We start from the raw sequence: 288,358 nt of genomic DNA, 5'->3' as shown, positions 1-288,358 counted from the left end.
CATTTTGGTGACATATGTCAAAACTTTTGTTTATTATTCAGTTATTCATGCCAAATTCTCATGGAACGTTACATGATTAAACAGCACTTTCAAATGATCAAACTTTATAATCAAAATGAGTGTTCGTTTACGCAAACGTTTCCCGCATTGGGCCCATTTTGCGGTAGACGTGGCAGCCCTTCACAGTCGACACCTCAATGTTTTGTTGCTGTTCAATTTACCACAACAAGTTTCACTCACCTATTCTATACCATGTTCCCTTTTAACCTTCCGTTTGTCCTTGTGGCTCCAATATATACTAAGAGTTCAGTTGAATCCTGTCTTCAATCAGTCAGTGTCCTGCGATTAGTATATAATGAAAAAGCAACCAAAATTAGATGTGGACAAAATGGTACATTTGTGCGACGGGCGGTCCACAAAGTGATTGTGCGAACGACAACCGGTCTGCGCGCATACCAACCAAGGTGACAGACAAGTGATCTGGTCACACCAAAACCAACGAAAAAAAAGGGCACGAGTGACACTTGGTTCTCGATTGCTGATGTTACTCATATGAGAATGGCGCATGCCCAACATAAATCAATTTCGTTATGTAAAAGATGGAACGTCCAAAAACCGAAAGTCCAAAAACCACTGCCAACTTCCACCCTCCGACAGTTAAAACAAACAAAAAAAAGAAGAAATCGATAAGCTTTCACCAATTTGTACATAATTGGAATTTCGTACAAGGGAAAAAATAACGCGTTAAACACTTGAGTTTCATGCAACTTATACAAGTTTCTCCAAAATTATGGGGGTGTGAATAAGGGGGCTGAATGCACCCATTAAATTCCCGCACACTGGAAGAAGTACCAGAGGTCAGCGTATCCAATGACGGTGGTAGTGTATAAAGCTGGGGTGAAACGTTCAAGTAGGAAAAGCGGTAGTGTCTCAACTGCGTTGAATTAAAACGCGAACGAGACCCACACTTTCTGATTGGCCGAAAGCATGTGGGAATGGAAGAAAAAGAAGAGGTCATCAAGGCAAGGTAAAAGCCTGGAAGATCACTTTTTTTTTGCCAGATAGAATCTGAACCGGAATTTCAAGAGATTGAAAGAAAAAGATAAAGAAAAAAATTTGAGAAGTGAAGGAAATTCAAGTGTTGTTTGAAGTAATGGAGAAAGTGAAAAATTTTTAGGAAAAAGAAAAGTGAAAATTATAGAAAGAAATAAAAATGGATTGGAAAAACAGATAGGAGAGGGAAGTTGGCAGGACATCCAGAAAAGCTAAGTATCTGATTTTTGTTTGAAAAGTAGAATTCTTTTATTTGTCGTTGTATTCACTATTGACGATTGTGTAATAATCTTTGGGCTTTCGTCTCGAAAAAGAAAAAAAAGGTAATTCCGAGAAAGTGGAATTCGCGACCCGTAATTAGAAATTTTATTTGTCCAGCAGGGACAAAAGGTTAACGGTCCATCTTCGGTGTCATACACCACCTTTAAAAATTCTTAAAAGATCTTGGGTTTTAATCCTACTTGTAAGGTTTCCCAAGCAAAATCGGAAACGATTAAAAATATTTCTATCTATTTAAAACATTTTTTTAATTTGTTGACAAATTGGTCTTGTCGGTTCTGCTTCAAAAGGTTTGTAATTTCCTTTTACAAAAAAAAATTACTGGCGCCCATCTTGTTCCTTTTAAATTTGATTATCTATATAAACGGTGATTTTTTAAGAGCTTGAGAACTTTTTAAAAAAAAAAAACGCATATTTTGCAAAATCTCATCAATTCTTTATTTGAAACGTTAGATTGGTCCATGACATTTACTTTTTGAAGATAATTTCATTTAAATGTTGACCGCGGCTGCGTCTTAGGTGGTCCATTCGGAAAGTCCAATTTTGGGTAACTTTTTCGAGCATTTCGGCCGGAATAGCCCGAATTTCTTCGGAAATGTTGTCTTCCAAAGCTGGAATAGTTGCTGGCTTATTTGTGTAGACTTTTGACTTGACTTAGCCCCACAAAAAATAGTCTAAAGGCGTCAACTCGCATGATCTTGGTGGCCAACTTACCGGTCCATTCCTTGAGATGAATTGTTCTCCGAAGTTTTCTCTCAAAATGGCCATAGAATCGCAAGCTGTGTGGCATGTAGCGCCATCTTGTTGAAATTACATGTCAACCAAGTTCAGTTCTTCCATTTTTGGCAACAAAAAGTTTGTTAGCATTGAACGATAGCGATCGCCATTCACCGTAACGTTGCGTCCAACAGCATCTTTGAAAAAATACGGTCCAATGATTCCACCAGCGTACAAACCACACCAAACAGTGCATTTTTCGGGATGCATGGGCAGTTCTTGAACGGCTTCTGGTTGCTCTTCACTCCAAATGCGGCAATTTTGCTTATTTACGTAGCCATTCAACCAGAAATGAGCCTCATCGCTGAACAAAATTTGTCGATAAAAAAGCGGATTTTCTGCCGACGTTGTGGCAGATCGTTCTGCGTCAGTTCTTGCACGAGCTGTATTTTATACGGTTTTACACCAAGATCTTTGCGTAAAATCTTCCATGTGGTCGAATAACACAAACCCAATTGCTGCCAACGACGACGAATCGACATTTCACGGTCTTCAGCAACACTCTCAGAAACAGACGCAATATTCTCTTCTGTACGCACTGTACGCATTCGTGTGGTTGGTTTAATGTCCAATAAAGTAAACTGAGTGCGAAACTTGGTCACAATCGCATTAATTGTTTGCTCGCTTGGTCGATTATGTAGACCATAAATCGGACGTAGACCGCGAAACACATTTCGAACCGAACACTGATTTTGGTAATAAAATTCAATGATTTGCAAGCGTTGCTCGTTAGTAAGTCTATTCATGATGAAATGTCAAAGCATACTGAGCATCTTTCTCTTTGACACCATGTCTGAAATCCCGCGTGATCTGTCAAATACTAATGCATGAAAATCCTAACCTCAAAAAAATCACCCTTTATTTCAAGAACATCCAATCCACTATCAAATTAATTTGATAATTTCGATTAATAAAACTTACCTTGTTCCCAATTAATTAAACCCACCCCAAAACTGAGCTATCAGGCGACAGCACTGCTTTTGCTGTCTGTGAGGAAATTGACGAACAAACCTATTCGCGTCTGACAGTTGTCTTTGATTTCAATAAATCGCAAATAGGTATTACTCGTCCGCGTCGGCTACCTATTTTATTAAAATTTCAATTCGATTTCGTTTTGATTACCTTCTTTTGAGTTTGCGGACAATCAATCCGCCATCGTATCATACTTCATAAATTTGGTTCGTTAATTTTCACAACAATTTGGTGGCCAAATTTGAAACGACCGGTTCATTGAACAATTAGCAAACACCCGTACGTTCAAGGAACGGAAGATCGGTCAAGAAAATCGCTGCGGTCCGTGAATTTGTACAGCAGAACCCGAGGCAGTCTATTCCTCGCTGTGAACGAGAACGCGGCCTTCCGCAGACTTCAACTTGGCGAATTTTGCGTCAAAAATTGGGCCTACACCCCTACAAAATCCAACTGATCCTGGAGCTCAAAATTCATGACCATACACAACGATTTTTGTTTGCTGTCTGGGCCTCGAATCGTTTGGAAGAGGACCCTAATTTTTACCGTTTGGTGTGGATCTTGGGTACTTTCCGTACTTTTTTGAAAACGATTTTATTGAGTCGATCACCGTCAACAGCGAGCGGTACATAACGATGAAACTAATTTCTTATGGCCCAAATCAAACCATATGGACCTAGACGACATGTGGTTACAACAGGACGGCGTTACGTGCCACACAACAAACGATGGAAATATCAAATCAAACTATCAATAAATCACTTGACAGCTGACAAAATGGCCACTATAGTTAAAATAGTGTTGCCAACTTCTAACTCTATACCTCTGAAAAAATACCAGTTACTACATTGCTAGGTATGGTGTAAATATTTTTATATCTAGATCTAGATAAAGCAATTAAAAAAATATAAAGAACCCTTGAGTTGTGATTGATATTAAAAGTTCAAAGCTGATACCTTAAATCTTATTCATTGTCTTGATAAACTAAACTAAAATTTAGTTCAAAACTAATAATCTGATTCATGTAAATGATTAAACTAATCTATAGCTATTATAGTAATATCTAAGTGTTCTTTTGAAGATATGAAATATCACTTAAGATACCAACAGTTTATATTCCCATTATAAATTGATAAGTTTTAGTATTATGTATTATTATCATCATCATCATCATCGTCTTAATCTCAAAATTCATTTAATGAATAATTCCATGTAGTCATTGGAGATGGGGTAATACCATAATCTTGCTCTATCTGTAACTCCCCCTCCCCTTTCTCTATCCTCAAAATTTCCAATGAAAGGTGTTAACAACCTATTATATAATGTATGTAAATGAAAATTCATTACATTTCAACACCCCAATTCTATACAAAAGTATATTCTCGAATACTCGTACATCAACATTTGAATGCAAAATGTAATTCACACGACACGACTAACGACTAACAACTAACAACGATGACGACGACGCTTTTAATTTAATGAAATTTTCGATGACAAACGAAAATAGGGTATGAAGTAGGAGGAGGTGGATGGATATATGTAAAATACATATGTATAGAAATTTGTAACAAAATCAAAAAGAAATCAGGTGAGTATAGAGGGAGGACATGAAAGGGGGCTACTTTCGCTATAAAGTTAAATGGAATGGCATCTATAAGTTTATAACACCCAACATGATTAAATTCCGCACATACCAATGATGGTGTGGTTATGTAAGTGGAACGTGTCCCGATGTCCTCCTTTACCCGAACCATTATGCACTTTATTTCAAACCCGGCGCGTTCAAACTAAAAAATGGCCAATATAAATTCCACGAAAAACTCAACGCAAATAGTTTCAAATTGAAGCGGAAGTGGCAAAACGTGTCCATGTTGGACCTCAGTTACATGGTCCATTTAAAGTAACATCGACACTCTTTATATGTATATATATAAACCCTCCCCCCTCTTCATGGTTGAATGTGCAATACAATTTAGTGTAGCTTAGAACTTCCTCCTCTCATCTGCCTCCCTAGCTCAAAGAATATAGTTTGGTCGCTGGAAAAACAACCAATTTTAACTACATATGTACATTATATTGGAAAAACGATTTTCGAAAACTTTCAAAAGTTCTCTAGCGTAACTATATACATACTTAATGCTTATACATATGTATATATGTGAATATTTTAGCCCAACATCAGAGAGCTACAAAACGCAGATGGTTTGTTTAATTTCATATTGAAAATTTTGTGGTACATACTTATGCACATAAGTACATGCATAAATCGCGGTGTTGGAGGACCCGCATATATAGGTACGTACTTGGTGGTAGCCAAAATCCTGCATTATAACAGCGGGGGATAGTTTAAGGACGAGTTTAGGAAGTACCAGGTATTGAGCGTCGTCGTACATAACAAGGTTAAACACATAGCTTAATTTCCCTAACTTAATTTTAACAGGACGCCTGCATTATACTTACACACGAAATATTCAATTGATTTCCGAGACTCTTGAGAGTTCGCACGTGATTGCGTTGAATATTTTCAAAAATGATGCATAATCCACATCCAGCTTTGTAGAATAAATTCAAACTTATTTAATTTCCTAATGGAAATTGCAAGTATGGAAAACTTAAATGAAAAAATGAAAACATTGATGAGTTCAGGTTCTTTGGTAATTATGCAAAGAATTTTCATTTGTACCTAGAAGAGATCTTATTTTAAATTTGCAGGTTATGTGGGTCACTTTTGGAGCTGTCATCTTTTGATATTTGACAAGTAAAAAGTACGCCATTATTAGAAATAAAACGATACACACTTCACAGACAAAAAGTCAAAAGTGTGTCCAATGTTAGTTAATTTCTCATCGATCTTTGAAACTTGACCTTTCACAAAAGACACTAGACTGTATTTTAAACAAAGACTTAGGTCTTAAGGCTTGTAAATTTTAGTTAGCATAAGAACTTCAGTTGGTCGATCACTAGTAACATCGTATCTTGGCTAAAGCTGATAATTTTAGAATGCATCAAAATGTTTCAGATTTTCATTGAAAAATCATCTATGGTCTGGCTTATATTATTTTTGGAGGCTACGTTATTAAACAGAATGTTTGAATTTTGGACATCGAAAAACACAACAATGATTACTCAAGAACCTCGCTATCCTCAGCGTTTTGGCTGGAAGCGTTTTTATTTAATGTACTCAGAAAGAAAAAATAGACAGCTGTCAAATTAATATATATCTACAATTTTTGACAAGCAAACCGATATCGTTACAGGCTGGTAATCGTACAATTTAAATTGATATTGCATTTAACAGTCTACTGAAAAAATTGCTTTATGAGATAAGTAATGTAATTTCAAGATTAAGTTGCTCTAGCTAAGTAGTTAATTCATTATTGGAAAACTCAAAGGAAATGTGTTCGATTAAACATGAATAATTATTTCACCGAAATTTTTTGAAGCATAGAATTTGTATTATCAAAATAGTTAAGAACTTATTTTCTACCAGGAAAAAACTCAAATGGTACGATTGTTTCTATTATTGAAGGCAACAATGATTTAGTTGTCATTCTAAGAATAATATAATCGATGAGTTAACTGTCAAAGCACAACCAGTTGTCATTTAATAAATAAGTACAAAATGGCTGACTTTTCAGTTACCTCTTTGTAGTATACATGTAAGTTGAGCTGAGTTAGGTTTGAAATAAGCGATAAATACTTCTAACCATATGTGAAGGACGTTATTTCTATCAGCATTGAAAAAAAAACTAACATGGGTGAAAATAGTAAGTAAAACAGTAATTTTAATACAAATATAGAGCACTGAGTTGATTTTGTTTAAAAGTTCCAGATATTTTGCATTTATTTTTGCTACATATATTAAAGAAATTCTTATCTTCCAAATTACCGAAAAATAATCAAAAAAACTTTTTATCATACAATTTCTAATTATTTTTTTAATGTTATGTTACACAGCTGATTTTGACAGTTACCTGACTCCTAAGAGACGGCAACGTATTTTTTCATAACAACTGAATTTAACTGTTTAAAATAATACGAATAATTTGTTTGGTTGACTAAGTCCAAGTTTTTCAGTGCTGATTTAAGCCCAGAGCTAGTTAATCCTGAAATTAGAGTTTAATAACGAACACATTTTTCAGTGGGAGTTTAATTTTAGATTCATGAGTGGTATTATAGTTTGGTACACTAAATTGATAACTTAATTCAGTTGTCAAAAAACTATCTAAATCGATAAATGTTGACATTTTGGTTCACATCCAGCCACTTCTTGTTTCTTATTTTTTTTAAGTACATTATACAAAAAAAAAAATTTAAACTTTTTCTATAAATAATTAATTAAATTATTTGGTTGCGGTCTGATAAGTCTTTTTCTTTCCAAAACAGTTAAAATTTAAATTTCGTTTACATTATGGAAAGAAAAGAAATAGACATAACAACCAAACTGAGTTGTAATCTATAATTTACACGTTATAATCATCACAGATATTAAAAAGTCTGACTTATGCCCAGTTTTTCAATGTTGAGTTAACTCCGAGTTAAACCTAGACTTTGTTAATCTTTAATACAAAGTTTACCCGCTAACAATTTTTTCAGGAGGCGTTTATTTTAACTGCATGAGTAGCATTATAGTTTGATATCACTAAAAATGTTTAAAATACAAATTTTGACATTATTCAAAATGAATAAACGAAATTCAGACTTTTTTTCCAAATAAATTAAAAGGAATTGGTCTGGATAAGTCTCTTTCTTCTCAAAACAGAATACTAATGCAAAAAATTATAAATTTTTCTGTATATATATTTCAAACCAGAGTAAATTACAAAATTATAATAGACTTAAAAACAAGTTTCATAGGTTAACTCGGGCATTATGTATATAAATCATAGACTTTAAAAAATCTGACTTAAAAGTTGGATTCAATTGAACCTTGGGAGCTAAGAGATGTCAGTAGTATTTCTTAGATGAAATTGAACTATCAGATATTTGACTCATTTTGCCGTATCATTATTTTCATCTCAATCTCTTTCGATTTTTTAGTATCAGTTAGTCCAAAGTTATGGTTTAAAAAAAAAGGGTGGAGTTCGAAATGCTTCGAACGAAAAATGGACGGACGTCTATTGACTGTGTCAGTGAATACAAATATGTACCTTGGAGTTATCTTTTCAAGAAATTTGAGAAAAGAAAACCAATATACAGAAAAACTGCCATTAATTGCTAGTGGAAAATATGCGCATAGCAGCAAATTCTAAGTGTTTGAAGCGGTTGCGTTTAGTTAGAAAGGTGGTTCTTAAAGCTTTTCAATATAATAATAGCTTTTACATAGGGTGGTAAAGCCTTAATTTACTTAAAACAGTGCCAAAGCCATCCTGCACGAATTGATATCGAAAATGGAAGAATAGGTGTAGAGCAGGAAGCCTATTACTTCCTGTACAGGTGAAAATACAGCAGACTTAACAACATAATTTTGAAAATACAAACTATTTCCGTGATGAAAACAATATAAGGGTAGTCACGACAAAGGTCAGATTAAGCAGAGAATTGCACATCTTAAACTTCCTACCAGTATCTGCAACGTAAAAGAAAGGGAAGACATTTTTCATTTCCTAGGGAAGTGTCCAACTCTAAGGAAATCGAAAAGAAGTGTCGTTGGAATTGATTTTTTGTTAAAAGAAAAAGTTTTGAAAAATGAAATGAGATGAACGTAGTCAAATTGTATAATCATTGCAAAATTGCGTTAAGTAACAGAGAAAGAATAGATTTTTGGTTTTTATTTTGATATCGTTGATTAACATTTTTTTAATAAAGTTTACAAAACAAAAACAAAAAGCATGGCTTTACTGCCGCCTGCCTAGTTGACAAATCATAAAAAAGATAACATGACTCAATAATATACTTAAAAACTTTCATTTATAATTCTTCTTCTATAGATAAGCAAGAGTATAACTTAATTTTGCGTCAGTATTTCGCTACCAAAAGCATTCCTTCTTATTTCTTTAAGAACTGTGTAAAATATCCTCACTTTCCTTTAAATTGCATAATGATCATATAATTGGTAAGTCATCTCTATGAGGTATAAAATACAGCCTCAACTTCACCTCTCAATTTAACCATCATTGAAATTTCGACAATGCTATTATCGTACCTAAAATAATTCCTCTCTTCCAAGTTGTGATTTAGTTGACAGTATAGCTGTCTGTATATAGATCAATACGACAATAGTCGAATTTGCCCCATGTTATTTCTGTAATTTTTTTTTAGAATGGTTCACTCATATAAGAAGAAGACTGATCGCTGCGATATCAATAAAACAAAGCTTAAAACTGCTCTGGAAGAAATTTTAAGCAAAACAGAAACACCCACGTCAGCAGCGGCTCGGAAATATGACTTGAAACGTACGACACTTATTTCCAGACTTAAGAAACTGAATCCAGTGATTTCCCCCACAGTTCAACATTCAACTCCAAATATACGACCCAACAAGTGTTTTCCAAATATCAGGAGCGTGAACTCGTGGATTACTTTAAAAGGTGTTCTGCTCAAACTTTTGGATTTTCGTATTCAATGGCTCGAAAGTTTGCTTTTGAATATGCAACAAAAAGTAATATTACAGTTCCTAGTTCATGGTTGGTCGAAAACGAAGCTGGTATCGATTGGGTTCGTGGACTTCTCAAAAGAAACCTTCCGCAGACCCGAAAATATAAGCTAAGCAAGAATAAGAGGCTTTAATAAAACTTCGGTGGAGGAATGCTTTACAAATTTAAAAAGTCTCAACGAAAAGCATCAGTTTGAACCTAAAAGTATTTTTAATTTGGATGAAATCCAAATCCGCCTCCAAAAGTAAGACAATCTTTTAAAAACAATATTTTGAAATTGTTGACCCAAAACTAAAAGTTAGGTAACATCAGAAAAAGGGAAACGCTCTGTAAGCCAGGTGTCATCCGCAGAGAGTGGGACTCTTGTTACAGTTGTAGGGATTGTTAATGCTGCTGGTTGGGCTCTACCTCCAGTGTATGTCTTTCCCAGGATCAGATTTAAGGATGAATTTATTAAAGACGGTCCCAGCAATTGTATTGGTCTTCTGAGCAAAAATGGATGGATAGTCGGAGAACTGTTTATTCACGTATTAAAGCACATCCAGAATTTTACCAACTGCTGCAAAGAGAAACCTATTCTTATTATTTTGGACAACCATTCATCACACTATGGACTGAAAGGTATAGGCTTTTGTCGAGAAAATGGAATTGAGCTCTTGTCTTTTCCACCTCATTGCTTTCATAAGCTGCAACCACTGGACGTTTCCATATTAAGCCCATTCAAAAGCTATTGCAAATAAAATTTTAATGAGTTTCAAGCGAATAACCCAGGTAAACTGATATCAATTTACGATATTGCTCGACTGACAAAAGTTCCTTTTCAAAGAGCTTTTTGTCCTGAAAATATTGAAAAGAGATTTAAGGCGACAGGGATATACCCTTTTAACAGCTTAATTTTTGGAGACTCTGAATATTGCACGGCTACAGTTCCTTGGGAACACCAAAATGAACCACCAATTTTACAAGAAGACATTCAAAGCACTCGCCAAGAGATAAGAATGTTTCAAATCACTCCCCATGACATAAGGCCAGTTCCAACAATTCCCCCACCAAAATCCATAAACAGAATAAATAAAGGAAAATCCAGAGCCTACACTAAGACCTCTGAAAAGAACAGAATCATTGAACTAAAGCGTAAACAAGAAGACAAAAAAATCATATAAGAAAAATAACATCACGAAAATCGAAAAAAAAAAAAAAAATTAAAGCTGAAAGCGTAGATACAAGCGATTCGGATGAGTTTAGTGTTGCAGATTCAGATAAGTCTGTTGGACCAGTTTCAGAAGATGAAGTTTCGGATTTAGAAGAATCAAATATAAGGGATTATAAAACAAAGCGTGACACTAAACTTTACATTGGCGACAAGTTTGACGCTCGAATTGCCAAATAATTATGTTGATCACATAACTCGATTTGAAATAAAACGAGTTTCAATTTAATGTAGATTTTTTCCGTAAAACACGAACAGTTGGCGATTTTTTAAAGCCCTCTTTGAAGATATACCTCTTGTCTTCAGAAGTGATATCGAGTTGAAGCTGCCGTTGCCAGAATACCCAGCTGGATCATCAAGATATTCTTACCTAATTTTTTTTTCAAAAACGTTGACATGAGCCTGTACAACGTTCAATAAATTACTCTTTACTATAAAAAAATGATTCAATACTCTCACCGAAAAGTTATTGATACTTTGTGATCATATTTGATACATACTGCGTATGTATATTGGTATAAAAGATGAATGTGATTTTAATTTTAATTTAAGCATTAATTTCTGAAGTACCTTATTTAACTTTTATGTTTTAAGATATGAGATTGATTTATTTAAATAAATACAAAAAAATGTGCGATAACCGAGCAAACAAATATTTGTTTTTTTCTACATTCTGTGTCATCTACATGTGCGTCGAATGTGCCCAACGAGTACGACCAAAGTGCCCCACCTACGGGGCACTACTATTGCTCATCTTCATAACGCTCAAAATGTAATCGACTTGCATTTTTAGGTAGGTGATAATCCTGATTCCACATAATAACATAGTTGGGTGTATTTGATGGTAGTCTAAAAATTCGCTTAATAAAGTATCGGTTTCTCAACTGTTTTGTATTGTTTCGTTACCCAAGTTTGTGCCGCGTAAAACATGACAGACTCAGATACCGCTTCAAATATCTTGAACTTGCTGCTATGTGCTATACTTTTATTAAAAAAACATTTATTCCAAGTTGCACTAATTGCACCTTTAGCCTTAACTAGTTTCTCTCTTAGATAAAATTCCATTCTCAAATTTTTCGTTAAGTGAACTCCAAGGTTTTGAATTCTGAGAAAACCTCATTGACCTCTCCATTGTAGAACTATTTTTTGTTCACTTAATTGCGGCCTCCTACTCGTTTAAAAACCAAAATTTTGGACTTATGAAGATTCATCATCAAACTCCAAAGCTGACAATATTGATACAGGCGGTTAACTGCAATGATTCAGGTGATCCTGCCAAAAAAACAATGTCGTCCGCAAACAGCAATGTTTTTATTATGTGTCCAGCGTAGTCTATGCCAACTGGAAAGAGGTCTGTAAGATCTTCAATAAACAAGGCGAACAGTACAGCCTTGCCTTACAATCCCCATTGTATTTTAAACCTCTCGACAACTCTTCTCCATTCCATACTTTATAGCAATTGTATCTGCATATAGATTCTGAATAACTCTTCCAAACTTCGATAAGCACATTTCTATCGATCATGCAGATTTAAAGTCAACGAAAAACGTATGTAGCCTCTTGTCCTTATTCAGGAATGTTTCTGTGATACTTTTAAGGGTAAAAATGTGATCAACCGTCGGATAACCTGTCCTGAAGGCTGCTTGAAACTCCTTTAAGAGCTTGTTGTCTTCTATCCATTTATTAAAACGTTTTTGCAAAACCAGCGTGAGTATTTTATATGAAGCATTTAGAAAGGATATTTCTCTATAATAAGACACCTTGGCGAAGCTCCCTTTCTTATGAATCGGGAAAATGATGAACTCTAAATTAAATAGTGATAGCCTAGTTTAACAATCCAAGATATAAAATTTCTCAATCTGGCAGATAGCAAATGCCATGTCATAATGATTTTGTATAAAATCGTTTATTGCACATTTATTGTACAAAATAAATCTGATTAGTAATCCAATAAAATTGAATACATTTGTCTACCTATCTGCTATTAGTGAGAACAAAAAAAATACTGAATGTGAAAATGAGTAACGCCAAAGGACTGCAATGTGTCATTACTCAATAATGGTGTTCTCTTGCATAAGGCCCAATTTTCACTTAGAAGATTATTGGATTTTCCAGAGTTGTTAATAATTTAAAACATAAAAATGTTGTGTACATTTCAAAATAATCCTTTTAACCTGCACTCAACAAATTCAAACTCCAATAAAACTGTTTTTGTTTGTGTTTGCATTTTTTAGAGATACGTGTCCACCCATTAACTACTCTAATATTCAAAATTTTCATATCATATCACCGTAACTTAGGTTTCCTGCAAGCCTGTTCTTCATATTGAAAAAGTTATTTATTGTTTTTTAAATGTTTGTTTGTATAAATTCATACCTGATTTTTTAAATATTTTTTTTTAAATAATGCATAATTAAATATTCATATATAAAACAAAAAACTTTGTTTAAAAAACCACACAAAACATACAACAAAACAATATCCCCGTAATGATTTTATAATAAATTTTAGATGGAAAATCGAGCATCCTATTGTTTTTTTTTTTTGTTTAAATAATTTTTTGTATTTGTTTGTCTTTTTTTGTTTGTTTCGAAAACTGATTGTTAAGCTTCACTTAAAAATTTCCCAATTCTACTCCCAATGCAATTGCAGCAAAAACTCATCACACACAGATTTTACTAATTGACATTCGTTTTTATTTTGTTTTTGTTCACATTTTTGAATATATATTTTTTTGTTGTATTTATTTACGAGACGCGATGGAAAATGGTTTTTATTTTTTTTTTTTTATTTTAAATATATAAATTCGAAAGCGAAAAAAACTTTAAACAAACAACAGGGCGTAGGGGGAACGATCTATACAATTAAAATCAATGCAGGAAGTTTTATGTATAAAATAAATTCTATTTTTTTGTTTTTGCTGGACAATAATCTAATCAGTATCGATACGTAGGGAAAATGCATAACACTTTAAATAAATTTTTACACATATTTGGAATGCTTAGGCTTAGATATTTATTGCCAATCAGGGTTATGTTGTTCAATTTCAAGGTTTTATGTTGGAAAAGTTTTTTTTTTAATTTCATGGAAAACCGCTTAAAATATTTCTGGTTTCGTCAGTATTTATAGTTTCAGCACATAAAATACTTTTGATGAATGTTGAATTTATTGTTAACACTTCCATTTTATTTATTTTTCGGAAACATTCGAAAAAAAAAAATTTAAATTTTGTTGATTATTTACATTTTTAACTTCCCGTTGGAAGTTATTGTAATGGGTCCTATTTTTCGAATTGAAAATTTTTACATTTCTCGAGGTCGCCTGTACGCCCATACGTTCGCGACGTTTTTTTCGTCCTCCATAGCTCAAGAACCAGTAGAGATATCGATTTCAAATAAATTTTGTTATACAGATAATAATGCAGAAAGATGCACAAACTGGAAAGAAAATTTATCAAAAGTTGGTAAAAATTCATTTTCGACCCAAATATCTTTTTAATACTTTGAGATATTGATTTAAACTACTTTTATCTTTTAAAAAATATTGTTTTCAACCCTCAGTAAAATTTTGAGAAAAATTAAATTAACAGTTTGTTTACAAAAAATACAAACTTAAAAGAAAATTTAACAAAAGTTGGAAAAAATTGATCTTGAACTTAAATATCTTTTCAAAAATTTGAGATTATGGCTTCAAACTACATTTATCTATTAAAAACTATTGTTGTTAACACTCAGTAAAATTTTGAGAGGTATTGAATTGCCATATTTGTTACAAAAAATTAAAAATTAACAAAAAAGCAATGGTAGGTAGGTAGAAATGGCGATCTCAAGGCAACCTAGCCTGAGATCCAATAAGCGCTGTAGTGCGTTGTTTTGATACCAAAAACTCGTTTGACCTTTGATTGAAAGGGATAGATTTATAGAGAAGCTTCATAGCGATTATGTTAGAGCCATTTTGTTGCATTGAGAAAAAAGATTAGGTCTCTAATCTTTGTCTCAGATAGCTCATCAAGTTCGTGAAAGAATGCTTTTCCAAAGTATTTCATTCTAGTGTTTGCCAAAGCAGGACATTTGCAGAGGAAATGGATTATGGTTTCACTTTCTCTTTGGCCACTACAACTACTGCAAAAGGTGTTGTAAGAGATAACCAACCTCTCTGCATGAACTTCTATAGGCCAATGTCCGGTACAAACCGCAACAATCCTGGCTATGTGTTGCCTTGGCCTGCATAGAAGATCGTTTGTACGGGTTTTATTATATGTGGGCCATATCTTCCTAGATATAATGCTGTTTGGTAAATTGCTCCACCTTCGGTTTGATTCAGTTTGGTAGATAGAAAAGATTTTACCCTTCATAGCACCAAGAGGAATGTTAACCATTTCCGCAAGTGAGCTACTAAGGGCCGATCCTTGCCGGCTAACTCGTCAATCCGTTCATTTCCCACGATACCACTATGGCCCGGAACCCAGATCAGGGTGACACCGAGGTTAATATTCAGGCTCGCAAGCTTATCGCGACATTGCTGGTCCAATTTAGATGAGGATATGGCCGAGTTAATGGCTTTGACAGCGGCCTGACTGTCTTGAAAGATAGCCACATTTCGGTTTTAGTTTGGGTTTTTTGTTAAGTATCTTACATGCCTCCCTTATTGCCAGCAGTTAAGCCTGAAAAACTCTACCAATGTCGTGAAGCCTAAAGTATTTGGCTACATTTAGGGACTCAGAAAAGATCCCAGAACAAACTCCGCACTTCATCTTTGAGCCGTCAGTAAAGATGGTTGTGTCGAAACCTATCGACACGATGTCATCCTCCCAATCTTCTCTCGATGGGAAAATAACCTTAAAACCCTTACTAAGGCTCAAAGTAGGAGTGCAGTAGTCGATGTCTACCGAGATAATATCTGAGGGAATCAATTTCGTGGTGTTGCGGTGACCATAAGGTTTTGACAGCCAGCTGCAAGAAACTATGTATTTAATAAAAAGGTCGATTGGTAGAAGATCCAAAATAACGTTTAAGGCGTCCGTTGGGCAAGTACGCATGGCCCTTGTGGTGCCCACGCAAGCTGTTCTCTCAACCTTCTTTAGCTTATCAATATTATAGGCTTTGCTAAGAGCAGGCCACCACACAATCGAACCATATGTTAAGATTGGACGTACATCATCTTCAATTGAAGTCCCCACTTTTTGCCAAAAGTTTTGCTGCAGGCGCAGAAGGCAACACAGGCCTTCTTAACCCGTCCTTCAATATTTAGTTTTCAGTTTAGTTTAGGGTCGAGTAAAACTCCCAAATATTTTGCACTGGAAGACAATGATAGGATTTGACCGTTGAGCCGAAGTAGCGTGAGGGCGGTACTTTAGTTTTGGTGGTAAAGAGCAACAGTTCAGTTTTACTTTGGTTAACTCTTAGTCCACAACTCGTGATCCAGTTGCTAACTTTCTTCAAAGCTGACTCCGTGATTTCACTAATCACAGATGTGTACTTTCCTGACACCAATAGCACCAAATCATCCGCATAGGCTACCGCCTTCACTCCACATCTCTCTAATTTAATGAGACTTGTATCCATGACCAGAAGCCATAGAAGATGAGAAAGGACACCACCCTGTGGTGTTCCCCTACTCACGTGTTTTGTTGCGATTGTACAAAAAAAAAATAATAGTAAAACTTTTCTTACGACTTAAAAAGCTTTTAAAATTTAAAAATATTGTCTTCAAACTCTTTTTATTTCACAGGAATTATTGTTTTCGATATTCATTAGTTTTTTTTTATAAAAATCCAACAGTCTGTTTTTTCATTAAAAAAAATAAAATCGAAACAAAATTTTACGCAAATTTGGTAAAAATTGATGTTCGGTTCTTGATATTTCTCAAATTAATTTAGTTTATCCAATTTGTAAAAATTTAAAAAAATGCTACTAAAATTGGTAACATTTTTCTCGACTAAAAATCAATTTAACAAAACTAAATTTTCAAACTAAACTATTTCTTTATATGTAAAATATTGTTGGTAATTTTAAATTTTTTAAGAATAATTCAACTGACAACTTTTTTAACCCAACACGAAAACATACAATCTTTTGAGACAGATTGGATGGGAAGTTATCAGTGAGAGCCGCATCCCAGCCTCTTTTTTAGATTTATTATTTTTATTATTTTCTAACACACTTAAGTTAGTTGCAAAAGTGCTTCGAGCAGAATATCTATAAGCACTGATTACAACTAAATTGTTCCAAAATTTTACATATCAGACAAAATAAGGAGAAATTCCAAATTACACCGCACAGGTACAAGCTAAGCACGCAAGTTTATTATTCAAAGCATGGTACCTATACGTAGCTACCTGATTCCAACTTGCTTTATATCTTCAGCTAAATTACTTTTCAAGTCTAATATGGCCTAAATAACTCGTTTAGAAACTGTTAAGCCATAAATATATCAAGCTCATACACCTACATCCTAGATATTTGTTTCTTTGATAAAAATTTATTGAATTTACGAGCAAGCTTTCTTCCAATTGCGGCTTGGCTCTGGTAGTGGCGTATTTAGCTTCTGTTTGCATTATAGTCTATTTATTTATTATCAGACTTTATTGCTTAAAACACACTCGAGTCGTTACTTATATACATACGCTTATAATCTATAAAGGACTTAGCTCTATACCGCACACATAACACATTATTATTAATATCTTCCCGAAAATTGATGTACGAGAATACCTTAAACTTAAAATACACTAATGGCCAAAATATTAGGAACAGTTCTTATTTTTGAGCTGAACTGTTTGTTTACTTAAGATACGCTTACAAATATAAACAACTTATTATATTATACAAAATCCGAAAAGACCAGAATAAATCTATTTAAAATGACTTTTGAAGTCAGAGATAGTTACTTACGCCATCAAGACAGTAATCCCCAAGTTAGCCCTAGAGAGGTTCTTTACATCCTACAGAAGGCAAACCTTAACGCATTGTATTGCATTCGTGTAGTTCGGTTAAAGAACAAGAGTACGATCAAAATTGAGAACTTCCATAGAAAAGCGATTGAAAAAAAGTACCCATTTCTGTTTCAAAAATATACTTTATAAAACATGAAGAAGTGGGAAAAAAAACTTTATTTAATTGCAATGCCCTTTCTTCGAAACCCAAAGTCATAAAACTACTGTTCAAAATTGGAGGTTCCTTCTCTTAGTTGTGTTCAATTATCGTCACGCATGTATACGTTTGGAAAGAGTCGTGACATACTTCAGAATGTTGCCTTAAAAAGAAGAACCACAAGACTTCTAACGAAACGAATATTTTTAGAATTGTATCTAGTTGGCTAAAACACTTTACATTAAAGTTAAATGGTCCAATAATATTTACCAAAATTTAAGATTTTTAAATATTATTTTGGCCATAGCTGTAAAAATGTACGTAATATTTGTATGTTCCACTTTCAACCTTGAGCTAAAGAACAAACTTGATGCTGCTCTACATATATGTATATAATAAAATGCTCTCCATTTATCAATACCACATATAGTCCACATAATATTATTGGGTGCCCAACGAAGTGTTGTATCTCATTGTGCATCATCTGGATGCAACTATTTACCACACAAACATACATTCATATTAGGCACAACAGTCGCGCAGAGATATGGTTTTGGAATGCTGCACATAACACACAACGCACATGCAATTAGCAGAACCACAAAAACCCCCTCACTCCTCCAGATCAACCTCATAAGCCCAAAACCCCAACCCTGAACCTCCAACTCAACTCAAACCAACTCAATTCTATAAACTATGAAGTCTGTTCTAAATACAAGTTTGAATATCCTCCACAAGCCGCCCGACACTCTGCCACTCCCCCACCGCCCCCCTCACTTTACACAGCACCAGGCATAGACGAGTGACTGGAGTATAGCTTGCATCCTAGAGATACTTAACTTATGCATCTATCTTCGTGTGTGCGCGCTAAACTAACTTTGAAATTATAATTAATCCTTGCTGTTGTGTGTTTCAAGGAATGTGGTTTGGCTTGAAAGCCTCGACTGTTTACACAGCTTGCAAGATGGAGTGGAGAGATTTTGAGCGTAAAAGCCGGTTCAAAGTTAATGAGCATTAATCAGAGTTTGCCAAAGTTATACCGGCTGGTTTATTGTTTCGTAATGTCACATGGCTAGAGCTGGATATAGTTTTGGCTTTTGTTATGACTATGATGTCCGCCGACAATGACGACGATACGACGACGACGACTTTATAGGACGACTATGTGACTAGGTACGATGACAACGCAACCTAATGATGGAAACATTGGCGGCGGTGTCGGTGTCGGTATTTATAATAATAGCTCATTATTATGCCAGCCTGATGAATATTATCACATTCATAACCATGTTCTATTAATTATGTTGTGGCAATAGTTTAGTGAGATTAAATAACTGTAATAATTACATAGCCTTTATCCCTTCATCCGCATATACACTATACACTGCATACGCTACGCATAGACTCTTACACATGTACCTCTATTAATCTAAAGGGACCTTATGACAAACTTTGTCCTCTTAACTTTGTTTGAAGTTTGACGTTTTGTATTGTTGTATGTGTATATAAAGAAACAAACTTGACTATCTAAACATTATCCTTATAAACCTTAAGATAAAAGTTATGAAATTATGTTTGATTCGTGTCGTCCTTTTTATGAGTGTTAAGTAGGGAATAATGATATATTCACAAAAAAAAGTAAGAAACTTTTAAACTTTTTTTATTACGTTCCATGAGGAAATCTTATTGGGCTTAAATTACGTACTTTTTACTTTTGGTCTTGATGTTAAAGCTTAAAAGGTACGCACAGGAACTATTGAAAGTTACGAACAGCTTTATGCAAGGATGAGTTGTTATACTTTTTATTTTGTCAATATAGTTTAATTTCTAGTACAAAAAGGAAAAAGTGTGATTATTTTTAGCCGTTTTCACCCTGTAAAAACTATAAACTATAAACTATAGACTTTAACATATATAAAAAACAAAGGTATTTCTTTTAGTCAAATATTTTTGTAGGCAACGTCCTTTCCCCAAGGTATTCTTCAAGGAGAAAACATCTTTTTTTTTTGTTCACCGATGCGTAAAAAAGTTTTTAAACGAAAGGCGGTAGACTAAGCGTTTTGCAAATGACTTGACTTCAATCATTTATTGTTCACATCTTTTGTTACCACTTTGGTTTAGTCCAAAACTTCTGTTCGTTCAACTTTGGCTAAAACCTAACCAACATTTTACAATTTACAAAATTTGTTCTCAAAATTTGTCAGAATGTTGAAAACAATATTTCTTATAAGTTAAAATTAGTTTGAAGCAATAATCTCAAATGTTTGAAATGATTTTTGAGTCGAAAAACAATTTTAACCAACTTTTATTAATTTGTTTTTTTTTTTTTTTTTAAGAAAACTGTCACTTCGATTTTTCTCAAACATTTTGCAAATGTTGAAAACAATATTTCTCAAGTTTTTGAGAATGAAATCATTTTTTGTTCGTAAAATTTTTGAGGTGACAGCTTTTTCCAGTTTTTTTTTGATTTATAAATAAAACCGTTGATTGGATTTTTTTCCAAAAATATACTGGTTTGGTATCACGTTACAATATATATTAAATTTAATTCAAGTCTCTAGCGTCATTGGTTCGTGAGATATTTAGGGTTGACTAAGGTGGCGCCTTCAGTCTCCATGTCGGAGTTACTGTCGACTGTAGTTTTAGCCTCCACGTCGGATGGCTCATTTGGAGCATCGACTTCCATTTTTGTTGCCAATGGAGCGTTTCCCTCCGCTGAAGGGCCTTCTGTGGGGGGCGTGTTTAGCGTATCTTCATCTTTTTTGTATATTCGGATCATGATTTCATCAAAACCATACCTAATCATGCCTTTGGTCACGGCCAGTGGAGCCAGTGATCAGCACGAGAGCCGATCTATAGTGACCCACTGTCTCCTTCTCAACCTTTGGTACTTTCCAGTCGTACGTAGGCAGGTCCTGATTACTTGTTCTGATCAGTTTCATGATCATGTCTGGACAGTTGTGAAGAGCCGGGACCATTATACGTGCTCTTGGCCGGCAAGAAATATTCTCCCTTGCAACAACCTCGAGCTTGGCACCCGGCCAGACTTCTGGCAAGCCATTGACAGCAGCCCTGTATAGATCGAAAGATCTCTGATCACCACAGGCGATGAGTTTGATACGATTTTGGTACCATCCTGCATCGGCTGTGTCTGGAAGAGCCCCCTGGATTTTCCTCGATGACAGATAAAAATCTGAAACCGAGGTGAGCCTTGACCTCTGCCCAATGATCATGAGAGATGTTATCATCCACAAGACTCCTGTCAATGACCGCGGCAATGATCTTACCTTTGAGCGCGTCGCTGAAGGAAAGATCTTTGTTGACGGCTGTTGTGCTGTTGGAAAGCACCTTCTGCCTTTTTGGTTCGGGCTTGTCGCCCTCGAAAGACCTATCTCGCTTTGACGTTGAGTCGCCGCAGGTCGGTTTAGCTTTTTTGCTAAGAAAGCCACTAGCCCACTCGAGTTGACGCGTTTGCTCTGGGGTTCTTTCCGCCGCCGGTATGACACCGACTGCGGCTAGATTCCTTTCAGCATTGCGTTGGTCTCGATTGGCCTGTGACTCCTTGGACTTATTTTTGGCCGGCCCAGAGATATGTCCGTGTGTCACAGATGTGGGTCCACCTCCAGATTTAGTCGCTACCGATACCAACCCGGGTGTGCCCTCACCCTTCGAGTCAATTCCACATGTCGCAGATTTTGTCTCTCCGGATGGGGTGTCCCTTCTTGGGGAAGAGGTGGGGTGTGGAATTGCCGCCCTTGGGACAGCCGAGCGTCACAGCTGTTCCACTGACGGGTAATTCCTTCAAGTAAAGGTTGCGGCTAGTAGAGGGAGAAGGATTTTCGCCACTAGTAGCAACCACAGGGTTGACAACACGTTCACACACCTGAACAGGAGATGTGACCGCATTGGCAGCCATCGTGCAATTTTTTTGTTTTATTATTGTTTTGTTTGTTTTTTTATGATTTGAATTTTTCATTTTGTTCCCACGAGTATTGCGGAAATACGGTCAGCCCCGGCAGAGCCGCTTGCCGGAGTAATGCAGAAATATGACGGACCTTGCCACAGCATCCGAAAGAGCTCGTTAATGGCTGGTTTATACCCCAGCCTTTCATTCTTTGGCACGCAGTTTTCTTGAGAGCTTTTTCTTCATCTTTCTGTATTATCATCTGTATAACAAAATTTATTTGAATTCGATACCTGTTTTGGTTCTTGAGCTATGGACGACGAAAAAACGTTGCAAACGTACGGACGTACAAACATCTGACTACAAAATTTTTATTTTGCCTCTAGGGACCTTAAAACGTCGAGATATGTCAAAAATTTTCTAATCTGACAAATCAGACCCATTACAGTTACTTCCTATGGGAAGTTAATAGGTCTATTTTCTATCTATTTTTCTTCCCTTATATTGATGGTGGTATGTTATGAAATGTATCATCTTTCAAAGAACCGTCAAGAACTTTAAGTATTCGTGACCGCCTAAATGAGAAATAGTACCTTATCCTCTTAATCCTGATGTTTCTATGAAAATATGGATCAATTTCGAACTGTTAATAAGGCCATTCAGCAAATTCACATGTTGTTGTCTTTTGGCGTTTACCTTCAAAATAAGGGTTAGTTTAATTTTATATGGGTTCAGGCCCAATTCACGATGACAACTCGCAATTTGCAAAAGTTTTTAAAGGTTCTATTTGTTATGTGCGACAACAGACAAAGCAACATTTTTGATCAACCAATTGAATTATTGTCATTGACCTCTTTATCCAACCATGTCTATTTGACAATACTGAATAAATGACAGGCAATTTGACAGAAGGTGTAAAATCAACAATATGGCCGCTATCGACTGTCAAATTTTGTAAATCTCCATTGGTAAAGCTTTTTATCAATGCAATCTGTTTGGAAACCGTAAAAACTTGCCTAATGGTAGGCAAAAGCGAGTTAAATTTCAGCCCATTATTCATGGGTACATTTTGTCTAAAAAGTAGCCCATGTAATTGGTTTTTGGAATTAATTAAATAAGTAAGCTTTGAAATATTCTTAAGAATTATAGGCTCCAATTCTTGTTGTCTGGTCTACAATGGTATAGATTAAGAAGGAACTTAAGTTCCCGAATTCAAACATTCATATTTGTTAGTCTATTCTGATACATAAGGTCTCTATTTTTCGTAAATAATTTTGTAAATGACCTTTCTCAAAATAAATGTCAAAATATCCTTATTTGTATAATATACAGCAGATTTAAAGTTGTCCAATTAGAGTTGTATTTTATTTTTAATGAAATATGAAGATTTAAAATAAATTTACCGACCAAAACCAGCCACAAAGGAATTTCATTTTATTTTCTATATTTTTGTTATAAATTGTATTTGCAAATGTGACATTTTACGACCTTCTGATGTATATGGTCTAGAAATTCCAGAAAAAAATATAAACAAATAATTCCAACAAAAACCAAAAACTCAAAAACCACCATTTTATACAATGTAAGACGATTTATGATGTTGATAAAATTATATTATAGGCTAGCAACATATTCTGTAAAATTTCGTTATATGTAAGGATATTATAGTAAAAGTGACGATGCAAGGATTTATAATGTTAAATAAAATTTACAAAAAGTCCAAAATGACACAATAAACAATTTTCTACATACCCTAGATACTATACATTCAGGGACGAAAATTTCGACACAGTCTAGCATACTGATGGGCATCAGAAGCAATGGCAATGGCAATGGTAATGGAAATGGCAAATTTGAATTAATTTTCAAATATAATTTATTTCTTTCTATTTTAAAATTAATGCAATACTCGTTGTGACTTTGGGTTTAAATTTATTTCACTGTTTTCCGAATGAAATTCAGATGAAATTTTGCGGCTGTAATTGAAATGGAGAATTGACGATGACATGATTTATGCACTTTCAACCCTCGTCCTTGTCGTTCTACGTCGTCGTCGTCGGCGTCCGTTGTCGTTTGCTGCTGCGTTGGGTTGCGTTTGTCCGGTGTATGTTGGTGGCGGCAGCGGCGCGGCGGTGCAGAGAGTTCGAGTTGGTAGGAAAAGCCTACATGCTATTGTCCTCGTGCACTCTGGAACTCGTACATGGTTGCTGGATTCGTTTTATGCAATTTCAAAATAAACTACGTACTATACGTAGCCTGAATTGATATCCTTTCTAGAAATGGAATAACTGTAGGGGTATTCTGTAGTCATTCGTGATGTGTCGTTTGTTCACTGGCATATTTCCGGGTCACAGTGTCACATAATGTAAAAATAAATCAAATGCATAATCAAATTATTTTATGACTTCCATTTTGAATGTAAATTAACTGCATTTTTCCGCCAAGTACATATTTTATTTGAATTTATAACTTTTCATTTCTTTTTTTTTGGAAATAACATCAATCCATCTATGAGGGATTATTTTGAAATAATTAAAAATAGCCCTTTGGTGAAATTTCATATACAGCTGTCGTAATTTTGCAAATTATAAAATATTTATTTTTAAATTGTAGAATTGTTTTAATAAAATGTTCCTTTGTTTTAAAACATGCAAAATTTTCAATAAGATATTATTGAACTAAAAATTGGAATTAATTATTTCTTAGTACAATTTTAATTCTGCTGTAAAAATTGATATGAGACTGGAAAAATATTTCAGAATTAAAAACAGTACTTTCGAACAGTTCAATGATGAAGAGACGTATAGGGCAGTTGATAAAATTTGTAAAAACAAAAATACCAACATTTTTACATTTTTAAGGACTCTTCCAACAAAGAGTTCCAAAGTTTGAAAGTTTAAAGTTGTCATATTGTTGAAGCAATATCTGTCAAATTGAAACTTTTTAACTTTAAATAGCAAGTTATTGTAAAAGGTCGGATTTGTGAACTTGAAAATGTTGACCTTTGTACGTTTGCAGCGATTTTCGCCATTCATAGCTCAAGAACCAGTAGAGATATCGACTCCAAATAAATTTTGTTGTACAGATAATAATGTAGAAAATTGTAAAAAGGGCTCTTAAGAAAATGAAGTGGGTGGTTTTTTGCCACAGCCATTTGAAAAAAATCAGTTTGGTTAACTCTTAATATTTCACAAACCAATAACGCTAAATACTATTACTATTTTATATTATACTACATGGTTTACCTGGCTTCACACGAGAGATATTCAACTTTTTTATATACAAAAAAATGAGGATGAAAAAACTACTATTTTCTTATATGGTTGCTTTTTTTATTAATATATATATTATCTCTGTACATATTTCTATTACTTCTTTGTATACAATATTTTTTGTTCTTTGGTGAGGCGCATACACATATACATAGATTTTTTGCAGAGATGACACGGGAGCAAGCAACATACCATTGTCCGTAGGTAAGACAGGGATTTGTGATTTCAAGGCCTGTAACCTTTATAGGAAATTGTATTCGTTTAAATTCGAACGGGAATTCGTAAGTAATCATAGGTATCCTGGTAATGAAAATGACTTGGGCTTAGCTGGAAAGAATTAAAGCTTCAATCACGTTCCTCTGCATAGGTACAATCCGTAATCTAGTACCATTGCATAATTTCGGTGCATTCAAATTCCTCATAAGTATTATTGGCACCCCAATAATCCTAATATATATTCAAAGAATTCAAAAATTCAATTGGAATATCAATGGCATTATTTTGATCAGTCAGATTATCAATAGACAGATAAGTTTGTTGATGGGCCTGAAACATTGAAAGAGTTTTATTCTTCTTTTTCATATTCAATTTTAACGTATATATCGACAATATACTGACTGAATAATTTCCCGCAACGAAGTAAAATATTATTTGAACTTTTTTCTGACTTGAAGCCAGTTTATTGTTTTTGCGGAACTCTTGTTATTGGATGAACTTGTAGTACGTTAATTGAATAACCGTCTTTACCATGACTAATACCGGTGTATTTCGCTTACACGTTTTAGAGTGTTAATTCGTGCTCGCAAAACGATATTCCTTTTTGTAAATTCTTGTCCAACAATTAATACGGCTAGATCATCAATTTGAGGTGCATTATAACGACCTCTGTGTTCTGACTTTGTAGCACGGTCATCACTGATAATGACTTGAAAACTGTCCATATTTGATGGCATTACTTCGCTTACCGAATTACTTATGAAATGTATTTGCAAAAATTTCGGTTCGTCGGGGTTTTTTGGTACAAGAGAATCCGCTAAATGATAACCTTGACCCTGAACTTTAAATGCAGGCATAAAATCTCCATGTCGGATTTCATTGGCACCGAATAATGTCATTTACAAATCAGAATTATAAAAACGAATCATGTCAAGAAAATGTTTAAAATCTCCATGAGAATGATTCGAAACACTTTTTAATAATTCCGGTGGATCAGGAATTTCTGCCAACAAAACTTTTTCTACCGAACAGCAGAGATCTGGTGGTTCTTTAGGCTATTTGAATGCACGACAGATATTGCACTTGGTATTCATATTTTCTATCGGAACGTGAGATCAGTGAGTCAGTGGTATTTGGATTTTATATGTATGACAACAAATTATTGACTTCGGACTTATCGGACTTAATTTATGCTTAAACCTGCTACGAGATATTCTCTTTCATCAAAAAAAAAACTGCAAGACAATTATATTTTTGGAAAAAAAATCACATTAACGTTTTTTTAGAAATCAAAAAATATTTGTCAACTCGAAAATTTTACGAATAAAAAATGGTTTTATCTCCAAAACAATTTTGTGCAACAAAGAATAACATTTTTTAAAATCTGGTAGAATTTTGAGAAAATAGAATCGGCAGTTTTTTTTTATAAAAAATAAAAACCTAAAAAATATACTACTCAAAGTTGGTAAATTTGATTTTCGACTCAAATACCTTTTCAAAAACTTTAAATTATAAATTTCAACTAATTTTGAATTATAAAAATGTTGTTTTCAACATTCGGAAAAAATTGAGAAAATCGAATTGACAGTTTTTTACAAAAAACTAAAAAATTAATAATAGTTGGGGAAAATTGATTTTCGACTCAAATATCTTTTCAAACATTTAAAAATATTGGCTTCAAACTTATTTCATTTTTAAAAAAATATTGTTGTTAACATTCGGTAAAATTTTGAGAAAAAAAAACAATACTAAAACTTGCTAGAAATAGATTTTCGACATAAATATCTTTTTAAAACTTTAAGACATTGACTTCAAACTATTTTTTCTTTTACAAAAATAGTTTTAAACATCTGGTAACATTTTGAGAAAAATCGAATTGACATTTTTTTTTTACAAAGAATTAAAACCTTTAAAAAAAAAACAATACTAAAACTTGGTAAAAATTGATTTTTGACTCAAATAAGAAAGAAAATATTGTTTTCGACATTCAGTAATTTTTTTATAAGAATCCTACAGTCCATTTTTTCATAAAAAAAATAAAATCTACGAAAAATAGTACGCAAATTTGGTAAAAATTGATGTTCGGTTCTTGAGATCTCTTACATTATTTTAATTCATTCAATTTGTATTTGTTTAAATAAGAAATAATTTTGTTTAAGAAATGCAAAGATAAATTGTTAAAAATTGGTTATCGACTAAAAATGTCGTTAGCAAAAAATAATTTTGAAATCAGACTATTCTATTATATGCAAAGTATTATTGGTAGTTTTTAAATTTCTAAGAACAACTCAACTGAGAACTTTTTCAACAAAGCAAGAACACTACAAACTTTTAAACAAGACAAATCGACAGACAGGATGGGAAGTTATCAGTGTGGGTCGCATTCCAGCCTCTTTTTTATTTTAATTTGAGCTATATGAATTATTTCTTGTTTCTGTAGAAGAAATTGACATTTATTTATTTATTTATTTATTTTTATCAGTAACATATTAAAATATATTACAAATAGTACATTTAAGAGCACTAGCAGCTAGACTATCGGCTCTTTGTATTGAAAGTATTATAATTTAAGTTTAAGTAGTGTTAAAATAAAGTTAATCATTTGGATATTATCATAGTTTGGTTTATTTAATATTTCTAAGATATTTGTCTTAAGGTTGATTTTGTTTTTTATAACATTAGAGGAGAGAAGGCAGGAGCTGAGAAGGTGATCAATTGTGATGATGTTTTGGCAGACACAAGTTGGGGGAGGGTCCTTTTTGAGCAGATACTCGTGAGTTATTGCGGTATGGCCCAGCCGAAGTCGAACAAAGTTGGAGATTTTTGACTTAGGTATATTTGTCGGGTATTTTGGATGTGATTTGCTTGGGTTGATCTTAGAGTAATGGTGTTTGTATGCGTTCCACTCTTTTTGGTTGTTTTCGCAAATTTTGGAACGGATAAGTTTTATTAGATCACTCTCTGAGTACATGTCGAACGTATGAACCGGAGCCATTCGTGCGTTGTTAGCTGCTTTGTCGGCTAATTCGTTGCCTAGTATACCAACGTGTCCAGGAGTCCATATTAACTTTAGTTTATTAGTTTTTGTAATTAGTATGTCTCGGATTTTAGAGATGATCATAGAGCTGTTTGAAGGATTCAAAATAGCTTGTAGGACAGAAAGACTATCAGAGCATATTGCCCATTTGCCTGATACATTAGAATATTTTTTTATCGCTTCTAATATTGCTATAGCTTCTGCTGTAAAAATAGAAGTTATATTAGGCAGGATGCCTTGAACAGATATGTTGCCATCTTTTGATATGACTGCAAATGTGGTGTTGTATTGGTTTTTTGATCCGTCTGTAAACAACATTTTCCATCCAGATTTGGAAAGATTTAAGGAAATTTGGGTAAACATTTTTTTATATAACACGTCGTTGGTACTTTGTTTTTTGAATTCCGAGAGGGTGAGGAGGATTGATTCTGTGTTAAGAAGACTCGGTGGGTGAGATGGTGTATATTTTTGGTTACACCGATAGGGTATTTCCATTTGTTTCCCCGTTTCCAGTATGGTGTGGATAGTAGAACGGATTCGTCTGGGTCTTTTATGTGATGCGGCCAGTTTGATATCTTTATCTATAACAGATCCCGTTAAAAAAGTTAATTTGGGTAAAAGCCTGGCGATAGCACTAGAATGGCGTTCTTCAATTGTTGGAAGCCCAGCTTCAGCAAGAATGTTTCTGATTGGGCTGGTTGGAAAGGCGTTGATACTTCTTCTTGCAGCTTCATGATAGGAAGGTTTGAAAATGTTACGTGTTGTTTTTGGGGCGGATCCGTAGATAGAGAGAGCGTAATCAATCTTACTCAATACTAACATTTTAGTTATTTGACATAGGGAGTTTATGTGTACATTGCTTTTGTTTGATGAAAGATATTTTATTATATTGAGTCTAGCTGCTAGTGATTTTTTTAAATAAGTACAGTGGTCTTTCCAATTATATTTACAATTAAAGACTAAACCTAAAATACATAGACTGTTTACATTTACAATTTGAATATTATTAATTTCAAGATTAAAATTAAAACAATTTTTTTTTCTACAAATATGAAGTATTTTACATTTGCTTAGAGATAATTTAGAGCCAGAGAGCGTTGACCATTCATTGATATCTTTTAATAAGTTTAAAAATATGTTTTTGTTGAGTTCTTGAGCATTGTGTTTACAAAGGATGTATGCATCATCTGCATAGACACAATGATCTAGATCTTTGTATTTAGAGATAATAGAATTTATTTCATCAAAAGCAATGGAAAATAAAATTACTGATAATGGTGATCCTTGAGGGATACCGTTGTCAAGTGGAAATGTTTTAGAAAAACAATTACTAACTTTTACCGAAAATTGTCTGTTAGTTAAAAATGATTTAATGTAATTGAAAATATTTGGGCCGATGCCCCATTGTCTTAATTTTTGCAAAACGAGGTGAATACCGATTCGGTCGAAGGCTTTTTCAAAATCAAGGGCCAAAACGGACACATGATTTCGAGCAGATAGAGCGTTTGAAATTACATAATCAAGATGAAGAAGGGCGTCAGTACAACCTCTTTTGGGCTTAAACGCAACTTGTTTATTGCTTAAGACTTTTTTAAATTCAGTAAACCACAAGATTCGATTGGCAACAATTTTTTCAAGTACCTTAGAAATACAAGGCAGTAAAGATATTGGCCGATAGCTATCAATAATGTCGATATCTTTCTTTGGTTTTAAAATAGGGATGGTTGTAGCTGTTTTCCAGCTTTGTGGTATGACACCACTATCAAATATTTTATTGTAAAGGTTAAGGAGTCTAATTTTAGTGAGTTTTGGAAGGTTTTTGAGCATAGGATATGGTACTCTATCCCGACCAGGGGTCTTACCTTTGACTACACTCAAGCAACTTTCCAATTCAAGAGAAGTGATTTTGACTTCAATTCGTTTTGCTGCAGCGTTTTGAGCGGGTAGAACAGGTGATGTGAGATACTCATTTTTGTTGGTATTAAATTCTGATGAGAAATTTGAGTTGTTAGCATTACGAGACCATGTCTCAGCAAATGCGTTTGATTGTTGTTCAGGGGTTGTGGCAAAGCTATTGTGCGTTTTTATTGAACTAGAGAAGGTGGTTTTGGAACTCCCTGTTAATGTACGAATGTTTTGCCATACTTGATTTATTGGGGAGTTGGGGTTAATCCTACTAGTGAACTCTTCAAAGGATTTTGTTTTACTCGTTCTCATAAGTAAGACCGCCAGGTTCTGACTTTTTCGGCTCTAAGCATAGCTAATTCTTTATTCCACCAAGGAACAGATCTTTTTTTAAGATCTGTAGGTGAAGTTTGAGGAATAGAATTGTTGGCAGCATTACGAATGGTTTTGAGAATTTTTGCAGCTTCTTTGTTGACACAAGTGAAGTTAGGTTCAGGTGGAATGTTTTGGAAGCTGTTTTTGAACTTGTTCCAGTTAGCACGTTGGATGATATATCTTGGACTATGTACCTGAAGATTATGCTGTGAGCTAAGTTCAATAAATGCTAGGATTGGAAAGTGGTCACTGCTATATAATTCTTTAAGTGCACACCAAGATGTTTTCGTTATTAAATCAGAGGTGCAGCAAGTAATATCAATATGAGTTAGTGTGTTGTGTGTTGAAAAATGTGTAGGAGATCCGTCATTTAATAAAGACAGATTTGATTTTATAATAAAATCTTCAAAAATTGCCCCACGTTTAGTGGTTTTTGGAGATCCCCAAAGTTGGCTCCACGAATTAACATCCCCCATTAATATGAAAGGAGTGTTAACTTGTTTTATAATGTTAACTTAATCTCTGTAAGCGAAATTTTGATCAGGGTGAATGTAAATACAGATAATTGTTAGTTTGATACTTGACAAAATTTCGACTGCTGTTAAAAGTATATTCGAGTTGATTTGTAGTAGTCTGTGGGGGATATTATTTTTAATAAGGATACCAACTCCCTGTTTGCAAGTGTTGATGTGAGGGAAATTATTAAAATAAGCAATATATGGTTTGGGTATAAAGGGAACTGTATTATAGGCGCAATGCGTCTCTTGTAAACAGATAACATCTGAATTGAATTCTTTTATCAGAAGGTTCAATTCGTCGTAGTTGTTAATAAATCCTTGGATGTTCCATTGCATGAATTTGAGTAGTAATGTGTTATTTGTGAGATTGGGTATTTTGTTGAAGGTGTTATGGTGAGCTGGCCGATGCTTTCGACTGCGGAGGAGAGAGTAATCCCAACCTAGAGCGGATGGGCTCGCTTCCCCCTCCCCAGGTGAGAGCACCGGCTGAATTTTGGAGGTTGAAGGTTTTTCATTATATTTGTTCATTGTGTTCTGTTTGGTGAGCAGTCATATCGACTGATTGATCTATAGATATTGGAGTTGATTTAGTTTGTTTTAATGTGTTTAATTGCGGGAGTTGGTTTGAGTTTGGAGAACTGGAGATTAGATTTTGATGATTGTGCTTTTGTAAATAATTGAGATTTGGAAGAGTTGGTTGATCATTATTAATAGAGGGGTTGGAAAGGGATATGGGAGAGTAATGAAGAGAATTCGATTTAAGAGCAATTTGTTCTGCGAAAGGTAGCTTATCAGAGAAGGATGTCGTAGTTTTCAGAGAATCAATATGAGAGGTGTGAGGAGGAGAAAGAGATGAGTTATTTGGTATTTGATTAGGAATAGACTTTTGTTTTAAAGTAAGAGAAGTACTTTCGAGTGGATTTTGTAGAGTAGGAGGAATAGATAGAAAGTTATTTGTTTTATCGGTAGAGTTTTGAGGTGAACTTGCGGGGGCAGATTGAGGAGCGTTGACTAATTGTTTAACTCTTTCTGCATAAGCAATGTTAATATACTTAACAAGTTCGGGGTTTTGTTGGTTGTAAGCACGCTTGGCTTCAGCCATACTACATTTTTTTTGTGTTTTGATGATTAAGATGTTTTTGTTTTGGAGGTATTTAGGGCAAGTTTTTGAAGAGGCGGAGTGCTTATCTAAGCAATTAGCGCACATAATCCGTGAGCATATGGATGGTTCGTGAAATGGAGAATTGTTCACAAATTTTTTGATCTTTTGAACAGCGTTTCGTCGTGTGGCCCAGTAATTGGCAATTGCGGCATCTCATGGGAGAGGGAATGTACTCTTTTACCTTTGCTTTATACCAACCGATCTCTACGGTTTGAGGGGCTTGGTATAAATTAAATGTGAAGAGCATTAAGCCTGTATGTTGGTATTTATTTGTATCAATTTTTTTTGAGAACTTATATACTTCACTTACTCCCTGATCTTTCATTTCTGCTACAATCTCAGCTTCACTGACAGTAATAAGCCAAGGGGCATACACAATGCCTTTGGAAGAGTTGAGTTGTTTGTGTAGAGAAACGATAACTGGGATTTGATTTGCGAGATTTTTTATTTTCAGAAATCTGTCTGCAATTTGCTGATTTTTGACCAAAATAAGAATACTACCATCTCTCAAGAAGGAAATATTTTCATAATAAGTACTGATAGAATCAATAGATTTTCTTAGTATAAAAATACTTACAGTTGAAAGCGGAGTTTTTTGTGGGTCTTTAGCAGAAATAACAATAAATCGAGGATTTTTTGTGTTTTGCTGTTGCGGCAATGCTGGGAATTCATCAACACAATTTTTGTTTTTTTTTTGCCCTAGGTTCTAGCGACGAGTTATCATACAAACCATCGTAGTAACCTGGGGGTTTCTTTTTAGAACCCGTCTCCGGGCCCATGCTTTAATTTAAACCAAAATAGGGTTATGTTTTCACGCAAGCAAAATTGAAAAAGAAGAGAAAAAATTAAGAAAATAATAACTTGAAAAAGGGAGACAACTGAATTGTCAATTGAAGCACGAAACAACGAATGAAGACGTCTCTTAATCGATGTTCTCGCTTTGAAAGCTAGTCTACGACTGATTGACATTTAAATTGACAAATGTCAAATAGTTCCAGCTAAGTGTTCGCAGAACACGCTTTGTTTAGAGCATTCTCGATGTTCTCGGTTCAAAACTCTTTTGTGAGCTATAACTAAAAAACAGAATGATGCCCAATTTGATTGTCAAGTCTTTATTTCACTTTGCTGAGGTAGTAATACGACTAACTGCTAAAAAACAACCCTATTTCACTTTTGTAAGGTAAAATAAGGCTAATTCTTTAAAGTTGGTTGATTAATTCGTGGGGCTTTATTTCACTTCACCGCCTTTAATAACTCAAAAAAAAGTCACGAAACTGGTTTCTTTTAGGAAAATATAAGTCAGTATAATTGCTCAACTTCTAAGTTCTTGTGCCTGTATTAGATGATGTGGAAGCACATTTGATTTTGTAGAAAAAATATGCTCGTGCTTTGTGTTTTGTGTTAAGGCCACTACACAAGTGTAAGTGATCTGCATTAGAAACTGAAACCATGCGATTTGACCCAGTTTTAGACTCTTTTTAAAATATTGTTTTATTTAAATTTAAAAGAAGCGTACAAACATAAATATGTATATCGAAAATTACTCGATTCGGAATTTTAAAATGGCACCACTGGATATAAAATGTCGCATTGCCAGATTTAAGTGGCTTGTTCAATCAAAATATATCACGTACAATTTCAACTAGAATCCTCAAATAAACCTCATAAGTTGAAGAATTATGAACGTGTTATTTAAATATCAAGATATCTTTTGATTTCTATCTGATCATATCAACATCAAGATGTAAAGTTAAGGATATAATGTAACATACAAAATTTAACCACAAACAAGAAACCAAACTTTATATCCCTTGTTTCAAATTTCTGGTTTTGCAATTAACCTCAGATGGTAGAGAAATTCCAAAGCACAAGAGTTTGTTAATAACATTCTAGGCATATAAATACATACGAGTATATAACATTCATATGAATGTAGACCAAGTTTGAGAGGCATACAATAAGATGCACATATCAACATTTAATTATCCTTTTACAGAAACGTAATTCGTGCATACACTTAACACTCCCACTATACTCTACTCTACTCACCCAAAGGAATAGCCAATTAATGAACTCAAGTGAGAACAAGCTAATTAAACAAGCAAAGCAGTTTAGCTTATACCTCAGTTTGAGAGTTAGAATATCCTTGTTACCTATACACCCATAGGTACCTAGAAATTGTTCTTAAGTCGAAATTCTGTCTGATTGTGGGGTTCATTTTCAATCGTTTTATATCAGAGATATGGTATAGGTGATACAATCAACACCTCGCCACCTTGACACGATTTTGTGGAAAAGGAATAACCATCATCATAGTACAATATTAAGCATTTGGAAATGTAACTTTAAACCTCTATCCTGTGTCAAACAATCAGCACTTTCACCGCACATAATCATACACTATATTTATACGTATAACTTTACCTATACACACTTTATCTATAATGTTATCGACTTTAGTAATCGACCCCAACTTAATTTCCCAGAATAGGAATCCGGAATCCACACTGGGCGGGCATGAGTCGCGCGCCCGCCACTGCTGGTCAGCTACCGGGATTGGGCATGGATGAACTCCAAAGTGCATCATCATTTCCAAAAACACAAAATTCAACCAACCAACAACGTACCAAACCAACCAACATCATCATCATCATCATTGCACCACATTAAAATGAGTTCAACACAATGGGATGTGATTATTTCAAGGATAATAATTCGTTTCCCATAATATCACAAACACACAACTTCACACATAACTTCAGAAGCGCAGTAATGATGTTTCAGCAGAAAATGGTAATGATGGTTGAGTAAGGGCCCTTAAGAAATTTAATTTTTTTTGTCGGGAAATTATATGAAATTTATAAATGTCGTCATTATAAAAGATTATAAGTTGAATGAAAAACTCTGAATCCATGAAAAATATCAAGGGAACCTGATTCACAAAATAAATAAAGCCTTAAGTCATTGTCTTAAATATTTGTTTTTGCGAAAATATTTCTGTCCTTATCAATTAAGTTTACAATCAGAAAATTAACTCTTTTGGAATATCTTTTAATAATATGCAGCACATTTGCAGCACATTTTAGAGCATTTTGTTAAATTAAAAAAACAGAATTACCTTATCCATTTTTGGTTCTTAAGATATGGAGGACTAAAGCGGTACCAACGTACGAATACACGCACTTACGGTTTAGTTTGACCTCTTTTTCGTAAGTATTGTCAAGAAGAAACTATAGAGATCGGTTTCGGTATCTTTTCGTAAATCTTAGTTTTGATGCACAGCACATTTTTAGCACATTATAAAGTGTTTTTAATTTAACGTTCAAAAAAGACAAATTAAATGGATATATGACAGTTTTTTTTGCAGTTAAACATAGTCAAATATTGAAGAAAAAAAAGTCTTGAGTGCCTGAAGTACGACATATTCTCTTACTTGAAAAGGACAAAGGGTCACATAAAAAGCACTTTTGTAACCATTCTTTTTAACAGTTATCAAAAAAATGTGTAATGGCTTGAAAAAATTAAGTATATGTCAGATACATGTATATATGCAGCTCATTGTAAGCTCGTTATAAAGTATTTTATTTATTTAAGGGTAAACAAAATTTATCTTAAAAGGCCTATGAGTATGACCGTTTTGTTTTGCGGTAAAAAGAAGTAACGACGAGTCATATAAATAGCACTTTCTACTAGTGTTTATAATCCAAATGCTTAAAGCTTTTCTTAACTGTTGTCAAAAAAATGTATAATGTCTGGCAAACGTTAACCATTAAGTGCATTTCAATTCATTATGTGATATATGTTTGAAGCACATTTTTAGCACATTTTGAAGTATTTATTTAAATTAAGGTTTAAATAAATTGATTTAAAAGACTAATGACTATAACCCTTAGAAGTGGTTGAATATTCAACATTAAAATTCTGGATGGTTTGAGTACGACGACGACGCTTGATATTAAATTTATATCAGCTTAGAGCAGAACTCCCATCACAGCTGTGCATTAAATAATTTTAAATCATCAACAAGATCATTTTTAGCTTTAATGATCCGCTTCACTGTTAATGCTTGTAATTGTATCTGCACAGAAACATCAGTGGCAGTGAATTCTTCTTCTTCAGGGTAACACTCTCTTTTTGCACTAAGTAGTTAAGTGGATAAAGATTAGAACTAAATTTTTTTAGTTGCTGTCGCATGGCTTTATATTAAAATGTGCTTATTTTTGTGTTCACAATAAGCACAAGGGCTTCCGCAGCTGTAATTATTTTGTTCCTATTTTCTCGACTTAATCTAGCCTTTTTTAAGTTCGTCGCCCTTTGAGGAGAACCACTTAAAAGTTCTCTTAATAAATTAGCCGCATCCCGTTTACCAACTGACCTTATACTGATTTCGGCCGCAAGTGCACTTTCACTTGGAGTTTTTGAGCTCACCAATTCTTTGACCTTACGTTTTCGTACTTATTGAGTGCATTCTTCGAATGATTTTTTAGATCTGCTTTTTTTTTCAATTGAACTTGTTAAAGAAATATTTTCAACGAATTTTTGTGGTAGCTTTCTTATTCAACCACACCTCATTTGCATTTTCAAATTTTGCAATATCTCGCCCACTTCGATCCCACCTTTGCAGTATTTTGTAGACATTGTCTGTGTCCGCCAGACCGAATTCTTGCATAATGTACACACACATTTTTTGATTGCGATCCTCTTTCGTAGAGGCTCTCCATATATCAAATAAAATCTAACACAGAATATACCAACGGACACTTTAAGCACAATTACTCGACGGATAGATGAGGATACAATTTTAAAACAATTCCCAAAGTTAAGGAACAAAAAAAATCATTTTAAGGCCTATCACTTACACGATTTTTAATTTTTTTTAATTTGGTATTGTACAAACAAATTTTTTACCAAGAAAATTTCTAACAATATTTACAAAAATAAACAAAATAATTTAAAAAAGCACAACTAATAATTTACTTCACGACGCTGTTATCAACACAAGAAAAAAATGAGCTTGAATTTTTTTTAGCTTGGAATAACCTGATGTTTGTGATGCTGTAAAACGGTAAATACAGTTGTTTCTATATTTTTTTGCCAAGTTAAAGCTGTAAATTTTACCTTTCAATTTTGTTGCATTCGCAAGACTTTTATATTTCATTAAAATTCCGCAAAATTTGCGCACTGTGCGACTTATGGTTCTACCAGCAAAGGACGCTAAGTCCCATAAATATCACTTTTTAGCCATTATTTTAATTAAAATGCAAAGTATAAAAAGCTATCCCCCTTTTACAGTAAAATCAAAGTTTTCAGAAATATTAATAATGAATGAAAAATATTAAAAACTTAGTACATTCCAGTTCATGACATATGCAGCACATTTTTAGCACATTCTAATTATTTTTGTGTCAATTTGCATTTTGTATGCATATTAAAATCTGTTGTAGAGTAAAAACAAGTCTTGAGGTTTGAAATATAAAAAACCGACAAAGGTTTTAGACTTGGGAAACTTAAAAATTGTAATAGCAAAAGTTGGAAATCACTTTTCTTAATTATTTTTTACTTTTTCCATTAAACTTTATTTTTGATACAATCTCTTGTCTCCTTGGAAAAAATGTTACAAAATACAGCCCTGTCATCGTTCTCAAACTCAGTTCCTTGTCCATTTTGTGTAAAGCAAAATTTTGATATTGAATATGCGGCGAAAACGCGAATCATACAATAGGAACAAGATTTTGGCCTTTTTGTTGTTTCACACAGAAAATCGTTATGAGTACACCAGAGAATTAATAGTGTTTTTTTTTTGTTGGTCGAAACTGCACACTTTTGACGAGACTTTTAGGCCGTTTCAATGCTGCAACTGAAACTGCAATCCAATTCACTTGCTATAGCTTCAAACTCTGGGATGAAGGTTCTACTCTCTTATATATAGACGATGCAATGAGAATATAGGCCATGGCAATCTTCGAAAAGTGAGATTTCGATAATTTCAATAAAATTGCTTGTATCGACCATGAATACGCTGATACCGAGTAGAGTTGAATTTGCCAGTGGTCCTGGTCGTTGGTTGGTCATTGGGTAATTATCAGGATGGCTGATTCTGGTTTGAAATGAATAACCACGCACTTTTATTGGTGGTTCAGATCATTTTGAAAATTCAACCGTCCACAGACAACGAAGACCATTTTTACCCAAATACAACAATGTGGTTTTTCATAAATGAGTATTTTTTCATAATATATTTATGTAACGTGCGTTTTTTAAATATAAAAAAATAAATAAAATATTAATTTGGGCACTCACTTGAATGTCCATCAATAGTAATGATGATGGAAATAGTGGTTTCTCAGAAACGATTTTCGAAATTCAAATTAGTGGCATAAATTGAATATATTACCGTGCTTTTCAAAAAAATTTAAAGTCCGTCACCCAAAACACCATCAGTCTCCTTTTAATCATTTTATTCTTTGACTTGAAAGAGACATAAGAACAATTAAACAAGGAAATTTAAATTATGAATTCTGATTGTCAATTCAATGTCCTGGATGTCTGAGTCTTTTGGGATATCACCATACCACTTTTTCAATTTCATTCGTTTGTCGTCAAGTCGTAAGAAACAAAATATTATTCAAACTCAGTTGTTTAAATATTTCTTAAAGCACCAACTCAAAATAGGTATGAATTCCAAATTCCATTGTTTTATCTTTAGGCATTCCTTTGTTTATCTTTGAACTTTACAAAAGAGTTTTGTAGGTAAGGTCGGGAAGCATAGAGGTATATAAAATAATCTGCAGTATAGTTGCAGGTGAAAAATAATAATACTCGTAATCAAAATTATTATTGTTTACGATGAACAACAGAATTAGAATTTACAAACTCATAATAAATCACTCAGTTGACAAGAGTCATATTGTTCCCTCTCTGAAGGAGGAACCTTTCCCATAGGAGCTGCTAGGAGCTATATGGATTGTTTTTGAAAATAAACTATAGGAAGAGTAGTCGTCCAGTCAGCATCATGATGGGTTTTTGTTTCGTTCATTTTGTAATACAAAGGAATTTGTCCTTAGGTCGGTTCTATTGTTTAACACAAAATTTGCCCTTTCTAATCTGATCATCATCCTTAGAAGTTAAATAAACTAATCTAGATATTTGTGTTATTCTTTATCATTATTATTATTATCGAACGATTATGATGTGATAGAGACGTGCTTTGCATTGATTTTTAGAACTTTTGTTTTTACTTTAAACATAAACTTATGGATACCTAAGTTTATTGGTTATGTGTAAAATATATTTTGTTTGGATTCTTACAAAAAATGAAACGAGACCTAAACCTGTCTTGTTTGTGAGGTTTCGGTCTTATTTCAGAAATCATATTGAAATTGTGATGCAAGTAGATTATCTTTCAAATAAAGTATGTATATTTTAAAAGCTCATCTTTATTTTCATTTCCAATGCAAAGTTCTAAACTTCTAAAAAGAAACACCAGTTCCTTTGTTTCCTTTCATTTTTTCCAAAACTTAACCATCCTTTTGCAATGCAATGAAGCTATTCTTTTTTTTGTGGAATATTCTTGAATGGATTCCATCAATGGCTAGCTATATATTTTTTCAATTCTACTTATATTTGGAGACAGCAAACTTCCACTCACTTTGACTCAGAAAGCAATAATTTTTAGAAATAAAAAATTCCTTCTTTTTTTTTTGTTCTATTTTAAGTTTTTGTTGTTGATGATGGATTATTATTATTATTATTAATATTATTCTATTGTGCTTAAAGTTTGTATTCCGGAAATAGAATGATATATTTCTTTTCTAGGACAAAAAATAAAAAGTTTATCCCCAGTGACTATGAACGGCGCGGCGACAAGCACCTGAGTTAAAGTATATAAATAGCTTGATGTGATGTTTTTCTACTTTAGGTTCTATATTTTTTACAATAAAGCTTTTTCTTAAGTGATTACATTGTAAAAATATTGTACTTATTTTATAATTCTTTCCTAAAATCTATTGTATTTCGGCTTCACTAAAAAGGTGACTACGCAAATTCTGTTAATTATAAAGGTAGGTATATCATTTTTGAACACATCGGCCAAAATTTTTAATCCGTTGTATAGGTTTTTTTTCGGTGCGGGTAGATTTTGGAGCCCCTTAGCAGACATCTGTCAAATCTTTTGATTATTATTTAGTTGTTTATACCAAATCAAAATAGCAAGTTACACGATTGAACAGCACGTTCAAATGATAAAACCATATTACCAAATTTGCGTTCGTTAATACAAACGTTGGGCGCATTGCGCCCATTTTATGGAAGACGTGGTTGTTTCTTCACAGTCGAGTCTTCAATTTTTGTTGGCCAAATTTAAAATGAAAGGCTCAGTAAACAGTCAGCCAACACCCGTATGTTCAATTAACGCAAGATCGGCCGAGAACATCGCAGCGTCCGTGATACTGTACAGCAAAAGCCGGTTCATTCTTTTCCGCGCTGTAAATAAGAATTCGGTTTTCCCCGGTCTTCAACTTGGCAAATTTCGCGTTGAGACCCGTACAAGATCCAGCTGACCGAGTAGCTCAAAGTTCATGATCATAGACAACGCGGGTTGCTCGCTGGATGAATAACAGCAATAGCAAAATTCCCGTATATGAGGCGACACCAACCCACGCGAGGCTCACCAGGTGATAATGCATCCTCAAAAAGATACCGTTTGTTGTGGATTTTTGGCCGGTGACTTAATTGGTCTGTACTTTTTCGAGTACCACGTTAGAGAGGCAGTCACCCTCAACAGCGAGCGCTATATAACGATGGTAACTAATTTCTTATGGGCCAAATTGAACCATATGGACTATTTACACTATACGAGAATAAACGATATCATAAATGCTGTTAGAGATGTAATTGAGCTCCGTCGGACAAAAATTTCAGGCTTACTGTATGCAGGTAGAATAGTTTTCTTCGCAGAGACAGTTGATGGCATGCAGCTGATGGTAAACAGATTAGAAACTTATTGTAAAAGTTGGAACCTATCCGTCAACCTGGATGATGATCCTAAGACGAAGTGGAGGCAGACACTCACGAAGCGGGAAGTGGACATTTCAAGGAGAGGAAAAAGCAACTGTAAAGGAGTACATTGCTAACAATGCCCTAGGTTCCTCAAGCACCCCAACATGTAAAACTTTCCCAGTTGTTTCAGATCACTACGGAATAGTCATAGAAATAATGCTTAAATACTACCTTCCGGTTTAAACACCTCCAAACACCTACAGGAGTTTAAAAAACACAAACTGGGATGCCTTCAAACTAAGGCTCCATTGTAATATATTGTCTTTGAACATACCTGCTAAAAGAAATATATCTTACATCGAAATAGATTCGTATATAAACCAATTAAATATGATCATAACATCAAATGTTGAATTACACTCAGTTGTAGTCTGTCCTCAAGATCAAAATTTGCATTCTATATCCGATAGAACAAAACAACTTGTTGATATGTGAAGTATCTGGCTAAAAGAACTTAAAAAAATATATAATCGGCATTTAAACAGAGTAAATCCCGAATATCTAAAACTTCATTCTAAGGTTCAGTGCTTAAGTAAAATTATTAGGGATAGTGTCACTATTGATGTAAACAATGCATTTCAGTCAAGGCTCGAGAAAATTAAACATTCTCCTTTCGCCTTTAAAGAAATTGATAAGATAATAGGCCGAAAATATTTTGGTACTGACATATCAAAAGATATACTAACATACCATGGACAAAATTTGAGTGACATTAAATGCAAAGTAGATGCATTAAAGATTTTTACTCTTCAGTTTTCACTGGCGTGAACACCTAATGAATCAAAATTTTGAAAATGAAGTTTCTGTTGCAATAAATGAATTCAAAACAGCTCAATTAGGTTGAAATTTAACAAATGTTTCTCTTTTAAATTATATGTATTTAAAACACCTGAAGTAAGAGCATTTAGAATAGCTTTGAACAATAAAAAATCAGCTGGTAATTATCAGATATCTAATTTCATTTTAAGAAAATGCCCTCTTTCTTTAGATACGGTTTTATCCAAAATATTTAATCATTGTTTTAACAATGGTTACTTTCCTCGTGCTTGGAAGGAAGCATTAATAGTACCGATAGCAAAAACCAAAGCTGCTAGAGATATTTAAAAATATCGGCCTATTACTTTTAAATATTGGAAAGCTGTTTGAAAAATTTTGGCAGATCATGTGAATAACTTCACCGAAGAAGCAAATATTATCCCAAATAACCAATTTGGTTTCAGAAAGGATGCTCTACTGAGCATGCACTACTAATAATTCAAAATAAGGTAATTGAAAACTTAAGGAAAAAAAATGTACAGTTAGCTTAGATATTGATCTTGAAAAAGCTTTCGACTCAATATGGCGTGATGGACTAATATTTAAGCTTTTAAATTTAACATTTCCAGACTGGCTTATAAAAATGATTTACAGTTTTCTCACATCTCGAACTACGTCGATTGCAATCAAAGCTGAAAAATCAGTACCTTTCCTTATACTATCGGGGGTTCCACAAGGATCCATCCTTGGCCCTTCCTTATTTAATATTTATCTTCAGGATTTCCCTCTATCAGACCCTATTACAGAGGAACCAGGTTCAATCCACTATGATACAACTATATTGGCAAGCGACTCACGGCCCAGTATTGCGTTGGAGAAAATAAAACAGAAACTTCCACATGTAGAAAACTATTTCAAAAAATGGAAACTTAAAATCAATAGAGATAAATGCGGGTTAACGTGCTTAGATAAATAAATAAATAAAATAGCTTTACGAGCTGAAACAAAGTATTTAGGTTTACATTTTCATAATAGGTTTTTATTCAATAAACATGCAAGAACAGTTTTAAATAGAGCCAAAAGGTTCTCAGTTATGTTAAAACCACTACTTAACTCATACATGCGTATGTAATATTGATTTACAATGTAAACGCTTTGAATTTAAAACACTTCGAATAAGCTCCTATCTAATGGTATTGTTTTTCACGCAATCAAATACGTTAAATGATGATATTGCTTAAGGCAGCAATCACATTGCAATAATTAGTACTTTGAACCTAACAGAAAAAATATACTAAATACAAAAAACATAAAACGATTGAATTTGATAGACTTTTTTAATACTGTTTTTATGTTCACTCGGGCGTATACGTATTTTTTGTATTAAAACATTTTTTTTTCTTTGCAAATGATATTTTTTCCAGGAATCTTCAATAAGCATCAATAAAATAAATGAAAGCTCTCACTGAGGTCATTTCAATAAAACAAATTGTTTTTCGATTAAATTTGTATTTATTTAATTTATAGAAACCTAATGAAGTTCAGTTAGAAAACACTCAATATCTTATTTTTCTTTCTAATTTCAAGATTTAAAATAAATATTTAAAATAATTCCAAAAATTTCATTTGTCAATGTTAGCAATTAGCAAATAAAATTCCAAAAATTTTGTCTCAACTGAGACAATACACATAGTAAACCTAACTGAGAAAAGACTCCAGGACCAGTTAGCAAATAATGAACTATCCTTTCAAACCTAAATAAACAAATAGTCTAAATGAAATTGCAAACTTTATCGCGAGTGTGTTTGCTTAGAAATTCGTTTTACTTTTCAAAAACAAAAAAAAATAAACGAAAATAAAAGAACAGGACTCCCCGATATAACCCAAAGGACGACAGACAACAGATGGTGCAATATGTGGTTACGACATTTTCATATGTATTTTTCATATAGATTTACATGTATGTGTATGTAAATATGTTTGTATATAGTGGTTAAAAATATAAGAGAAAATTTTCAACAGACAAGAATTCAATCCAGCATCGGCCGGGCTAGAACGGCTGGTACAATACGGTATACGTACGTACTATATAATGTGCGCTTTTCTAGCTTCTATTACCCAATTTACAAGGACACTCTTTTGCCTATATGCACAGTCACACACCATACACTAAAAAGGAGTAACAAAGCGTATTTAACTTTGTGTTATGTAAGCCGAGATAGTATTTTTCAATTTTATTCCAAATTAAGTGGTTTTCTGCCAGAGTGTACACTGTTCATAAAAAAATCAAAAAAATCTCAAAAAAAAAAAATTAAAAAAAATAATAATAAATCTACTATGCAGTGGGACAGTATTGAGAATAGCCCTGGCACCAGACACACATCTCTATACACATACATATACACACAATAATCAAATGCAATATGTATTTTTATTTGCATTTCAAACTCAAAAACAAAATAAAAAACATGCAAAAGTGGTCCCCTAATAAGAGGAGACAATAGAATATTCAAAATGTAAAGTAAAGCCACCTTTGTTCAGGCTTGCCAGATTGTTCTATTTTTTTTTAATTCCCTAAATAAAATTTAGAATTATAATTTTGGTATAAATATCCCAAATTTAGTTTTGGGCAACATTTTTCTTCGTTTTTCTATACGATTTTTTAAACTATGCATAATTTTCTTCTAAGAGCAATTATCCGTTGAATGTTGATGCGCTATTAAAAGTTGTCATTTTCATTAATTGTAATAAATTAATTTCATTACTATAAGCACCACAATTGTTGTTGACAGCTGTCAGTTTTCTTAGCTCAGATTTTGGGCTACAAATATTTTTTAAATTGGGTTATCGAACTAGTTCAGGACATGGCAACCCTGCTAATGTTATATTTGCCTTTGTTTGTAGTTTTTTTTTTATTAATTTCGCAAATTGGATTAAAGTTTTATTTTTATTCAATGAAATAAAATATATTGATTAAAAATGTATTAGGAAGCACGTGCTAGAACTTTAATTGAATTTTGACTAAGCCATATGAACAAGTTTTATTTTTTAAATATACTATAAAATAAATTAATAAATATAAAATCGTTTATGGAAAATGATAAATTCTGTTGCGTCCTTATTTTGTGACTGCGGAAGATATTATTCTTTTATTTTTTTTCATTTACACAGTTTTCTACAGTTTTCTTTTTTTGAATGCAACTGCAATTTATTTGAGACTTAATTAAATTTCAGCTTGGGACCTAAGAAAATAAACTTAAACAACACAATTCACATCATTTTTAGTACTATAAAATCACTTTTAATTCAGGTAAACTATATACTTATTTTAATACTGAATGCATCTCACGTTTTTCGACTGAAATTTATGACGCTCTTTTATACTCTTCTTTATTCACTTTTGAAATGTGTTTATTTTATTTATTTTTAAATTAAAATTTCATTTTTTTACTTGTAATAAAATGTACATGTTTGGAAATTTGAAATGCAAATAAAAAACTTTTGAAATATATTAATTTTAATGTTTAATGAAATGTTTACTAAAAATTAACATTTGAATATAATGAAGTAATTGGAGTAAATAAAGAATACAAGGTTACACCAACAGAATTAAATAACTTTTGAAATAACCTAATAGAAGTTGCAGCTATGGTTTTTCAAATCATTGTTTGGCATTTAATAACTTTTGTAGACGTCAAAAATCTCGAGTTAAAAAAAATAGTTTTTTCTATTTGCATGTTTTCAAGATTGTGACCCGTTTTAAGATCTTTAACAGATTTGAAAAGAATGCGCACACATATTAATTTTTTTTAACCAAAATTTAATATTAAGTGTAATTTTTTTAAAGAATAATTTAATTGAAAAAAAAATCTTTCTTTTGAATTTTTCGACTTTTAAAGCCATTTTAAGATAAACACCATTATAATTTCTGATTTTTACAATAACAAATTTTGAAATGTTTCATTATTTCAAAGTGCGTTGAATTAAAATTCATTATTCTTATAGACATGTGGCTTGTGTAGGTTAGTAATAGCTTTCTACACATCTCAAGAAGTTTTTTTTAACAGATAGCAAAATTAACATGAGCCAATGAAAAAAAACGATAACAGTGTTTGTTTAAACAAAAAATTACTTAAAATTGGAAAAAATATTATATTCTATTCATACACTTGAGAAAGATTACATGTTTCAAAAATTTTAGAAACATTTAAACAAAATTAACGTACAAATCTATGTAAAATCTCGAACATCGAATATGCCTTTTAAAATTCTTTAATTTATAATTTGGCTTATTCCGAAAATAACAACACTGTTGTGAAAATAGTTCGTTCAATTTTTATATATTTTCTGGGAATTTTAAAAAAAAACGATTTTTTTTTTCATATTTTCATAGTTTAACTATTTAAGGATATGTCTACGAGAGGATTTTTCCAAATTCAAATTATTTTCGGAGAAATAAGTATTAATCGAACAAAAGACTAAATGGGGTACTTTAAACGCGTTTTTCTCAGAACTGTCTTTTTGTATCTGATTTCTCAGGTTCTGCCGAACCGATTTACTTGAAATTTTAAGAGAGTCTTCTTTAGGGGCTTGTCTACGTCCGGAACTACGGCCATTCCCAAATTTTCATTTTTACTATTTTTAACAAATCGAAGAATGTTCAAAAAAGTGGTAAATTTTTTTATTTTCTTTAGGCAGTCGCCATTTTGTAAAAAAAATGTTTGTAAATTTTCCGTAGTTCCAGACATTGCAACATTATTGTACATTAATAATCTTTTTTAGTTTTTGATTCCAGATTTCTAGGAGAGTTAAAATCGTGGGTATGGTCACGCACCAAATTTTTGAGACGCATCACTCCATCAGCTGATAACTTACGGAATTTTTTTTTTTTTTTTTACTTTTTTTTGTATGCTTCTAATGTGAATAAATAATGTGTAAAAAGTTGATGGTAAAATTGTTGCTTGCTTTTTTTTACAGCACTTCAAAAATTACCTAAAACTCATGTCTCTAGACCAGAATACCCCCTTAAACTCCCAAAAATATTTAAAAAGTCGTTAACATCTAAGTTTGTTTAAATATTTTCAAAAAAAATGATAATATAACAGGTAATCTTAGTTATATAAGCTTCTGATCAAAATAAAAATTGGTCTTGGTTTTCACATCCCCGAGAACAAAAGAAAATTAAGCGAAGCCTCGCTAGAGGAAGAACGTACTTCGAAGACACTGATTATAAACAGAACACTATTAACTTATACATCACAAAAAACTATGTGAATTTCTGGTAGTGATCTTCTAAAAATCAAAACAATCATCGATAATTCTCTCGATACAAAATTGGAGAAAGCAATCGCACAGCAAGCGACGAAAGGAGATTACACAAAGCTTAATGAAGAAATAAAAACACTACGGGTTCAAAACGAGAACTAATCAATCCAGGTTCGACATTTTGAGGCTAGGTGTAAAGTTCTCAAACATGAACTAGAGATGCAAGCTCTTGAGTTAAAGGGAAAAAACATCATCCTCACGATACCAAATGAAAGTATTGAGGCAAAGAGGAAAAATCAATCAGTTACCCAAATCTTGCTAGGCAAATCACTTCGAATGACAGAGACAACAAAATTAACAGAAAATCAAAACATCATTAAGCTTAAGCTCAACACTGGTTCCAATGAAAATGCCACGAAAATGCTGCAAAACTATTTCAAGCTGAAACGCACTTTAATATAAACCATCTACAGATTACTAATGAACACAAGTACCTGGGAGTGATTTTTAATAAAACAATAGATTTTAAAAATCACTTTAATGCTAAAGCCAAGACTTCACAAAGTTTGTTAAATCTAACCTGGAAAAACATATTTTCAAACCAGGTAGTATTATCATTAAAATACAAGATATTTGATGCTGTTGTAAAAAATTTGCTTTGCTATGTTGCCTTGGTATGGAGAATCAACGATTACGAGGAGATAGAAAAGTTTCACTTATGTTTTTTGAAGAAACTTTTCAATTTACCCCTAAAAACACATAACTTTGCCTTGTATTTGGAAACAGGACTTTCAAAAATATTTACTAGCACGCTTCAATTACAAACAGACTACATTTTAAAACTTTTATCCCATCATGATGATCGACTGACAAAACGAATGGCACTTTATGAGCTAAGAAACGAGGACTGGTAGATGTCGATATGGAAAGCTCTGCGAAACGCGTGTGGAGAAACAATACCGCTAAATCCATCAAATTTGAATCATGCTAAAAAGGTTTTCTACAAAATCATACAAGGCTATGAAAATTTGGAACACGACGCTTTTATGGAGGAATCTCGAAAATCGCAAAGCAGGATTCTTTACTCACAACTGAACTTGAATCTTAAAGATAAAAATACTTTAATGATTCACTGAATTACAGTCAAATATCCTTAATATTAAAAACGAGATTTGAAGTCCTTAGCTTAAATGAATCACCATGCAACCGCAGTTTTAATCAGTTTTGCTCGCTATGTGATTTGAAAGCAAAAGAATATTGCTTTCACGTCAAGAGTATATGTCCTGTTTTTTGTACCTACAGAAATGCAACGTTTGGAAAAAAATCTCTGACGCTGCAAGAAACAGTAGAAGCGTTCAAATTTTTTCAATCTGCCAATCCTTTGTTTTGGAGTTAGCCTTTTGCTGAATTTGCCTTACCATTTTGAAACAAATTAGGTTCAATTTTCTTGCGATCAATGAAAAAACTCAGAATTTTTAAGTTTTTTTTGTTAACTTCCCAAATGAAGTTATTTTAATCTTTCCGATTTGTTAAATTCAAAATGTTGAAATTAGTATTATTTTGTTAATGTTTAAAAAAAAATCGATAGACAAACCGAACACGGATTGGAAGTGTTCAGTGTGGGTCGCATCGCAGCCTCTTTCTTAATTATAATTTGAATGTGAAGAACATTTCTAAAAAAAATAATAATTAAAAAAACAATCATTGTTTCTAGTTACAAAATCAATACTTGATCTTTAAAATTTAATAAAAATTAAAAATAAAAATGAAAATTATTTGCCTATTGATTGCAAACAACACAAGGTCTTACTTACATAGTGTTAATTGAGATAAGAAAAGGCTAAGACATTTTGCAGGATTTTTCAAAAACCATTTTAAAAAGACAATTTGAAAACCTCGACAAAAAAATAAAAAATAAAATTCTTGTATCGAAAACCACTTATAAGAGTTTTGGTCATTATTATAGCAAGAGACATCTACTCAGAATAGAAGGTATTAAAACTATTCAAAGCATGAAAATAAGAAAATAAGCTTTAAGTTTTCTTGAATGGCAAAGAACAAAGTCAGCCAACTAGTAGAGAAGGAAACCATAACCAGCCATAAAAGCTTTTATGTAAAGAACTTTCAACCATCAAATGTAATCAACAGCCTTTTCATAAGTTAATGTTAAAATAACAGGATAATATTTAAAACCAAACAAAATTACATATAAAAGAAGTTTAAAAAATTATTTATTTTTCATGGGCGTCTGATTGTGGAAATGAGCTAGCAATAAAATGTGATAACTTAAAAGGATCTAATTTTGTCTCATAATTTATACATTTTTAAAAATATTTGCAAAACATACCGTATTTTATGTAAAATCCGTAGTACTCTCATGGTGGAAATCAAAAAGGTTGGCATCTAGAAGTTTTTATATAAAAAGATAATATTGAGCATAAGTATAAGACCAGTGCCAACTTATTGCTTTTAAAAATTTAGTTTTTGTCATTCAATTTAAACTCTTCAACCGTTTAACTTTTTTAAAGCTCTATAACGTAGTTATCCCAGACAATCCTCATACTTCATAAAAAAAAAGCTTCAAGTTCTCAATTCAAGCTTAGATTCCACACTTCTTCGACTTGATATTTTATATGATTCTAATGAATGAATGGACGCAATTGGATCGATGATGGAGATTGCGCTTTAATTTAATTTTTAAAAAAATACTCATACGCCATAGAGTGAGCCAGAACTACGTTTCAAGAATTACAAAAAAAGGCTCCTTCAATCACTGTGAATCAATTTTCCGGTAAAACAAGTTGTCTCGATTGTCGTATTTATTATTTTTTCCCGAAAGCTAAATCTATACCATGGAAAATTTAATTTTATTCCATTTGTGTTGTGACTGCAAATATTAATGTAGACTGTGTATTTTTGGTCGTAAATTTTTCAGTAAAGAACGGTAAATATTTTTAGATGTGCACCCATTTTCTATGCCTTGTTTTTTATGTGAAAATTTCATTCTAACCTTTGACATACACACAAATTTGCGGTACAAAAAAATACATTTTATCCTTTATACCCTATGCAAAAATCTACCTTTATGAATAATATGTGAAAAATAAAGAAGACAAAACATAAACTGATTGAATAATTAATTTCAATTTTGATGAGCATTTCATTTGACTTTGTTGAGTTTGGATCGTTTTGAACAAGATGCACACAAATAGTATCTTTTTTGATTGAATAATTAATTCAATTAAATTGGGTGACATTATCACACAAAAATGAAAAGCCGACATAATACCTATCTACAACTTTGTTTGCTTTCGCAATCTAATGCCGATGAGCAATGAATTCCGTTGTTGTAGGGGCGATGTTCTTCCCTTAGATTATTTTTTTGTTGTTTTTTTTTAGGTGCATAAGGAGCTCTAGGTATAGGTGACGATATTTACTTTTAAATACAAATTAAGTACTTTTTTCAAAACCTACGTACTTTGTTATTATTTTCAAAACTATTTGTTTTTATTTACGGAGGTTTGGAAGTCAATATTGACATGGGGTACAACTAAGCTAATGAATAATTTGTTTCGGTTTTTAATGCAAAAAAATGTGTTACTACTTATTAGCAGTAATACTTGAGTTTTGTCATTTATCTCTGGTGCATTTCCGTGAAATTTTTAATATTTTCTAACATTTTTCCAATTTTTCAAGAACAAGCAACAATTAATTAATGCTCTTCGCTTATTTTGTTGAGAACTTCAGATCAAATCAATTAATAAATCAATTTTCAAAAAAAATGCGTATACGCCCGAGTGTACTAGTTTTTCTAAGTAACGCATGGATATTTTTACTCTGAATGCACTTCCCTAAAACAAATATTTTGCGTATATAAATAAATAAGGAATCATATCTCTCAACTATTTCTGTGTTCGAGTCATGTCATGAATGGAGGGGACCTACAATACGAACGGCTAATTTAAGAAAGCACTTTTCATGACAAGAATTACTTTCGGAGGATTTTTTATCACAAGAAGCAGTATCCGTGCAAAATCCTTAAAGTGATACAGAAAGTCATCAAACCCAAGATATCTAGCATGATCTACGCACTAACCATCTATCAGACCTACATATTTCATTTACATTAGTACGGAAAACTGTACTTATTTTTACCTGAGACGTGAGATTTGTATGTCCTCAAATAGCACGTTTCTAATGTGACTTGGCTTTGGATATTACATACATACGTTATATGTCTTCCAAAAGAAGTGGATGATCATCGACCTTTATATCTCCCAGTATAATATAATGGCCTTACCAACCAAGTTGTCTTTTTTGGTTTCACGTATATTCCCACATTCTACAGTTTTATTTTTTGACGTTCCACTCAAAATTTTAAAGGATGACTTTTTCAAAGAAAATAAGGTTCACTTATAGTTGGAAACCTTAAAACTTATTCAGCGGATAAACGTCATCGTTGTTTATGATCATTTACCTTGAATTCCTCATGCAGTGGCGCAGACCCAAATCTGAATAAACGAATAATCTGAGAAAGTACAAGTTCTTTTAAAGAAAATGTGTAATCGACTTCCTCGGATTCTCCTGTGTCAAATTATATGTACATACGTCAAAATATTTATTTGTGTTTCAAATACTAGTAATTTTGTTAAAAAGTGAATTTGTTTATTACTGTAGAGAAATGTCTGCCGCTTAAACGTTGAAAATGTTTTAGAAGGGCTTTATCGAAAAGAAGAGTTTCTGAATATACAAATCAAAGATGAGGCACGACCATCAACTACACATCAACAAATTCAAAAAGTCGGTGCTTTGAAATTGACGATTGACATTTCAAAATCTTACTGATTTTGGAATATTGGAAGTATGAGTTAAACCGATTTTGAGTGACCATTTGGTCTTTAGTAAAAGTTAAATTTCGACCACCTTATTCTGACCTAGCAGTATGTGATTTTTCAGAGACCGCTCCGTGAAAACTAAAAACGAAACGAAGAAGGAAATGTATACTATACGATAAGAGAACTTAGCAATATGTGTTTTTGCAGAGAAAGACGAAATAAATTTAGTAAATTTTTGGACTTATAAACAAATTCAGAGTATTTTTTTGCCCACATTGCACACCTTGCACTTTTTTAATTCACGGCTATTGGTTATTAGTTGATTATTCACTGAACCAGTGGACTTAAATGTATTATTTAGACTGCGAAAGTCCTATCGGTATTACAATAAAATCCACTGTAAAATGGGTTAGGTACCCTAGCCCCAAAACAAAAATCTCCAGAACAAAATCCCCAAAACATAATCCTCAAATCTAAAATATCCGAAACCAAAATCCCGAAAAATATATTTTATTTTTTATGTTTTTTAAAATAAGAAATACATTTTGAATTCATGGTATTAAATAAACAAATGAAACAAATAATTTAATTTAATGTTTTCAGCTTCTGACCGCCTTGTTTTTAAGTTTAACTTCTTATTTTCACGCTCCATTTTTCCAATTAAGTTGACGTTTTTGACCGCTGCTTATTTTCTGAATTGTGGTAACAACATCCATCATATCTGATTATAGGACAAAATTCCGTCTATCCCAATGTCAATTTTTCCAAAAATGTAATGTTCAAATTTGTTTCATTCCCAAGGCAATGGTTCCCAATCATTACTTATCTCAATGCCAAGTTTTTCCAATAAAAATGTTTTCAATTGATAGTATAGGTGCGAATTTGGGTATATGCAAAGTTCTTTTTGTATTTGAGCTTAGTGCAAAGAAATATCAAAAAAAAACAAGTTTGTCTATATCTTGTTTAAAGCTATTGATTTTGGGAAAATAGATTGGGAAAATGATTTGGGAAACTTGACCCCTTTTCTTTGATTGATCTCTTATTAGTGCATATAATCCTGAAATTTTATCCCTAAAATACTCTTGAGGCAGCGATGCTAAGTTTCAACTAAATTTTATGTGCGAGGAAAATAATTTTTAAGACGTTTGTTTGACGCATTTAGAAAATTGGTTTTGAACCAGAAGTAAAGTTTGGAAAAGTCGTAATCTTCTGAACTTTTGCTAAGTCCCGAAAAGTACACTCAAATGATGAAAACAAACATGCATTGACGGAGTTTGTAAAAAAAATTGATTTGGAGATTTCGTTTGTATATTATCGTCATGGAATTTAGATCCTTGGGATTTTATTTTTGAAGATTTTTACTTGGGGATAATGATTTTGTGGATTTTTAAAAGTGTGGGGATTTTGTTTTTGGAGATTTTGCACTTGGGTATGTCGTAAGGGGGGATTTACGTAAGCATAAGGTACAGAAACTTGCTAAAGTAAAACATCACTGCCCCTACTATGTAACTCAATTTAACTTATTTCCGATTCTACTTTTAAATCGTACTACGTATAAAAGTAAAATCGGATGCCTGTTATGCCAACTTGTTTTCAAAAAATTTTACTTTCGAAGGAGTAGGTATCTATAGAGTTATTTGACAGTTTAAAAAAAAGAAAAAAAAAAAAAAAAAACAAAAAAAAATATAAAATTTTTGGACAAGAATAATATTACAAAAATGGACATCGTTGGAATTTGATTTAATTTGTAAGGAAATGAAGAACGGTACGAGCAAATTGAAGGCAAAAGAATAATGGAGCTGAGTGAGGAAAGGTTTGTACATATATATGTATATGTATATGGTAGAATATTTGGACGCATTCTTAATGATTTTTTTAAGAACTATCGTTTTTGTAAAGACGGACTTGTTCTTACTTATTTTTATCATTTTCATTATCAACAGCATTGAAATTGACGTTACCAAAACTAAATCGGTGGTGACAAGAACGCTGGACTTGCACAACAAACCATGTCAAAAATCCTTGCTTAAGTTTTGATTTCAATTGAAAGATTCATGTGCCCGCTGATGATGAATTTTTAAATGAATGAGGAAGAGAAACGAAAGTCCAAGAGCTGTTTTTGGCAAAAATCACGAATTCCCGGTTTAACTGGGGTGGTAGATGGAACTCATATTTAACTGATTCGCCCTTCTATGAGTAAGTATCTTCGATCGCAAACAAATTTGATGTAGAGTGATTCTTTTCGATTTTGCTTCATTTTGAATTCTACTTTCGAGTAAAGTAGTTCATCGTTTATTCGAAAGCTCATAGAATATAGTTGGCACTACTAGAACTATTCGATTCTCGTTGGTTCGAAAGTATTCAAATAGATACAAATTACCAATTTTTAGAATTCTAGCAATTTCATTGTAGAATCGAGTTACTTAGTAGGGCTCCAGGTTTAATAAAACAATTAACATGCTATCTGTTCCTGAACGCTGTAGCCATTCCAACTAATCAAAAAGTTGTATCTTCAACAATATGGCCACTCATAACTGTTAAAGTTCGTATCGGAATTTTGTTTCGATATTTTAGCAATTAATAAGAGTTTTTTTTAAATGTATATCATACGTTTTTTTATTTTAAAATATTGTTTAACATAGTTTTCTTCTGTTAGGTTCTTCTTTTGACTTAACCTGTCAGTTTTGTCAGCTTTTATAGGGTTGTCAATAACTTACTTGACGAATGGTGAAAATTCTGCTATGAGAGTCCCTTTTCTCCTATCAAAAGGATTGGCATTAAAAAGATCTGTTTTTTCAAAAACTTAATTGTTACATTGAAGTGCGTGCAACTATGATCTCAAGTTCGATTTTTTTTTATATATTTTACTAAAATATGTATTTACAAATGTTTTCAATAATAAATCTCTTGAAAATCTTGCTTAATTAATAAATGTTTTTGAACAATAAAAGTATTGAAATCAATTTTTAGCCAAATTTGTATTATATCAGATTTAAGGTAAGGTAACAATGTACAGTACTACAAAGTACTACCACCCATAACACATTCTTTACTTTGTATCCCCCAGATCTATAACTAACTTCAACAGGCATTAAATGTTTAAATGCATACAAACTTACTTAAGTGTGCAAAGTGAATTCAATCAAATCTCATTTAAATCTGAACAAAATATTCTTTCAATCTTCATTCTTCGCGTCGTCGTCGTTGTCCGACCAAAAAAATTTAAAAAAACACGATACTTTTTTTCGAACCTATAAGTCTGCTTTTCACTCACATTCACGTCAGAATACATCTAACTAAATTTAAAGCACAACAAAGTCATGAATTCTGGCTTCAGACTTATGTAATAAGTCCTTCTATCGAAAACACTTTAAATTTTGTTTGTTTCTCATGTAATAAAATCGCTTATAATGTATTCCAAGAATTGTTTTGAAGTGAATTTAGGATAAAATTAGGATGGACTTAATGCAAATTGGCTAGGAAAATTATATCGGGTTGTAAAATTGTCTCAGAATCTTTAAACAGCTTTTATTAAATTCTTCAATGCTCTCCGTGATTGAGCAACACTTTCGTTTATTTAATATTTTTCTTTTTTCAAGTGATTTAAATTAAGTAAAGAAAAATCTTTCAGCAGAAATCCCAAGAATCTTTGTGAGATTGAAGGAAAAGTTTAAAAAACCTCATACATTTTTAGATTGGTGCAATAAATGTACAAACATCATTTCCAAATAAGGAGTCCTTAACGTAATGTCAAATTTGTTTAATTAAACTATGCCTTGAAATTGGAGCTGTTAAAGCTAGTTTTGAACTTTTTGTATCATAGAAAAAACTTTGTTTTTTTACAAAACCAATACTTGACACTCAGAAAAAATAAATAAAATCAAAAAACTTAATACTGGACAATATTCCATCAAGCTTAGTTTCATATATTAAGTGAATAAAATAAAATTAAAAAATAAAAACAAATTATACAAGAAGTACATATGCGCGCTATGAATGATGAAAAATTTAAGTGAACTCAGATCGAGCCTCTCTCAGTTCAAATCGGGAATTCGTGGAATTAAGTTATAGTTAAACGCGGATTGACGCGCAAGACCTATCCTCTACGCATTTTTAGATGCTACTACACTACTCGTTTGTTCGTTCGGTTTGCATAAACTTACCTATGTACGTGATCCGTGCTTCACTTGATTGCGAATCAAATGGACTTGTTAATTAATTAATCAATCAATAAATAAATTAATCAAAACAACTTTGCAGACAGATAGGAATTATTCTACCTATATTCTGACTGTGTGTGATCACTTTGGAAAAACCGCATTTGTACGTGTTTGGAATACTTAGTACAATTAATAATTCATGTATTTTATATAAAGTAGATCAAATGAAAGTAGTGATATTTTTGATGTTCTAAAGCAGAATTTTAATTGAGAATATTTATAAGTTGTGCACCTAAGGACTTAATTTTTTTTGTTGCTTAGATTAACTATACCTTTTTAAACAGGAAGTGGGATCCGTATGAATAAATAAGACATTTTGTGTGCTTTTCAAATGTTACTTTTTAATTTGCTATTTTGCAAATACTGGTTTTAAAGATCTTGTATTAAAAAACAAAATTTGATTTAACAGTAAGAAAAAAGGTGCTAATAAAACAACTTTAGCCTACATGTTTCAAAAATCGACGTCAAATACTTTTCAAAAACTGACCGTACAATTCTTTTAAAAAAATCTATAGTGAGAACACATACTTATGAGGTTTATAAAGTGAAATAGATTGTTGGCGACGTTATGAAATAGAAAACTTTATGACAGCTGACAATTTAGTTTTGGTAAAACCAGAGGAGTGAAGTAAAAAATCTTCTTTTCATTATTGAACAATTTTCAAAAATTTGTATGATTAAAAAAATATGATGTTCCTGGACTTTCGCCAACTTTCTATCAATAAATTGTTTTTTGAACGGTTTTATCATAGACAATCTTGAATTAAGCACCACCAATTGAATTTTACTCTAAATATTTATCTGACAGGTGTATTATTGTTTTTAAAAACACAAATGCAGCAAAATTATGGTATTGTGTACATTTTGGTACACTTTGACAACACGTGTCGAAAAGCATTTTTTTAGATTGCTACTTTTTTTTTTTTTTTTTTTTTTTTTTTTTAAATAGTACCCGCAGCATGATGGTTAGTGCGTTGGACTGTCATGCAAGAGGTCTTGGGTTCAATCCCTGCCTGTGCCACCTTAATTTAAAAAAATAATTTTCGCGGGTACTGCCTCTTGCGAGGAATTGACAAATCCTTCAAGAGTAATTCATGTCATGAAAAAGTGCTTTCTCAAACTAGCCGTTCGGATTCGGCCTTAAATTGTAGGTCCCTTCCATTCCTGACAACAGTACTCGCACACAGGAATGGTTGAGAGTTGTAAGTCACTAGGCCCTGGTTCACAACGGACTGTTGCGCCACCCCATTTGATTTTTGACTTTTTTTTAAATAGCTTTACTGCTTGAAAACCAAATTTTAAAATGTTCTTTAAGAAATTTGTTTTAGTATAGAAAATAGTTTCGACAAATTACTAGTTCAATATTAACCCTAAGTACAACTAACGCTCAAAGCGCCGCCATGCATTTTTTGGCTTACTATGTATCGAAGTCTTTCTCAAACATGCCATCATTAGATGTGATTTGTTGTATTGATTTGGAAGGTTTAAGACTTCTTTTTCAATATGCAATTTCGAAAAGGGCAAAAGTCGGATATTTTGTCAAATACGTTTTTTTATACCAATGTAACGTAAATGCTTGTCCACACCCATTAAGATCGAAACCAGCACATCTGTGGTATTAATTCTAAAAACGTCATCGCCTGAACATAAAAAAAATAAAATGTATGCACTAGTTTGAAAAATAACCAGTTTTTTTTCAATTCCTAAACATTTTAAATTTTCAGAGATGTGCCCTTTTCGAAATTGCATATTCAACTACACCTTTTTAAGCCTGGTAACGAATCACTCCGTTTGGCAGCTAATAATTAACTTAATAAGTCGTCCTAAAATGTTTTTGATTAAAGAATTGTTCTTTTAAATTTAAAATAACCTTTTTAAGGTTTTTTTTTTTTTTTTTTGATTGTGAGGTTTTACAAAATGTTTTTCGTATTTTCGTAGAACTTTGAAATATTTTCTCATATTTAATACAGAATGTATTTTTGTTTTACGTTTAATCGATAAATTAGTCTTAAATATTGATGTACACATTCAAACTCTCAAAAAGATCTATCAAACCGTTTTTCTGTAATGAATGATTTGATCATTGACTCTAAATTAAGATTGCCACTATATAATTTTTATAAAATTTTGAACACTTTTTTTTTGATTTTTTAGAATCAAGCAAATCAATCTAGAGATTGAACTACGACCCATATTGACAACTTCTCTTTGATGACCTTAAGAATTTTTTAAATAATATTTTTTGTAATGAGCAAAATTTTCATTAAAAAAAACTTCGAAACATAAGCAATCAAAAACAGACACTTAAACTTCTTTCTTGCGAGATATTCAAGAAATGTTTTTGGTACGATTTAAATTTTTGAAGATAGTTCGTGACATATTTGAAAAAATGTTAAGTTTTTTTTGTCATTTATATTCGAAAGTCATCTATGCACATGTTTATGCCAATGTCTGTACATCGAAGTCGATTTAAAGGCTTATATTACCTGGTTCTTTAGATATGGTTAGTGTTCTAAATAGAAGTTATCAATTGAGTTTTTCTAAAAAAAATACTAAAATTTAGCAAGAATATTTTGCATAAATTAAAATTTAGCATACAATGAAATAATTTTGAAGTCAATACCTTTATTTTTATTCATAATTTTACCAAATGTCAAAAACTTTATTTATCGTTGCACGTAATTATTTTGTAGATAAAATCAATGTTGTTCTTAAAATATTCGTGGTGACAGCTTTTTTTCAGTTTTTTTGATTTGCTAAAATTTTGAGAAAAATCGAAAGGAAACTTTTTAATAATAATAAAAGCCTAAAAAACATTACTAAAATTTGGTACAAATATACTTTCGGCTCAAATATCTTTTCAAAAATTAAAAATATTGGCTACAAACTAATTTTGTCTCACAGAAAATATTGTTTTCGACCTTCAGTAATTTTTCCTATAGAAATCGAACAGTAAAATAAAATCTACAAGAAATAGTACGAACATTTGGTAAAAATTAATGTTAGGTTCTCGATATCTCGTGAGCAATAGAAGATATTGACTTCAAATTAATTTCATTCATCCAATTTTTATTTGTTTGTATAAGAAATAAAAACTTTAAAGAAATACTAGTAAAACTGGTTAAAATTGTTTTTCGTCTAAAAATCTCGTTAACAAAAACAGGTTTTGAAATCAAACTTTTTCATCATTATGTAAAATATTGTTAGTAGCTCTAATTTGTTTTAGAACAATTCAAATGACAACTTTTTTAGCAAAACACGAAAACCTACAAGCTTTTAAGGTAGACAAATGGACAGATCGGATGGAAAGTTATCAGTGTAGGTCGCATCTCATTCTCCTTTTTAAAAATTTTAATCACTAGCCTTATTGGTTCGGGAGGTATCTTTGCACCTTTTTTTAAATTGATATAGTAAAAATAAACCTCTAAACGGATTTATTTGAAAGCGCTTAAAGCAAATCTTGATTTTATTATCTGTAAGAAAAATTTTAATTGAAGAAAATATCTTCTCCAGTTTTTGAGATATGGAGAACAAACGAACGTACGCACACCAAGACATCTCTCTAAAAATATTTTATTTATAATTTACGGACCTTGAAACGTCGAGAAATGTCGAAATTTTCGATTCGACAAATCGCACCGAATTCAATAATTTGATATGAGAAGTTAATAATAAAAAAAATAAAAACTTATGACTTTAAAAAATAGAAAAACTATCTACTTTCTTCCTGCCTGCCTAACAAATATATTAATAATACTTGACTCAAATCTTAATCTTTAATTTTTGCACATATGTATATCATACGTTTTTGAATGTTGCTTAAAATTACTTCAAAATAACAATCACGCACGTTATTTTCAAAACGAAATAGTTATTTCCTTCTTGTCATTTCGTACACTCGTAAGCTCATCGGTGACACACGCGATGATGACTTCATGCGACAGTGACAGGAATGAAATCTAAGTGTCAGTAAATGACAAGACAATGTAATCTCTTATAGTCAAATAACCACCTGCAATGAACATTTTAAAGAACTAAGAATTTTATTTCCACATACAAATTTTGTTTCGAATAAAAAACAGAGTGACCAACATGAAGGGAATTAAGTGTGATATAAACTGTAGATATACAAAATTTAGACTATGTTAAGTTTTGGTGGTTATCTTCATTAACTACACTTAAAACTTTTTTAAAATTACCCTCAGTAAGGAATAGACCAAAAAATTTATGACTGTCAGGGGAAATGAAGTGCAGAGTACTACACAAATAATTATTATATTTTGAGAAAACAGCTGAAGCAAGGTTATTAATTAATTAATTCTAGGGCAAATATAAAATGATAAATGTTCCTAATCTATACAAAATTAACTTGGTAAATGAGTCTCCTTCGAACTTAAAATACCATTTTAAATTGGCAAGCTAACTAAATTACATTCTAGTTAAGTTAAAAACCCATTTTGAACTAAGCTTAAATGTTAAAAATCTTCTATTACGCTACATTGTCATTTCATTTATTCTAAATTAGTTATTTGCAATTATGCAACAAATACTTAAATGCCACATGGTTGGCATTTAGCCTCTGTACTTTTTTATTTAATTTACTGAATTCCATATAAAACTTATGTCTCATCATCATTATATCATATGTCATGGTCACTCTATAGCTCTGAGTAAAACAACAATCAGATATACCGCTGCGTAAAGCATTATTAAAATATCTGACCATACTCATTTTTGTTTCGCAGTAAAAAATTCTAATCAATTAATTAGTATTCCGAACGAACAACTTAACCCTATTAACTTTATGGTATATGCACTAAAAACTGATTCTCATCAGTTTGCGTTTTATTTCAACGACAAACCGTTTGTCATCAAAAGGAATTACAAAAGGCAAACGAAAAGTTATGGTCACTTTGTGATGCAATCGATGTGACACAAGAAAATTCCAAAGTTGAAAATCTGTGCCCGGAAAACCGGCTCCAAATGGAAAATCTATCTTTTGGCTTTAGGTTGGTTTGTGTGTTTTTTGTGTGTGTGCCTTGTGATATTGCATAATATGTCCCCATATATAGTATCTACGTGTTGCACAAGCACGCTTAACGCTAGCTGTTCCATTAAACACGCATGTATCTTAAAGATACTTTCGTTTGAAAACAAACAACAAACTAACGAGTATGATGATTCTGGTTCTGCAAAACAAATTGCAACTTTTTGTATGTTTTTTTGTTATTTTGGTCGTGTGTACGAGTTTATCAAAGATAATGTTGTTGATAGCTTAGCATGCGGAAATTAATGTCTCTGCGTGAATTCATCGACCCACTATTATCAACATCAACAACATACCGTGTGTAGTGTACCAATAGTACTTATATGGATATGGGCTGCTTTTTTTAAATTTTATTCTGCTCTAGAGACCAATTTTATCAGATTGGTTACTTCACTTTTAGTTAGGTTTTTTGTTTTTATTCATCTCGTTATGATGCTTTAAATTTAATCCAAACACACACAAATGATTATGTATATCTAAGTAAAATCATATGTACATAGATAGAAAAAGATAAAGAAATGTTTATCTTTTGGTATATTGTATCTTTGTTGATGGACGGACATAAGAAACGTCGACGACGACGACGACAACGAATGCTCTGATGATGATGACAAAGATTCTGCGGAAGAAAGCGGGAGGAAGGAGCAACCTCGTTATTCATTGATTATGACAATAAAGCCATGGATTGTAAAGTATAAGCTACCAGCTCTAAGCTATATAATCGTCTGTCGTTTTTTTTTTGTTGTTTGGCAAAGCAAACGGCCCCCTGGTGTCTTCAAATTTATAACCGAGTTAATTGAATTTCCTGTAGGAATGTTCAAGAATTCAATACCAAAAAAAAAGTATAAATATAGCTTTAGGCCCCATTTTGTTTTTGTTTTCACTTATACATATGTATATGTATATGTAAGAACAAATGGAACAAAACTTATTTTCACAAATTTTTAGAATCCAAAAAAGTATCAAACTTTTAAAAATCTCTTAGTTTTTTTAATATAAGATATATTTAATTTTTATTATGGTTAGGAGTTTCGGTTATGATAATTTGAAAATAAGCTGGATGGTCAGAAATTAAAGAAAATGTGACAGTTTTTGAAAGATTTAAAAATTCATAGAATAAAAAGTGCGTATACGCCTCAGTCAACACTTTTGATATAGTACTTACAAAAAGAACCAGGATATCGACTTCAAATAAATTTTGTTTTTCACATAATAGCAACGAACAATGTAGAAAGGACTTAATAAAGTAGTAGTTGTTTTAATTAAATAATTAAAAAATAAATGAATATTTTGGTCCATAAATAAAAAATTTACAAAAATTACACAGTATTTATAATTGTTGATAAAAATTGCTGTTCTATTTGAACATTTGGAAATCATTTCATTGTATGCAAAATTTTGTTGTTAACGTAAAATAATGTTCTAATAATAGGTTAACAAAAATAAAAACTTTCAAAAATGCTCCTAAAATTGATAAAAATTGCTTTTTGACTAAATATTTCGGCAAAAATCACAGATATTGAAATCAAACTTATTTTATTATATGCAAGATGTTGTTGCTAACCTTTAGACCTTTAGATTGACTTGAAGCATTTTCTAGGTAGTTAGAAGTATTGACGAAAATTTAAGTTGTCCAATTTCTATGAAATTGAACATTCCGCAAACGCTTTTAAAATTCTGTTTAAAAAGGATATTATGCCTATCGATCACGATGAGCAATGTCGATCTTCATTAATTGGGTCCTTAAAATGCACCAATAAAACTATCGGGATTTTCGTAGAAAAATCATCTTCAAAGATGAAGATCTTTTTCATCTTGGATTTTATGCTGATAAGCAGAATTGTTGCATTTAAAAATCCACTAGATATACATTGTAATTTCCTGACATTTTAATTTCTCAAAGAAGTTATCACTTTAAGGACTGTTCTTTGGTCCACGTAAAGGATAAGGCGAATGTCAATGCTCCAAATGTGGACAAAACATTAAAAATATGTAATTTTTGAAGTTATTAAGAACATGCCACCGAAAGTGTGCAAATTGGTCAAGTCAGGAAAAATGCCATAAGAAACATACATTTTAGAGTGTATGGATAATTTGTTTGTTTGTTTGATGTTTTGAACATCTTTAAATTTCAATCAATTAACCATTCGGTACCAATTTCAAATCACTACCAGGCGATTAAAATGTATAGTCTATAATTGTTAACCTTTAGATAATGTGTCAGTTGAATTTTTAACACTTCAACTTGCGCAAGACCAAACGCCCTAGACAACTTTAAATGACATTCTCACCAAAACTGGTTCAATTGCCTCACCCTATCTCGTCGGTCCCTATCGGAAACAGTCCTACTGAACCGAAGAAAAAAAAGTGTTACAGTTGACGTGGTACATTTCGTAGTATATACTCATTGTTGGGGTAGTAAGCTCCAAAAATTAAGAAATTATCTATTCTGTTTATGTTGGATCTGCTGTATAGAACCTGGTTGTAATAGTAATGTTTGTACTCTGATTTTGTTTTTTTGGGTAGTCCAAGGCAACGTCACAGACATTGTCTCTCAAACACAAGAATCTTTTCCATTAGAGATGGGGCAACGTTGAACCATACTGGGCACCCATAGGCAATCATCGGCCGGATAAGGCCATGTAGCAAATCACTTTCAGTCTGCTGTCAAGACGGCTGCTAAAAACAACCGTTTTGTCAAGGCAAAGGCTCCCCTAGCTCTGGCCAGAATAGCACTCATATGTCTGTCGAAATACAAGTACTGATCCAACCAGGTACTTTACTACACTTTTATTAGCCAGTGGCTGTCGATTTGGTCCAAAGATCACTAGATTTGTAGAGTTCTTTCTCGTATCCCTTGAGGCTCCATACACCGGAGTCCTGAACGGAATAGCTTGGCATTTCTGAAAGTTGATTTTCAACGACATATTTCTAAATCTTGGCAAAGTCACCCTGCAAAGGTGTCTTGATAACGTCAATTTTTGGGGCCGATCTGTTCGCAATTAGGTCGTCGGCATACGCTATTGCCTGAGTCAGACTTGCTATCAGATCACTGTATTAAATGCTGAATAAGATTGGCGAGTTAACCGCCAATGCTGAAGACCATTTTTAATATCAAAGAGATATGTCTGTCATGCGTTTGTACATATTATATTGCTCAAGAACCAGTAGAGGTATCGACTTCAAACCAATCTGGTTATACTCATAATAATGCAGAAAGATGCAGAAAATACTCTCAAAAAAATTGGGTGAGTGGAGTTTTTACCATTAAAATTAAGAAAAAAAACATAAAAATTTTGGTTAAACTAAAAAATCTCTCGAATTAATAACGCTAGCGAGTAAAATTACATTGTAATATTATATATTATGACGTGATATCAAACAAGTACATACATTTTTGGAAAAAATAATTAACACCTCGAACAAGAAATGATTTTATCTACAAGCTAATTTTGTGCAATGAAGAATAACGTTTTTGGCATCTGGTAAAATTTTGAAAGAAAAAATCGAATTGACAGATTTTTTTATGAAAAAATAAAAAACATTAATAATAAATGATGATTTCGACTTAAATATCTTTTTAAAAATTTAAGATATTTGTCAACATTCAGTAAAATTTTGAGAAAAAAACAATGGACAATTTTTTTACAAAAAATAAAAACCTAAACAAAAATTACTAAAAGTTGGTAAAAATTAATTTTCAACTGAAATATTTTATCAACATTCGAGATTATAGCTACAAACTAATTATATATTATAAGAAATATTGTTGTCAATATTTGTAAGAAGAATTGAATTAACATATTTTTACAAAAAAAAACCTACAAAATAAACAATACTAAAACAGGGCCTTTGATTTCTTCAAACTTCTCACAAAAAATAATTATTTTTTATTTAATAAATTTTGATAAAAATCCAACAGCCTGTTTTGGCGTAAAAAAATTAAAGTCTACAAAAAATAGTACGTAAATGCTATTTAAATTGGTAAAAATTGGTTTTCGAATAAAAATCTCGTTAACCAAAATAGATTTTGAAATCAAACTCTTTTGTCATATGGAAAATATTGTTGGTAGTTTTTCAAATGTTTTTAATAAAACATGAAAACCTTAATCTTTTAAGCAAGACAGACGGGATGGGAAGTTATCAGTGAGGGTCGCATCCTAGACTCTTTTTATTTTTTATTTTACAAACTCTTCAAAATCTCACTTTTTTGCACTCTAAATTTTCTCAAAAACTAAAAGACATAAAATCATCTAGTTTTCAGTTTTCGATCAAAAATAAATAAGGGCAATGTATTCTAAAAAAAAAAATTGTAGATAATCTAAAAGTTTTGAAATATTACACTCTAAACCATATTTTTAACTTTTTTTTTTACCAAATTTTGAGTTTAAAACAGTGTTTTTCGCAAATTATGCATAGTTTTGACTTGATTTAAAAACAAGCTACTAGACACAAGTGTTGGCTTTAAAAAAAGGTATAATACTTAATTGTAAGTATTACCGTTATTTTTTAATTATTTTTTTTCCATTTAAAGTACATGTTTTTTTAAATTGCCCCTACCGCCTAAACGGGGGGAGATAGACCCCCCCCTCCCATAGTAAAAAATGCTTGTATTAAGCCCCTCTACCAAAAACCGTTATTATATCTCGGCGCCAAAGTTATCGTACTCGTGCCGTAGAATACATTAAATTGTAACTGTTGAGTTGTTTCACAGTCCGTTTAACACGAAGTTACTGTCATGTTATTTCAAACAATGAAGTGTCTTACTATCACTTTGTATAGGTGTCATCGTGACAGGCAAATGGAATACAAGTTTCCAATTTTAGAATGTTGAACTTACCTGAAAAGAAAAAAACATAATCGCAAAAAAAATGAATCTGCTAAAAATGTTCATTTTTAAAAAAGTATTCGTAATTGCTACCGCTAATGCGGAAACAAATCCAAATTAGCTGATTTCTTTTAATTAATACTTTTACACCTGTCTGCTATGCCTCCTATTTTACCTATCTGTTCACTTTTAAAAATCGTTTACTCTTTCCCTTATACTTGAATATTTCCCCATCAGGAAAACATTTTTAAAATTTTTCGAAAGTCAAAAATTATATTTCCTAGCTGTTGCATGGTTAATGTTTTCAACTTTAATATGAACTTAAGTGGAATTTAAAATTTACGATATTTTTAGTATCAACACGAATTTATAAAACTATAAATTAGAAGAATATATTTGAACCTTTCCAACGCCATAACACAGTTCACCACATGACATATTCACCCTCTCCCATACACCACCATACAAATCAAAATGCGCACATTATCCGATGTCCGAACTACCAACAAAAAACACCACCCACCACACACCCTACACACAACCCCTATCGCTTGCCTTCAATCAAAGCCAAATCCCATGCAGTGACCCTCCCCTAATGATTGACTTAACTTCTCCGCAATCAATTTCATTCTTTTTATTTATTTATACATATTTATTTTGTTCTCCTCTTCATCTTTCTCAATTTTGTATTTTTTTTTTCGTTGATTTTCATTTCACTATTCACTCTTAATCCGGCAACGGATAGCGTCAGCGAGCGTTGTGCGCATTGCGAAACTTCTACTACAAAGCACAACAACCGAACAACAATCAGTTAAATTACCTCCTCCTCCGTCAGGAAGCGCACCCCAACCCAGCCCCCGGCCCTAATCGACAACGAATTGTGAATTGTGCGGTTAGCACTCTACCGTCTACCCTACCCAAGAGTAGTTCATTTCTATTCAGATGCCCAGCAAGTGTCGTTTGGATAAAACCGTCTCCATCATCAACAAGTGCAAGTGGAAAAATGTAAACGGATGAAATTCGGTTACTACTTTTTTCAAAAATCAAAAATGAAAATTCGCAAATAAAAATCCTAAACACCATAAACCGTAAATCGTAAACCGTATTTTCCGAACTAAACCGAGAAATGTAATAGAATTAATTAATAAACTAATTTATTGAGACTTAATTCTTCAACAACAACAACTGTCAAGTGATTAGCAATTAATCAAAAATCAAAACGGTAGAAATTGAAAAAAAAAAGAAAATATTTGTGAACATTAAAAATAAAAACCTTTCGTATATTTTAGAATTGAAAATGATAAAATCTACCGAACGTAGTAGATTTTTAGTGATGGCCATTGTGGCCTTCTTAATGGCGGTTATGGTTGCCGGAAGTGAGACTGTGAGTGATTCAAAGCCCCTGCATCAAAACGAACATAATTTCAAAAATCAAAAGTTAATCGAGAGTAAGATCATCCCAGAGGTGAGCGGTGTGCTCAAGGATAAGGAGAATGCCCGCGATGATAAGTGGGAGCATAGTAGGCGGTTCATGGAGGACGGCTTGCCCGTTCTGGATATTTACGGATACAAAGCGAAAAAGGGTGAGTTTTTTTTTATTTTTGTATCATCTATTAGTATTAAATCATTATTGTTATTATGTACGATAACTTCTTGTTATGTGGCAAAATTGGTGGGGATTAACTGTTTGTTTCTGCTATAGTGTGATATTATTTGGTTAGAGAATTTAGAATGGAGCTTAATTTCATTGGACGACAAGGCCGATACAATTTAATAAAATGCTCTTAACACGTGACTTGATTATTATTTTATTTACGATGTTTTATTTATGTATCAGATGGTGTTATAATTTGTACTTGCCATCGCGATATCTATGAAGATTCTTAAGGGAAGGTTTTGTATTCGTAAAAAAAATAAGAAACTTGTTTTGTTCTAAGATTTCAAGTTCCTTGTTCCTTGCTTGTTTTCTTAAAAAATGTATAATTTGTCGACTTTATTTCATTTTATGGACTGCATTATTTTCAAACAGTTAATAAGATATTAAAAACAATATTCTGTAAGATTAGCCAGTTACATTCGAACAATTTACCCTTGAGCTCAATTTCGGTTGTACTATCAAGTACAGAAATTCTTTTTTTAACCGCACATCAAGAATGTGGAATGCTTTACTTAACTCTGTTTCCCTAAAACCATATCATTTTCCTAAACCTCACTTTGTGTAAGGTAAACATTATAGAAAAATGTCAGGATGATATATTAAAAGTATAACTCTCTTTACAAGGATTTCGAAAGCTCTTAAATTTCAGACTTTTTTTCAACAGAAAGTGAATAAATTAATTATCGTCTAGTAAATTTTTGCTAGGATTTTTTTTTAAAGGAAGCCTTTTTGCCCTTAAATCAAGGCTAGGTGGATGTTTATAAAAAAAAAAACAGAAGAATGACACATTTTATTAGAAATCAGTATTGTCAAAATATGAGCAGTAATACTCGTATCAAAATCCAGGAGATTCCCTGGTGGTAAAATTTTTCTCATTTAACCATCAATTCCTAGATTTGTCAAACTAAACATTTTAAGACAAAATTATGTGTACTTTATATACTAAAAAATCATTCTTTTGAAGTAAATGTCTACAATTCTACGCAAAATTTAGTCATGTCAAAAATTAAACATTAGTTTATTGTATTAATAAATTAGATAAATAAATGCACTAATAGTTTGGTATAAATTATTTTTATTGTCATTTACATAATATAAAACTTGAAACTTCCCTAATTTTTAGTTTCTGATTTCTAAAAAGAAAAATGTCCAATTTAGGGTATAGTCAGGGAAGTAAGATGCAAAAATTATCTTACATCGAAATATTCTGGCATAGATGAATTTTGGTGGAGAGTTTTTTTTAAATCCCTAACACTCAATAAAAGAGAAAATAATAGTTGGGGGGTGGTGGGGAACATTTTATAGACACTTTGTAGCTGTTTTAAATCTACACAGAAATCTTTTTTGTTCACAACATTTAAAACATTTCTTAACAAAAACACTTTTTTCTGCAAGTTGATAGGTTTTGGAGAAAAATGGTACCATAGTTGGGAGTTAAGCTCATTTAGTCAAAAATCTAATAAAATCGTATTTTGGGTTAGGAAAACTGTTTTAGAGGTTCATGAAATAATACTTGTGTCAAAATTCCAGCTTTTTTTATTATATTTAGATTTAAACATTTTTACCTAAAGAAATGGAATATTATAGCTGATAAAATTTAACGGTATTTTGTAGTTCAGGGGCTTTCTTTGCTGGCTGTAATAACATATCTGAAATGCAAAACTTACAGGTCTTCCATTAAGCGGTTTTATTCCGATGCTTAAAAAAGAAGTACTTTTTTAGAGTATGAAACAATGAATGTTTAATACTTTGGCAAGAGAATAGTATGCCATTTAAATTTGAAAACGATTTCAGCTAAAAACCACACTGGTTTCAGCTCTATGTCATCAATAACTTCAGGAATTCCATCTTAATGGTCTTACATTTATAGATCGGCATTATATCTCCCGTAGCCAACAAACAAAGTCTGAAGGCTTTAAATAGTAAGATTTCAGTGTTTAAATGTGATGTAATCTTAAAAAATAATACAATCAGTTTTTTAAACAGTGTATAATTTTATTTTTACAGTTTTCAAATGGTACAATTTTGTATTACCAAAAGTCACAAGATCAAAACTTCAAAAGCAATTGTCACTTTTGAAGTTTTGATAAATAGAATTAAATAAAACCCATAATTGAAAACTCTTTCAAAAACGCTCTTACAACGAATTTGGTTGCATTAAGCCGCAACTTCGCTCAAAACTAAAAAATGTATACAAACAATTCCGAAAGCTAAATAATTGCGAAAAAAACACATTTTTTTAATGACAGATAACTTTAACAACAAAACGCATTTTTGACCAAGTTTATTTTTTAAAGGGTGTTTCCCAAGACTAGTAATTCAGCCCTATTCTGTTGTTCGCGTGGATCGTATACTCGATTCACCCATTCGATTCTCTTTCGCACTGCCTTTGCATTCTGCTGTCCATCGGGTGAACTACTTTATTCCAAACCAATTTGACATTCGAATAAACAGCTGTTCATGTATAAATCTTGTGAGTGTTAGATAAATTGTTTTGATTCATACAAAAATTAAGTTTAATCAATCCACCGAAACAGAATAGTGTGTATAATTTATGGAAATGGGCAATTTTTGACTTTTTTTGACAGAGAAATAAGAGAATCCTCAAACCAGGAAGCTTTGCAGAAATGTTAAAAAGTGTCTTCCTTCCCCAAAAAAGGTTAATATTCTTTTATTTATAAAGCAACTATTCTAAATTTAGCAATACATTAGTTTTCACTTACATTTTGCTTACAATTAATTAATAAACTAAACAACAAATGAAAAATCCGCTGCGTTTTATATGCGAATCTGAATTGTATAAAATGAATGCCTTCACGTGAATAGAAGAATACCGCGCAGTATTACCGACGTTACCTACATACACAGATTCATTTCGAATGAATAGCAGAATAATATTTAGTGAAAATGTAAGTAAAATTCCCCCATTGAATAGCAGAATTGGTCTGAATGTCTGAATGTCTAAACTTTTTTCCTCTTGCTTTTTGTCATTATTTATAAATGCAAATTCAGCATGAATAATTATATTTAGTCGGTTAATAATTTCTCGCCAATACAACCAAATCGAAAGTATAACTTTTTTGTGTTTACTATATTTTGCGCAGACTGTGGTTTTCAGACGTGTTGTTTTCAAGAAGAAATACTTAATAGTATGGCTTTATTATAAACAAGTGGCGGCCGCGACTCGCACGAAATAATTCCAGACGAAAGTCCTTATTTGTGATCACTTTTTCCCTTATGAAGCCAGTAAAGGGCCGTATGTCAGCAATACTTTCCTCCAAAGCGTCAATCGCCTCGGGTTTATCTACTAAAACAAGTTACCACAGACCCAAGACGCGAGATTATGCGCTTATCAAAAAGTTTTCCTCTATAAATTGATGCGTCGCGCGAACCGAACTATTATTTTGTTAGTAATAAATGTTCACGATTTGAAGACGTTGTCAAGAAGTTAGTCTTTTTATTTTGAAATGGCAAACCAAACTGAGCATAAATAAAGTGACAGCTGTCAAAATACATACCAGATACCCAAAAAAAAAACGTTACTTAAATCTTTGTAATACTCATGGAACATGGAATTTTACTTTAACAGGTGGACTAGTGGCGCTGGTGTTTTTCTTCCCAACTCTCAACTCTAAAAGTTGAAGCCGACCGTTTCTCTCAATGAGAGTAAAATAGATTTCCGCGTGGTAATTCATAAAATTTTCAATATTTGCATTTTGCAAAACCTAATGTCTTTCTGTTGTTTCAATAAATTAAAAAATGCAAAGATTTTGGAAAAAAAATCTGACTGGTATCTTTTTAAAGTAAAGCTAAAACATATTTATAAATTGTTTGCTATATTGTACCCGTACAGACTTACTAAAGCGAATACGTGCAAATGAGTACATTAATAATGACGTTTGATTCTGCTATGCTTACATTGCGTACGACTTACCCTCTTTTTATTACATAACATTCACATCAAAAAGAAAATTCAAAATCACTTAGCGATGGCACACATCATATACTTGTGCATAGTTATAGTAAACACGCTTACCGGCTACCGCATAGCAAAAGCCGGTCTTTTATAATATTTTTAAACAGTATTTTCCGGCACATTACGCCATGGCATACTAATTGGTTTGAGCTCAAGAATTTTAACTAGTTTCGCAGACAGTCATCAGTGTAAATTCCACATTGGAATTTATTGTGCTAAAGCTTTATACCTGCTCTGCTTAATAAACGCAGATAATCTGTCAAATGGGTGTGCGTAAGAAAAAAGGCGCATAGTTTATCTGTGATTCACATATTTTTCAATATTAATCAATGACTTATGTGATTCTTTTTTCAGAGATTCCATTCACATTGATTATTCCAAAAATCGATGTTCGAACTATCGACAAACCAAGGCTGAAGGAGTTTATGTTGGAACATATTGTACCGGGGAAGGCATTTGACACATTCACTGACGAGGACCACTATGGCAACGGAAATGGACACAAAATCACATTCCGGAAGCTAGAGAAATCCCACAGCAATCAATGGCTCCTAAATGGCTTCCAAATAGTACACAAGCAACGACTGAGCGATAATTTAATTGCAATCTTAATCGACGGATACTTGGGTGACAGGAAGTCACCATACTCCAAGAGAAATATCCAAGAAACGAATACGTAAGGATTCTCCCTTTTCCTAAATGACTTTTCTCCATATCTATTTCATACTCTCTATTATAGTCGTTATAACGAGCCACAACGACTAGAAAGTCGCAATGCAACAACCAAAAACGAACCAGTTCCAAAAGAATCGAAATCGAGTCCTCTTATGTCCTTCCTGATAAGTATGAAAACAGGAACGAAAGTTTTCCAGCATTTCCTTAGCAAAAGCAATCTTACGCAGATAATGGACGAAGGTCCATATACGATACTTATTCCGGCAGATAATGCCTTTCAAAGATGGCACCCCATTGACTGGGGATTCTATCCCTTTAGTGTACAGGAGTTCACTGAGAGTGTGCTGCGGAATCATTTCTTACCCACTCAGAAGCCCATCCGTATGTCTGATGTAAGGAATGTTGATCGCATGACAATGCGAACAATGGGCGGCGAGAATGTCGTCTTTCGTGGTTACCGTTAGTATTGCTTGCTATTTAATATTATACAGGAAGGAATTTTGTTTGTGGTAATTTTTTTTTCCTAACATAAGTCCTTGGTCGTTACAGCTTCACCATCCATTAATAATGTTTCGATAATGGCTGACTACACTCTTTCGAATGGCAATCAAGTTTTCATTATATCGGAAGTGCTTTTTGTATCGGAGGCAGTTGTGTCGAAACTGCACCAGGTAATCAATCATATACCATTGTTGTTTGAAAAATATGAGTTTAAATGAAAACAAAAAAATTCTTTTACAGATGCATAAGGATAAGGAAACTCCACCACTTCTCGCCTTCCCATGGTTTGGTGCACAGTTCCTTTCACATTCGTTCTTGGCGCTTGAAAGGGATCCCAGGTTTACTCAGATAACAAGGTGAGTTTTTGCTTAAATTGACAAGTTATATAAAAAGGAACTATTGGTGGCTTTAAAATTATTCTAAATCAGTTTTTGGGTCTTGCTCTATTGCTCAACTCAGGACATGTTCAATCGTATGAAACAGTAAAGCTAAGTCTTGTTAATTTTTCGAAATTCGAATGTCTCTCAAAAAACAGATTTTACCTCAATCAAGAATTAAAAAAAGGACTGTCATGCCAGAGGACTTGGGTTTAATCCCTGTCATGAAAAGTTCAGTTCGGATTCGGCTTAAAACTGTAGGTGAACTCCATCCCTGATAAAAGTACCCGCTAGTCGCTAGGCCCTGCTTCTTAACGGACTTTCACACTGCTTAATTTATTTTATTAAAGCGATAAAGACATGAATAGTAAACAGAAACAAAAGAGATGGTTTCATATGGCTTCTGTCATAATATTCCAAATTATTGGATACAAATTATTACATGCACCTAAGAAAATCTTATTGAGATTTTAAGCACATGAGCTACGAACTACGAACTGTGAACTGTGGATGTTCGCATATTTTAACATTTCTTTCCAATAGACTTTACTTCTTTATTTCGAATTGAATTACCCTTTTCTCCATAATTTTCCTTAGCCATGATCTTTCACAAAAAAAAAACAAGAGTGGTATAATTTAGAGGTTATGTTAGGCGCGAATAATTTATTCGTTGCAGTGTGGATGGTTGTGGAACGCGAATAGAGTTTGACAGTTCGTAGCAACCACGCTGCAATTCGTTACTACCAAACAAGAACAAAATTGCAAATTTAATTATTCTAACATTAGTGTCAATTGGTTTCTTATAATTTAAATGTGTTTTTGTTTGAAATTGACTTTTTGAAATGTGTAAAATCACGTTTGTTGAAGTGAAAAATTTGTAATTTTTCCCACCAGATAAAAACAAAAGTTAAAAGTAAATTAAAATTATGACAGATGTCAAATTGATTGACTTAGAAATCAGATTTAAGAACTTCTAAACAAAACACTGTAGTGATCTCTGCAATAAATGCGGAAACGGAGTCTTTCATGTTGCAAAATGTCAATGATTTGATATCCACATCAGTACCGAGTTCACATTTGACTTTTTTGAAGCAACCCATTTTGACGTTTAAAACAGCTCGTATCGATTTGGAAGTTTGCGAACCTTCATATTAGTGACAGTTTAATTCTGTTGATAATAAATAAATTGACATTTCTATTGGCCAATTTTGAATTCATATTTTCTTTTATCTAAAACAAGAATCCGAATTTTGTTGTGGTTTAGAAAGACGGGCCAATCGAAAATGGTAATAATCTCGCTTCTACTCATTTCGAATTATCAAATATTTTACTTCACTTCCAATTAAAAAGCATGAGCAAGATAAAATAATTTGACCCGTCAAAATAGTGAAATGTCAACATCATCTAGGAACAAAAGTTTTGACAGCTTTAAAATAATAGATTTGTTCGCTTAGCGGTACTTTGCCTTTGCAAATCTAAAGAAGGACATTTGTATTTTATTCCTTGCATTTATCAAATTTATTTAAAAATGAAATTTCAAGTAATTAGGTGAACAACTTTAAGTTGCCTAGGGGGCAGCACATTCCACATGTTTAAAAAAATTAACTTAAACTTCTTTTATATCTCAAATTTCTTCAATATTTTTAAGATATCTCAACAATGCTGAAATTGCACCGCATGTATCTGGGGCTAATTACACGTTCTTCGTGCCAGATGATGAGGCCTTTGAAAGACTTGGATTTGATCTTCTTCCCGATGACGTTTTAGTATGTTTTGAAAAGTTTATTTTTTTTTCAATCAAACTCTTATTTTTAATGCATTTTTCTAAAGGCTTCTCCCAGAGGAATCAAAATGCTTCTGAACCATTTTATACGTGGAAGACTGTACGATCGTGATTTGAAAGATGGTGAAGTCTTTGAGGCTATCGGTGGTGGATCTGTGAAAATTACTCGGCGGCCAGGTAGTAATGTCACCGTGAATAATGCTAAAATCACCGAAAGTGAAGTATTTGTCTACAACTTGGGAACAATGTTTTACTTAAGTGATGTCTTGTACTCGGACATTCTGCGAGAATACGTATCAGTGAAACCCCAAGCTGGCAGTAATAACAATTTCGAAGCTTCCGGCCATGGAGTTAATACACGAACATCGTCGGTGGCTCCCCCTACCGATGTCGAAATAGTGCCAAACGAATTCTTTACCGAACAAAGTGGAACGGGTGATTTCTCAATGCACGACGAAGATGAAGATGAAGTCATTACACCAAAGGCCCTGCCCGTCCGTTTCAACTTTGAGCCTCCAAAATAAGTCAACGTCGAAGTTATTATTTTATAAATATGATCACACACATTAAATAAAAGGACTTTAAGTTGGCAAAAGTCAGCGTTGAGAATTATTTTCATTCCCTTCCAATCCGCAAATCTCTCTTCCTGTCTTACTGTTTCCGGAATAAATAAACTCTATGAGCATCAAGCAACTTCCCGACCTTGACTCCGACCTCGACCCCAACCCTACTCCCCTTTCACTTTCATTGTACTCACCACATTGCTCTCCCTATATGACAAAATATATGTGATTAAGGATATTTTTTAATTTAGAATGTTTAATTTATACAAAATCAAGAGAAAAGAAAAAACATTTAAAATTTAAAATTAAGATTAGCTGATCTAGAGGCAATTAAAACAGAAACAACAAAACAATACATAAATAAATATTTTGTAGTTTAATAAAATACAAAAAAAAATCCGTAGAAAAAAACAACCTCAAACGAGGGGTGCTAAAAATTAAATATTTGCGCTTTTAATGTTGTTTTTCTTTTTTATTTTTTGATAAAAATACAAAATAAACTATAAATTTGATTAACATATCTGAACAATTAAAAGCACATATTATACCGTTTGAATAATTTAATTTAGCTGGAAATATCTTCATCGATTTAGAACAGTGTTTTTATTTAAAAAAAAAACATTTATTATTCTACATTATATGGCTTGGAACTTGTTTTATTTTATTTTATTTGTTTTTCAATTTTACAATTTAGTTTTAAATATAGTATGTACCTACCTTTAATATACAAATACATAATATTTTCTTTATTTTAAGTTATTTGATTTAAAATAAAATTTAAAAAAAAGAAAAACAAGAAAGAGTGAATCTATATATACATAAATCTATATATAAATATATTTTTTAATGAACATAATTAATTATTATTAACAATTTATTTAAAATTAAATTTTCAATTAGATATAATTATTCTAAATATGTTATGTATTTATAAAAAATTTTGCATAAACCATGAATAAAAACAAATCAACGATTTAAGTCGTCGTTACTTTTAAAATAAAAATTTCGTTTTTAAAATGTGTAGTCTCTCTAATGTTTGATGGAAAATTACTTTAGATGGCGCTACAGTCTGGGGCGGACCTGGGCCTCAAACAACACGCGTCTCCAGCCAGCTTGGTCCCTAGCTAGCTGTCTCCAGTTTCGCACGTTAAGTTGGTTCAGGTCTTCACCCACCTGTTTGCGCCACCTGAGTCGCAGTCTTCCTCTACTGCGCCGTCCTTTGGGATTGGATTCGAAGACCTTCCGGGTTGGAGCGTTGATGTCCATTCGCATTACATGACCCAGCTATCTAATCCAGCCCGTACAGTTCATCGTTATATCTTCTTCTCCATTCTCCATCTATGCATACGGGACCAAAAATCAAACGAAGAATTTTTCTCTCGAAGCATCCTAAAACGCTCTCAACTTTCTTTGACAGAGTCCAGGCCTCAGCGCGGGATGATGAGTGTAGAGAGGATTTTACTTCTCAGTTTCCTCCAAGTCCAAAGAAACCTCTGTTTCACAAGAGTTAATCTTCTTTTGATTTCAACGCTGGTGTCGTTGTCTGTGTTTATAGCGGTGCCTATAAACGTTGGACGTTTTGTCCAAGACGTCGTTGCTCAATGTCGTTTGATGACAGCATATACTTGGTCTTGCCCTCATTGACCACTAAACCCATCTTCTTCGCTTCCGTCGCAATGCTCAAAAACACTCCACTCCGAGTGATTGGATGGACCTTTGAAAGATTGTGCGTCTAGTGTTGATGGTTGAGTTTTGCACAATTCTTTCCAGAAGGATGTTGAAGAAGTGACATGACAGTGCATCGCCATGTCTTAAACCTTTTTTGACATCAAATGCATCGGTGAGATCTTTTCCGTCCTTGATAGAGTAGCGTGCATTCTCCATCGTTATTCTACACAAACGGATAAGTTTGGCAGGGATGCCAAAACTAGATATTGCTCTGTAGAGCTCTTCCATATGGATGCTGTCATATGCGGCTTTAAATTCGATAAAGAGATAGTGGGTCTGTTTTAAGACAGATAACCACATTTAAGCCCCATTAAACTTTATTTGTAAGTAATGAACAGTTTCCAACTATAAATGTGCTTTACTAGCAAAAATGCAATTTACATACATACATTGTATATTATGAAAGTTTGATACAATTTTCGAAAACAAATCAAGCAACAACGATCAAACTATTTAGCGACATGTTTCTAGTGCTAAATTCAACATTTCATCTTAAAAATTTCGACCAATGACATGAGTGTTTCATATTTTGTTCAGTGATACGTATTTATAATATGTCGAATTAAGTCAGGTGAAGGGTACCTTTTTGACAAATTTCCTTATATCTATTTTGTTATTGTCAACTGTATTTTCTGACAGTTTCAATCATGGCAATTTTGAAACTTATTTTACCTCACTGATAAATTCAATCCAAAATTTTCTAATCGTCATTGAAAGCAATCATTGCAATTTTTTCGACAGGTTAGTTGCAATGGGTTCTTGGCTTTAAAAAAAGTTGTAATTGTAGGAGTTGTCGTTGTTACCAACCTTTGATTTTGTATATATACCTCTTCCGATCGGGAATATAGAAGCCCAATCCCTTAAAATGTGTTTTCTTTCTGATTTTTTGACATGTTTATATCAAAATAGGCAATATTATAAACAAGTAACTAAAAGGTCAGAAATACCAGATTTAAATTTCTCCTTCTGTTCATATGTCAAAGTTACTGGACTATATGTGATATGGGTGTTAATTTTTGTATTTCTTATTGTGAATTAAAGAATTTTGCATAAATGGTTCATGTTATTGCTATTAAATTATGTACAACAACCATTTTGGAAAAATTGGCGCTGCAAGCGTTTGTATTTTTTCAAAGTTCCACCTTTCGTCATAGATGTCAAATGTCAAACAAATGAATGTGCAATTTATTTAGTAAACAAAACAAAGCAAGTGAGTAGATTTATCAAAGAAAAATCCCGGTACTCAAACAATTTATATTTCCAAAAAAAGTTTTCCTTCCCCAAATTAAAAGAAATTAATAAACAAAATGCCACATGGACATTCACATAATCATGGAGACGAATGTGGTCATGAAGCTAGCGACATTGACCATGCTCTTGAAATGGGAATCCAATACAGTTTATACCAAAAAATCGATCTAGAGAACTTAGAATGTTTAAACGAGGAGATCGAAAATAGTGGCAAGAAAGTCTTTAAACCTTATGAAAAACGTCTTGATTTTAGCGAGGTATGAACACAAAATGCATAAATAACACATTTACAAAATTTAACTTGATGATTGTTTCCTTTTAGTTTGTTGTGAGTGATGCTGATGAGGAACTCCTCTTTAATATCCCATTTACTGGAAATATTAAGCTAAAAGGAATCATCATAGTTGGTGCCAATGATAATTCACATCCTAATAAAGTTAGATTGTAAGAATTAATTAAAATATTCTACACTGTTGTTCCATAAATAGAAACAAATTATTTATTCCAGGTTCAAGAATCGTGAAAAAATGTCATTTAGCGATGCCGAGATGAAAGCCGATCAGGAATTCGAATTAAGTCGGGATATAAAAGGAGAAATTGAATACTCGCCAAAGTACATATATAAACATACCTATATCAAATAAAAGTTCTTGAATTTCTTTTATTTTAATTAAAATAATTTGATTTTTCAGAGTGGTAACTTTCTCATCAGTTCATCATTTAACATTGCATTTCCCTTCGAATTTTGGAGCTGACAATACTCGTATTTACTATATTGGTAAGTTTATAGATAAAAAGATTCAAATGTTTCTACTTAAATATTTTGTTTATTCTGTGTAGGCCTTCGTGGTGAGTTCAGTGAAGCACATTTTCATGGTGTAACTATATGCACTTATGAGTCTGCACCAAATGCAGCTGATCACAAAAACAGTCTCTTTGATTCAATAAACAAAGAAGTTAAATAAAAACTATGAATAATACTTAAAAAAAATAAAACTATGCCTAATTATTTTGTTATCTTTGTTAAAATAATATTTTTAATTAAATTATTATTTGCAAAAAAATGGATTTCTTATTTTCTGAGTCTTTATTGAAAATCAGTGAACAAAAAAATTAGACGAATTAAACTAAAAGTGCAGAAGTGTTGATGTATGTAGAGACGAGCAAAAAGGGAGATAAGTTCTACAAACTAAGGGAAAATAGTCAAAATCAAATTGTTAATACACATTGCCAAATTTTGTACGTTTTAGTTGAAGCGAATAAAATTATTATTTTTTAAAATGAAAACTTCTATCTCTCTTTTTCTTAACCACAATTTTGTAGTTAACATCATAACATTTTTAACCAAAATGAAGAAAAGTTGTACAAAAAATTGTTCAAAATATCTCGAGAATTATCAAATTATTAAGCATTTCAAAAATAATATTAACAAAAGGAAGACGCAACAAGAATAAAGCGAGAAGTTGTGGGTGAAAAAACACCAACACAGTAAGACTACCCGGGCCATCGAATTTGTATATTGCATTATTGTACTTAAGTAGTCTTGCTCTTACATAGATCAATTTCTCTTCATCTTTTTTTTCAAACTATTTTGTTGAAAGCCGAAAAGTCAAATAAGAGGCCAATTATAGCTATCAAAAATTTTGAATCGATATTTGACGATGTTTACCTTTGATTACAAATACAAATTATTTACCGATCGAACGGAAACAACACAAAGATTTTTTGTTTCTTCTCTAATAATTTATTTTTTTATTTTCCGGGCGGAAATTCATTTTCCTGAACAGCTGATATTTTTATATTTAAAAGTAAAACGAAGCGTTCCACTGATTTGTGTTCCAATTTCACACAATTCCAATGACAGATTTCTGACACTAAAAATTTATCGGTGGCAATCAATCAGGAAATTTTGTTCAATGACAGAAATTTTTAATGAAAGCTATAAACGACCTGCCAAAAAAAATCCGATGTTTGTTTTCAATGATGAAAACCAATGATAGCTATAACTGGCGCCTAACGGGCGCTCAACAGCTGACTACCAAAAGCCAAACAAAATTCCATTTCGTTTTCCAATTTTTTAATATTCCGATCACAAAATTTTACTGATGAAAGCAACAGTAAACAAATTGTCTGAGGCGCGAAGCTCGAAGTTTCACTTCGATTGCTATAAACGTTCATCAGTAAAGCATTTCAGATTCCTCCTGTTTCAAATTTTACTGATGGATTTTACTGATAACTATAACCGGCCCCTAGGTCGAAAATGTCCAGTTTGAGTCGTCAAACATTCGATTATTCAAACAGGGTTGAAGGTAGAAAAGTTGAATAAACGGATAAATAGTTGAAAGTTTGAAAAGTTGATTTGTGTAGTTTGTTGTTTGTAGGTTTTTAACCTGTACTAGAGAGCTCGAACGATTCTTCTTTGATAAGTTTTAAAAGTACTTAAGGAACTTGAAATACAAACATCCTCGGTTCCGGATATTATGCCTGCTAAAAATGCAGCCAACAATTTTAAAGCAAGAAAGACAAAGAAAATCATTAAAAACAAAACAAAAATGTATAACTTTTCAAAAAGTTCAGCATACATTTTATTAACAAAAGCGTTTCTTTAAATGAATATGCTACTTCGAAAAAGGCACATGTCGGATATTTTGTCGAATATGTTTTTATTTTTAATTCTTGTGTCCTTACCGAGCAGCTGATTGTGAAACGTCAAAACCAGTGTGCACTAACTTTGTAGCCGAAAATTTTACAATACGTCGCGTCGGGAGGGCAAATTTTAACTAGTTTTGTATATGATTTAGCCAATCAGAATCCCTTGACTACGTAGCCACTAGCATTGTGAATGCGACCAATGTGACGTAAATGCTTGGATACACCCATTAAGATCGAAAACAGCACATCTCTGGTGTAAATTCTACTATGAACGTCATCGCCTGTAGATAAAAAAAAAATAAAATGTATGCACTAGTTTCAAAAATAACCAATTTTTTTCAATTCCGAAACATTATAAATTTTCAGAGGGCCCTTTTCAAATTAATTTATTTTACAACTAAGCTGCATTCCTTGATCATTTTTAAATTATGTTAAATTTGTCATAATTAAATTCTAACCTAAAGTAAAGTTTTTTTTTTTACTTTTAAACAACAAATTTTGTAACAGGTGTTATGATTGACAAGAACTTATCTCACACCAATTTTAATTAATAATTTATTTTGTACTTCATAATATGCAATTTAATCAAAATAGCGCTTCGTCAGTCACACCATTACTGTCAATTAAATTTAAACAAAAAATGGTGTTCATCAGTTCCGTCAAACTTAATATTTTCTTCGTCACAACCTCCATCTAGGTTTACTTCATCCAATTACTAGGCATCTATTAGAGGTGGGAGACATTATTGTATTAAGTGGATTAGTACCTAGTTTTATTAAATAAATGGATGCTAGTTAAAAAGACATTTGTTATTTTAAATATTTGTTGAATTATATTTTGTGGAAAGTTGAGTTTTGTCTTAAATTTCTCAATAATCTATTGTTTCTATTCTATGTTACATAATTTTCAACTAATGAGTGGAATACTGATTCACTAGAAGAGTGCAATTATTAGGCTCTAGTTCTCAAGGGACTATTGCGCCACACAATTTATTTTATTTTATAAACTCGATGAAAATGCCAAAAAATTGGACCTTTACACTTTTTGATGTTTGTTTCGCATCCCTATCTTACTGTAAGGTGTCCTCTAATTCATTGTATCCGTTTGTTGGTAAAAACTATGGTGAATTAAACTATTGTTGTACACTATCTTCGCAACAGATCTATTCACGAAAAATATTACCAAGCCATCACAAAATCACGGCCATGTTTTGGAGTGTTTTGAACTTGATGTGCTTGGAGTGGTTTGTATCCTATCTGTCCTACATGGTTAACTTTTATCTCGTCAGACCAAATAATTTTCTTCCAATTGTCACATAAAGTAAAAACAAATGCTTTTCTAAGGGATATTGTCGTTCTGAGATGCCATATCACCTTGTAGTTCCCCATTTGGTTCGAAATACACCTCTATCTCCGAACAGTTAAGTGTATGAAAAAAATAATTTGGTTTAGGACAAATGTTTTAGCAAATTGTATGCCTAACATTTTCGGTAAAGGTGTTAACAACATTGGACCTGTAGGAACACTTGATTGTTTATGCAAAGTTTAGAACACCAAACGGAAGGTATACACAAGTTTCCAGCTTACTATCTGTCATTAAGGCGTGAAACCCTTATTTTATATTCTTTTAAAAGGTTTCGCATTTTTCTTGAAAAAAAACTGTTTTAACATAAACGGGTTAAGGTTTTTTAGACTCATCCCTATCAAGATTGGCCCCAAGTCGAAACTCGCATGATTTATTTTAGAATAAATTTGGTTAGCACAAAAAAGGTTACAGTGTGTCAACTTAAAACAAAAAAAAATGATTTCGCGGACTTATTTTTTAAGAAATTAAGCAAAGGGAAACAAATATTATATCATACATTATTGAAGCAACACTGTTAGAAGCTAACAAATGAGGCGAAAATTTTCAATTTTAAAACATTTTTTATTAGAATTCCGTTCGTTAACCTTTCTCAATAAATATGGGCTACATAACACTTAAAGAATTTTTCAAATCGGACCGGGTTCAAACAGAAAAACAAACAATTCAGCTTTAAAATGTTAGTATAGTTGAAAATAACACGTTGATTGATTGTAAACGCGAAAGACTTTCATTACAGAAGTCTTTGGTTCAATCCCCTGCCTTTGCAAAGGTTATACCTCTCTAACCTGACGTGACAGATTGATTGTTGAATCAGACTTAACTGTATAAAGGTATAAAAAGGGATTCAAAGGTGTTGTTTAAGAGTCAGTTAAAGGTGTTTTAAAGTATTCTTAGTTTTGAAACCCCATTTTAAAAATGGAATGTTAAAGTATTGATGGAGAATTAAAACAATCCATATAGACATTAAAGATCAAAGCATAAGGCGGATAATAAAGAGGGACGATTTTTTAACTATTCTTTCGTTTTCGCTTTAAAAAGCACTACAAATAAAATTCAAATGATCAAAATTAAAACTTTTACAAATATCTACAAAACCTGCTAGAATAATAATGTAGGTATACCCAATTAGCTTAACCCTGATAATATTATATGTATAGGTCTACTTTATTTTTGCAAAAAGAAACAAGCGTCGTCAATACCATCTACCTTATTCGTTCTTGTAGAAAACATCACTTAAAGTTCATTCCAATTTCAAATGAAGGTTAATCTTTCATAACATCTCTTGCTCCGAGAAGTAGGTACGAGTATAATATCTCCTACTTAACTTCAAGCAACAACATTCATATCCATCATACCTTAATAAATTCAAAATAAACCAGCAAAATGGTAAATGGCTTATAATGTAAATATTTTGAACTGATTCGAAAATGGATGTAACTTTACTTGGGTGGAAGATTGGTTGGATGGAATTTGCTGAAGGTATAATGAAGAAGAAGTCAATGGAGTTCTGCTTTGAAAAAAAAGGTTTTGTGATAGGTTTTTTTTTTGGATTTCCTTATGGATCGTGTGCAAACAGCAAGCACTGGGTCGTTACGCTTCAAAAACGTTTCTCCAATACTACAACTCTATTCACTTTTCCTCTTTACTGTTGTTGTAAGTAAAGTATAGTAAGTTGGTATTTTTAACTGAAACGTTATGGTGATTAAATATCATATCCATATGGATTTTGAGTAGTTTTTCCTTCTTTACATTATAAAGAAGGTAAATAAGCTGAAGAAGAAGTAGAGGGCTAAGATTTTGAGACTCGTCTTCATCCACCTGTGAAATCACAGAGACATCGTCTTCTTGAAAAACAAAAATCCACAATTTTTTTGTAGTAGGTCTATTCAGTAACTTTCTTATTCGGTTTAAGCGTTGAAAATGTTTCAGTCGTTTGCGTAAGTTCTACAAGTACGGATGTTTCTCAGCAGTAAAATTTTGTGGATTTGTTTATTGTTTCTTTTGTGTTTATTTTGTAATTTTCTCTATATGTGTTAATAATAGTATATATACATATGTATTACTATTATTTTTATGGTGTGCAGTGAATGAATATTTTAAAGAAATCGAAAGTGAAGAAAACTGACCTTCAATAAAAGAAAAGAAAAGTTTTAATTTACATAAGTATCTTCTAATTCTTTTATTTTTTATTCAAACTTTGTAAAAATTCAAAGTTTTAATTATTGAGAAAATAAAAAAATAAAAAGCATTACACAATAAGCTTCTCATAAAACAAGGATAACCACAACAAAACCCTACATGGATCAGTAGTGAAAAAAGGATAACAAAGTTATTATACCACGTATGAGTAAATATTCAAAAACAAAGCAAAATGTTCTTTTTTTTAAATATGAGTTTCTATTGAAATTTAAAAAACAAAATAGAGACTTAACATGAATATAACTATAAAACCTAAACTTTCATCATATAAACCTGTACTCCATCCGTTTTACGCAACTTTATTTTCGAGTTTCTTAACCGTTACGCATTGTTACTCTATCCAAATCACACTCGGTTTATTGATAGTGATGAATGCTGATTGTTATCGAGATTTAGTTCATAAAAGAATGAATTGAAGTATTCTTAAAAATCCATCACTTTGACGTGCTGTGCATTATAAGAGAATTCAGCAAAGTTGAAAGTTATCGTACAGCATAATTAAGTTTCTTAAAACAGAAAACAATGTAAAACTTCAATTACTGGTTAAGATCTGTATTTGTGGTGTTTTCTTTATCTCGATTGTTTTTTATTTTTTATGGCATAATTATAGATTTTTTTTTAATTTGAGATTTTTCTTTAAGATCAAGTTTCTTACACCAGTTTCCTAGCATTTTTTGTGATTCTTCAATGTTTTGAAACTTTTATCAAATACAAAAATTAAGCTTCAAAAAGTGTTTGGATTTTATTTTTGAATATACATACATACATATGTACATAAATCCGTTTCATTTCTTCACCAGAGGAATCTTTTCTGTATTTTGTTTTAACTTATTTGACTCGTCTACAATTTTCAAGATCTTTTTAAAGAAACTTAACATAATATCCTGAAACTGAGTTTTCAGCAACTTTAAGTTTATAGGAAAGAAGGACTTGAAGAGGAGGAGTAAACGAGGTCATCATGGTCAGCAACTTTAGATGATTTCTAAGCTATTGCTTTCAGTCGGAATAAATTAATTAAAGGGTTCTCAGTCCATAACATTTAAAAAAAAAATGTAAAATCAAATATCTCCTGAGCCATATATTCAATTTTACACCTTTTTGAATTTGTACGCAAGCAATCTAAAATATCATTAAACATATTTCATTGTATGTATGTATTTAATAAATTCTTTTTACCATTTGGTGATTTTTTTTTTTAAATCTAATTTATGTTTTGCAGAAAAACATAAATAAAATTTCTACTAAAAAATAGTAAAAACAGATTTTTGACTTCAAAATTATTTCATTCTATACAAAATGTTGGCAACAGGGAAAAAAATTGACAGATTTTTCATAGAAAAATAAAATTCAACCAAAAATACTACTAAATAAATAAAAAATAGCTTAAACTTCTATTTTGAAGTTCTTAAAATTAAATTTAGCTCGTTACAAAAAATATCGTTTTATAAGTTTTTAAAGACACAACATTGCAAAAATGTTGCTGATTCTTCGTATACCAGCATCTTTTCAAAGTTATTTTCCACATAATTTTAAAACTAATTTAAAAATTGTGCTATTGAATATTTACCCAAAGTATGTATCTAAGTTGTCCAAGAGACAATTTTGTAACTAGCTTAACTTTAAAAGCATGTAATATGCATTGCAACAACTTGTACTTTTTTAATGATTTCTTAATGTTGATATAAATAGGATATTTGAAAGATAGATAGATAAATCATTATTCATAAAAAACGATACATAATAATTTACACTACAAAAACAAAAACTTACAAGCTTGGCATTAGCTGTCTGCCGAATATTATCGAGACATTTATATTGAGAAAAAAGAGTATACAATTATGGAATATAAAATAGGGAACCTACGTAAATAATATTACAAAAATGTGATCAACATTTTAAATGTTATTTTGTTAAAGTGGCAAAGTAATTCAAAGAAGAAAAAGAATAGTTAACATTAAATATGTGTTACTGTGAAAAAAGAAAACAATTACCAACTAGGTACTTTAAGTGTTTGTTCAAAATATTTAATTTTAATTTTTTTTAACTAAAATACCGAAGATGTGGAAAGACTTTGGAGAATATGGACTTTTAGTTTAGTTAAATCGGAAAAAACCAACTCTAACTCTAAGGGGTTCAAGTTGTGGAATATTGGGGCTTTTAGTTTAGCTAAAACAAAATTTTTTTTCTTTTTTAATTTAGTAGTTACTTCAAAACAGACTCAAATAAATATTCTTTAATTATTTGCATGGGAGAAATAGCGTACGAGCAATTTCCAACCGTTTAAAACACGTAAACATTCTTCCGACGAAAAGAAGCTTTATCAAAATGAAGTCTACAAATTTCTTGTAAAATAGGACAAGTTGCTGAAAAATGATAAACATGTTCCTTTTAGTTTGAGTTGCAGAGTGAACAAATTGCATCTATGTTAGTTCTATTTGGCCTGAAGTTGAGCTCAAGATTTTCAGTCCGTATTTTGAATATCAAACATATATCAGAAACAGAAAGGTCTTCACAGAAATAATTATAATCAACAAAAGTTGAATTAAGACGGCTATAGGTTTCTCTAGAAAGTGCTTCGATAGCCCTTTCGAGATTAGTTTTCTACATTTCCTCATCAACCATCGAAATGCAGTTGTAAATTAAATCAATGAAAAGTTAACATAAATGGAATGTGCTATAAGAGATTATTTGAAAAGTCCCTAAAAAACAATAATGGCTGAATCACAAACACGCATCAGCTTCGGTTTCACCTGACGTTTACGAGTTCAGCCATAGGAATTCAATGCATGCTATCACAAACTTCGACCTCACGTTTCGTTTGACTATCGTAAGGAAAAGAACGTAATATAACGTAATGTGACTCCAAACGAAAGCTCCAGTTTAATTATCTGAACATTTGCTTTGTCTGACAGCTCAACAGCTGTAAAACTATGTCAACAAACAAAATATTTGCTCTTTGGAGTCAAACAACACTTTAAAAATCAATAATGCACCACTTCGGCTATGTTAATTAAAAATAAAGTGTTTTAAAATAGTCTACATTGCACATTATTGAAATAAATGTAGTTTTTGTAAGTGGCAAATTTTACATTCAAACGTCTTTATTTCAAGCATTTTTCTTAGAACTTATATCTATAATATAATAATATTGTTGGCAAAATGTCGTAGAACTTAACGAACTGAAGATTTCAAAAACAACTTTAATTTCAATTATAGACTAAATACGTATTTTTTTTTAAGTTCCTTAAATGATAATTTGGTTTATTGACACGTCTGGTATAAGTTTTCAGTTTGGAATGCATCTCTGCTTCTCTACTTTAACTAAATTATGTCAAAAACGAATGCAGATAGTGATACTTTCTTTTGAAAATTATAACTGAACTTTAGTAAGCTACATAGTATTTATTATACATAATTGGTGTTTGTATCATACTATAACCGGTATTCAAGCACGCTATCGTGGTATTATATAGCCCCTGATGGGTATTGTTAACGTGCAAAAATCATAGGCAAACTCTTCCGTGACATCAACACGCAACTTTAAGTCAGGTTGACAAATTTTTCTTTTAATTAATTATGTGCTACGAAGTGTCATACAGCTGTATTATAAATTTAAATATTTTTAAATATTAACCACATTATAATATGGGAATCATTTCAAATACAGTTAAATTTAATCTAAAAAAATATTAAAACTTCTTTAACATACATATTGATAGTGACAAAGTGCATAAGGAAAAAATATTCTTATATAAATTATAAATGTCAATGCAGTTGACGTTTGAAAGTAGATGGTATTTTCTGTTAACTATTTAAACAAAGAAGAACTTCCATCCATCAAACGAATTTGAAACCTATTTGGTTGGAACGAAGTAGGTTTATGTACTGTACAGTGTGTACATATGAACTGAACATATCTGTCAAATAGTTAATGGCAAGTAAGCATGACTTTAGTTTTCAGGGACATGTTTTTTTTTATAAACATGGAACTGTTTGAGCTTAATGTAGGCAAAAGCGTGTACTTCGTGAAAAGATAACTTAAATTTTAAAAAGAAGAGAGAGAGAGCGTTTAACGAAGCGTCACTCTTTGGCAAATGATATGAATATATTCCAAAAGTTATTTGGAGTTCCGGCACACGACAATTTATGTACTAGATAGTAGATACATATGTTGGTATTTGTATGTTAATCACGGTACATTATCGTACATTAATCACACACCCATGTTCATGTACACATCCCTTTTAATAAGGTTTTGTTTTAAAATGTATTTATGCGAACAATTTATCTTGGGAATATAGATGGTATTTAGTTATGTGATTAAAGACGGGGCTTCATTTATAAGAGACAAAATTACAAAGAACTATAAACGAAAGAGTTGATGCACGAACCTTCTTTAGTGTAAAATTGTAATTTAATGATATCGCATACCTTTAATAAAAATACTAAGTAAAACATTTGTTTTCAAATTATTTAAAGAAAAATATGTATGTGGTTTTATAAGGTAACTTTAAGTATTAATTTACTTCGTTAAACGTGGAAAAAACGAATTGTTGTCCTTTAAAATGATTTTTTTTTGTATTAATAGTAAAATTTTCATTTAAGGAACATTGAAAAATGTGCAATAAATATTTTAAATTTAAACTATTTTCTGTCAAGATATTTGGGATGTTAAACTATTTTATTGTGACATCATGGGTAGGATTTAAAATAAACTTCAAAAATATTTTTCTTTGAATTATCGAGAATAATATTTGTGATTTTCAAAAAAAAAAAGATGTCAAAACACGTTATTATTATTATGAATACAATATTATTCTGCAGACTATATGGAAAACTAATTCATGTCATTTTTGAAAGTAAATACATTTTAAAATTATTTTTTTTTTGTTTTTAGAAACTATGTTTTCGTTGACCTGCTCCATACACAACTATGAAAAAACAAAATAGCACAAAACCTTGCATTGGTTACAAGGTGACAAGCAGATTTCTAATTAACATACTTTTTATTTGTTTACTATGCCAAAATGTTTCTTCAAATATTTGTCCGTCTCCAGAAGAAATTCTCCCATGCCGATGTACCGTGCAAGAAAAAGAAATACATATATGGTAAGCTATTTTATCGGTTAATTTTCAAAGTTATTAAAATTTATTGATATTTCTTTTTGTGTAGGTGTTCACACAGCAGCTTACCACAAATCCTAAACAGTATCAAAGCAATTGATATGTACATAAAAACTCCAATAGATGAATTAGTTTTGGAGAACAATCAGCTGCCAGCGTTGCCAGGACGTTTTTTCGGTTCCTTGCAAATAGTACGACTAATGTTACGTCACAATGGCGTGGAGCGGGTTTCAAGTGGATGGCTTAACGAATTGGAAAACAGTCTTGTCGAAGTTTTTGTAGTTGAACCACGATTGCGTAGCATACCTGTGGAGAGTCTTAATGGCTTGATAAATCTTATAGCAATAACAATTCAAAGCAATGAGCTCAAATACTTGCCAGACTTTTCGGGACTTCTTAACCTCATGTATCTGAATGTTCAAAGTAAAGTTCTTACTGAATTACAACCACACATTTTTCGACACTTACCCAAATTACAACACATTCACATAAACGGTGGACCAAATCTCAATCGACTCCAGCCAGGACTGTTTAAGGACCTTGTTTCGGTGAAAACAATCGATTTGGGAAAGAATGGAATAAATTGGATCCATCTTCAGGGACTTTATAGATTACCAAATTTGGTGAGCCTTAAGCTATCTCACAATGATATAAGTGATGTAACAATGGTCAGTCGATTGATCAAGGGTCTTGAGGGTTTAAAGAATCTACGATTGGACCATAATATTGTTAATATTCTCTCTGAGAACTCATTTGTTGATTTGCCAAGCTTGACCGAATTGTATTTAAATGACAATCGAATCACTGAAATAAAGTATGGTGCGTTTTACAGAACGCCTAACCTCAAAAGAGTCTACCTGCACAATAACCATATAAAGAAGATCCATCCCGAGTCATTTTTACAAAAATCTGGAACTGGCATTGAGAATCTCTTTATCTATCACAATGAAATTGAGCGTGTAGACGAACTCAGATCACTTCTGGACTCTTTACCGACCTTAAAGTTCTTAGACATAAGTAATAATAACCTGGTCAGTATTCCATTTGGTGTGTTGAGAGGACACGGAACTTTAGAACAACTGCACTTGAATAACAACAATATTCGATCAATTGGACGAGACGCTTTTATGGCAATGCCAGCTCTGAGAGAGCTTAGACTGAGGAACAACAGTCTTTCAGACAATTTACCAAGACCCTTCTGGAATCTGCCAGGTCTTATGGGTCTCGATTTGTCCCAGAACCAACTGGAAATCATAGATTCTTCGCTCCTCAATGGCCTGCCCTCACTAAGAAGACTTGACTTGAGCGAGAATCTTTTAAGCAAGATCAATCCAGATGCCTTCCAGAACAATCCACTGCTTGAAACCCTTAATATATCCTCCAATGGAGTATCCTATATACATCCTGATACTTTTCGCAATCTAAATAGATTATTCGAAGTCGATGCGAGTATCAATCGAATGACCGAATTTATTGCGGGTCTTCCGAATATTGTGGAGAGAATTTCCATTAGAAATAACATAATTTCCAGTCTCCATCCAACCATTGGAAAGTTACCAAACCTACGAATGTTAGATTTGAGTCAAAACAAAATCGAACATATTCCAAGGAGAACTTTTCAAATGACCAATGAGTTGCGAGTTCTAAGCTTGGCAGATAATAAACTAAGAAGCTTAGATGGAAGTACTTTCGAGGGTGGAGAACGTATCGAATTGTTGAATTTGCAAAACAATGATTTGACAGAAATCGATGTGGATACATTTTCGCTGATGCATAACTTGAGAAACTTAAATTTAAATGGAAACAAATTGGAAGCCATTTCGGGCAACATGTTCGGGAACAACACAAAGCTGGAGCAATTAAACTTGGCTTTGAATGTTATTTGGAATATATCGAGCAATGCCTTTGAGCAGCAGAATTCATTAGAGTATTTAGACTTATCGGGAAATCACCTGAGTGATATATCGGCAACTTTGGCGCGTCTAAAAAACATACGTGACATAGATTTAAGCTACAATAATATTGTTCAACTACGCACGGATGTCTTGGCGGCTTGGAAAAATGTCGAAGAAATACGCCTCTCAAACAATCTCATAACATCAATTCAGAGTGGAACTTTTCAGAATCTTCCCAAGTTACAATATCTTGATTTGTCAAGCAACGAAATAAATTCCATTGATACAGGAGCTGTCAAAAATCTACGGGAACTTCAGGAACTTGTTTTGGCAGATAATAAAATTATCGATTTAAAACATCGGGTTTTCGAAAATCTTCCCAATTTATTAGCATTACATTTGCAACACAATTTGCTGAGGTTTATTGCTGCTGATAGTTTCTATGAAGCGCCATCTATTGTTTTTTTGAATTTGTCAAGTAATAATTTCTATTCAATGGACAATGTTGGATTGCATAATATGAAAAATCTTGAAGTTCTTGATCTATCAAATAATGCCATGAGGAGTGTTTCTACGTTGCCACTGCGTTCACTTAATTGGTTGGTAGAACTTAAAATGGACAACAATCAGATATGTAAGGTTCAGGTAAGTTCAAAAGGAATTTTAACGGACAAAATTACCGCTGTCATACAGAACAATTTTTTTGCATTCAAATGTAGTAAAAATTGTAATTACAAATTTCTTGATTCGACTGCTTCCCTTTTCTTCCAGGGATATCCATTCGAGGTAATGCCTAGACTCAGAGTTCTATCACTTCGAAATAATAATTTTAGAACATTACACGAGAAAACATTTTCAACACTTCGTGGGAACATAGCAATTCTGGACCTAGATGGTAATTTCTGTTAAAATCAAATTTCATGAATATGGTTATATTTTGAATGCTTCTTTAGGAAACCCAATGATATGCTCATGTACGGTTCAATGGCTAAGTGCATGGTTAGAAGAAACAGGTTTTCCATATCCTGGTCCAACGTGTCAAGATGGACAACTCTTACGTAATTTACGAACTGAGAAAATGAATTGCACTGATGACCAGAGATCTTCAAATTATCTTCCATTATACAATGAACATGGTGATGTATTTATGGGTGAAGGTCGAAGTGAATTCAAGGATGAATGTGATTCTTTGGGAGCAGAATCTGACAACAACAACAACTATACCAGACCACTTCTTACCGATAGTGACTATTTTTATGACCAATTTGTAGATTATCCAGCATTTAATAACACCCTTAATCACCCAAATAATGTCAACAATACCTTATCGAATTCACATTCATCCCATCATCAGTTACCTGGGAATCTTAACAACATTTCTCCAGGCTTAAGTCACAATAATCCAAATATTGATTTGACTAAAACTTTGCTAAATACCAGTGTTTTGAACAGATACCCAACGATACAGCAACAACACTCACCATTTACATTCTTCGGCTATCCAATTCCCTCATTGGGAATGGGTGGATTTTTGGGTGCCAATTCACGTCGAGATCGTGGCTATACGAAACTCGAACCCAGCAGGGGCAAGGTTCGAATGCTGAAAGATCCTTCCAGCAGTGAACTTGAAAAATATCTCGCACAAAAGACACAATATCATGGAATTACATCTCGTAGTCGAGGCATGATAGAACCCGGCTCCGAAGAATCGGGAAGCAATGAAGACCCAAAGGTATTTAAAACATCATTAACTGAGCCTAACATTCAGAAGGGTGGCTTTAAACCTATTGTACCTGAGCATTTCGGTGGGTTTATTCCCATGACTTCCACCAGACAAAGTACTAAAATTTACTTCGAACCAGAAGAGCCAATAAATGCTCTGTCGCCAGGTATTGTTGAAACTAGCAGCACTCCAGAGCCTATCCTGTCAACAGAAGAACTAACAACTATTGTACCATTGCCATCTTATACGTATTATGTTTCTGAAGAAGAAGCTCCTACGACAACCTCTAAGCCTGAAACGTCATTCCAGAGAAAATCGTCATCAGAGGGGTCAGCGAGCGAGAAACCAGCTACATATTCATTTGAAAGGAAGTCATTTATCACGGAGAACTCGATACAAATGTTAGACTCGGAATCGGAAGAAGACTTATACCTAGAAACAACCACTTCAAAAACTATTCTCCTAATTCCCCCTGAAGAAGAACTTAAAAGTCCATCATACAAACAGGGTATTGTTATTTTAGCAAAGGATTCATCAACTTCATCATCGAGTTCAGAAAGAAATGATTTGAATTCAATAGAAAATATTACACCTAGAATTTTAAGTGGAAGACCGTCAATTACGAAAGTTTTTACAGCACAAACTCTTCAACAATATTTGCCTTCTGCTGAAGAATATTCAAGTTCGGGTTCAACAGATCCAAACTTCAAGTATAATATTGACAATCCAGTAACAGCTCCATATAGTAGAGAAACAAATGTTGGTAGGAAAGACGGAATGGATTGGTATTACAGAACTTATAAAAATCGAAATCGTCTTGAGCGACACGAAAGATTGGAAAATTCTTTTTATAATAAGAGTTCAAAAGTTATTATACCAAGTTTTGTAACTATCATAATAAATTATTTGTTATTTTTACTTTAGAAAAATTATATTTAATAATTAAAATTAATACCTACACAAAACAAATTTTTGTATTAAGATTTTGTTTTTGTAAGAAACAAATGTAATTTAACGTATGGAACAAATGTCATTTTAGATTTAAAAGGGTATTTTGTTAAGAGTTACTTGGCTATTAGAAATAATGCAACTCAACAGAAGTTGACTATAGACCTCGAAGAAACCATAAAATTGCTTGCCATCTCAAACTGAGTAAGTTTCAAGGCTTTCAAAGGCGCTGGTTTAATGGCGCTTATCAAATGTCCCATACAATGGACTGCAATTTAAAGTTGCTGTCCATTCCAAATTATTTGTTATTGGATTTTTCTGTAATGCTTTGTTAAGTTTTGTCAACTTATGTCATTTGAAGAAAAATAATTCAAATTTATAAATAAAATGAACGCCTTATATTACGAGTTAACAAAAAAAATTTGACATCAAAATCGGAACCAAGCTGTGACACGTTAAAAAAAGAGAGGCTTAACAACAATCATTTCGGATTTTCCGACGTACAAATGTGACAATTTTGATTATTATCGTACTCTTAGAGATACAAATAAACATATCGTCGCTGAACAAAGACCATTTTGATGCTTTTAAAATCCCAATCAGTGAAGAGATCGACCTATGTCGTTTCGGTTGTAGCATGCTTCAATCCGAAGGTCGATGTAGAATAGACGAACCTAGGTTTTTGTCAACACCCCGTGTTGGAGGAGCAATACTCTCAATTATTCTTGAGCGACACTAATTTGTCCCAACAGCTCAAATTTTTCAACTAATTTTTTTATCGTTTTATTTTGTAATGGCGTATTTCTAACTTGTCCAATATCAAATTTGACAGCTGTCCAAAAAAATCGGAAGATTGACATAATAACAACTGTTTTTGAGGAACCGCACACATATTCGAAATCAAAAATAAAATGAAGAATTTCATGAAAATCAAAATAAATTTAACTACAACTTTTGGTTTCCATAAAATAAAATAAAATAATTCCTGGCAATGCTTTTCGCTAAAGCTTAGCGCTAAGACGAAGACCTGAGAGCTTTCACCTTCTAAACATAATGGCCATCAGAATTGAAGTTTGTAGTTAAATTCATGGATACATTTATATTGGTGTTGTTTCTTAATTTTGTTTATCTTTACTTCTTTATATTTTATAATCAATAGTGTAATTGAAGACAAAAATATTCCATTTACCAAGATTTGAATCTTTCGTACGTTTCGCTCTCCAAAACCCGTTTGTTTACATTGTTGTATTTGTAATGTTAACAATTTGTCCATGAATAAATGTGAAAACCAAAAACAAAATTATGAAGAGTTCAAAGCAACATAAAAATGGGGAGGTGAATAAGTTTTTTTTCATATTTTTCTTTTTACTTTTTTCGATTAAAAAGTCACTTTTAAGCTTTACTTTTGTAGTCATTTTGTTGATAACGAACCAATGTACATTTTTGTCTTGAAGAAAGCATGTTTAACATCAGTTTATTATAATTAATTTATCTATTTACAATAATCACCACGAAACTCTTTGAATTTCAGAGTTCACCTCGGATAATTGTATCAAAGAATCGTTGGAATACGATCGCAGTTTATTGAATTCTACTTAATTTTCGTTAATGAACAGCCAAAATATTTTTGTTTGCAAGTGATTAAAATCTGTAACAAATTAATTAATCCAAGTATATTAAAATTTTTTTCTCCATATTTTAAGCTCGCATATATTTTACATTTTCATTTTGATTAATAAATATTAAATTTAAAAAACGAATTATAAGCGAAAAATACCTAATCCATGACATTCTTGATTGATGCAAGCGTAAATGTATTTGCTATCATAAAAACAATGTGTTATATTAAAGGAACAGCAATGTTTTAAAAAAATAATCAGTACCATAATAGCGAACCCGTTGAATAAATGCAGAACAAATTAAATTTAATAAAGAAATTACCGCTTCAGTTAACCTTCATCAATTTTTTAGAAACAATTTTAACATTAATAGCAGAAAATTATCTCATAACATTTAATTGTTCACATAATTGTAAAATGTCTAGAAAGATTTTAAAATTTTTTTTTTTTGAAATTAAAAAATTATCAGATAATTTTATACTATTTTTTTTTTTCAATTAAAATAGCTGTTGTAATTACTTTTACCAATAAAACTGCAATTCAGGAACATCTCAACCACCAAATCAGACCAAACAATTTCGGAATTACAAAATGATTTATGTACCCACTTAATGAAAAATAAAAAAATAAACTTTTTCCCGCAATTTTTACTTAATCAAAGTTGTCATTTTCCAACGACGTACTACATTGAGCTGATTCATATGGTTTTGAGTTTGATTTTTAGTATTCAAATTGATATTTAATAAATAAAGACCATTTTTGTAATACCTTTCAAATACGCTTCAATTTAAAAATTATTGTTTAAAGTTTAATGCATTCAATCTATAAATAAATTAAATGCATTTGCACACCACCAATTTAAGAAAACAAATTTATTCGTAGCAAACAAAATTGTAGTTGATACGAACTGTCAAACTTTATTCGTGTTCCACATTATCCACACTCGCAACGAATAAAATAATCGTGCGTACTTAACCTAAGAAAATCAAACTGCATTCGCGACGAATTAAAAACTCTCATATGAAAGAAATATCAAAATCGACGAATATTCGTTCATTCGTTGGTCGTGCTCATGTGAATAGTGCCTTAGACCTAAACATTATTTTCTATGTTTGAAGAGAAAATACAGCACTAAAAATCAATTTCATTCATATTAATATACATTTACAACATTTATTTGGATTGAAATTAAAAAGCTATACAAATCTTCCGATTTAAGACAATGTCAGCACTTCTATTTTGTTGGTAAGGATTGTTTCGCTTTTGAACGCGGCCATGAAACTTTCAAATTCAAGCAATGTTTTGCATTATTTCACGCACACTTTCCCACATTTAGTTCTCAGTACCTTGTTGGCAAACCGAAATGTCAGTCTGAGATTCCCATCTTGTTAAATAAATTTTTTTTATTGTAGCTTAGCAAAATGACAGCCAACGTTTCATATCGTTGTGTGAAATAATTCAAGAACGTTGACGTTTTGTGAATATGTCAATCAACTATGATCTTAATCATTATTATAATATCATAGGCAAAAGTGAATCCATTAGGGGAAGCTGCTTCCTAGCAAAACCAGCATCAACTGCTTTAAATTCCAAGTTTTTGGCAACAGGGAAAGAAAGTGTAAAGTTTAAATATTTGGACAGTTAAAAAATAAGTACCTGGAAATTAAAATGAGTGCAAAAGCAATAATCATCGCTACTGGGATAGTTGTGTCAGCTGTGGCAGCGATTGCTCATTTTGTTTTTGAACGACGGAGATATTTAACAAACAACCCAAATGCTACAAGAGATAATTTTACAACACATATGTACGTAAAAAACTATATTATAACATTACCTATAAAGTTAAGTATATTTAAAAGAAAATATCTGATATAATTTCCGTTTATTTTATACAGAGATCCTATCTGCCCTATTTGTCAGGAACCTATGGAAGTGAATAGTCGAAGTATTTCCCTATTGCCTTGTGGGCATTATCTACATGAAGCCTGCTTAAAAGCTATGAACAGGGCTAGAGGCGTATATGATACAAATAAGTGCCCAATATGCAGAACACCGTTTCCTTTTGAATAAAATTTTATTTTGATGTACCTTTCTAACTAACAATTTTATTAAATTAGTATAAATAATGTAGATGTAGAATAGTATATTGTTTTAATTATAGATAAAACATATTTTTCCATCATAATTGTTGTCCTTGTTTTAAATTGAAGATGAGCCAGGGCCATGTAAGCAAAATCAAATCAAAAAGGAGTATTCTAGTGATAGTTAAATGTTTGTATTTTTTATTTTGTTATCCAGTTACCGTTTAATTAGGGTATTCCCCAAAATAAAGTACGCATGGTGGACGCATAAGCATACAGTACAGTTAGTAGCAGAATTATTTGTGGAGTACAATAAATAATTTTGTTTCATTGGGCAGGTTCAGAACACATAAGAGACTTCATTCTTTTAACGTAAATTTTGACCAAGGGAACTAGTTAGTTTTACAAGTGTTTTGAGTTACAAATTCAGAACTTTAAAAAACTCTGCTTTAATTAATCGTACCAAAACATTATTTTCTACCAAACACTCTTCAGGAGGGCTGCAATTCCATCACGATTTGTATTTTGTAATGTAAAGAATTATTTCTTCTCCAAATTGACAAGGAATCCTTTTACAGTAAGCATTAAATTGAATTTTGCAGAAAATAATTCATCTTTTAGTGGAATGAAAAAAACATCAACTGTCATTTTGACAGGAGTTAACTTGGCTTCATAGTTGGCGAGATTTTTCTTCACGAACTTGTTAATAATTGACAATCAATATGATCGAATATGATCTATACGTAAGGTGATATTCAAATTGATACCTAAAAACTGTCACAACAAAATGCTTATTCCGAATAGAGCTACCAGACGCTTACACAAACGAGAGGAACATTTTCTTAGTTCGCTTTGTTACGTTAAAATAAAAACGTTAAAATTAAAAGTTAACCAAAGGCAAAAATGAATTTTGACAATTTGAAATTGAATTATTCAATCGAATCGAATTTAGTTGAATCATCTTACACAAACGGAATGGAATGATAGTCAATGGGCGCGTTCACAAAGCTAGTGACTACGTCGCCAAAATTCAACTAGCTTTCTGAATGCAAAATTGCACTACAAAGATTGTCAACCGGAACTGTCATAATAATGACAAATACTAATATATAAAATAAGAAACATTTGTGTGTTTGAGAACGTTAAATAGTCTTTTTTTTTAAATTCAATCAAAGCAAATAGAAGATAAAATAAGATTGATTCATATTTGGATTTGAAAGCCGAAATATTCATTTCATTTTGAATTCTTGTGCCCTTACCGAGCAGCTGATTGTGAAACTTCAAAACCAGTGTGCACTAACTTTCAAAAACTGTAAGTTTCCTTGTTAAATTTTCAGTTGAAATAAACAAACCAAAACCAATTCAAGGCGCTTGTCCAGCTTTGTCTTCTCAACTTTCTTTTTACAATTAATTGTGCTTTTGCAATATTTCGCTCTCCACCTTCTTCATTATTGTCACTATCGCTGCTTGTGTTGTTATGCATTTATCCGTGTTCTTTTTTTTTTGAAAAATCTATTAATAGTATGGTGGGATTTTTACACGAATAACAAGAATCGTAGTATGAATACTACCAATAAAAGTTAAAGTAGAATCTTGGGTTTTCGACATTTATACGAGTCTCGAGTAAATCTTATGTCATTTCGTTTTCAAATGCATAATGCATTATCTGTAAAACCAACTCCTCCACCATAGAGGAAATATACACAGGTTTTTATTCACAAATTTTGAATCGTCTCCGATCCCCGACCGGAATCGAGTCAAATCAAGCTCATTTCAACTCGATTTAGTTATATAAAAAATTGAGACGAGCTTCAAGCTCGCTCCAATAAATCACGTTAATGAAGTAGTCTACGAACAAACCCCCTTCTTGAAGTTTGTATTATTATCATTATTTGTTGAACTATACAATACAATACATAAAACCTAATAGCTACCAGGGCTTCTAGCTGTGTAGTTTTTATTTTATGTTAAAGCTGCAATTGTTAAATGAACTATTTTTATGGAATCTCAATTTGCATATGTTTTCTTACCTTTTCTTCTTTAAACCTGCCTTTTTATTAGTTTTTTTTTTTGTCGAAGTTAATCTTAACTTTTGATTTTCACAAAACTTTCTTTAATTTGTGTTTTTTGGGTATTATTATTCTGAAAGGTCTTCTTTCATTCGTACCAATTTAAAATACAAAAATCTGGCTACTGCCCATGCGTTTTCTTGGGAATTTTCTACTTTACTATTTATATAATGCCAAAAAAACACAACTATTTCGACACTTATCATTTTGATAATTAATTTTTTTGCGAATAATTTAATAAAAACACATTTGTTGAAAACGAGTAATGAAATTATAAAGACTTTTATTTCAGTTTGATAGATGTATGTCATTATCATCGTTTAAAAATCTGTTACAAATTCGTAGCGTCGAAAAAGTTATAGAATCTCACTTAAAAACGGCACGACAAAGAAAACGAGAGTAGTTGAAAAAACGAGATGACATCGGTAATAGGCATAAATATTAATATTTACGTTTCTTGTCTTAATCTTATGGTCTAGAGAAATAGCCAGCTTGCATTCTTTCCCTTAAACAGTTCAATAGTAATACTCACCCTTCTAGGAAAGCTTATCAGCTTACATTCGAGCCCAACTTTGGTCGTACTGTCAAATACAAAGATTCGTTCTTTGGCCATATTAAGCCTAATTCGCGGTTACATTCGTTTCTTAAAAAAAAAATGTTTTATCAAAACAGCTCATGACTTTAAAAAAAATAACAAAAAGTAAGAATATCATCACATGGCAAGCGATTGGGTACTTTTATTTCGTTGTATTACACTGGTCAACTGGTAGGTTGCAATCAAATTTCACTTTTTGAACGCTTAAACGCTTCTGAACAGAAAACCCCAAAACGTTATAAAATACATTTTTGATCTTTTTACGAATTCTTAGTCGTACGGTTGTAACATTTTTTTTTTCAGTCGTTTTGAGAAAGAAAGATTTACCGTTACTAAACTCCTCACATTCTCAAACATATGTTCAAATGCTTTAGAACAAGGCTATGAAGTTGACTGTGCATACACTGACTTTTCCAAAGATTTTGACCAACTTAGCCACGGAATTATTTTATTTAAACTTAAGGCTCTTAGGTTTCCACCAATTTTCTTAGCTTGGATTAAATCTTACCTTGAAAACAGATCCTATGAGGTAAAATTTAGAAATTGTCATTCTGAACTTTTCTGTTCATCCTGTCTATTAACGATGTATCGTCATGTCTACGCTCAAGTGAACTTCTCATTTTTGCTGACGATATGAAGATTTTCAAAATAATAAAGTCCACCCATTCCCATGATCGTATTCTTTTACAAGCCGAAATTGATAGTTTCACATTTTGGTGAAGGAAAAATAGCCTTTCACTCAACCCTTTAAAATGCCAGACGATAACTTTTACTAAAAAAAAACTAATCAGTAACGTATTTGACTACTGTATCTCACAGCAAAAACTCTGTCGCGTCTCCACATTTAAAAATGTAGGTGTTCATTTCTGTTCCAACTTAGAGTTTACTTATCACATTAGTTCTAACGCTGGGCAAAGGAGTTCAATGATCCCTATGTTACTCTTTCTTTGTATAATGTCCGTTTTCATCTTGAATATGCTTCGCAGGTATGGACTCCCTATTACGAAATTCATAGAAAAAGTATTGAATCAATTCAACATAATTTCATTGTCTTTGCCCTAAAGGGTCTTCCTTGGGATGATCCTTATGATCTGCCTCCCTATGAACATCGTATTCTACTTCTTTAAATGCAATCTTTCCATCAAAGGCTTGTAATAATGACTTAGTATTTTTTCATCAACTTATTAATGGTGAAATTGATGCACCTTATTTGCTATCTTGTGTATATTTGAACTACCGAGGCGGAACTCATCACCTGCGTACATTTGATTTTATACATATTAACTTCCATAGAACTAACGACAACCATCTTATTGCCAAATGACGCACTAAAAATCGATAAAACTTACTTTAACAAGTATGCAAGCCATCGTCAGATCCAAAGTTCATGTAATTAAAAGAGAAAAGCATGCATAAATTATTTTTATTGTTATGTTTAACGCACATGTTTTTTTTTAATAACTTTTAATAAAAGGTTCTTGGTACATAGTTCTTCGATAATATTCAATTATTATTTTATATATGTATATATGTGTTTTGATCTTTATATTTAATACATTTTTAAAACATTTTCTTTTTAAATTTATTTACAAAATATTATTTTCACAATTATAATTTTCTTTTTTGTTAATACAAATAATAATAAAAGTAATAAAAATACATTTTTATATAAAAGAAAAGAGAATTTTTTTAACACAAATATATAAATACTGATAAAGACCTCCGCGATGCATAAATTATATATTTTTTGTAGGTATATTGAATGTGAATGTGTTTTTTGATACACATTTGAAAAATGATAAAAATAAAAAAAAATATTAAATTATTTACAAATATAACGGAAATTATAATAACAAAGCCACTTTTCTTATTTTTTAAATATTATATAATTTCTATAGCTAAATGTTATAATATATTGTTTATATTTATATATGTATATATATCGTTGATGTTTTAATTATTATTTTAAATATTCACGGAGGTTTACTTTGTTTTCCTATATATAGTTTCGGTTTTTTGTTTTTAAATATTTTATTTTTCAGAGTAGTAACATTATACAAACTATTTTTTATTTTTAACCTAGAATAGACTATATTTATCAATATACAAACAAGAATTTTAACTTTAACAAATATAGAATAAAAAGATTTAACAGTAATTTTGGTTTAAAAGATTGTTGTTTTTTGTTTATTAATAATAATAATTAAAAACAAAAATCTACTACTGAAAAATATAACCATTGTTTTATTAATTTGTGAGATATTTTGACTGAAGCGTTTTTATATCGGCCATTCTTGTGTTTGTTTTTCTGTGAGATTAGGACTCGCTAGAAACAAGACCATACCACAATTTATCAGCTTCATATCTTTTAATAGGAGGTGCTAACACGAAATTGACAAATCGAACGCCTTGAGTCTTAAAAATAAAATTTTATATTTTAATAATACCTTTTTTTTTGCCGAAAAGTTTAACCAAAACGCTTTGTGTACAGACTCTTTTACAGATCAAAGAAAAATCATACAAAAAATAAACTGACTGTGCCTTTTTTCTCTTTGAAGCACTTTTTTGTGCATTCTTAAAAACTCGACAGAAATTGTAATACCTTATAAATGGTGTTCTGCCGTTTAAGAAACAAGGTTAACAACCTTAAACACATATTGCCTACATATAAAAATTATGCCACGTTTTCAAATTGAACTTTTTGTAAATATTTGATCAAAATAAATTTGATATAACTTTAAACATTTTTTTCGAGTTCGTTTCTTATTCTGAAACATCCGATAATTAAATCGAGAACATAATATATAATAGCAAGTTTATTTTAAACATTTTTGACGTTTTGTGACTCTATAATATCTTTTTAACATCTGTAAATGTTTAAGGATTTTATTATTTGTTTAAAATAAAAATCTCTCTTAAAAGAAGAAGCTTAATAAAACTTATGGACGGCCGATAAATCTCACAATATAATAACTATTTGATCAGCTTATAAAGTTGACCCTATCGCAGAAGTGCAAACACAAAAATTCATATTACTATTCTTTTCAATAATTACAAAAAAAACTACTATCCATAAAATTCACACAGTAACAACAATTACCGAACATATCATAATTTATAATACAGAAAATATTTATTTTGTTGTCTGGAAAATAAAGCTCCACAAAATTGGGCCAATATTATAGTTTTTACTCTTGCATATTTTTACTAATTATAAAAAAAAAAATATAAACAAACAAAATATGCATAAAATATATTATTGTTTCTTTTTTTTTGTATATAAGAGGTAAAAAGTAAGAAATAATTTAACAACGCAAGATTTACATTAAAAATATAATTCGTTTTGTTTTATCATATTTTTCTTTTGTATAAATTTATTTCGATAACAACAACAAACTAAAATTATAAACAAAAAAATTTCAACAAGAATTATATTAAATAAACAAGAAAAAAAATTATAATAATTAAAAGTAATTAATTAGGAATTAAAAACAAAAAAAATAATCAGTCCATTGTTGGTTTGTTGTTTTTCCCTTATTATACTCCAAACACTTATTCTGTTTTTGTATGCATAATTAGCATGCGTTACATTTTACAACATTACATTAAAAATTAACATTTCGTATATAGCAAAAACAAACTAGAAACAAACAATATACATTTATGCGCGCAAACATTATAGTATTATATTGATTTTTCCACATTAAATAACATTTACTTTACTAGATTAAATGTTTTTTTATGTTTATATATATATATATGTTTTTTTTTAATTTTTGTGTTTGTTTTGTATATAGAATTTGTATATTTTATGTTATGTGACAAAAATTGTTTACTTGTTTCAATTTAATGCAATAATGATTTTATTTATTTTAATTTTTAATTAAAAAATAATTCGTTATTCCCAAAAAAAAACACAAACAAAGTTTAAGAAAAAATAAACAATCAAATGCTGGGAATTTTTCTTCTTATTTTTGCATTTTGCTTCTTTTTTTTTGTGTAGTAAAAAATCCAACTCGCTTTGTTTCAGAGGAGTGATATTTTTTGATTTGCTCTTTTGCTTCATTCATAAAATAATGTATTTATGAGCTGCTTTTGTTTGAATGTTATTTTCTTTTTTTTTAACTTTTTAAGCACCGACAAAACCATAAACTTCAAGAACTCGTATTTCAAAATCACCCGTTGGACACAATGGTGGATTGTTGAAAGTTTTACAACTGTCTGTTTTGCCAAAACGAATATTTTCATCCATCCAAATAGCTTGGCCTTCACTGCAATGAGAATAAAAATGAACAAATATTAAAAACGTGCAAATGTTCTTACCCCAAAAAAATAGGGGCATATTTTTTAGTTTCAGTATTTCATACAATTTTCGAAAAATCTTTTCGTTTATCGAACATTAACCTCAAAGAAACCCTGAACTTTGTATGCTAAAACGGTTTCTTGAAAGTAGTTTTTGTTTTTGTACCGAATCTGAGTCTAAAAAAGGCTTCAACATCAAATTTTTAAAATATATTGAAAAATTATAATTGGATAATAATAAATTGGAAACGGAAAAATGTTGTAATTTTTTAGATATTTTGAATTAGGATTCGGAATGAAAATCAGCACGTTTAAAAACTATAAAATCATAACATTTGAAGTTTTTAAAAACTTCATTAAAATAAAGACTAAGTCATAAGTCATCTCCCAACTTATGAGAATTTATGGCAAATAAGTGATAATAATAATAATTTCTTGTTAAGAACTCTAAGCTTAAGAAAACCGATTTTAGTTTGTGGAAAAATTATAAGACTAAATTCAAATTCAGGACCACTAAATCATTTAATAAAGCATTGTTTGGTTTGTGAATCAGTAAGCGGTCTTAGAGATTATATGGTATTAGTTGGTTGATAATAGTCAACAAAAAATATATAGGGCGAACACTTGAGTTTAAATTAAAATTACGCCATTACTACCTAGAGAGAGTAAGTGAAAAGCTGACTAAAAGTAGGTGATTCGGGATAAAAAAAACTCAATATAATATAAAGAGCCAGCCAAATAACTTTTTTTTTTGAAAATGCTATAAAAACATCGATTGTAGTTTCGGCTGTGTAGCAAGTAGTGTCGCCGGCCGCTGTCCTGTTGAAACCAAAATTTTGCCAATATCCTCCTTCTACTTTTGTGAACAAAAATTAGTTCAACATGGCCCGATAACGATCGCCATTAATTGTAACGGCCGCTCCTTACTCATTTTCGAAGAAAAATGCCCTAATTGTGCCTCTGGACTAAAATCCGCACCAAACATAAATGCGATATTTTTGCTTGTTTACATACCCGCCAAGATCAAAATGAGCTTCATCTGAAAAGATGATTTTTTTGGCAAAATAGGCATCTTCTCTAAGCGTTGTTCAAGCGCATAAACAATCATATTCGTTCAGCGGAAGATAAAACTAATTATTATCTGTCAAAACAGACGTGAGATAAGTGTAACCATTCACGAAATAAGCACTAGTTAAACAAAATTTAGATGGCGGACTCTATATTACATACATCAATGATCATACTCAGTTTGGACTACCTTTTACGGGGCCGCCTGTATAAAATTTAAAAATATTTCAGGGTACACTTTTGGGCCAAAAAAAAAAGATTTCTTTTATGGAAAGTTTGAATTTTTACGAAGGACATATAGTTTCTAAATGTCGCAAGTAGAAAAAGACACTCTTATTTATTAAGCTTAAAGTTAAACACTACAAATATCACCTTAATTAACTTACCCTCCACCAATCGTGATCATTTTAGCATCAGCCGCCATAAAAAGTTCCGATGAATGTCCCAATCCCTTATCACCTTCAATACCAACCCAAGGATATTTTGCTCTTTCTGGATAAAGAGAAAATAGAAAAGTTTCACCTGTTCCAAAGTAGGCCTGCCTTTGGCCTTTGTCATCTTTGACATTACGCTCAAACCATCTTGATGAGCAATAGGCCCCAAAAACCTTAAAAAAAGAAAACAATTAAGTAAATTATTTTATTAGTATCAAAAAGAAAAAATAATTACCTCATTATTGCACGTTTTGATCATCATTAAAGTCGGTTCATGTTGCTCCACCCGAACATAAAATGTTGTCAATGAGCAACCATGCTCTTCAGTTGTATACAGCAGTACGGGTTGGTACATTGTTATCCTAACTGGCAGCCATGACCAGAGTGTAAAGAGCTATCCACAAATAATAATATCACGTTATTAGTCACAAAGAATTATTAAAAATTATTATTAAAAAAAAATTGTTCCAAAAACAAAACTTAGTAAAAAAACACGACATTTAAAAATTATTTTTCAAATCGGAAAATCATTGGAAATTAAAAAATAGTAGTTATTATTAAGAATAATGATTTATAAAAAAAAACAATATAACTGACAAAACAATATCAAAGCAGAACTCATACATTTTATTATAATTATGTAGGTTCAATAAAATATTATATTTAATAAATAAATAAAACTATCAATGACTGAAAACTACATAAATAAATATTGTGTAATGATAAGCTTAACGACAAGAGGAATGTGTTAGGAATACAAAAAGAAATTAAGGGATAATTGAGTGTAAAATACTTGGTCATATAGTGATAATTTTATATAAAGAAAAATGTTTTTGTTTTTAGTTGTTTTTTAAGTTTTTGATACGCCAATGGCGTATTTGTAGCAAAGTTCAAAATTTTTAAACTAAAACTTAAATTAAATTGAATATTTATTAAATTATAATATGGGGTTTACCAATAAGGACTTGGCATTTGTTCGACATTAATAAAAAAGTCAAATAATTTCATAAGGCTGAAAGATATTTTTTTTCGAAAACGGGAAATAGATATACTGAAATAGAAGTTAAGTAACACCACAGCCCTGATGAAAAAACTGTTTTTTTTTTTTAAAGAATATTTTGACAGTTGAGTTACTGGTTCAAGGGTGCGTTCATAGTGTAAGTTGCCAACGTTGTCAGAGTTCCAACTAACTAAGGAACCCTTTATAATGGAGGGACTTATTAAAATAAAATTCTAAATAAGTCGAAGATAATACAAAATAAGTTTTTTATATTATATTTTTAAATTTATATAATATTTTTGTATTCAGCCAAATAAAACTACAGTATTATCCTACGAGTTTGGTTATTTCTTAATTTAAAAAACTCAAAATTATTTGTTTCAAGTAAATTAAATATAATGAGAATATCCTTAAATAAAAAGGACCATCTCAACATGCGATTAGCGATCTAGCACTACTAATTATTAAATATTATTTTTCAAGAATTATTCTTGTTTATTCATATAAATAATATTATTATTACTATTATGCAAATTTTATTAATTTGTCCTTAAATTTAAAATTTTATCTCTATATTATTATTTTTTACCATTAAATGTGAATCTTTCGTAAGTCGTTTCCAGTGTACGGTCTGAGGATCATCTCGAGTCAAAAAATTCTTTGATTTTGAAATAAAGTTTGGAAAGTTTTTGTTTTATTTTTATTTATAAAAAAAAGAAGTATTTCGATTTTGTTTTTTAAATTATTAAGTTAAAATCAAAACACTTCAAAATTCAATCCAAATTTTTTAGCAGGGATTATTTTTTAAGCCAATTTTTGTTAATGCTTATAAAACAAACGCATTCAAGTCTTTAAAAAATGTACAAGTAATTTAAAATTTTATTTTTTTTGTTTTGTAAAGGTCTTCTAAATTAATACAAGGGTATTGGAATTCAGTGGATATTGGATAACCTTTCTTCAGAAATGAATCCTTTCTTTTATTCTTCAATTCTATGTTAAGAAAATTGATAAGAAGCCTTTTCCCTTCAAATTTATAACGCATCCTAACAGTCCAATCGGCTTTCATAAAGGACCCTGTAAAATCTCATTATTATTCAAACTTTTGAAGCTATATAAATGGTTTATTCCAAAACAGTATTTTCTAAATATTGTAAAAGAAAAAAAAAAAAGTTTGAATTCTCGAAAATATTGTACTCAAATTTTACATGAAACTGCTTTTCGTACTTAAATCCGGTAAACTCCCTTATAAGACAAGATTTCATCTTTTCTTTTTAGTGCCTATTATAAAATTGATTTTATTTAATCCAAGGATAACTACATTTGTTGAAAGAAAGAAAGAATATTCTAATAAGATGTTTCAATGTTTTGATTCCTCGTAGTTCCTAAAAATTAGGCATTACACAAATCATATTACACCGTATTTTCTATTAAGTCTCAGGTTCTTATAGTTCAGATCATAAGCAAAGTACGTCGTATTTTGGTTGATAAATGAAATAAAGAATGAAATAAACATTCATTGATTTCTCTTCAAAAATTTATTCATTGGAAGACCCAAAGAGTATTATAGGAATACATTCCACAGATGAAAATAAAAACTATATTTTTAAACACTTTATTCACTTTTAGTGAAAACTGTCCGAAAAAAATGTCTTTAATTAAATAAAAAGTTAATGTTTATAAAAAAAAACTAAAATATTTTATTATGCGTGTCCGTGTGTAAATCTTGTTTGAGTGTTGTAAGAGATCAAAAAATCTATGACTCAACTACTTTAAAAAACACAATATTTATGATATTATTTGTAGGAAATGCTCATTAAAAATCGAAATCAAAATTTACAACAACAACAAATAAACGAAAAAGGATTTGTTTATTCCTTAAGAAAATTGAATTTTAAAATTATCCAAGAATAAAAAACAAAATTGGTGCGAGATATACAAGAGATAGATAGATATTTAAATCACGTAACTATCAATAAATTGATACTGATGAACATTCTTTTAAAACAGTACACTTACATCTTCACCACTGGCTATTCGACTCTTTAACGACTGAACAGGATAAACGCCCATAGCGAGAACCCTATGCCCAGGAGATTGTTCGCCCTTATTTAATTGTTTTTTGTTTTTTTTTGTGTTATTAATTTGATTTGTTTTATTGTTTAAATATTATTTTGACATGATTCATAATGTCACATTGAAAATTGTTATTGCGAAGGGATTTGGGTGTTGGGGGTATGAAGGGTTTGTAAAAATACAAAATCAAAAAGGAAAAACATCAATGGGAATAACCAAAATGCATTGATAAACACATTAAAAAACGTGGTGGGTTGTGTTTAACAAATTAACAATTTTTAGAGTTGAGTTGAATTGATGTTGAATTTGATATTTAACAACAAAGTGTCAAACAAGTAACGTAAATAATATTCATTTTGCAAATTTTATTTTGAGTTAAGTTAGTGTTCAACGAAGTCAACATATATAAATATTTATAATTTAAATACGAGCAATCAGCGGCGGTAGCAGCAGTAGTAGTAGTAGTAGTGGTAGTAGTAGTGGTAGTAGTAGTAACAGAATGCAGCAAGATGAGAAAAAAAGAAAAAAATTAAAAAAAAAAACAAGACACAAACGTCTTAACTTTCATTTTCCAAATAATATATATTTATAAATATTTTTCTTTTTTCGATTCTCTCAAGTTGACAGGTGATTCGAAATTTAAATCAATTCGAAGTCAACTGTCAGTCTTTTAGGGAGAACGTATTTTTATTAACAATTGTACATATCGAATTTAAAATTTAGTATTTTTTTGTTTCTTTTTATTTATAAAACATTCTACCTAAAATATAATGATATAATCAATGAAATTCGCTATAATTGCCAATAAAAAAAACAACAACGAAAGAAAAGCCCTTTTTTAATTTTGCATAACACATGTTATTATTTCTCAGCATAATTATATTATTATTTTTTTTGTAATTAGCTGTTTATGAAAAAAATAATGAAACAACAATTTTGCGGCTTGCATGAGACATTCTCATAAAAACAAACATTTCAAATTAAAAATTAAATTATTATCAGAACAAAAGTAAAAGAAAACAAATTAAAAAAAAATATAAATTATAAGAATTCACTTTCATTAAAACTTATAACAACGAGAAAATAAAATAAAACCAAACAGCAAATAGAGAAAAAGAGCTAGAAAATTTAAAATGTATTAAGCCCCATACCAGATTGCGACAGGTCTCGGAATGCACCCTCTGGAATGTTATTGACACATTTCAAAATATGAATGAATGTTTTTTTGGTTGGTTTTAAAGATAGGTGAAATTTAACTTAAAACTAATTATTTTTAAAGTAAAAAATAAACTATGGAAGGATACGTAAGAATGATGTTAGAGCTTCTATTACTTTTTCGTTTAAAATAATAAATTCTAAGATTTAGATAGCTTAGAACTATTTAATGAGATTAAATAATTATTTGAAATATCGCAGATACACGTAAATAATGTATTGAATCTGTTTAAAAATTTTACAAAAGCTATTTGATCAAAAAAACTAAAAATTTAAAAAACTTAAATTTTTGATTTGACTTTAGAATTTATCAAAAAAAGAAGAGAAATAATTTGAAACAAAACTGGAATCGGTCTCAACATAAAATTAAGCTCTGTACTTAAGCAGAAAGCTCATATAATTTGTATCAATTTATTTAAATTATTAAACATTTTAAAGAAAAAACAAAAATTTACATGAAGCTTGAATTAGTGCAAAAGCACTTAAAGTTATGCATACTTGAGAGGAAATTCTTTACTTTAAGGATTTACTCAATTAATTGACATTAAAAAAAAAATGAATGAACATTTTTAACAAAGATGACCTGTGAATGAATTTTGTACGCATTTAGGAATTTCAAAGTGCATCTCTTAAAAAGAGACATAAATCACAGATTCAAAGCTTAAAAGAAAAAAGTTAATATATCAAAATGACAATTATTAAAGAAAGTAATTGTAGCTCTTAACATATAAATTTGTAAACCTCTGTACTTATTGAAAAACATATAAAGCAAAATAGTTTAGATATTTATTTAATTTTCAAAAAAAAAAAAATACATATATATTTCTAAATCTTGTCCTTCTCTCCTTAAAGTTAAATTTAATCTATTATTATGTGTCTGCTTTCTTTTTTTTTTGTTGTTCAAAATATTACTTTTGTACTTTACTTTAATTAAGATTAAGATTATTATTATTAATATAAATAAGAATAGATAAATAAGAAAATAGTATTTATAGATTACCTCTCGTATGGTCAATGTATGTGACATCATTTGAATGTTGACTTGCGATTGACTCGTTGGTAAATTATCACTGGAACGCGATCGAACTAATTGCTTTGAACCGCTTAGAACTGATCTACTTTTTAGTAACATTTCAGTCTTAATAAATATCCTAGATATATATGTGGAACTAGAAGATAAATAAAAGATATATTTAGAATGGATTTTTGAAAAATATAGCAATAGCAAAAAGTAAGTACACTATTTATATGCATATATTTATACAAAATCATCATGAAGTATATATGTACAGATTTGTCTAAGGACTTCTTTAAAAATATAAGTTTCTTAAAATAATTTAAAATGTCTATTGTTTTTTAAATTAATACATTCCACTTAAGGAGAAAGTAGAAAGTTTCTGATCGGAGCGTCAAAAAGCCCCTTAACTTTTTTGGAAAGTTAGTCTAGACAAATCTGCCTTATTACCAAATAAACTGGGCTTATGTCAAAATATGAACTTAATATGTTTTTTTATTCAATACTTGGGGCTTATTAAAGTTTTGTGTTAAGGAGTTCCTTGACAAATTGGAAATTATTTGAGAAACTTTAAGTTCGTGCTAGTTTTGGACATAAATTTAGTATTGGTGCTTTCTGAAAAGGTAAGTGAAGCCTAGTTCCAAGTTTGAAATGAATGGCATCAGAAAAAATAGCTAAATGCCTTGGTTAAAATTAACGTTCAGTTCGGGAAGCATATAAATCCTTTTAGGACCCTTAACCTATCTAATGACATCCTCCATAAGGATGTTCATACTATCGAATTAGAGATACTACTGGCTGAAAAAATGTTCAGCCCAAAAAAGTCTTCAGTTGGACTCTACTAGCTGAAAAAATTTTCAGCCCAAAAAAGTCTTCAGTTGGACTCAATTTGAATCTGACATTCAGAAGACCTTTATCCGAATAGATTTTAAAAATATTGGAATAAGTTTTAACTCAAAATTAAGAAACAAATATTTGGTTTGCATATTTTTCTACAGTGATACACATTTTAAAAGTAATTAAAGCTTAAATATTCATATAAATGGTGTACTTCAGTTATGAATATTATGAGACTAAAAACAAATGTAAAAAACAAACCTTAGCCCCCTAATACTAAACGCTGATTGTAACAGCTTCGCTGGTGAAACTGGTAATTTTTTGCAAAATTTTATAAGCGCATTACCAATGTCATTCTTAATATTATCTGGACTCCATTCATTGTTCGAAGTGCATTCCTTTTGGAATAAATTGAGTATGACCAGAGAGATACGATAGAATACCTTGATACCCTCATGAAAAAAACAGTCCATAACACGTACTAAATGCTGAAATGGTAAACCAGCTAATATCCACCAGCACCAGTCCATGAAAACTCTTTCTAATTTTTGACCAGGGCATATTCGTTGCAAATAAGAGACGGAGGTTTTCTAAAAATAAAAAAAAAATATTATTATTAGAAATAGTATGTTATAATTTATTTTTAAAACTTACTGCATGTTTTTTGGCAATTTGCATCACTGTTTTCCAAGTGACTTCGTGTAGTAGTTTTGTCTGATTGATGAACACCTTTTCTTTGCATGCAACTAAACTTGCAAGACAGTGATAGGCTTCTTCCTCTAAACAAACGAGAAAATATAAATAAACAAATTAGTTAAAAATAAATTAATGATTTTGACTAAATGTAGTTTATTTTGGGAAATTTAAATATTGTACCGCCACGCAGAATGTAAATAGTATGTTTATAGATTTATTTAAATTAAAACCTAATTTAATAACTGCAGAAGTTACAAATCCTTCAAAACAGATAATTGAATTTAGGAGGAGCTAATGACTTATATTGTGGAAGGAGTGAGTGGTTTCTTACTCTAATGAGACACAGGAAATTGATTGGAAACAAGAAATTAAGGTACTTCATTGGATTAGGCAAATCACTTTCAATTGTTTGAAACAATTTGAATGTTCATATGATGCAATTTAGGCATTTAATCTCATTATTAGGAAATCATGTGACTGAAAGCTGACAGTTTCAGCTATAAGAATTTACGACTTATTTAATACTTTTTTAAACTACTATATATTTCTAGAATATAATTTATCCATTTTGTTGGTTAAGTAATGTTTTTTGAGTGTTAAATTCGTGTCGTTTTTGATTGCATGATCTTCTGTAGTAAAATTAAATTTAAATAATAATATTAACTTAATATATATTTCACAAAGACTATAATTATTCAATAAAAACACACATCAAATGTCCCATCATTTTGTCACACATCATCATTCAAATAGATCGTGATTTTGTGGTTTAATTTTTATATTTAGATGATCTAAGTCTTAGCTTAATTTTATTATAACATATTGTAGACTCTTAAAATGTTTGTTGATGTGAAATAGAATCAGAGGTTTTCGTATTAATTGTTATTTTTCGTAGAGTAGTTTAATAGCAGTCAAAATTATTTAAAATAAGACACAAAAGCTTTTGAAGCTAATGCATTTAAGTTATATCATATAGGGCGTTTTTTTAAGTATAGAACTTTGAAATGGAATAAAACAAAGAGTATATTTTTGTAAATTGACATGAAATGTACTTTTTTTAAAACGAAACCTTGTGGCATAATGATAGTTACGCTGGCTCGGACGTAGTCCAGCCTGGAGGTCCAATAAAACATTTTTAGGCGTACAAGTGCTCAATTGTTTTGGGCTTATCGGTGTTAACTAGCGACTCCACATATAGCCACAGAAAATAGTCAAGGGGATTTAAGTTTTGCGATATTGAAGACCAATTCGTACGTTCACTATTAACACTAAACAGCCAGTTATTTGGCAGCTGTCACTTTTGTAGATGTCATATTTTGACAGGTATGAAATAAAAACTGCGTCATAACTTAAAGTGAAACTATACTCGTTTTAATAAAGAAACACTACAAAAATGGTGAACATTTTGTGTTCACAGTTCGTATGACTAAACCACTTTTGGGTCATCTGGAAGCATCTTCTCGGCCACCAAAGTGCAACTGGAGGAAAAAATGGAGCTCTCGGCCGCAAAAGTGGAACTGGAGGAAAAAATGGAGCTCTTAGGATAAGTTAGTTATGTGAAAAGTCGAAACAGTCAATAGTGTGCTTCAAACAACATTAGACCGCATTTTGCATAAATAACATGGTTTTAAAGTTTTTAATTTTCAGCTTTTACAACTTTGTATTTTCACTTATTGAGTCCTTGAATTGTATCAATATGAACCAGATTTTCAGGAATAAGGTCTATTTTCGCCTACCTACCTACCTACGTTAAGAAGCTGAAAATCTAAGAGTTTACTCTTTCCAATGAAAAGGACATCCTTTTAATTCTCTCAAAAACTTCTTTTTTTGTTTAAATTCCGTTTTTTTGAAAAATTTTTATTGGAAAATCATTAGCTTTAAAGAAGGGCATTTTGGGACTCTCGAAAAAGGATAAATTGACGTCGTAAGGCTGCATAATAAATAAAATCAAGCTCTATGACTTCTAAGTGGAATAAGACAGAAAATAAGCAGCGACTACTTTGTATTCTTATCATTCTATATTCCTTCATAAAAAAGTCTAGCCAGAACTATAGCCTTACGATTACGATTGATGCGTAAACAATAGTAGAATATAACTTACATTATATTTTTTTTTATTTACAAATTAAAAATTTATGAACTATATTTGTGTAAACATCAGAATTGATAAGAAAAGAGATTCACAATATCTATCATCTTGAGAATAGTCTATGTCTATTATTAATTTAAATATTTAATTAAACGATAGCCACAATGTCAACCAACTTGTTTACAATCAAAAGAGAGAAACGAAATATATAATAATAGTTATATATATTTTCATTATGTGTAAATAAATTAATAAAACAAGTATAAATTGATAAGAAAGGCTCATCAGCTCAACGACATTGTGAATGTTTGTTTTGTTCATTTATTGTATATTTATGTGATCAACTCTCAGTGCATAGAAATTGTTGTTGACTTAATTGACAATACCGATATGAGAAATCTTATTATTTATTAATATTTTCATTTCAGTCCAAGCCGAGAGTTTAAGCTCATTATTCCAGATGATGATTATGGAACAATCATTTTATATAAATGCATTCTTTACAATCAGAATAAGTGAATTAACAATAATGTAACTAGCTATAGTCTGGTTGATTTATTAGGTTAGTCAATTTATACACAGGAACAACAAAAAAATAAATAAATAAAGACGAAAAGAAAAAGCAACGAAATAAAAAAAATTATAACGTAATTGAATCTTATTTACTATACTTTACTGAAAATAACTCAGGCGATAACTTCATTTTGAGTTCAGTCTCGGGGACTAAGTTAAAGTAGACAATATCAGCTTAGTGCTAAATAGAACCAGACAAATCCAAATCAATTCAGACAAGGTTGGAATAATGGGATTCGGGAATAATAATGAAAACAATAATAAAGTTTTGATAAGGAATTCCTGATGGTGAGATGTACTCTATACCTATGGGGAAAGAATCGATAATGGAGCTGAATTTGTATTGGAGAAGAATAACACTTGGAACGACGTAAAGTCCGTAATTTAATTTAAAAATAAATTCTTATCAATTACTGTCTAAGAGGTGACTAAAAGATACAAAGAAAAGTATAAGGATAAAACAAACAAGGTCAACATAAGTCTTTAAGAGGATTTAATAAGATTGACAATTAAAAGTCAAATAGAAAATTCAGGAAATACATTATCTTCGAAATTATAAGACCTTGCTGAGATGGCGAGATTTAAGCTATAAGTTTTAATTTGAAAGCTTAAACTTGACTATTTTTTTTCAGAAATGATGGGACGTCCAATATGGACTTTCAAATTTTGACAGTAGATATCATTCAATTAGTTGAAGCTTAATGTATCCTTCTACAAAAAGTCAATGTTTGGTTTGGATTTTGAACGCCAACGAAGAGTGCTAAAGGTCCATGGTACATGAACACCCACGGTATTTATGTTACGTTTGATTTGAGGACATGGTCATATTACGCGTAGGTAAAGCTTACAGTCTATGAGAATTTCACTTTTGGAGCTTTCTGAGATCACAGGTTTATGCAAATAAGCAACAAACAGTGGTCTTCAACCCACCTTAAGACAACAAACGGTTTAAAGCAGACTGAATTGAGCCAGATTTATTGAAAATTGGACATTTTGAATGTGAAAAATCCAGGCTGTCCATAAAGGTTTCGTTTTAATATAAGAAAAAAAAGAAGCGAATAAGTAAAGAGAATGGTATGACAATGGAAAACTTCAGTCAGACAGCTGCCATGACTACACTACCTACGGTTGCATTATTATATCCTTTAAAAAAAATTCCATGATCAATTTGTACTTTTGCTGCTGTATGTCATCTAAAACTTGACGAATTCAATCTTTTACGTTATTAATCGGTGAAGAAGCTATGGCGAAGACCGTTTTTTCCCGTGACTTAAATTAAAAGTCTAACTAAAGTCTAAAAGTGTTAAATCACATGATCTTGGTGGAAAATATTATAAATAGCTCTTTAGAAATAACACAGTCAGGAACTGTGAAGTGTGACTGCAGGATTTTCATTATTTTTGTTAAGAATTTGAACGATCTTAAAGTGTTTTTAAAGCAAATATGGTTCAATTCTTAATGATGGCGTAGTTTTCACTTGTCAAATATCAAAAGATGACAGCTTCAAAAGAGACATCTGCCCGCGAGTAGTGGGTTATTTAAAGTAAAACCCCTTATGGCAAACTGGTAAAGATTTCAGTGATTTCAAACTTAAAACCGTCAGTTGAATAGAGAGAATTACATTATTGCAATCTAGCTAAATATCCATGAATTTTATTTTGGATTGTTATTTGACATAGAACATACAAGCTTAACTGGAAGGAATTGATAGGAAATATTTGACAGCTAGCCAATCAGAGACTTCAAACATGCCTTGCATTGAAATTTCTTATGTCATCTGAAGTTGTTTAATGTGACAGTTGTACATTTTACAGTGGAGGCGGTTAGTTGATTGTCGTAAAAGTCTAATGTTACTTTAGATTGTTCAACTGGGAGTCAGGGAGCTGTCTTCAAGAAATGCCATTTGGTTTTATTTTTAAGTTGACATTTAAATTGTATGTTTATGTTTGTGAACTTTTATCCAGATGCCTTTTATCTTCTATTTATAACAAATTAGTATTTTTTGGGGGTTCAGAAGGCTAAGTATTTCAACTAAAAATACGAATTGAAAACCCTTGATAAGAACCTTTATCAAAAAACATGTAAGCCTACACAAATTCCAAAAGCTTCTTTTTTTTAATGAAGTTACTGCCACACCCCTTTTTAATCCAAATAACTTTAAACAAAAAAACATGAACAAATTATTTAAACTATGTGTTTGTTAAGTAAAAACTTAGTTCATTTAGTAAACACATATCAGATTTATCTTATCATAATCAAACCCTATACACATACATTTTTTTTACTATAAAATCATAATAAACTTAATACATTTGTATGACAAAAAAAAGCTTTTGGAATAACAAAAAAATATTTGAAAACAAACGAAAAATAAAAATATTTGAATAACAAATTATTATTCAGGTTGATGAAATGATGATTAGAGACGGATTAGGGAGGGTTTAGGGGTATGTGAGTTAATTATGTTTAACATTGACATATTTACAGACTGATAATAAAAAGGTATATGTTGTCACATTGCAAGAACAAATATATTTAAGAACAAACAAAATCTTAAGCAAATTGACAATAAATTCATAATCTAGCTCTCTCACTTATCACGATTTTTTTTGTATTTTTTAATTTATAGATCCGCAATTTTAAAGTGAATTAAAAATAAATTAAAATGCAAACACAAATTATTACTGTTTGTTTGTCTTTTCTTTCATCTTTTTTTTTTTTAACTCAATCTTTTTCAGGTAAAATAGAATAATCAAAATAATATTCAAATTCTTTTTTCAATACATAAATTATATGGTGGTAAATTTATTTTTAAGATTTTTTGTTTAGGCTGGAGATAAGAAAATAACTGTCACGTTTTATTTGTTTAATTTGATTTTCTTTGTGTCATTGTTTTAAAACAGATTTCTAGACTTTGATAGCCTAATTAGCTTAAATAAATATTTAAAGATGCGGAAATAGAAAAATAATTTCATTTTTGACTTACCAGACATAAAATGCAATAGAATTGATGTAATGGGATACAATACTGGACTGAATGTTATATCAGGACAATCATATCCTAGAACATTTACAATTCGATCTGCCACTGCACGTCCAGTTCGAGTGAGATGGTATGGCAAACAGTGGGCGGAATCGACAAACGCTGGGAGCATTATTGGTTTCTCTGAGAGTTCTGTTGTACCAAATACCTAAAACAAAAAATAAAACAAATTTAAAATGATTAGTAAATTGCTTTTTTCAAAATTTCAAAAATTTTAAAATCGGAATGGATCTTATTTATAAACGGTATAATGTAATTTTTAAATAAAAATAAGTTGCTTCAAAACTAAAGTTTTAATAATGACGCAGTATTTTGAACGAAGCTAAATTTTCTAAAAACTGATTTTTTTTTCTTCTACATATTTTCGTGCTTCGATTAGTTCCATTGTCTAGAATGAGTAAATATTTGTTTCTAATTATTTCTTCTGACACACCTACTTTTCTCTTATTTGAACAGAAGTTCCCAAAACAAATATTGCCAAAATTTATAACTATTGTATTTTTTGCTAAAAACAAAAATGTCTGCAAAAACAAACATACGCATCAGAAAAATTCAAAAATATTTCGTTTCAAATCTGAATCTAAATTTAAGATTAAATTGAGCGACAAAAAAAAAACTTGACGTCAAACTGTCTCATTAAATAAGATTAAACACTTGAAATTATACGAGGTGTTATATATTATATGCATGGGATGACTTTATCGGAATAATAAAATTTATAATTCAATTTATTTAAACAGGCCACAAGTTGTGTATATGCGATAAACTAACTTTGGCTGAAAGTTATTTTCATTGAGGTATATAATTTAAAGAAATTTTACCCACTAAAGTGATCTGACTAGTTAAAAAAAAAATACAAGATTTCCAAGCTTAACTAATTCATATACTTCATTTTTTTATACACAACTTATTTGACTGTCCTTAAGATAGGAGCTTTGAATACAAACACAAGTAAAAAATTAAATTCCGCGTACATTTTTTTTTGTTTTTTAGAGGTATAGAACTTTTATTTGGTAACACTGTATTAACTAGCAGCCATTTTCTCCTACCAAGATTGAGGTTTGGTAACAGCTAATACCCGTGTTTTGTTGGGAAATCTATCCATAGTAAAGTAGGATTTTACACGAATAACAAAAATAACTAACGATAAAAGTTAGAGTAGAATCTCACTATGGATAGGTTTTTGACATTTATACGAGCCTCGAATGGATCTTAAGTGATTTCGTTCTCAAATGTTGGTACGATTGATATTGCATTTGTATCTCGATGGCTGTGTTCATGTGTGTTTTTCATTGCGGAAAAAACGAATCTATTACTGTTGATATTATTTAGTTTTGTTAGTGAAAATGGACTAACTGGGCTTATTTTGCAAGAAAAACAATAGAAAAGATATTTATGTTTTGCTATGTTTCCAAAACAAGTTTATCTCAGTTTAGAACTCAACTCGATTCAGGTATATAAAGAATTGAGGCGATTTTCAAGCTCGCTTCAACAACACATGTTAATGTAGTAGTCTACGAACAAACCCCCTTTTTGAAGTTTTTTATTATTATTTTGACGGATCTTCTTTCAGTTGTACCAATTTTAAAATACAATAATCTGGCCACTGCGGATCGTTTTGTTGGGAATTTCTCACTTTACTATATTTGAAATGCGAACAAAACGCACGTAATGTCACCTTTAATGTTCATGAATAGGCTTCAAAGAAGCAGCCGGTTGTCTATTGTTGGGGGTATATGTGAAGTCACTAGTCAACGCCGATGAGCCCAAAAACACTGAAAACTTGAAAAATTGAACTCCAAATTAGACATTATATCTTTCGAAATAAAATGATTTTTTTAAAATCAAATACAAAATTTGATGCATCGCAGACCTGGTATTCAATCATCAGCATAGTTTTTTTTTCAAAAAAGTTTCATTTCTTTTGACATTTCACAAGTTAAAACCACGCCATTACTAAAAATGGAAAGAAATAACTCGAAGTCTTGACCAGGTATGTTTTTGTAAAACTTTGGACTTCAAAACTAAACAAACGACGTTACTCAGTATATGTCAAAGACTTAGGTTTTTGGGCTTATTAAACTTTTCTCTTTACAATGAAATAAATACATACTCATTGGTTTCTCGTATAGAGCCCTAGTTTTTTTAATATCAAAATGAAACTTCTCTAAAATGAAAGTACGACAGCACTACTCATTAACAACCCGCACGAAATTTAAGGATTTAACTAGTTTTTTCGTTAAGTTATAAAATTATATTTCTTCTTAAAAAGCATTTACAGCATGGCTTAATTGTCGGATCTCATCAACTTTAAGTTATCCACCCACTACCACGCCTACTTTTATAATTCTTAAATTCGATTGGTACAAAATAAAAAATAAAGCTAAGGTGTTACTTGATTTAAAAAAAAAAACACGTTTTCTTTTATTAGACATTTTTTGTGCTAACTAAAACCTTTTAAGGTTAAAGATATACAATTATAGGTAAATAATTAATTAAGTTGCTATGGTCAAATTTTGACCAAAATAATTCAATCAATCACATCACATGGTGATATGTATATATATATTTTTTAACTGCGTTTAAGGTGTCATTTACCCATATAACCTATTGTTGTTAATAATTTTTAGCAAAGTAAGATACTAAGGGGTTTTGAAACGTATGTTTATTTTTAATGAAAGAATCTTTACTCTTGTTCTACAAATCGTTGGAACCTAAACAACACTAAGGTGTGATTATTAACTTTGTCGGTAGAATCAGACACAAATAATAAGACCAAATGTGTCAAATACAAGGAATTTTTCTAGTTTATCATTTTCAATAAAAGTCCTGAACGAAAAAATCAAACATTTAAAATTTTTAGATACATATTGGAAACTCATTTTTCTTTTTCATTGTACTAGGTCTTTAAATCAATTTAGTGGAATTTCAGCTAATGATCTATGGTGGAGCTTTTGTATTATACCTCATTTATACGGATTATTAAAATGAACTTGAAAAAAAAAGTTTCATTTCAAAAAGTTCGTTATTTGAGCATTCGTCGAATTTTAAGCTGTCATCTTTTGATACGCCATTACTAAAAATGGAAAGAAATAACTCGAAGTCTTGACCAGGTATGTTGATTTCTTGTAAAACTTTGGACTTCCAAACTAAACAAACGACGTTACTCAGTATATTTCAAAGACTTAGGTTTTTGGGCTTATTACAATGAAATAAATACATACTCATTGGTTTCTCGTACAGAGCCCTAGTTTTTTTAAAATCAAAATGAAACTTCTCTAAAATGAAAGTACGACAGCACTACTCATTGACAACACGCACGAAATTTAGGGATTGAGCTAGTTTTTTCGTTAAGTTATAAAATTGTATTTCTTCTAAAAAAGCATTTACAGTATGGCTTAATTGTCGGATCTCATCAACTTTAAGTTATCCGCCTACTACCACGCCTACTTTTATAATTCTTAAATTCGATTGGTACAAAATAAAAAATAAAGCTAGGGTGTTACTTGATTTAAAAAAAAACACGTTTTCTTTTATAAGACATTTTATGTGCTAACTAAAACCTTTTAAGGTTAAAGATATACAATTATAGGTAAATAATTAATTAAGTTGCTATGGTCAAATTTTGACCAAAATAATTCAATCAATCACATCACATTGTGATATGTATATATATATTTTTTAACTGCGTTTAAGGTGTCATTTACAAATATAACCTATTGTTGTTAATAATTTTTAGCAAAGTAAGATACTAAGGGGTTTTGAAACGTATGTTTATTTTTAATGAAAGAATCTTTACTCTTGTTCTACAAATCGTTGGAACCTAAACAACACTAAGGTGTGATTATTAACTTTGTCGGTAGAATCAGATACAAATAATAAGACCAAATGTGTCAAATACAAGGAATTTTTCTAGTTTATCATTTTCAATAAAAGTCCTGAACGAAAAAATCAAACATTTAAAATTTTTAGATACATATTGGAAACTCATTTTTCTTTTTCATTGTACTAGGTCTTTAAATCAATTTAGTGGAATTTCAGCTAATGATCTATGGTGGAGCTTTTGTATTATACCTCATTTATACGGATTATTAAAATGAACTTGAAATTTAGTTAATTTATTTAAAATATCACTATCATTGAAAATTGTTCCAAAATTTTCAATTCATAAATAAAATTATCACTTTGATATTCTTACCTGATGTACCATTTCCCAATAGAAACCATCAAGCATATTCTGCTTCGTTTGATGCTGTGCACATAACGCCGGCCATAGCTGAGACCGTATCGGTGAATTAATAGGCCAGGCATTTTCTCGAAGTATACTTTTAACTTCACGTTTTTTCCCTTGCAGAATTAATGGTTGAATCTCAGCAAAACATTTAAGCAATGGTTCTTTTCCTATAAGAAACAAGAAATAAGAAACAAACTTAATTAATATCTATTTGATTCTAAGCAAATAAATAAGAACAAAACAAATAAATACACATAAAGTTATGTAAAACAATAATACAAAAATTTAAATTGTATTTACATTATAAACATTTTTAATTCTACAAAAATTATAAACTTCTAAATGAAAAGAAAAATGTTGTACACACTTAATTAATTGAATTGACACAAATTATAAAACATTTTGTTTATCATTTTTGTTTTTTTTTTTTTGATAATAATCTTAACTTTATTTACATTCCATAATACATCTAATAAATTAAACTCTAAGCTCTTTTTATTATCCACAGTATAAAATGAAAGGGAAAGGCATTAACAAATCATTTGTTAGAATGTTGTAATTTGTTTGAGTTTTTCTTTCTTTTTTTTTTAAACTGCTTTAAAGTTAAAATTTTGTATGAGTACACGGACACTCATGTTGACTAAGAATTTATTTTTCCACATTTGAAGATGAACAAATTTTGATTTATTGTTGGTCAATATAATGTTGACATTTCGTGATAAATAATAACAAAATGACACATATCTAGTTGTATGCAAGATAAGTATTTGAAGATTGATAAGAAAAAATACATACTTTTTTTTTTAAATAATTGTAGTATGTTTGTTTTGTTTAAAGTGTTTCAGAACTAAATAAAAGAGTTTTTGAGTGATTCTTGAATTTTTTCTAGAAAACAATGGTAAATGTGTTCCGTCGTAAAGAAAAAAGCGAGACCTATTTAAGTTGAGAGTTATAACGACCAATACTGGGTTTTTTCTTGACTTCAAAAACAGTATAACTATAGAGTTTTCCAATAAGAAATTTAATTTTGAAATTAAAAAGAAAAAAACATTTTTACAGAGATAGATGACTGCATGTTATTAGCTAGAGAAATAGTGAGCCAAATCGTAGCATCAAATGTAACAATCCCACTTTTGAGATGAAAGTGGACCTAATCACTAGAGATTATTTTTCTATTAAATTACGTATCATTTTGATGCACTTGAAGTATTCTAACAACGGCTTTACATATCCCCACAAAAAATAGTAAATCAGTTTTAAATCGCCCGATATTGGAGGCCACATCAAGGCTCTATAACGTGGGACTATGCGGATACAAAACGTTTTCTTCAAAATATTAACTGTCGCACGAGTTCTGTGATATATTGCGCTGTCTTGTTGCAACCACAGCTTCTGAACATTATGGTTTTGCAAGTGATTAACACAAAAGTCAGTACTCATGGTTCCATAGCGGTCACTATTGACTGTAACGTTTTGGCCAGTATCAGGTGTAAAGAAGTAGGCACCGATTTTTCCACTTATTTATAAACCACACCAAATGGTCAGTTTTTTAGTGAAAAGAGTGTCAAATAAATAAATACCATCGCACTAAATGCTGCAGTATTGACGTTTACATTAAAGTAAAAGTGAGCTTCATCGCTAAAATCGCTTATGAAAATTGGGATCAACAGAAATCTGATTTGCTTTGTCCATTCAACGAACATACACTTTGCTAGGTGAAACCTATAAGAACAGCTGACAAAATTGCCGCCAGTTGAAAAAGTCTTGCCAACTTTAATTCTATTTCTCTAAAAAACCGTTGATTATTACGTCTCTAAATTGTCCCATAAATTGCACAATTGCCCACGGAGAAAATGTTAAAAGACGACACAAAAGTTCCTTAGTTTTTAGAACTTCAAAATATATATTCACCATTTTTGTGGTGAGTTTTAACAATTGTTAAGTGATGGCTTTTTACTTGTAAAAAATGACAGTCCTAACAGTGGCAGCTGTTGTTTAAGTGGCGGACTATTTAAATTTGGTTATCCAATTATTTTTCTGTAATACATTTTTGAATTGATCAGAAAATCAAAATTGTTGAAACGTCAAAGTGACACAAAAATAAAAAAAAAAACGATTTTTGAATTGGAATGTTCGTGGTCTACGGACATTTTGAAGTATCATAAGAATAATTTATTCATTTATTTTTTTACTTTCTAAAGTAAATTTTAGAGTAGAACATTATTAAAGTCTTACTAGCTTTGAAGGAATCAGATCTTAGTTTCTAGCAAGAGCTATTTCTGAAAAACCAACAGTTTGTGGTTGTGACTGCTCAGAAATCATATAATTCAAGATTACCCTGACATGACATATTTGAATTGACTGATATACTTTTTTTTAAATAGTTTTTTTCACTAAAAAGTGATTCTGAAATAAATAGGGAATTTTTTCGAAAAAAAAAACAAACAATAGAAAGTTTTTATTTTGAGCGAATTTAATTAAGCTTCACAAAGACAGTGTTTATGCAGACAAACGTTTAACACTTCAGCATCGAGTTATGGCTGAGATACCGCCCAATATGTGTGGTGGAAAATTGCCTTTAAAAGAATCGATGCTTCCAACAATTCACGTGGTGGTCATATAAATGTCAACATTCGAACTTTATAATAAAATATAAATATCATGACAAAAAAAATATCTTAAATGTATTTTATTTAAGCTTACTTTTTAAATCACAAAATGGATAACCCTGCACTTTAAAGTTTCGCTTCCATCAGAATAAAAATAATTAAATTCAAAAAATAAAACATAAGCACTTATTTCCGGTCTATTCATACCGACTGAATCTAGCAATTATCAATTGCTACTAGATGAAATAAATGGAAGAAGAATAATAAATGTGTTTTTTATTCTCTGGAGCTTGGAATTGTAAGAAAGCTCCCGATCTAAAAATGAATAATTAAAAAAAAAATAAGGATACACCAATGATGACGACCAAACAATGCTAAAAAAGATGTCTATACAAATAATTGAAACATTTTTTTAGGTTAAATTAAACTTCTTGAAAGTTATGCTATGGAAATTTTATATTATGTCAGGATTAAATTTATTTATTGATAAACTTAAATAAATTCGTTTAAAAATAACACAAAATAAAACACAGCATATTGTATGCAATGCATGTTGAAAAATATAAATAAAATTAAATTGCAAATAATTGGACTAAATTTATTTTCTCATCATATTCTACACGATAAACTTTATGTCATCAAGTCGTATTTATGCATATTCTTAAGAATTTGATCAGCTTATTGTTTGCCACTTTAAGGGGTAAGCTGATGATGGAGAAGGGGGTGGGAGGGTTGAGAGGTTGTGCAAAATGTATTCTTAAATCCATTTGACCCCTGTCAAATAAATGCATCTTTTTATTATTTTATTTTATAAAATGATACAAACAACAAACTAAAAGTTGAACTTTTTTTTTCTCAGAAAAGTGAGTTAATTTTTGATCTTTCTTTTTTTGTCATTTTTATTCAAACAGGAAAATATTTGATTGAGTTGAAATTAATTTCTTTTATTTGATTTAAGTTAAATCTTCGAATTAAAAGGTCAAACATATTATTTTCAATATACGTTTGAGCTTAAGCAAAGATAAAGGGACCGCGATTCATTCATCAATTGGTTTGTTTTATGTTAACTTTTTTTTTTTAATTCACATAATTATAAAAGGGTTAATCTTTAAAGGCACTAAAGCACTGACAACATTTTTTTAAAGAAATTATTGAATTTGGAATGTATAAAATATTTACGAATATAAGAAACACTCATATAGTGTCATTCGTTTCATGATTTCAAGTTTTTTTCAAGTGGCATTTGACACCTGTCAAACGCAGCTTTTATTTCAAGTGTCATAATATTAATACAATGTTTGTCATTTGAAAAAATTGTTAAAATTAGTAAAATTTACTAAAAAAGTGGTGATTCAAACACAGATTTTTGCGCATTACACGACGGTTATAGTTATGGTTAAAAATCAAACGACTCCGAAATCGGCTAAATTCTCAAATAATTTGAAGAGAGTAAGGCGTTTCTGATGTTGTAAGGTTTGTGCATCATCGACATACATGCTCAGAGCTGATGATCTGAATTCATCAAATTTTATTTCGAAGATCATGACATGAACGATATTTGCCTTCAACAAGACGGGCGGTAAACAAGCCACAAAAACCGACTAATTATGTATTTATTGAGTAAGAAGATTTTTGGTCGCGTCAATTTTCAACTAAAATATTTTTCTGTGGGGATATGCAAAAGAGCAGGCTTACGAGTTTGGATTACCGCCCGAACTCTAGAAACATTAAAAACCAACATTACTGAAGTTATGGCCGAAATATTGCCAGAAATAGTCAAAAACTTGCTTAAAACAAGAATCACAAACTGAAAATCTACTGAAGGCGGGCATTTAAATGATATTTTTTTTTCAAACTTTATTATAGAAAATAAAATGTCCATCAATAATGTATCGCTGTGTTTTATTAAACTCTTTTTGTATACCGTGGCAAGATTGTTAATTCGTTGGACTGTCATGCCAGAGGTCTGCCTGTGTCATCTAATTTTTTTTATTGGTACTGCGAGGAAAATTCTTGTCATGAAAAGTGCTTTCGGAAATTATCCGTTCGTATTTGGCTTTAAACTGTAGGTCCTCTTTATCCCTGATAACGTTACTCGCACACAGGAATGGTTGAGAGTTGTAAGTCACTAGGCCCTAGTGCTTCATGGACTGTTGCGCCCCCAATTTATTTATTTAATAAGTTTTTCTTTCGAAACCCAAAAATTAATGCATAAGAAAAAGTCGTTTTTCAGAACCAAAATCAAAAACATAATAACTTTTCTGCGATTTTAAATTTTTTTTGAATGCGTGATGTTGCACTTTTGAATTCTTAAATAATCCTTTTTCTTCGAGGTTGTTAATGTATGTTTCACTCGCCATACTTCAAAATTGTTTAAACCATTTAAAAAACAATTCTTAATATTTTACATTGTGAAAAAACAACATTTCTGCATTCAATAAATCTTCCAAAAAGTATTTCTTTAGAAGTGACATTTTAGGAGTTATGTTTTTAAAATAAGGTTTTTTTTTTTTAAATTCTAATACTTGACTTTTAAATTGAATAAAGTTCCCTTTCCCATCAACCAGAAAAATTAATCTTATCAAAACACAAACACTCAAACGTAAATATCAAATTTGACTGAATAAATCATCCTAATTGCGATTAAAATAAATCAGAACTTTTATTTTGATGTTGTTTCGAATGTCACATGGTTTACAATTTGAATATAATTTATTTATCATCGTGATAACTTAAGTTATCGATTGGTAATTAATTTTTAATTTGTATTTTTTTTTACTAAAATCTAAGTCAATAAATAAAACATCAATTTGCACTTGCTAATCTATTTATAACAAAGTGTGAAAAAGTTATTTTTTAAATGTGTAGTATGGACATACTCGTACATATGAACATTTATATATGAATTAAATTGCTTGTGACCCAGAATTGAAGTCAATTATTTAGTTTTCTAATTCAAAGCAATAGCAATGAATTTTATATGTAAACTTTTCTTTTCTTTTTAATGACTGAAAGACTGACTGAAGTTCGAGATATACTGAATATTTAATTCTTAAGACTTCATTTGTATGTTAATCATTTAATTGGTACTTAGTAACTTGTTTAGTATATTTTTTTTTGACAGGCGAAAACAAAAAGTTATTATAATTAAAGGTGCTTTCGACTAACATATTTAATTGAAGCTTGCAGAAAACATACATTTTTACTTTGCATAATAACATTCGAAAATTTATAGGAGAGTGTAGGGAGTTAACTTCCATAAAAACTGACTCGTGAAATATGTTGAAACTTGAAACATTTTGTTTTAATTTATTTTTTTGGGAAATTGCCTTTTGTCTTTTAAAAAACAAACAAAGCTTTCATTTCATAATTAAAAACAAAAAAAATCTGTTAATTAGTGAAAGTTGTTTTTGACTCCTAAATGTACTTCATTTAATTTATAAAATGTTGCATTAGATTGTATTTATTTAAGGTCTTTTATCAATGTTTTAGTATTTAAAAATATGTTTTTGTCTACGATTTTTTTTAAAATAGATAGAAATACATTTCAAAAAGAATGGCGAATAAAATTATTGTGAAAATCTTATAACGTATAAGATTTGTTTGAAATTTTAATTTTAAAAGTTTAAGAAAAAGCAAAAAGGTCTAGCTGAAAAAGTTAACCAGGCGAACCGAATCTATGTCACTGCGTCAGCAAAAATAAGTTTTATTATCTGCCACAGAAACCAAAGAACACTTTTCGAAAGGACTTCTAGCTTCAATTGAAATCTTATCTTATATTGCTTTATGGTTTCAAAAACTGTTGGATGTAATGTTTATACGTTTTAGAGTTCTTTTGTTTTGGTACAGAACTCAATTTTAGCTTAAATTTCAAATTTTTCAACCTAATTTGTATATTTTTCAATGAACTCATTTCAAAAACTTCATATTATAATCTTATTTATACGATAAATTCGTTATGAATACAAAAAATTACTATTTTAACGCTATGAATTTTTCTATTAAAGAACGTTTCAACATACAGCTTCAGTTCTTTTAAAATTATGGGTTGAGAGCCTAAAAACTAATGAGATTTTTTTGGCATGGAACTAATAAATAAATTGGAAATGCTGAAACGGAATATTGGAAAATCACCACGAATTTTATTGAAAAAAAAAACATACACAACATATCTTCAAAAATCGTAATAAAAGTTTTTTTTCGAATTCGTCAAAGCCCTGACGTGGTAGACTGATTTTGAATTAGAATTCAAATTAAGACCATCAAATATTTTAGGAAAAGTATAACTTCAATACCATTTACAAAAATCTTGTTGACCAGTGAATCAGTCTTTATAGCTTGAAGATTGAAGAAGATAAAGTACAAAAATTGACAATTACTATATTTTATTATTATAAATTATATTTTTAAATTAGAATGGGCACTTTGGGCTACCTATTTTCCACAATTAAAATAAACATGGTTTCCCCTAAAGGATGGTTCAAACTAAATATGGTGATAGGTAACGATTTTTGAGTAATGACATTTTGAAAAAAAAAACAGCTTTTTTTAGTCGGGTTTTTAGTCACCCTAGGCACAAATGATTCCTGTTTTATAATGTTTTTTAGCAGTTTAAATTTTAATTCCTCGCAAGAGGCAGTACCCGTCAAAAAAAAACTTTAGATGGCACACGACGGGGATCGAACCCAATCAATTCTTGAAACATTCAATTTTTAGTAAACGAAATTTAAAAGGTGTTCATGATTGAAATTGGAAATAAACTGATTTTAAATGTTTACTGCTTCTGGAACAAATTTACACATTGTGCATCATTGACAATCATTTTTCCACCAGTTTAAAACCCAATTTAATTTTTTGGAACATTTGTTTACATACAAACTTTTTTTACGTCAATTTATTTTTACACAACGGAACAGTGTGTTGTGTACCTAACCTATCTACTTATTTTATGTATATTTCTACTATAAACCTCCCCATCTTATTTTCAAAAGGTAAAACCATAAGAAAACATTAAATATACAAACAACACATTTTGCCAAAACAAAAATTTTTAAAAACGTGCATCTGGAAGAGTTCATCCTTGTACAGAAAAAGCTAATATACAAATTGATGATAATGACAAAGAATAATAAACATTCATACAGATCACATGCTTCCATCCCGCATATGCAAATGTTTATGAATATATTTTTTGTTTTTTAAGAAATGACGCTTTTGAACTTTTTCTTTTTAATTTTTTGTTTTTGAAAGAAGCTATCCATCTCTCTACTTCAGGTAGGTAAACAGAAGCTGAAAATAAGACCTTCAAGAAAATGTATATCAAGGACAAAAATTGTTACAATTTGGTAAATACACATAGTATATATAATTATCGATGATGATTGATGAGAAGCTTTCTGTTTTATCAATTTTTGAAGGTATATTTTCAATCATTTTGTATTTTTGGTGTGCTGTTGTTAGCTAAAGGTTTATCAAGAAGACATAAAATATTGACGAATTACTTGTTTCAAGTAAAAAACAATCGTTGAGGTACTGCGAAACCAACAAAAGAAGCAACTTAAACGATGAAGTTGTGCTCTAAACCAAATGAGATTATTTATTCTTTATATTAAAACTTTAAAACATGGAACGAATTTAATTTTGTTTACCCTCTTATTTCCAAGAGTTGACAACTTGGATGTCAAAGCAGAATGACATTTGACGCCATTTGCAAACATTAAGGCATGTTCACATTCAAACATTAATCCGCCATTTTTTACTGCCAACAAGTATTTCATTTTTTTTGTAAATTCACGAATTATTTTAAATTTCTATTTTTGTGCTATTTATTTTAAAAAAAACACGAATTTTTAGAAAGATTCACATACTGTCAACAAACGTGTGAACTTTATTTGAATGTTTATATTGTAGTTATATTAAAATTGCCCGCTTAAAATAGAATTTGAACAATAACATACATAGAAGTCTTTCCATAATTCAAATAATTGATCGTATATAGTACTAAGTGGAGAAAGGTCATTTTATATTACAATGACGCGCAATGGGTTTTCCCCAAGGCACAAGTTTATATTACTCCAAAAGAAAATTAAATTTCTATGACAAACACAAGAAAACAGAAACCCTTTCCATCATCAGCTGGATTTTTATTATTTAATTGTTATCCATAAAATTCTATTTTTGATTCACTTTCATCAAAAATCAATTTGACTGACTGTGAATTGGATGGGTGTGTACTACTGTGTATCTTTATTATAAGATATGACGTGAATATGTACTTAAAACAAACTATCGAAATAAAAGTGAATAGATACTCGTGTATATCATTATATGCACGCACATAAAAAAAGTTCATATTGATTAGCCGCATTTTATAAAGCCACCGGTTGAAGTTCTTACAATTAAATGAAAAGCAAAAAAAAACACAAGTTCAATTAAGTGAGTTTTTATAGGTTTGATGGAATTGGTCTTAAAATGTTTAATACTACAATTTTAATCAAACTCAACCTACAAGTTTGAATTAAAAAAAAAACTATTTGTGTAAAAAGAATTATTTATACAGAATAATAAAAACTTACAAGTCAGTTATTTTAAAACGGTTGTGTTTATGACAAAAATCTTAATATACTTTTTATAGGAAAATTCTTAAGCTAAAAATTGTCTTGCGAATTTTTTTCTGTAAATGTGACCGATACGAAGATATTCTTGAAAACAGTTCTTGGGGGCTTTTGACCCCCTTGTTAGTTTGTTAGCAATAGTTTTGTGTATTAATTTGTTGGAAGTTTTATACAGGTCCAACCGTTTGTTCTGTTCTGCATATCAAATATTTCTTTATATTGAAAGTTCAATGTGTTTTTATGAATGCAAGACTCGTCCTTTTTTCAGAGGTAAGTATTCATAAAGTTAAAAAAAGAATATAATTTTTCAGATTATGAAAAAAATGTTTGCATTGCATACTTTATCTTATCTGAATGATCGTAACTGAGTCAAATTGAAAATATTGGTATATGTTTACAAAAAGTACCCAAAGGTGCAAACAATTGTATGATAAACAACGGTAAGAGAAAAAAAAAATCTTAGTAAATTTAATATCGTATCTATAGGATAGCATACATTATAAAATTTTCGATACGAACCTGAAATAGTTATCATCTCTACTGGGATGATGATGAATTAAAATTGTTTGATGGAATATATATATACAATTTGTGTTTACGCAATTTTTGAAGAAATAACACGAATTCTTTTCTATCGGTGAAAAAACGTAAAAAGTAAAATATATCTTATCGTTCCTATTTTGACATAAAGTCGGATTTAATTGATTTAATAGACGCTATCCTAACAGTCTATACATATCCAGCTTTTTGATTGACCGGAATAGTGCTATAAAGATATAGACCCAGACTGATAAATCGATCCTTCTTCAATGGTCTTTTTTTTTTTGTTCAGTAAAATCAGTCAGGTGAATTTATTTATAAGAAACTTAAACAGCGTACGAATTTTTTATTTAAATACAAAAATCACTAACGCGCACTACATTTTTTTAAAATTCAAGTCATGTTTTAAATAGTAATTCTTTGGGATACGCGACTTGATTTAAAATGATAGTATGGTCAATTTGTTTTTCGCGAAATAAGTATTTTTGCATCTTTTATATATTGATATTGATTTAGCCTTGACAATCATTTTATTTATCAAGATTAGGTTTGGGATATTTTGACTTCATCCAAAAAAATAAAATAGGTTCTAATATCACTCAGTATCTTTGTGAAAAGTTCTTTTTCACCAACAATATCGAATATGAAGACACAATAAAGACACGTAAGGTCAATGCATAAAAAAGTTCTTATTTTAAAAGCAGGTGCAAACCTAAAAGACAATTGTTACAGTTCACTTTGTTGAGGAATCTAAAGAATTCCCCATTTCTTAGGGAAAAAAGAAGAATCATTTATACAGAGGGTCTTAAGGAGAAAATAGAAATCATACAGCTTTCTTAAGGTTCCCATGAAAATCTATATTCCAGCCTCTGAGGGAAAACATTGTTCCAAAAATTGTAATGAAAATAAAATTTAAACTATTGGATTTCTTTTAAAGAATCAAAATCAAAGTATTTTTGTAGATGATAAAGCGTGAGAAAAAAAAATCGTTTACATGCATCGAACTTTTGGATCTAATCGGATAGCAAAATATGGTTGATAGATAAGAATGAGATGCGTCAAAGTGAAATGGGACCTCAATCAAAGTCTAGAGTCTAGTTAAATATATGGAATCGAACATTAGAAGTTCATTATTCGATTGAATCAAATAATAAAGCAATCGACTGAGCTTCTAATAAGTATGGAATTATCCCTTACAGGTTGTATCTTTTCTTAAAGAATATTTTATTTAATATTCATGTTTACAATTGCAGTTTCGATTGATAAACTTAATAAAAGCAAAAAGCTTAATTCTAAATAATGTTTCAAAATATTTCAACCAATTTTAGTAACTTATTATGTCGAAAAGGTGTTAATTTTAAGCGATTTTACGCTTAGAACAGACAAATATCAGGTCTTTCAATATTGTCAGTTTATTCTGAAAATATATTCCAATATCAAAATGCATTTCGATGAAAAATTGGAAGATTTTGTCTAAAAAATCAAATGGGGTGGCGCAACAGCCCGTTGTGAACCAGGGCCTAGTGACTTACAACTCTCAACCATTCCTGTGTGCGAGTACTGTTGTCAGGAATGGAAGGGACCTACAATTTTGGGCCGAATCCGAACGGCTAGTTTGAGAAAGCACTTTTTCATGACAAGAATTACTTTTGAAGGATTTGTCAATTCCTGGCAAGAGGCAGTACCCGCGAAAATTATTTTTTTAAATTAAGGTGGCACAGGCAGGGATTGAACCCAAGACCCCTTGCATGACAGTCCAACGCACTAACCATCATGCTACGGGTGCTACGTTTTTTTTTTTTTTTGTCTAAAAAAGTGTTCTTAAATAACTACATTTGACGTGTCTGGCAATATTGTCAAACAAAATCGTAAGTTTACATAATTGTAAAATATTGAGACGCAGGGTGCAAAATTAAAGAACTTTTTGGTCCCGGTGAAGCACCTTCTCCGCTGGTTATATAATATTGTTCTACAAATGTAAGCTGTTTCCACAAGTAAGTAATGTTATAAGAATCGAAGAACCCTGACAACAATTACAAGCATTGCTGCTGTAGTCTGTAGTATCAACGAATTCAATTTTTTACAACCGACATTACACAGTATTTAGCATAAAGACTAAGGGTTCGTTAAGAAACGTCGTATCATCGCTTATTGGTTCCTTTCATTGAAATCAAACTGATTCCAAGAATACTTCTTGAAAGGCTTCTGCATTCACTGTTTTTCGCGGATTTTTGGCTAACAGAAGCCGTGTGATTGGACCTTGCCTATTCAAACGTGAGATTTTTGCAGCTGTTACATTGAATCGATTGATCTAATGTAGTGTAATAATCAATTATTTTTTATGGGTGGAAATCAAAGATATTAGTGAAGGTGATGGACTTTTATTTTCGAAAATTCTTTCCACAAAAGCTACACAAAAATTGCAGTTTTGCAAGAAAATCTACCATAGTGTGGTATTTTTCGCAGGAGTGATCGAAATTGACCACCAAGGTATTGTGATATGACACCTTTAGACTTTTTGCTTTTAAACGTGAAAAGTTATCAAATTAAGAACTTAGCGATGGAATTCGTGAAGCCATCGAGATAATACAGCCGCATATATGTGAATCGGTCAAGGAATATATCATAAAAAGGATATGGTGCTGCAAGCGTATCTTTGGGTTGCCATCCAACATTTCATTGTTAATGGCATATCCTTGCCTTAACAATCAATCAAACATTCATTGATTTCTCCTAAAAAATGCTTGTTTTTTTAATATCTAAATAAAACCACTTATTGAAAACCAATACAATTTTTTTCATTTGAACTTTATTTTGTCGAGTAAGGGTCGCCCGACGCAAGATTCAAAAGTTTTGGGGAGCTCCTATAATTTTTGCAAAAGGTGGCAATTGTCAATTCTACTTTGACATTTGCGCTAAACGTTATTATTTGTCATTTATGAAGTCATGTCTTAAGTGGCACCATAACTTAATCGGAAGGGCATGTCAAAGAAAATGTCAATTTAAGTTTAACATTTATTCTCAAAGTTAATATTTGAATTTATGTTTTTCAATTCAATAAGTCATGTCTTAAGGATTTGTTATTTGATTTTTTTAATGGGCAATAAAATGAGAACTCCCCTTAGGTCACCTATGTCTATGTCATTCATTGTCATCTAGGAAACAAATTCTATGAGCCATAAGCTTATTTTGTGAATTCGATATTTGCTTCAGAAAAATTCCCAATACGATCCACTGTCACTTAGATCCTGTTTGTTTTATCAAATCCCACCATCATGGATTTGTTTTGAATATGATCACGGCGATACAAAAATGCAGCTATTTAGAAAATTCTCAAACACACAAACTAAGTCTTTATTTTTCAAAGACATTAAACACATTCTTACACACAATAACCTACAAATATCCGGACTTGCTTAGTTGTTTGCATAAGTCCGGCAATCTATTGATTAAAAAAAAACTAGGTAATTACCCTGTAAGAAAAAATTTAAACTGGTTGATTGCTCGTTATTATTTAATTTCTCTCTAATAGATAAATTAATTAAGACAGCTTACACCAAGCACATGATAATTATATAAATTTGTATTATGTACACAAAAAAAATTATATGCATTATATTAGATTTATTTTTCCATCGTGTTTAATTGTTTAAAATCTGCAATGCATAATTTGTTGTCCTATGTTCAGATTGAAAATAAAATTCACATCATTGATTTTATAAAGTAAAACAAAAATAACAACTAATTAAATTGTAAATATTCATAAACTAATCTGGTTGCCTATGCTTTATATACGAGTATTTAGTATAAAGATTTAAAGTGCAATTTATTTTTAAGACCTTGTTTCATCAAATACGTGTGTAAAATATATTTAAATATATTATTTAAAAATGTTTACGACCGGATTTAAAGCAATAACCTGAAAGACTTTTGTTTTGTTTTACAGAAAAAAAAAAAACAATTTATACTTTTTCTTTACCAAACCAACACACAAATTAACACCTGACCGACTCACAGTTCTCATAAAATTAACATTTAAAAAATTTGAGTTTTTTTGTCATTCTATTGAATTCATAATATGATTATTTACCTGGACTCAATTGCCAACATTGACACTTTGTCGTCAAGTCATTTGTACTAGCGGCAATATATTGTGGCAGCTCGAAAAATTTCTCACATTCAGGATTGACATAGACACTGCTGCGCCGACTAAAACTATCCAAGTCTGTACGCACTGCGAGAATTTTTCCCACCATGTTTGTTCGGTATTTTGGTTAAATCTTTGCACTTAATTTTAATTTGATTTTTATTTTTCTCTATTTCACTATTTTTTCTCTTTTTTTTATAAATAAATTATAGATATATCCACTTAGAAAATTTTGGCGTGCCAAGTTGCAATTAATACGCAATTAAAAACACTCCATCATCAGAAGAGGCACAAAAATTAACCATCACTTCATAATATCACAACCATTCACTATTCTATCTATCTAAAGTAGAGTAGATTTAGATACAAATTATTTATCACAAATTTTATAATTTGGTGAATAAATTTTTTTAAATTATTGTAATAACTTCATTTTAAGAAATAAGAAAAATACATTTCAATATTTTATGTAGAAGAGAGCACGAAAAAATATAAAACAAGTTTCGCGACCACAAAATAAAATTTGTTTAACAAAGTAAAAGGAAACAAAATTAAATTTAAAAAAATCACTAACAAAGAATTTAATTTTTTTATTTATTTATAAACAGCACTAAACGTTGCCATTTATTACACTCTGCGCTTTTCTGCTGTGAAAAACATTTTTGCTTTATTTTTCGTATATTTGGTAAAGGAGGTATGTACCTTGATGATCAGTGAGAACAAGACTACAAGCCAACCACAACGAGATAAACCTATAACGAGGCCCCGCCAAGAAAACATCACAGGAAAAAAGTTTTAATTCAAATTAAAAAAAAAAAAACAGAAAAAAAAACAACAATGTTCTGATTATTTTTTGTGATATGAGAATTAAATTAGAGATACCACTTTACAAGGAAAAAATAATACCTTTTCTGGCAATGCTTTTCTATTTGTGATATCTGAGTTAGAGCTTTAAAAGACAAGTTGTATAATAATTTAATTAGAGTCATGTCTTAGGTGGCGCCCGGCGGAAGATTCAAAGCGTTTTTGGAAGCTTCTATATCTTTTGCAAGGGTCAATTCTACTCTGACATTTTTGTTAAACTTCATTATTTATGTTTTATGTAGAGTTATGTCTTAAGTGGCACCCGGCGCAAAACTCATGATTTAATTGGAAGAGCATGAAACTTTTAAATATGGCAGAAAATCTCAATTGAAGTTTGACATTCATTCCCAAACTTAATATTTGACATTTGTGTTTTTCAAATTAAGATGTCATTTTTTAAGTGGCGCCCGGAGCAAGACTTATTACTTGATTGGAAATCTTATAACTTTTAAAAATGGCGGCAAACGTTCATTCTACTTCGGCTTTGTGAAGAAAGTTATAGTTTAATAAGTGCAAGACTCGTCACTTAATTGGAGGATCATATAATTCGACTTTGACATTTGCGTTGAAAGTTATACTTTGAGATTTGTGCTATTCAATTTTAAAAGAGTCATGCATATAGTGGCGCCCAGGCAAAACTCATTATTTAATTGGAAGATCCTATAACTTATAAAAGTTTCGGAAAAGGTAAAATCTTCTTTGATATTTTTGCTGAAAGTTATTATTAAAGGACATTTGTGTTATTTTTTGCACAGGGCGCCACTTAAGAAAGGAATCTACTTTTTTTTCTTTTTCACTTAATTGGAAGATCATAAGCTTTTGTAAATGACAACAAATGCCAATTCTAGTTTGAAATTTGTTCTGATTCAATGTAAGTAGAGTCATTCGTAAAGTGGAACCTAGGCAAAACTTATCACTTAATTCGAAGATTATATAATTTTTGAATATGGCGAACAGTTTCAATTCTAGTTTAATATATGGGATAAACGTTATAGTTTGACACATTTGCGATATACACCTTAGGTATAGGTTTGCATAAAGTGCCACCCGGGGCAGAACTCATCACTTATTTGGAATATCATAAAGCTTTTGAATATGGTGAAAAATATTAATTCTAGTTTGACATTTGGAGTGGAAGTTAAAATTTGAAATTTGTATTACATATTTTACTGAGGTTTACCTCCCGTGGGACCCCAAAATTTAATAATAAGTACAAAATCACAAATATTGTACATTACTGCAAAAGTTTGACAAAAATTACAATACTTTCATTTCAAATGAACTTAATTTTAACAATTTAAAGTGGCATTACTGAAAATTCAACCCGCCTAACCACTCTATAAAAATAAAAGCTTAGCGAGAGCGAGCTTTTTCTTCTTCTTATTCTTTATCAGAACAGCTGATTGGAAATCATGATATTTGTATAGCACGCAATACAAGAAATACCTATGTTAGCTTTTCACTCAAGTTATATCTGTCAGATGCAATTTTGGTCAATTAGAAAAATACTAACTACATTCAAATGCGCTTCTAATAGATACAGAAGTTTTATTTTATATGTAAATCCAATAATAAATTGTATTAGCAGGTGTTTTATTTATTATTATTATTATTTTCTTTTTTTTTTTGAAAGAGAGTTAGGGGTGTGACATGAAACACGTTTCTAGTAGTATTGTGAAACGTTTCTTATGCTAGAGAAACGGTGTGGTTCAAATACATAGTATTTTTAAATGTTGTTGTTGTTTTGGCATGTAATGGGTTATGGTATGTTTTGTATCTAAAAATAATATTGCTCACTTTGCAGAGGTATTAACAAAAACAAGATGTTTAAGCTTTTTTTTCTTTTTGTATATGGTGTGATTTTACGACATACACACATGTTAGCTTTATGTTTATGTTTTTAATTAAAAAAAAATTATTTATTATAGACAAAATAATACGAATCATTTAACAAAAAAAATAATCGATATGATTTTTTTCGGTTGAGATTTCGTATGTTTTTTTTTTTGTTATTTTTAAACTCGGGGTTGGGGTTAAAAGATTAACACAGATTTCTTTGCGACGTTTGTTTGTGTGTGTATGTTACTGTGACAAGGACAAGTTTTGAACTCGTAAAATAATTAACACGAGATTTTTATCAAATCTTTCAGAAAGAACACAATTTATTATTGCCTTCCTGTTGAATTGTTCAAGGTTCCGAAAAAGTTGTCATTCGACACAACTTTTTTTTCATAGTATCGAAGGTACTTTTTTTTAATTCCACACTTATTTTTTCTTTGACGTTTCTTAAATCTGTTTTGTCTTTTTTTATGAAAGTTTACAACTTTGAAATATTTGTTTTCAATAAAAAAACAAATTAGGATAATGACACATTTTTCATGACATATCGACCCCAACTGCAAGTACTTTACATAAAATCTTTATATGAAGAATTTCTTAAGAAGTAACCACTTCATAGCAACAAAGCTTTTTGGTCATATACAAAATTGTATTAATTATTTTTATAAACCAAATAAAAGTTTTACTTATTTGGGGCTTTGCTTTGAAAGGACCAAAACGTCAAAACTCAAAATTAACACATTTAGTAAAAACAGTATTTTCCTACCACCCAAGTATACTGCAAAGCTCTAATTGAACGGCTTTTGATTCGCTATAAAATTGCTTAACAAAAGATTGTTTAAATTTTACAATTCACTATGAAACTTAATTTTTGTTTTATAACTAGTAAATTGCTTAATTCCTTTTATTGAAAAACAAGCATCCAAACATCTCTAATCAGTGACACGTCGTGATAATTAACAGATAAAATTAAACTTAAACAGACCTAATAATTTAAATTCCCACCATGCAATGTTCTATAGGGTTTTCCAATAACGACTAGTTGATTTTGGCAGTTCCTGACGGCCATATTGTTTTGTTTACCTTCTGTCAAAATATCTTTTTTTAATCAGTCAATAAAGATCAAAATCATCATGGCAAGGAACAGCATCGAGCAACAAGTGCAAATGATAAAATTTTAAAATCAAAATGAGTGTTCTCTAGTAGCAACAATTTGCGCGTTGTGCCCATTTTATAGGGTACATGGTTGTCCTTCTAAGTCGACTATTCAACGTTTGGTGGCAAAATTCGAGTCCACCTGCTTAGTGAACAATCAGCTTATACGCAAAAACGCCGCTGTTCATAAGTGTCCAGGATTACCTAAGGCACTCAATTCCGCGCCGTTCACAAAAACTTGGCCTGTCACAGACCACAACTTTTTGAATTTTGCGTCTTGATTTAATTCTGCATCCATACAAAATTCAACTCAATAGCAAAATAGGATATAGGAGCTTTTGGCAGTTGATTCCAATTTTGGTCGAAAACCCATTTTTGAATAATTGTGAAAGTGAATAAAGCAAAATTCCCGGATTTGGGATGACAATGCAACAACATAAAGTAACAGTTTGAGGTGGATTTGGCTGAAGTCGTCATCGATCTACAATTTTTCGAAAATGAAGCTGACAAGGTCATCATCGTCAATGGCGTTCGCTGTAGGTCGATGATCAAAAACACCTTGTGGACTGAATTGGATGCTTAGACTTGATTGGATTTAGATTCCGTAGACATATATTTTTAACAGGATGGTGCTACGTGATACACCAGTCAAGACATAATCAATATTCTGCGCGAGCTGTTTCATGACATAGTTATTTTGTGCCGAGGCCACAACCTACCACCACCATCAAATAATGATAAGACCTTATTGATATCTCATAGAAAACTTGTTTACTACAAATTTAAAATCGACCCTCCTTTAATGGAAAACTCTTTACAAAGGTAAAATCTCGTGTTCTTCATCAACCAGCTCTTTGAAGGGATTCGCTCGGAAGATGAAACATCACACTGTTCTGCACAAAGCCGAGTCTTCAAATATTTTGAAATTTTCGTCTTTCAATTGCAGCGAACGAATTATGAAAAACACACAAATCAACTCTTCGAAGTAAATTGTCAACAAATTTTGAGTACGATAATGAAAAATGTCGAATGGGATTGGAAAATTGTAAAAGTTAAAAAATGTTTTTAAATCTTGTTAAAATAAACTAAATTATTTTTAAAGCTTAAAATAGATTTAAAATTTTACTGAATCGTTTAAAATTTTCTGCCAAAATATCACCAAACATTAACTTTAATTCCTATTTTTTGTCCATGTCTGAAAAACTACGAGTATATAAAAATATAATGTTTATTAGAAATAATTATGAAGTCCGTATGGTAAAGCTCAATATTACAACATAATGAAAAACAATTTTCAAAAATCCATTAAGTTGTAAAGGATTCTAAACTCTAAGTATCTTGATTAGTAGTTCAAAATTTTTGAAAACTGTGTTTCGGTTTTTGTTTTTGAGGTTTTCTCAAATGAAATTTTTTATGAGTTAAAATTCTTTAAAATATGCACAAAAATATTTTGCATTATTCATCTATTTTACTCACAAATTCAAAAAATACATTTCTTTAAAACTACATTCATACAAATTTCCTCTTAATTTCTTTTTATTTTGTCTAAAATTATTTCGATCGAAAATAAATTTGATTTCTCTCTCTTTGAACATCAAACCCCAATAAGGTAAAGACATTTATCTATTCTATTTAAACCAATAGTGATTCCCATGCACATCATTTACATCAATTGTGATCATGTAAATCATGGTTCAACCAACCAACCAACTAACTTTTACGTAGTTCCGTGTCTAAAATTAAAGCATTTACAATAAATTCCACAAACATGACGCGGATGATACTTGCCAAAAAAAAAGAATACCTACAATGAAATATTGTTGTAGCCTACACCGACATCCGACAACAGAAAAGAAACAAACGTCATCTCTGCATTCGTTGACAAATAAAATTTAGAAATAATTTTAACTTTTTTTCTTTTGGTCTTGTTTATTTAGAATGCCGTGTTAAGGTATCATTCAACCTTAAACCAAATATTTAATCATTTCACTCTGGTAATTCGTGTTTTTGTTTTGTTTTTCTTTCCCTAATCGATCGATATTCTAAATATAAACATACCTCCTGCCTGTGTTTCTATATTTTAGGTAAATGTAGCGTGTTTTGGTCAAAGAAAATAATACACCGACCAAACGTTTACAGTTTGAGAAAAACAAACCGTCGGTTGTTGGCAGTGTCAATTCGTTATCGAATCTGCAATTAGGAAGTGTCAGCGCCATGCAAAGAGGGCCGGATTGAAAGTCATAATTACAAAATGTCTTTTCTAAAAAACTATATACCTTCGATAAAGTTATTTGAAGTTTAGGGATGTTCCGGTGAAAACCCTGCGATGATTTGCGATTCCCAACCTTTTTTCCTTTCATATTCTTTAAATTTTGACATTTCTCTAACCAAACGTCAAAAATTTGACCCATCTTTCTCAATTTCGTCTATTCTTGTTTTTCCGTCAGGAATTTAAAATATGAGATGACCAAATATCCAAGCATTATTTGAAACGAAAGCCACCAATAAAACTTGGAGCCCTTTTACTTTTCAGCAGGCCCATTGAAAGATATCCTTTTTACCATAAACATAATCCGCCACTGTTTTTTTTTCAGTAAGCAATTGAGGCAAAAATCAATTTCGGTTTTTGATAAAATTTCGTCATCACGTGAATTGCCAACCAACGTTATTCGCGTTGTTTTCGGTTCGGTTCTATACCGATGGATGAATAGTTGGGAGAAGAAACAAATTAAATAAACAAATTAACTAACCAACCGTATGGCATGGCAAAGCATGGCATGGCATCACATAGCATGGTATGGTATGACATGGCGTATGAGTATTTTTTTATTTAAATATATTTTTAGCCGTTCTGTTGTCATTTTTTTCTTAGTCGATTTTAAAAACACGTTACAGTAGCGAAAAACGTCAATCAAATTGTGCAGTTAAGTCGTACTTTGGCATTCGACCAAACTCGATCAACATTATTTATGTTCTGGGTTTTCTATCTGATTCTGATTCTTCTTCGAAAATATATAAACACAATTTTTTTCTTGACAGAGAGACAATTGAGTTCAAACTCAAGAGGATTCTTGTGTTATTGTTGTTTTTGTTTGTTAAAAACATTGTTGATGGTCTTTTTATAGAATATTTTCATTTTTGTTTTTTTTTTTTTTGGGAATTTCAAGAGAATTTAAATATCAATAATAACAAACATCCCAATTAGCGGCGAATGCACTTTTATTGCTATTTTGTGTTTTCTGTTGATGTTGATGTTTCATGTGTTTTTCCCGTAGATATTTTATTTTATTCGATAAAAATTAAAAGATACATCGTGTGCACTTTGAATTGGTAATATCTTTTATTTTGTTTTTATTTTACATCAAGAATTACACAATTACATGATTTGTTTACCATTATACACATACTTGTATTTACAAATAATTGTTTTGAAAGTTGTATTTTCTATAGAATTTCAATATGAGTATTATAAATCGCGACTCTCCTAGAAAAGGTTAATATTTCGCATTGTCATGCTATAATAATCATGTGTCATTTAAAAGGTGAAAACATCAAACTGACGATTGTGGTGAAAGGGTCAAAACTATGAATTATTTCTTCAAGATTAACAAAATTTTGTATTAGTTTTGGATTTTTAGAAAAAACAAAATAAGTTAGAAAAGTTTTAATAAAATAAAATAATAGCAACAAATCATAGGTTTGTTGGGGAATAATTAGTTTAATTGGTACCAAATTTATACTTTTTTTTTGTTGCTAATTAAAAAATAAAGCTTTCAAAAATGTTAATGTTGTCCATTCTTAATGAGAGTAAAATTGCACTTTTCCAATATGTTTTGATGGCCTTTTTAATCCAACTTCGCCATTAATTTGTCAGGTCAGGTTTTGAGATATTGTTTTTTTATAAATTCGAAAAACGTATGAATGTAAATAAGGCTTTTCGAAGCTATCTCAATTTTTAAAGTAGCTATTTTAATTATATCGGGAAGAGAAATATTGGTGCTTTGCAAAATCATCACACAGTTTTTTGTTTACGGATATTTTGAGTTTTAACTTGAAAACTCCGTTTTTAGTTTTTTTGTGTACATTTTTAAAACCTGGGGCCTGATTATGGAATTCGCGGCGAATCTTTTTGCTAGCGAGTTTGCCATTTTTCAATTATTGCTTTCGCTTTCGCATTCACCTTATTCGTTTTGAACTCCACCAATTAATGAATTAGAAGGAAATGTCATAATGTTTATTGGCGAGTTGAAATCCGACAGATTTTGTTTGGCCGATTCACAGCGAGTTTTTGAATAAATCACCGCAAATTTCACAAATTCAATTAAAACATAGTTTGTGGAAAGCTGTTAAATCACTGGAATATAAGAATTCGCCATTAAATTAGTTAGTAAGGAAATACGACGCGAGTCGAATTTGAAAGGTCGAATTGAAAACTATCCGCCACGAACCTGATAATCAGGCCCCTAATGTGATAAACAAATTTTAAGGCAAGATTCAAATTTATGACATTTTAATGCACTAAAAAAGTATTGTTTTGTTTGTTGTCTTGACAAAAAAAAATGATTTGTTTTAGACTCGTGTCATGTTTTAAAAATGAATCAGTTTTACAAATTAAAAATGCTACGTTGAAGGCTTTTTCAATGAAAGGTCTCACAATGAATAGCGCGCTTTTTAGGATTGTCATTTTTGAAGCAATAATCTTTTTGCCATTCAAACAAAAATGATGAATATTTTGCACATTAAGGGTTTCGTCAAAATCCCCTTGAGATTTAGTTTTTTTTTTGCAGGTCGAAAACAAGCTCTTTGCTAATGGTATACAATCGGCTCAAGAGCTTAAAAGAGTGTCCACAAAAATAAGCATTACTTAAAGTATTGTTCCTTTTAAAAAACATTTTAAAAACTTTGTAGAAACATTTCAGAAATGGTTTTTTAGTTTTTTTTTGCTTGGACGCTATGAAATGTTGATTTGTTTCCCATTTTTGTATATATGTTTTTTTCCGCCTCATTTTATATTAAATCCTATAACGCATTTTTTACATACGTATGTAAATGCTTGGGAAACAAATATAGATTCCAATTAGGAATGGTAAAAATATTTCCAAAATGTTTATCTGTTTTTTAAATGATTTCAAATATTTCTGAATTGTTTCAAAAATGTTACTTAGGTCCGGGCAAAACTAAAGATTAAATTTTTGATGTTATCAAGGACATACTGCCGCTTATATCATTTCCATTGACGTTTGCTCTTTACAATAAAATAAGCATCAATAGTTTTGTCTTGCAAAAATACTTGCTTTTATTAAATATCAAAATGAAACCTCATTTTGGAAAATCCTGTTTCAAGTGTCACCCATACTTTAAGAATCTATCACACAAACTCAAGGAATTAATTTACTAGTAGACTCGACAAAAAATGTTTATTATTTTTGATTTTTTTTTAAATTTTAGGTTCCAAGTCCAAAAAATATCAAATTAATTTCTTGTTAAATTTATCTTTAACTATAAAAATGTCATTTTTATGTTTGACTCAATATTTGTATATACATATGTTTGTACATACTTAAAATCTTAAAACTATAAAAATATTATTTTGAACAGCTTACGTATGTAGAGTGCAACTACCTACAACAACAAAACAAAAACACCTATCATTTTTATAATATTAATGTGAAAAGTGGTGAAATCTCCATTTTGACACCAAAATTTAATTTAAAGAAAAATGAAAAAAAAACAAATTCACCTAAAAATACTTTCTTTGCCAAAATATAACATAAATTATAATTCAAAATTATTAAAAATAAGAAAACAAAAATTATTTTATGTTACGGGGGCGTATGAGTAATATTTTGTTCTATACAAAAATAAAATTTGAGGGAAAATTATTAATGACACCAAGTTTTTTTTTTTGTTGGGGGTGGTGTTTCTTGAATATATTTTCTTTTTCTTTGTTTAATTTTTGCAAAAAGACAAAAAGAAAATGTGTTATAAGATAAAATATTGTAATAGGTAAATAAAAATATGTTCTTTTTATTTTTAATTCATGTTATTTTTTTTCTTTTTTGATTATTTATTTTTATGATTATGAGGTTTGCTAAACTTGTATGTCTATTATGTGGAAATAATTTGTTCCATTTGGGTTATTTTTGAAATTATAATATTTTTAAAATTAATGTGACATTGTGAACTACCAAATCGGTCTTATTCATAATATTTAAATTTTGATTTGTTTATAACGTTTCCCTTTCTTAAAATAACCACAAGTTAAAAGACACCATAATATGAAAACTTCTCAAAAGTTTACTTACTCTTGTGAGCATCAGAATTCTTATTTTTCATTTATTTAGATCCAAATACATAATTACAATAAAACTTACATATATATTCTTTTAAATTTATATTTCCCTGTTGACACTTGATTTGTTTAAATATTTGTCTTGTATTTACGTGTTTTTTCTTTCTTTCTTTTTTTCAGGGCGTTTTAAGAGTATTTAAAATGCAAATTTAAAAATAAAAACAAGAAGCTTTGTTTTTATTTACATTTTAATACAACAAGAGGGAAAAATTCATGCGTCATAAGGAAAAAAAAGAAAAGCTTTTTATTCCGAAGAATTTCTGATGGTTGAACTTTGATTTTATTTTTTTAGTGGAATCGAATTGAAAAACAAATAACCAACAACAGCAACAAAAAAAAAAACAAATCAAAAGAATTAATTTAAAAAATGTGTATAGATCATCACGTAGGTCATATTTAATGAGAAAATATAAAATCTAGTATATATTTTATTTGGTCAAAAGAACATATTTTCAAAAATTATATTTTAAGATGAAAATTAAATTTCAAAATAATAATGCAAAATCATCATGATTTTTAAATGACAAGGTCATTTTTATTCTTTTTTATTTAAATATTTGAAAAACACGATGTATTGGAAAATACAATGAGTTTTATTTTGTGTCTTGTTCTTTTTATTTTCGTTACCCAGTTCAAGGTCACACAGATTTTACTAAATATTTTAAAAATAAAAAGATACTATAATTTGTGGGGAATTCCTTCGTATGGATTTTTATAAATTAATATAGTGAACATTATTACTTTTTGTTTGCCCTTGTTTCTATAAAAATGACGTCTGCCATGTTTAACCGTCTTGATATTGACAGAATAATTTTGTAAATATTTAAATAATACCGAGTTTTTTTTTATTTGTTATGAATGTTTATCATATGGTTCCTTTGAATGTAGTTGTCTCAAGGAAATAATAATTGTTAATAAATCAGATTTTTAATTATTATTTTATGAACAACTAAGCTTGCCATAAAACGATGAGTACTTTTTTTCTATATTTGCATATCATGTTTAAGTATTCTTGTTGTTTACAAGAAGCAGTGATTAACAAATAAAATTAAATTTGGATGACTCATGAATTAAAAAAATACATAAATATATTTTTTTTATTTTCTATTATCTTTGTTATTTTGAGTGACGTTTTATTTGTTTGTTTTAATTTGGATATATAATAACGTTTTATTAGAATTGTAGCATTTACAATCCTTTTACGTCTACTAAAGGTTTTAAAATCCAGCATGAAAACTTATGGAAGTTTATTGCGTTATGAAAATCAATATAAATTCGAAAATTTGTTTCATTAAAAAAAGGGAAGTTTTAAGATTTCAAAAATTCTTTTAATGCAAAAAGCGTATTAACTTTGCGTTTGATTATTTCATTATTTATTGACAAACAAATTATTTTACACAAAGATTTTTGTTCGTTTAAATCATTTTGTCTTACATTAAAATTTTTAAGGCAAATCATTTTGGTGGTGCTTTATAAATTTTTAATACAAATAAATCTTGTCTTGAATTCATTTTTAATTCTTATAGTTTGTATTTCACTTTTTGTTATTTTAAGCTCTGAACACAGCTATGCAAAAATAAAGTCTTTAAAATTAACATAGTTTTAAAATTTTCTTTTACAGCTTCATTGACATTTTAAATAAATTTTTCTACATTTAGTCGCAAACGTACTCTCTTGTGTTAACCTACACTTTTGAAAAAAAAAACATGTTAAAATTGCATAAAAGCTGCACATATGTTCAAAAAGCAACATTTTTAAGGATTCATTTTTGGAATCATCGAATCTATTAGGTTATGTTGCACCAATTTTTAATATTTGCACTGTTCATAAGGATTCAAAAAAGGAGCATTGAAATGTTTTTCAAAAAATACAATTGGACCGTTTTTCTGCGTTAACCTAATAACAATATTTTTTATAACACAATATTAAAATTAAAATTTTTGATGATCTATAATAATTTGTCATGTTTTTAAAAATAAATTGAAACAATTTAAAAAAGTTATAAGTTTTGTGCAAACATTAAAATACCAATGTATTTTAAAAGATAAATGGTTCGAGAAGACACGGGACAAAATTTACTCGAGAACTATTAAGTCCTTGTGATAAAGAAATCCTTAGTTAACTAAGCTAAATCCACTAAAAATAGAATGAAAAAAATATAAATAAAATACAAACAGTGTATCTAATTCCCACTTGTATTTAACCGGTGTTCCTCAGGGTTCAATATTGAGACCGCATTTGTTTTTTTTGTAATTCTGTATAATTTAATTCAAATAACTTCTGTTAATATTTCATTTATTTGCTCATTTTAACTTAAGTTTCTTTCTTTCATTCACTGTTAATTAAGTACTTATATGAAAAAAGCAACCACTATAGTTAGAATAAAAAAAATGTCAGTCTTATTGACAATCTACAAGACTTAGCTGTCTTAAACTTACACATTCCTTATAGAAATTTCCTATTGAAAAATTATAAATGTATTTTCTATGGAAAACGGATTTACTCCTCAATGAATCCAGCTGATCTATCAAAACAATTTCTAGCTTTAAATGACGTAACACTAAGTCAAGTCACTTTATAGAAAAAAAATGAATATAAAGTTTCAATTTTCATTATTATGGACATGGGGGTACATTTCCATACCATGTATGCATATATATAGAATCCGATGATGTTTAAGTAATTAAATCCAGAAAAAGCAAACAACTTATGTGAGTGAGTTCAGACTTTAGAAGAAAAAAAAGTATGGAAACCAGTCACCTCTCGTTTACACTGAGAAGCTCTTGCAAAAACACCAATGAAACCAACTTAAACTGTTTTTTTTTTTTTTCTTTTTTTCCAATAATAATAATAATTATTATTTAAAAGGACAGATTTTAATTATTCAAAACGATAGAAGAAAAAAACAGCAATACAAATTATAAATTCAAAATACTATATATTCATATCACACCCTAAAAGCCCCCTCCCACTTGTGATTTTTTAATCGTCATTAGGCTTTATTATACTTTTACCCTATAATTATTGATAAAGCACCTACAACAAGTTGCGTATACGACATTGGGTTTATTTTCATTTTTGACCTAAAAACTATGGGGCAGATATTGGTCTTGAAAAAAAAAACTTGAAAATTAATTACAAAACTAAGCGACTAAGCAGTAATCATTACGATCAAATATTAAAATCCTAAAAACCTTACCTTCACCAATCTCTCGGAAAGGATGTTTTCTTTTTAAAGATAATTTTTAAGATTTTTCGGATCGTCCTTGAAAATTTGACATACATTAACACAAGTGTTTAAAATATTGATACAAGTTTTAAGGTAGGACTTTGATTTATTCCAAAAAAAAACTAAAGGAATATCTTCAACTTTAAGAGCAATTATTTCCAACACACTCTAGTTCCTTATGTATTCTTAAAAATTTAATTCAAGTTCAAAAAATAAAGTATTTTAAAGCACGAGACCACTGTAAATTGCATATTTATTCATATATGAGACCACATATTATAAACAACCAACAAGTCATAAAAATAAAAATAATTTAAAACAAAAATTAATTACACTTGCATTTGTATAATAATAATTCGTTATTATTTTTTTTTTTTTTAATTTGCATTTATCCTATATCAAATATTTGCATTCGTAATTTGTTTATCAAAAGATGTTATTGTCGTTTATCGTATCGTATTTGATCGAACGGGAAGGAACCGCACAAGGTCGACAAATAAAAAAGGAGAGTGCAAAGAGAAAGGAGAGAGGGAGGGAGTATAAGCGCAACCAATTCGTAAACATTGTACTTCTATAATAAAATGTTAGGCAATAATTTTAGAATTCGACATAAATTTTATATCTAGCGATGGATGTTATAAAAGCTATTTAGTGCACCCTGCCGCCACCAGCCGTTACCAACCGAACCGCCCGCCACCGTCAGTACCGCCACCAATGACGACCAACGACGGCGCAGACGTATTCATTCGTGTTGTTGCGTTGCGTTGTTGGTCGGTTGATTTGTTTATTATATCTTTTAACAATTAGATATGTATACTCTCGTATATTACAGTAAGTGGGTGGGATGATATAAATTATTATTAGAATTTCAAAACACGTATCAACCTATAAGTGGTTTTCTTATGAGATGAATGTACCTATAACTAGTGTTAGGTAGGTAAATATCGAAATTTATAAGACGACTATTATTTTTAGGGGTGGAAATGGGTAGGGTGGATACAGGTTGCATTTAGACTTAAAAAAATATTATTAAACTTTTGAATGCAAAAGGAATAAAATGTTCGGTAGGATTCATGTCACAATAAACAACAAAGTACACTCAGGTATGAGATTTAATTCATCGGTTTATAAGGTTGGCCACCTGGTGGTGTATTTTGATAAGATTATTTTGACAGTAATAACTGTTGTCTGTTATAAATTTTGACAAGAAGTCAATATCATACCTTCGGGAAGCAAATTAAATACATTAACGTTTGACGATGTTAAATAATATTACAAACTTATTTTCAAAGTGACTGCTAGTGCATGTTAAACTCTACATGAGTTTGTTTAAAAAGTTCGTTAGAGCCGACAACATTCATGGTACCTCGAACTAGTATGGTAAGCAAAGAAAGAAACGCGGAAACTAAATTTACCAACATCAGCTCGCCATCGATTTCAGCAGCTCCCAGAAGCATTAGCCTGAGAAGATTTCCGTAGAAAGATTTCAAATCATTCTGGTCCAATCGATTACGCAATTGAAGTCGTCTTTATGGCTTCGCAGCTTGGGTTTAGAGAGAGCTTGAATGTGGCAATGATTTTGGGTGAAAACTCGGCATTAAGACGTAAAATTGTACCATGAGGGGTTTAGAAAAATTGCACGACATCATCGAAAAGCCAATAAAACTAGTGTGTAAGTTTGGTGCTGATTATGGAGAGATGGCATCGATAGATCAATTAATGACACTTGGCACAACGTCAAGTTAAAGTTTCTTTTTTAAACTAAATTTGAAAACATGGATTTGAACGTCCTCTTGTTTATGCATGAAGTTGCACCGTTTTCAACACACAAATATTGTATGGGCAGAATTCTGAAGTCGTGTCTTAGCGTTGTGTCAATTTGCCTCTCTTGCAACTGCGATTTAACTCACTTTGGCCTCTTTTTTTTGGGGAAACCGATGTTATCCTGATAATCCGGAAATAATTTAAGCAATAAAGGACAATATCATCCAAGTTGTCTTTGAGCAAAAACCTGAATTCATTTTTATTTATTTAATTCGTTAAAATCTAACGTTAACAATATTTAAAAAAAATTCTTATAATCTAATAATATTTAATATCATAATTTATATTTATTATACAATATTGTTGAAAAACATAAGTTTAAATTGTTTACATTTTATATTATCATTTACAGATTCTAAACAAAAATGAAATTCGTTATAAATTGTTATTAACTGATTGAGAGGGCTACATACACCATAGTTTGATCTGCTAAATATTTGAATAATAGGTTGCTGTCGCCTTAAACTTGCACGACTGAAACTGAAATTTAATTTACTTAGAACTGATGGTAATGATATCGAACCATTAATAATCCCAACAATAAAACAAAATTGTAAATACTTTCTGTGGTTAGTCAAAGAAGGGAGGCTGATCAAAGCTAGTCTTTGAGAATAAGGAGGAAATAGATTTTCCCTTGCCCATGGAAGAGACCGAAGACAGAAACGCAGAAACCTTTTTTGGATCGCTTCAATTCTTGAAACATGTATTGAGTAATAAGGTGACCTACCACACAGCCGTATTCTAAAATTGGTCTAACAAACGAAATAAACAGAAGTTTAAGAACATAAGGATCCCGAAAATCACGACCGAATCTTTTAATGAATCCAAGAACCCTATTGGCTTTTTTAATTATATAACTTAAATGATCATTAAATGATAATTTGGGATCTAGAATAATACCTAAGTCAGAAAACATAGAAACTTTACATAACGGACAAGAATCAAACATATAGTCGTACAAAAACGGAATTTTTTTACGTGTAAAACTCATAGTTTTACATTTGTCAACATTTAAAACAAGTCGGTTTTTATTGCACCATTCCCTAAATATTGTTAAGTCTTCTTGTAATAATAAACAGTCAGAGGAGGATTTTATACTTTTGAAAAGCTTAATGTCATCAGCGTAAATAAGGACAGACGAGTTTTTTAAGTTTGAAACCAAGTCGTTAATAAATAAAACAAATAAAATAGGACCTAGGTGGCTGCCCTGAGGGACGCCAGAATTGACAACAAATTGAATTGAACTTTCATTACGAAACAAGACAGAATAACGACGATTTTTTAAGTATGAAGAAATCCAATTTATAAAATTGTTGTTAAATCCTAGATGGTATAATTTTAGAATTAGTGTATTGTGACATAACTTGTCAAAGGCTTTACTAAAGTCAGTAAATACGCAATCAACTTGCCCGCGTTTTTCAAATACATCTAGACAAAAGGACACGAAGTTAAATAAATTAGTTACAGTGGATTTCTTTTTGACAAAGCCATGCTGGCTATCACAAATAAGAGAACTACAATGAAAAGAAAGAACATTACTCACAATTGACTCAAATAGTTTAGGTATCACAGATAGTTTCGCAATAGTTCATTATTTCATTCTTTGGGCCTTTTTTGTGTATGGGAATAATAAATGAACTTTTCCAGATAACAGGAAAAATTGAACTTTTTAAGGATGCATTGAAGAGAACACATAACGGATATGACAAATAAGAAGCACATTTTTTTAATATATAAGATGGAACACCATCGGGGACTGGAGTAAAGCACTCATCGAGTTTTAAAATATGTTGAGCAACTGTGTCTTCACTTCATCAATATGTTCTTGAAAAATTAGAGTGATAGAACTACTATGAAGCTAGGAGAGGTAACTTATTTAGAAAAGTTGTATTCCAGTTAATATTAATATTGCTCTTACTAATAATACCATAATACATCGAACAGTTTCAACTAAGTGTTTTCTATAGCATTTTCAATGATTAACTTGTATTTGGCTCAACCTCTTTTATCAAGATATGTGTGCTAGTCCTTTTTTAAGCTTTCACTTTTATTAATGAATGCATAAAATTAGACACATTTTTCAATTTGGTTTTTGGTGCAGCGATGAAAAATGTAAGTTTTACAATAATTAATTAATTTATTCACAATTTTCCGAAATGACAGTAGAAGACAAAAAAGGCTGGTATGCGGCCCACACTGATAACTTCCCATCCTGTCTGTCGATTTGTCTTGCTTGAAAGTTTTCGTGTTCGGTTAAGAAAGTTGTTCGTTGAATTATTCTTAAAAAATTTAAATTACCAACATTAGTTTTCATTAAAAAAAATAGTTTAGTTCGAAAATCTAGTTCGTTAAATAGATTTTTAGTCATATTTCTTTAATTTTTACAAATTGGACGAATGAAATTAATTTGAGAGATATTAAGAACCGATTATCAATTTTTATCAAGTTTACGTACTGTTTCTTGTAGATTTCATTTTTTTTTTTTTTTTTTGAAAAAAACGGACTGTTGGATTTTTATAAAAATTGTCAATTTGATTTTTCTCAAAATTGTTTTGGAGATGAAATCATTCGTAAAATTTTAGGTGACACATTTTTTTGTTCAGTTTATTTGATTTATAAAAAATAAAGTTACTTAGATTTTTTTCAAAAATATGTTGGTTTGGTATCACGTTACAATATATAATATAAAATTCAAGTCTTTAGCGTCATTGGTGGGTGAAATATTTAGGGTTAACCAAAATTGTCACCTTTTTTTAAACTGCTATGGTGAAAAAAAAACACACCCACGCAATTTTCTTGAGAGACCTTTCTGCATCTTTCTGGATTACTATCTGTATGACAAAATTTATTTGAAGTCAATAACTCTTCTGGTTCTTGAGCATTGGACAACGAAAAACGTCGGGAACGTACACATGCACGCACAGACATCTTTCTAAAAAACTTTATTTCGACTTAAAGGACCTTGAAACGTCGAGAAATATCAAAATTTTCAATTTGACAAATCGGACCCATTACAATAACTTCCTATGGAAAGTTAATAAAAACTAATTGTTTCATTAATTTTGATTTCAATCGGATTGAATCACCCCTTTGAAAATTTAAGCACCAATTCGAAGTATGGAATTTTGGGAAGTCAATACTTATAGGACCTTAGAACTCCAGATCCTTCAAAAATGGCTTTTTCCTTTTTTTTAACTAAAATGATTTCATCTTTTCAATGCCCTTTCTCAGCCCAGCTAAAGTCATTTTGGAAATTGGTCCATTTACTTTTTTTTTAAAGATATGATAGGGTCAGAAATAGTCAAAACCATAGGCTATCAGTTTGGTAACTTGTTTTCTGAATACTTGGTTTTTATCAGTTCAAAAATACATCATTATTGTACAATTACAAAAATGTGATAATTTTTCCTATTTTTAATTTTAAATCGTCAAAAAAATGGAATAGGCTATGTTTAAAATTTCGGAATCCTAATTGTTTAGCAATTCCCCAAAACAGAGGGTTTACGAATAGTATAATACAACTTTGGAACACATATTTATCATTTTCATTGATAAACAACAAAATCAGTACAATTAAAATTAAAATCTAAATAAGTTATCTATCAATCACTTAAATTTATTTGTAATGTTGCTTTGTCTAATTTGGATCGAGAGGAAGATTAAAATTGCGTTCTTTATTTAACAGGACTTTGCAACACTCAGTGTTTCTTTATTTCAATGTTTTTCTTTAAAAAAAAACTTAAAATATTAACTTAAAAATACTTTTTTATTAAAAGCTTTTTTTAATGTTCAATAAGTTGGGAGTACCTGAAGACGTTGCAAAAATTCGATTTGTTTGTATAATTTGGTAGTACAACATCTCTAGAATGTCTAAGCCAGTTATTACCTTTTTATCACTTATATTTTATTACTTGGGACATACGCAAATATCTGCACTATAAGTCTATAGTTGAGAACGCTTCGTTTTTATCTGCGAGTTTTTAATAAAGTTTGCATATTGATTATGAAAACCATGCAAGTTATTGAAATGATTATTGGCACGGAGGCGCATGCCAAAATAATTTTAATAAAATTATGCTCAAGTTTATCGGAGTAACTTAAAGAACTCAACAGCCAGAATTCTATTAAACCGAAGGTTAGCAGGACAACACGCTTTGAACTGATAGGTATTAACCTTTTGTTCAAGGTTCACAGACAAATTAAGGGTACCAAAAATATGATGTTTTCGACTGCTACGTGTCGGACCATCTTACGAAAAGGTAGATTGTACTGAGCTTTAAAACCAACCTCCCTTCAATTTATTTTTTATTTTTTTTCCTTTGAATGTGATCTAAATCCTCATAAATGCTTTCAAATATATATTTAACAAATATGCTCGCAAGTTTCTTTAGCACACATTTCACAGTTATTTTTTTAATTCCTGAAAATCGGATTATTTTTGACGTGTTACTAGGTACTTCTGATTTAAGTTCGCGCACTTCAATTCGTACTTCTTTTGTAACTCAATTCTTTTCACTTAATATATTTAATTTAAGTTTTCCCAGGTTTATTGAATTTTTCAAAAGAAATGTATATATTTCTTTTTTATTTGACCACGATAAAAATTATTGTGTTGTTTTTAAGCCTAAGTTGTCAAAAATGATCTTTTTAATTGTTTAATTAAGACATTTTAAAAACAAAACTTTCTTATAGCGAAACTACAATTTTAGGAATATTTCTTTTAATGTTTTTTTTTTTGTTGGCAATGAGGATTAATATTTTATTTTATTTTTTAACCCCATACAAAGCTTCAACAATAAAAACAACACTTCAACGGCCTAGAGGTCTATCTTCAAGTTGCATTCTTATGGAATTTCCCCAAGCTTTCAATGCAAATTGATAAATACAACTTTTTGTACCAATCTGAATTTTTTATAGGCTTATGCACATATGATTTAAAGAAATGTGACTCCCATCACGTAGATGGTTTAGTTACTCTAAAGATATTATAAAACATAAGAAAAGAAATGTAAGACCTTATTTTAACCCTTTGTAAAAATTAAAAAAGCTATAAGTATACAAGACTAATTTTCTTTTAAAAGATCACAATAAAGTTGTCAATTTACGATATCTATTCGTGTAATCAAATAGCTAAATAATCATGAAATTTTTTAATTTACAATTTACAAAACACCATCTCTAGTATATCATCAATCAAATGCAACAGAGCAGCATCAGTAGTGTAATAAATTGTAAACGTTTGGCGGGGTGTCGGGAAAAAGTGGCAATAAAATAAGCAACCATCAATTAAGCGAAGCCTTTATACTCGTTCGAAATATAGACAAACGAAAAAAAAGCAACTTAAAATGTAAAAAAGTTCTAATATGACTTTGATTATGGAACCAGAAAAAAAATAACACACAGAAGGTAGAAATTATTTTTATACCACACATTAATTATCCATCAAATTGATCATGATTTTTTTTCTTTTTTTTTCAATTCAATTATTTTTCTCACATTAATAGCGCGACATAATGTTAAACGTACTGATTCAAGATATACTTTTTTTCTGTAGATATTTAAGTATCTTTCGATCTGAATATAGATGAGATACAATTAACAAATAAGAGTGTCACTGTCACGCTGTAGAAAAGTTGAAGAGATCTATAACAGATTTGATAGATACAAATTAACGCATTTTGTTCTGCGTTAATGTATCGCACGAGATCAATTTCACTTAAAGGCGATAAATTAAGAGACACTCTTTTTTTTAAACGAACGACGACAACAACGACGACGACGGGTGTGATCTTCAATGACGGCCGTTCAAATCGATACTGATTCTAATTTTCTTTCAAACTAATCTCAATTAAGTTTTTAGAAAATAAAGAAAAAAAAAAAAAAAAAACAAAGAAAAATATGCATATTTATAGTGCGACAACATAAAGTACCGACTATCAAAAGTCTTTTGTACAGGGCCGGGTTCTAGGATGGGGCATAATTAATGTGACGCAGGCTCACGAAGAAGGAAAATTTCCAAATGTTTAAAGACAACATTTACGAAGAGCTTAAATTTTAAGAGTTTTTATTCGTCCAGACACTGTCTCACCGGCTTTTAATCAACTCTAAAAGTACATAAAACCATTTTAAATCCAGTTTATGAAGCTCTTGAAGCTTTAAACACAATGTTAAAGACATCACTCACCTCGGAGTAATCAATAATTCACAAAGATATCAAATTTAATACGAAATTAATTCAGAAACTCATTGCGGTCAAAATGTTCAATACGGATGCCATTGGCCACATAAATGCTCAATGGCGATAATTTCTGTTCAAGAAACAACGGGCAAACCTATGCCACTAGCCGGTCCTGTCTTTAAATGAAAGCTTTTTGCTCACACCAGAACTTATTCTCCCGGGTAAAATATCTCTTATCAGTCAAGAGGTTGATAGAAAAAGTATTAGTTTAGTTTTTAGTTAAGTTATAACCACGGTTGCCAACTGTTTTAAATTGAAATTGACCAATATTTTCTATGATGCTTCTTGAGATTATCATTTTACTAGTTATGAATTGTCTAAGTAGAGTTTTTCAATAAGATATTTCATTTTGGGTAACCCAATATTAAGACAGGTCTTGTTTGAATCTGTCTTTTTTTGACATATAGATTTTACCAGCAAAAACTTTGCCAATGGGACAGCACACGATCTAACAAAACATTGGAGTTTTCAAAAATTCAAAACTAAAATTTTGAAAGTGTTGCAGTTACAATTTTTGTGTTTATAAGAAAATGACAGCAGTATTTTTAGTAGAGATAATTACAATTGCTCTGAATTTTTGTGATTTAAAGCCTAAAGAAAGATAAGGTCTGTACAAACGCACATTCGACATAAGACCTTAAAAATGTAATTCGTAAAGTTATCGAGGACAAACAACTACAAACTTAAGGACTTTGTCGGTGAATTAACCAGGAATTTAATTTTAGTGAAATATTAACTGATTGTTGGCCAGTTATATTAATAGTACATTATATGTACTTTTTAGGTTTAATACCCTATTACATGCCATTTACATTATATGCAATTCTTTAAAATTTTGAGCGATTGTATTTAACGAAATATTTATCTTGTGCTTTTTAAAATAACTTAAATATTTGGTTATAAGTTCTTTTTTTTAAAGCTAACTTAAATTAATTTAAAACTGTTACTTTTCCCAAATTTCAGTTACACCATTGTCCAAGAAATGTACAGATTGGAGAAAACTGAAAAACCTTATTTTGAAAATTATTGATTCATTTTTTTTTTGCAAAAATCGTACTTTTTTAATCTTTGGACTATTGTAAATAATTAAAATATAATAAAAATAGGCTAGGATGTGGCCTACCGTTAGAAACTTGTACCTTGTATTTATTTTGGCAATAAGCTTCATTTAAAGAACTTCTTTAAATATGCTTTTTATATAATTTTTAAGTTGTTTTCAAAATTTTGGAGGCATTAAATAATTTGGTAGTATGTTGTATGATTTTTGTTAACATAGCTATTTTTTATAGTTATTAATTTTCCTCAATGTCAGTTAATTTTTTTAAAGATTTTTACCAAAAGTCAAAAAAATAATTTATATTGAATTTTTTAGAAGGTATTATCACTTTTGTTTCTGGAACTATTTTTTTTTAAATCCCTTCTTCTCATTTTTCATAAAGTGTTGTTAAAAAGTAAACATATTTCATAAAAATCAACCTTAATTCAGTTAATAATCATTTTTCTAATTTAGCCAATACTTGAAAAATACATAATAATGACAGTTTTTGTCAAATATTTAACATTTGAGTTTTAATCAGAAATTTAAGAAAATTGATTATTACATACTCGAATGTGGCAGCACTGGCTTCTATAACCCAACAACTATCGACTAATTCACTAATACACTTAAAAACTATGAGAATAAGATAACTTTATTATTTCTCGTCGTCGTAGGTATATTTTAAATACCTGACCTGACCGAATTTCGAAATATAGTGGAAAAGCGTTTCTTGAGGCCAACGACATCTTTAATTTTATTTATTTTTTTTCTCTTTTTTGAGATAAAATTATATATTTTTAAAATAAAATGTCAACAAAACGTGTAAACTTTTCAAATAAAATAAAATGCTAAACCATAAGAGAAAAAAGGAAGAAGATAGAAATATACAAAAAACGAGAATAGAAATAAAAGAGAGAAAACGACATGAAAGAGAACTAAATATACCTAAAGCAAGTGAGAATTAATTAAACAATCTTTACCCTTTCATTAGTATGTGCATTTAACAATAACTTATTATTATACATATATTATTTTGTTCCTTATAAATTGTGTACACCCAAAGAAGGTGAACGAAAATTAAGAAAGACAAAATCAAGTTTTTAATCGTTAAATTTATTTCAGTTTTTGAGAAAAATAAACAAAACATTTATATATTGAACACAAAAATGATGTTTAACTTTAAGGGATATTAAAAGGCATTTTCTTCTTATTGATTTAAACATTAACATAAATATAAATTCCAATAAAGTTATTAAAAAATAAGATTCAAAAAGAGACAGAATAATAAATTTGGATTTTTAAAGGTCTTTTTAGTTAACAAAATATGTATGTATATAAGTTTATAAATTTGTCCAGTAAATAGTCCTTGATGTTGATGTTTAATAAGAAATATTAGCACTGCTGACTAACTTAATCTTAGTTGATATAGTTATAAATTAATTAAATACACAAAAAAATCATGTTCATTCAACTTTATAAGAATTATTTTTGATGTTTCAAAATGTACATCAATTTGTATATCTTAATATAATAAAATGAGATATTTCCCGATTGTTTAAGTTACTAGAACTAAAAAACATTTTTATTATAAACATACATTTATTTTATATAATATAATTTTCTAAAAAATTAAAGACTCTTTCGATACTTTTACGGCGACTTGGTTTTGAACGCAAGGATACATTTTATACAAATTGTGTATGAAATATTTATCAATAAATTATAAAAGGTATTTTAGAAATTAAAAAAAAAACCTTTTTCAAGCTACTAAATTGTTAAATTATTAAGGTCTAATTATTAAAGGCTTACTTATTCAAAAAATTATAGTTACTGAGCCTGTGCTGGTCATATACAATTGTATGGTCAAAATTTTTTTTGTGTACTAAAGTCGTTGTTTTCTTTAAAATTTTTAACTTCCAATAGGAAGTTATTGCAACCGCTCCAATTTGTCTCTAGAATCTAAATTTAAAAAAAAATGTGAACAAATATTTGTCACTCAAAATATTTTACGAACCAAAAAGACATTAACTCCAGAGAAGAAGTATGTAATGAAAAATAAATTTTTTAACATCTAGTAGAATTTTGTGAAAAATTGAAATGACAGTTTAAAAAAAAAAAACTAAAAGTTGATAAAATATTTGTTAAAGTTTTTAGAAAAAATAGAACTAATATTAATAGAAAAAATACGGGACGACTTCAAAACTAATTTATTCTATGCAAAATTTTGCAATTGGAATATATTGTTGTTAAAGAAATCCAAATTTTTTTATACGAAATAAGAACTTTCAAAATATTGGTAAAAATTTGATTTCGACTAAAAATGTTGGGAACAAAAACAAATATTGAAATAAAATTCGTTTTATGATAGGCAAAATTTGTTGCTACAATTTACAAACTTTTTAACAAAAAACGAAAACCTTTGTTGGGATACCTCATTTTAACTTTTGAATGCAAGTCATTGGCATATTGTGAATACTAAAACTAAAAAATAAATACTTTTTTTTGGTTCGCATTTTTCTTTAAAATGACTTGAAAAGCTTTAAGTTTTGGTGAAAGATTCTACTGAAAAATACATACATAATTTGATTGTATTTTTGAAACTAGACAAACTTAAATTTTGTCCTTAGCAAATAATAGTCTGAGATCAAAGAACATCGCTCCAACGTTTTAGGTTGGAGGTTAAAGGAGAGATATACAAACAGGCAGACAGAATCAATTGGAGACCATTTTTTTTTAATTTTTTACATCATTATGTTGTTAAGTCTTTTAAAAGTCTACCGTGAAATTAGATTGGGAACCCAAAATGTATCCTGTACAGTGTTTTGCAAAAATATAGCATTTAAGAATCTATTTTAAAGTAAACTGCAAAAGGAAAATATAATTTACTATTGTTTTATAACTCTTTTTTAGTCTTTTGTTGATTATAGAATATTAGTTTCTTGTTGCATAAATATAATTGTACTTTTTTTTAAATGGGTATGGGATCTTTAAACCGATATTTTAACTAACACAAAAACTCTTTTTATTGCACTGCTTACAAAATGTTAAATATGAAATGGAATCTTTTCAGAGCTCAATCAATTATTGACTTTAACTTTCCAAAGCTTTTTAATTAGGTTACAAGCCAGGATATCTATAAAATTTATATTTTGAGATCAAAACTTCAAATTCCAACATTAACAACTAGCATGAATCGGGGATTATATTATAAAATAAGTTTTTTAAGAACAATCTTTATAAATAATTGTAATCTTTGGATGAAACACAAAAACTTCTCACTTTTTTCTTAGACTCTTTAAGCCGTTTTGAAATAGTTTTTTTTTTTTTTTAGTGAATTTAATTCATTCAAGAACTCAGAACTTTCATATAATTCGGATAAACATCAATTTTTGTGCACAATTCCGGAAAAATATATGTTTTTGTAAAGTATTGAAAGTCTTTGACCACTTGGCATTTATAATTATTGTTACCTTTTTAAAAACACTCGCTTTAAGAAACTAATAGTTTCTATAGTGAAAAAATGTACAATCTAACAAGAAATTAAGTCTGGAACATCGTTAACATCATTTCATTCACTATACATTTTTCTTTTTTTGTTCAATTTCTATACAAAAACAAACTTTTCTTACACAATCAATCAACCAGACAAAATTATAAAATAAAATATGTAGTTCATATACCTAATTATTTAAAAGTGAATTTCAATAGCGGAAGCATGTTATTAGTACACAATACAATAATATTTCATTATTGATCTTATATCATCGATAGTAAAACGTCTTACATAAAAAAAATATAAAAATATTTCCATGTGATCGTGCACAATATCTAATACATAAGTCACTTAGATCGATTTGTAAATTTTAGAAAAAAAAATAATTACAAAATATATCCAACCCTTAAGACTTTTTCTTTTTAATTAGTTATCCGAAAGAATTACTAACTACTTGATGTGTTGTAAGTCCGATTGACTTCAAAACAAAAACACTTCAAAACACCTAATTCGGTCAAATCAACCCCCTCTTATGAGTTAAATCTTATCATGATGGTTGTTGAAGCAACAAACTTATTTTTGATACCACCTGAAGTGTATATTTTTCAAAAACAAAAAAGATAATGCCATGTACTCAAGTGCATTATGAAGGTACCTATACAAATGCAGTTCAAAGTTTCGAAAAATCGTCAACTGTACCTAAGTACGTCAACTATCCATCCACTATATGTTTCATGCCAAAATTAAATTTTGAAATCGAATAGAACAAAAAAAAAAAAACAGAAAAAAAATAGCTTTTCAAATGCACAATCCTGCATTAGCATTAAACGATCTATCGAAAACATTAAAAAGCTTTAATGTCAAAATAAATAAACATTTTTAACTTGCAGCATTTTTGTCGATATTCTTAGACTTAGACATCACGTGAATTGCGCAATGTACATAAATATGTATACCTGTATATATCCTTCTGTATAGTTCTAGAAAAGATCAATTTTATTTATTTATTTTCTTAAGGTAAAGCTTTTTTATAAAATTAGATGGGCTTCTGAAAACTATACTAATTTCTAAAACTACAGCAAAATAGTGTTAAAAAAAATTAGCATACTTCTAGGTAAAAGCAAATTGTTTCCTAGAAATATGCTTTAAGAAAAATGAATACTTTTGATAAAAGCTTTCTTTTTTAAAGAAAAGTTGTTTGAATAACAGTTTTTATTTATGACTGACTTATTTCTCTGTATACAGAGGGTGAGCCATCTAAAGGTATGAACAAAGCAAAAACTTGAGCAACGTTAGGAAATAATGTAAACTCGGAAAACTCGCAGGTAATTACGAATTTCATCATAATCGGAAACTTTGCTGTTACCAAACGTTTCCTTTAAAAAATCAATTGTGGCTCGAACTGGGTGACTAATGAAGCGTTTTGTTGAAACCACAGCTACTGCAAATCATGGTTGTTAAGCTAACTTATAAAATAAGTGATCATGGCCTTATAGCGGTCACCATTGACTGTAAAGTTCTGGCTACCATCGTTCTTAAAAAAGTATGTACCAATTATTTCACCATCAATCACACCAAACAGTCAGCTTTTGAAGATGCATTTTTGTTTTAACCTACCCTTGAGGATAATGATCATTCCAAACGCGGACTGATTGTTTATTGACGTATTCATTCAACCAAAAATAAGCTTCATCGAACAAAACGAAATTCGCAAAATGCCTATTTCGAAAAGGACCAACATTTTCAAAATAAATTATATGTTCATTTTGAAATGTCAAACAGAACTAACAAAAAATCACCTTAAAGCCGACAAAATGATCTTCAGTGAAACATAGGTGTTGCCACCTTAAAATTATGCACGAACTTCTAAAAAAAAGACCCAGCTTGAAGAATATTGTTTTTAAAGGACAATCAAAAATGATTAAAATAAGAAAATATTTAATAGTTTTGTTATGGTTTTGTATTTTAAAAGTGTGTTTAAGTATATTTAGAAAATTATAAAATTTTAATTCAGCTCGTAGCTTGAACTTGAAGGTAAGTTAAAAGTTTAAAGAAAAATAGATTTTTTGTAGACCATCTGTTTTGTTCTGCTCATAGCATTTTTAAAATTATAATAAAGCAAGAAAAGCTACTTTAATTTGTTTACATAGCAATCAATATTCAAGCAAAATTAATTTTTATGTTTTTAAGCTTATGAAATAAAAATAAAAATATAAAAATTAAAATATCAACAATATGTGAAAAGCAACATTTAATTTTTAGCCAAAATCTAAATCAAACTTAACTCAACATTAAGAATATATTTCTAATATTTTCTAATAGGGTAAACTCTTGTCTTTGTGACACAGTTTTCAGCTTACCTTTAAGGTTCTTGTGGTGTGTTTTTGGTGCTTTTTTTGAACAACATATATTCGTTGGAAATTTCTTTTTTTATTTCGTGTGTTTGTAAACAAAATACAGCTGGGAGCAGAGATTATGTATGCCAATAATATTTTACTTTTAAAAAAGTTTTAGCATAAAAACACATGTTGAAGTCTTTTTTTGAAAACTTTGTTTTTGTCTTCAATGGAGGTAGGTACATTTATTTGATAATGTTCCGACTTCTCTGTTTATTTTAAAATAAAATTGGCATACCACCGTATCTGATAACGTATGCTTTTATTGTCTTTGTTTTTAAAGCATAACATGTGATATTTTAATGGATAAATTCCATTAAAATAATTCTTTTTTTTTTGTAAACATATTTTATAGAATTTAAAGCATTTAGTACAACTAAAAAAATACAACATTAAACAAAACAAATGAAAATATAAATACTCACTCGGCAAGATGAGCCTTGATATTATTTGGAGATTACCTGGAAAAATAATATAAAAACAAATATAAAATATGACTGAATTAATAAATTATTTAATATATGAATTCCATGAGTACATTGAAATTAAATTTTTCATAAAATCACATAGACCAATATTTATTAAATGAGTTGATTAAATGGAAAATGGTTAATTTTGGAATTTTATTAATTTGCATGATTTTTTGAGACAATTTTTATGTATAATAACCTGATACCGGAAACTAAAATGTTTAAATGCTATTTAAGAATTTTTAATCGTAAATGAACGAAAAAAAAGTTGTTTTTATGAAAACAAAAAATATCTTAGGGCACAATCGGCAAGCAGTTACCCTTTTCTAAAATCTTTTAACTATTAGCATAGATCATTCGTAAAAAAACGTCTATTTGAATCAAAAAAGTGGATAAGGCGATTCCGTCTCTCTCCCTTTCTGTCATCGCCGCAACAACCTAAACTCTTGCGTCTATTGTGTAAACAAACTTAATAAGTAAGGTTTTAAGCATAATCGCTTTAGGAGCTTTTTATTTTATTTTTTTAAGATAAAAATAACAGTACTTCTCATACAAATTTGATTGGTCAAAATATCAAATAATTTTCTTAAAACGGCCAGATAAATTTGTATGAAAGTTTGTTTCTTAATTTGGCTAATTTCGATATATAAAAAAAACTGAGATGTGACCCACACGGATACCTTCAAATACGTGCCCGTCTGTCGATTTTTTTTAAGACTTTAACAAATTATTAATATCAAAACCCGTGCTTTGTTGGAAAATCTATCAATAGTATAGTAGGATTTTACCCGAATAAAAAATCCGTATGAATACCACCGATAAAAGTTAAAGTGGAATCTTACTACGGATGGGTTTTTGACATTTATACGAGTCTCGAATGGATCTTATGTGATTTCGTTCTCAAATGTTGTTACGATTGATACTGCATTTGTATCTCTATGGCTGTGTTCGTTGAGTAGTAGTGCATTTGGAATCATGTGTTTTCCATTGGGGAAAAAATCAATCTGTTGCTGTTGATATTATTTAGTTTTGTTAATGCAAATGGTCCAACTGGGCTTATTTTGCAAGGGAAAACAATGGAAAAGATAATTACGTTTTGCTATGTTTCCACCAAAGGTTTATATTTAGTTTATCATTTTTTTAACATCACTTTCTAAAATTCAAATAGTGTTTCGATGTATCTTATGAAGTGAAAGTAAGATATTTTGATTCGTGTTAAACAATGAAGAACTGAATAGTACAGCACCATATAAGAATATGCTACCTACTCAATGTGCAATTTTTTTTTATTTGATTAAAACAAAAATATATTTTTTGTACACAAACATGCAAATAAACAGACCATAACGCATTATCTGTAAAATCAACTCCTCCACACAGGTTTTTCTTTACAAATTTGGATCGACTCCGATCGCCGACTGGAATCAAGGCGAATCAAGCTCATTTCAACTCGATTGAGGTATATAAGAAATTGAGGCGAGCTTCAAGCTCATTTCAACACCGCATGTTAATGTAGTTTACTAGTCTACGAACAAACCTCCCTCTTTTTTAGTTTTTATTTTATGTCAATTATTAAATCAACTCTTTTTTATAGAATATCAATTTACAGATGTTTTCTTACCATTTCTTCTTGAAAATTGTCCATTTTATTAGTTTTAGTTATTTTTTTGCTGAAGTTAATTTTAACTTATGATTTTCACAAAACTTTCTTCTATTTTTTTTTTAATTATTATTTTGACAGGTCTTCTTTCAGTTGGACCAATTCTTAAATACAAAAATCTGGGTACTGCCGATGGGTTTTTTTGTGAATGTTTTACTATTCTAATTTTAGAATGTCAAAAAACACGGGTAATATTGAAATCAATATCTTTTTTTATTCTCATAATACTTGTGTCGAAAACCATTTCTAATCAATTCTTTTTGTTTTTGTAGGTTTTTTGTGTTTTGTAAAAATAAGTCGACAATTGGAGTTTAATAAAAAATTAACAACAATATTTAGTATATTAATAAAATAAGTCTGATTTCGAGATCTGATTTTGTTGCCTGCATTTTTTCAAAGTTTTTACTTCTTATAGAAAAAAATACCAAATATGATTTTTCTAAGAACAACAAAATTTTGAATGCAATATTTTCAGCTATTTCTGAAATATTATAATTTAACATAAGTTTTTTAACAATTCTGCGCAGCATTTTTTGTAGATTCTTATTTTTTTTTATAAAAAAAGAGTGTAGGGATTTCTAAAAATGTTTGATGTGTTTATTTTTAAAACAAATTAATTCGCAATCGATATCTACACTTCTTCTCCAGATATGGACGAAGAAATTTTTGTATTCAGACCATACGGCCGTACGCACAATTGCTGATTTAGATTTTAAGAACCTTGAATAGTCAAAAAATTCCAAAATGTTTAATTCGACAAAATTGGACCGATTACAATAATTTATTGTAAGAAGTCAAACATATATTTTTGTATTGAAAATTTTCTCTGGAACTAATGAACTGGTTTGAATAAGCTTTTATCTTATGTAAATAATATTTCATCATCAAAAGTAGCAAAACATACATAAGAAAGGGCAACCGTAGAGACTTACAATTACAAATCTCAACCATTCCCTACGAGCCATGTCAGGGATGGACGGGACCTAAAGTTTTTATGCCGGATCAAAATTTGAGAAAGTACTTTTCATCATCACAAGAATTATTTAAGGAGGATTTTTCAACTCCTCGCAATAGGCAGTACCCGTAAAAAAACGTCTGCTCGCACAGATAACATTTGAAGCCGAGACCTTTGGCATAGCAGTTCCTTCGCAGTAACCATCACACTACAGTTTAAAAGCTTTAAACCACAGCTCCCAGTTGTCTTAGCGGTTCAAAACACGATTTAGAAATAATGTGGTCAAAAGTTCGATTGTGTCGTTTTTAGCTTTATTTTCGAAAATAAAGCTCCACAATTGGCAAGAAATTGTGATTCTTTATAAATGCATTGGTGTCTCGAGCAAGACATGCCACTTTTAAAATCACTAATTAAAAAGCCGATAAATTTTCATTTGAATTATATCTTTAATATGCCCCAACATTTTTCAAACGTAAAAATATTAAATTTGTTACTTTCCCCCTGTACATGAATAACATTGGGAATGCCTTTAAAAGTAATATTTTATTAAACCCTTGACATTGAGAGCACGAAGGCGGGTGGCGCCAAGAAAAGCATGCAATATACCAGAAAAGCGCTTCCAAAAACATAAATAAAACAGTCAGAAAATAACTTTTTAATTGGTTTTCAAATGCAAACAAGCTATAAAGAAAATAATTCCCCATCGTAAATACGAAATGCACACTTTTGATTCAACTTGAGTTGCTTCCTCGCACCATCAATCGATTCGAAATAAAAGGCAACCGAAAAGTGTAAAAGTAAAAATCATAAATTAAAATTGAAAGTATCTCATAAAATCAAAATCTTTTATACAAAAAAAGCGAAAGCTCCTTTTATCTCCCAGTGCCCTCAACAAGAAGTCTATATAAGGTTTAATATTTATTTCATTTGTAAATTTATTACTTCAACTCACTGAACACACATTTTATAAAGACAACTTCATCCTTCGAGCGAGCGATAAAAATATAAAAGCAAGAACATGATAAATCCCTCAAATTAGATTCAATCATAAACTTAATTCAATTTAACTTCCACACAACCAACTACGAAGAAGAACGACTCGAACGTCCCTTTCATCCAACATCCATCGTACGTCGTCGTCGTCGTTGGTTTTCATATAAATATAACATGGATTTATTCACTTAATGCCCGGATCCAGTTTATCAAATTTATAATCATCACTTACCTAACTCATCTTCAATAATATGACAACAAATCCATGTCACGCATCCGATCCAAAAAGGCTCTGAACTTTTGATGTGACAGAATCAGAATCATAGTCAGAGCCCCCGGGCGGCGGAGTAGAGTTAAACGGAATAAGTGGAAAATTAACACTCCACCATTCCGTACCGCGCTCATTTTAATATCTTATATTATCGAGAATAAAATAGAATGACGAGTTAAATGCCAAAGTTAAACGAATGACAATTTGTGACTTAATCTCTGAATAATTTGATGAAATAAGTAACTGACATATTTATGTCGAACAAGGCAGACAATCGGATGGATTAAGCTTGTTTGTTGATTGCTTTACAAGTGAGTGTCCAACAATTTATATTGACAATGTCTCGTTGTTGTATTGCTGTTGTGACCATAATCAGATGTTGTGAACTTTTATGTTTTGTATTTTTCTTTGTATGCCATTTTATGTCAAAAGAGAAAAAGGAAAACTTAAAGGGCCATTTATGTACTCGGGAATTTTTTTTAATACGTCATTCATAACTAAAGGTCAAATATTGACAGAAAGACAGAATATTGTTTTCCTAAAAGTTTTAGATACAATATTGAATACTTCTTTTAAAAGTATAGTGTCATTCAAGTTGGTAACGCTTGCATTTGATACCTGTCAAACGCAGCTGTCTTTTCAAGTGTAAAAATATTAGTTGAAATGTCTGCCATTTAGAATTGGCATTTGTCAAACTCAGCTGTCATTTGAAAGGGCATCATATTAATTCAATGTTTGCCATTTACAATAACAGAATTTTTACTTGACACCTGTCAAACTCAGCTGTTTGAAGTGTAATAATATAAGTTGAATGTTTGCTACAGGACGGGACACCAAGTAACAATAAAAACGAAAAATTACTAAATAGTGATTGAAATTTTTTTAAATTGTTAAAGTATGTATTCAATTTCATACAACTTTAACGATATTTCGAACCTCAACAGCAAGTTTATGCGATAAGTAATTTGTTCATGTAATTTTTATACTAAGTGTATATTTTTTATTACATTTTAATCTTAAGCCGGTTAAATTAAACAAAAAAGTAAGCATTTTTATTTTATCATCATTATTATTTTGTGCGAAGCTTTTAATATCAATGTGTTAAAAATTAAATAAAACAAAATTAAGTAAAAAAACATAAATCTTGTTGACATTTTAATCTTTTATTTATGATCATACATTTATACATGCGAGTATGTTTTGCACCAGATTATATTTATAAATGAATGGATTACAGAAAAGGTCAGATTTGTTGGTTTTTAATGAATAATTTTGTAAAAGATTTTAATGTAAACAAAAAAATAAAAATATCTATGCACCCATTTTAAAGCAGATTTTTAAAAACTCTTGTTATATCCAATTTATTGCTTTTTATTTATTTTATTTCATTGGATATCTAATAAATACCTAATACCCAATGATTGACATTAAATTTATATCTGATGTGATTGTGTAGATAAGTTTAAATCCGAATAAATGTTTGGGATAATAAATCTTAAACACTGTCATTTGACCATAAAAATAAGGAATTGGCAGTTTTTATGGACTTTGGAATGATGTGCAGAAAAAACATAAAGGACGGTTAAAACCCCAGAAAATATTGAAAGACTATTTTTTTAAACACTTTTTTAAAGAAACTTATGTTTAAATAAAATGCACGACTGGGTTGCAAGAACTTGCTCTTGTATGCAAAGAGTTTGTTTAAAAAAGTACCTACATATATAACATTTAATAACCTGTAAAATAAGTTTGTCTTCAAAGATATAAATGTTATTTGATTTGTCAAAAACGTGTGATTCATCCCAGGACACAACTCATCCTAGGATAACTCTTTCCGGACATACTTAACGAAAACAATTATTTATGTATTGAACTAGTTTGTTCAAACTTTGAACTTCAAAGCTTTTTCCTTTGGAAAGCTTTATTTTAGTTTCATATTAGAAGAACCAGGATGGAAAATAAAGTATCTGAAGATAAGAAAGAGAAAGAAAATGTATGTTTAAATTGTAAGGCTATCACCTATTGCGTGTGTAGTTAGGTAGGTGTCTAAAACGGATAAAGAATATTTCATTGGCATGCTCAGTTTTATGCAGATAACATAAAGACATGTTTATGATGATAATGAAGGATTTTATTGGTTTGTAGGAGGTACCTACTACAATCTAATCAAATTCCTTCTTTCCCAAAAGTTTTCAGCAAAAACATGGAGTTATTACGTCCAGTTCATTTTTTTCGTTCAAGTAAAAAAAAAACATACGAACAGGTACAAAAAATTGCTATTCATGTGTTGCTTACAGTCAAGCTCTTCTGCGTTTTGGACTTTAGTCATGAAGTGACGCGTAAGCAGTAGTTGTAGGGGTTGTTCGTAATACCTATATAGGTTAGGTATAATGTGTATATGAAAAAAAGTGAGCCTAATAGAAAATACATATATTCCAGATTTCTTTAATTTGTAGAAAAATTTATTCTTTTATATTTTATATAGGCAAAGGCAAGTAAAATATAACCTTTTTCTCTTAACGAATAATATTGTAAAATCAGAAATACAAAGGTACCAAGATAATACTTCTTGATAGACACTTTAAAATAAATGTTGATTAAAGATACCACATTCGTTAATCCGATGCAGTGGCGCTACACGGTAATTAATATGTACCAAATGTATTAATTTGAATACAAGATAGGAATGTAATTTAAGTTTTGTCAAAATAATACGCACTTTCGGGCTCATGAACAGTGAAATAGTTTAAAACAAAAAAACTCATTGAAGATTTCAAATTTTACCTGAAAAATAAGTTTTGCTTCAAAAATTTAAATGCCATTTTATGAATTAAAAAAAAAATCGTTAGAGCAGTTTTTTTTTTTAATTAATTTTGTATATATAAAATTTTTCAATTTTGCTCTAAAAATAGTTTTGGTTGTTTAGTGTTTGTAAATATACGTTCTACATTTGACTTTCCCACAAAAATGTTGAGCCGTTTTGAGATATAAAATTTTGAATTTTCAATATTTTTTTAAAAATCCAAACAATAAAAAATTGCACTATTGATAATCAAATATTGTTAAGGCAATATAAGAGCTAACTAAAAAAAAATTATTGACATCGGTTCATAAGTTGCTGAGAAAGTGGTGTGTCCTAACATTTTCTGCCATAAATAATTTTAAAGTTGCAATTTTTGTTAAGAAATCCGGTGCCATTTTGTCGAAAGCGCAATTTAAAAATTATTATCCAATGCAGTGAACTTTTAATATAAATAATTAATGCATCGTTCACGAGGCATGATAATTAGTGCTTAAGGCTGTTATGTCAGAGTTCTCTACCGCTGCCAGTGCCACATTTAGTTTTTTTTTTTCACGGGAACTACGACGAATTGATAAATCCTACAAGATTAATTCTTTTATGAATGCGTTTCCAAATTAGCCATTCGGATTCGGCTTAAAACTGTAGGTCCCCCTATCCCTAACAGAATTACTCGCACAGGAGAATGGTTGAGAGTTGTAAGTCCTTAGGCTCTAGTTCTCAGTGGACTTTTGCGCCGCCCAATTTATTTATGTATGTACCTGAAAAGTTGTTAAACATCAAAAATTAAACCAAATATGCTTGACACACTATCACAGTCTTATACTATCATAAATGTAATACAGATTAACGTCACACTTTTGTGACAAATTTATACCATAAATATTATTATCATTTTTCTAAGAAACATATAAGTAATAAAAAAAAACTTCTTGAGACGGTTTGGAAAAAAAAAAACAATTTTATCAAAAACTAAATTCATAAAGTGTCTGTTTTCCTAAAAGATAATAAATTGTTTATTCATACATAGATACAAATTGCTTAATTGATTTAAATCAATTATTCGTTGTGGTTAAAATAATTAAATTTGAACATAATTTTAGACCAATCTTAAAGTTTACTGTACAAAAAAAAAAGAATAAACGTACATTTTTCGTTTAACGCCATACGTTTTTTTTTGTAATTTTTTTCTTAAACAAAAAAAAACAGAACAAATGTTATAGATAGAACTTTAAAAGGCACTTAACTATTGTTTACCAATTCGCGTTTATATGTGAATACTCTTTTTATACTGATAATAAACGATTAAATAAACAAAACTTCAAAAAAGGAGATACGATAATTTATTGCGGTTCCTGTGTTTTAACGTACCAGTACCTAGGTTTTCATCTGATAAAAAAAAAAAATGTTAAAAGTAATTTAATATGTCATAGGTACTTATCATATTTTTATCTTATTTATGTTTTTTTTTCACGGGAACCTAAAGTATTCGCAAAATGATTTCAAATATTATGTAGGTAAAACAGTCGTGTTGAAAAAATTAAAGGCGAAAGTAATAAATTGTTTTTGAAAACCGCATATTCTCTCCTCTTTTTATTTATTCTTTTTAATCGGATATTCACTTTAATCGGATATAAGTAACGTTTTAAAAAATGTATCCGAATATTATTTTTTAATTGAAACTTTTAAAATGCTTTATTTTCAAAATTTACCATTTCTTAAGAGTCAAATTCTGAAACTGAAACTGAAACATTCCATTTACCTAGCAATACATTTTTTTGGCACAGAAAAAGCTTATTTTTTTGTGTTGTTGTTGAACAAATCAACAATCTCAAGTGGACTCTTTCAAGTGCCGGTTTTTTCTAACGTTAAATCATGTTTTTCACTGATTTTTTGTTTATTCTACAATATATAAATTATTTTATTTCTCTTTTTTTTGTATGCTTTTTGTTGTTGAAATATTTTTTAAAAGCTTATCAACAAAAATCAAAGAAAAAAAAAAGTAAAAATTCAAAAAAAAAAGCATAAATAGACAAGCGCGTGTCATTAAATGGACATTCAAAAGAAATTATTTCGAACGATGATCTTTGGAACGAAATATTTCATCAAGATTTATAAAAAAAAAAACGTGTATCACTTTTCTTTCAGGGACTACCTCGGTATTTAATTTTTTGAAAACAAAAATTAAGCCATACAAAATGTCTTAAAATATAATTTTAACGGTCAACGTGTTGGCAAAAAAATGTGTTTAATCGACTTAAGATGTAGGGTGCTCCAAAATAGAGATGAAAACAAAAATAGGGTAAATCGAAATGAAGAACAATGTATGTAATTTCATTTATGATAAGTATTTTGGAAATTTAGGAAAGTGCTCAAATCAACAACTGAAACACTCGGATAAAGTTTGGCCTGAATCTCTTATCGAAAATGCGTGCTTTGGTATAAATGAATCTATTTTTTATTGGGTTAAAAATTAGCTTTCGGACCGTTCAATTCAAGTAGTATTGGACGGGCTTAAACCTGATTGCCACAATATAAACACTGGTGTGCCCCAGGGCTTCGTTTTGTCTCCGACGCTCTTCCCAATTTTTAAATGATCTTTTGTCTGACACTTAAAATTATTTCGCTGATACCTCAGCTTTTTAGATTCTCATCCTTGTTCTTCGGATGTAGATCACCAATTACAGCATATGATAAGCTCATTAAATTCTGATCTTGACAGTATTGGAATGTGGAATCAAAAACCGTGTAGAATTTAATGTTTCGAAAATTCAATGTTGTCTTCTGTCGAAAAGCGTAACCCTTCCCCTAAAGCCACTATTCATGAGTGGGACTTGCATCGAGGAGACTGAAAAGCTATCAGTCCTAGGTATGTTCATTACAAATCACTTATTGTGGAATGATCACATATTTGACTTCGCTAAAAATGCTGCTTGGTGTTTAGGTTTTCTCTGACGATGTTTTTTTTACCCTTCTGATCTGGCTATAATTTACGAAGCCTATGTGTTCCCAAAACTGGAGTACGATTCCCATATCTGGGCAGCTGATCTTATAACCCACTTGAGTCTTTTGAACAGAATTCAAAAGAGGGCTTTAAAAATGATAGGTGACCGATTGTCTAACTGGAACTCTTGTGTCTCTCGAATACCGTAGTCGTAAGGTTTTATTTCTGTCAGTATTTTATCGCTACTTCCATAAGCAATGCTCTAATGTAAAAGCCAATTGCATTAATCCCCTCAAAGAATTCAACCTTAAAATTAATAAATTGAGTGGCTCAACAGTCTCTTTAGAACTAGGGCCTAGTGACTTACAAATCTTAACCATTCCTCTCTGCGAGTAATGTTGTCAGGGATGAAGGGAATTTGAAAAGCACTTTTCATGACAAGACTTACTCTTGGATGATTTGTTTTCGCAAGAAGCAGTACCCGTGAAAAATTTTGTAGCATGACAGTCCTACGCATTAATCATTGCGCCACAGATACTACTTTTCAGGTACAACGTGTAAAAATAAGGAGTTAATGGAGTTATTATTATTATATTATAAATTAAATTTTTGGAATAGATCATAAATAGCAGATCTGAGTATATCAAGTATGTGATACTATATCTTTAAAAAATGTTGGGTTATCTCAATATACATTATTAGTGAATTTCACAATTTAAAACTAAACTCAAAGTTTATTTTGTATACCCTTTAATGTACTGGACTGCAAGTAATTAATAAAACAATTGACAAAACGTTTTGACATAAAATAATTTATTAAAAGCTATTTTTTTCTGTGGAGGTATTGAAGACGTTATATCAAATCTTTTCATGTTTTTCCAATGAGAGGTTCCATTTTAGAAAACGAGTGTTTAAAAAGAAATCAATGAAAATTTATGTTTAATGTTAGAAAAACGATATGTTTTTAAAAGTCTTTAATTAATTCTGGAGCATTGGCATAAATCTTTCATTTACTTCATTTATTTATTTCATTTACTTCAAGTCTAAAGGTGCTAGATCAACACAGATTTCGGAGAAAAATGGTGATCAACTTTTCTTCCAGGAATAACATGGTGAGGAAAATTTTCTTGCAACATTTCAATTGTTTCGTTGCATGTGAGGAAGGAAACGCAGTACTTCAAAAAAGGTTTTTCAACAAACACTTTGAATATTTTCGGACCGTCAAATTCCACAATTCTGACCTTTAAAGTTACCTTTGAGTAAAAAAAAAAAAGACTTCGTCACTGCTAGTTTTTTGATGAAAATCTGTATCGTTTTGATGCAAATACACGACGTTACTGGTGATCGACTGGCTTGAGTACTTGTGTCAAATGAACTTCAAAAGCCTTCAGATATAAGGCCGAAATAAGTTGTGATATAGAATACGGTGTACCCTAATTCCAAAGATCGACGAGAAATCGACAAATCAGGGTTTTGTCCAAGGTTTCAGAAACAATATTTTCAGTTTTCGTGAGTAACGCACACAGTGTTGATGAATCACATCACTAACTTACTTATACCTACCCCAACTGGGCCAAACTTGTCCACCAGTTTCACTTATGTGGGTCGAGAAAATTCTTCAGGATCCCACAGCCTTTGATACTTTAGTTTAGTTCAACATTTGTATAGTAAATTTAAGTATTTTCAATGCGTCATTAATCACTTTTTTAGTTGTCAAATCTCAAACAATGATAGCTCCAAAATTGACAGCTGCCCAAATACCGGACTGTTGAATTTTCTTATTGCAGGAGCATGTTTGCTCTAAAAAACAATTAATTTAGATTCTAGGGACCAGCGAATACTGAGAAGTGTCAGATTAAAATTCTAAAATCGGAACCATTACAAAAAAATCCAAATCAAAACTATGACAATATAACCAAAATATAACAGACCTGGTAATGTATCACAGTAATACTTGACAGCTAAGTAAAATGACAAACTTTAAGTGACGCGATCTGAAAATATTAAACAGTGACTTAGAAACATTAAGGAAAGGGACAGCATGTGGAAGTTACTGTGATAGTTTACCAAAAGATCTCTTACAATTTTATAAATTATAAGATATTCCAAAACAATTCCACATTTTTCAGCAGCCATTTTACACATACACAGTTTGTTTAAAGAGTATTGATATTTTTTTACTCATTTAACTCTCAAATTTAAATAATCATTGTCGATACTTAAAAAACCTACACAAATGTTTTTTGATATATCATAAGGGCACGATTTTTCTTATGAAGACAAAACTTGATTCCTATCCAATTTTATTTTCAATAAATGAGTCAAATAATATCTTAAGTCTCCATTGTACAGCCTTAAAACTTTTCCAGAAAATTAAATAACCTAAAATGAACTTTGTACTTTTAGCTGAATATAAAGTCCAATAACAAATCAACTATTGAATTTCGTACGTACAAAAAATTAAAAAAAAAAACAATAAACAATGTTTGACAAATAAGCAAAACAAAAAATTAAAACAAAAAAAATCGATTTCAATCTCATAAATTTTCAAAATTACCGGTAGCAGTAGTACAAAGAAATGGTAGCGGCATCGTATTTAAGAAAAGAAAAAACAAATATATAAAGATTGAGTTATTTCGACAGAAATTGGCAACTATAAAAAAAGATTTAAAAAAACAACACCACAGTGGCAGACTAGAATGTAGGTATTTAATTTATTTGGAACTCGTGTTTTCATCTCATAATTCATAGTTAATAGGCAACAAAAAAATATATAAGAAGAAGAAAAAAAGTACTGACGGACAATTTATTTATTTATTTTTAATTTTAAACAAACCAATAACACTTGTTCAGGTGTGAATAGCATTTTCTTAGAAAAGAAGTCTAATACACCTTCCTTTTTTATAAAAGAAGAAGAATCGGAAGTTACCGTTTAACGTTAACTTAAATGAAGTGAAAGAATGGTTGTTATTGAGTTTGAAATTGATTTATTGCCAAATATATATTTTCAAAAAGAATTATGTAGTATTTCTTTCAGGTCTTTTTTTTAAAAGAAGAGAGAAGAAAGTTAATTCAATGGAAAATAAGTAAAAAAAAAACAGTATTGAGATGAATTGGAAATGTTTTGTGAACAATGCTAAACCAACCGTATTTTTTTTATATACAATACTTTATTTATCCCTAATACTTTAATAGCATTTGAAATAATAGGGTGGTTATTGAAATAATAAAACGACAATCATTTTTTTCTTTTGTTTTTATTTTCACTTTAGTTATAAATATATTGAATAATTGTTGCTTTTTTGGTGATAATAGAAAGACACTTATTTAATATAATTGTTTTTTTTGTTTTGTTTTTTTGCATTCGTTAAATAAGTATCAGGTGAAGATTTCATTTGTTTACTTTAATATCAATACAGAAGAACAAACAGCCGCAAAGGTTTTTGTATTTAGGAATAAACTTTTGGAAATTAAATTTGAACTTTTAAAATATTTAATATTTTTTTCTAATTTTCGTGATGGTTCCGTTTTGTGAGTAGTTAGACGGTTTTAGACATATGCTTGTCAAAATCATACAAATCACATTAAGAGCTTGCCTTATCTTTAAAGATCAAGGGAATTGATCGTTTTTAGATTGAGAGATAGAAAATAAAACATTTTTTCTCTTTAATACAAAATTTGAAATTTCAGTAGAAAAATTAAGATTTTTAAAACTTTTTCCAGTTGTACAAGTTGGAATCTTATATACGTCTTTTACTTTTATTACATACAAGGGAAAAAATGTTTATAAAAATGAAGCAATTTTTATAATTCAGCTATTCAATCATTCAAAAAACACGGCTTATGTTAAAACCTTCTTAAAGGCATAATTTACTTTTAAATGAAATGACACTTCACACATTTCTTACAATAAATTTCGAAATTTTAGGTCGGAACATACAATACTCGTATACATAGGTCTTTTTAAAATTTTACTATTATGTTAATTCAATTCAAAAATATAACCAGAATTTATCATACAAATTTTCTCGATTTCAATGTCAAAACTCATCCTGAAAAGGATTGACCAACAAGATTTAAACATAAAACAGCTAAGCGAAGAAGTCGCTCTTAAAAAACAATGATGGACAGAACACTCAAAATCGCAACATGGAATGCAAACGGTCTCTTACAGCATGTATCAGAACTAAATATCTTTTTAGACATAGAGCATATAGACATTTGTTTGGTGTCCGAAACCCACCTCGCTATTGAACAAAATCTTGATAATAAATTACCAAACTATACATGTTATCACGCTCCGCACCCAGCTGACAAAGCTAGGGGAGGATCAGCAATACTTATAAAAAAGTGCTTAACACACTTTGAAGAACCAAAGTTTACTAAAGAAAACAAACGCATGCCTTAAACTAAGATATGTGCCACATCATTGGAAAATTGCGGAAGTCATTGTTATACCTAAACAAGGAAAGCCACCAACAGAAGTTACATCTTACAGACCAATATCGCTTATACCAATCATGGCAAAAGTTTTTGAAAAACTGCTACTTAAAAGGCTTAACAAAATAATTGAAGAAAGAAGACTAATTCCGACCATCAGTTTGGATTTAGAAATAAACATTCCACGATAGACCAGTGCATCGAATTACGGATGTTGTGGAAAAGGCACTTGAAGAAAAACAAGTATGCTCGTCTGTATTCTTAGATGTTGCTCAAGCTTTTGACAAGGTTTGGCACTTGGGACTTGAGTACAAACTGCATAGGGACTTCCCCAGGCAGTACTACGAAATACTGAAATCCTACATTACGAACCGACTCTTTAGAGTACGGTACGACCAAAATTACTCGGAACTTAAGAAAATTGAAGCCGGTGTACCACAATGAAGTGTCCTAGGACCAACCCTGTATCTGTTATATACAAGGGATATTCCAGTGGACATCAACGCTATCATGGCCAGATAAATCCGTTACGAAGGCTACACAAAAATTGCAAAATGCAGTCGATAAAGTTAGTGATTGGACGCACAAATGGCGTATCAAATTAAACGAAACAAAATCGACGCATATAAACTTTACAAACAAAAACATAAACAATGTTCCAATTTGTATAAACAGTACAGAAGTACCTTACTCCAATACCGCCAAATACCTTGGAATGAATTTGGATGCAAAGCTTAAATGGAAAGAACACATCAAAAAGAAAAGAGAAGAACTAAACTTGAAGTACAGAAAATGTACTGGTTAATAGGAAAGAACTCTGACCTATCTATCCAGAACAAACTAATGTTATATAAGCAAGTATTGAAACCCGTTTGGACATATGGCATCCAACTATGGGGCTGTACAAAGAAAACAAATGCTGAACCCATCCAAAAATTCCAAAGCAAGGTCCTTCGTGGAATAATAAATGCCCCTTGGTATATAAGAAATAGCGATCTACATCGTGACCTTCAAATTGAAATGGTTACAGAAGTGGTTAAGAAACACGCTGTATCACACAATAAGCGGCTGCAAAGTCATACTAACTCTGAAATGGAGACCGTATTAAATGTTCGGAGATTAAGAAGAACCAAGCCTCATGAGCTGATGGGCTAAAAGCTACGGGAAAGTGTTATAACCTTAAACTTCCCCCAATGCGATTTTAAAAATTAAGAAATAAAAATCATTTGTCGATCTTTCATAGATTGGTCCTGATTCACCGGTGGTTTTAGTGCGGTAAAAGTCCCACACTACTCGGTACCGATTCTTACCGAGTGTCTTTTGAAGATTTCCATCGGATATAAAAAAAAAAAAAAAAAAAAAAAAAATGTCAAAACTTGGAGAATAGAATTGTTAAAATTCGATTTCTCTATCGCATACAGGATGGACAAAATACAATACTTATTTGACTTCTAAGGGTGCAATGTTTTTCAAACAATTCTCTCACTTCAATTAAACCTTGAGCTCAATTTAAGACGACATTTTAAGTATGTGTATATATTCCTTCTGAAGTCGCACATCAAGAATGTAAAACACTGAACTCTGAATTTCTCTTTCTCTTTTTATAATCAAAACTTTAAGATTTTTTTTCTTGAATAATGTTTTAAAAAAAAAATGAATGTGTTTAAACTTGAAACATATTAAAAGCAGTCATAACGCTTTTAGTGGGCACAATTTTAAATGATTGAAATATATCACATGTGGAATACTACCGCAGACAAAACAAAAATTTCAGCACTTTATTATTTTCCACTTGGTTAAAATTAAGGCTAACTACAGAAGATTGCAAGGTCTTCAATATTTTTAAACCTGACCATAACGCCAAAACCTTAAACTGACATAAGGCCCAAAATTGGTAACAAAACCCAAAATCACAATAGCCAAAAAAAAAGGGAGTATGTCTTATATCGAAAACAATATTTTCTGTGAAATAAAAAAATTTTAGGACAATATTTTGAATTTTTGAAAATTTGATTCGCAAAATTTTTACCAACTTTAATGTAATGTTTTTTTTTGTTTAGGTTTTTATTTTTTGTAAAAAAAACTGTCAATAAGATTTTTTTCAACATTTTACCAGATGTTAGAAATGTTATTTTTCGTTGCAGAAAATTGTTTTGGAGATGAAACCTTTTTTTATTCGTAAAATTTTTGTCAAGTTTTTTTGATTTATAAAAGAAATCGTTAATTGGATTTTTTTTCCAAAAATATACTGGTTTGGTATCACGTTACATTGGTTCGTGAGATATTAAGGGTTAACCAACATTTTGACCTTTTCTTAAACTGCTATGGTAAAAAAAGCCACCCACGCAATTTTCTTTAGAGCCCTTTCTGCATCTTTCTCCATTATTATCTGTTTAACACAATTTATTTAAAGTCGAAATCTCTTCTGGTTTTTGAGCTATGGACGCCGAAAAAAAGCGACCGTACGGACGTACGAACGTACGTACACACGCACGCACAGACATCTTTCTAAAAATCTTTTATTTCGGCAGAAATGTCAAAATGTTCAATTCGACAAATCGAACGCATTACAATAACTTCCTATTTGAGGTTAAAAAGAACGCCCAAATTGTTAGTTGTCATTTTGACCAAAAGAATTTTTCATTTTGAATTGGGGGTTTGTGACATATGGCTGGCATTACGATTTCTGTCGTTTTATAAGTCTAATCACACAACGACATAATACCACAAATAATAAAACGACGTAAAGCCCAAAAAGAGAAATGTTTTAGAAATATCTCTAGAAAAACGTCAAAAAGCTCATATTTAGGCAGGGACAGCATGGGTCCCCTAAATATTTTAACGTTTACACGAAATTATGCTGGGAGCTAGACTTATTTAGCATTTTAAAAGTATGTTGAAACACATGACATCTTTTGGGTGATGTGCAATTTGTAATTTGGGAGTTATAATATTTTAAATTTTATTTGGGCAACATGACATTTACTTTGGGCTTTGTGGCATTTTCTTCTTAAGCAATATGAATAACCTAACACTTCTTTTAATTTGGAATTCCAAAAAACCTTAAAAAAAAACTTTTAATGCCCAAAGGTACAGCCCAAATCGTAAAACAATAAAATGTTAATAAAATAGTTTTGGCGCTATGACATTTTTAATTTGGGCGCTATGGTTTTGGACGAAAAGACTTAACGCCGTCAGATCTGTCAATTAAAAATATGTCTCAAATATCTTAAAAATTGTGTTAACTTACAATTTGTGACACTTTTGTCAGAAACGTCAGCCATTATCACACGAATTTTTAAAATTGTCAGCCATTATCAGACGAATTTTTTAAATTGTCAGTTTAATACACCAGACAATTCCTTTATTGTCAGAAATAATAAACCTTTTGCACCACAGTCGCAAAACCAAACCCCAAACAATTAGAGTCTGAATTTTAAAGACTTTGGGATAACGTCTACCAAAAGTGTTAAGAGACAAATTTTGTCTGGCAATACAAAAAAAATTCCAAAAAATTCCGAGCATTGAACAATTCCTCCGGGAAAACCTGAATCCTAAAAAAATCAAATTACCTTGATTCGCGAGGCCACTATTATTTATTTCTTAACAAATTTCCTAAATCATTTTGTGACGGTTACAATGTGCAATGTATGTTTACACCTTCAGATTTCCGTTTCATAAATAGATTTTAATGATATTGAAATTATTTATTTTAAAATATATAATATTTATTTTAAAACCTATTTCCTCACATATTTTGTAAATAAATACACAACATTAAAAATATTCATAAAATCACTCACCTGATTGCTTCGAATTGGTTTGATAGTCAAGATTCTTAATTTCCGATGTATCGACGTGAGGAGCAAAACCCTCATACAAATCGCTTTCCTCCTCGATTCCGCTTAATTTATCGGCATTAACCGATGCATCCCGACTATATGGCATTTTTGGATCAATTTTTGAAAATCTTCTTCTTTCCTCGGGTAAATTTATTAATTAAAAAAAAAATACAAATTATAATCTTTGGTAATTGCGTTTCGAGTTTTTCTCTATATGTATTTTTAAACGTTGGCGTTGTGTTTAATTGTTGCTTTATGCGCAGATATATTTTATTATAGGATTATTATGTAGGTATAGATTTATTGAGATAAATTGATTTAATAAATTTTTATTTCAATAATTCGATTTTTATTTTTTGTTGTATCTATTTTGTTGTTGTTTTTGTGTACTATTTTCCTTCTTCTTTGCCTCGACTTTTATATAGTGACTAGATATTAGGATGTTGATTGCAGTTTCTTTTTTCTTTTTTAATAAATTGTATAAAATTTTCGAAGACGATTTTTCTTGTTGTTTTTGTTGCTTTTTTTTGTGTGTTATTGTTTATTCTAAAAATGAATTTTAATTTTTGGATTTTTCGTTTTGGCTTTGTATAGTTTATGGAGATAGAAATACTCCAATGCGATGATGTCGTGCTGAATTCATCATTGAATTTCGTAAAAATATTTACTTATGTGAGATCTTCGAATAACATTTTCCGCAATGTTCTAATACTTTTCTTTGATCCTGAAAAAAAAAGAAAAACAGGAAAACATTATAAAGATGTTCAAAAATACATGTTAAGAATATTTAAGCACTTTAATTGTTTTTATAAGATGTTTTGAATCCCTGCGGGGTGTTGCTTGCGAATTATATATAAAAATGATTAATATTGTTGTGATATATCTACGAGTAGTTTGTAGTTCGATGGAATGAAAAGAAATTGTTAATTTTCCAGTTGTTAAAAAATTTGTTAAAAAAAATTATTTATTTTTAAAAACAAAATTATAAAAAATGTTTTCTAATACGTATCATATTTTTTTAAGTAAGAGGTGCGTTTAGTAATGTTAAAACGGAATTTGATAAACTAAATTATCTTTTTATCAGAAAACCAATCACAGTTGCACTCCTGGATCGTACAAACTTTCCCGAGTATCTATTTAAAGATTTAATAATATGCCAGTAAAACGAGTGTTGCTTCAAAAATTTAAATGTTATTAAATTTCTCAAAAAACATTCATATTTCGTTGAAAAATGCTGTCCCAGTTTTATTAGACAAAATTAAAAAAAAAATTGTATTATAAGACATTTTTGATTTATATTGGATCATAATTTCCTGAGAAAGTTCAAAAACAAATCAAAGGTTCTTTGCGGGGTGCCTTTCTGAAGCAACACAAAAATAATATTTTTTTTTACATTGAAAGAAGCCAAGTTAATAAAATCAAAATTTTCAACAAATCTTTGTTGGCGTTTTCGAATTTCGATGTTTATGTTTGATCAAAAAATATATTTGAGTCATTTAAAAGTTAGAACTCAATCGACCCAACGGTTCTGGCTGACGGCCGACTTCCCGAACATTTTATAATATCTAGTTTGTTTATAATCTCGAGTTCAAATTTTTTTACGAATGCAAAACTTGGCAAATTTGGCTTTATTTCACTTTTTTTAAATGTAATAAAACCAGCTGTTGGAAATTGGCTTTATTTCTTCAAATGTTGCCTTATTTCACTTGGCTTTAATTCACGGCGAATTCGAAATATTCGAATCAATTGTAGATTATTATTTTTCTAATAAAAAAACTGATAGTTAGATTTTTCTAAAAACGTTCATAAATATTAAAAAATATGTATTTCTATAAGATACAATTAGTTTGAAGGCAATATCTTTAATATTTGTCAAAATATTTGGACAAAAATCAATTTGTATCAAATTTTAGTAATAAGTTTTTAGGTTTTTATTTGTTTAGTAAAAAAAACCTGTCAATTAAATTTTTTGAATGTTTTAGAAGATGTCATTCAAGGTGAACAATATTATTTTTTAGTTTTTCAATGTTTTTATTGAAAGTCTCTTTTGCATCTTTCCATGTTATAATGTGTTACACAAAATTAATTTGAAGATGATATTTTTACTGGTTCTTGAGATATGTACGACGAAAATCACCATCACGTACGTATTCACACACAGGAATCTTCCTTGAAATCTTTGATTTAGATTCCAGGGACCTTGAAATGTCAAGAAATGTTCAAATTTTCAATTTTAATTAATTTGTATTGAAAGTAAAACTATCGAAATAGTAAAATTTGGAAAAGAAATTTTCAGAATTTTCGCTGTCCATAACTTAGATCCCGAAACTTAAGACTCAAGATCTTTTGAGAATTTTTACACAATGAGTAGATCACCGAAAGGAATGCTAACACAAATTTCCATCTTACTATTTCTCATTTTAAAGTCGACCTTTTTTATCGCAATATTTTACGGAACTATTTAAGTACTTTCAAGTACAGAGATTCCTTTTTTAACCGAACATCCAGAATGTGGAATGAATGAAGAGCTTGTGTATCAAAAAGTAATATTTCTTCAAAGCTCGTAAAAACAGCTTCTATAGATAGCCCTAGTTTCTTCTTTTTGAATAATTAGTTATTTTGAAACTGACAGCTGTTTTCTGGTCGAATTTTGTACATACAAAAGTCAGTGATTAATCTTTGTATCTGGAGCTCTGAAAAATCGAACGTTATTGTTGAGGAGCATGTTCACCTACCATTGGGTATCATCAGTTCTCTTCAAGGTGTCAATTGGCCTCTTTGGAGCAGCGATCTAGCCTTTTTGTAAAGGGTGATTTTTTTGAGGTTAGGATTTTCATGCATTAGTATTTGACAGATCACGCGGGATTTCAGACAAGGTGTCAAAGAGAAAGATGCTCAGTATGCTTTGACATTTCATCATGAATAGACTTACTAACGAGCAACGCTTGCAAATCATTGAATTTTATTACCAAAATCAGTGTTCGGTTCGAAATGTGTTTCGCGCTTTACGTCCGATTTATGGTCTACATAATCGACCAAGTGAGCAAACCATTAATGCGATTGTGACCAAGTTTCGCACTCAGTTTACTTTATTGGACATTAAACCAACCACACGAATGCGTACAGTGCGTACAGAAGAGAATATTGCGTCTGTTTCTGAGAGTGTTGCTGAAGACCGTGAAATGTTGATTCGTCGCCGTTCGCAGCAATTGGGTTTGTGTTATTCGACCACATGGAAGATTTTACGCAAAGTTCTTGGTGTAAAACCGTATAAAATACAGCTCGTGCAAGAACTGAAGCCGAACGATCTGCCACAACGTCGAATATTCAGTGAGTGGGCCCTAGAAAAGTTGGCAGAAAATCCGCTTTTTTATCGACAAATTTTGTTCAGCGATGAGGCTCATTTTTGGTCGAATGGATACGTAAATAAGCAAAATTGCGGCATTTGGAGTGAAGAGCAACCAGAAGCCGTTCAAGAACTGCCCATGCATCCCGAAAAATGCACTATTTGGTGTGGTTTGTACGCTGGTGGAATCATTGGACCGTATTTTTTCATAGATGCTGTTGGACGCAACGTTACGGTGAATGGCGATCGCTATCGTTCATTGCTAACAAACTTTTTGTTGCCAAAAATGGAAGAACTGAACTTGGTTGACATGTGGTTTCAACAAGATGGCGCTACATGCCACACAGCTCGCGATTCTATGGCCATTTTGAGGGAAAACTTCGGAGAACAATTCATCTCAAGGAATGGACCGGTAAGTCGGCCACCAAGATCATGCGATTTGACGCCTTTAGACTATTTTTTGTGGGGCTACGTCAAGTCTAAAGTCTACACAAATAAGCCAGCAACTATTCCAGCTTTGGAAGACAACATTTCCGAAGAAATTCGGGCTATTCCGGCCGAAATGCTCGAAAAAGTTACCCAAAATTGGACTTTCCGAATGGACCACCTAAGACGCAGCCGCGGTCAACATTTAAATGAAATTATCTTCAAAAAGTAAATGTCATGGACCAATATAACGTTTCAAATAAAGAATCGATGAGATTTTGCAAATTTTATGCGTTTTTTTTTTTTTTTAAAGTTCTCAAGCTCTTAAAAAATCACCGTTTACTTTAATTTTATGAGTTATTATAAAGATTCAATGTAACGCTAACAATCTGGAAACGATTTACGCACTTAAGGCCAATATTATACAACCTGTGAGCTACAGCACTAAACTATCAAAAAAGAAAAAAATTGGGTGGCGCAACAGTCCGTTGAAAACTAGGGCCTAGCGACTTACAACTCAACCATTCCTGTGTGCGAGTAATGTTGTCAGGGTTGGAGGGGACCTACAGATTTAAGCCGAATCCGAACGGCTAATTTGAGAAAGCAATTTTCAAGACAAAAATTACGCTTGGATAATTTTTCAATTCATGGTAAGAGGCAGTAAACGTGAAAAAAATGGCATATGCAAGGATTGAACCCAAGATCTCTGGCATGACAGTCATCTATCATCTATCTACTAACTATCAACAAGATCTTACATAATTGGGATGCCAGAATGCGCTCCTGGAAAGCAAGCCGTGGGCATGTTTGCTTTTACCAATAAAGTAGTACATTTAGTTTTACAGACTCGATGCTAGTAATTTTATATTAGAAAATTGTAAAAGTTTATATCATTCAATTCACAAATTTTGAACCAATTAAAATATAAATTGTTTACAAACCAAATATTGGAAGCATGTTTACAGGAAATGACAGCATTTAATTTCTCAAAACTACCTATTTTTGTGATACAACGCATTTTCATTTCCATATTTCCCAAATAATTACAATCGAGGTTTTTGTTTTTTTTTTTTGTATTTCATGCAACCCTTATATGACTCAAGGTTATTACCCCCTTTAATATTCCATATAGATTAATATGCCTACAAAGCAAGAGAAGAAAAATCACAATCGTCACATTAAAAGGATAAACAACTGAGATTATAATTCTTCCTTATTGTTTCCATCTCATTTAACAAAGGAAATCATCTACTATCTGTACTTTACTTTGTTTCTTCTACTAAAACAAAAACAGCAACAACAAAACTTCCGTAACTTTTTCCCTTTTCTGTAGTAATACGAGTACAAAACTTTTGTCACTGCAATTAAAGGTTACATATGATAAACTTAATTGTGACATGTTTAACCACATAAGTACACAACAAGATTCATTCTCTGTAAATTACTGCAACAGTTTAGGCAAAGTTAACGAAAAACAAAAACAACAAAACAAAGCCGGAAATATCAATTTTGAATATTCAATTCAATGTCATGATGTTCATTGTTGGTGTTGTTGTTGGTTTTTGTACCAATTTATAGGAGAAAATGAGGAAAGCCCATATTAAGTTCACGCAATCTGACAAAGACATAATTTTCATTGTCTCCAATGAAAGGGAGAAATACACGTACACATCGCTCATCCCTCATAGTCCCAGTGAATAGGACACTTTGTGCTGTCTTGAATAAATAAAACAAAACAAAAAAAAACTTTATTATTGCCAAAATCTGACGTAGTCGCCAGTAAGTCGAAAGCGAGGGAATTTTATTACCACTTTAACGTCTTCATTTGAGCATTCCAAAAAAAGCTTCCAAAAAGAACTATAAGAACATTTTATAGCCTCAAAAATTAAGATGTTAACTTTCTGCCGATAGTAAAATTCATCTTATTTTTGTCTTGATCTTCCGCTTTAGAATATTCCCATTAGAATATAAAATTTTGATGTTTAGAAAATGATGTGAAGAGGGAAGGGCATGTGGTTTGGGATATGGGGATGTACATAATCATCTAGACATGTGAAAGCCATCCATTAAATGACGGGCCCACTCTCTCTCTGAACCGTATGTTTGCTTGATTGAAATTATTATGTAAAAAATATATATATTTGTAGTACATTATTCTATTGAAATAATTATAGAACTTAGTTAGGGCTTCCATTTTTTCGTTTCTAAATTTTATTTGACATTAATTGCATTTGACTTTTATGTCGTGCTCTATCAATTAATTGAAAAAAAAAACAGCAGAAAACTGTGATTCTAATGTGGTGTGGTGTATGCAGCATCATGTGCATAATTATGGTAAATTCAAAATGAATAATTCTTTTTCTACCTAAATGAAATTATACATACATAAGTATTTTTGTGACCTTGCCAAGGTGTTCTCTCTCATCATCACGAGATTTTATATTTTTATTTGTATTTTTAATTTGTATTTGATATTTTGATCTTGATTGTAAGTTACAAACAAATAAACTTATATTTATAGTTTATTTTAAATGAAATATGTTCGCAGACTGATAAAGAATTATTAAACTTATATGACGGCTCATCAGAAGGTTGGAAATAACACAACATACAGTGTTGACCAAAACATTAGGAATTAAAACTACCTCCATCTTTATTATCGAGATAAATAAGAACCCAACTCGAAATGAACCTAAGAAAAATTAGTAGACGAGATGTTGATGGTGGACTAAAAAAAACAAAAACAAGCTGGCGAGATTAAGTTTTGCTCATCACCACATTAACTGGACCTTTAGAAAATGGAGGATTATACTGGATGAGTCCAAATTTAATTTTAAGGATTCCAATGGTTTCCGTCGTGTTCGCAACGAGCCAAACACGAAGATATGCTAAAGTGATTAAAAACAAGGGGTCTGAAACCAAATACTAGCAATATTTTAGTAAGTCTTGAAAAAGAAATGTATTTTTTTAAAAGTTGATTTGTTTTGACCAGCCAAATAATTTTTTTTTATAATTTACAGGCACTCAAGGGATTATTAGTAGCCTTTACATGTTTATATCTAAACACAGTGCGAGCATTAGGAAAATAGGGAAGGATTTAAGAGGAGATACCGATGCACATTGGTCTCAAAGTTCTGAACAAAATGGGAGGGAAAAACAGAGCTGGCCAAAGCATTCCACATTCTTGATGTGCGATTTAAGAAAGAATCTCTATACTTGACAGTACGCCCGAAAATGAGCTCAAGGGTAAACTGATAAGCATTCCTGGAAGTGCGAGTATTACGGCTGAATCGTTTAAGGGTGAAATGCAACTGGCTTATTCAACAGAACATTGTTTGCAAAAATAATTACAATGAACTAATTGTGCTATATTTAATGAACTATTACAAAAACCATTTTATTTTATTAAACAAAATCAATGCTTTCTTTAAAAGAAAAAAGAAAGCTAACAAGCAACGTCTAGTAACTCTCTTTAAAATGTGGCTAATTTAATCGTCTTCTAAAGGACTTAAAAAAGTAGACAATTGAAGAGACTTCAATCTTCAATTGTCTACTTTTTTAAGTTTTATTTTTGAGTAAGACAAATTGTCAATTGAATCTTTCTGAAAATTTACCAAAAGTTAAAAACAACTTTTTTAAAAAAAGATATAAAAAGTTTTAAGTTAATATTTTTCATATTCAGTTTAAGTTTATTTAGATTTTAATGTTGTTTGTTAAAAAAAAAAAAAACAGTCATTATATTTTACATTTTCTACATTTTCTATTTTTCTTTTTACAAAATTTTCATGGTGAACATTTTGTTTCTTTTCCTTTAAGTCTAGTTGAGTCCAGCCAATTCGCCCTTTCGAAAGAGCGTTAGGCGTTTTTTAATTTTTTTTTTCAGATAAAAAATAACAGTTGTCATAAAAAATGTATTTTTGGTCAAATATAGAAAATTGGATTTTTCTGAAAAACGGCACAATAGCTCAATATTAAATTTTTCATTTTTTTCTCAATTTGGTTTCCTTTAAGATACAAAATAAAAGTGTGAGTTTCTCCAAAAGAGCTCCTTCACAGACCTGTTATTTTGTTTTTAAATTTACTGAGGAACTTATAAAGTGATTTAAATTTTTTTTTGTTGAACAAGCTATTGTATTGTTTAAATAATACCTGATGATTCGCGTAGGGCCCATCAACAAAAATGAATCGGTAGTGAAAGTACAGCGTTCATTCAGGGGCCACCTGGTCCCGTACGTACTGTAATAACTCCCAAAAATACAGAAAGGGTGAGAGCCGCTGTTCCACAAAGTCCACGACTTTGGGTGCGCAAACAAGCTCAGGGCCTTACCAATTAATCGTCCGAGAGTTCTATCCTTATAAGTTGACAATTGTTCAACAGTTAAAACCTACTGAAAATCACCAACGTTCAGAATTTGATTTAGAGATGCTCTTGTTATTTGAAATGAATGACGATATGCTGTTATTTATTGAAATAAGCAAAATGTCCGGTATTATGCTGCAGAAAACCCTTAAAGCCTCCACGAATGACCTTTGCAGAATGTTTGGTGTGCAAATTCAAAACAAATTAATCATTGGTCCTTACTTTTTGAGGAACAAGGTAACCGTCAATAATTACGACTTTCATTTATTTATTCATCAATCAAAGAACAAAGTTCTCTAATAGACTAAAAGATAACAATATTTCAATAAAACTGCAATAATATATACAAAAATAAAAATAAAAATAATATATAAATATATACAAGCGTCAAGTAGATCTAAGTACATTTAAAACATACATTTTAATGGTATATCTAGTGCAAATTCTTAAAATGTCCACACTAGTAAAAACTGAATTTGTTTCTCTGATGCAACGAGAAATCGGTTTATTGCGACCATAATTAGATCTATGAAATTGTTCGTAAAAAAAAGAATATTATCTCTGGAATAAAAACTAGGAACACGAATAGATATAAGTGCAAGAAGATGAGCACATTTAATATGATTAGTAAGTATATCTCTAATAAATATTATCGGAAAGTATGCACGCGAACATTAAAGGGCCTAAGTGGCTACCCTGAGGGACACCAGATGAAACCAATATTTGATTAGAGTGATATTTGTTAATCTTAACGACTTGAACTCTCGAAGTTAAATAAGATTTCAACCAATCCAGAAACTTAGAATGAAATCCCAGTTCCAAAAGTTTGTGTAAAAGAATATGATGATTAACGCGGTCAAATGCTTTAGCAACATCAGTAAATATTATATCAGTTTGACGATAAGATTCAAAATTATTTATGATATAGTTAGTCATTAATGAAAGATTAGTGGTTGTAGATATTCCAGATATAAATCCGTGTTGGAAATCGGATACAAAATCTTTTAATTGAAAAGTGAGCTCGTCACAGACTAATTTCCCAAATAACTTAGGAAGTGCAGATATTTTGCTGATTGGTCTATAATTTGTAATTTCTAGTTTAGATCCAGTTTTAAAAATTGGTATAATATAAGACAGTTTCCAACTTTCTAAAAATTCACCTTTCGAGAGCGATAGATTGAAAATGGCTGTCAATGGAATAGCTAAGGATGAGGCACATTTTAGCAATACAATTTAGGAGATCCCAACAGGGCCTTCAGTTGATTTGGTATCTAACCCTAATAAGGCTTATTCTACTTCAAAAAGTGGTTTACGAGTCAAAACCACGTACACTAGATGGAATTAATGATACAATAAAATGCAAAAATTTTAAATCTTAAAATATAGGTACTACTTTTTCACAGACTATTTGGTTACAGGAGCAAGTCCGGGCGACCGAATCGTGCATTTGAAATTGCTTTTTGCATATTCTCGATGGTATTTACTTGAAGTCCATATTTTCGTTGCTTTTTGAGATATGGTTAACGAAAAAACGGTTTCCCTAAAGTGTGTATAAGAATTCGATTAAAAAAATGTACCCAATACAAAAACTTCTGATGGGAAGTTAAATAACAAATTTATTGCAAGAAAAAATTAAACTATTTCGTATCATAATAAACATTAAAGAACAAAAAAAAAAAACAAAACAATTTGTTGTACTCATTCAAATTTCATTCAAATTAATAAAACTTTTTCTTTTCCTTTTTTTTCCAAGTTGAATTTCTTTAATTTAAAACATTGAAAAAAGTGAAAGATGAAAGGCAAATTAATTTCGAACCATAGACAAAATTGTATGCATTCATTTGATAATTTGTAATTATGTTTAAAAAAAAAAAATGAATAATTTAAACGCAGCTGCTTGAATTTATAATAAGACAGTTGGGACTTGGAAGTACATTCTCAGAGGTCAACATCACATTTCCTCTATGGGACGTCTAGATGATTTGAATTTGATTTTGATTTGCACTTAACTGTATGAGTTTTTTTTTAATTCATAAAAGGGGTGATGCCAAATTGTATTCTTCAGTGACATGTTTTTTTTTCTTAATTTTTCGAAATGTGTTAATTGCGAATTATGTATCGAAGTATTGTTGGTGGCATAGTTTTCGGGAATGTTTAGTGTGGAAATGTGTTCAGAAAACTGCGACTTTTATAGTTCCTTGATTTTTGTATTTACAAATTTTATTAACGCTTTGCTGTTAACATGTTCCTATATTGAACTAAGACCAACTTTTAGTCATCTATAAAATTTCTATTAACAGAAACAATTAATGCGAGATACTTGATGAGAAAATGATAAACTTACAAATCTTCTAACATTGACCTGACTATGAGTAATAAAACTTATAGAATGTACATTCATAATCAATAATAAAATTCATAAATTTATTCATAAAACATTTACAGAAATTACCTTATAGATAATTATTATTAAAACCCAACACACTTGCCATCATTTCTAGCTCTCAAACCTGCATAATTCTAAGTCTATATAATTATTTAATAATTCAATAAAAATTATGCATTGACTATTAAATCGAGGTGGTAATATAAATACCCGTAAAACGTGGAACGTGTGGAATCACTTCCACCACTTGGCTTGGCTTAGACATTGTATACAACGAGTTATTATACAACAATCAAATTCAATAATTTATGATTTCAGAAATTTGTACGTTATTGTTGTTCCGGTCAATAATATGCATCCAGTAGTCGCCACATTACAATGGGTCAATGCACTTGTTAGCCATTTGAGAGACAAATTACTATGACGATGACGACAGACGACGACGACTACGACAACGAGGGGCGTAGTAAATTTAAACAAAAAGAAATCTTCAGAAAAAAAATTATAAAATTGTTCACAACACGAACGGACAATCGAAAGTGGTCACTGGTCGGTCACCATCCACGCCAGGCCCAGCCAGGCCGGGCCACGACAGGCCAGTCCAGTATGCAATTATATTCCCAGCAATGCTACGTGACTTTTGTCGAATTAATATTGCATATCGTTCCTCTACCAGCTGTGCAGCGCATGGAGCTGAGCTGGAGCTGATGGAGCTGTTGCTGGAGTATATGATGTACGTGACCTGCCACGATAATGTAATGTCTCAATGGGGTCTTACAAAGTATAAATATATCCAAGTACTTCCCCAAGAGAATTCTAATACCTACCTACACTTGAGAGTAATCATCTGTTATGAGACACTTGAACAACAACAACAACATAAAGTTAATATGAACTTGCTTAGCAATAAATAAATAAAAATCAATAAATCAAATTGCTCTAGAGATATTTTATTAAGGCAAACAAAATTATAAAGAAAATAATTCTTAAGAAATAAGATGTTATGTTGTTGTAAGTAAAATAACGTTTAAGAGGGACTGTGGTGGTGGTACTAAATAAGGCTAAGCCTGACAAATTGGTCGGGAAAAGGACATAATCCCAAAGAGCAAATCCGCAATCACAAGGACATCGGCGTCCTAGATAAAAACCATTATGTATAGTGCCAAACGAAAGCCCATTAAATCTCCTGAAATCACAAACCTTAAAGATAAAATTGAACACGAAAGCGGATGCGGAAGAGCGTAGATAGGAATGCGGATGTTAACAATTTATTGTAAGATGCGGTAGGATTATTTTTTTTGTTGTCAAGATACTTGTTTGGAAGATTTGAGTTCATTAAATAATATCCTTGTTTTTATCGCTATAATTAAGAAATACAGGGTGTTCTAATAAGAGGCATATTAATGGAAGTTTTTTAAGACTAAGACTAAGACTAAGACTAAGACTAAGACTAAGACTAAGACTAAGACTAAGACTAAGACTAAGACTAAGACTAAGACTAAGACTAAGACTAAGACTAAGACTAAGACTAAGACTAAGACTAAGACTAAGACTAAGACTAAGACTAAGACTAAGACTAAGACTAAGACTAAGACTAAGACTAAGACTAAGACTAAGACTAAGACTAAGACTAAGACTAAGACTAAGACTAAGACTAAGACTAAGACTAAGACTAAGACTAAGACTAAGACTAAGACTAAGACTAAGACTAAGACTAAGACTAAGACTAAGACTAAGACTAAGACTAAGACTAAGACTAAGACTAAGACTAAGACTAAGACTAAGACTAAGACTAAGACTAAGACTAAGACTAAGACTAAGACTAAGACTAAGACTAAGACTAAGACTAAGACTAAGACTAAGACTAAGACTAAGACTAAGACTAAGACTAAGACTAAGACTAAGACTAAGACTAAGACTAAGACTAAGACTAAGACTAAGACTAAGACTAAGACTAAGACTAAGACTAAGACTAAGACTAAGACTAAGACTAAGACTAAGACTAAGACTAAGACTAAGACTAAGACTAAGACTAAGACTAAGACTAAGACTAAGACTAAGACTAAGACTAAGACTAAGACTAAGACTAAGACTAAGACTAAGACTAAGACTAAGACTAAGACTAAGACTAAGACTAAGACTAAGACTAAGACTAAGACTAAGACTAAGACTAAGACTAGTCTATATTGGCGCAACACACGACGCGTCGCTTGTACTCATCACATAGTGAGCCGCATGGAACAGATATTTTTAAATCTAGATCGATTGTGCATTTCAAATAATGCGACGTTAATATATCAGATGTCGGATATTTAGATTCAAGTGGTTCTACTAGCAGACAGATTAAGTGCTTCACAAGGAACAAAACAAACTTTAAAATGTTCATCTCATTGTTTGGAATATATAATAATTGCGTGTATCATTTATGTTTTAGTAGTACCTTACTTTTTACTTGTCAAATGTCAAAAAATGACAGCTTCAAAAGTCACAGTTTTGCACAGCGGATTTAAGTAAAACCTATCATAAGAACATTTTTAAAAGGAACTGTTTGTTTTAAATTCGTATTAATTTTGTTTTCCAACTCTTCAAACATATTTTACCATAATGATCACTTCAAAAAACATCAACTTCAGCAACTTATAAAAGTTCAAGGTCTTTTTTTATAAAACACTCAACTTTCAGAAAATATAAAGCCAAATCAGCTGACTACACAAAAAACAATCTATATAAATAAAAATGCAGACTATAAGATACAAATAAATGTTTTGTCATAAATAAAAATACAACACGTGACATTTGTATAACCACGCGACAAATGGTATCAACACTTGGGGCACAAACTGTTTTATTTTAACCTGGAGGCGATTATAGGTATAATAAATTCGATCTCGTGGTTCCCACGCCACCATATAAGTCGATCCACACAAATTACCACCTCCATCAGTAAAGTGCGCCAACGCCACCGCCACAACGTCTAGTGGTATAATGTGATAAAACTTGATGCAGCATGAAGATATGAGAGAATTGGCGGTTTGAAATTCACGACTGAAATTCAAAAATATAAAACCGGACTTATGATTTGTTAGATTATATCTATGATCACGTGCCTTGTAAGAAAAAACCATTTGATATAAATATAAAAGAACTTTTCCAAGAATGGGTTAATATCATAAACCAAAACAAAAAATATGATTTGAAAAAACAAGTTAACATTGAAGAACACGTTAAGTGGCATAACATAATTCCCATGTCATATTTTGTATAACATGTCCGACATAAGACAAAAAATCTAGAGTGGAACAATTTCTGTTCATGTCTATCTATTGACTGTTTTAGACATTTTTAAAAATCTCCCACTGACACACCCCAACACAAAAAAATAACTCCCACTTCAGATGGTATTTGGATCATTTTTTAAAAGCATGTTGCGAGTAACTTTACTATTGTTTTATATAATAGGTAGGTATGTATTTATGTACCTTTAGCTTTCATATTTTAAAAGGTCAATAATAATTTTTAGAAACCTTAACAGTAAGACTCATTTTTTAGTTTTCTGAGAATTTTAAGAAAAACAAAGTCAATTTTCCCCCCTTTTTTACTTTTGTTATTTTATGGTTCTTTATTTAAGGAAAAGCAAGTAATGGGTATCTTACGTAATTTAAAACTAGTCAAATAAAATGTCAACATTTCATTTTTGTGTAACTTTTTTTCACAATAATACATGATAGGCTATGTATTGTGGTTTATATATATGAATCATAACTTTTCTTGACGATGACAGACCTTTCAGGCTCTAAATCTTAACAGAAAGTCAATATCATGCTCCTCTGGAATGAAATGTGTCAACGTTGGGAAATATTTAAAACTTATTTTTTAACCGGGTGCTATGCATGCCGTACCAAAAAAGCAGTTTTTGAAAAAAAAGCCTATATAAAGCCAACCCTTAAAAACAAACAAAATGCTTTGTTCAGATTTGTAACCATTTCTTAAAAAACTCGGACCCAATTTTTGAAAGCTCTGCACATTTCGATGTTTTTATATATTAGACTGAATTTATTTGAAGCCGATATCTCTACTGGTTTTTAAAATTCTGAAAACGAAAAAAAAAGTTTTAAGAGAGAACAGATAGACGTATGAACCGACACACAGACAAATCTTTCAAAATATAATGCAGTTATAATCCAGAGATCCTAAAACGTTAATTAATTGCAAAATCGATGTAAAGTAAAAACAAAAAGAGGCTGGGATGCGACCCACACTGACTGTCGATTTGTCTTACTTAAAACTTGGTAGGTTTTTGTGTTAGGTTAAAAAAGTTGTCAGTTGAATTATTCTTAAAAAATTTAAAATTACTAACAATATTTTCCATATCAAAAAAAAGTTTAGTTTGAAAATCTAGTTTTGTTAAATTTTTTAGTCTAAAACAAATTTTTTCCAAGTTTAGTAGCATTACTTTGAGAGATATCAAGAACCGAACATAAAATTTACCAAATTTGCCTACTATTTTTTGTAGACTTAATTTTTTTATGAAAAAAACGGACTGTTGGAAAAAAAAACTTCTGAATATCGAAAACAATATTTTCTGTGAAATAAAAAAAGTTTGAAGACAATTTTTTTTAATTTTTGAAAAGCTTTTTGAGTCGAAAGTAAATTTTTACCAAGTTTAATATTGTTTTTTTTTAGGTTTTTATTTTTTGTAAAAAAAACTGCCAATTAGATTTTTCTCAAAATTTTACTGAATGTTGACAACGATATTTTTTAAAAGATAAAAGTAGTTTAAAGCTAATATCTCAAAGTTTCGAAAAGATGTATGAGTCGAAAATCAATTTTTCGCAACTTTTATTAATTTTTTTGTTTAGGTTTTTATTTTTTGTAAAAAAAACTGTCAATTCGTTTTTTTAAACATTTTTCCGAATGTTAAAAAAAATATTTCTTATAAGTTAAAATTAGTTCAAAGCCATAATATGAAATTTTTGAAAAGATATTTGTGTCGAAAATCATTTTTTACGAAATTTTGTTAAAATCACCTTAAAATTATAATTTTTAAGATGAATTACTTTTCTACAAAACATGAAGTCAATTGTTTTTTAAAGAGTCATTTGGAACCTGCGTTGTGTCCTGTTATCAAATCACCGACGAGGACGTTATAAAACAATCCCAAGATTTTTGATAAACCTTACAACCAATTTACAAAATTTATAAAACCAAACATAAAATTTTGAAAGTACAAGAACTTTTACAACAATAATAATATAGTTACAATTAATTAATTGTTGTTTAATGCTGCAAAACTCATAGCAAAACAACATTTATAAACACGATTTCATTATAAATTATGCGGTCAATGTTCTTCGTCACCTCATTCACACATAACCGTGTGGCAGCGGCCGGCGCGGTGGTACGGTGTGGTGATCTCATAAGCGATAAAAAAGTAAGCAACGCAAAACCTAAAACTCTATAATATTAAATGTGTTTCTCTTACATATATGCGAGTTATCTGGAGTTTCTAAAAGCTATAGTGCAGCAATATACAAGGTGTTTCTTGTTTTAAAACTACTGTAAGGCCAAATTTTGTATTTTCACAAAAAGAAAACTAATAAAGGGTGTTTCAAAGTTAGCGCAAGATTTGAAATATTAAAACATTTTTGTGTAGTAATGTTGGCAATCCTAAAAATAACTTGACAGCTGACAATTTTTAATCGAGAACAATATCTTAAGATTACGAGGTTATAATTTATTTCTACGATGTGCGATGTCTAAGAATATTAAGCATTCATTTTTAAAACAGGATTTTTACCTAATTAAGGTTTTTTAATACCCTTAATGTGCCAAAGAGAATTTAAGTATTAAGAATAAGGGGATGGATTAAAAAGGATATATCAGTGTACATTAGTGTTGAATTCATAAACATTAAGCATTCCCCATTCGTGTTGTACGGTTAAAGAACAATTCTCTAGTTTTTACAGTACGGGCGAAATTGGGTTCAAGGGTAAAATGATGAGCATTAATACAATTTGAAGATATTAAGTCAAAGCTAATTTTTGTATCTTTATCTTAATAATCTAAACTTCTTCTGTGTAACACAATACATGTTTCCTTATTTAATAGCTGAATAATGGCTGAAACACAAACAAGCTTTAGCTTCGGCTTCACCTGACGTTTACGAGTTCAGCCATAGGAATTCAATGCATGCTATCACAATGAAACTTCGACCTCACATTTCGTTTGACAATCGTAAGGAAAAGAACGTAATGTAACGTATTGTGACTCCAAACGGAAGCTCTAGTTCAGCTCATCAGCTGTAAAAAAATGTCAACAAACAAAATATTTGCTCTTTGGAGGGATGAAATAATAGAAATGTCATTCAAAGCAACCTCGAAGCAGGCCTAACGTAACGCAGACGAAGCCGAAGCTAAAGCGCGTATGTGTTTCAGCCATAAGCTATTAGACGTCAATATCGACAGAACAAAAATAACCTACTTAACCAAAAACGGCACGCAATCTGATATCTAAGTACATAATACACACACCCTGTACTCTTTACTTTAATAATATAAATTGTGCACGCTATTAGCACTTATATAGTCTGTTTAGTATTATGAAATCTTTATGGTCCGTCGCTGACTGTTCCCTCTACATCCATAGCCACACAGCCTATAATATGTATTCTGTCACAGAGTATAACGATTTTAAAAAACAAAAATATGACTTAGTACTTTATTCGAGTGCATTCAGCCTTGGAACTTGCAGCATGGCTGGTTCCGCTGGCTGCTTTAAACCTCATGCCTTTAGCAGAATTGTACATATGAGTGCATGCAAAGAACTAACTAACTAACTAATAGGTACCCTCTGAACATTTATAAAGTTAGATACACTATTTTTCCTCTGATGTAAACCACATGTAACCGTTGTCGTTCCATAAAGCACAGAAGTTTTCATTTATAATATCAAACAAACTTGTACAATATTTATGTAGGTTTATGTACTTTCATACGTTATATGCAATGCAGTGATATGAATATAATTATTATTAGCTAATTGATTTACCGCTGCGTTTGAGTTCATGTCAGAGAAGTTAAATTGAAATTCAACTTGATTTAACACATTTGAAAAATTTAAGTATCTACTACCTACTATAATTTGTATATAAGTTGAAAACAATTATCATATATCTACATTTTTATCATAGGTCAAGTTGAGATAAATTACCTGATAGCGTACCTGAAAATAGAGAAGAAATAAATTATTAGTAATTGGAATGAATAAAAATATATTTAAAAGTTAGAGTGGTCCTTAATTTTAGGAATTTTTAACTTTTAAGCTACTCTTGGGTTGGGAAGTAATGATTATTTTTTAATAATTCTTTTCAATTACAAGTAATTATTTATTGAATATTTTTCCATTACAACTAAATGTTATTGTAATTGAAAAAATAAACAATTAAATTACTTGTAATTCTAATTAATTCAATTACTTGTAATTGTAATTGAACAAAATTCACTTATCATTACATGTAATTGAAACTTGTTATGGGTTTGTTCAAGTTTTTTAGGCGAAGCTTATTGATTTCTCGGTTTAAATTTATTATAAGTTTTTGGTTGTTTTTCTTATACAATAGTTTTAAAATTTTAAGAAGCGTATATTAGTTTTTAAAAATAAAACATAAAACAAAATATGAACTTTAAGAAAATATTTTTTAAAATAACTCAAAATGTAATTGTAGAAATATTTCATTACATAATTTTGAGTAATGATTATTGAAAAAAAGCTATGATTACTTTGATTTTCAATTAGATTTATATAATCAAATTGAAAGTAATTAACGGTTTTTTGTCATTAAAGTAGTTCAACAGAAAAAAGCTAAGAGCGACGTTTTTGACATCTGGAACATATTTTTCTGTAAGAAAATAAAATACTAATATTGGATAGGTGTCTCAACAGAAAACAGCTTAAAAGATCAGTGACTAGGTTTTCAGGCTTTCGGTGGAAAAAGGGACTTTTTGAGGATTTTCTTTCCGAAGAACGGGTTTCTTGCTTTATATGTCAGTGCTTGATTGAAATAACTTTTTTGAAGCTTTTTGCTTTCGTCTTCTATTTTGTAGGTTCCATGGCCGAATTAACAGAGCCCGTATGTTTTTTTTATTATATTCCAATTATTTGTTTGATTTTCACGGAAAATCATTTTTGATACGATTTTTCGAAAATTTCAGAGAGTCCTAGGTCTTAAAACTTTTTTTTACTAAGAAACATTGTTATACGTTTAACATTATTATTTTTTTGTAAATAAGAACCACCATAACAAAAAGCTGTTTTTTTAGTAAAAAATTACTTTTTTTTTAAATCATACAATATTTTTAACTGTCAAACTAGAGGTCTTTACTTAAACAAGAGCTTATTTAAAATGTTTATTGCCAAAAACATAAACTGTGTGTTAGTATTTTATTTAAATTCATTTAATTTTAATTCTTAAATATATTTTTTTAATACTATTTTATTTATATTTTGTATTTGTTTTATTAACAAATTCCTATCGCAAGTTCCTGCAATAGTTAAAATATTTGATATTTAGTAAAATTTTAATGAAAATTCAAATCGAAGCCATTTTTACTTTTGTCCTTAGTTTTTCAAGACAAGATTATAACTTTTTAAAAATATAGAACAGTCCCAAGAATCACTTTTAAATAAAAAAATACAAAATATCGAATTCAATTACAAAATAAAAAAATACAGGTCAAACTCAAATAGGATTAATCTTTGTATTCATATAAAGAAGGGTACAAATAAAGCCCTCAAAAATATATAAATATTATGAAGGGTGTGTAATTGATAGAGCCGGCAAAAGCCATAACCTACATATATAAAACTCAATGACGCACACACTTTGTGGTAAATTTAAATAAATTATAATACTCTCATATATTGACAACTGGTCTGGTTAGACCATAGGTCGATAAACTTAAATTTTATCAATTAAAAGTGACAGTTCTCTAACTCTTTTAAATACAAAACGTACATAATATAGATTTTTTTTTCTTTTTTGTGTGATATGATATTATAAGTGGATTAAGTTTGTGAAGTAAAGAGAAGTGAAGTCGTGACTCGTGGTTAACAGGTTTTTTGTTTTTGTTTGCTATACAAGATGGAATATAAATGTATTGCAAGTCTTTTGATCATTTAGCAAAATTAATCTGATTTTGTTTTTCTCATGGAAAATTACGCTTGGAGTTTTTTTTTTGAGAAGTGTGCTACAAGTAGAGTTTTCAGAAGCTATACTTTATTTACAAAGACATTTCATTAAGACAAACAAAAATATGATGCACGATTTGATTGAACGAACTTGCTCTTTTTTAAAGATTGGAAATCTTAAGAACTTTAAAAATGTTAAACACTAATTTTTTCTTTGGTATTTTTTGGAAAAAAAAGTTATATTTTTTTAGTTATAATAAAAATCGTTCTTATAATTATTTTTGCAGACTTTTTTCAATAGTTGTAGACGAATTTACTATCGGAACAATTTGGAAATGTAAATAAAAATTGATAGTATTAACTTCCCATAGGAATTTATTGTAATCTGTCCGATTAATCGAATTGAAAATTTTGACATTCCTCGACATTTCAAGATCCCTTGAGTCTAAATAATATTTTTTTGTGAAATGTCTGTGCCAGCGTGTGTACCTACGTCCGTACTTTCGGGGAATTTTTTTCGTCGCCCATAGCTCAAGAACAAGTAAAGATATCGACTTCAAATAAATTTTGTGACACAGATAATAATACAACGAAGAATAACGTTTTTGCCATTTGGTGAAATTTAAAAAAAAAAATCGAATTGACAGTTTTTTTTTCACAAAAAAAAACTTAAGAAAAAGCATTACTAAAACTTGATAAAAATTTACTTTCGACTCAAATGTCTTTTCAACAATTTAAAATATTGCCTTCAAACTAGTTTTATCTCACAGAAAATATTGTTTTCGACATTCAGTAAACTTTTTATTTGTTTATAAAGGGTGATTTTTTTGAGGTTAGGATTTTCATGCATTAGTATTTGACAGATCACGCGGGATTTCAGACATGGTGTCAAAGAGAAAGATGCTCAGCTTTGACATTTCATCATGAATAGACTTACTAACGAGCAACGCTTGCAAATCATTGAATTTTATTACCAAAATCAGTGTTCGGTTCGAAATGTGTTCCGCGCTTTACGTCCGATTTATGGTCTACATAATCGACCAAGTGAGCAAACAATTAATGCGATTGTGACCAAGTTTCGCACTCAGTTTACTTTATTGGACATTAAACCAACCACACGAATGCGTACAGTGCGTACAGAAGAGAATATTGCGTCTGTTTCTGAGAGTGTTGATGAAGACCGTGAAATGTTGATTCGTCGCCGTTCGCAGCAATTGGGTTTGTGTTATTCGACCACATGGAAGATTTTACGCAAAGATCTTGGTGTAAAACCGTATAAAATACAGCTCGTGCAAGAACTGAAGCCGAACGATCTGCCACAACGTCGAATTTTCAGTGAATGGGCCCTAGAAAAGTTGGCAGAAAATCCGCTTTTTTATCGACAAATTTTGTTCAGCGATGAGGCTCATTGTTTGGTGTGGTTTGTACGCTGGTGGAATCATTGGACCGTATTTTTTCAAAGATGCTGTTGGACGCAAGGTTACGGTGAATGGCGATCGCTATCGTTCAATGCTAACAAACTTTTTGTTGCCAAAAATGGAAGAACTGAACTTGGTTGACATGTGGTTTCAACAAGATGGCGCTACATGCCACACAACTCGCGATTCTATGGCCATTTTGAGGGAAAACTTCAGAGAACAATTCATCTCAAGGAATGGACCGGTAAGTTGGCCACCAAGATCATGCGATTTGACGCCTTTAGACTATTTTTTGTGGGGCTACGTCAAGTCTAAAGTCTACACAAATAAGCCAGCAACTATTCCAGCTTTGGAAGACAACATTTCCGAAGAAATTCGGGCTATTCCGGTCGAAATGCTCGAAAAAGTTACCCAAAATTGGACTTTCCGAATGAACCACCTAACACGCAGCCGCGGTCAACATTTAAATGAAATTATCTTCAAAAAGTAAATGCCATGGACCAATCTAACGTTTCAAATAAAGAATCGATGAGATTTTGCAAATTTTATGCGTTTTTTTTTTAAAAAAGTTCTCAAGCTCTTAAAAAATCACCGTTTATAAGAAATAAAAACTTTTAAGAATTGCTAAAAAAATACCAAAAATTGGTTTTCGACTAAAAATCTCGTTACAAAAATAGATTTCGAAATCAAACTATTTTATCATATGAAAAATATGCAAAATATTGTAGGTAACTTTTAAATTTTTAAGAATAATTTAATTGACAAGTTTTTTAATGAGACACGAAAACTTAGAAACCTTTTAAGCAAGACAAATAGACCCACAGGATGTGAAGTTATCAGTGTGGGTCTCATTCACCCTGTCTTTCTATTTAAAAGCTAAAACCAAGATGAGTTTTAAAACCAACATAAGTATATTTTGGATTTCTTATAAAAAATATTTTTCAACTTCAATGAATGTCAAAAATCCAGAAAAAAATGTTTTAAGCTTTTCTTTCTTATAAGAACTCCCCTAAAACTGAAAACCACACCCACCTTCCACAATAAATGACTTCGGATGTTCGGACCGAGTGGATACGTTACATTGTCTCTAAAAATGTGTCCACATTTAGTTAAAAATGTATTCAACTTTTTAAGTAACAAAAATAATTCACCAAAAAAATATTTTAACAATCAAACTTATTCTAATCGTTTGTCCACCCGAGGCATTAGCGGTTTCCAGCCGACAAACAAAATTTTCGACCACCCGTTCAAAAATGATTCGACAACTTTTTAGAAAATTTAAAGTTGTGTAAAAACCTTCTAAAATCAACTGACATCAACGGGGGTGCTTTCAATCGTTTGTTTTTCCTCCCAATAACATTGTCACCGGAAATTGTCGTTTGTCCACCCTTAGTTCAAATATAGTACAGGATCATTCAATAAGAAATTTCGTTTTTTTTAAATGTTGTTGGCCGAGAAGGTGCTTCCCGAAGAAGACTAAAAATGTTCTAGTTTTGCAAATTGTCTGTGCAAGTTTTTAACATTTAATTGGGAATTTAAACACTTGTACTTTTCAAATGTCAACAGTTGACAATTCAAAAGTGACAGCTTCCCGATTCAAAATGGAACCTTAAATTGGAAAAAACTTTAATTATAAATTTATTTAGTTAGAAAAGCCTTTGCCTATAATATTTTTTGTTATATATAAATTATACTAATAGTTAAAACAATGAAAATCCGGTCAGTAAATGTTTCTGTGATGACATATTTATTTCCTATTATAAACATACCTATCTATCAAACATCAGACATCTAACATCATACAATTCATTATAATCTATTTACGGCATCATCAGTTTAGAAAATAAAATGTCATCTATTGAAATATACAAAAAAAAAGTCTAAAGTTCGTATCTGAAAGTGACGACAATCAATGAATATACAAATTTATATTATAGCGATAGCCGCTTGTAATGACATTGAATATATACATATATGTATATGTATCTCAAAAATACTTTTCCTCTTAACTTTCGCATAGAATTTCAATCGATATGATGATACACAAAGTCAGACAGAACAAAAAAGGGGTATGTACCTATTGAAAGCGATGATGATGACGATGATGTTGTCGATGTCGATGTCAATGATAATAATGATGATGATGATTCATCAACGCTATAAAATGAAACTTTTTATAAATAATAACCTATTGATTTATAGATAACAATAAGTATCATGTGGTAGACAAATAGTAGAAAACACACCACACATCACTTAACATTGTGTCAAATGTGGATAAAGTGGTGAAACTGGTGGATATTGTCGCTATTTCACATAAAAATGTCACGTGAGGGGAAATACTTGTCTAAAGGGAATTCCAATTACATTCATTATTAATTAAATTCTGATGAATACGATTACTTGCATAAAAGAGTATGTTTTTTTAGTATTCCTCACATTTTTAATTGTTTTATTGAAACACGCAACATATTCAAGATATATATAGACTGATAAATTAAAGTCAATAGAGGCAAAGCGATAATGATTCGTGAGGTCTCGTGAGACTATTTTCAATTTGATTTTAAACAAATTTTATATATTTTGTATAATTCTGACATATTTTAAATTAATTTTTGTATTTTAATTGTTTGGAGTTCAAACTGAAAAAAAAATCTATTTTAGTTGCGCATACGCCTGGGTGCCCCATTTAAATTTATTTGTTAGTATTTCTGTTAGAGAAAAAATGTATCTCAACACAATCAATTTTATATTATTTAACAATTATATTTGTCGCACTTAGTCATAAAAAAGGTCAAAAGTAAATTAAAACAACAATAAAAGATAGAAACTTAATTTAAGAAATTAAAAAATCATCTCACACTATACGAGTTTATAGAACCACAATTTTCTAGGCTGACAAAAAAAAAAGAAAAAAAGAAGATAAATGTAACCACACATCTCTTGTCACGCAATTAGTTATTTAGAATTTAATATAGGAGTTCATTTTAATCAGCTGAATGAATATTTATTTGATTGTCTTTTTTCTATATTCTTTTTTTTTAGGTCTAATTGTCAGTCGTCAACTGTTTTCATTTAATTAAGAAATCATTTCTTTTTTTTTTTGAAAAAAGAACTCTTTTATTTTTTATTTATTTATTAAGATATCACCTGATTGCATATTATTATTTTTTCATAGACCAAAAAAAAAAACAATTAATTTTAACCTAAATTAGAAATTTGAAGTAACTGTTTGTTTTTTGAAACGATATATGAATCAAAGTTAACAGATGTGTTATTAACATTCTTGTCAACAAAATTAAAGAAACAGAAAGAATTTAATTTGGGTTTTTTGTTGTTCGATTAAGAATTGTTAATCGTTAATGACGAAAATATAAGATTATTTTTTTGTTTTATTTTTAGTTAAATTTAAAAACAATATATTATCTTTTTTCAATTATTTCTGTTCTAGAAATAACCCCTCTAATTTTATTGGCAGACATAAATTTTGTGGAAAAACAGAAATATTAATTGTTCACTGGATTTTTTTTAAAAAAAGGTTAGTAGATAACCTGCGTTATAAGACCACCAAAATTATAAACAAACCCACGCAAAACAAGCCCAGGACAAAGCTTCAAACATACTCAACGCTATAAAATAGTTTTGATTAACAAATAACCCAGGTTAAAAACTAACCCAGGTTTAAAAATAACAAAGGTTTATAAATAACCCAGCCTATAAGATAACCAAGGATATAAAATAACCCAGGTAAGGCAAGGTTATATTAAAAGATAAAAAAAACCCAGGTTAAAGTTACCACAGTTAAAAAATAACCCGGGTTAATAAATAATTAATATTCATAAATAACCAAGGTTAAAAAATAACCCAAGTTTAATACAAACTAAGTTTATAAAACGGATTAAAAATAAGCCAGTTTAAAAAATAAATAACCAAGGTTAAAAAACGGGTTAAAGATAAAAAAGATTACAAAATAACGCAGGATAAAAAAAGAAAAAGGTTGAAGACCTAGGTCTTAGACTACCCCAGGACATAGCTTCAAATATACACAAGAATTTAGATGGGATTAACAAATAACCCATGTCCAAATCTAACCCAGGCTTAAAAATAACAAAGGTTTACAAATAACCCAGCCTATAAAATAAATAAGGATACAAAATAACCAGGGTAAGACAAAGACTCTATTCAAGGGTGAAAATAAACCCTAGTTAAAACAACGAATATTCAGAAATAATCAAGGTTACAAAATAAACAAGGTTTCAAACAAATAATCATGGTTAAAATAAAGCGTTACACATCAAAAAGTTTACAAAATTAGCCAGGTCAAAAAATGAAAAAGGTTGTAGAATGACCTAGGCTAAAAATAACCAAGGTTAAAAAACAACCAATGTTAAAAAATAACCCAGGTTTAAAACAAACTAAAGTTAAAAGACTTGTTAAAAATAAGCCAGCTTTAAAAATAATATGGCTATAAATATCCTGAATTAAGAAACAATCAACGTTTCAAAGAACAAAGGTTCAAAAATAAACCTGGTTAAAGAAAATAACCTTAAAAAGTTAAGAAATAACCCAGGTTAAAAAATACCCTAGGCAAAAAAATCTAGTTTACAAATTCGCCCAAGTGAGAAAATAACAGAGGTTCAAATGTAACCAAAGCAATTAAATAAAACAACCAAAGTAAAAACTAACTGACGTTAAAAAAAAAAAAAACACAATAAAAATAACCAATGTCTTAAAATAACCCGAAATACCGAACAAAATAACCCAGGTTGAAAACTATCACTTTTTAAAATATAATGTGTGTCAAATTACCCCGATTTAAAAAATAACCCAGATTAAAAAATGATGCCATGTTTAAAAATAACCCAAGTTAAACAAAAAAGAACCTAGGTTACAAAGTGGTCGAAGTAAAACAATAAACCAGCTAATAACCATTTATTTAAAATAACCTGGGTTAAGAAATAATCAAACAAATAATGAAGACCTGGCCTAGGTTAAAAAACAACCAAGGGTACAAAACGTACAAAACAACACAAGTTAGAAAATAAACCAGGTTCAAAAATAACGAAGGGTTAGATAACCCGAGTTAAACAATAACCACGGTTGGAAACAACCAAAGTAAAAACTAACTGACGTTAAAAAAAAAAAAAACACAAAAAAATAACCAATGTCTTAAAATAACCCGAAATACCGAACAAAATAACCCAGGTTGAAAACTATCACTTGTTAAAATATAATGTGTGTCAAATTACCCCGATTTAAAAAATAACCCAGATTAAAAAATAATGCCATGTTTAAAAATAACCCAAGTTAAACAAAAAAGAACCAAGGTTACAAAGTGGTCGAAGTAAAACAATAAACCAGCTAAATAACCATTTCTTCAAAATAACCTGGGTTAAGAAATAATCAAACAAATAATGAAGGTTAAAAACTAAACCTGGCCTCAGTTAAAAAAAACAACCAATGGTACAAAACGTACAAAACAACACAAGTTAGAAAATAAACTAGGTTCAAAAATAACGAAGGGTTAGATAACCCGACTTAAACAATAAAAACGGTTGAAAATAACCAAGGTTAAAAAATAATTCTTTTCAAAATGTAACAAAGTTTAAAAAACGACCAATTCTCCAAAATAGTAAAAAAAATAGCTTAGGTGAAAAAGTAACCAAGGATAAAAAATAACCCAGGTTTGCTAAAAAGGCGCACTGGGTTATCGCTTCCTACTTTGAATTATTTGAATTTGTGCGAAAAAGTATCTTTTCAGCTCGTTGGCTATCTTAAGATTGCCGCTTACATAACGCTTTTTAAAAGTATAAAAATCGATCTAGTAACAGTTTTTCTTTATGTTGTCCTGAGGCCGTCACTTAAAATGTCAAAGTTCCAACTCCTTTAGTTCCAGCTTTACCCTTCCTCACTATGACAAGTTTAAAACAATACAAGTACCGAGTAATTTACCAAACACATGTTCTATGAATTTTGTCTTTAAACCATAAAATTCTCTAAAATAACAAAATAATAATAACTGACCTTATTTTATTATTTTTTATAATCTTTTTTAACATGTATACATTTTTTAATCTTTCATCAAATTTGTCTAAACATAAACACAAATAAATCTACCTAAGAAAATAGATAGCGAAAAGTTTAAGCTATTATTAAAGTTCTATAGATGATGTGTAAACAATATTATTTCATGAATATTTAAACAAGCAGTCTTGTTAGAAAGTACAAAATATAAATACATATATCTATCTATCTAAATATAACAATCTACAAGTTAATACACATAATTTGGCACGTAATTTTAAATAAAAAGATGCTAAACGTGACCGGCTGCATATGGCTCGAGGGGTTATCGAAACGACAATAGAGCAACACCTAAGCTTTGAAGTTCATATACAAAAAGCCATATATTTGCTATTTATTCATGCTGTTTTTTTAATTGAGACTTTTTGTGAAGAAAACGCAACAACAAAATTGAAAATCAATTTGAAAAGAAAAAAAAGATGTTAGTAATTAATTTCACATTAAAAAATATATTTACGTGACTGAAAAAAATTCAAGTAAATTGAAGTATATGTATGTTAATTGGTTAGCTGCATCTTTCTATTCAACTTTTTGAAATTTTTACACTTGAATTAAAAACGGATCCTTCAGCCATCGAGTAGAAAAATTCGTATTCAAAGTTACATAGTTGAATACAATGTATTTAAATATTTCAAAAGATAGAAGCTAATTCGATGTCAATCAAATGACAATTGTCTATTGTTTAATGTAAATATTATGCTAATACAACAATGAGCACATAATTCAGTAAGTGGGTATCATATCATCATAAACAATAGATAATAGTTTTTATTAATAAAAACCTAAGTTTTGGACTGCCTTAAAGGTATACGAAAACAATACAGATGTTGTCATTAAAATTATCCCTTAAGCAACTTTTTAATTAACATTTCACTAAATATGAAGAATGTGTTGATGCTTCACAGCATCCTCGCACTTCTGTGATACATTTATCACTTGCTGAATAAAGTCCACAAGAGCTTGGTTCGTTAACAATATAAAAACAAAACTTGCATTCAAAAAACGTTTTTGTTTTTTAATATTCACATACTATCTCTCTGCAGAGCCAGAAATAGCTGTCAAGATGTGCAATTCAAAAAAAAAAGACTGAACCTCAAGAGAACTTTTGCGCAGTTAATTTGAATACGTGTAGATATGACCTTCATAATATTATGCTGACATGGTATGCGGCGTTAAGATTCTGAGTTGTTGTTTTTGTTTTTAATTCTCTGCGTTATTATGTGGTTAAGTTAATTGTTAAAAAATATTAATAAAAAGGAATTTAGAAAATTACTTTTTTTTTAATATATTACTTGAAAAAAAAAATACAAGGAAATATAAATATGAAATTGCAAATTAGTTTTGTTAAACATTAGTTTAAATGACTTAGTTATGTAAGTTCAATAAAAAAAAGATCATTAAAAATGTACTCACACAAAAATAATTAAACGTTGTTAGTAATTAATTCGGTAATTACAAAAATAAATTGTGTATACTTCAAATATTACAAAAAATTCATTAATTTTAGGCATCTCATTATGTGCCTTTAACGTCAAAAGTCATACAGTCTTTATTTTGTACAAAGGAACTTAAAGTTAATGGCTCAAAATTCAACTGGATTAAGTACGATATTAAAGAATTTTGACCTAAAACAAGAATTAATTTTTTTTTAAATAGATTTCCATTGGTAAAATAAATCAATTTATTTTTGATTTAAATCAATCGAAATGACAACAAATACGCTTTTCAATAGTTTTTAATTGGACATGACATTTTTTTTGTAAATACAAATTTAGCAATGTAAACCACTATTAGTATGATACAAACGTCATGTTTCACTTGACATTTGAAAATGTTTTAAATTTAAGATTTTAGGACTTTTTGAAGATAAGATAGATGCTACTCGAAAATAAAAGTAAGTTTAGAAGACACAAACAACTTCCTAACCATGAACTTTGTCTTTCCATTTCTTTCAATTTTGCAAAAACAAAAAGGTTTATAATTAGCAGACATTTTTTGACATTTATTTAGACACTACCAACTTGCTTCTCTTCAATTTCTTTTGTGCTGTGAAAACACGTAAGCACACTTTAAATATTGGGCCATGTATTTCGTGTTTTCAAGTTTGTAACGCTATTTATATTTATTTGTGTTTAACACTTGTCAAACTCAGTTGTCATTGCAAATGTCATAATTTGTTTGTCATTTACGATATTAGATCACTTAGCCATCGAAAAAAAAATAAAGTAAAAAAATAGTTGCTTGCTTTATTTTTTTTTGTATGGCTAATTTGACAACTTGATGTAAAATAAGTTTAGTAAGTAAAGTAAGTTTAGAAGGCACAAACTACTTCCTAAGTCTTTCCAATTCTTTCAATTTTGCGAAAAAGAAAAAGTTTACAATTAGCAGACATTTTTTGACAGTTATTAAGACACTAGAAACTTTCGTCTCTTAAATTTTTTTTTTGGGCTGTGAAAACACGTAAGCATACTTTAAATATAGGGCCATGTTTTTCGTGGTTTCAAGTTTGACAGGTGTTAAATACAACACCTGTCAAACTCAGCTGTCATTGCAAATGTCATAATATAGATTAAATTTTTGTCATTTACAATACAGTGATTTACACTTAGCAATCGAAAACAAATTCAAACAAAAAAATAGTTGCTGATATGTTTGACAACTTACTTTGCTTGTTGTGATGTATTTGACTTTACTTCTCAAATTTAAAAGTGTCAAAAATAAAATATGACTGTTCTGGAGATATCGCATAACAAATCTAGGAGAGAGATGCGTATAAGTTAATGATTTAGGTCGCCATTTTTATTTAATTTTTACAAATGACAAAAAAAAGTTAATGATATTCCTTTAAATATTTGTGCAATGTTTAAATGCCACTGTCATTAAAGTGGAGAATGTGGCGTTTATGTCATTTGAATTTATACGTTCACCATTTCGCTCTTAAAAATCAAACAAACATTTTAGCTTGCTTCCTGATATTTAAGACAATTTATTTTGCTTGTTGCCGACCTAATGTACTGGACTTTACTTGTCAAAAAAAGTGTCAAAAATATAATATGGCTGTTCGGGTGATATCGCATAACACATCTAGGATATGGATTCATGTAAGAGGAAGGAATTTGATTGCCATTTTTGTATAATTTTTACAAATGACAAAAAAAGTTATTGAAATTCTTTTTAATATTTGTACAATGCTTAAATGTCACTCTCATTAAAGTGGAAAATATAGCGTTTATGTCATCTGAAATTTTCCATTCACCATTTCGTTCTAGGTTACAGTTTTATTTTTGGTTAGTTTTTTCTGCAGAAATGTTTTTTTCGTTCCATTCCTTTCTAAATACAGTTAATTTCTGAGTCCATTCAGGGAGCAATGTTACATCGTAATAAGAAATTACATTTTAATTTGATCCAGATTCAAATCGGTTCAATTTCCCATCACAACTTAAATAAGATTTTTCTCTTGACATTCAAATTCTACTTTTTTTGTTGTATAAAAAACAATGAATTATAGTAAATCAAAATAAGATAAATATTTGTTTTATTTACATATTATATCCATTTGTTACGCTCGACCATTATACTTCCGCTTCACTTATCATCACGCAATGTTCAAATGTAAAAATGTCAAAGTCTTTCACCAAATCTTTTGTTTGCAATCTGACGTTTTGTTATACCTACGAAAAATAATTTTAATTTAGCCAAACCCAGTCCCAATTTTTGTTTTGTTTTTGGAAATTTTTGAAATTCATTGCCTAAATGATGTAACCCAACGCCAACACTTAGGAAAGTGCAAACAGTCCTGTTTGACATAACTTGCTAATGAATTAATTTTCACCTGTCACGCTATATATTGTTGGTGGTTGTAATACCATAGACCCTTTTGCGACACACTAAAGAAATTCACCTCTTTAAGGTGTTTAATATTGAGTAGAAAGTTCAAAAAACTAAGTAGGGCAGGTAGAATACACACCACAATAATCCAGAAAAGACAATCCACAAGCACACCGCTTTATAGAGGGCTCTGTTTATGGCATGCTTTGAAAATACGTACATGGTATAGAATTGTTCACCCACATTGAAAATTTTCACTTAGTCAATCCTCCTTCCAACACCAGGATTTTATCCTGAAAATGGCTGGGTTTTCATTACATAAATTCGCTGTTGCTATCGCCAGCGAGTCAAATTCAACGGCTATACGGTAATTAAAACCCCCCATCATGACGTCAGCGGGAGACCATATAACCCACAAACCCAAAGTCCTTCTTCTAATCTTATTTTATTATGGAGGGAAAGATGTAGGTTTTATTTTTCTTTTATTTTCTGCCACCCATCGCCCGCCATGAGGTAGACAAAAAAAAAAAACAGAAAACTTGGAAACTTTGTATATTTGGCTTGAGTCAGTGTATAGAGGGCGTTGGCATCGTTATTTCTATATGCCAAGGAATTTAAGTTTGAAAGATTGTACAGATACGGTGCGTATAGTGCTTATAAGCACTTCAAAGTTAAGAGGCAAAGATTTTTTATTTGTGATTGCGAAAGGACTTTTTCGAGAGGGGATGGCATGATGTGGTACTTGGTGAGAAGAAACTTATGTATATATAAGAGTAGATACCCTAAAAGGTTTTTGTAAATAGACTTTATTATAACATAAAATGGCTTGTTTAAGGTATGCTTTGGTATTGAACGTATTTACATACATATAAACGAGAAGATTGTGAATCTTTGAAGTGGGGTGACCTATATTCTGTTAGAACCATTTTACACCTTTTTAAATTCTTAAATGATGAAATATGTTTTAAAATATAAGTGAAACCTCTTTGAATATCTAATTAACCAGTATATTAAAATAGTTTAACAGTGTCAAGCTTTGATCTCTTGGGCGTTTATCAAACAGAGCATGGAAGTGGAAAGAAACCGTTTCAAATTTCATAAGAATCCAACAAAAACAGCAAAAGTTTTAAAAACTGTTGAATTATCCTTCCAAAAATAGTTAGTAAGATGGCAATTTATTTTTTAGTGACGTTTGTATTGTGTTTTTTTTCTTTCTAAACGTCAAAGTACTATGATATTAGCCGTCATTTGCAAAAATTATGACATTTTCCGATGACTTTTTTATTAAATGTAGTTAAATCTTTTTGAACAAAATACTCTTTGAGGAAATTAAAAAACTATTTTAACAACAAGTCAGGAATTTACTAAAAGTTTTACGCAGGGTGAGTTTTACTATTGGAGAAAGCCAAAGTCTGTCTTAAAAAGCTGCAACGCAAATGCCTCTTATTTGAAATTATTTTTAGCCATTTCTAAAATTTATTAAATATTCCAAATAAACAAAGTAATCCATCCAATCATTTTAATATAGATTGAAAGATGACTATCATATAAAAATATTATTCAAGACTAGTTATTTTATTTAAGACAATTACTTAAATACACCAAACAACCGTTCTGTAGTTTAGCAATATACTAAATGGACAGCTCCGAAAATAGTTGTACTGAATTTTTAAAACAAACAATTGAAATGTACGTCGTTGAAATGTTGGTTGTCGTAATCATCATACTGAGAAATAAAAGAACGAATTGTCAACTAACTAAAACAAATTGTTTAAATGGTTAGCTTGTCATTGACAGACATGAGATAAACAAAGTAATGCCTTTCTGTTGTTTTTTTTTAAGATGCAAGCACAGCGACATAGATTCATCATATCATTATTATTTTTATTATTTGATGCCCTCTAAGCGACCACAAAAACCAATTTATTAATTTGTCTATATACTTGCAATGCAAATTTCCAACAGTAACAATAACAAAACGTACACAAAATAAACCTATCATAGCATTCTTGTGAATATTGTTTCTTCTTCTATGAAACTTAATGGAGCGGATTCGGCTTTACAAAATATAAAATAAAAGCAACTTTGATATAAGTAAAATGCAAATAATTTGTTAGTCAGCCAAGAAATCATAAAAAGCGTATTTCGCTGAACGCATCCATTCGAGAATCGAAACTCCATTGTGTTAGTTTGTGGTTCTGTTTGTTCTTACTTTTGACAGTTCATTACTGAATTTGCAGATATGTATAGTTAACATTGAACGCAAATAAAATTTGAATGTCAAATCACAAATTGACATTTAAAATTCTTTACTATTATCACGTTGGGATCTTTGGAAAAAATTCAGTGGAATCTAGTCGCCAATGTGAACCCTGTTGAGATGCAAAACTTGCCATCTTTTTAATTGAAAATTGGGAATTTTTTTAGTTGAAAAAGTTTATTAAACGTACCCATTACATTTTGCCAGTTTATATTTCTAAGATTTCTGAGAATTTTTTAAAGCATCTGAGAATTTTCTCAAACGTATTGACAGAGCAGGAGAATGAAATATAAACACAATTCACAGCGATCAAATTAGCTTTGCAATAAAATAAAAGTCATACAATTTTTGCATGACAGCTGGCCAATGAAATATTCTTAAAAATGAGATATTTTGTTTGTTTCTATGCCCAAGTGTGAACAGTCCGACGAAAGTGATTTTAAAAATGTCGTTTCGCATTGGTTTCAAACTTTTTTATGTGGAATTCTTCTCCTTCAATTTACTCATATACTGTCATTAGTTGCCATTCGTACAAAATGGTTTCTTGAAACACTTGTCACTTTGACATTTCGTCCACCAAAAGTGAATTTACACGTAGAGATTTGTATGCTAACGGATAAGTAACTAAATCCAACCCTGTGGAACCAAAGCTGAGCATATGTGGTGCGCAATTGAAGTGAACGAAGATTTGATAAAAATATTTGCACTCTCGACGCTGAGAGCGCATCCGCCCGGTCGATCGTAGTTCGTTGTCGTCGCGTCGTACGACCATCCATCCATCGTTAAAGATTACTCAATTAGTTCGCACTTCGACTTGGTGTTGTTATTCCTTTTTTTTCATAACCAGGGATAGCGAAAGTATATCTATAACCAAAAGGGATGGGGATGGAGATGAAGAATGTGTACATATAAAAGAAAAAAAATCGAATGGAGGCGTTGTTCCAGGTCATCATCATTATCATCATCATATCACATCAAGAATAATACTCAACAAGATAATTTGTTTTGCATTTCAAGTGAAAAGAAGGCGGACATTTGCCACTTCGCTGAGAGGATTTTCTTAAATGGAATTAAGTGAACGACACAACTTGGACAAAATATACAAAAACGACAACGTCCAACAACAAAAACATTAACAACAACGACAACGACAAAAGTCGTCGCACGGTTTCAATGACTGAATTCTACAATCTGCATTCATGTGCGTCTGTGCTTCGACAACCATTATTAATAATTTTCTATCAGTTGTGGTCAAGGTTATCCATTCTGAATATTGTTCACTGTTCAGTGTTTTGTACTGGAATGGCCTGGCCTCACAGCAGCCAGCAAGCAATCGGAGGAGGCCATTAATTTAGTTCTGAAAGTAGCTTTAGAAATATATACAAAAAAAATATCTTATATTCGTATAAAATAAATGTAAGTGGATCTAGAGATTTATATGGGGTATACGCCCGCCGCACCACCGCCGTCCCACTCGGCCGTACGGTACTTGATTCTATTAACTTTGATAGGATTCGAGTGGCGATGTTAAGCTCAGGACTGTATCTATGTATAATACCTGAGTAAAGAAAAAGTTGAATAGAATATTAAATGCCCTCAAAATCAACCAAAGGGTATCCATTATATAATTCCAACCAAGGTTGGTATATCTGCTTGAGAAGTCTAATTTAACTGTCCCACATTCTGAGAAATTCACCCCGTATTGCCCGTTGGCTTAAATGGCATTTAAATGAAATGAAACTCAGTCAAACGTTCTACTACCTTTTTCTATAACTTTACCTTTATACGAGGAAACATTCAATCAAGAAGTGGCTACTTTATAGAAGAAGTGTGTTCAGTCGTAAAAATATAAGCCATTAAATTAAGTGGTTGGTATAATTTCAACTTTCGGAAATAGAAGGGCCTGAAATTTTGTTGAAACGAATTCTATTTAATGTAAAGGTTTGTTGATTTTCAAAGTGAGTGCTTAATCATAAAAGTGTGGTTAAATTAGTTCATAATTGAACCTTAATTACATGCTTCGTTGAGTTTTTTTTGTTTTAAACTCAAAAATCAAAAAAGTTTAAAAAAAAAAAAAAAAACATTTCATTCAGAATTGTGTGCTTTCAATTTGGACACTAAAAACTTAATTAAAGACTAAGTCAAAGAGAGATTAATTTTATAGATGTTTTAATGAGAGTTTTTAAACCACACAAAATAATATATAAGGGTCTATATTAATGACATCATGCTTCTTAAAAATTCGTATTCTAAGGTTTTTAGTCATTAATCGAACCAGTAGTTTGAATTGAGAGGGTAATGGTCTGACTGACTGACACAACCACTTTTCAGCTCTTTTAATTATCCATCTTGATTCAAAATTATTAATTTATTGATGATCTTTCATTTTCAAAGAGATTTTTTTAATAAAGTCAGTCTTATAAGTAAAATACAATAAATTAAATGTTTGTTCAATTTCATTTTGAATACCAGCTATTTGAGAACTGTCACTTTTGAAGCTTTCTTATTTTTGACATTTAACAAATAAAACTGTAAAATACAATTATTACTACAAGCATGAATGCAAAACTTTATGTTTGTAACATGAAGAATCGAAATCGTGTGCTAAGCTGGAGAACAACTTAGAATAATGCTGATGTAACTTGAGGTATTGACGAAAATTCAGGATCGTTGATTTCTCTTAGGTCTTAAAGATTTTGACACAAGAACTTAAGTTCGAACACTATAGCAATGCAATATCTTCGCTGATTAAGTCCTTGAAATGCATCAAAATGAACTGGTTAGTCGTCGAAAAATCATCTTCAGTGACGACGCCTGTTTTTTAAACATGATTGTTTGGTTCGATTTTTGGACTGTCTTGGAAGTTTATTTTTTTGAAAATAAGTCTGGAGCATGGATTGTGCTACCAGCTTAAAGGGGCTATACGAATGGGACACGTTCAACAGTTTTGGAATGGCAGCGTTTTAAAGACCTCTAAAGCATTATTTAAGCAGGATAAAAAAATGAGATCTCTAATTTCCAAGCTTTTTCAAGCATATTCGGAAGAATATACTATTCAAAGAAACGACAGCCAAATCAACTTAATCGGAAATACATCACGTGGCTTCCTCAAAGAACAGACGAACAGTCCTGAGACAAGCATTAGACCCTCAGCAGGCATTTTTTAAAGGAAGAAGAATGTGTATAGTTTTTTCTATGAACAAAATTGATAGCTGAAAATTAGTTATCTTTTCTATTTTTTTTTCTTGCAAAATAAGCCCAGTTAGTCGATTTTCATTAACAAAAGTAAATAATATCAACAGTAACAGATTGATTTCTGTCCCCAATGAAAAACACATGATTCCAAATGCACAACTACTCAACGAACACAGCAATCGAGATACAAATGCAATATCAATCGTACCAACATTTGAGAACGAAATCAAATAAAATCCATTCGAGACTCGTATAAATGTCAAAAACCCATCCCTAGTAAGATTGTTCTCTAACTTTTATCGCTAGTACTGATACAATGGATATTGTTTTTGTTATTCGTGTAAAATCCTACTATACTATGGATAGATTTTCCAACAAAACACGGGTAATGTGTGTACCTCAAGAAACGACACTTCTTTGAGAACCACATAATTTTGTTAATTTTTAAGTTTTTTTAAAAATCATACGTCATTGTATATCTAAATTGGCGCGGGAAGATTTTAGCGGCCCGTGGCGGACATTTTGTTTTCCTTGAAAGTGTAAAGCAGAACCCGAGGCAGTCTATTCCTCGCCGTGCACAAGAACTCGACCTTTCGCAGACTTCAACTTGGCGATTTTGCGTCGGGAGTTGGACTCACACGCATACGAGATCCAACTGACCCTGAAGCTCAAAGTTCATGACCACAGACAACGCCTTTGTTCGCTGACTGGGCTTCGAATCGTTTGGAAGAGGACCCCAATTTTGGCCGAAAAATCATCTTTAACGACGAGCTTTATTTTTGGATGAATGGCAGTGGTAAGAAGCCAAATTGCCGTATATGGGACGACATCAACCCACACGAGGTTTACCAGGTGATAATGCATCCTCAAAAAGTTACGGTTTGGTATGAATTTTAAGCTGGCTGCGTAATTGGTCCGTACTTTTTTGAAAACGACATTAGTCGCCGTCAACAGCGAGCGCTAAATAACGATGATAAATAATTTCTTAAGGTCCAAATTGAACCATGTTGACCTAGACGACATGTGGTTCCAGCAGGACGGCGCGGCGGCGGCGGCGCTACGTGCCACACAGCAAACGCCACGACCGACATCTACACACAACATCTACCCGCCCTTATTGAAAAACCCTATATAAGAAAAACTTCAATTTATGTGGCTTTTTTATTTGTTTTATTCATGATTCGCCTACAATAATGTCAGCAGTAGCCCGTAGTAAGCTAATAATTCCGTTATTTTTCAATATTTTTTTTAGAAAAAAAAATATAGCATAGAATATGCCTTATTATCTCCAAAAAAAACTTCAAAATCTTCTATTTAGTACTTTCTTTTTAAAAAATTCCCGAAAGTCGCACAATTTTCCATGATTTATTATAGTATAGCCCCTTAATTTTGTGGCATGGCAGAAATTTATCCTATATGTTCATTCATAACAAAGCTCCCTCTTCACAATGAAATGAAAATCCATTGATTTCTCTTAAAAAATACTCGTTTTTTTTTAATGACAATTTCAAACATCTTATTGGAAAAAATATATCGAAAACAAAAACCGAACATTGCAGTTCGTTTATTTTTGAATCTCGTTTTTTTTCGCTCAGTGTACTATTTTTTATCTTTATTATTATTACTTATAATTAAAAACAATTGTTAGACAACCCTGATTGTTATCTCAAAAAGACACCACTTCGAACAAGCATCAGTATATTTGAGTTTATTTTGTTATTGTTTTTTTTTTTAACTTGTTTGGTAGGTTAAATAATTATCAAACATATATTTCATAATTGAATGTGTTATCAATTGAATGTTACTTCATTTTTATAACACTTTCAAGACAAGTGACTTAATATACTATACTATAATATACTTAGATGCAAAAAGTATAGGTCAAAAATATTGTAATTTTTAGTGCTAATTCATGATCTTGATAATAAAATATCATTTAATCATCCGAAATACTAAATAAAGGTCAGTTAATTGTTATTTTTGTGTACACATTTTATTTGTATTTTAATGGTTATTTTATTGCTTCTTTCCTGCTTTATTTTTAATTTAAAAAAAAATAATAGATTTGAAAAATTAATCGCTTATGTTTAAAGTCCTAAAAGAGTACAAGTCCTAAAACTTAAAAAGTTATAGCCTTTTTTTGTCAATCATACATTTATGTAGCTTTGTTTCTTTTTTACCATAAAATAATAAAACAATAACAATAACAATAAAAACAAACAATACAAAACTAAAGGTTAATATTTTGTCACATTGTATGGAAAACGATATCAACTAAAGCGCCATTAAGGCTGCAAACACTCACAAATATCATCTACAATAGACTTAATTTTTCACCTGTTCCTAAAGAAAAAATTATAATGGTGCTAAACCACAAGATCTAGGTGGTCAGTTATGATCAACCATTGTCAGAAAACTTTTTTGCAAAATTATGTTTGTTTTGTTGGTTTTGTACTGAATTTTAACTATTTCAATTGAGGCATGAAAAGTTTTAATTTTATAAAAGTATAACTTTTCTTTATCAAAAGTCAGAAAATGACACTTTTAACACTAACAGCTGCCCAAATATCGGGCTATTAAAAATTAAACCTCTTATTGGAAAATCTTTTATCTTATCCATACCAATTTACTCTTCTATCTTCATAAGTAAAAATTATTTATTTGTTTTTGGAAAACAGAAGGCTTGTGGGCAACTTATACACGAAATACTTTTTCTTGCAATTTTTGTAGTTAATATTTTTAAACTTTACTAAAGCACACCCTGCTTCAATAAATCACACAATTGTGATAAGCGAGTCAATTATTAAAGTAAACAAAATAAAAATTGCTTATCTTTTGAATAATTCTTTGCACTTCAAGAAGCAAGAAATAAATAGGTATACGAGTGTATGTTTTGTATACATTGTACTTACTAATAGTACATTTAATATTACATATATTTTTAATGATTTCACTCTTCAGATAACAATATTTAAAAAATATGTATAAAAACTACTATCATTGCGAAGAGAAATCTAAACAAATAACAATAAATGCTATTTTTACATTCATAAAGTAGGTACACTTTTCGTACATTATTATTTGTCTATATTTGGTTAAAAATAGATTTACCTTACAAATTTAAAAAAATTGACAATTTTTAAAATATTTGTATTATTATTCAGAACTCTGATTGGTTATCTTTTTTTTGAATAATTGAGTTCATTGACTAAATTTAAAATTTAATCAAAAATTCAGTTTTTAATCTCATAAAATAAAAATGTTCCGGTTAATTTTGAAATTGATAAAAGAATAATTGTTAGCGATCTTAATCAACCGACAAATCATATTCCTATGGAAAAAAAGACACACAATTGTATATGACATTGGGGTAGGTATTAGAGAACTGAGAATGATCGCAAGTATTTTCATCGAAGATTAATTAATTGATATTATAGTTTCGCTTTTATCATTGTTAAAAGATCAATCAATTGATAAAATTTTAAAACAAAAACTTGCTAAACTAGAACTATGAAATTTCAGGCGGTTTTTTACTAGTAAAATAAATCAGTATGATGGTTTTCCCTTATTTGTGTTCCAATGGCCAAAATATGTTTAGTTCTTCTGATTAAGCATAAAATCAAACAGACCTAAAAAACCAGCCAAGTTATTGGATTTCAGAATGACTCAGAGCCAAATGACACGTTCATGTATGGCCGATTTAACCAATTTATGTAAAGTTAAGTCTTCGCGCTATCTGTCATTTATAAATGTCAAATTTCATAAAATATTTGGCCAGTTTATGTTTCAAAGAATTTATTCGATGACATTAACAGAGCAGAAGAACAGAATCCACTATTCATGACGATTTTCCCTTATTTGTGTTCCAATGGCCAAAATGTAATGAGTTTTTATGATTCAGCTTAAAATCAAACAGACCTAAAACAAAAAAGAATACCCCGCCAAGTTAATGGATTTTGCAATGACTAAGAGCCAAATGGCACGTTCATGTCTAGCCGACTTAACCAATATGTATAATTAGGTCCTCGCGCTATCTGTCATTCAGAAATATCAAATTTCATAATATATTTGGCCAGTTTATGTTTCTAAGAATTTACACAATGAGATTTACAGAGCAGGAGAATAGAATTCACTATTCATGACGGTTTTCCCTTATTTGTGTACCAATGGCCAAAATGTAATGAGTTTTTATGATTCAGCTAAAAAAAAATCAAACAGACCTAAAACAACAAAAAATATCCCGCCAAGTTATTGGATTTCAGAATGACTCAGAGCCAAATGACACGTTCATGTATGGCCGAATAAACCAATAAATTAAGTCTTCGCCTTATCTGTCATTTTTAAATGTCAAGTTTCATAATGTATTTGGCCAGTTTATATTTGTGATAATTTTCTCAGTGAGATTGACAGAACAGGAGAACAGAATTCACTATTCATTTTCACCTAGAAATAAAATTAGCTTTCAATGTCTTTTCTTTCTTTTTGAATGATTTTGAAAAGAATATGTTCGAAAATGAATTTTAAAAATTATTTTCTCCTAGTTTTGACATGTAAGCGATAATCTAGGAATAATGAAAACCGATCACCCTGTACACATTTCTAATTTTTAGTACTCAATTTATATTATTTATGTACACAACGTTTTCATATAAATTCATTATATATTACTCCTACTGTAAAATCGAATGATTTATGTTGTATATAATATGTACGTATCAATATGCTATGTACTCTCTTTGACAGAACTGTTAATTTTTAAATAAGAAAAGATCACTTGTAATAAAGCTTTCTCCAAGACAAGACGTGTCTTTTAATTTTCATGAAAACTTATTTTTAATTGTGCATGGTTTTTTGTGTTTGCATGATAATTTTTAGTATATGTACCTATATTAATCGGTTATAATATTCAGAAGTGAGATAAAAAACCTACTAAGTTGTGCATGCTGAAAAAAGTAGATTTTGCTGTTGGTTCGATTTAATTGAAAAATAATTATTTCAAATCACATGATGGATGCAAGTGCTCGTGCCGCTATGTTTGTTCAGAGTGCGACTGTACCTAGCCTGAAAGCTAAGCTTGATGAGATGGGCTTATCTACGGTGGGATTGAAATCTGTGCTAAGAATACGTTTAGAAGAGGGAATAGCTCTTCTCGATGATGGTCGATTAGAGGAGCTGTTCACACATGACGAGGTTTGTGCTGACGTGAATGATAATGAAAGTTTGTCAGGTTTGGAGGAGGAAAGTAGGGCTGTGTCTCAAAGATTGGAAAATTTGAGAGAGCTGGTTAAAAAGAAGGAAGAAATAGCGTTGCTAGAAAAAAGGCTGTCTGAATTGTGTCAGCCCCAAAAAATTGAACAATCGACATCATGCACGTTTCGTGATTTGGAAGACACGATTCCGACATTTTCTGGTGATGATAACTATCACGTAAAAAAGTGGATCAGTGGTTTTGACGATGCAAGGGTTTTGTACAAGTTTACTGATTCTGAAAGTTTTATATATGCCAAGAGACTTCTTCGTGGTACTGCAAAACTATTTTTGAGGTCAACATCACTGCGTTCTTGGGATGAGCTAAAAGCAGCTTTACTGGCTGAGTTTCACAACCATGCTTCAGCCACAGATGTCCACAACATGTTGAGAGGTCGTAAGAAACGTCGAGATGAAACCTTTCAACAATACTTATTGGCAATGCAGGAAATAGCATCACAAGTCGACATCGAAGAGCAAGATGTTATAAGCTATATAATCAAGGGAATTCCTGATTCTATTTTCAATAAACAAATTTTGCTAACTGCAAATAACATCGTTGAACTTAAAATAATATTACGAAAATACGAGAAGATGAAATATGAACCGCAGGCATTTGTTCAATCAAAAACGTCGCATCCAAAAAATATTTCAAATTCCAATTCGAAACCCACTGTGAAGTGCTTCAACTGTAATGAGGTTGGACATGTTTCCACTAGTTGTCCAAAACCTCCTAGAGAAAAAGGGTCCTGTTTTCGCTGTGGACAAAAAGGCCATGTCATAAAAGACTGTCCACAGTCATCATCAGTTCTTGTGGTCCAAAATGATGCAAAACATGAGTCACAAGAAGGAAATAAAAACTCATCTTGTTCCTACAAGGGCGACTTTCAAGAAGTGTTCGAGTATGGGTTCCAGACAGATGAATCTAGCCCTGTGTGTTTGACTATGCACGCAATGACATTAATCGATACAGGAAGTCCCATCAGTTTCGTGCAGCAGCGATACATTCCACAATTTTTGATGACATCGGTACCAACGCTTTATCAGGATTTTGTAGGTATTAATAATTCAAAGCTTGTTTTATATGGTAGTGTTTTATGTAAAGTTAAGGTTAAAAATGATTCTGTTAAATTATGTTTATTAGTTGTAAAAAATGATTCAATGCATAATGCCATAGTTTTAGGGCGAGACTTTTTACAAAAAAATAATATTAAGCTTGCTTTTGAAGATCAAAATAGTATTGAAAATAAGTGTTTGAACAAAACTATCGAAGTAAATGATAAAAATACTGATTTAGAAGATTCTGTTTGTGAAGGATTTAACAAAGAAATTTTAAGTATTGATATTGAGAGCGAAAATTCGGTGTGTTTAAAAATCAATGAGAATTTAAATTTTAGTGACCAAGATTTAGTTAGAAGTATAGTTATGAGAGATATGCCTACGGAAACGGAGTTTAAAGATAATTTTGAAATGAAAATCACAATGACAAATGAAAACAGTTTTTTTAATTGCACGCCTCGACGTTTACCATATACGCATAAGTTAGAACTTCAAAGAATTATTGATGATTTACTAAAAAATAAAGTTATTCGGGAAAGCAACTCCCCCTTTGCCTCACCAATTGTCTTAGCAAGGAAAAAATCCGGTGAATTGCGACTCTGCATTGATTATCGTCAATTAAATAAGCTAACTATAAAAGATAATTTTCCAATTCCTCTTATTGAAGATCATCTTGATAGATTACGAGGTAAAAAGTATTTTTCATTGTTGGACATGAAAAGTGGATTTCATCATGTCAAGATGGCGGAAAACTCTGTGAAGTTTACGTCGTTTATAACTCCTTTAGGGCAATACGAATATTTGCGTATGCCCTTTGGCTTAAAAAACGCACCATCTGTTTTTCAACGATACATAAATTCACTTTTCAAGGATCTAATTAATGCAGGAAAATTGCTTGTATACATTGATGATTTGCTTATAGCAACCGAATCAAAGGAAAGTCATTTTGAAATTTTAAGAGAAGTTATGGATGTTGTTTTAAGACACAATTTGCAATTGCGCTATGATAAGTGTTTCTTTATGTTTGAGAAAATCACTTATTTAGGCTATGAGATTTCTGCTAACGGTATAGGGCCAAATGTAAGTGGTTTGAAAGCTGTAGATGAGTTTCCGGTTCCTTCAAATGTAAAAAATCTGCATTCATTCTTGGGGTTAACTTCCTATTTTAGAAAATTTATAAAGGACTTTTCCACCATTGCTAAGCCTTTATATGATCTCCTTAAAAAAGATGCAAAATTTATTTTCGGTGAAAAAGAGCTTTTAGTTTTTGAGTGCCTTAAACAAAAGTTATTGAATGCACCTATTCTAAGTATTTATAATCCTAATGCAGAAACGGAATTACATTGCGATGCGAGTAGTTTAGGGTTTGGTGCAGTGTTGATGCAACGCCAAGATGATAAGCATCTTCATCCCATTTTCTTTTATTCCAAGCGTACAACACCACAAGAAGAAAAATATCACTCATATGAGTTAGAAACTTTAGCTATTATATCTGCTTTAAGAAGGTTTAAAATATACTTAACTGGTATTCGGTTTAAAATCATTACCGACTGTAAATCTCTCACTCTTACCCTTAGTAAAAAAATGCTAAACCCAAGAATTTCTAGGTGGGCTTTAGAGCTTCAAGATTTTGATTATGTTATTGAGCATAGGGGTGGGGAGAGAATGAAACATGTCGATGCTTTAAGCCGATGCCATAACGTTTTGATAATTGAATCAGATTCCTTTGAGAATGTTCTTGCAGCTTCACAACAAAAAGATCCTGTTGTGAAGAATCTAGTCAAAATGTTGGAAAAACGAGAAAGCCCGACTTATGAACTAATAAACGGTTTGGTGTACCGGAAAATCAACAAAAAAGTGTATTTCTTTGTTCCATCGCAAATGGAGAGAAATGTAATACAGACCCATCATGACGCATTGTGCCATGTCGGTGTTGAAAAATGTTACGATTTTTTAAGAAACACGTATTGGTTTCCCGGCATGAAAACCAAAATTAAAGCCTATATTAATAATTGTCTAAAATGTGTGCACTTCTCTCCACCATATGGTAAAAAGGAAGCTATTTTACATAGCATTCCTAAAGGCGATAAGCCATTTCATACGATACATGTCGACCATTATGGCCCATTACCATCATCCGTTCGTAATTCAAAAAAACATATTTTTCTAATTGTCGATGCATTTTCAAAGTATACGAAATTGTATGCAGTTAAAAGTACAAGTTCAAAGGAGGTGATCCAATGTCTTGAAACTTATTTTTCCAGCTACAGTAGGCCCAATCGTTTGATTTCGGATAGAGGTAGCTGCTTTACATCCGATGAGTTTTCCTTATTTTGCAAAAATAATAACATTCAACATATCAAGGTGGCTACTAGTTCCCCGCAGTCAAATGGACAAGTCGAACGTATCAATCGATGCCTCACTCCAATGTTGTCCAAGGAAAGTGAAGCTGAACCAGGTGACTGGACTAAGCATTTGCATAAGGTTGAATTTGCGTTAAATAATACAATTAATAAGGGTACTGGTTTTTGTCCAAGTGTTTTACTTTTTGGTGTGGAGCAAAAGGGGATTGTTACTGATAACATAAGAGAGTTTTTAAATAATAACATTATACCCGATAAACCCAGAGATTTGGAAACGTTAAGGCAAGAAGCAAATAAAAACACAGTTCAAAGTCAAGATAAAAATAAAGAATATTATGATAAGCATCATAAAAAACCAAATATTTATAATGTTGGTGATTTTGTAATGGTCAAAAACGTAGTAACGACTCCAGGTGTTAACAAAAAACTTCTTCCTAAATTTAAAGGTCCGTTTGAAGTTGTAAAAATTCTCCCAAACGATAGATACTTAATTAAAGATCTAGAAAACCTTCAGATTTCTAGAATTCCTTATGAAGGAGTTTCATGTCCTGAAAATATGAAACCATATGTTTCAACTTGATAAAAAAGAAGGGTTTTCACTCAATAATCAATACTTATAATCGAATGCCTACTTATCGTGTAAGAAAAATATAAATGATTAATTATGAAAAAATATGTATATGTATGTATTATTCTTTTTATTAAAAATGACGTTCTTTAAACAATTCATTGTATTACTCATTGACTTAACATATATACATTTAAAACTCTATGTTAAAAGTTTGTTACAACCTCAAAGTTTTTGCTAATCGATATGTTATATTTATATATATGTATGTTAAATTCGTATATAAATTTTTGTAAAAGAAAGAAATTCAGAAATATGTATGTAGTGAAAAAAAGAGATATCTAAATCGAGGACGATTTGTATTCAGGATGGTCGAGTTGTAAGCGATAATCTAGGAATAATGAAAACCGATCACCCTGTACACATTTCTAATTTTTAGTACTCAATTTATATTATTTATGTACACAACGTTTTCATATAAATTCATTATATATTACTCCTACTGTAAAATCGAATGATTTATGTTGTATATAATATGTACGTATCAATATGCTATGTACTCTCTTTGACAGAACTGTTAATTTTTAAATAAGAAAAGATCACTTGTAATAAAGCTTTCTCCAAGACAAGACGTGTCTTTTAATTTTCATGAAAACTTATTTTTAATTGTGCATGGTTTTTTGTGTTTGCATGATAATTTTTAGTATATGTACCTATATTAATCGGTTATAGACAGCAAATCTGAAAATTTTGTATAAGAATTCTTGTGTATATTCCTTAGAATATGGGAATCTTTAAAATCTTGGAAATTTAATCTGGATAACTTATAGTAAAAGATGTTTGCAATTTATCAGTTAATATCGTTCCTGTGTATCATTTTTTGTTCTGTTCATTTACTCTTACTTTGTTCTTTAAAGGCTTGTCAACTTGTTATACACTTAAATTAACAGAACTTGGAACTAAATTCAGACAAAATCAAACTTATTTAGGTTTAAGTAATAAACCTACATAGGTATGTACATATGTATGTATGTATGTATTTATAAATTATTTTGATGCGAACTTTGACAAATTGATATTTCTGACAGATTTGTACATTTGGACAAAAGTAATTAAGATGTTTTTTTTAAATAGGAACACCTTAATACAAGAAACTTTCTGCCTTCCTATATTGATAATTTAAGATGATTAGATGCAGTGGGCTTTGTTTTGCTAACACAATCCTAATTTTTAACAACAACCCACAAAACCAAACAATCTTTTAGCAGGTCCAAAAAATGACCTCAGAGAATTAGGATTAGATTGACTTGCCTTTTACAAGTTTTTATCGAATAACAAATATTGGCCCACCCTTAATTCAAGAATTATTCGATTTTTTATTTTTATAGCAAGTTTTGCAGATCAAAAAATCAACTTAGAATATTGGGAGTGCTTGTAATCATTTAACAACCAATTTTTTTATAACTGTCCATTCAAACTTTTGTGTGTCCAGCATCAGTTAAAAAATGTTTAAACTTTTCATTTTTATAGCAAGTTTTGCAAACCAAAATAATCTACTTTTAAAATTGCTTGCAATGGTTTGTCAAATTTCTTCAACTTCAATCAACCTAAAATAATTGGCATCAATCTTTAACAACAATGAAGTTATGAACTCGGTTCTGACTACTATAAGTCTTGAATTGGCAAATGGTGCAATTTTTCAAATTCCCAAAATAATACAATAGTTTTTAAACTTCAGATTTTCTTTATTTAAACTTTCAAACGATATTCCTGGCAACCCTTTGAACCCAACATAAACACCATTGCACATGCACATCTGCATACTGCAATTTGAAACCCATGAAAAGAAATGAAGCTTTGCAAACACCGCAAGCGAAACAGAGAGAGAGAGAACAAAAATGCAAATGCAATATTTATGTAAAAGACTGGAATTGGATATTTCCAAAATCACATGAGGAGAAGACAGAAAATAATTGTATTGGAAAAGAATAGAAACAACAAAAATAAATGGAAAATGCAACTGATGGCTGTGCTTATTGGAAAAAATGGGAAATATAGTTCAACAAAAAAAAAGTGATGATTTAAGATGACATCAAGAAAGGAAACGAAAAACCACGGATCGAATTTTTTTGAGCGAAAAAAAATCCAAGTAGAAACCTGTCACAAAAATTGTTTAGTCATCTCTTTCATTCATTCTTGCGAATTTTTGTCTTATTCGTAATATGGCACTAGCCACCTTAAAAATTGACAGCTGGGAATTCCATGGAACTCACTTCACTCTAAGAAAAATTAAGGGCAATCAACATAAACAGCGATGAATCAACGAAATAAACAAAAAAGCAAAAATTATCAATAAATAAAAATCAACTGAACTTACTTTTTGTTTGATAAAATTGATGATACAAAATTAACTGCAATTAACAAAATTCCAATCCAGAGCAAATCGATTGCTGTAAAAAAGTTACACACAATTTTAATTTTTTGTATTTGTTATAATTCTCGATATTCGCACACACAAATTTCTTCAACTCTTTCACAATTCCCGGGTAATTCGTTTCGTACTACAAATTCACTGCGAAAACTTGGTGAAATTTTTTAAGTAATTCTAACTGAAGTGAGAAATTTAGATTTTAGACACTTTTAAGAATTTTTTTCATATTTTTCATTGAACAAGTGAAAAATCGATATTTGGGTATTGCCCCTGCCCTGCTTCAACTTGGTTAAGGAAAAGCGAGGACGAGATTCTTGGATTCCTTTACTTCGAGATTTCGTAATTTTCTTTTTTCTATTATTTTTTGTTGAAACAAATGACGACAGAAAAACTTGGATTTTTATTTATAATTTTTTCTCACTCACTGGATTTTTGAAAATAAAATTTATACATATTTTTATTTTGAACAACGGTAATTTAATAATTTTCTTTAGTAAAAAAAATAAAATTATGATTTCACACTTTTTCCGTTCCGATTGATTGAAGAAAAAATTCACTCACTTGCGGATACTGTGACGGCGCGCATTCCAATAATCATACGTTCTCGGGAGCTTAGCTTTTTTGGGTATGTATTTCTTATTTTTCTTCTTTTTACTGTCTGCTGGAAAGTTGGAACTCGTGCGCATGAATGGGTAGGTGAAATGGGAAATTTATGATATTCCATTTTTCCAGGAGAAGTAGAAGCAGAGAATGGGATATTTAGGTTAATTTGGGTTTGTTACTTATGAAGTTATGGTAACGTTAGAAGTTGGGGCTGTTTGATTTTGAGAGTACATTATACCGCTATTCCACTTTATCAAATTAGAATTAAACTTAGTCCTTTTTCATAATATTTAATTCAGAGACTTCACTTTCTCAAGTAATATTAAACCGTTTTAAGTTTATAACAAATAAGGTAGAGCAAAATCTCTTTGAGAACCAAAGCCTAGTTTCTTAGAATAGAGGGGACCTATATTTATGATTGCCGAACGACTAATTTGAGAAAGCAATTTCCATGACAGGATTAACTATTGAAGGATTTGTCAATTTCTCGTAAGACGTGGCACAGGAAGGTATTAAACCCAAGCTTGGAAGTCGTTCAAACTAACCAACATGATATGGGTTCTTTTGCCCTGATTAGAAGTATTTAATTAAGGATGTATAGAACCACTCTCAAATCAAATTTTTAATAAAGAGACTCGTTGTTTGAGGCAATAATTCTCTATTAAGATAATCAGCCGATTGTGATTGATTAGCACCTTGAATCCAGAATCTTTGTTAAAAAATAAACACTACCAGAAATCCGTGTTTGTAGATTTGACTAATGGGTACAAAACTAGATATTAATCCACCACTTTCAATTAGTTTTGTATTCTTTGCATGGTATAGGGTTTCCGTATTATCATTTTGAAGAAACCACTTTTTCAACAGTATCTTCAATCAATCTTGCTATTACTGAAAATGGGACAATATTCTTTCAAACGACGCATTAAAATTGTTTAAACCTAGTTTTCTGTTTTAAAGGAATGTGGATGTAAAATTTCGATTCAAGTGAAAAAAAAAGTATTCAAATGAAATCGAAGTGACTTATGGTTTCTCTCGATTATTTAGAGCACTAGTTCAGTTATAGACAAATTTGTTCGATACGATTCAGATCGTTTACTGGAATCAGATAAAGAAATCCAACTTTAATTAGATTCAAGTCAACGCGGAGCTGAATCCTGAATTAATTCCGATTCAATTCAACGTGCAGTCGTATTTCATAAGCTGTTGGCTGTGGATGTCCGCATAGACTTACCTATTTTATCTTAATATAAAGTATAATCTGACGATAAAATTTAAAATAAATTGTAAGAAATATAGAACTTACGTCCGTTCTCTTCCTTTTGTTCGATATATTATGTATTTTCATATTTTTGCCCGTAAAATCAATAATGTATAACAAATTTAGTACCCGTAGCGTGATGGTTAGTGCGTTGCACTGTCATGCAAGGGGTCTTGGGTTCAATCCCTGCCTGTACCACCTAACTTTTTTCACGGGTACTGCCTTTTGCGAGGAATTGACAAATCCTCCAAGAGTAATTCTTGTCATGAAAAGTGCTTTCTCAAATTAGCAGTTTGGATTCGGCATATAAATTGTAGCTCCCTTCCATCTCTGACAACATTACTCGCACACATGAATGGTTGAGAGTTGTAAGTCACTAGGCCCTGGTCCTTCATGGACTGTTGCGCCACCTAATTTATTTATTTTTATAACAAAATTTTAAAATTTCACAAATTTACAAAATGAAGACGAAGATGATATAGTAAAAACATATTTCTATTTACTGTAATCTTGAAATCTTCTCGAATTTCTTATAATGCAGAAATTAATTTCTTCTATTTTTTTTTCTGTTCTCTCTATCTAACATAAATTAGTTCTGTATTTTCTATCCCTTTTGTTGGCACAAATCAAATACAGATAGATTTCATTCCACCATAAGGCTCAAGGAAATTACAAAACACTTTATGTAGTAATAAAATATTTTAAAGCCAATCGAACAAATCACAGATAGAAATATTTAGGCTGTTTATAGGATCCTCTGAATGAAACAAATTTAAAGTAGGTTTTTGTACTGGTGAATATGCGTTAATCGACATTATATTCCCTTCCCAGCTTAATTTTTGAGTTATTTAGTGATATTATGCATGACTTTACGTTATTCGAATTGATGCTTTATGATTTTCGCATAGCTTAAATCTCTCTTAATATTATATTAGTATTTTCAAAGATTTGAACTTTTAGTGAACTCACAAATAACAACTGATGTGGATATAGCTTAAATTTAACTCAGTGATATTTCCTTAACATATTTCCTTCTACTTTTGTTGATATTCTTTGGCCATATTTTTGACATTTGGCAGACAAGACAACAAACATTTTACAAAATAGGTTTTCACGCGATAAGAGGTTTTAATTTCATTTTATTATTATTTTATATAAATTAACAAAATGACAAAACCTAAACAAGTTTCCACAAGAAGATGTGCTTTTAAGTGCCAAAAACGCCGAAAACTCTTTAGCATCCCAGAGAATAAGGAAGTCTGCAAATTATGGTTAAGTAGAATGGGACTATCTGGAAAGACGCTTCGTAGATCCGAGATGTATGTTTGCCTTGATCACTTTTCATCTCGGCAATTAACAGTTAATGGCAAATCCATTACACCAACATCCCTTCCAGATCAAAATATACCCAGCACCGAGACTGTTATTGATTACGCCAACAAAAGTAATCCAGCATCAAGGATGGTGGTTAACGAAAGCTACTTTTGTGATACTTCTGGCCCTAAAAAAAAGCCTACGGTGACAACGTCGGAATTCAGTAGGTGTGTTCTCAAGTGCTCGTCTTACACAATGCTTCATAGATTCCCACACGACTTAGCATCTTATAATGTCTGGTTAAATAGATTGGGTATTCCAGAATCAACCAAACTTAACCGGTCGGCCACCGTGTGTAATAATCATTTTTCTGCAGCAATGAGGACAAAGAAAACCATTACCCCATGTGCAGTTCCAGACATTAATTTACCATCACAGTGTGAATTCATAACTGAAGAGGAGGCTGAGTTGAGGAAAAGAGGAATTTATTACACCAAATTCGATGGAGCGGCTCTTATGGACGTCCCTATAATATTTGGAGACTCAGCAAGCACATTTAGCTTGACAAAACCTAATCCCTTTCCCAAACCGCCTATCATTAAAACCACACCAGATGTTATTTGTCCGGAAAACTACGAAAATGCTTTATTCGAGTGCGTTCTCAAATGCCCGGATAGTAAAATATTGTACAGATTTCCAAATTCGGAAACACGTCGACAATTGTGGCTAAGTAAAATCGGTCTAACCCATTGCTTTTGCAACACAAGGATTTGCAGTCGGCATTTCTCGGAGAAGATGCTGTCCAATAAGAGACTCACCAACTCATCATATCCGGACATTAATCTGCCAGAGATCTCTCGTATACGAGTTGCTTCCTTGCCCCTACAGAATGAAGTTCGTCCTGTAGTGCAGGAACTGCCACAGTATATTTGCGTCCTAACTGTTGTCTCGAATAACAAAAACATCGAAGCACTGGTTAACAGTACCAAGTATGTAAAGTATACGGTTGACAAAAAGACTCCCAAGCGAGAGCGGAGTGTCCAAGTTGAATTGGATGATTTGATAAAAACAGATAACAAAGCTATCATAGCCGATGAGGAGATCAGTGAGGATGATGATAACGCCGCCGAGGAGTTAGAAACCTTAAAGAATAAAAACCCCGACGAAGAATCCGATTTAAGTATCAAATCTCAGGTGTTTCCATCAAAAACCAAAGACATGTTCGAGTGTCTCAAATGTGGAGAGATAACAGTCGATCAAGAATCAAATCGACGACATTTGGATCAACACAAAGAATTGAGTCATTTATGTTTCCAATGCGGGCGGAAGTTCAAAAGTGACGTTAAGTTGAATGTGCACGAAATGAAAGTGCACAGCATGACATGGAAGCATTTAGTCAAAAGATGTCCCAAGGAGCATTGTAAGAAGGCATTTTATTCGGAAAAGAATCTTAATCAACATTTGAATGAGCATTTCAAACGGGCAAAACATTATTGTTCCAATTGTGGCAGGCTTTTCTTTTCGTCTTTGAAATTGCATTGCCATATGTTGGCATGCAAGCGAAAGAATACGAAATCCAGAATTAAGGGGTAAAGGTTGAAAGTAACAAAATAAATGTTATAGAAGATGTAAATAAAAATTTCAAATTGAAAAAAAAAATTATTTTGAGTTTTAATTCACTTTTTTTGCATTTATGAAAAAGAAACAAGTTCATTCTTGGTACCTGAAGGATTGTTAAGTCCGCCTGTTTTTTTATGGACTATTGATTGACCATCTTAACCACCCCCTTTCCCCTCTAGGAAATATTTGCACACGCCTATGGTTCACGAATAAATTATGTTGGTGCATTCGAAATTTAATCTCAAAGGTTAAATTCAGAATCAGCCATTCTGCTTTGTAATGAATATCTCGCTTCTAAAAATACACATCTGTTGGCGTTATGGGTGCTTATGGCTTATCATATTCGGAGGTGAAAAAGTGCATATTTCTATCCGAAAATACATTTCTTTAAGAGAAACAATGATTTAAAAAAATAAATGTTTTCGGTTGAGAAAAATGAAAAGAATCCAGCAACAAAAAGTTTTCATTTATGATCTTGATTTTTATCACAATTTATCACATCATTTTTTATTACTTAAAAGAGTTAATTTTCGAAATTTTTGTATTGATATTTCTATTTTTTAAGACTTCTAGCCAAAATATATTTATTTCTTCGTTTATCTTAAGTTTTTTAATGAATAATATTCTGGAAGGCATTGAAAGGGTGTATTTAAAAAACATTTGAAAAACAAAAAAAAATAAATTGAATGATTATCAAGCAACATTTGTATGGTGTTTCAATTGAGTGATTGAGGAAGCTTGATACAAATAAAGCAAAACAAACATTGTTCCGTCATTTTAAACTCGAAAAAAAAAATTGGAATTGAAAATTCACTGCTTAAGAAAAATGGACTGGTTCTTTTTGCCAATAGCAAATTCATTAATTGGTATTAAAGTTGGAGTTCGTTTCTATTTAACCTCTATTGAAAAGTTTTAAGTACTTGCCAAACTTAGAAAATGACTTTTTCAGGAAACAAAAGGTTGTTATGACTTTTTAGCAGCTATACGGTTCCTGCTGTTGAAAGACAATTATGCCCGTTTGAGTATCGAGATAAAAAAAAAGATTATTTCTTCTTTAAAGTAATTTAGTTTTAAAAAGTAGAAATATATACGATGGTTGATCTCTATATTCCTGGCTTTACAATGATAAGATTTGATTGTTTTTCAACATTCTCCTTAAGACCATCAATACATTTTTCGTTTCTGCCAAATTTGGTAACATTTTCAAAATTGTTGTCCACACATTTCTTCTTTTGATCTGCGGCAAGGAAGAAGAGGTCGCAAGAAACGAAATTAAAAATCAATTCAATGTCTTGAGAATGTAGAAACTCAGTTTGTTCAACCGATTTTAAAATTTTCTACAATTTAATAAAGATTTCTGGCAACCGTTCTACGTTCATCAAGTGGTATGAAAACCACACTGCCTGCTATGGCAAAAAAAAACATACGAATATTCGTATGAAGTCAACTGCTTTTGAGTTTCAGGCTCATTGTCATTCATCCATAACTCAACATCTATGTCGATATTATTCACGCTTTTTGTGCCACTACTATTGAATTTCTTGAGCATTTCCTTCCTTCCAAAATATGCTAATAAAATAAAATGCTATACAATCAAGCTTCAACATTAAAAGTCGAATTTAGATGTTCATAGTTTCTTAAATATGAAAACTACTCTGCTTAATTAAAATTTGTTTATTATTTTAATTTTTAAAACCATCTCAAACGACTCTGAATGTAGAAAGCGCGCCTGTGCGGTTAATTCATTTAATGCTGACTAGCAGAATAATTAACTCAAAACTGGATAACTCTTTTGGCAGACGATTCATTAGTAGAGAGACACCGCAAGGTGGTGTTCTATCTCCTTTCCTCTGGAATCTAGTGGTAAATGAAATCCTAACTACGACGTTGCTATAGCAGTTTCAGGATAGCATCTTAACACCTTAAAAGAACTCTTCCAAAATGCCTTAGACATACTAATACTTTGGGCTGATCGGTGTGGACTGGGTCTTACCCCACACAAAACCGATTTAGCCTTATTTTCCCTATATTAAAGGAATCCAATTAAAATTCTCAGACGAGGCTAAATACCTGGGTCTTGTCTTAGAAAGAGTCAAAAAAGCTACTGTAGCTTTTTTTTTTTGCAAAAAAGCTATTGGTAATAAATGGGGTTTACAACCTAGAATTACGCATTGGCTATACACATCGGTAATCAGACCGATTTTAACGTACGGTGTGGCAGTATGGTGGACTGCTTTAGAGAAAGGTATAAACAGGGATAAGCTAAATAAAGTCCAACGTTCAGCTTGCCTATGTACAAGCGGATCGCTTCGCACGATCCCATTTGCGGCACTGGATACCCTACTCTGCCTAACACCTCTTGATATATTAAGCAAACAAATAGCTACTGGCTCTGCTATTCATCTCAAAGCTTCATCGCATTGGATTGGCTATCTCGTAACTCTTAGGTATTTAAAATCAATTCTAAAGCACCCACACTACACCATTCCCCAACTGCAATTCGACAGAAACTTCCAGATTTCTATACCTCACAGATCTTTCTGGGAGGATAGGACATTCCTGGAAGACGAGTCAATCCATTTTTATACAGATGGTTCAAATACAAAAGAAGGGGTTGGTGGAGGTGTGCACTTTGAACGACTAAAATTAGGTCTCTCATTCCGCCATCACATCACCACGTATCAGGTCACAAAAAACATCTGGCCAACACTAGATTTAAAATAAAACGTTCAAGGTGCTTGCTATCTCTAAGCAGATCGCATATAAGCTCGATAATAGGTGTCATAACCGGACACTGTCTAATAGAAAAGCACGCCACGAAACTAGGCATATTCTCAAATGACTTTTGCAGAAGCTGTATGGACGAGGGAGAGGAGGAAAAAATTCTCCATCTTCTCTGTGCATACCCTGCTCTGGCTCGAAAACGCAAGAATTACTTAGAAGAATTCTTCTTAAACGATCTAAATCATATCAGCATAATCAGCCTCTCACGTTTTGTAAGGGACTCAAACTGGTTCCATTGAGCTTAGGAGGAACCCAAGGGTTCATGTGGTATCACAATGGGCCATTAAACTTGCCTACGTGTGTCTGTTTCCAACATGGACAACCACTTTAACCTGATCTAATCACGACCGGAAATATCTATAAAGACCAGCCTATAGAAACAGGGCCTAGTAACTTACAACTCTCAACCATTAATGTATGTGAGTAATTTCAGGGATGGGGGACCCTACAGTTTTTAAGCCGTATCCGAACGCCTAATTTGAAAAGGCATTTTTTTATGACGGGAATTACTCTTGGAAGGTTCGTGTATTAATTATAAACTTTACAAGTGCATTCGATAATCTCCCAAGTTTAAATAATAACGACTAAAGATAACGCTCTCCCAAGAAACTAAAATTGTTAGTCTTCATACTCGTTTTTCTTTTCGTTATTCAGAATTAGACTCATTTTATTAATTTATTAGATTCAATGTCGCTTAAATATTAATTTTCATTTTTAAAGCGAATTATTAGGTAGTTATTGTGAAATTGTTTAATTTATGAGTCACTTTAGAGATACTCATTATATGTCGGTTAAATAATAAATGCAAGTAAAAGGTACGTCTTATGATGAAATTTTAAACTTTTTATTAATCACACAAGGAAGTATGTAGGTTGTAGAGTCCGTTCAATTTTTGATGTCATAAGAACCTAGTGGAGTAACTGATATGATCCAGATTATCCGAAACAATAAATAATAGCTGATTAAAAAACTTCAGAAACTCGGTGCACTACATTTCTTTGAATTATGATATATAAAGGGTGATTTTTTAGCTATTATCTTTTTGACAACACTTGTTTAAACAGCTGACGCATGTTTCGTGTTTTGTTTCTCTGTTAAACATCTTTAATTTGGTCTAAAAGTTAACCATGAATCTTCTTACAAACGAACAACGCTTGCAAACTATTGAATTGTATTATCAAAATGCGTGCTCTGTTAAGAAAGTTGATCGCGCGCTTCTTCCATTGAATTGTATTTAGCTACGAATCTCTTTTTTTGGCTCAATGGGTAAGTAAATAAGCAAAATTGCCGATTTTGGTGTGAATATCAGTCAGAATCATTGCAAGAGCTACCAATGCATCCAGAAAAAATCACAGTTTGGTGCGGTTTATGGGCTGGTGTCATCATTCATACCGTTAGATGATAACCAACTTTTTTTGTCCAAAATGCAAGAGCTTGACTTGCATGACATGTGGTTTCAACAAGACGGTGCCACTTGCCACACGCTATAGACTATTTTTTGTGGGGGCTATGTTAAAGCTCATGTCTATACAGACAAGACTGCTTCAATTGACGCATTGGAAAACAACATTGAAGCATTTATTCGTGAGATACCGGCCAAAATGTTGGAGAGTATGCCAAAATTGGACTAAGCGGATGGACCATTTGAGGCGCAACATTTGCATGAAACATTAAATTATATGGACCGCACCATCAATTCAAATAAGGATTTCATGCGTTTTTCTGAATTATATGTTTTTTCTTTGAAAAACTTTCCTACAGCTTTTAAAAAATCACTCTATAGTTTACTAGTTGTCTAATTAGAGGCCTTAGGAACACCTACCTAAGATCAAGACATCATAAATTGGACTGGCAACATCCAGTTTTATGTTTATTTCAAAAATACATAGGTGATGTCTTCTCTCAGAACGGAACGTTGAACTTCACCTTTTTGAATGATAATTCTTTGGATTTTCTAAATGTTTGCTTTCATCCATTATTAAATTTAAATGAAAGCCATTACCATCAATATAACTCCTAGGAACGTAGTTATAAATAAATAAATAAGGTGGCGCAACAGTCCGTAGAGAACCAGGACCTAGTGACTTACAACTCTCAATCCATCCCTCTGTGCGAGTAATGTTGTAAGAGATGGAGGGGACCTACAATTTATTTGCCGAATCCGAGCGGCTACTTTAAGAAAGCACTTTTCATGACAAAAATTACTCTTGGAAGATTTGTCAACTCCTCGAACGCAATGATCGAACCCTTGCATGGCAGTTCAACGTACTAACCATCAAGTTACGGTTACCTAAAAGCCAAAAATTAGTTCGACCTTTGTAAATCCGTTTCTGCTAAAAGTTCATCTAGATAACGGCCTTAAAATTATAACTTATATTTCAGTTTGCTGCCCAGTTCATAAGCCAAAAGTTGTTTTAATTTGCTTAAATGATTATTATCTAACACCTGGAATTTACAAGATTTCAAGGTTTTCCAGTGATGTATTCTAACTACGTAGTAATTCTAAGAAACTGCATATGTAACTTTGCAACGATTTCAGGAGAAAAAAAGAAAAGTCTATATAGCATTTGTTTTGTCCCACGGCCAGTTAGAATCAAATTGCATCAAACTTTACTAATTTTTGTTTCCAACTAAAAAAAGTTTGCCAATGCCTCTTTCCCAGCGAACTTGAAGTAAACTTATATTTAAAAATAAAAAAAGTTTTCTGTTTTGTTTTTGTATGGTTTTGGTTTTATTTTTGATATTATTTAAACGCTTAAATCTAACAGCAACAACAATTAACGACTTTTTTAACTTTGAAAGCAAAACAAAACTTATGTACTGATGCTGAACGCCCTCCTCTTTTCAGTAGGTATTTTGTTGCACATTAAATGTTGCACCATCTTTGATGGAATATTACAATACAAATATAATTATATTTATGATAAAATAATAAAATTAGATTTTGTGTGAGATGAGCGAGCGATTTGCGAAAATCGTTCCTCCTTCACCTTCTTACTGTGGCTTGCGGAAAGATTTGCCAGCATATTTGGCAGCAGCGCCCAATTCCTCCTCGATGCGGAGAATTTGGTTGTATTTGGCCAAACGTTCAGATCGGCATGGAGCTCCAGTCTTGATTTGGCCAGTGCTCAAACCGACAACCAAGTCAGCGATGAAGGTGTCCTCGGTTTCACCGGACCTGTGCGACACCATGGTGCCCCAGCCGTTGCTCTTGGCCAACAAATGGGCCTTGATGGATTCGGTAACGGTACCGATTTGGTTGACCTTCAACAACAAGCAGTTGCAGGCCTTCTTCTCGACGGCGGTGGCAATACGCTTGGGGTTGGTCACAGTCAAGTCGTCGCCGACAATCTGGATAGGGGTGTTGGCAGTCATGTTGCTCCAGGCATCCCAATGGTCCTGGTCGAATGGATCTTCAATGCTGATGATGGGGAATTCCTTGACGAATTCGAGGTACAAGTTGGTGAGCTTGTCAGGCGACAACCACAATGACTTGTCACTGGCTGGGTTCTTGAAGTCCAAGTCGTAGACTCCGTCCTTGTGGAATTCGGAGGCGGCGACATCCATACCAATCTCGACCTTGCCGGTGTATCCACCCTTGGCGATGGCATCTTGGATCAAGATCAAGGCTTCCTTGTTGTTTTGAATGTTGGGGGCGAAACCACCCTCATCACCGACAGCGGTGGCATCCAAACCGAACTTGTCCTTGATGACCTTCTTCAGATGATGGTACACCTCTGAACCGATCTTCATGGCATCGGTGAAGGAGGCGGCTCCAGTTGGCAGAATCATGAACTCCTGCATGGCCAATTTGTTGCCAGCGTGGGAGCCACCGTTGATGACGTTGAATGCGGGAACTGGCAGGATGATGTCCTTGTTTCCGGCCAAGTCGGCGATGTGTTTGTACAATGGAACTCCTTTCTTGGCTGCTCCGGCCTTGCAGACGGCCAAGGAGATGCCCAAAATGGCGTTGGCACCGAATTTCGACTTGTTCTCAGTTCCGTCCAACTTGATCATGAAGTTGTCGATCTCCTCTTGTTGGGTGACCTCCAAACCAGCCTTGATGACCTCTGGAGCGAGGGATTTGTTGATGTTATCGACAGCCTTCTTCACACCCTTGCCATGGTAGTTGTTCTTCTCTTCGTCGCGGAGTTCCAGGGCCTCATGGACACCAGTGGATGCTCCAGATGGAACGGCAGCCCGGAAAAGTCCAAGATCAGTGGTAAGGTCAACTTCCACTGTTGGGTTGCCACGGGAGTCAAAGATTTGACGGGCTAAGATTGACTTGATTGGCATTTTTCTGAAATGAAACGCAAAACAAAATAATTGTTAATTTATCGTTATCATCAATCATCATCATCGTCCGACTCCATATGACCTCTATTTATAGAACAAAGGTCATACACATTCGCCGGTGAATAGGTAGTTCGCATTGAGAAACCGAACATTTACAAAAATTAAACAATTTATTATCTTTCCTTATTGATTGTGTGCCAAGATATGTGGCAGAGAAAAAAAAACGAAAATAAACAACATTTTATTGCACAATCAGTTCAAAATTGAAAAAAGAATTTTAAAAAATTATTTGCAAAGTCAAAAGAAAATGGATTCCAATTCGAGGGAAAAAGAAATTTGCAAAAATCGGCAGATATTTTATTTGAAAAGAAAACCACTGAAATTTCCTTGAACTTACTTTAACAAATTAATTGTATATTGATTTGATTAAAAACAAATTAATTTATATTTTTTAGATAGTTTAAACTTTTCCACAGAGATTTTTCCTTAGACCGGAATTTTCTCTTGAGTAGCACAACGGGAACGGCGAACGACTGTCTCGGTTTTTTAGCTATCGCGGTTTTGCAAAGCAAAAATTATCCAATTCGCCTGCACCTATACATTGAAAATGGGATGGAATGACCTTCCACAAGGTGAAAAAGTGACAACTTTGATGGAGCTTTACTTTCACATATGTTCCACGAAAGCTTTTTTTGACAACATGACTTTCAATTTAGGTTGAGAGTTGAATGACTAAACTTTGAATGAATGTGTTCAGAGATGCTATACAAAAATAAACACAAGTTTGAATTCTGATATGATATTATGTAAGTCGTGTTTGAACAAAATTTATGGATTGAATCAATTGTGCAGTTCGATTTTCTTTCTTTCTTAGGTTTAAAATTATCAACATGTGATTCATTTGATTTAATTTGTGAAGACTTTTTTAAATATGTTGGGCAGTATCTTGACGTTAACTTGATTTTTAAATGTATCTAGAGTTGTGGAACTATTTGCGTAGCCTTACAGACAACATTTTCACTTTAAAATAACGTGAAACTAATCGTGCAAAGAAATTGTTTTCATCTTCTGCGTTACTTGAATCATGATCTTCAAGCGCCAGCTAAAAAGAAAGTATACGAAAAGTTAATTTGTTGCAAACAACGAGATATCAATTAATTCGAATCATCGGTGACAGTTACAGTGAAGTCTATCGATTATAACGAACATACATATAATCATCGCGTAGTTTGCAAAAAATGGATACTTTCTGTCATCTGCGGACAAATCTTAAAGAGAAGGTCAAGCTTTTATTTTGTAAGGGTAATAGCTTGATTGTGTTTTTTAATTGACCAAAACAAATATTTCCAGGAAAAAATTATTACAGACTTTTTTAGGGTGCGTATGAGCTACGTTCTATCTGCGAATATGACAAAGACATCAAATGCGTTTAAATGTCATTTAACGTCAATTTTAGTTTTGTGTGATCTCAGAAATGCATTTATACAGCAAAACTTGCATATTTGCAAGATGGAATTCAAATTTTCTTGCCAGTTGTAATCATTTTTTTAATGTTTTAAATGAAAATATACATGGACATCTATTCACATTAACTTTAAGGAAAATTGTTATGAAAAAACAAAAAGAATTTTCAGTTTTCTAAACTAGCCTAATAAAATTAAAAAATAAATAAATACATTGGTTGGCGCAACAGTCCGTTGAAAACTAGGTTCTAGTGACTTAAAACTCTCAACCATTCCTGTGCGCATGTACTGTTGTCGGGGATGGAGGGACCAACATTTCAAAGCCGAATCCGAACGTCTAATTTGAGAATGCACTTTTCATGGCAAGAATTACTTTTGGAGAATTTGTCAATTCCAAGCAAGAGGCAGTACCCGTGAAAACAACTTCGGCATAGACAAGGATGGAATCCATGACCTCTAGCATGACAGTCCAATGCACTAACCATCATGGCACGGGTACTACGCCTAATAAAATTGGCCAGGTATCCTAATTTTCAAAAACATAACAAAATTGCTGACTGTTGCTGTCAGAAATCTGAGAATAAAATTTTCATATTTCGATTTCTCAAGAATTCCTTATAGCCTTTTCACACCAATCCCAAAACCAGGTTTTCGGCAAAATTTTTTCGTGAACCAGAAAATGTGTATATATATTGTGGCCGTCCAAGTTACTGATAGGTGGGTTTGAGAAGATTCTGTACAATTTCGTGTAGGTCCTTATGGCTGGAGCAGAAAAGGTCAATTCCTAGTTCCAGATTCGTACCAAAATCACACTCATGCAGAGCGATCACTGAAGCTGTTATGATGGGCTGAAATTTCTGCATGACTATCTCTTTGGCCTCTTCCTTTGAGGACTCTCCTGGTTTGTCTAATGAACAACGATTCCCACATTGTGGAATGTTTTTTCAGACATTTTCCTTCATACTTATTCTCCTGTATAAATGAACTTATCGCCTTTCTCATATCTCCCAAATCCTTTTGATTGAACGGAGTTACCGGAAAGTCTTTCTCCAGGTAGTAAGCGAAAGCGTCGAACACATTTGTGGAGACAAGTTCGAAGACGCATCCCTTGGAAACGTCATTACGAACAATGAGCAAGTCTTCCTCGTTCTTGGTGTTGTCACGCCAGTATCCAAATGGAATTCCGGTTTCTCGCTTAACAAAGAGCGTTTCAAACTCTGGAGGATCATAAAGAACTGCCAGTGCCACAAATAGTCACCGGGACTTTTATTCTCGACGTTGTCAAATTTTCCCACAATGTTTTCTGTTGCCACGCAGCTCCCCCAAAGTTTTCTTTTTTCTCTTCCATATTCTGTAAATACAAAACAAAAAGCAATAATTCTTATTTTGTAATTAAATTGTATAAATAATATTACTTACCACGAATAAATTTATTTCAAAATGAAATATTTTTGTGACAGCAGCCATCAGCTGTTTTGTTTACATTAATTTGAGCGTTGAATGTTTCGAAAGGTTTGTTTGTCTAGTTCAACTTTGAAATGGTACTGGTTTTCGAGAGGTTACATATAAAACGTATGGTTTACGAAAACTTGTGGTTTACCAAAAATGTATGGGAAAACTTGAGTTTTCGATGTAGGTTTTCGACGAAAACCTATTAGGTGGGAATCAATAATGAATAGTGTTTATTTTTCATTCTCCTCCTGTGTCAATCAGTTTGAGAAAATCACAGAAATCTTAAAAATATAAACTGGACAATCATATTTCGTCAATCTTTGAACACACTTCTTTTCTGAAACGTCAAATTCAACTCCTTTTTGACACTTCAAAATTTGTTTTTATTTTATTTCACGTGCGTCGAACAAATATTCACTTGATTAATAATAAATAGTGTTTTTAATAAATAATTCTTCCAAAATGACGTTAATTGTGATGCCCGGTGAAAGAATCAACGAAGCCGAAGAAGTGGCCAAAACAAAAAAAGTAGTCCTCGGTCCAGGGCTACGTCGTTTAGATGAAAAAGTAGTTGCCTGCAAGGCCGGCACTCTGGTGAAAAAAGACACAAACATCTTCTGGGTTGATAGCTACCAGAAACGCTATGTTCCCGTTCGTGGTGAGGCTGTGATAGGTGTTGTAACTGCTAAGGCTGGTGATATATTCCGTGTTGATATTGGCGCTCACGAAAATGCTGCTCTATCCTACTTGGCGTTTGAATCGGCTACGAAAAAGAATCGACCTGATGTTAATGCTGGTGATCTTTTATACGCCCGTCTAATTGTTGCCAGTCGAGATTTGGAACCCGAATTGGTTTGTGTGAACTCGGTGGGCAAGAAGGGCAAATTGGGTGTGTTGTCGGAGGGGTTCGTCTTCAATTGTAGTCTTAATTTGGCTCGAACTATTTTGAGGGAGGATTGTCCATTGCTAAGGGCGTTGACTAAGGAAATGCCATTCGAAATTGCTGTAGGTTTGAATGGACGCATTTGGATTAAGGCAAAGTCCATCAAAGAGACAATAGCTTTGGGAAATGCAATTCTAGCTGCTGAGAATTCATCGAATGAAGACATTGCGAAGATTTGTGAAAATATCGGAAATATTCTTTTTACGTAGTTGGAATTTTTAATAAAAAATAAATTAACAAAAAATGCTGTTTTATTTAAATAAACATAAACAAATGTTAAGTAGGGCGGGAAGGCGCACCAATAAACCATAAGAACTATTCCAAGGGATGAACTTAGCAACCGAAGACGTTCCGTTGCCAATTTTTAAGGCCCAAAGTAGTGTTCCGTTAAACTTGACTTGACAATTTCGCTCCCTTATCCGTGAAACTTTTATATTAAATACTTGAAACTTGAATTGTTGAATGACCTCAAACTTGGCGGGGGTCATTTTGACCCTCAGAATTTTAAAAATAAACATCACGCCATCACGAAGCCACAAGATGAATCAATTCCTTTTTTAAACTTTTGCACTCTAATTAATTCTATAGAACTTTCATAAGGTGGTGCAATATTTTGTGAAACCTGCACTGTTTCCCTTCTTTTCCTTCCCTGCTTATTATGTTCTTTTAAGATACCGAAACAAAACTTAAAACCAAACAAATGTACAGCATCGAACAATGAACAAATAATTTATTTTTGGTTTTATATTTTGTTTTCTATGATTCTACATTTCATTCAATTTCGATTAATCGATTCAATTATAAAATATCACACATCACAGTCTTACACTATGACCATTTACTCGGAAATTTGAATTTACTTCCGTCGTTGACCGCCTCCAGCCAAAATGGATGCAATTCGAATAAATATGTTCAGTGTGTCCATATAAATTGATAGGGATCTGAAATGAACACCTTTTGTTGAAAAGAATCAAAACTCAAAATTAAACCCAAACAAACTTACTCATTAACTGGATCAAATGGCCTCTCTGTGAATAATGCTGGATAGGACTCGGCTTTGCGGACAATACGTTGTGTATCATAGAGTAAGAATCCACTGAATAATACTAGTCCTCCGTAGAGAGACATCGAAGCCAAGCCAGCTCCGAGCATGGTTGTGGGTGGAAGCCACATAGAAGCCAACGATGAGGCAAAAACGAATCCAAGTCCGATAGCCAATGGACCTCCCATATACAGGAACTTATCGCTTGGTGCACAAACTGCCACAGTGGAGAGTCCACCAACAATACCAGCGGTATAGAGAGCAGCCCTCGTCAGAATTGGTCCACCCAAAAAGCAAAGTGGAGCCACTACACCACCAATGATGGCACAATGTGCTGCCCAGGCAAGTTGTTTTGCACCTAGACCAGGTGAGTAAGGGATTGCCTGTGTTGCCATACCAGAACCAATCATGACAGCCATGGTTCCAACCATCGACTTGAATTGAAAACAAAATGTTAAAAAAAACTCAACTCACATTTAAAGTCAAAGAGAGTTTTACCATCCATCCATTACGGGTTACCAAGTTCAAGAGTCTTGGTGTCCTGAATACTGCAACAGCGCTTGCAGCTGTCAATGCCACAGAGGCTCCGAAATATCCGTAGGTAGTGTGAATCCTCTCTCTTACATACTGTGGCCATAACCTGCAAAAGAACGAACATTCAAGTTAGAAAATCGGTATTTTTAGAGATGATTCATGACTGAATTTACATTGAATTGTGTTGGATGGTTGTGGGACTTCCTAGACCGACACCATAATAGCACAGTGCACCCATGCCTACAGCTGCGGCACCTGCAGCAGCCCCTTTACCAATGGAGTAAGCTTTAAACGGACAAACAATTCTATATTCCCCATCGAATTCTTTATGTTGTGATGTTAAGTTTCTTACCATTTTCTCCGGGTGGCCCCATCAACTTCTCTTTCAATGTTTGTCCTTGTTGTAGACGACTTCTAGTGACTCCGGGACGTGAATCCCGAGAGAATTCACGGACAAATTGTTTCTTAACAAAGCCAGCATTGTTTTGAAGTGCGGATTTAATTTGTAGTGTTGGCCTCAAAGGCACAGTTAATGCCATTCGCAACATCTTTTTATATTATTTCAATCTTCTATAAATTACAAGACAAAACAATTGAGAAAAATGAAAAAATATAATGTATAGGTAATCTGATGAAATAATCATTGCGTAGACGAAACTGTTTACACATTTTTCAGACATGTCTTAAGGTGATTTGAAAAACACAAGATATTATATATTTTTTACTTACCTGTATGCTTAGAAGTATTTTATGCTCGATTTCTTTTAAATTGAATTAGTTTCAAAGTTTTTGAAAATAAAATTTGAGCAGCTAAAATTTCTACGAATTTCCTCGAAAATGCTGGAAAGATACGAAGTCGAAATTTGAATGTGTCAAATAAAAAGTATAGTAGTAAGTGCTGCCAGGTAATTTTCGCGATTAAACTTGATTACATGAGTTTAATTTAAGGGTTTAGTTGCACACGAATGTTCTAAAAATATATATTTTTTGTCAGCAGTTTCGAAAATGGTGTTCTATATTCTTCTACAACAACATTAATACACACCTTGCAGCGAAGTGGATGTTACTTTTTATTTGATAAGTTTACAATGTCATTTATAAAACAAAATTGTTTTAAATCTTAAAAAAGTTTTATTTTGAAAAACTCACGTTTGGGAAGCTGCCAGTTTTAAAACCACACATGCAACTTCTAGTTTCAAAACTGTTTGGTTTCTAAAGTGAGCAATTTTTTAGTTTGTGTTTTGACACAAACTAGACGATCACTCTTTAGTTTGTGTCACAAGGGAATATAGGTAACAGCGCGGACATTCAACTAAATCGTTGAATAATTTTCTGTAAGTGCAAGAGAGAAAAACAATTAGTCAAGTTTAATAAATGTTTCCTGTGGATCGATTTATTTCGTTGATTACTTTTGGAGTTGCTTATGTGCGCGATGTTAAGCAACTAACGATCGAACTATTTGTTTTCAAAAATGTTGCATGTGCGCACCTAGGCTTAAAGTTATTAAAATTCTCTACAAAAATTAACAAATGACCACAAAAGTAACAAAACAATCGGTATTTTCCACGAAAAGTTTCTTAACTGCACTATTTATTAAAGCTCTTAGAGCAGCTCACTGACCACATAGTGTACGCTCTAATCAGAGTTTGATCAGAGCTCTCCGATTAATTTATGAAATATACTGGAGAAATGAACTGTCAATAGCTTAAGAATTGTAAATCTGTCTCTTTTATACCACAAGAAACAAAGGTCCAGTCAGCCAGGCTCAGGTTTTTACTCCATTAGCACGGTCATTTTATATTTATATCTCACACGCAGACCTTCTTCGACAGCTCAGTTCTCATGTCTGAGAAAAAAGCAAATATTAATATCAATTTTATCAGCTGTTTAGACTCTAACTAGCTTAAATTGTGACTTTTTTATATTGTGCAACAGGCCCTTATACTTTTTAGTTACTCCACAATCTATTCAAGGCCTTAAAAATGAAATTTCTGAAGTTGTCAAGGAAATAAAGTCACAATTGTCCGAAATCGGTTTATAAACATGTGGGTAGATCTTTGTCATGAAATTTTTATAGAAGGAAAAACCAATTGTTTTGAAAACCCCTTAAAATTAAGAATGTGTTGACAGCCGCAAAAACAAAACAAATCGAATTTTTAAAAATTCTGCTTATTTTATTGCAAGATGAATTATTTTTAAATTTATTTATTATTTATTCAATTCAAAACGAAAATTTAAGCATGGTTTCATATCTTTCTAAATTATTCAAACAAATTTACTTCCATATCTCCTTTTTTAATAACAAAATGATGAAATGTCAAAAAAAAAATCAAATGTGAAAACCTTTTTTTTATCCGAAAGTTATTTGATTTTTGTAATTTAAACCTCAATCTCTCTTCAAAAAAATTAATATCAAAATTTGTTTAGACAAGTGCAAATCTACATAAATAAAAAAAGAATACCCAAATGAGCGGGTACACGAACGCACCCATTTTCAATCCCTCAACCATCCCTCAACTAAACAAACAACTGTCACCTGTTGTCATTCTGTACTAAAAAAAAACATCAAAACAAAACGTCAAATTACTCATCTTCCGACTCGCAATACAAAAAGAAATGTTTTCTAAATTCTGACCTTCATTTTTGCGGATTGTTGTAATTCAATTTTTTCCTCAATCGCAAAGGTGTTTCATCTTGGATATGGTGGTCAGTTAAGCCAAAGTATAATTCATCCAATTAAGCACCACATAGCAACAAATTCTTATTATTTTGACTCTACAAAAGGCATCATCACCAAACCAATTGGAAAATGCACAACAATAGTAACGCAAGTGGTAGTTTAGGACAAAGTAAGTAATGTCATGTCATGGCATCATAAAGCAAAATACGTATTCCTAGATGAATCAACATCTCTGATAAAATGTTTTTCTAAATAAACAATATTACATTTTAATATCGAATGTTTTTTTTCGTGTATAGATGGCCACGTACCACGAACAGAATATTCATGGGAAGAAGTAAGCATTGAAGTGCCATGGGGAACTGTACAAGGTGAGGAGAAGAGACACCAAAAAAGAGAAATTTGTTTTCTAAATTATGCGCAACCTATGCATCGTTGTCGTCATGAATATAGGGTATAGGTCAGAAGTCAAAACCAAATTTTTGTATAAATTTCAAAAGGTTATTTCTATCTTCCAAAAATGATGACTAATGTTTGAACTTACAAAACTTACAAGAAACTACGTACAACATTGAAAAATCTTATCTATCGAATTAAAGTTTTATGGAATGACAAAGCAAAGATATGATTGAATCAATCAAGGAAGATACACTTCAAAACAAAATCGCAAAAGAAACGTTTGAGTAAATCTATAGGATTGATAGGATTTAATCATAATTATAATTTCTAAACTCAATCCTAAACTATGTACCTAGTTAGATTTTCAGGAAGTCAATAGTCGAGGTTCCGGGTCAGTTTTTATTTAATTTAAGAACTTAAACTCTTTTCGAAATGTCTTAACTTGAAAGCGAAAATGTTGCATTTTCTTAATTTTTTGGTAAAAAGCTCATGAGACGTGTACTTATTAACACCTATAGCCTTCCATCTTCTCTCTCAATACAAACTATTTAAATCGTATAAACGCACGACCTGCATATTCAATATTCTTTTTACGTATTTGACTTCCGCGAATTTCGATTAACACTCACTTTCCCATCATCGTTTTCCTTTTAAGATTTATGTCGGTATTAAATTATTCATATTTTTATTTTAGGTAAATGGTGGGGTAGTCGTGATAAACAACCCATTTTGGCACTTCATGGGTGGCAAGATAATGCCGGAACTTTTGACAGACTCTGTCCCATACTCGATCCATCTTATCCAGTGTTTTGCATCGATCTGCCTGGTCACGGAAAGTCAACGCCTTATCCCCCAGGAATGCAGTATTATCTCTTTTGGGATGGCATCACATTAATTCGAAGAATCGTGAAAAAATTCGGTTGGAGTAAAATGATTCTGATGGGTCATTCGTTGGGTGGTGCTCTGACCTTTATGTATGCCTCTGCATTCCCTGATGACGTTAGCAAGCTAATAAACATCGATATTGCTGGCCCAACAGTTAGAGATTTGAAAAAACAGGCTGACATAACCGGGTTAGGCATTGATAAGTTCCTCGAATATGAAAATCTGCCGGAGTCGAAAATTCCCTGCTACAACTACAACGATATGATCCAGCTAGTTCTGGATGCATATAGTGGTTCGGTAGATGAGGAAGGTGCAAAGATTTTGATGAAGCGAGGAATGCGTCCGGCCTTGAATTCCAAAGGTTTTCACTTTGCCAGAGATGTTCGATTGAAAGTCAGTTCTTTGGCTATGTTCAATGCAGATCAAGTACTGGCATTTGCTTCTCGTATCAAATGCAAAGTGTTGAATCTTCGAGCTGATCCAGGGATGAACTTTGAGAATCCCCAGATGTATGAACGTGTTATAGAAGCTATGCGTGAGAGTGCGCAGATGGTTATCTATAAAAAAGTACCTGGAACACATCATGTTCACTTAGTAACACCGCAGGCGGTATCTGGTGAAATAAATGAATTTTTAAAAATATAAATTACAATCTATTCCTACTATCCAAAGATAGTAGGTAATAACAGTGTGTCTTGGAGGATATAAGTTGGGATTTTGAGAGGCTTCAGTGAGTTTAGTGTGTAAATAAAAAAATTAATTTGGTGATAAAAATAAGGAACAAAACTAAAAAATAAAATCGAACAAATCAAAGAATTTTGTGTTTTGAAATTTGATGGTTACTTAGCAACGCTTTTTGTTTTGATTACAAGAATATAAGTTTTTTCTTTGTTTAATCATTGCTTTAGTTTTTCATTTAATGGAAAGTGACAAATCGAATTAAAATAAACAAAAATGGAACAAATTGACCCAATAAAAGAAATTTTAATGAAATATTCAACAATTGAAGAGCATTTGGATAAACGGTTACAAGAAATGTAAGTTTAGCATAGACAGACAAACAATAATAGTAAGTTAGCAAAATTGAAAAGTTTATGGTTTTAAGTTTTTTGAGAATTTTCTTAGTCATCTTGGCAGAGCAGGGGATTAAATATGAACAAGAATCTCAAAGCAGATGGGAAATAAGCTTATCTTCCTATTTGAATAGTGCATAAAAAAGAATGATTGAGATGTAGAACCCTAAATATTCTCTTTTCATATTTTTCACAGATTAAAGATTATCTAGACTTAAAAGTCGTTTTTAAAAGAGAATTAAACATTTATTTAAAACAAATTTATGATTAAAAACAATTTAATAAACATAAACAAAATGTCTGCAACAAATTTGTCAGTTTATTTGTCAAAACTCTCAGAAAAGAATTTTCAGAAATCGATTTCTTAATTATTCTCAATTGTGTGACTCAAATATGTATGATAAGTTCCGAGCAATCGATTCTGTGCCAACCTTCTATCTCCTTCTCTTACTCCTTCCACAGTCCAAATTTTAATGAACTTCAGGACCACAGATTCATTTATTTATACTAATTCTGTACGACATTTCATACAAATATTATTCAATGTTTAGAACAAGGTACTTTCCAACTATAACATGTATGTACATATGTATGTAGGTGATGAATTTGTGGAAATAATAGGTCCATTCGCGTACCCTCCTAAAACAGTCCAATTTTAAGAAAAAGTACGAAATTTGAACAAATCCTTTTCGCGTACTCAAAAATTTGGTAGTTTTTCGTAAAAGAGCGCTCACAGGAGAGTAAAAAAGTATAAATTATCCCCACTTAAATTCTATCAATTTCGTTATAATTAAAGATACTGTCCTTAATAGTATCCTACAACTTGACAAATGTTTTAATCCTGGTTCTGACGGTGTACCATCATCCATTTTAAAGAAATGTGCTGCGTATTAACTCGCTGTTTCCTTTTATCTAGTAGAACTCCTTCATAATACCAGTACACAAAAAAGGTCCTAAAAACGAAATAATAAACTACCGACCTATTGCTAAACTATCTGTGATACCTCAACTATTTGAGTCAATCATATGTAGCGTCCTTTCTTTTCACTGTAGTTCAATGATCTGCGATAACCAGTATTGTTTTGTGAAAACAGCGTTCAACTGTTACTGATCTGTTTAACCTTACGTCCTTTTGTTTAGATGTGAAAACTTGAACAAGTAAATTGTACCTTCACTGATTTCAGTAAGGCCTTTGATAAATTGTGTCATAAAACATTACTTTTAAAACTATCACAGCAAGGTTTTAACGACAGTTTCATAAACTGGATCTCCTTATATTTGCAAGATAGACGTTATAGTGTTAAATTTAGTAATGATTGTTCAAATTCATTTGTTGTGAATTCTGGTGTCCCCCAGGGTAGTCACCTTTGTCCTATTCTATTTGTCTTATTTATAAATGACTTGGTTTCGATCATACAAAATTCGTGTGTCCTAATATATGCTGATGACATTAAAATTAAAAAAAAAAATAACTCTACATCTGACTGTCTTCTCTTGCAAGAAGACATACTATTATTCAGGAAATGTTTTAAATCACGATAAACAGATATAAGGTATGCTCATTGTGTTTTGACAGATGTAATGTGACGTCATCGTCATCTGGTTCGGATATACGATGGAAGAAAAGAATACCATTTCATTGTATTGTTTTTATTATTTTTCTATCCTTACAGTTAATTTGAGTTAAAAATAATTTGTTTAAATGCTTAATTCTAAAATACAGTCTACACTTAAAAAATAGTTTTTTTACACTTATATCTAGAGGCACAGCTTCAGCTTTTTTTAAATGTTTTTCCATGAACTTCCCTTTTGTGTACAGATGTTCCTTATTGTATTTCATAAAAATACTTTCCAAAATTGTAACATTTTTAAGGAATGTTTCGTTGGGTTTCTTAAGTCCACCTTCCGACTTTTGATCCACCCAAGTAAAGCTGCAAGATGTATAAGGATCGTTCGGCACTTTACATTTTTTTATAAGAAATCCTGCGAGGTATTCAATAGCGTCTTCTTTCAACTCGTCGAATTCAAGTGATGAAATTTCTTCCTCTTCTTCTGTTGGCGATTCGTCTTCTTCAACATCAGCAGCTTCTGGATTCATTTTTGATTCCAACACTTTAGAAAGCATTTGTGCTATTAGTTGATTATCGTCGTAGTGGTCCTCGTCTCTTCTTTCGACGTTGCTGTAGTCACTCACTTGTTGCGTGGCATCCGACCTTCCTGAAAAGATAAGTTAACTTTATGTTAGAGAATAGCAATTGTTTGTTTATTTTGTTAGTAAGTTATATTATAAGGTACATCATTTTGTTAATAAAACTTCCACCAACTAATAACTAAAGACAGCACGAACATATATGTTTTATTGAATATAAAATGCTTACCCAAAATGCAGGAACGTAACCTATACTTAAATTCTAATGGTGTTGGATGGTCATGAAGACCACCCTTAGATCTAATAACTCCAAAAAAGAGCTCTAAGTCATCCTGATTAAGTCTATTAGTAATTATATATTTTAAACTATGATTAAAACTTACGTAATCTAATAGAAGAGGCAGAGATGCATTGCTTAGCAAAATTCCCTTTTGAAAAGGGAGAAGTGAGCGTCGAGTCGGTGTTCGCATATTGCGTATATTTTCAGTCATAGTGTTAATTATTACCCGCTGGTCATCTAAGGCTAATCCAAAAGCTCTCATCCTTGGCCTAGAGTCAATGGATGGACATTTTGAATTGAAAATATCAAACCAGTCATTAGTAGCCTTCAGAAAATCAGCACACTCTAAGGAATTAGGTGGAAATGATTTTCCCAAAGTTATACATCGTCTTATGGATGCGGAAACTGAATGTGAAAACAGCTGAGTGGCAAATTTAACTTTCTGCCGGTCACTACGTCGTACCTCAAGGTGCTTATTAGAAATTTTGAAGCAAATTTTTAAATCATCTTTTTCTAAGCCAAGTAGTTTTTTAACTGGTTCGACGTTAATTATTTTTCCGTTAAGGACAAACCCAGTATCAATGAAATGATTCCTTAAAAGTTTTATCATATGTGGAATATCTGCAAAGAAAAATATCTTTTTCATAGGGTTGCATGGATGAAAAATAAAAGGCTGGTTTTCCGAAATGGAAAGTTTTCTCCACAAAGAAACATTTGTTGGCCCTATGTCAGAAACTACAGCTATGACTGTAAAACATATTTCTTCTAGCTTAGAAATAATAAATTTTAAAATAGTTGCAGTCATGGGTGCATCAAGATCATAGTAGACCACTTGCTTCCAGTTTTTGACCAGCCCTCTTACCATAACAACTTGTGCATATTTTTTCGGACACATCGCAATGTCATTAGCCTTGTCGTATTCATAAGTTGATTTGATTTTAACTTCGTCAAATGAGAGCACGCATAGCCGCTCATTTTGGTCATAGTCCCACTTAGACATCAATTGAATTATTTTGTTTAAAATACCTGGTTTTATTTCGATTTGTTTGGCCCATCTACGCAAAGTAGATGGCAGGGGGAAATTTCGTTTGCGGAGTAGCCTGTAGGATCTGGCACCAGCTGAATATAAGGACATTGCTGAAGAAATATCCTCAGCTTTCCAGCGTGCCTTCTTATTGGGATGCTCCAATTGATCTGATTGGGTAGATGTAAATATCCTTTTTAAAGATGTCCTCATAGCCGTTCTCATAGCCTCATCTTTTTGTGCCTGCTGGTTCTTCCGCTTTAGACTGTTCTTCAATCTGCTGACTTGTCTTTCCAGTTCCATAATTTTGAGTTCCTTGCTGCAGTTGTATTCAACTCTATTTTTAAAAAACAGAATAAAATAAAATAATATTTTAGGTAACTTAAAATTATTCCCAAGTATATCTTACTCTGTCTGAGTGCTACCATTTGTGTAATACAAGCAATTTTCCTGATCTTGCTCTTCACAAAATTCTTCCTTTTGTGGACTTCCCGGGACAAAGTTACTTGTCGAGGGGTTTTGACAACTGTAGGTATTGAACATGATTAAATAAATAATAGCGATAAGAGTTTATTTCAAATTACTTTTCGAAAGCAGATAGACAGTCATTAACGATCCTTTTGCTTTCTCGTATTTCTTGTCTCTTGTCCCTCGCAGATAGCTCAAGTTCATTAGGCAATTTTTTTGACGGCACAGATTCTTTCCTTAAAGCTCTCTTATGCATAGGAACATTTAAAAGTATATCTTTAAGTGTATAGTCACTCTCAATAAAATGCTCCGAACAAACACGACTGTTTTTTTAAAGAATATTCTTTTTTGTTCCCACAAGCACTAATCCACAATTTGCACATTTTAGCGTCTCTCGGGAAATAGTGATATTTCAATGTTTTTTCATTGTTTTTTTCTGTCTGGTGTATTATTACACCCTAACACAGCACAAACAACCATTTTTAAATTTTAAAATTCAATTTTAAACCGGAAAACAAATAAAACATTAAAAACCAATTGAAAATTTCCAATAAACGTACTCGCTTGTCAAACTAGCAGATGATGATGACGTCACATCATAGGCAAGATGGCGAATTCGGTGTATCTAATGAGCATACCTTTTTGTTTTTGTTTATCGTGGTGTTAAATGTTGAAAAAAAAAAATGTAAAAAAGTAGAGTATTTGTATTTTCTGACTTAGGTGTCGTCTTAGATCCTAAACTAACATTCAATGAACATATTAACTTCATAATTAAAAAAGCAAATAGAGTTCTGGGTTTATTAAGAGATTTGGCCCTGATTTCCATGATCCATATGTTTTAAAATTACTTTTTGTTTCACTTGTGAGACCAGTCCTGGAGTATGCTTGTACAGTATGGTCATCTTAGAAAAGGTTTTCGGAAGGGATCTTTCCGTGGTTTCAGGATATTCATACATTACCGCCTTATTCACACGACTTTCTCTCATAAATCTTCCTTCTTTGACCAATCATAGGATGTACTTGCAATTTTGTTTTATTGTTGGAATAATTAAAATTTGTCAACAGTCTAGTTTAAGTTTTTAGATTTTAAGTACCTACATACATACATATATGTTAAAAAAAATATTTCCCCAACCTACGAATTTTAGCCCAAGAAATTTCTTTGGGCTGATTTGTGAAAAGTGTCAAATTTGATACAAATTCAAATAAATTAAATAAATTGCTCGCTTTTGCTGTCACTTATAAAATTAAAAATTCTTTTCCCGAAGAACAGCAAGATTGCAATTTTTAAGTTTTAGGTTACTTAAGTTTTTTTCATAAAAAAATTGGACCAGCAAGATATTGCATTTGTTGTTTTAATTTATCCATTTATAGAAACAAATACATTCAAAATACGAAATAAATGTTTTAAAATTTATATTTTTTTGACAGTAATATTGTGTGAAAAATTTGTTGTTTCCCCTTTCGTTCTCTTATTTTTTTGTGAGAGAATTTTACCCCAGCTCTATAAAATATATCCTTTTACGAATTTCAGTGCAGAAAGTACGCAAATGGACCTAATAATTTTCCTGCTCTGCCAAGCTACAGAAGACAATTTTTTGAAATCTTAGGAATAAAAACAAGTATTTTCTAGCTTTTATGTTCCTATAAAAAATACTATCTTTAAATATCACTTTGTCGGCTAGAATTGGAAATCTGTTTTAACAAAGAACGAATAAGCAGTTTTAGCAATGTTTTGAAAATATAGAAGAACGGTCTTAAAAACTCTGTGAGTCAAATGAAAAAAAAAAGGAAAATACACAATTTGAAACTACATTTTCTATATGTTATTGCCTAAACTTACGAATTGCTCTTTTTTGTAGTTTTTGAAGTGGCTTACTTACTTCACTTTGGAAAAATTCAATTATTTTTTAGAAATAGGAATGAGAAAGATGACTCATACACTGTCCGACAGCCGAATAGCGCCCACTCTAATCAGTCAGTGTAAATTCAAATAACTCGGAAATTTAATATGTATAATGGTCAAAAAGTTTAATACGCATGTATAATATTAAAAAAAACTTTAGTTCTGGAAATAAACCGTTATTTTTTTGCTTTATTCTGTAAAATGTAACAAAAATTAATGTATTTTTTGTGCGACAGCCCATTAACTTAATTTTTGCATGTAAGTAGTCGTGATTTTCTTTTTTAAGTTATAAGTTTATTTTGAATAATTATCAATTAAATTTAGTTAAAATGTGGAAAGCAAAACCGCTAAATGAAGCCGAAAGGGCCAAAATAAAGGCTTATAGTGAGTGTGGTCAATCAATCCATCAAATTTCAAAAAAAAAAAATAAATGCAGCCGCAAAAGTTATTTCCTCATTCTTAGGAAATGAAAGGTCGGCCATGTTCTATCATTACAGCAGCTGACAAGTGAATTATTTTGAGGCACGCGTGAAATTCTCAAGACTCTGCAGCCAAAATTAAAGAAAAAACAGGCGTGAAAGCATGCGTGTAGACTGCGCAAAGATTTACTTCCAATGCTGAACATTTAAAGCGTCTTAAAATAAAGAAACCACGTCTATGTCCTGAACGAAGGAGTGGCAGCTTGTTGTATTTTCAGACGAAGAAAAAAAGATTTTGGAGGGTCCCGATGGTTAGGCTTACTACTTTCATGATCTTCGAAAGAAAGAGCATACTTTAGATCGACTCCATAGCTGTGCTGCTGCTGTCATGGTATGGCACTATTGAATTGCAATTTCTTACTCGTCGTATGATGACCACAGCATACAAAGGTGTACTAAGAAAGGCGTTCCCTTCAATCAAAGATATTTTTGGGCTCTTAGAATGGAAGCCCTCTAAGGTCGTAAAGTATTGGATTGAGCTCCAAAAAGTACCCTTACTGATATGACCGCCATACTCGCACGACCTTAACGTAATAGAAAATGTTTGGGGGTGGCCAGCACGGAAGGTTTATGAATACGAGTCTTTAAGGCAATATCCAACTGAAGCGGAACTCATTAAAGGAATTAAAAGTGCCTGGCAAACTATTTCTCTGAACTATATGATATTTTACCCAACAGGATGTACGAAGTTATAGTTAGCCGTGGTGGTACAACACGTAATTAATTTTTTTAGGAATAAGTTGAAATGTAAGGAATTAAAATTAAAAAAAAAATGTAAGTATTCTCTGACCATTTTCTTTTGTTATTTGGCATTTTCAAGTGAGGGTTCTAATCAAATGTCCGGAAAAATGATTTTTCTTATTAAATTCTTTAAAACTCTGTTAAAATGTTATTTGTTGAGATCGTACCTAAACTCTCATTTCTTTTCGAGGATAATGTTACAAACTTTGTTGGCAAAAAGTTAATTTCAAATGTTTTATTTGATTGGCTGATATTATGCTCCAAAGACAAGGAAGCATAGGGGGCGCTAATCGGTTGTCGCTTGTGAATATGACTCAATAGTGTTTTTCCATTTCCTATTTATTGTTGTTAAAATTTTCTTCCTAGGAGCTTTTTAAAAATTTTTATTTCTGTATTTTACTTTTTCCTCAATTTTAAGAACCAGCTTATTCAATCTCCTGGCACATATACAGAATGGAATCTTCTTCCAAATTCTCTGGTAATGTTTAAAGTAATTTTTGCAGGTAGTCACTCAAATTTAAAAAAAATCGCCGGTTCCGCAAACATTTAAAAAAAGACTTTCAATATGTGTTTCTTCTATGGACAAAATATCATTTAAAGATTTTTAAAAACTTAGTATTTGAAATTTCTTTATGAAATTGGCTATAAGACTTTTTTTGAATAAAATCAAAACAGGGAACTGTTTAAAAAAGTCTCTACTTCAAAATGTTTGTGGTTGCTTTTGGGTTTTGCATTAAGTAGTAATTTGGATATGTTTTTTAAAACAAAATTATTAGGTTATTCTAAATCTACGTAATATAAACACTGCATCAACTAATTTTTAGGAAGCAGGAAGAGTTGAAATCGAAAATACTACACGATGAGGACAATGATAAGTCTTCACAGGAACCATACAAACTTCTTAATTTAGAAGAAGCGAAGATAAGAAATTCGAATTTAATCAAGGTACGTATAGAATAATATAAACAAATTTGAAACACAAATTTCAATAAGAATAAGTTTAATTAAAAACTAATTATTTTTGCAGTCATTGGAAATTTCTAAGGCACGTCTAAGATCTAGATCGACATTCTCACCAGTTGAACAAATTCTTCAACAAGCAATTGAAAACTATCGGAAGAATCCCGCACTTCAATGCAATTCAAGCCAATAAACAATTTTAATAAAATAAATTTACTCATTTGGTCTTATAACACCTTATTTTAGTTTTTTGATACATACTTAAATTATATTTAAAGAGTGTTTTATATTTGTTTAATGAGAATAAATTATGTCATGTGAAAAGTGTGCTTTGTATAAATTTTGAAGTCCATTTTGTATTTAATATAGTTTCTTTTATAATTTTTCCAATTTTGTACTTAGCGTTCGATAAGAACAATGTTGAATTACGTTTACTCAGGAAAAGAGATCAATTTAATGAAATGTGTATTATACAATTTTGTATAAAATTTAAATTTAAACAACAAATCAGTTTATCAAGAAATATTATTACCTATGTACATATATTTCATAATCACTTAATACTAAAATATCAAATCCAAGCCAGCCAGGCACATATAAAAGGTGGCATGAATTCTGTTAAATACATTTAAATTTAACTTTTTTTTTTCTCAAAAATACTATTTGTTTTATCTTTTACTCAACTCCTTTGTGTTACCAAGAGGAAAAGAAACCAAATATTCAAAATTGTATGCATATGTACGTTATATTTTTTAAATAACTAATTAATAACACTCCAGCAAGTTTAAGTACCTATAACATTTCGACCTAAATTTAAAATAAATGAACAAACAACATAATATCAATTTTTTCTCTAAGGTAAAACATTTGTTTCAATATTTTGTTACTTTTCATTTGTCATGTCTTAACTTTCATAACGTTTATAAGATATGTATTAGAAGACAAAAAAGTCTATCAAAAATTGTTTAACAGAACATGACATTAATGTATCTTATGTACATAATGAATATACCTTCAACCAATGGCGTCTGATAGGAATATGATTTCATCGAATGTTCGTTTCGACAGAAAATAAAAGTCAACATTCATCTTTATCATGTGCGGCGAGGGCTGCGTCTAATTGTTTTTAGTTATGCAAGTGTGTTATCAATAATATATTGTGATGAGTTTGCAGATACAAAAATATACCTAGAAAACATTCAAAAACATATCTCTCATAAAATTACTGCTAAGGAATAAGAATTAAAATTTAAAGAAAATTATCATGCGAGTAGCTCCATATTTTTTTAAAGTTCTTAAACAATAAATCTCATTTATGAGGTTGTGCAACTCAACATAGAATATTATCTTCTCCTAATTAATGAAAACCTTAGCAAGATGTTGATTTTTCCGAATATCAATCCTGCTATTTTACTCGTAACTTCGGTTGTTATATTGGTCATGATCAATGTACAATTTAATCAGTGTATAGTTTTACACAATCTATACTATTGTAGGCAACCTTGAAGTCCTTTTGACTGGAAGTTTATAATGAACAGCAATTACGCAAGGAATAAAACAAAACTTTGGGTTGCTTTTATTCACGTTATTTTAGAAGTTTAATTAATTTAGCTTTATCATCTTCAATTTGTTATGTAATGCATATTTTTTGCAGAAGAAAAATTGAAATTTTGACTTAAACTCTTTTTAAAACTTTGCTTCATATCCTGAAGAGAATTAGTGATTATATTGCTCAACATCCCATGTATAAAAATGTATAATAAATAAAACCGGGTTATAAATTTTGCGGTTTCAAAAGTGTAGGGTTGGAATTCGACATCTGTCAAACTAAGTTGTTAAGCCAATTGAAAGTCTGACATTTACGAAAATGGATCGCTTAACCATTGCACAACGCATAACAGTTGTTAAAACCTACTACTATCGTGCTTTATGCAAGCAATTGGAAAAATTGTAAAGACATTTTAATAGACTGGATTGGTTACAGATATTGTAAGGCGTGTGTATCATCGCTTCGCTCGTCCCACTGAAAATATCTCCCGAATATGTCGATTCCTTGTCGTTCTCAGGAATTAGGACTGTCTTACGGCACATTATGGTGTATTTTGAATTTGGATCTACATCTTTATCCATATTAATTCTAGCTTACACACCAACTTAAGAAAGCTGACCATACACAGAGTCAAAGACACGGCTAGTGGGAGCTTAAACAACAGGAAGTGGACGGCGATTTTTCGAACAATTTCTATCCGATTTTGATAAATGATAAAAAATTAACTTAGAACCAAACAAAAATTAAAATTTAAGATACTTAAAATGAATGAGATTTCAAAAAAGTACAATTTTTGTGTTCTATTCAATAAAATTACACTTATTTTAGTATTCCAATAGCATAATATTTTCAAGGAGAGAACGAATTTTTTTTTTTGTGGCGCATGGAACACGATTGTTATTTTTTTATCGTATTAGTAATGGTGCAAATAGTGGTAAATCTGCCGAAATATCCAGATCTACAGGTTTGATCTTAAATCAGAAATAAATCAATTTATTTTGCCCCATGCAATGCAAAAACCGGGGAAATTTTTGTTTCGATAAATATGGATCAAGAATAAATTAATTTAGTTTACCCATAGAAAACAATATACGAAATTTTAAAGGCGGGTTCACACCACCTATTATTTTATTAAATTTCAATGGTCGATATTATTTTTATTTTAAATGAAACCACTGACATCAACAAAAAAATAGAAATCATTTATTTTTTTGCACAAGTAAGATGGTTATGATTTATGAAACATTTGAGCAGTTTGAGATCGCTTATTTGAAATGTCAAAATGGTCTAAACAGATTTTACAATTTTGAGGCTTTTAGTTAACAGCGATCTGAATTTGTTAAAAAAACTATTATTTTTCAAGAATTGTATGTTTATTTTTTATAAAACATATTTAATTAAAGCAAATATAATAAGTTCAAATTCCAAGTGAGTGGTATACAAATCCTCATCCTCCATTTCTTAAATGCCTGTTAACTCAATATATTGGAATCGTGGCAAGTACAAATTTTATAACAAGTAAAGATTTGGAAAGTATTGCTTCAATTATTATTACAAAAGTATTGCTTCAATTCCAAATATTTTTATGATTTTCAAGCCTAATTCATTTGCTTAATGTTAAGTGTAACATTCGAAAAATTTGTTTCCAATTTTAAGAAGTATTTTTTTCTAAATGTCAATGTAAAAAAAACTGTTAAGTATTGAATTTTTTTAAAATTTTACCAGATATCGGAAACGCCATTTTTAGTAAAATAATTATTTTAAAGGTGGTTAAGCTTTTTTTTCAACATCTTCGATTATAGTTGAAGTTTTAAATTCATATCAATTTGTAAAGAGAAGTTATAAATGTATTATAGCTTTACTCGCTTGCTTTATTTAAAAACAAATTAAGTAAGCACGAAAAAGGTTATAATGAGCTAAGTTTTAGCACTATTAAAGGGAATAATTTTGTTTTAGGTACATTATTTTAACAAAACTTTAACCGTTTCTGTAGATCAAGGAGTAAAAGCTTTAAAAAGGGAAGAGAATTCCCAATTTTGAAACAATTTTTATTGGTCATACGTTCGTTTTAGTCTTAGCGTAATGTTATATAGCTTAAAGCCTTCATCAATAAATAGGCTATCTAACACTGAAAGACTATAAGTTTTTCAGATTAGCGCGTTCAAACGAACAAACTCTTCAGCTTTAGTTAAACTTATCGTATTGCGTTAATGGACCTACACCAAACACACACCACAAATTCATCAACTTTTGATCAATGGACCTTCCAGAGGAGTTACAGTCAATTTTTTAAGTAAAGATTTTATTTTAAGGTTTGTTAGTAATTTAACGACATTCACCAAAAAGCAGTTCGCTGTGAATAAGAAATAGTCAATTTAAAAATATTTTTTTTTAAACTGTCTCTAAATTTTGTATTCTTATTTGGCTTCTTTCTACAAGAAAAACATATTTTGGTATTGCTCCAGAAGGGTACCCCTCATAAAACCTTTATTTTTTTAAGGTTGCTCAAGAAACCGATTCAATAATTTTCTTTTTCTGTACAAGCTCTTGTTGATGAGCAAATGATCTAAATGGTGTTTTTTTTTATTTAAAAAAAATATTAATTTTGTTTATAAGACTCGTAAACGAAATTTAAGCGTAAAATATATACATATATCTATAAGCACTTTATTTAGTGCTTACCAAAAATATTTTTAAGACAAATTTTAAAATGATCTTCGAAAAAAAAATAAGTTACATTCTTAAATCTGAAAATATGAAAAATATGTTTAAACATACTTTTTGGAAGACATAAGAAGGTCTAGCGACCGCAAGTCATGCATTTTATTTCTTTCAAAATTGATTTTTTGTTGAATACAAAAGATCTTAAAAAAATAAATAATTCTACTTTTGAAGTTAATTTGCTTTGAATGCTCTAGAACTGAGATTTAAACAAGATTTTCAATAATATAAATGTCCCAAAAACAGCAAAAGTAACACTTTTGTTATTAAAATGGCTAATTGAAAAACATAAGAAACGTTTCATATTTATTGATATAAAAGATTTGAATTTTTGACATTCACATTGAAAGAATTGACATTCTGAAATGTGTAATTTATGATTGCAACACAAAAGTTTCTTCCTAACTTATTTGTTTACATTATTTTTTTTTTTAATTTAATTTGTTAGAGAAATTATATATGCTCAAATTCAAGAACCAAGCATTTTTTTCTCTACAATTTTCTAGTTTTGTTGACTCCTTTATAAGGTCAAATAATGATAATAGACTCCCGAAAATTGATTCCGAAAAAACTACGTCAAAAAAAAGCCCGACAGTTCTTCATATCAGATCTTCTCTTTTAAATTGTTGTAGCGTTATTCGCATTAATAGAATTCGAAAAAGCTGCGTTTCAACGTGAAATGCAACAAAAACCTCTTAACTATTGTGTTAAGGCTCTTAATATGGCATATTTAGAAAACTGTTGGAATCTTGGAATGTTTTCATATGGATGGACAACAGTAGTGTTTTAAACTATTTTGAAATCTTTAAATGTAAAGTTAACATACACATTATGTTGTTTAAACAAAACATTAAAGAACATTTTTAAGCGGGAGTAAACACTAATCTAAGTGTGTGACCCACCTCCCCCTCCCCCCTGATTAGAAGTCTGTTATTCCTTGTGTCAATAAAGCAGGCTAAGGTTGCTTGGCTTCTTGGAAATTATTTAGATTGCTATACCCTCCTAAACAAGTCAATCCACTAAAATTATATATTTCGACAGCATATTCTATTGTTATAAAAATATGACTTCAAATAAAGCCATAAAAATAGTAAATGAAATCAAGTGTTTAAGTTTAAATAAGGTCACTGTTCTCACAACAATCATTTTGATTGAAAAACCTTGTCGTGCATCACTATAGATAGGATACAGGTAAAGTACCTTATACCTATCTAAGAGCAAGTGATATCTTTTTCTGCTGTCAATGATAAATTTTTGTTTATCTTCCTGAAGTGTGACCCAGATGTTTATGAATATATATGTACCTACATACGTGTACCTGTACGATACTATTTTTTTTATCCAAATGACTAAAAGGTAAGAACACTTACGAAAAATATCTTATCTTAAAAAAAAAACAATATTATTCCACACACATTAATATCACATTATCAAGTTTACAAATTAAAAAATTTAAAAAAAAAACTCAAAACATTTCATGTATCACACCTATGTCTGATAACAGATAATAATTTATTATTAAATCCATGTGATTGTACTGATTTTTATGCTCATTATAAACTTTCTGTCCAGCTATCTTATTTTAAATCAACTAATGGGCAGTTAGTGCAAATTAAATAAAAGACAAAATAAGTCATATTTATTTTTGATATAGGAAAAACCAACTCCCCAATCAAAAAAGGTTCTTTTTCATTTTGTGAAAATAATGAAAAATAGGAAACAAAGGCAAATATCAAAATAAAGGTATCTTGTATAAAACCAACCCCACATGTTTGTTATCAATGATGGCGGAACAATCAAACCAGGTGAGAAAATATTGATAGATGAAAATTGAAGAAAAAAAAAGAACAAATTAAAGCATGTCACTGTCGTTGTCGTCGTCGTCGGCGTGGTCGTCCGCCGCAGTCGTCGACGTGTGCACTTGATGTGTGTTTGAAGAGACACCATCAGTTCCAGCACCAAATAGATAACCTATGTAGGCAAGGTATCTACGTCATCTAAAAACCTACAGTTCTGTGCGTCGCGTCCGTGGCGGTTGGTGGCCGCTATGTAGCTAAGGTACTATGGGTAGTCTATCGCTTTAACACCTTTTTTCCACCTTCACTTTACTTCATTCTGAGCTATTTATCATTAAAATATGTACCTAACTGCCTCTTGATAGAGAGGCTCCGATAACAAACATTCAAATGTCTCCGAATTCTTATTTTTTTGTTTGTGTTTTTACTTCAATTTTTTTTTAAAGTGAATATTGTTTTCATAACTTTTTTGATTTAACCAAATTTTCAATTCAGTTCTATTTCAATACGCGTCAGGTGAATGCGGAGGCTGTCTCGATTAAGTTTAAAGACATACTATTATTTTTTTAAATGCCTAAAATGAGGCACTTTAAAGTTTATCAACACTTCATCATCATACATCACACCTAAGTAGCAAATTACTTAAGCCAAGTGAATATAAACTATCCGCTGGGAAATGCATTGATAAGAGTTTGTTCGTTTGGCTTAAGTTATTTTCGTACTTAATTGTCAACGATGGATATCAGTCAAGGGAAAAATTGTCATTTTTGTTTTTGAGTGATTGAGTGATTTAAAATTAACGAACAAAAACCGTCAAAAAACCGACATATTTCTAAAGATAACCACCAGGTGATAAATCTGCATATATTTATGTGAAAACTAATGTTTAAAAAAGGTATTTTGGGGTTTAAAATATTCGAATTAGTTATTTATAACTCTACAGTTCTCGTGCAATCATAAATCATAAAATGTCTAAATAAATGATTGAAAATGGATTAAACCAAATTCTATTATCATTCTTATCAAAATGACGAATATCTGCCTTTTTATTTGTAACTGATATGAAATATGTGTTAAAAAATAAATAATTATGAAAATACCAAACAACAGAACAATTATTACTTGTGACGTGTGTTTATTAAAAAAAAACTAAGTAAATAATTAAAATTAAAATAGAATACTTTTTGAAAATGAAATAAGACTTTTGTGTGGTACTATAACTCGTACATACGAGTACATATGTATATGCCAACCTAACAAAAATGTTAGGCTCTGCCAACGTCAATAATTATGATGTGGCAAACAATTAAGACTTTTTATGATCTTAAGTTTTTTTAAGTAAATATTTCTTTTAAATAAAGCATATGGTATTTTGAATTTTAAATGAAGATAAGTTTTTCAAATGATGTTTTTGTATATCTATACAAATTATTCAAAATTTAACTAGTTTGTTCTGATAACATTATTATTAAAGAGTAAAATAAGAGGCAGCACATCATCAGTTTTATGTAGGGGTATCTTTTATTGTTGGTAGCTTAACCACGTTGTAAATTCGCCGATAATGTAGTGTGGCATTTTCTTAATGTTTCAGTTTTCTTTTAAAATTATGCATTTAGTATTTGAACATTTAAAGTTTTCAGACAGCTGTTAGTTGTTAAAATTGACGTATTGAGATTAAACAAAAGCATTTGAATATTTTTTTTCAATTAGTTTATTATTAAAAAATTTCAAACAGACTACGGGCTAGACATTACAATTTTTTGAATAATCAATTTTTTTGAGTGTGTTTAAATAATGTTGGTTATGGTCGATAAATTAGCTTTTATTTATTTGGTCTTTATTAATCTACTAATTTTATTGTCAGTGGTTACAAAATTTATAAATAAAATTAAGAACACATTTACAAAAAAAAATGTTTAAGATCAAAATTTGAAAACTTGGTTAAAATTTTTGAAAGAAAATTTTGTAATTTTGTTTATTTCTTTTTTTAAGAAGTTATTGTATTCGGTCCTATTTGTCGCATTAAAATTTTTGACATTTCTCGAATTTCAAGGTCCCTAGAATCTTAATACAAGATTTTAAGAGAGATGTCTGTGCGTGCGTGAGTACGTATGTTCGGGAACTTTTTTCTTCGTCCACATCTCAAGAACTCGTAGAAATATTGACTTTACGAAAGCAATATTAAAAAAATAAAGATTTTGGGTAATCCAAAATATCGCATGAACCAATAACGTTAGCGATTTGAATTAAATTTCATATGTTTTAATACCAAGCTTAAAAATTAAAAAAAATCGATCAATGTTTTTTTAAATACAAAAAAAACTAAAAAAAATATAATTGACGCTTCGAACATTTTACGAAGAAATAATTATTTTATCTCCAAAATAATTAAATGGAACGAAGACGAACATTTTTGACACCTGGAAAAAGTTTTTTAAAAATCAAATTGACTGTTATTTTCTTACAAAAAATAAAAACCTAAAAAAAATTAATAAAGCTTGGCAAACATTTATTTTCAGTTCAAATATCTTTTGAACCCATTAAGATATTGGTTTCAATCTTATTTTATTTTATAAAAAATAAAGTTTTAAACATTCAGTAAAATTTTGGGAAAGATCGAAAACATAGTTTTTTTACAAAAAATAAAAACTTTACTTGGTAAAAATTGATTTTCGAATTAAATATCTTTTTAAAAACTTGAGATATTGGCTTCAAACTAATTACATCTTGTAAAAAATAAAGTTTTAACATTCATGTAAATGTTGGTAAAGCTCGAATCGACAGTTTTTTTTTTACAAAAATATAAATTTACAAAAAATAGTACGTAAGATTATAGTGAAAATTAATATTCGATTCTCGATGTCTCGTGGATAAATGATTCCATTCAGTGCTTAATTTTGTTTTTAACTTAAGATATTGTTCTTAAGAAAATCTAATCTGTGTTTGTTTAAATTAGAAGTAAACAATTTTAAGAAATGCTACTAAAATTGATACAATTGGTTTCCGATTAAAAATCTCGGTATCAAAAATAGATTTTAAAATGAAACTGTTTCATCATATTCAAAATATTGTTGGGAATTTTCAGTTATTTTTTTTAGAACTGACAATCTTTTAACAAAACACGGAAAAAAAACTACAAAAACATCACGAAACTAATAAAAATGGTTTTCAACTCAAGGAGAACAAAGAAATATATTAACTTCAAAAGATTTATCTCACAAAAATATTATTATGAATTTTTTGTTAAAATTTTAAGCAAAACAAATCGATTTTAAATTGTAAAAACATCTTTATGTCTTAATTTTCCACTAGGTATGTAGATATTAATTGGAAACAATATTTCAGTATAGAGTTTTATAGAAAAATAAAATATCAAAGCGTATGTAAATTTTGAAAAACAAAAGTTTAAAAAATTCAATTGAACGAACAAGTTGAACTTGTAACTTTTAAAAAAACTTAAAAAATAAAAGAAACAAGCTGATAATGTCTTGGTAATATACAATGAGCTAAGAAATATGTTTATTGACTATTCAGATATTCTTTATAATGACTTTATTTTAAATACTGAAATCGACATAAAAAGCAACCCAAAAAACTTTTAGAGCTACTCGTATGTTAATAGCAAGAGATATACTGACGGGTATCCAAACTGCATGTCTTTCAACAACGAACATAGCCATAACTCTGAAAAAATTTCAAATATGTTTGCAAATTTTTTCAAAGATGCTTTCGAAGAAGCGAACTCCTGTAAAATGCCTGAATCATTGGTCTGATTCATCTAAAAAAATGTCCCTCATTTGAATTCAATTAGTCTATGGATCCCTGAAGATGAAATCGTTCGCAAAGTTTCAGAACTTGACGTTTGTTATAGATCTGGTTCAGATGGTCCCATTGCAAAACTTTCCATCATCCCTAAGTTATTTGAGTCCATTTTTTGTCATATCTTTTAACTGTAATTTCTCTTTCATTTCACTTCTCTTTGTTAAGATTCGTTTGAAAAATGGAAACAAGTTGACTGTGTCTTCACAGATTTCAAGTAAGGCCTTTGATAAATTGTGCCATAAAACATTAACTTCCAAACTTAAATCCCAAGGCTTTAACGATAAATTTGTTAGTTGGGTTTCGTCGTAGGAATGAGCGGCACCATATTTTTATACCAATTCTGGCGTACCACAAGGTAGCCACTTGGGACCTTTACTGTTTATTTTGTACGTTAACGACTTACCTTCTATTATAAAACACTCATATGTTTGAATTTACGCTGATGACATTAAAATTTTCAAACGTATTGACTCATTTGACGACTGTATACTCCTACAAGATGATCTAAATAGTTTTCGCGAATGGAGTTTTATAAATAAGCTTTTACTAAACATAGACACATTTAAATCAAGCAGATCGAACTATGGTAAAAACAGTCCCCTCAACCAATTGATTTCAGTTTACAACAAGTATAACTTTTTGGTATATTCCGTAAGCGAATATACTTCATTTTAGCTTTTTCTTGCAAATTGCTTAAAGCATTGTTAATATATAAATCCAAGAATAAATGTAATATTAGTCTTAAGTACTAACGTTAGTATGTTTAACCAATTCAATAAATAAATTTTGTAACAATAAACAATTGGTAAAAATTACACACTTTTAACAACGCTTTAAATGCAATATTATGGTACTTCAAAAATGTTTCCGTCATTTATTATTTTTTCCAGTTACTGGGAATTCAAAATAAAAAAAAATGTTTAGGGAGACAAATTTAGTTTGAACTTAGACAACGAAGGTATTTTAGCAAGTATACACCGTAGCAATAATTTCACTAAAGCTGTGCGAGGTACTTCTGAACACGTAAGGCTATGAATAGTACAAAACCGGATAATAATTACATTTTTGTGACAGATTAAATACTTTTTGATGCAAAATAATTTTTAAAAACATCTAGCTCTTCAAAAAAAACATTAAAAACAACTGATAAAATGTTTTCTTTAAATTGTGTGAAGAGTGTAGCTGTTTTCTACATAAGCACAAGTATCTAAAAAGTTCGTTTATAAACATAGAAAACGCGTTGGATAATTTAAGGAAATTACTGAATTTAGTCAAATAAAAATGTTTACAAATACATACAATAACATCAATCATTGAAATTAAAGACTAGTTAAGGGTACTCTTAGAGTACTAACTTTAGCTTTAACTTTAATTTAACAAAATAATATTAAACCGTTATATCCTAAGTAAATTTAATGAACTAGATATTATTAATTAAGTGCTTTCAACGATAAGATGCCTTAAGTCACAAAGCATCGAATGCGACGTTGGACTCACTGAAAACATATCTGGTAGCTAAAAATCGTTTTGTGTTTAAGTCGCTTCGATCATCTGATTTAATATTCCAAGTGTTTTTACGGGGCAACGTTGAACCAATGGTCTAGTTAAGTGAATCTATAACCAATCTTTAAAGAAATCGGTAAAATTAACTAAATAAGAAACTGTAGCTTTCCATAACCAACGCACTACGAGTATTGATTAATTTATAATTGAACAAACCTATAGAAGATCCTTCTTATCATCCTAAAATTTATTTCACTCATCTATTTTCAATTTTCCACTATAATTAATTAAATTTCATGCGGGTATGATCGTAATATAGGAAATTTGAAGAAGCCATTTTAGTTCCATTCAAAACTTATCTTCTGTCTATGTATACTCTTACATTTCATTCCAATAATCCCTCGTCTATATTGTATGCATCTATAACATAATTAAAATTATTTTTCGAACAAAAACCTTTTACGAAGAATATGTCCCTTTATTCATGCTCATCATCAGAAAATGGAAAACCGAGTCTATATAGGCGGCTGGCTTAACGCTTTCGCATCAGGAACAGAGAGTACGAGAGAGAGTTAATTTAACTTTGGCAAAAGGTTCATCATACACATATTTTGTATATGAAATCGAAAATAATAATCCTTTCTCATTCTCAGTTTTTTGGCCGTATCAGTATGACCAGTTACTAAATACCATCAGTTCAGTCTAGAAGATTTAAATTTGATGGCTTTATGGTAGGTACAGAGTTAACCAGGCGGCTAAGCTTCTATATGGACAGGACATATGTAAATAGAGCACACATATAGGATGCCGATGGCGACAATGACATAGGACACTCTATGATAGAAACGTTGACAATCCGTCTAGCTTTTGATGCAGGTAGATGAACCTAAACATACAATTATGGAGGAAGAGATATTTAACGAAGTCCAGTGATATGCGATGGATGCAGGAATTTAATTCTGTTAGACAGTTGGTCAAGATAGATAAGTAAACATATACAAAAAGGTGAATTTCATAAATAAATAAAAGAACTACTTTTTTAAATAAAGGAAATACGATTTTTGTTTGGTTCAACAACCGAAGCCATAAAACTGAAATAGAGGTGCACGTGGCTTACAACTTTTTTATTGAATTGCCTCTACGACAAATTTTAGATGAGGAAAACCAATGCATAAATTTAATACCAAAGATCCAGGGGTAATGTGAAAGCTTATTTAAAACGGTAACTCATTTTGACATCTGCTCAACTTAAAGGCTCAAAAGAAACAACTTAGGGACGCAAAGATTTGTTCAATGATTTGAAAGGAGACAGAACGGAGTCATCAATGTCTTAAAAACATAGGAAACGATTTTGTAAAATCTTTTTCTACATTGAATACTTTACGGGCTTATAATTTGGAGTTAATTATCCTTCAATTAGTTGTTCAATGTTCTATACAGTTGGTTTGTTTTTGATAATTTAAATTTTGTCGTATTTCAATGGTAGATATTTGAATTTCGAAATATTATGTACAATGGTGAAATTTACCAAACAAATTATGAACCAAATAATGTATTGTAGATATGTATGTGCTGGACAAAGATTATTTAATAAAGAAATTTACCAAAGTCTTAAAGTTGCAACATGTGCCTTATTCTTATATACCTCCTTCAAAAATTAACATGAACGACTTTTAATCAACTATCATCTTTTGGTACTTAATGTACTTGTGGTAATTGGTATAAACTAAACATAATAACTGCAAAAATCAATTTCTTTTGGTTTGACTGTCAATAAGTATCAATGGGCTATATTATACCAAGAGCCTTACTTAATACTTACATACAGCGACACTAGAAATTGCTATCTACAGTTTTTGGATGAAAAATCAGCAACTGAAACAACAAAACTCAAAACATGGAGCTATAAGTATTATATTTATACCTTGTGCTACACATTTATTTTTTTAAAAGTGTTAGAATGTTAAAATAAATCAATTTACTTTTGATATAGATCTATCAAAACACAAATTCCACCTGTTTGTGCATTCCATGGGGTAACATAAATTGATTAGTATTTGATTTAAGTACGAATTCGCAGATCTGATTTTTTTTGGCAGAAGTACCCTCTTTGCACTAATGCTAACATAATTATAAATGTTTGGATGGGAATAACATGACAGCTATACCGGACTCGTTAACACGTACACGAAGTGTAGATGAAAACAAAAAAATAATTCCAACCGTGTTCCATGTGCCACGAAAAAAAATCAATTGTTGACGGAAATCTGAATTTCCCCATGGAAAACTCAATAAGAATTTAAAAAAATTGACCTTTTTCGTGGAAAATGGAACAAGCTTGTCTCGTGTGTTGCTCAAATGTTAACTTCAACTAATTTTCTTCAAACTCCATATTTCCATATTTTTTAAATTCTGTAGATATATTATAATTTTGAATAGCATATTATGTGGACAGTTGTGACGTTTGTATCCGTCACCTTTCGATTGCGATTCCAGATTGATTTTAATTGTTTAAAAAAAGTATAAAGTATAATCTATTAAAAAGTTTGATTGTTATTAGTGTTGCTAAAAATAAGGAACACAGATTTTACAAATTAAGTTCGATACCCGCACGTTTTACATTTCAATTCCGTAATCAAATAACGACCCATTTTCAAAACATCGAATTTTGATAGCTTCAAAAATAAAAACAATGATATTTTTAATCATCAAATATTATTGAAGAAGTGTAAGAGTAGTGCGGAAAAAAGTTATTGAAATCGGTTGATTCGTTCTTGAGAAAATTTAAAAAAACAAAATAACGGTTCTATCGATTTGTTTTTAGAAAAATTGGTATGGGGACTACTGTAATTTTTAGTCTTACGCGAATCAACTCAAAAATTGATTCAAATCTAGAGCTCTAATTTTCTTACGAATGCAAAACTTGCCATATAGGTTCAATATGACGAAAGTAAAAATTTATACTTTTTAACTATTTGACACAAAACAAAATATTTACACATTATATGTGAAGGGTGCAATGTTATTTACTTTATTTTTATTTTTTGAAAAATGCATAGAAGCAAAGAAAATAATTGAGTTTTGTGACTTAAAAGTTTTCGCCAGTTTTCGGGCCAATAATTGGCATTAATTAGTATACCTATTTATATTTTCATGAAGGTCATGAAAGTTTTCAAACACACAAAATGTTTGTAATACATAATTTTGGATTGTTTTATCACTCTACTCAATGTCTAACAACAATATGTACTTGTAGGTAATTCTGAAGAAAACAAAAATTGATCGTACGCAAAAGAATATAAAATTCATTGCCATTACCCTTGCTAAGAATTCATAGTTCTCAAATTTGCATATTTATTTCCCATTAAACTCTTGAAATGAGTATTCAATTCTGTATTGGAATGTTGAAACTTATACGCTTATACGGAAGAGTACTCCTTCACTTCAATAAAAGTTATGTATACATAGGTAAGGTAATCTAACCTTTTAGGTACAGAAATATACAAAATGCCTATAAGAAACAAGTCAAGGCAGTTAATCCGGAGAAGAAAAATTCCTTCGAACTTTAGTGATTTCCATTTCTATTTTTATATGATTGAGAAACAAGTTTTAACCCTTCTTCTTCTATACTGTCTACAGTAAGTTGAACTCTGGCACCGTCAGATCCGGACTTTCGAATTGGAAAAACATGCAACATCAAATGAGAAACCTCGCTAGACATCAAATCAATTTTAGTTTTGTGTCCTTAAAAGACACGCAAAGCAAATATGTATAAGTATATGTACCTTAAAGGATGTCGTATCGTATATAGTAGGAGTTAAATATGCAACAACAATCAAATTCTTCCTCTATTTATACAAAATGCAGGTACAATACAAAATAATATACACTAACTTAGAAGTTTCTCAGCTCCAATTCATGGCAGTCATGATAAATATACTTGAAGGTGGAGCCACCACCAGCACCACATGATGTTCTAGTTTTTGGAGTTTGGAAGGATTATTATTGGAGTTGAAGTCAAGCATAGATGATGGCAGTAAACTAACTTATAAGTCGAATGGGTTGTGAAATAAATGCTCAGTTTCAGTTGCATTAAGAAAATCACAATATGAACATCTGGAAAGGAAAAGTTCTCTCGGAAGTACCATTCGGACATGTTTTGGTCATTGCCGGTAAAATCAAACCGAATCCTAATAAGTATGAAAAGTGTTTTTTTTTTTTTTTTTTAATATTTTCTTAATAGAAAATGTGGTGAAAGTTTTCTTCTTTTTTTTTAATTCAAACTTCGATTTCTATTTCAATTTTATGTGCAACCATTCAAAAAGGATTTGTCTGGACCTAACGGATAACATTAAAGATTCTAATGAGAGTGAAACGATTTTCTTGAAAATTGAAGCAAACTTCAAGGAAAATCAAATAATTCGTAGTATGTTCCAGCCAGGCGAGGGATGGCAACAAGAAGAGATTTCAAAGAATTGGAAAAGTCATGTTCCGAAGAATCCTTTGATTCCAGGCAAGTACATACGAGTATACTCCATTGCATAGAAAAATAAAATAGATAAATATTTCAATGATATCCGGAATTAATGAATGAAGATATTTACGTTTTTGAATGGATTTATGAAGTTTTGCATTTTGTATTTAGTCTGTGGTGTAAGCCAATTTTATGACTAGAATAAGTTCGATGAAATGCTATTGGTCCCTTTAGTATGTGTGGTAAGGATAATTTTCAATTATTAGTTTCAATTTGTGGATGTCTCACCACTAAAAAATGTCTAAAATATTATATTTTCAAGTAGGTACACGAAAGATTTTTTATTTTTTTTATAATGGACAAATTGTCATTTAAGGAACTTCAAAAAATTGTGTCTGTATTTTCGAGAACCAAAAAATATTTGCATTGTTTTTTTTTTATGTTTTACTTATTGTTTATTTAATACAATAAATATAGAAAAAGTTATTCGTGTTGAAAATTTGTTAACTATCTAAGTGTAAATGGTTGGGTTTTTAGAAAAACATTAGAAAGTATTGAAAACGCCTTTTTTAATCGACCAAAATTTAGTTTAAGTCAAAATTGTGTTGGTCATTAAGATATTTAAAGGAAAAAGCTGTTTTTTTAAACAAACGATTCAGCTGAATATCATTAACAAGCTTTATTTTGGAACTGGTATTTGTCGAAGTCAGAATCATGCAATAAAAATAGTGAAGTTTTATTTTATTTTTAAGTCCGTTTTTAATGTTGTTTAGATAATCTTTTTGAAAACTTAATTTTAAAAGTAAAATTTCGCTTCCACTGAAAAATCTTAAGTTTCGAAGTTTAAGAAAAGTCGTTCAGCAGCTTTCATTGAGGCTATATAGATGGAGGTTAACACGGATTTCTTTTGGAAGAACAGATCAATATACTTTTGAATTTTAATGCTTCTCTTATTTTTTATTTCAGATCAAATTCGTAGATTATAAAGATTCAAAATATAGGGTAGATGTATTTGAGTGACTACAGAGAGAATCCTGTCTGCTGGTTATTTTTAAAATACTTTTGGGAAAAAATAAAGTTCTTGGTAGTTATTAAACACAATTCAAAACCTTTTTTTTTTTTGAAATGGCGTTCTTTCCCTGGTGATACCATTTTGAAACATATTTTTCAAATAAAAACGTGTTTTCCAACATAACTCAACTACAAATAATGGCCCACTCATAAAACGCCAGCACATCCCGATATTTTAGGATGTCAAAAGTGTGACAATATTATTACTCGTGTTTTGTTGGAAAATCTATCCATAGTATAGAAGGATTTTACACGAATAAAAAAAACAATATCCATAGTATGAATACTAGCGATAAAAGTTAGAGTAGAATCTTACTAGGGATGGGTTTTTGACATTTATATAAGTCTCGAATGGATCTTATGTTATTTTGTTCTCAAATATTGGTACGATTGATATTGCATTGATTGATGGCTGTGTTAGTTGAATAGTTGTGAATTTGAAATCATGTGTTTTCCATTGGCGAAAAAATAAATATGTTACTGTTGATATTATTTAGTTTTGTTTATGGAAATGAAATAGACTATGAAAAAGAAAATTAAGTTTAGCTATGTTTCCACCAAAGGTTTATCTCTGTTTAGATAAAACAAATATTTTTCGTGTTTCCACCACACAAGAAGATTTGACAGCACTTTCTAAAATGAAAATGGTGTTTTGATGTTTCTTATGAAGTGCAAGTGAGATAGCTTGATTCGTGTTAAGCAATGAAGAACTGAACAGTACAGCACTCTATAAGAATATGCTACCTAGTCCATGTGCAATTTATTTTTTATTGGTTTTAGTTAGTTTTTTTTTGCTGAAGTTAATTTTAACTTTTGATTTTCACAAAACTTTCTTCTATTTGTGTGTTTTTTTTTTTAATTATTATTCTGACAGATCTTCTTTCTGTTGTATCAAATTTTAAATACTAAAATCTGGCTTCTTCGGATCGTATTGTTGGCAATTTCTAACTGTGCTGTACATGGAATACCAAAATACCCACTTATTGCTAAGAATCAGATAAGCTTAAAAGTGTTATTAAATTTTTTTTCAACAAAAACTATAGTTTTCAAATAATTTTCAAAGATGTGTTTTTGAGCCTCTTTCACCCTTTAGCGTATAAAACCTTTCACCCCTCTAATGAGATGATGTATAAAAATGTTTTTTTTTTTAAGTTTTGAAAGAAAGAAAGAATAATTTTAATATGGAAATGATCCAAGAAATTTATTGAACGCATCGTTTTCAAGTCAAACAAAAAATTCTTGTTCTATTCGTAAAGTCTTAGATGAATATAAAACCAGCAAATTTCCATGACTTTTTTTTACCGTAGAAAATTTGTCATCCAAAATATTGAACTTTATCTTAACTAAAAGAATTTTTCTAACATGTGCTACGACCGATGGAAGTTTATCAATAACTACAACTTCTTTTTTTTTGTATTTCAACACAGGACAAACCTTCAACTTCCGTGTGGCAGTTTTACAAAAATGTTTCGAAATCTATGTCAACGATAACCTCTATGGCACCTTTGAATATCTGCAATGTCCAAAGAAGATAAACTATGTGATGGTTTATGGTGACTTTGAAAAAATTACACAATTCCATCATCGTATGCTTTTCCCTCTGGTATTTCCACGGAATCTATTATCCTGCGAGAAACTTGCCTTCCAAAGTGATGTTCCAAAGAAATATGAAACAGGTATTGGCTGCTCGTGTATTCTGCGAGAGGATACAAAACATTTTACATAGATATACTACCAATATTTTATACCACCAACAGTGTAGAAAATTCACTTTATACTCATATCGATGTATATTCTACAGGTACTGTAGTTGCTATGGAGTGCATAGCTCGCGGCCCTCGTTCTACCGAATTTTCCATTTGTTTCCAATGCAACGAAACCAGTCGAGTAGTTTTTAAATTTCATGTAAATTTCGAAACAAGGACAGTGGTTAGATCCTTCCAACGAGAGGATAACAGGTAAGAGTGGGTGTTCTGTTGGGCAATCAATAACAGCTCGACCAGCGCGGAACCGGCAGCGGCGAGAGCGTGTGATTTATATCGAAAATATTCTAATATTGAAAATATTTCTCTCCCTAAGTTTTAATGCTGCCGATGAGGAAACTGACGGTGATTTTCCATTTGTTCGTGGAAATTCATTTAAAATCGCCTTTGGCCAGGGCGATAAGGCTTTTATTGTTGCTGTGAATGGAAAATATTTTACATATTTTAATTTTCCATTTAGAAATTTTAGCATCTCGACTGTGAAATGTTTGTGCAGCTATCCCGGAGATTTTGCTGTTAATAAACTTGAATACCATGAAGATTCACCTCTGTTGAAGAGAGTTGAAAAGCTGTCGGCTATTTAAAATAATAGTCATTGTTAAAGTATAATAAATAAAAAGTTTGTTGTTGAAATACAAATTTAAGAAAAATAAAAATAACTTTAAGTTAATTTTGATGTTAATATTGTTAAATAAATTTAAAACAAAAAATCATTATGAAAACTTTTTGTATTTTATTTTGCTTAAAAAAACTTTTGTTAATGAGCATATACATTTTAAAACAAAGCAGCAAGGCAAACAATGCACAAATTCGGACACTAAAATCATTTTTCTCCATTGTAAAAGACGTAAACATAATTTAAACTACAGCTTATACTACATGACTTTTGAATCCTTTTTCACTAATTGGCAAAATTATAGAATTCTGGATTACCTTTTTATTTCCACATAAGATTTAAAAAATAGCTTTGCACACCGTTTCCAAACTTTGACATTTGTCAAATGATGACTTATAAAACGTCAGATTGAGTGAAGAAAAATATCATATGGGTTTGGGATAACATAAAGGAATACATTTACAGCCAACTGCATTCTTTGAAAGCAAAATAAAACCAAACTTGTCAATAATTTCAAGCTTGGAACTTTACTTGACTATCTTTTGCAAAGTACCTACAACATTACTATCTACAAGAAAGAACTCTTTACAGAGCTTACAAGTCCATCATAAGTCCTTATACCTTTTCCTAAATGACAAGAAACCGCTTGCAAAAAACTTGTGTACTTAATAAATAAATCACAGTGTTATAAAGTTCAGTTTTCTGCTGAATTAAAAACAAATCAGCTGTCATTTTGACATAAGAAAATTTGACTTAATAGTAAGAGAGATCTTTCTTGCCTAACTTTCCATTCAACTTTCCAATAAAGTTGCTATAATTGAATAACTGGCTTACTTTCAAGTTCTTCATTTTGTCTGAATCTGATATACGAGTGAACTCTGATTTTTTGACATTTCCTCTCAGTTTAATATTTAAATCTTTTGAACCTCCTTTTTACATGAAGATGCAAATTCACAGATGTTCTTTTTAAAGTATTGCGTAACGTATCAATTTCTCTTCTCGCAGGTTTGTAAATGCTAAATCATGACATAAATGAGCTGTTCGCTCTTGTGTAATAAATTCTAATTTAAGCCTCTGACATATTCTTTCAATATTTATCTGTTTAAGCTTCCTTTCACGAAAATCAGTTTCCTCATGTGAAAGGGGTGTAATGACATTTTCGATTGGTACTAAATCTGTAATCCTTGTTCTCAACCCAAAAATAAGAAAGTATTGGTTGTCAAAGTTAAAGTGGATGTGGGTTGAGAATATAAATATGTAAACCAGGAAATGTCAGAAGCAGATTTGTAATTATTTTATTTGTAAATATTTCCAACACAAAAATTAACATGCAATTAAATTTAATGTTTATTTCAAGTTTAACATAAAATATAATTGGATATAAATTTTTGAGTGCTTTAATACTTTAAATTTACCATCAGAAAATAACTGACAACTGACTGTCAGAAATTTGGCCACTAAATCGTAATAGATTGGTAAATTCTCTACCAACCTGTTGCAACTATGTAAACACAACCTAACTGTCAGCGTATTGGCAGGTATATTATTGTCTGACAATGAAAAAAATGTCTGATGATAAAAAAGAACATCTGACATATTCTGCATTGTCAGAAATGCCACACATCAATACAAACTGGGAGGCCTAAAAATAACTTGTGTGGGAACTATATAATAGAGTTCCCTTAAATTAATATTCTTACACTTAACTGCTAGATACATTTTTGATCATTACATCAAAATATCAAAGTTGTCAGCTAGCGTGAAAATATATCTAAGATTTTTTATAATTTCTTTTTAAACTAATTGTCAGGGAATGCTCGTACAATTAAATGTTACACACATTTTTTGACAGTTAATTATAAGACGTTACGTTCTTAAATAATGTAAGCACGTTATTTCACTGACAGATCTCACAGTATTAAAAGGTGTGTCAATGGAGAACACTTCCTGTCATGCTTTAGAATACAATTATTTGTCAAGAATAGTGTTGCCATATACATATTCAAAATTTACTTTCAAATCCATAATTTTGAAATTTCCTCACTTGCGAGATTTTGTAGTTTGATCATTTAATCACTTTCACTTCTAAAAAAATTAAAATTCCATAATCGATGTTTTATTAGTCGATTTTTATATAGATTTTAAAAAATCCGACAATCATTCCCTATTTATTCACAAACAAACTGTGAAAAAACTTTGTTTTTTGAAGACTATCTATACTGCAATTAAAATTAAAGTCAAAACTAAATAAAAACGAAACACTGGATGACTTATAAAAGGTTTTAAAATTTATTAAAAAATATTATGTTAGTAATTGAATGCTAATATAAGAAAATTATCATTTAATTGGAGTTTGCAGTTTGCGGACGATTCTGTTCATCCTGTGATTCCCTCTTCGGTGTCTTCGGAGTAAATTGCGAAAAATTAAAACTAATCTTTCCCGTAGCACGTAATTCCACTGGTTGCTTTATTTTCGGCCTTGAATTCACAATATTTGCACTTAACACTCTTTGTCTTTCGACTTTTTTCTCATCCTGTGGCTTTGCAAATGTTTCCTTTTTCACACCCAACATCACTGCCTGTTTGCATTCTTGAGTTTCAAAGTTTTTAACACGTTCTCTTATTTCAGAATCCCTCCTAACTTCTCTGTCTATTTCAGCACGTTTTTTCTGTTCATATCTTTCGATTGCCTGTTTGTCCTTTTCTTTATTCCTTTCGATTATAATGTCGGAGATTTCAATGCGTTTGCGAGTGAGTTCTTCTTTGGTGAGTTTCTGAAATATTTCTGGCCAAAGTCCTTTGGATTTTTTAATCAACACGATACGAGCTTCGTTTTTGAATATTTTGCAAAAGCTTTCAGCTTCATCGATTTCATCCGTCAGATGGCGTTCAAAGAATATTGGAGGATTATTGAATTTCAAATATTTCGGCAACAAAACTATGTCCGGTTTTCTGCTAAGTAAACGATTCAATTCGATTACGATTTTAATTTCGTCCTCCGTTTGAGTTACTCGGACCATTGTTCAAATACAACTATTGTAGACAATTCTAAAATTGACAACCAAACAACGAGTATCTAGAATCTGTTTATTTTTTTTTTTTCAATTTTATTGATCAAACTTTTCCACCGGTGGTGTTTGTTTTTGACGTCAATCAGGCGATTGCGTTTTGTGAGAAGTAATCAACTATAATATTAGTTCTTTGTTTTCTTGTCAAATGCCATTTTGAATGTCTCAAGCCTTTTTCGTGACAAAATGTTAAAGTGGTTTGATTTCATGTTAAAGCATCAGATAACTTGTTGAAATTATTGTGAATTTATCAGTTGATTCCGGTAACTTCTTAGTGACGAAAATGAAAAGCGCTATTTCAATTTCTCATGAACTGTTATTGCAAGATAAAGTTGTGCTAAGTATAAATAGAATAGGGGGTGAAAACTTTAGTTACTCGTATTTAAACTATTTATTTTTAACTTTTCTGAAAAACAAATAGTGTTTAGGTAAACATGAAATTCAGTATCCATAACTGCAAGCCAATAAAAATCAAACAACTCATAATTGAAATAAAAGGTTGGAAGCTAACCCCTTATTTGTTTGACAGTTGGAATTGCTGGTTTTTGTGAAAGTTGTTACAAAATTAAGAATCATTTTCACGTCTTATAATACCATCTGTCTTTCACTTTCTAGTTTAGAAGGAACAATAAATTCTAGAGATATTTTTGATTCTTTTAGCGAGCAAGATAAAATGATGGAATGTCAAATGAACACATTTGCACGTATCCCAAAAGTGATTACCCGAAGATCTAAATACTCTAAAATTTCGCAAATGATGGCACTTGAAGTTGGAAAACATTTACTCTTAAGTGTTTTTTTGCGTTAGTAGTAATTTTTGCATCACTTTGTAAATAAAAAAATACCTCTTGAATCTTTATAAGAGGAATCCTTTTAAGTATCCAAAATTTTGGGGAGTTGTCACTTTTAAAGCTACCACTTTACGACATTCGACAAGCAAGAACTACTCCATTACTAAAAATAAAACGATACACTCTTCAACAACTGAATGCTATAAATGAATTTCATTTTGCTGTTACGGTTCGGAAAACTAAAGTTTTTTCTGGGAGAAATTGGTACAGAAATTTAAACTGCTGGTATAAGTTAGTGATTTAAAGAATTGAAACCGTGTTTTCGCTCGATTAAAATTGAGACCTAGAATCTAGCATAAGGCCTTAAGTCTTAAGGCTTTTAAAGTTCAGTTAAAAGAAGAACTCAAGTCAGTTGCTCACCAGCAACCATATATCATGTAAATTGTGCCTGTGTCGAAATGCATCAAAATGAAACGGATTTTCACAGAAATCATCTATAATGATGATGCCTATTTTCACGAATTAAAAGCTCAGAAAATCCATCCTCAACTTGAAATTGTTTGATGCTATTTTTCAAAAACGAGATTGTTTAAAACTAGGATAAATGATTTTTATAGACGTAATTTCAAGCTGTTATTTTTCGCAATAGGAATCGCAATTGGCCAAGAATATCTTGCAATACAAAGCTTTAAGGCTTATTTCTTTGGATTGACGTGAAAGGGAAGACCAATATCATTTCTTTTATGGCCTGATTCGTGAAGTTATCAACGACACACAACCAAACATGTTTAAAGGATTGGTAATGGAAAAAATACTCTTTATATATCAATATGAAACCTCTTGTTGGAAAGCACTGTATTTATATTTTAGGAAAAAGTTTCGGAGCAAAAACCGCATTGTGCTCTGAATTTTAAGCGTTTAGAACTACTCCTAAGTATATATAATGAAATAGCTTCATAAGCTGTTTATACACGCATTTTTAAAAATATTCACCTAAGAATCTGTACCTTTTTCAGAAGAAATATATTGATCCGAAATTGATAAAACCATCAAAATAAAGTACAATTCTATAATTCTAAAAATGTTGCTATTAAGCATTGGAATAAATTACAATTATATATAATGTATGATTCATTTATGTAAAAATATGGGAGAGTGTATTTTAACTTTTTTGAGTTGCATAGCACATTAAAAGCTCGAGGTAAAAAAAACTTCCTTTACTGGACCTGAGTATTTAAACTTATTTTGTTTGTTTTTACACAGACAAAAAGTAACGTCATTTATATCTGATATACCCTTGAAAAAAAAAACATTTCAAAACTTACTATCTCATTTCCACAAAAATGCCATTTAAATTAAAAATAACTGGAAGTGTTTTTTAAACAAGTTACTTTTTTCAAACCTATTTGGCAAGATAAACAACCTGTGAATAAATAAAAAAATAAAAAATAGTTTTTCTAAGTTTGCATATTTTGTTTTTTGTTGTTTTCACTTTGGAAAAACTTCTTTCGATTCTGTACTCTTGGTCTTTGTTGTTTCTTGGTGTTTTTTTTTCTTCCTATTTGTTTGTTTTATTTTGCATTTTCTATTAAAAAAAAATCTAAAAGAAAAATCAAGTAATTCAGTGCGATAACAGGAAAACTTTATAAGAAAAAGTATCACTATGCCATGTCGCCCAATGGAATGCAAATATTGCCCTACATTTTAAAATATACTATCTATGTATAAATCCTTTTGTTCCCTGAAAACTAGAAGTATAAAGTACAAAAGTTTTGTGCAAAAGCATTCTTATTGCTCACTTTGTGCACTCTTTGTTCTGCGGGAGTGTTTCGATATCAGGGAATAATATGCAAATGACAATAGGATAACTTGTTTGTGAATAAAAAAATAAAAATAAAATTTACAAACAAATTTTGAGAAAAAAAGTTCATCTCAATTTAAGGCAGATTATAATCTTTGGACTTGGTTTACTCTTTTTTTTCTTTTTTCTTTTTGTAGCACAGGGTTATGTCTTGTTTATGGGTGTTTTTAAAATCTTCTAAGTGCGACGGAAAAGTTTAACGTCACTTTATCTAAATTTTTGTCAAAGCGACATTTTTGAACGAGTTTTGAAAACATTGGTATTTACATGACTGATTATATTGAATAACAAACAACGAGGGTAAGCTCATGTTTTTAAGATATTTTAAGTATTTTGAAGTAGAATATGATAACTTTTGAGC

At 30.9% G+C, this 288,358-nt stretch overlaps 11 protein-coding genes and 2 long non-coding RNA genes across 33 annotated transcripts; 9 read left to right on the top strand and 4 right to left on the bottom strand.

The window, feature by feature from the left end:
- Nucleotides 1-50,231: 50,231 nt before the first annotated feature.
- LOC129949455 (uncharacterized) lies at nt 50,232-76,656 on the top strand. 4 transcript variants are annotated; one of them, XM_056060924.1, is made up of 9 exons: nt 56,323-56,603; nt 67,121-67,597; nt 67,665-67,958; nt 72,363-72,684; nt 72,748-73,142; nt 73,233-73,354; nt 73,425-73,540; nt 75,210-75,327; nt 75,392-76,656. In XM_056060924.1, exons 3-9 carry the CDS (start codon nt 67,673-67,675, stop codon nt 75,866-75,868), a joined length of 1,836 nt encoding a protein of 611 aa, XP_055916899.1. In that variant the 5' UTR covers nt 56,323-56,603; nt 67,121-67,597; nt 67,665-67,672; the 3' UTR covers nt 75,869-76,656. The 4 variants fall into 4 exon arrangements, with proteins under 4 accessions (XP_055916898.1, XP_055916901.1, XP_055916899.1 ...); XM_056060923.1 differs by lacking the exon at nt 56,323-56,603 and adding an exon at nt 50,232-50,389 and having other exon boundaries at nt 67,121-67,958; XM_056060926.1 differs by lacking the exon at nt 56,323-56,603 and adding an exon at nt 50,235-50,389 and having other exon boundaries at nt 67,211-67,958.
- A 2,234-nt stretch (nt 76,657-78,890) lies between these two features.
- LOC129951035 (PITH domain-containing protein GA19395) lies at nt 78,891-79,977 on the top strand. Its single transcript, XM_056063026.1, has 5 exons — nt 78,891-79,143; nt 79,209-79,330; nt 79,395-79,499; nt 79,579-79,664; nt 79,727-79,977. Exons 1-5 carry the CDS (start codon nt 78,943-78,945, stop codon nt 79,849-79,851), a joined length of 639 nt encoding a protein of 212 aa, XP_055919001.1. The 5' UTR covers nt 78,891-78,942; the 3' UTR covers nt 79,852-79,977.
- Nucleotides 79,978-90,004: 10,027 nt separating this feature from the next.
- On the top strand, nt 90,005-94,951 carry LOC129952501 (protein artichoke). The gene is made up of 4 exons (XM_056065106.1): nt 90,005-90,211; nt 90,276-92,766; nt 92,893-93,016; nt 93,075-94,951. The coding sequence occupies exons 1-4, from the start codon at nt 90,036-90,038 to the stop codon at nt 94,766-94,768; spliced, it is 4,485 nt and encodes a 1,494-aa protein (XP_055921081.1). The 5' UTR covers nt 90,005-90,035; the 3' UTR covers nt 94,769-94,951.
- Nucleotides 94,952-97,643: 2,692 nt separating this feature from the next.
- Nucleotides 97,644-98,596, top strand: LOC129950287 (uncharacterized). Its single transcript, XR_008782097.1, has 2 exons — nt 97,644-98,216; nt 98,307-98,596. It is a non-coding gene; the product is annotated as an uncharacterized LOC129950287 (long non-coding RNA).
- A 3,969-nt stretch (nt 98,597-102,565) lies between these two features.
- On the bottom strand, nt 102,566-233,207 carry LOC129951491 (GTPase-activating protein skywalker). 18 transcript variants are annotated; one of them, XM_056063660.1, is made up of 14 exons: nt 232,553-233,207; nt 202,177-202,188; nt 184,411-185,173; nt 166,500-166,535; nt 123,700-123,902; nt 119,445-119,649; nt 113,755-113,879; nt 113,362-113,690; nt 112,249-112,417; nt 111,185-111,214; nt 109,977-110,063; nt 107,196-107,354; nt 106,913-107,133; nt 102,566-105,427 (listed from the first exon to the last, which is right to left on the bottom strand). In XM_056063660.1, the coding sequence occupies exons 3-14, from the start codon at nt 184,553-184,555 to the stop codon at nt 105,286-105,288; spliced, it is 1,851 nt and encodes a 616-aa protein (XP_055919635.1). In that variant the 5' UTR covers nt 184,556-185,173; nt 202,177-202,188; nt 232,553-233,207; the 3' UTR covers nt 102,566-105,285. The 18 variants fall into 18 exon arrangements, with proteins under 18 accessions (XP_055919635.1, XP_055919634.1, XP_055919643.1 ...); XM_056063659.1 differs by lacking the exon at nt 202,177-202,188; XM_056063668.1 differs by lacking the exons at nt 109,977-110,063; nt 202,177-202,188 and adding an exon at nt 108,550-108,618.
- Nucleotides 233,208-242,888: 9,681 nt separating this feature from the next.
- On the bottom strand, nt 242,889-245,041 carry LOC129949081 (enolase). Its single transcript, XM_056060311.1, has 2 exons — nt 244,882-245,041; nt 242,889-244,488 (listed from the first exon to the last, which is right to left on the bottom strand). Exon 2 carries the CDS (start codon nt 244,482-244,484, stop codon nt 243,183-243,185), a length of 1,302 nt encoding a protein of 433 aa, XP_055916286.1. The 5' UTR covers nt 244,485-244,488; nt 244,882-245,041; the 3' UTR covers nt 242,889-243,182.
- Nucleotides 245,042-247,760: 2,719 nt separating this feature from the next.
- LOC129951448 (exosome complex component RRP40) lies at nt 247,761-248,593 on the top strand. Its single transcript, XM_056063591.1, has one exon. It carries the CDS (start codon nt 247,862-247,864, stop codon nt 248,549-248,551), a length of 690 nt encoding a protein of 229 aa, XP_055919566.1. The 5' UTR covers nt 247,761-247,861; the 3' UTR covers nt 248,552-248,593.
- A 452-nt stretch (nt 248,594-249,045) lies between these two features.
- Nucleotides 249,046-250,806, bottom strand: LOC129951447 (growth hormone-inducible transmembrane protein-like). The gene is made up of 6 exons (XM_056063590.1): nt 250,648-250,806; nt 250,271-250,488; nt 250,092-250,203; nt 249,883-250,024; nt 249,346-249,818; nt 249,046-249,283 (listed from the first exon to the last, which is right to left on the bottom strand). Exons 2-6 carry the CDS (start codon nt 250,464-250,466, stop codon nt 249,199-249,201), a joined length of 1,008 nt encoding a protein of 335 aa, XP_055919565.1. The 5' UTR covers nt 250,467-250,488; nt 250,648-250,806; the 3' UTR covers nt 249,046-249,198.
- A 1,693-nt stretch (nt 250,807-252,499) lies between these two features.
- LOC129950254 (probable serine hydrolase) lies at nt 252,500-254,698 on the top strand. The gene is made up of 3 exons (XM_056062131.1): nt 252,500-252,767; nt 252,898-252,969; nt 253,692-254,698. The coding sequence occupies exons 1-3, from the start codon at nt 252,728-252,730 to the stop codon at nt 254,525-254,527; spliced, it is 948 nt and encodes a 315-aa protein (XP_055918106.1). The 5' UTR covers nt 252,500-252,727; the 3' UTR covers nt 254,528-254,698.
- An 81-nt stretch (nt 254,699-254,779) lies between these two features.
- LOC129950255 (uncharacterized) lies at nt 254,780-263,801 on the top strand. The gene is made up of 3 exons (XM_056062132.1): nt 254,780-254,919; nt 262,827-262,947; nt 263,030-263,801. Exons 1-3 carry the CDS (start codon nt 254,837-254,839, stop codon nt 263,153-263,155), a joined length of 330 nt encoding a protein of 109 aa, XP_055918107.1. The 5' UTR covers nt 254,780-254,836; the 3' UTR covers nt 263,156-263,801.
- Nucleotides 263,802-268,488: 4,687 nt separating this feature from the next.
- LOC129951676 (uncharacterized) lies at nt 268,489-275,888 on the top strand. The gene is made up of 4 exons (XR_008782215.1): nt 268,489-269,290; nt 274,852-274,946; nt 275,007-275,340; nt 275,403-275,888. It is a non-coding gene; the product is annotated as an uncharacterized LOC129951676 (long non-coding RNA).
- A 2,412-nt stretch (nt 275,889-278,300) lies between these two features.
- LOC129951141 (uncharacterized) lies at nt 278,301-282,331 on the top strand. Its single transcript, XM_056063156.1, has 5 exons — nt 278,301-278,550; nt 278,679-278,866; nt 281,326-281,574; nt 281,700-281,856; nt 281,978-282,331. The coding sequence occupies exons 1-5, from the start codon at nt 278,462-278,464 to the stop codon at nt 282,243-282,245; spliced, it is 951 nt and encodes a 316-aa protein (XP_055919131.1). The 5' UTR covers nt 278,301-278,461; the 3' UTR covers nt 282,246-282,331.
- Nucleotides 282,332-284,543: 2,212 nt separating this feature from the next.
- LOC129951299 (uncharacterized) lies at nt 284,544-285,399 on the bottom strand. The gene has a single exon (XM_056063388.1). The coding sequence runs from the start codon at nt 285,295-285,297 to the stop codon at nt 284,620-284,622; it is 678 nt and encodes a 225-aa protein (XP_055919363.1). The 5' UTR covers nt 285,298-285,399; the 3' UTR covers nt 284,544-284,619.
- Nucleotides 285,400-288,358: the final 2,959 nt, after the last annotated feature.

The sequence above is a fragment of the Eupeodes corollae genome, chromosome 3, assembly GCF_945859685.1.
Source record: "Eupeodes corollae chromosome 3, idEupCoro1.1, whole genome shotgun sequence".
NCBI classification, from domain to species: domain Eukaryota; kingdom Metazoa; phylum Arthropoda; class Insecta; order Diptera; family Syrphidae; genus Eupeodes; species Eupeodes corollae.
Note: the sequence above shows the minus strand (reverse complement) of the source record. Positions and strands in the feature narration are given on the sequence as shown.

Coding starts and splice junctions, on each gene's coding strand:
- LOC129949455 (XM_056060923.1), top strand. CDS start 67,673: ATGATAAAATCTACCGAACGTAGTAGATTTTTAGTGATGGCCATTGTG. Junction 73,143..73,232: donor TGTCGTCTTTCGTGGTTACC/GTTAGTATTGCT, acceptor TGGTCGTTACAG/CTTCACCATCCATTAATAAT. Junction 75,328..75,391: donor TTCTTCCCGATGACGTTTTA/GTATGTTTTGAA, acceptor ATTTTTCTAAAG/GCTTCTCCCAGAGGAATCAA.
- LOC129951035 (XM_056063026.1), top strand. CDS start 78,943: ATGCCACATGGACATTCACATAATCATGGAGACGAATGTGGTCATGAA. Junction 79,331..79,394: donor CATCCTAATAAAGTTAGATT/GTAAGAATTAAT, acceptor TATTTATTCCAG/GTTCAAGAATCGTGAAAAAA. Junction 79,665..79,726: donor TACTCGTATTTACTATATTG/GTAAGTTTATAG, acceptor TATTCTGTGTAG/GCCTTCGTGGTGAGTTCAGT.
- LOC129952501 (XM_056065106.1), top strand. CDS start 90,036: ATGAAAAAACAAAATAGCACAAAACCTTGCATTGGTTACAAGGTGACA. Junction 92,767..92,892: donor ATCAGATATGTAAGGTTCAG/GTAAGTTCAAAA, acceptor CTTTTCTTCCAG/GGATATCCATTCGAGGTAAT. Junction 93,017..93,074: donor AGCAATTCTGGACCTAGATG/GTAATTTCTGTT, acceptor ATGCTTCTTTAG/GAAACCCAATGATATGCTCA.
- LOC129951491 (XM_056063660.1), bottom strand. CDS start 184,555: ATGCCATATAGTCGGGATGCATCGGTTAATGCCGATAAATTAAGCGGA. Junction 166,536..184,410: donor AACCAATTCGAAGCAATCAG/GTGAGTGATTTT, acceptor TTATTTTTCCAG/GTAATCTCCAAATAATATCA. Junction 112,418..113,361: donor TTTAGTATTAGGGGGCTAAG/GTTTGTTTTTTA, acceptor TTTATCTTCTAG/TTCCACATATATATCTAGGA.
- LOC129949081 (XM_056060311.1), bottom strand. CDS start 244,484: ATGCCAATCAAGTCAATCTTAGCCCGTCAAATCTTTGACTCCCGTGGC.
- LOC129951448 (XM_056063591.1), top strand. CDS start 247,862: ATGACGTTAATTGTGATGCCCGGTGAAAGAATCAACGAAGCCGAAGAA.
- LOC129951447 (XM_056063590.1), bottom strand. CDS start 250,466: ATGTTGCGAATGGCATTAACTGTGCCTTTGAGGCCAACACTACAAATT. Junction 250,025..250,091: donor ACCATCCAACACAATTCAAT/GTAAATTCAGTC, acceptor GTTCTTTTGCAG/GTTATGGCCACAGTATGTAA. Junction 249,284..249,345: donor CCATTTGATCCAGTTAATGA/GTAAGTTTGTTT, acceptor TGTTCATTTCAG/ATCCCTATCAATTTATATGG.
- LOC129950254 (XM_056062131.1), top strand. CDS start 252,728: ATGCACAACAATAGTAACGCAAGTGGTAGTTTAGGACAAA. Junction 252,768..252,897: donor AAGTGGTAGTTTAGGACAAA/GTAAGTAATGTC, acceptor TTTCGTGTATAG/ATGGCCACGTACCACGAACA. Junction 252,970..253,691: donor GCCATGGGGAACTGTACAAG/GTGAGGAGAAGA, acceptor TTTTTATTTTAG/GTAAATGGTGGGGTAGTCGT.
- LOC129950255 (XM_056062132.1), top strand. CDS start 254,837: ATGGAACAAATTGACCCAATAAAAGAAATTTTAATGAAATATTCAACA. Junction 254,920..262,826: donor GATAAACGGTTACAAGAAAT/GTAAGTTTAGCA, acceptor ACTAATTTTTAG/GAAGCAGGAAGAGTTGAAAT. Junction 262,948..263,029: donor GAAATTCGAATTTAATCAAG/GTACGTATAGAA, acceptor TTATTTTTGCAG/TCATTGGAAATTTCTAAGGC.
- LOC129951141 (XM_056063156.1), top strand. CDS start 278,462: ATGAACATCTGGAAAGGAAAAGTTCTCTCGGAAGTACCATTCGGACAT. Junction 281,575..281,699: donor TCCAAAGAAATATGAAACAG/GTATTGGCTGCT, acceptor TATATTCTACAG/GTACTGTAGTTGCTATGGAG. Junction 281,857..281,977: donor TTCCAACGAGAGGATAACAG/GTAAGAGTGGGT, acceptor TCTCTCCCTAAG/TTTTAATGCTGCCGATGAGG.
- LOC129951299 (XM_056063388.1), bottom strand. CDS start 285,297: ATGGTCCGAGTAACTCAAACGGAGGACGAAATTAAAATCGTAATCGAA.